Raw genomic sequence first — 260,711 nt, 5'->3', positions numbered from 1 at the left:
AAATTAAATATGTTTCTTGATCAAATAACATGGAAAACAACCACTTTTTGTGCAGTACTAATTTACCATACTTACAAACCACTTAATGTAAATGTACATTACTGTATTGTACATAGGCTGGTCATCTATGTTTGTACCTGTAGACTTACCATCACCATCAAGAAAAACGATGCACAATACAGTAATTGAGTACATTGAGACATCATGTGGTTTATGATGATGTGATAAGATGATGATGCTCATTTAGTAGAGCATGGTGCTTACAATGCTAGGGTTGTGGGTTCAATTCCCAAGGGGGGCCAGAAAGAAAATGTATACACTAACTGCTGTAAGTTCCTCTGGATAAGAGCATTTAGTAAAAGGAATGAATACACCATTTAAGTTTTCACATAGAAATATGTTGCATTTGCAAAGTATTTCAAGAAACTGGAAAATGTATATCAAGCAAGTATTATTAGATTAACTGTTTTGTACAGATAATTATGAGACTCAAGTTACAAATGCTGGTAAACACTCAAATACATTTAGACAAAAAAAATGCACAGTGCACTGGACCTTTACTAGTCCTGTGTTAGCTGACGTCTGTAGCGCAATTCTTTTTTGCAGCATGCCCACCCACAGACTACTTACCGCAGCTATGCCCTAGCCTAACCCTTAATCCTAATCTTAACCCCTAACCTTAACCATAACCCTTACCTAACCCTAACCTTAACCCTTACCATAACCATTGTACATTTCAACTTCAATGGGGTAGGGTCGTCCCAAGAATCCTGTATAACACGAATCTATACTTTATTGGCCATTTACATGGAAAGGCATTTCGTGATGTCAGCATGCAAATACACAAACACAACACAATATATTACATGCAGCACGGAAAACTGGAAAGTTAGTAGCAAGTCACACATTTAGGCTACATTTTCACATATTCAAAGTCTCTGCGGCTTACTGTCTGACCTTGTATTGGGCCTGCATCATCCTATGTCCCACTGTTCAGCAGCCTGGTGGCTGATGGAATGAAACTTGCCTCCTTCCTGTTCTTGCTGAACAGTGGGACCCTCTTGGAGGGCAGCAGCTCAAAACATTGGGATTGTGTGTGGGGTCCTCTATGATGTGTGCTTGGCCTTGTCCCTTGTCGGTTTATCATAGAGGCCCTGACACCCCCTGCACTGCAGCCTGCAGAGCTTGGACCCCAGGTTATCTTTGTCACATTGTGAACATCCTCTATCAGAAATAATAGGGGAGCTGGGGAATGGTGCTAATGTATGGGCTCTCTGAATGGTCACGCATACAAAATGATGTGAACATGGACTAGAGGGATTCAATGGAAGATGTATGGATAAGAATGTACAGTAGGATATTGAGAATGTGACACTGACTGGGAAGGTAACAGTATAACCCCATCACTGAGAGATAATGGGACCTGTAGCAGCCTTCAGCTAATACACATACATACAGACACACATACACACACACGCAATAGAGCCCACTGAATCAAGCCAAGCCAGACTCGTGTTGATACTTAAAGAGAGGGAAAATATTTCCTGTCAATTAGACTTGAAATAATGGACAATTTTAACCGTGGGAATATCGAGCAGCAAATTATTTAGAGCACTAACCCAGTCTACAGAGAGGAAGGTCAACAAGTTGACCAAGTCAAGACGAGGGTTCTTTTTCAATTTGTCACTCGCAATTCCTCGGATCGTACTCCTCGCCGCTTTCTCGACCATATTGGAGGACAAGGTCCAAGGTCTCTCAAACCTTTCCCAATTCGTTTTGAGGAGGCAAGGCGAGGCAAGGCGAGAAGATGTGAGCAGACTGCTGCTTGCTTAGCCGTACCTCTTTTAAATTTCAGGCTAAGGAGCAAGCGTCACAAATCCCCATCTGCTACACACTCACCCCCCAAACTGACTCCATAGCGACCCCAACTATCGTGCTAACTAATCACCATTATAATAGACATCATTATAATGGATGCATTTAAGCCGGATGGTTGTGGTTATTTGAGGTGTTCATTCTGACTGTGCGTGCTGTTCGGTTCGGGCTGCTGAGTCACACAGTCTTTATCTGCACAGTCGTGACTGAGAGTAGAGAGCTGAGAGGAGGAGGAAGAGGAGGGGATTAAAAGGGGAGCCTAACTTTGGCTTTGTGATATCACTGTACCCAAAACTGTGAAATTGAATCATAGCTACCAAGCTACCCAACACTGATTTAGCTTCTTCCTAGCTTTTAGTTAGCTGTCTTCATGGGCGATTGGGTTACTCTGTATGAACATGGTTCCCATAGTTTAACTGTAGTCTGGCTGTGTCACAGGCTATGTGGACAATTCTACGTCCAGGTCTCTTTCTCAATTAATCTTTCCTTGATTCCTCGTCTCCTTCTTCGAAATCCATTGGAGGAGGGATCATGGATGTTCTCCGTCAATACAGTTGAGAAGGAAGCTAGGAGATAGGATTCAAATGATCACATTGGAAAGACACATTTAGATATAGCCCATTGAGAACCTTTAGCTGTAGGGTTGAACAAAGAATAAGGTTCTGACATCTGCTGGTAAGATATTGCCATTACATCATTGTCCTCATTTATGAATGCCCTCTCCTTAATCCTACACGTGTATGGCGAGTTGTTGAAAGAGAAAGACCATTCACATTCACATGGCCAGTGGCGACCTGCCATTCAGGGCAGATGGGGCAGAGCATGTTATTTTGGCATTAAAACGTGTCACATATCAGTTTGCAAACAATATTTGTAAAAATGTATTGAGTTGATAAAGCTGCATACAAACATGGTCTCTTTTTTGCTTTCTTGAGTAAGGCAGCTCCAAAATGCAGTTGTTTCAGCCTAGCTCAGTGCTTTCTGTGCTGAATTGGCTAATTTATCCCCCTCCTCTCCCCTGTAACTATTCTCCAGGTCGTTGCTGTAAATGAGAATGTGCTCTCAGTCAATTTACCTGGTAAAATAAGGGTTAAATAAATAAATACAATTAAATAGAGGGGTATCCAGCGGATAATACAGAGCATAGGGGTTGGTAAGGTTCTCTAGTTGCACCGTGATTGGCTCAGTGTTCTGTCACTCATGGGGGCCCTACGTCACCGCAAAATCTACAGTGAGAGCTAGAAAGCTCAAGCCCCCTTGGGTGCTGCCATAGATTTACATTAGAAGTGCCCATCCAAGAAGGCTCAAGGTCATTGGCCACTGATAAAATGACGTCAAATCACGTTATATCTCCCGGAGCTTTGATTGGACTGTTCATGTCAACATCATACATTCAAAACCTTAGCTAGCAAGCTAGACAAGCATTCATCACCATGAATCATGTCAACAATCTACTGGCAAATCCTTCTCAGTCCTTGTCATATGAAGATAAAATGTATCTGTGGTCATTGGCCATAAACATTACACAACAAGGTGGAAATCACAAATTGAACAATGAGTGATTTGGAAGGAATCTGGCTAACGGCTAGCGTTGCAAAGCAATCACTATTTTGCTTCCCCTGCTATTCGTTTGAGAGGATATGTGGTCCAAGTCTTGGTTTAAGGATTTAAAACATCTGTCTGAAAGGGTTTGTTTTCCAAGCTAAAAAGGATAAACATTCATTTTGTAACACCATGGACCAGAAAAGGTTGAATACATTGGCCATGCTGTCAATCCAGCAAGACTTCTGCCTCGTTCAAAACAACTAGAAACTCGGAACTGGGAAATCAGACTTCAGTGAGTTCAAGACAACTGGGAACTCAGAAGAAAACGAGCTCCAACTGGGAAAATACGTTTTCAGCATCCAACTCGAAGTTCCAAGTCGGGAACTCGGGCCTCTTTCTAGAGCTCCGATCTGAAGATCACTGAAGTCATGATTCAAACAGTTGTCTTGAAAGCACCATAAATCCAGAGAATGCCAGATGACAAAGTTTGATGACAAAATTTGCCCACAAGAAGGACCGCTGCGCCACCCTCCTGTTCAAGTGAGCACAGCACAACAGTGAGTCCAAAAATGTATTGTATGCTGCTGCATAAATTATGTAATATGTCAGGGAGATACAGTGCATTCAGAAAATATTGAGACCCCTCGACTTTTTCCACATTTTGTTACGTTACAGCCTTATTCTAAAGTGGATTATATCGTTTTTTTCCCTCATCAATCTACACACAATACCCCATAGTGACAAAGCAAAAGCAGGTTTTTAGAAATGTTTGTAAAATGTTTTGTTTTTAAAGTATTCAGACCCTTTACTCAGTACTTTGTTGAAGCACCTTTGGCATCGAGTACAGCCTTGAGTCTTCTTGGGTACACCTGTATTTAGGGAGTTTCTCCCATTCTTCTCTGCAGATCCTCTCGAGCTCTGTCAGGTCGGATGGGGAGCGTCGCTGCACAGCTATTTTCAGGTCTCTCCAGAGATGTTCGATCGGGTTCAAGTTTGGGCTCTGGCTGGGCCACTCAAGGACATTCAGAGACTTGTCCTGAAGCCACTGCTGCTTGTCCTGAAGCCTTGGAAGGTGAACCTTCACCCCAGTCTGAGGTCCTGAGCACCCTGGAGCAGGTTTTCATCAAGGATCTCTCTACACATTGCTCTGTTCATCTTTCCCTGGATCCTGACTAGTCTCCCAGTACCTGTCTCTGAACAATATCCCCACAGCATGATGCTGCCAGCACCATGCTTCACCGTGGGGATGGTGCCAGGTTTCCTCCAGACGTGATGCTTGGCAATCAGTCCAAAATAGTTTTGTTTCTCATGGTCTGAGAGTACTTTAAGTGCCTTTTGGTAAACTCCAAGTGGGCTGTCATGTGCCTTTTACTGGGGAGTCGCTGCAGATATTGTTGTCCTTCTGGAAGGTTCTCCCATCTCCACAGAGGAACTTTGGAGTTCTGTCAGAGTGACCATCGGGTTCTTGGTCTTCTCCCTAAAATTTCTAAAAACCTGTTTTCACTTTGTCATCATGGGGTATTGTGTGTAGATTGATGAGAATATTTAAATCCATTTTAGAATAAGGCTGTAATGTAACAACATTTGGAAAAAGTCAAGGGGTCTAAATGCTTTCTGAATGTACTGTGTGCTTACTGCAGCTAAGAAAGTAATACTAAGTGTATGTTGTGTAGTAAGCTGTTAGTAGCCCATGTGCATCACCATAATAATTTGGTCCCTTTCCCCCTCATATCTTAGCCCACTGTTCTGACTTGGGGGTGCACATGTAGCCTATAGCCTGTTTTATGTAAATGTCATCATCAAATATTGTAAGAGCTTCCATTGTCTGCTTAAATGCCCCCTTATATCCATCCTATGGTTCTGACTTGGTGTACAGGGAGAATCCTGTAAGAACGGCCCATGTTCTGAATTCTGTCGCTGTACAATTCAAAAGTGCTGAACAAATAATTATTTTGACTAGACGCGTCTTAGCTCGCTCATTAATGTCTTAATCGAAATTACGGATTGCCTCTTATCTGCTCCTCGTTCCCTTATACCATAGTTTGTACATCTCAATTGTCAGTAAAAAACACATTCGTTTAAGCAAGTCAGCCATATTAGCTATGTTTTTTTTAAAGATAGTAAATTAATGAACTGTTTCGCTGCCAGACAAGGCTCCGCTGATAGCCAGGTGTAGCAGTGGTAAGGCTTCAGTCTATGGTGCTGAAAAGAAGGCTCTGCTGTTAGGACTGCTTTATGTAGGCCCTAACCGTTTGTGGGCACCGTTTGTCACCGTTATAGTGCAATTAATGTATTGTTTAATGTGTTGTGTTGTGTAGTGGCTTTGCTGGCATGTTTTTTTGTTGCCCCACCAAGATTTATATGCTAAAATCGCCACTGCACATGGCCATACACCCGCACACTTATAGACACCGAAACACCACCCAAGGAAACAAGACACAGGAAGCAGAGAAAAAGGGTCAAACACTAAAGGGTTCTCCAGTAACCTCACCAGCTAATGACCTGTGATGTAATGGATCTCATTGTCCCTCCACTCCTTGGTGACACAGTACTGCTATTGGTGGCGTTAGATCACGAGAGGCTCTGCTCACTACACAATTACTAGCGTATAGTATTTTATTTTAGTCATACACTTAGACTCCGATAAGTACGCATCAAAGATCTTGACTGTTGACAATAGAGAATCCTTCCTCATATACAGTGTGCGCCAAAGATCAGTCACGTACTGTGCAATTCAAATGAGGGAGCATTCCACAGATGCATGGCCTCCTTACATCCATCTCTGTTAGCCTGTACACCTGAGTGACCACATCATATGGAACAGCCAGTAAGCAGGCTTATGACCTTTCACCTTACAACCCCAGACCCCCCACCGCCCTCCCTAATTCCCCCAACACCTGTAGCAGCATAGTGACCTGAGTGTCTTCCCTGAAAACTTCACTGTAAAATGATGCTATCAGGTTCTCCATTGGTGGTGGTCGGTCAATTGGTCAGTCACTCAGCTAGGCAGTAGCATTATATCCTCGATGTTTGTCAGTGCAGTCCTTACTCTCCCATCGCTCCACTGTGGTCATCTTACTACCATGGGGCCAAGATGATTAGCTGGGGAGGAGATATGGCCATGCCTAATAGTGACAAGACTGCTGCTGATGGATCAGCCGAAGACTGGAAGGTGTGTAGCCAGACTGACCTCCCGAGGTCTGCGTGTTTTAACATCAACGCTGTTTCTTTCTCTTTCTCATTTTCCCTTTTTCTCTCTCCCACCATCCATCTTCTCTCTCACGCGCCCTCCCCCCATTTCTCTCTGTCTCTCGTACACACTCCATACAGGTGTCTGGGGCAGAGGGAACGGACCCGGTCCGTATTGTGGTTGAGTCAATCCTGGAGATCCCCACCACCTTCAAAGTCAGCTCCCTCAGCAGCCAGACCAGCGTCTCCTTCTCTCAGGACCTCCAGGACCCCCATGTACCCACCGCTCCGCCCCAGGAGCCGCCTGCCCCCATCCCAAAGAGCCAGGGCCTGCTCACCCTACCCAGCTACCTCCCTTCCATGCGCTTCCTCAGGGTCTGGCACGGTATGGACGCCCCAGAGGACACAAAACAACCAAAAATATGTCACTTTCCCAATTCTGCCTGTCTGTCAGTCCTACTGACTGATAGTTATGTAGGGCTTTATTCAATATTCAATCTGTATCGCTGAGGCATTACAGATTGAGCGATAGAAATGCAAAGGACATTTCTGATTGAGCTGGCATACAGTATGCAAGGTTTACTGTGAATGTAGTCCCCACCAATGGAGGAACATTGCCTTTAAATTTCAACTGGACTTTAGTGCTGAACTTCCGTGATACGTATTGAACAGAGCCCTTTGAGTAACTGCTCTTCACCTCAAATCTGAAGGAGCACAGCAGGTTCATTGGCTAAGTCCTTTCCTCCAGGTCTGGTTGAGCCTATCTGCCTGCCGAACTATGCGGAGAGATTTGAGGAGGGGAAGATGTGCTGGATCTCTGGGTGGGGCGCCACAGTGGACGGAGGTGAATGGGCTCAAATTCAACACCTGAATAGATGCGCAAGCATGCACGTGTGTGTGTCTGTCTGTCTTTTCAGGGGAGACCAGTGTGTCCATGCATTCTGCCCAGGTCCCTGTGCTCTCCAGCAGGGACTGCAGTGGACCGAAAGTGTACCAGGGTGCCATCTCCCCTTGGATGGTCTGTGCAGGCTACCTAGAGGGGGGCAAAGACTCTTGCCAGGTATCTTTCAGAAGTGGACCTCAGAGTTCCATGCACCATTTGTCTAAAGGACAAAGTGCAGATAAAAAGCACACAGTGAAGACAAACGGTTAAAAGAAGGGGGTGGGCACTGTGTGTTGGCGATCACGAAACGGTGGTGATTCAGCAAGTAGAATCGTCAGAAAATTAACAGAAAATGAAGACCGATTTCCTGTTCAAAGGCGCTAGGACGGTCACCCGCTGCTTTTAACCGTTCGTTAGCACAGTGTATTTTGTGTTTGTGGAGTAAAATGCACTGCCGCTAATCCTGGTGTGTTTGGCGCCCAGGGGGATAGTGGAGGCCCTCTGGCCTGTGACGACTCATCAGTGTGGAAGCTGGCGGGGGCCACTAGCTGGGGCTATAGCTGTGCTGAGAGGAACAATTCTGCCGTGTACACTCTCATTCCCCACGCTCTGACCTGGATCCACCAGCAGATGAATTCTACTGTTGATATGGTGCACTCGTGAACTCTACTGGTGGCAGACAGTACTGCAAAAGTATTGCGGCTGCTATGAAAGGAGAGAGATACATGGTTTAAATGGACAGTTCACCCCGAAATCATAGTTTGTCAGATGTTTTCAGACATCCAAATTAATTTAGGCCTGGATTTACTAAGAGTTTTCACCAGTTGCAGAATGAACTGTTCCTTTAAGAGTGAAGAAGTCTTAAAGTTTGAGACAGCCAGTGGAAATCAATCGCTGGAAAACCTTTTTTTGTTTATTAGTCAGCGATGAATGATTGATATATACAAATCTGTTAGTCTATTTAACATCCAAATGAATATACTCCCATTCTATGATATCTTCCCACAGAAAGAAGAGGCACTGAGCCCTTGATCCCCAAAGGATACAGTAGCTGACATGGAGTACTTTACTCAGAGACACTATTTATTTGTTCTTAAGCACCACAGTGAACGGACAATCTGAGGCTGAGCAATAGCTCTATTTTAAAGTCAGAAAAACAAGATGGAGGGAAATGGTGAACGACAAATTAGGGAGATGAACTAGGGCCAGGATTCAATTCGGACTGCGGAGGATCGGCATTGTAGCAAGGTTGGCATGAAAAGGTCATTTCCGATTGAGCAGACATCTGCAGCGTTTACTTTGAATGCGATCTCCATGACTGCGGTAACGTCGCCTGTAAGTGGGGCATAGCCAAAAAGGGTGATCAGATTGAATCTGGGCCTAAGCTTGGTCTCATTAGTATGTCGACATCTTTCATCTCTACACACAAACGGTGCATGTAGACAAATGGAATAGCTGTAACGTACTTTGTATAGTATACTTTGATATGTCATTACATAGCAGATGTGTTTGCAGAGAAATATGGAAAATACCCAAAAAAAAGTATTTTTAGGAAAAAGCTTTTTCAAATGATTCCTTTTTGATGTTGCATTCATAAGCATGTGTGAATTTCTTGTTTCAGACATCTTTGCACAACTATCAATACATCCTCCAACAAATCCTCGGTTCGATATCCTCCCCTGAAATACCGCGTCTACATTCTGAAACAAAAAAAACAAAGATGAGGGATATCCTTCTTGAACATTTTATTATTAGAGAAATCCAACAGACCTTGAAAAGCAGGTCAGCCATATTGGACATTCAATGTTCATACATAAATATTCTTTAAAAAAAGATCTAAAAATAAAAACACTAAGCAAAAAAGCTAAATGAAAATAAACAGCCTTCATTCCAAACATTTTACATATAAAAATAGCATATTTTTTTCTCTGTTTCTAGTAGGACCTTAAAGGCCTAGTGTGGATAGTCTTGGACACTGATGAGTGTTGAGTAATATTGTCAAACACAGGCATGCACGAGGGTGTGACATCACATCCCGCTGTAGTGGTATGTCACTCCAATCCGGCCATGTCAGCCCCCTCCTCCTCTTCTTCCTCCTCACTCTCGCCCTCCTCCTCCTCGCTGTGTCCTCCCATCATCACCTGCTGCATGGCCAGTGTTGCACCGTCTGATGTCAGCGTCTGCAGCTCGTCTACACTCATGCCCATCGTCACCATGGTAACTGAGGGCACAGGGGAAAAAGATCAAGCTTCCGCCACATCCACTAACCAGTACGTAATTGGACGGTGTATAGTCAATCCGAGTTGACCGGTGTTATTGTGGTAATGGAGACGGCTGGTATGTTAAGGACAAGATCAAGTCATATCAAGGTGTGAAAGCCACAGCATGACATTCCCCTCAGCCTGTAATAAGGACTGGGGATTTTTTTTTTTAAGTCATGTCTGCAACTCTGACATGTTCCTACTGGGATTTCTTACTTTAACAGGAGCATATCAGACTTGCAGACTTTTCATAATATTCGTTTTTCTGGGCATTTACCGTCATCGTCCATGGCCACCTCTTGCCCTACACCGGCCGAGGCAATGTTGTTGGCCATGGGCCAGAAACGCTGGGTGGGCCGGCTCTGGGGAGTCCTCTTCCTGCTCTTGGGCGTGTCCGACGCACTGCTGTCCATCATGGGCTGGAGGATCCGCCTCCTAGCATTAATGAACCTGGAGAGGGAGAGACGAACAGGGGCTAAGCCAATCATCCAAGGCCACAATTATGCGCTTGGGTTTAGGGTGTGTGTGTGAAAGATTGACTCACCAGTTGTTGACCTGCAGCAGGGTCAGGTTGGTCTGTATAGCGAGCTGTTTCTTCTCGTCCTCTGTGGGATAGGGATGCTGAGAGAGAGAGAGATGCAAAGAGACAAGGGTAAAGAATACAAACAATCATTTACAGCAAATTATTGTTTGTGTTTAGCTCCCTATTAAGCCCAGTAGGTACTGGGAGAGACTGTGGATGGATGATGTAAGACTAAAGGTCAATGTATGGGAACAGCACAGGATGATGATTAAATAAAGTCACTTCTATGTGAATTAGAGTTCGGAGCAGCCTGGCCACTAGTTGGATACCTTTTTACCCAATTCCTCTGTTACTTGACCTGCTATCATGCAACGTTTGTGGGCACCACGGGGACCATTAATCACAGCGGTATAAAATGCTAGTAGGCCATGTGGGGAGAAAATTTGAGGTATCAGGAGGTTGGGCTTTCGTCCCAAACCCAGATGCATTTAGATTCAACATTAGGATGCACAGAGGCTTGAGTGCCAGTATTGGCAACTCAGGAGCAAGTAGAGAGGAACAAGCTGTAGTGAAGACGCTTCATCCTACAAAGGGCTAGGATTATCTAACATCTGGCTGTTAGTTAACCGTCTCTTACACACGCGCACAAACACACCCGCGCAGGCACACACTGACACCCACACACGCACAAACACACAGGGAACAAAGGGTCTCTGTGAGCTACCAGTCTTGTTAGCTTCCGCCAGTGGGCCTGTGAGCTGTCCACTGATTAACCTCTGATTAGCATTTAGCCAGCCGACCATGGGCCAGTCATATGAGGGCCTAACACATCAGTCTCTGTCAACGCAGCCGCTCCGAGCCATCATGGGACGAGCCATCGTGACGAGGGCCATCATTCTCTCTCAAATGTATGCACGTGCACACTCACATGCACGCAAGCATGCACAGACACCCTTGGAATAACCTAGCAAAGATTTACTCTGAGTTACAATACATTTAGTTATAGTTATTCTAATCTTCGGAATGGTTGGTACGAGGTGCAAGGTATTCTAGTGTTCAATTTACACCTTGAGGTGTTTTTACTCACCCCTATGTGCTGGAAGAGCCAGGTGCGCATGATGTTGGTGGCTGATTTGGGCAGGACGCCCCTCTTGTTGCTCTTGGGTGAGCTGTCCTCCTGGGTGAAGAAACTGCTCAGGTCCTGATTGAGCTGCAACTGGAGCTGTACACACACAGTCAATTCAGAGAACAGCCTGTAGTTCGTGTGGCTGTGAGCGTACGTCTGTCTGTGTGTGGCGTATTCCTCACCTGTGTGTTGTTGATGCGTATTGTCTGGGGTGAGATAGCTTGTCCAACCACTTGTCCCTGAGGAGTGACTACTGTGATGGGCTGGTACACTGTACCACCTGCTCAAAACACACACACAAATAAAACAAGTTATGACACGTTTTTGGTAACACCTTGATCCAAGGACCCTCAGCACCTCACTATAATTTTTGTAAATGTTTTTATTTCACCTTTATTTAACCATGTAGGCCAGTTGAGAACAAGTTCTCATTTACAACTGCGACCTGGCCAAGATAAAGCAAAGCAGTGAAACAAAAACAACAACACAGAGTTACACATGGGATAAACAAACGTACAGTCAATAACACAATAGAAAATCTGTATATAGTGTGCAAATGAGGTAAGGAGGTAAGGCAATAAATAGGTCATAGTGGCGAAGTAATTACAATTTAGTAATTAACACGAGTGATAGATGTGCAAGTATAAATACTGGTGTGCAAAAGAGCAGAAAAACAAATAAAAAACAAATATGGGGATGAGGTAGTTGGTAGGGCTATTTACAGATGGGCTGTGTACAGCTGCAGTGATCGGTAAGCTGCTCTGACAGATGATGCTTGAAGTTAGTGAGGGAGATATAAGTCTCCAACTTCAGTGATTTATGCAATTCGTTCCAGTCATTGGCAGCAGAGAACTATAAGGAAAGGCGGCCAAAGGAGGTGTTGGCTTTGGGGATGACCAGTGAAATATACCTGCTGGAGCGTGTGCTACGGGTGGGTGTTGCTATGGTGACCAGTGAGCTGAGATAAGGGGGGAGCTTTACCTAGCAAAGACCTATAGATGACCTGGAGCCAGTGGGATTGGCGACGAATATGTAGCAAGGACCAGCCAACGAGAGCATACAGGTCGCAGTGGTGGGTAGGATATGGGGCTTTAGTGACAAAACAGATAGACTGCATCCAATTTGCTGAGTAGAGTGTTGGAGACTATTTTGTAAATGACATTGCCGAAGGATTGGTAGGATATCCAGTTTTACGAGGGTATGTTTGGCAGCATTAATGAAGGAGGCTTTGTTACGAAATAGGAAGCCAAATCTAGATTTAACTTTGGATTGGAGATGCTTAATGTGAAACTGGAAGGAGAGTTTACAATCTAACCAGACACCTAGGTATTTATAGTTGTCCACATACAGTGGGGCAAAAAAAGTATTTAGTCAGCCACCAATTGTGCAAGTTCTCCCACTTAAAAAGATGAGATGCCTGTAATTTTCATCATAGGTACACTTCAACTATGACAGACAAAACGAGAGAAAAAAAATCCAGAATATCACACTGTAGGATTTTTAATACATTTATTTGCAAATGATGGTGGAAAATAAGTATTTGGTCAATAACAAAAGTTTATATCAATACTTTGTTATATACTCTTTGTTGGCAATGACAGAGGTCAAACATTTTCTGTAAGTCTTCACAAGGTTTTCACACACTGTTGCTGGTATTTTGGCCCATTCCTCCATGCAGATCTCCTCTAGAGCAGTGATGTTTTGGGGCTGTTGCTGGGAAACACGGACTTTCAACTCCCTCCAAAGATTTTCTATGGGGTTGAGATCTGGAGACTGGCTAGGCCACTCCAGGACCTTGAAATGCTTCTTACGAAGCCACTCCTTCGTTGCCCGGGCGGTGTTTTTGGGATCATTGTCATGCTGAAAGACCCAGCCACGTTTCATCTTCAATGCCCTTGCTGATGGAAGAAGGTTTTCACTCATAAATCTCACGATACATGGCCCCATTCATTCTTTCCTTTACACGGATCAGTCATCCTGGTCCCTTTGCAGAAAAACAGCCCCAAAGCATGATGTTTCCACCCCCATGCTTCACAGTAGGTATGGTGTTATTTGGGAGCAACTCAGCATTGTCCTCCAAACACGACGAGTTGAGTTTTTACCAAAAAGTTATATTTTGGTTTCATCTGACCATATGACATTCTCCCAATCTTCTTCTGGATCATCCAAATGCTCTCTAGCAAACTTCAGACGGGCCTGTACTGGTTTAAGCAGGGGGACACGTCTGGCACTGCAGGATTTGAGTCCCTGGCGGCGTAGTGTGTTACTGATGGTAGGCTTTGTTACTTTGGTCCCAGCTCTCTGCAGGTCATTCACTAGGTCCCCCTGTGTGGTTCTGGGATTTTTGCTCACCGTTCTTGTGATCATTTTGACCCCACGGGGTGAGATCTTGCATGGAGCCCTAGATCAAGGGACATTATCAGTGGTCTTGTATGTCTTCCATTTCCTAATAATTGCTCCCACAGTTGATTTCTTCAAACCAAGCTGCTTACCTATTGCAGATTCAGTCTTCCCAGCCTGGTGCAGGTCTACAATTTTGTTTATGGTGTCCTTTGACAGCTCTTTGGTCTTGGCCATAGTGGAGTTTGGAGTGTGACTGTTTGAGGTTGTGGACAGGTGTCTTTTATACTGATAATAAGTTCAAACAGGTGCCATTAATACAGGTAACAAGTGGAGGATAGAGGAGCCTCTTAAAGAAGAAGTTACAGGTCTGTGAGAGCCAGAAATCTTGCTTGTTTGTAGGTGACCAAATACTTATTTTCCACCATAATTTGCAAATAAATTCATAAAAAATCTTACAATGTGATTTTCTGGATTGTTTTTTCTAATTTTGTCTGTCATTGTTGAATTGTACCTATGATGAAAATTACAGGCTTCTCTCATATTTTTAAGTGGGAGAACTTGCACAATTGGTGGCTGACTAAATACTATTTTGCCCCACAGTATTCTAAATCAGAACCGTCCAGAGTAGTGATGCTAGGTGTGCAGGCATGTGCGGGCAACGAGCGGTTGAAGAGCATGAATTTAGTTTTACTAGCGTTTAACAGAAGTGGGAGGCCACGGAAGGAGTGTTGTATGGCATTGAAGCACATTTGGAGGTTTGTTAACACAGTGTCCAAAGAAGGGCCAGATGTATACAGAATGGTGTCGTATGCATAGAAGTGGATCAAATATTCACCCGCAGCTAGAGTGACATCATTGATCTATACAGAGAAAAGAGTCAGCCCGAGAATTGAACCCTGTGGCACCCCCATAGAGACTGCCAGAGGTCCGGACAACAGGTCCTCCAATTTGACACACTGAACTCTATCAGAGAAGTAGTTGGTGAACCAGGCGATGCAGTCATTAGAGAAACCAAGGCTGTTGAGTCTGCCGATAAGAATACGGTGATTGACAGAGTCGAAAGCCTTGGCCAGGTCGATGAAGACGGCTGCACAGTACTGTTTTTTTTATCGATGGTAGTTATGAAATCGTTTAGGACCTTGAGCGTGGCTGAGGTGCACCCGTGAGCAGCTCGGAAACCGGATTGCATAGCGGAGAAGGTACGGTGGGATTCGAGATGGTCGATGATCGGTTTGTTCAATTGGCTTTCGAAGACTTTAGATTGGCAGGGCAGAATGGATATAGGTCTGTAATAGTTTGGGTCTAGAGTGTCTCCCCCTTCGAAGAGGGGGATGACCGCGGACGCCTTCCAATCTTTAGGAATCTCAGACGATATGAAAGAGAGGTTGAACAGACTAGTAATAGGGGTTGCGACAATGGCGGCGGATAATTTTAGGAAGAGAGGGTCCAGAAAGTCTAGCCCAGCTGATTTGTAGGGATCCACATTTTGCAGCCCTTTCAGGACATCAGCTGTCTTGATTTGGGTGAAGGAGAAGCGGGGGGGGGGGGGGGGGGCTTGGGCCAGCAGCTGCGGGGGGTGCAGAGCTGTTGGCCGGGGTTCGGGTAGCCAGGGGGAAAGCGTGGCCAGCCGTAGAGAAATGCTTATTGAAATTGTCGATAATCGTGGATTTATTGGTGGTGACAATGTTTCCTAACCTAAGTGCAGTGGGCAGCTGAGAGGAGGTGCTCTTATTCTCCATGGACTTTAGTGTCCCAAAACTTTTGGGAGTTAGTGCTGCAGGATGCAAATTTCTGTTTGAAAAAGCTAGACTTTGCTTTTCTAACTGACTGTGCATATTGGTTCCTGACTTCCCTGAAAAGTTACATATCGCGGGGACTATTCCGAGGTAGTGCAGTGCGCCACAGGATGTTTTTGTGCTGGTCAAGGGCAGTCAAGTCTGGAGTGAACCAAGGGCTATATCTGTTCTTAGTTCTACATTTTTTTGAATGGGGCATGGTAATTTAAGATGGAGAGGAAGGCACTTTTGAAGAACAACCAGGCATCTTCTACTGACGGGATTAGGTCAATATCATTCCAGAATACTCGGGCCAGGTTGATTAGAAAGGCCTGCTCGCTGAAGTGTTTTAGGGAGCGTTTGACAGTGATAAGGGGTGGTCATTTGACCGCGGACCCATAACGAACGCAGGCAATGAGGCAGTGATGGCTGAGATCCTGGTTGAAAACAGCAGAGGTGTATTTAGAGGGAAAGTTGGTCAGGATGATATTTATGAGGGTGCCCATGTTTACAGATTTGGGGTTGTACCTGGTAGGTTCCATGATAATTTGTGTGCGATTGAGGGCATCTAGCTTAGATTGTAGGACGGCCGGGGTGTTAAGAATATCCCAGTTTAGGTCACCTAACAGTACGAACTCTGAAGATAAATGGGGGGTAATCAATTCACATATGGTTTCCAGGGCACAGCTGGGAGCTGAGGGGGGTCCATAACAAGCGGCAACAGTGAGAGACATATTTCTGGAGAGATGGATTTTTAAAAGTAGTAGCTCGAATTGTTTGGGCATAGACCTGGATAATAGGACAGAACTCTGCAGGCTAACTCCGCCCCCTTTAGCAGTTCTAATTTGATGGAAAATGTTGTAATTGGGGATGGAAATTTCTGAATTTTTGTTGGCCATCCTAAGCCAGGGTTGGCGGAGTGTGCTAAAGCAGTGAATAAAGCAAACTTAGGGAGGAGGCTTCTGATGTTAGCATGCATGAACCCAGGGCTTTTCCAGTTACAGAAGTCAACAAATGAGAGCGCTTGGGGACACACAGGGCCTGGGTTAACCTCTACATCACCAGAGGAACAGAGGAGTAGGATAAGGGTAAGGCTAAAAACTATAAGAACTGGTCGTCTAGTGCGTTCCGAACAGAGAGTAAAAGGAGCAGACTTCTGGGCGTGGTAGGATAGATTCAGGGCATAATGCACAGACAAGGGCGTGGTAGGGTGCGAGTACAGTGGAGGTAAACCTAGGCATTGAGTGAGGATGAGAGAGGCTGCATCTCTGGAAGCGCCAGTTAAACTAGGTGCGGTCTCCGCATGTGTGGGGGGGGTGGGGCAAGGGAGCTAACCGAAGCATGTAGAGCGGGACTAGGGGCTCCGCAGTAAAACAAAAAAATTAGAGCTACCCTAAACAACAGTATACAAGGCATATTGACATTAGAGGGAGGCATAAAGCAATCACAGGTGTTGATTGCGAGGGCTAAGACAACAACGGGTAAACAGCTAAGACAACAACAACAACTGGTAAATGGCGATGAATGAGGACAGAGAGGGTCACTTAGCTACACACAATTCGAGGCTGAAGCCGACAGATAAACAAAATGAAGTACCGTGTTATAATCAACTTTCAAATTAACTCTGAAAAGAGGCAACATTCACAGATTCAAGGAAACTGACTAAAACAGGGAGGAACTACCTGAACCTGATAACTAAGAAAATAATGTTTTGCTACTGTGTGCCATAATTAATATGACCCAGTATTGCTAGTAGCTGTCTTAACAAGGACACAGTAAGGCCGGAGAGGAGAGGGTACCTGTAGAGGTGGTATGCCACGGAGACATACCTGCTAACACTTGGCCAGCAGAATTGACTGTTGTCAGGGTAACGTTGCCCTGCTGCAGGGACGAGGCTGACATAACAATGCCTTGAGGGCTGAGGGTTCCTGTCAGTGGGCTGGAGGTCTGGGGGTGAAACACACACAAAATTAGCCTAACTGCATTCACATTAATTTGTGTTCATCTTGTATAATTTATACCTATAATGTGTGAATTGTACTATTATGTGCTTATCATTTAATCCCAATTCAATAGCCAAAGTTCCCTCTGGGAAAGATACAAATAATCTATGAAGGGAAAATGTGTGTGTATAACCGGCGTGTGAGTACCTGAATCTGGACAGGGGAACAGGGGCTGTCAGTTTCTCCCCCACTAAGCAGGGTCTCACTGTTCATCTTGGTGCGCAGGCAGGCGATGTAGCGGCTACAGAAGTCCTTACACAAGTCGCTCACTTTCTCCAGCTCCAGGAGGTGGATACGCAACACCTGGATGGCCTTCACCATCTGGGGTCAGAGGTCAAAGGTCAAGTCATTAGCAGGCCATTAGTAGGCATGCTGCCAACCCATAACTGTAACCCTGACCCTAGCCAAGGGTTAAAATTAAAATTACCAATTACTTCATTCAACATCAGTTTGCTGGTCAGTCATGTCTCTTCAGTTCTTCCCAATAAAGACATTTTTTTTTTTTTTTATAAAACATTTACTATCACACATACAATATTTCAATTGCTTGATGTTAAGAGATGCAATTCAAGAGTGGTTTGTTAAAGGGCACAACAGCCGTGGAACTTCGTTATATTATCTTTTAACATCGAAAACAGACGTGTAAGAGCTGGGTCATGTTCATTAGGTACCAAAAGGAAGAAAACTGACTAAAATAGGAAAGGACCAACTGGACATATCCAATAAGAAACAAGTATTTTTGTTTTTCGTTGCAGAACATTTTCAAACTTTTTCAGTTGCATGCCCAAATGAACAGGACCCTGGTAGTGCAGAGTTCCTCACCAGGTTGTCCACGTCTGGGTCGTCACAGAAGAAGCCCTTGCCCTCTTTCTTCTGGCTACGGACAAAGTTCTCAATGTCCACATTGAAGCTGGCAGAGCTGACGCAGTCCGAGCTCTGAGTCGACTGCTCACACTTCTCAAAGAGTAGGGCCAGCAGAGGGAACAGGGGGTGCCTACGATGCACAGGCGAGTGCAAAGGATTAACGCTACAGTAGGCGCAGTTAGTGAAAGCACACAAACACACAGTCATGCACCGATGCTCGCACATCCACACAAGTTTACAGTCAGTCATAAAGAGGACATGGGAAGGAAAATGGATTGAAAAAAAAAAGTGGAGAACAGAGAGAAAGAGCTCTAATGAGGAGGACGGAGTGGAGGAGTACCAAGACTCGCCTACCTGTAGATGGCCTGCTTGTCTGTGTCCATGGGTGTCTGGGGCTGCATGGCAGAGGGGCTGCCTGCTCCCCCCTCGCTCAGACTCTGCTCTGGATCCCCCTCCACATCCGCTCCCACGCGCATCTGCACCAAGACCTTTACCAAGGAAAGAGACAGACGGTAAAAAGAAGATTGGGATACAATGCAGAGAAAATAGGAGAGTGGAGGGGAAGGGAGGGGATAGGAGAGTGAAATGCAGTAAAGTTAGGTCAGTGGTTGGTGAATGACTTCCCTCAGGGTGGTAGTGGGGTGAGGAGTACACACACACCAGCCCCAGGGAGAGGAGAGAGAAAGAGACTAGTCTGTCTCTTTCCACTCATAACACTGTCTCAATTCAGCAGCTTACAGAGACTGCATTAGCTATTTATCATTCACATTGAACCCCGATGAATACACTGTCTTAACTTCTACACTCAGTTAGAAGTTGCTCATGATCCATTCTAGTCCTTCCCTGTTTCAACAGTTTCTTCCATTTGGTTTCCAGTGAACCCCGACCCCTTCCTACAGTGCCTCAGGTCAGACTCATTCCAACTATGACTAATTTTTCACTAGAACTGACATACATTGTTTTTTAAAGTGGTCCTCTGTAGCGCAGTTGTTAGAGCATAGTGCTTACAACAGCTGGATAATGGGGTTGATTAATAGGACCACCCATATGTACATTTTTTTTTAAACGTAATCAAGTAATTTTATACTGAACAAAAATATAAAATGCGACAATTTCAAAGATTTCACTGAGTTACAATTTATATAAGGAAATCAGTCAATTGAAATAAATTCCTGATGCCCTAATCTATGATTTTCACATGGCTGGGAATAGAGATATGCATCTGTTGGTCACAGATACCTTTAAAAAACGGTAGGGGAGTGGATCAGAAAACCAGTCTGTATCTGGTGTGACCATCTCCTTTCATCAGCTGTCCAGTTGTCTGGTCTCAGATGATCCCGCAGGTGAATATGCCGGATGTGGAGGTCCTGGGCTGGCGTGGTTTCATGTGGTCTGCGGTTGTGAGGCCAGTTAGGCGTACTGCCAAAATGACGTTGGAAGCGGCTTATGGTAGAGAAATTATCATTAAATTCTCTGGCAACAGCTCTGGTGGACATTCCTGTAGTCAGCATGCCAATTGTACACTCCCCCAAAACTTGAGACATCCGTGGCATTGTGTTGTGTAACAAAACGGGACATTTAGAGTGGCTTTTTATTGTCCCCAGCACAAGGTGCACCTGTGTAATGATCATGCTGTTGAATGAAATCATACCTTGAAGGCAGAACTCAGTGTGTCAGAGTGAGCAATGAGCTGTCGCCCACTCGTAGCTATGATGTGGGCATGCCCCAAGGGTCAATACTTTTGCCCCTCCTGTTCAGCCTGTACATTAATGATCTGCCTTCTGTCTGTACTGGGTCTGAAGTTCAAATGTATGCAGATGATACAGTGATATATGTGCATGCAAAGAGCAAACAACAAGCTGCACAAGAACTCACTACTGTAATGGTCCAGGTTACAAAGTGGCTCAGTGACTCGTGTTTGCATCTCAATGTGAAAAAAACTGTTTGCATGTTCTTCACAAAGAGGGCAACAGATGCTACTGAGCCAGATGTCTATGTGTCAGGGGAGAAGCTCCAGGTGGTATCCGATTTTAAGTACCTTGGCATCATACTTGATTCCAACCTCTCTTTTAAAAAGCATGTGAAAAAGGTAATTCAAATAACCAAATTCAACCTAGCTAATTTCCGATTTATACGAAATTGTTTGACTAGAGGTAGCAAAACTGTACTTCAAATCTATGATACTCCCCCACTTAACATACTGCTTGACTAGTTGGGCCCAAGCTTGCTGTACAACATTAAAACCTATTCAGTCTGTCTACAAACAGGCTCTCAAAGTGCTTGATAGGAAGCCCAATAGCCATCATCATTGTCACATCCTTAGAAAGCATGAGCTCTTGAGTTGGGAAAATCTTGTGCAATACACCGACGCATGTCTTGTATTCAAGATTCTTAATGGCCTGGCTCCCCCTCCACTCAATATTTTTGTTAAACAGAAAACCCAGACATATGGCAGCAGATCCACAAGGTCTGCCATGAGAGGTGACTGTATAGTTCCCCTAAGGAAAAGCACCTTTAGTAAATCTGCATTCTCTGTGAGAGCTTCCCATGTCTGGAATACACTGCCATCAGACACACATAACTGCACCACATATCACACTTTCACAAAATGCTTGAAGACATGGCTAAAGGTCAATCAGATTTGTGAACATGGTCCCTAGCTGTGTGTTGCCGCTTTCCATGTTGTCTGTTGTCTGTAGCTTGTGAGGTGTGGAAACACTTTGTTACTTTTATGAATTTTGTCTTGCTGCTTTTTGTTTTATGTTGCTCTGTCTGTATGCTACGTCTTGCTTGTCCTATGTTGCTCTGTCTGTATGCTACGTCTTGCTTGTCCTATGTTGCTATGTCTTGCTTGTTCTATGCTGCTATTGTCTATATTGTAATTGTTTTTAATAACCTGCCCAGGGACTGCGGTTGAAAATTAGCCGGCTGGCTAAAACCGGCACTTTTACTGAAACGTTGATTAATGTGCACTGTCCCTGTAAAAATAAAAAATGAACTCAAACTCAAACTCAATCAGCTTCTTGATATGCCACAACTGTCAGGTGGATGGATTATCTTAGCAAAAGAGAAATGCTCACCAACAGGGCTGTAAACAAATGAGTGCACACAATGAGAGAAATAAGCTTTTTGTGCATATGGAAAATGTCTGGGATCTTTTATTTCAGCTCATGACACTTTATATTTTTGTTCAGTATAGATAAAAGTGTATGCTAAATAGCATATATTATATTAAAATGACATGCATGATGACAAATTTTGCCTCTCTCCTACTTGCACACTGTAGATGTGTGGCTGTTACAGAAAGGCAATGTGTTAAAAAACACTTGGGTGTATTTTAGAGGATTAATAGACCTTTAAAGTGTGTAATATTCATTTTCACAGCAGCTCATTGTATTGGGAATTCAGGACAGTAACACCCTTCTTCAGGCAGTTATTCATTTACTAGTGGAATTGTGGTCACAAGTTGGGGTATATACAGTTGAAGTCGGAAGTTTACATACACCATAGCCAAATACATTTAAACTCAGTTTTTCACAATTGCTGACATTTAATCCTAGTAAAAATGCCCTGTCTTAGGTCAGTTAGGGTCACCACTTTATTTAAGAATGTGAAATGTCAGAATAATAGTAGAGAGAATGATTTATTTCAGCTTTTATTTATTTCATCACATTCCCAGTGGGTCAAAAGTTTACATACACTCAATTAGTATTTGGTAGCATTGCCTTTAAATTGTTTAACTTGGGTCAAACGTGTCGGGTAGCCTTCCACAAGCTTCCCACAATAAGTTGGATGAATTTTGGCCCATTCCTCCTGACAGAGCTGGTGTAACTGAGTCAGGTTTGTAGGCCTCCTTGCTCGCACACGCTTTTTCCATTCTGACCACAAATGATCTATAGGATTGAGGTCAGGGCTTTGTAATGGCCACTCCAATACCTTGACTTTGTTGTTATGCTTGGGGTCATTATCCATTTGGAAGACTCATTTACGACCAAGCTTTAACTTCCTGACTGATGTTTTGAGATGTTGCACCCCCGTGCTTCACAGTTGGGATGGTGTTCTTCGGCTTGCAAGCCTCCCCGTTTTTCCGCCAAACATAACGATGGTCATGATGGCCAAACAGTTCTATTTTTGTTTCATCAGACCAGAGGACATTCCTCCAAAAAGTACAATCTTTGTCCCCATGTGCAGTTGCAAACCGTAGTCTGGCTTTTTGGAGCAGCGGCTTCTTTCTTGCCGAGTGGCCTTTCAGGTTGTCGATATAGGACTCATTTTACTGTGAATATAGATACTTTTGTACCCGTTTCCTCCAGCATCTTCACAAGGTCCTTTGCTGTTGTTCGGGGATTGATTTGCACTTTTCACACCAAAGTTCGTTCATCTCTAGAAGACAGAACACGTCTCCTGAGCGGTATGACAGCTGTGTGGTCCCATGGTGTTTGTACAGATGAACGTGATACCTTCAGGCATTTGGAAATTGCTCCCAAGGATGAACCAGACTTGTGGAGGTCTCCAATTTTTTTTCTGAGGTCTTGGCTGATTTCTATTGATTTTCCCATGATGTCAAGCAAAGAGGCACTGAGTTTGAAGATAGGCCTTGAAATACATCCACAGTTGCACCTCCAATTGACTCAAATTATGTCAATTAACCTAACAGAAGCTTCTTATGCCATGACATCATTTTATGGAATTTTCCAATCAACTTAGTGTATGTAAACTTCTGACCCACTGGAATTGTGATACAGTGAATTACAAGTTAAATAATCTGTCTGTAAACAATTGTTGAAAAAATTACTTGTGTCATGCACAAAGTAGATGTCCTAACCGACTTGTCAAAACTATAGTTTGAAATTTGTGGAGTGGTTGAAAACCGAGTTTTAATGACTCCAACCTAAAGTGTATGTAAACTTCTGACTTCAACTGTATATCACACAGCTCATTCATTGGAATATGGCCACCCACTTTGTCATATGTTCAAACTTCACTCCTCCTCATCTTCAATCTCTTACCTCATCCACCTCCGGGTACTCATCTAGAGATGCCGAATGGGCTTCCATCATGGTCGCTGCCAATGATGCCAATACTCGGGCATTCCAGTCCAAGACCTGTGCCTACCAGTCCTACAGAGACACATGCATCAGACATGGGGTTTAGATTAGGTTTTTGTTGTTGTCATAGATTAGATATAACCATTGCATGATACATACATAGCCAATGAAGAACGTAGGGTCAGGGCACTATGTCAACACAGGGCCTTGCATTCTGGGGTATGAGGATTCATGTTTTTTGGGGTGTAAATGCTTGGTCACTGTATGCGTGTATCAGAATGGAATGCAGAGAGTGCAGTTATCAATTCCCGCGGGCGCAGCGTGGGAGGTATGTTGTACAGTCAGTAGCCCTAACTTCCGGGCACATATTTTGATTAAATAATTCAACGCAGAAATTGTGCATCTACAGTTCGTAATGTTCACCAAGCATCATCCTAAACTGTGACACTAGGCCCATGAATCTCTCCTTAGCAAGCCGTATTCATGTGGAAAAATAAATATGGAATAAATCAAATGTGTTTCTAATAACAAACAAACGTGCATACAATTTCGTGTCAATTTGATTACCGATTTATCCTACCCTCGCTGTCTAAATATCGTATAGCGGCTCAGGCTACATGTATCATATAATATGGGTGCTTTCAAATGTTGAACAAATAAAAAAAACTGTCAACAGCACACATCCCATCGACGTTGCGGTCATCGATAGGTATCTCTCCTAATAACATTCGAATGTCCAGTAGTCTGTAGATTAGTCAATACACGCCTGGCCTTCTCATTCACCCTTTCCAATGCGCCTTTTCCAAATAAGCGGACATCTTTTTTTCTCTCGTCACAACAGCTTGCCTTCATGTGTGATCAGTCTTTTGGCTCACTGTTCATTCTGCAAAGTGCACATTGGCTCATTCCATTGCGAGCCATTGCATTCGAGCATGTAGCGTCGATTGTTAGATTGATGGGCGACGAAAAAAAGAGGAATTTGAGTGACAGCTTACCTTAGTGCCAATCTTCGTCACAGTGACAAGGGGCTGCTGCAATCCGGGCCCGCAGTTTTCGTGTGTCGTCACTACGTATAGGCTCGCAGACTATTTTCTCTCATTAATATTCAACATGTGGGAGGAGAAGCAATTCTGAACATGCCTTGTCCCGCCCCTGGAGGCCGATACCCTGCCCCTTATGCTTAAATTATGATGACAAATTATTTATATTACATCAAATGTATACACATTTAAAATGGTATGTAATGGACTAGGCCTACAAACTAGAAAAACATTCAGAATTGAAAAGTTATCCCTAATAATTGACATCATGCGTTTTATATTTCTGATGCAATGACTACTTTATAAACAAAGAAGTGAATGAGACTACCCATACTAAAACATATAATTTATAAAAAATTGTTATTTGTCGGATTTAACAGACAAAAGAGAGTGACAGAGTGAAGATAATTTTGAGGACCAATCATCTAACTTGGAAGAGAAAAAAAGTGACACAGTACAATGTGAAATCTATGCTCCTAAATTAAGATGTACATTCTGGATCTAAAGTGCATCACAGAGGATCAAAGGATAGTAGAACATGTGCCTAGACTGACCTGACTTTTTAAATGTAATTTAAACTTACAACCAAATCTTAACAAACGAAACAAAGGACTGATACTTATGAACACACAATTGACTCATCAGGGATCTTGAAAATCGGGGAAGTCAGTGAGGTCACCGCCACCATACAACCGCTGTAGTTTGGCCATCTCCTCAGACAGTGCTTTCTCATACATAGGGCCTGCATCAATCAAGCCCCCAGAGGCTCTGATATGAGGAATATCAGGGGTTGGAAGATGGAAAGCCTAAAACATGGTGAGACATGAGGAATCAAAGAGACGGTGTAGAAAATCTACACCCCCTTTCAAAATTGTAAACTTTTTTTGCCTTATAGCCTGAAATGAAAATGGCTTGAAATAGTTTATTATTCCATTGATCGATACATCCTACCCCACAGCTTCCAAGTGAAATAAATATTCAGATTTTTATTAATTTATTTTTATCAATAAATGGCTTGGTTGGATAAGTGTCAAACCCCTTGTAATATCAAGCCTAAATTAGCTCAGGTGTAACCAATCACCTTCAAAATCAAACACCAAGTTAATTGGCCTCCATCTGTGTTCAATTGTAGTGATTAACATGATTTCAGGACACATTCAGCAGTTCCTGTAGGTTCCCTCTGCTGAGTAGTGAATTGCAAAGCAAACACTCAACCATGAGCACGAAGGAGCTTTCAAAAGAACTCTGGGACAAAGTAGTGGAAAGGCACAGATCAGGGGATGGGTATAACAATATTTCAAAAGACCCTGCTTAGATTAGGCTGTCCCCAGTGGTGTAAAGTACTTAAGTAAGAATACTTTAAAGTACTACTTAAGTCGTTATTTGGTGTATCTGTACTTTACTATTTATATTTGACAACTTTAATTTTACTTCACTACATTCCTAAAGAAAATAATGTACTTTTTACTCCATACATTTTCCCTGGCACCTGAAAGTACTCGTTAAAAATGGTGCAATTCATGCACTTATTAAAAGAACAGCCCTGGTCATCCCTACTGCCTCTGATCTGGCTGACTCACTAAACACAAATGCTTCATTTGTAAGTGTTGGAGTGCGCCCCTGGCTATCTGTATATTAAAAAAAACAAGAAGATGGTGCTGTCTGCTTTTCTTAATATAGGGCATTTGAAATCCTTTTACTTTTGATACTTTAGTATATTGTACCAACTATTTACTTTTGATACTGAAGTATACTTAAAACCAAATACTTTTACTCAAGTAGAATTTTACTTGGTGACTTTCACTTTTACTTGTCATTTTTTATTAAGGTATCTTCACTTTTACTCAATAATGACAATTGGGTACTTTTCCATCTATAGCCGTCCCGCCAGACTGGATGACAAAGCAAGTAGGACACTGATCAGACAGCTACCAAAAGTCCATTAGCAACTTTGAAAGAGCTACACGCTTTTACAGCCAAGACTGGTCAAAGTGTGCATGTGACAACTACAGTGCACTTGGAAAGTATTCAACCCCTTGACTTTTTAGACATTTTGTTATGTTACAGCCTTATTCTAAGATGGATTAAATATATGTTTTTCCTCATCAATCTACTCACAATACCCCATCATGACAAAGTTAAACAGGTTTATAGAAATGTTTGCAAATGTATTAAAGATAAAAAAACAAATACCTTACCTTATTTACATACGTATTCAGACCCTTTGCAAGAATTGAGCTCAGGTGCATCCTGTTTCTATTGATTATCATTGAGATATTTCTACATATGATTGGAGTCCACCTGTGGTAAATTCAATTGATTGGACATGATTTGGAAAGGCTCACACCTGTGGTCCCACAGTTGACAGTGCATGTCAGAGCAAAAATCAAGCCATGAGGTTGAAGGAATTGTCCGTAGAGCTCCGAGACAGGATTGTGTTGAGGCACAGATCTGGGGAAAGGTATCAAAAATGTCTACAGCATTGAAGGTCCCCAAGAACACGACAGGTAGCCTAGTCGTTAGAGTGTTGGGCCAGTAACCAAAATATTTCTAGATTGAATCCCCGAGCTGACAAGGTAAAAATCAGTCATTCTGCCCCAAAACAAGGCAGTTAACTGTTCCTAGGCCGTCATTGTAAATAAGAATTTGTTCTTAACTGACTTGCCTAGTTAAATAAAATACAAATATATATTTTTTTTAAAATGTGCACATTTATCTAAAAATCCTGTTTTTGCTTTGTCATTATGGGGTATTGTGTGTAGGTTGATGAGGGGGGAAAACGATTTAATCCATTTTAGAATAAGGCTGTAACGTAACAAAATGTGGAAAAAGAGAAGTGGTCTGAATACTTTCCGAATGCCCTGTATGTCCCAAGATCTCCACAAATCTGGCATGTATGGTAGGGTGGCAAGAAGGAAGCCCACCTTGAATCCCATTTGAAGTATGGGGGAATAAACACTTGGGAGACTGTAGCCATGTGGCAAAACGTTTTAGGGTCTGACAAAAAAAAAAAAAAACTTTTCGGCCTAATGTAAAGTGTTACATTTGGCACAAACCCAACATGGCACATCCTCCAAAGAACACCATCCTTAATTAGAAGCTTGGTGGCAGCATCATATTATGGGGATTTTTCTCATTGTCAGGGACTTATCAGGATAGAAGGGAACATTTATGGAGCAATGTACAGAAAAGTCCTTGAGGAAAACCTGCTACACTCTATAAGAAAGATGAAACTGAGATGGGATTTCACCTTTCAGCATGACAATGACTCGAAGCACACATCCAAAGTTACTTAACTTCATTGACAACAGCTCTGCACTGCCCTGCAAGAAATATGAATGCCCTGACTTCTGCTGAGGCCATATCGCCGTAAATGCTGAATGGCCAATGCAGACATCGGATTGACCATGGGTCCAGATGCACAATCCACTTCTCTCTCCAGAATCTGCGAAAGCCAGCAGGGGCGGGAGGAGAATAGTTGGGTCAGGTTAAGGTTTTTGTCTTCTGGTTATCTAGATCTGGCGCCCTCTTGAGGCATTTGTCTTATTTCATCAAACTGTAAACTTAAAGCATCAGACAAGCTCAATGCATATAGTTGATTTTATTAAAACACATAAGGTTTGTCTATATATGGAAAAATACACATTTAAAAATGTCTACCAATTGATTGGTAGAAAGAACAGATTACTTTTGGTCGACCAAGATTTTTTGAGGTCGGGGACAGGCCTACAACAGACTCACAGCTGTAATTTATGCCAAAGGTGCTTCTCCTGGGTATTAACTCAGTGTGCTGGAGACTTATCCAATTATGATATTTTAGTTTTAAGGGGATTTTTTTGTGTGTGTGGAAAAAATATATACAGTACCAGTCAAAAGTTTGGACACATCTACTCATGCCAGATTTTTTCTCTATTTTTTACTATTTTCTACATTGTATAATAATAGTGAAGACGTCAACTATAAAATAACACATATGGAATCATGTAGTAAACAAAAAAGTTTTAAACAAATCTAAATATATTTTATATTTGAGATTCTTCATGGTAGCCACCATTTGTCTTGAAGACAGCTTTGCACACTCTTGGCATTCTCTCAACCAGCTTCATGAAGTAGTCACCTGGAATGCATTTCAATTAACAGGTGTGCCTTGTTAAAAGTTCATTTGTGGAATTTCTTTCCTTCTTAATTCGTTTGAGCCAATCAGTTGTGTTGTGACATATACAATTAGTTCAAAATGATTTACTATGTAAATTAAAGTTTAAAAAAAAATCAAGGTACATGTTGCTTTTCTATTTTTTGTTCAGTGTAGATAGCCAATATCAACAGCAATGTTGCTGCTGCACGATTTTGAATTAAGTGATAATGCCCAAGAAGATGGTATTTGGAGGATATATTGGCATGGGCATTGGAGACAGTAACCTTGATCATTTGAAAAGACTGGTGTTTCAGCAGGGTGCAATTTTGTTATGCAAAAAATGTTTGGGGCAGCAGTACTTCGCTGGATTTGGTGGAGTTTGACGTTTAAATGGCAATGTGTATTGTTTTTGTGTAGAATGAGCATATATTTCACATTGAAACTGAGAATGTCTTGATGTGTGACATTTTGGTCATTTCTTCTGAGTGAATAGGGTAGAACTAAATTTGTTTTCTAATTTGTTTCCGTTAAGATGGCATTCTGTGCGCATCACAATGGAGGCCGTCCTTCCTACGAATTGGACGTGATTGCTTATTCAAGGTAGTAATGTAAACAAATATAACTGTTTGCAATGTTCTCCGTTTATTACCAAGTACTTCACCATATTTCAGTGTAAATCCGTTTGGCTTGATGTCTAGGTTGCTACAGTTGTTAGCCTAGTAGTTTCTTTGGATGGGTCTAATTCTGGAAGCTGATTGGTTAACGTTCCAGAAGTTACCACCGGCTAAAGCTATGACGTTGAAGTTCCTATTTACCATGTTCCAGCTCACTGTCTCATCAGCCTCGCCAGACAATTTATAAACTTGAAATCCACCTAGACACTATCTCCCATTTATTTTAGACTAGCATTTGGGTTTTCAATAGCGGATACTTTTTTTATTAACCGTACTCTCGGTCTCTGACATTTGCAACATTGTTTCAATATTGAAACGTCGTCGTCTCCGGTTTAACATGAATGATACTTTCAATGTATAAACGTTTCAGGCACTGACGGAAGTGAACACTATCCACGAGAGAAGCATATCATGTAAAAGTAATATGGTGGTAAATTCCAAATGCATTAAAATACATTTTATTAAGTATTTACAATGTTTGTAAATTAAGGCTACAAACCAAACATATAAACTCATTGGTCCAATCAAATTTTATTTTCAACATTTAACACTTCTCATACATTGATAACAATACATTGTCATCAACATTCTTCTACGGTAGTTGTAATATATTACTTATACTCCTTTCAAATATTTCAACATATTCACATACTGCACTTTATCAGTTAAGACTTTGCTCATTAAAAAGAATAGAGAGCATCACTGGTTTGAGAGTGAACATTAAAAGAGCACTACTGTGGGGTAACCGGGAAGGGGTAGAGAGGTTGCACGCTATAAGGAAATGACTAGTCATAATCTAAGTCCTCCAACTTGAAGAGAGACCCAGCACAAACCAAAGCACTCGAGAATAGTAAGTTAATTTTACACACTCACTCCTAGACATTACACATAAGGAACAGGCTCTGCAAAAGCTGTTTTCCTTGACCACTCGCACTAACACGGCAGTGGAATTTCACTAGTATTTGTACATTATCTACATGGATACATAGCTGGTAACAACATACATTAAACTAATATTACACGAGTGAAGATCTTACCCCTCCACTGTGTTATGCTAACATTGTCAGACTTAACAGACTAAAGTCAGTCGTCTCTCCTGCCTTCGGATGTCCTTGTACATCTCATTTCGAATGCAGAACCCAAGATAATGGGAGGGTCATCATAAAGAATGAAATAACAGATAAAAGACCATATGAAAGATTGAAATGGTCTCATATCACCTGGAGGCTGATATTTCCCTTTCATCTGAATTGTCTTTCTGAGCTTCTATAAATATGTAACACAGTGCCACACAACACTCAAAATAATAATTCCCGTTCTCTTACAAAGGAAATTAATTAATTTGAGACCCAAATTGAATGAACCTGAAATACCTCTTCACAAACAGTTACAGCATTGGCCAAATATGTCCGTCACAACAAAGCCTGACCTCAGTCTCCAAAACAAAACACCTACAAATGGCTTTTCAACACAAATATAGCACTCTATATTAAACAGTGCTTTTTTGGCATACGAAAAAATACAATTAAAAACAACTAAAATATACATACAAAACGTGAAGATATGAATGCGTTGAAAATAACAGACTTGTTCGGAACAAGTACAAAAACATTCCTGACATCACCGTATGATTCTTCTAACCATCGAAAAACAAATGATTTGTAGTACATTGGTACTCATTATCTTGGCCTACGCTGCAAATGTAACTAGAAATCGTCACTCATTTATAAATCATTTAGAAAACAGGAAATCTGCTCTTCAATTTCCCTCAAACCGTTCAACAATATATTTTGGGCTAAGCCAATTTGATAGACAATATATTAGTGTGTACATTCGTACAGTACTTCTGTAATGTTTCAAACACACCCAAACATTTCTTTGGGTCTTTCATTTGAATTTCCAATCTGAAACACAACACTCAATATGTGGAACGTATAAAGGTACAGTGTAAAGATGACTGATTAGCTTCATTTTCATTCTCAGCATACTAACATTAACAACAGTTCTTTCCTTCACCAACACATTTTTCCAGTGTCTCACCAAACCTTTGAGGGTATATGTCAAAGTATCTCTCTTCATATTCACGTACGCACTGTACCTGCTTTTGTACCTTTGTCTCAAACCGACGAATAAATAACTTGAAACGCTTGAATTAAAGAAATACAAGCAATGACATAATAGCCGTATAGCGGTTTGTTAATAAACATGAACACAGTGTCAAAGGTTATATGGGAGTTGTTGTCAGAGGGATGGCACAACAACAGTGTGGTCATCTGGGTGGTGTTCATTAGGCCACACAACGGAAGGTGTTTTGCAACGGAAAATGAAAATTAACATTTCTTATTGGACAAGGTAGTATTGCCCGGTTCAGTCTTCTTGCTTCCACTTGTTAACTAATGAACACGGACCAGGTGTTAATGCCACAGGGTGGGCTCTTTAAGACATACAGTGCATAAGCAATGATCATATGTGTTGTTCCAAAATTTCTCTACATACAGTATATCATGTCTCAAAGGTTCATTGCGTTATAAGACGGCCTTTGAGATTTTAGATTAGCTGAGGAATGTTTCATAATTTTGTTCAACCAAATAATAGTGGAATCACGATATCATACATACACCATAATGATATAATACATACACCATAATGATATAAAACATAAAGAGGAAAAAAATACATCACTTAAGACCCTTTTGCAGAAAATTAATTCACACAGTCACACACACAAGTGTGGGGCTGGGCTGTTGGGGAATGTCACTAGAGCTTGGTGAGACTTCGAGCAGGGGTAACGGGGGAGTGTACAGTATGGGTGTTAGGCTGGGTTAGGCTGAGCAGGGCTGGGTTGAACTGGGATGGACTAGGGCTCCTCGAAGAGCTGCAGGTCCAGTCGTACGACAATCTCTCCTGTGGGCACCTCGTGGAGCAGCAGCCTCTTGGTGATAGGCCCTTTGGAGCCCTGGTCCTTCTTAATGTCTGCCAGACGGATCTCTGTCCTGCCTAGGAAATCTACACACAAACAGACAGACAGAGGGATGATGAGTATACAGGTAAAGAGGGTTCAATATAAGATTGTGTCACACCCTATACTGGGATAGAATATATCGCATGACGGCACACTGAATCAAAAAGGCATCTAGTCAGTAAAAGGCTGTTTGTGTGTGTGTATGAGCTTGCGTGTTCGCATAGTCTCACCGTAGCCTTTTTAAACAGAGTGTTATTCTGGTGTGTGTGTGTGGGTGTGTGTGCGTCCGTAGTCTTACCGTCAGGAGAGAATTGGTCCCTCTCAAACACGGTGACACACAGCACGTCCTGCTCCAGGTCCTTGATGAAGAACTGACAGTTGGAGTTCCACTTGGGGTTGAGAGTGTCCTGCAGGGTCTTGGTGATGTGGCACTGGGAACCCATCGTCACCTCGCAGTACGGGTTGCTCTTACCTGAGAAGAGATCACAACTTAGGGTTGGGAAATTCCGTTCACTTTCCCCAAATACCCTGGTTTGAAAGAAATCCCGGTTGAAGAATTCCAAGTTGGAGGATTCCCTCTATGCTTATTCCCTCCTGATTCCTAAATTCTCAAACGGGGATTTCTGGAACAAACTTTGTCAAGTTACCAGAATTTTACAACCGAATAACAGATTGGCAGTTGTATAGACGTTTAGAATACCAATATGAGTATTCCCCCACAAAAGAGTATTTTAAATCTTCCACATACTTGTGCTCGATTAAGCTGGCCTGGTGAAATAGAACCAATGGAATAATCCCAAAAGGGCAAACCCCACCCATCTGGCACTGCAGGCAGGCTCAAAATACTATTTGAACCCCTGCATGTACTCTTAACACTATCATTCTTCTCCTGTGTACTGTTGGGATCAGCTAGACTTTGATCATTGAGGTAGTAAATTAATGATAGTACATGAAAGAGACTATGCTAGAAGTTAATGGTTCTCTGAAGAAAGACAAAAGGCTTTGGAATGTGTTTGAAGGAGAGGAGAGCGATGTGTTGATATAGGGAAGACAAATGGATTCTGTAGATCAATAGGTGAGGGGTGAGGTCAGTTCCCCTTAAGGGAGTAATCAGGGTTAGTATCTGGTTACCTTCTTTCCTGTGGAGCCATAAACTGTGAGGAGGAGGAGTGTCTTAAGTAGGATGAATATAAACTGATGTCTGAAATGTTTTGCTGTCTGATTTCAGCTGTACAGAACCTTTGGGAATGATTCAACTTGGTTAAAGCTTCTAGTGTCCGTGAGTTATTTACTCTGACAAATAAGAAACTAACAGTACTAAACAGCAATCGACACATGTATTAAAGGGTGGTGTGTGTCACTCTCTCGTGTCAGAGACACAGAGATCAGTGTTGAGATCAACTTAAGTTCTGGGTGTGGCAGGGGATCATCTCTAGGGACTTACCGTGGGAGCGGCAGGGTTTGAGCTCGATGCCCTCCACAATGTTTACCATCAGCCGGCCGATGCCCGTGGCCCTCTGTGAGCGAACTGCATCGAGACAGACACAAACGTAATGGTCAGAGGCAGACCTAAACGTAATGGTCAGAGGCAGACCTAAACGTAATGGTCAGAGGCAGACCTAAACGTAATGGTCAGAGGCAGACCTAAACGTAAATAGTCAGAGGCAGACCTAAACGTAATGGTCAGAGGCAGACCTAAACGTAAATAGTCAGAGGCAGACCTAAACGTAATGGTCAGAGGCAAACCTAAACGTAAATAGTCAGAGGCAGACCAAACGTAATGGTCAGAGGCAAACCTAAACGTAATGGTCAGAGGCAAACCTAAACGTAATGGTCAGAGGCAGACCTAAACGTAATGGTCAGAGGCAGACCTAAACGTAATGGTCAGAGGCAGACCTAAACGTAAATAGTCAGAGGCAGACCTAAACGTAATGGTCAGAGGCAGACCTAAACGTAATGGTCAGAGGCAGACCTAAACGTAATGGTCAGAGGCAGACCTAAACGTAATGGTCAGAGGCAGACCTAAACGTAATGGTCAGAGGCAGACCTAAACGTAAATAGTCAGAGGCAGACCTAAACGTAAATAGTCAGAGGCAGACCTAAACGTAAATAGTCAGAGGCAGACCTAAACGTAATGGTCAGAGGCAGACCTAAACGTAAATAGTCAGAGGCAGACCTAAACGTAATGGTCAGAGGCAAACCTAAACGTAAATAGTCAGAGGCAGACCAAACGTAATGGTCAGAGGCAAACCTAAACGTAATGGTCAGAGGCAAACCTAAACGTAATGGTCAGAGGCAGACCTAAACGTAATGGTCAGAGGCAGACCTAAACGTAATGGTCAGAGGCAGACCTAAACGTAAATAGTCAGAGGCAGACCTAAACGTAATGGTCAGAGGCAGACCTAAACGTAATGGTCAGAGGCAGACCTAAACGTAATGGTCAGAGGCAGACCTAAACGTAATGGTCAGAGGCAGACCTAAACGTAAATAGTCAGAGGCAGACCTAAACGTAAATAGTCAGAGGCAGACCTAAACGTAAATAGTCAGAGGCAGACCTAAACGTAATGGTCAGAGGCAGACCTAAACGTAATGGTCAGAGGCAGACCTAAACGTAATGGTCAGAGGCAGACCTAAACGTAAATAGTCAGAGGCAGACCTAAACGTAATGGTCAGAGGCAGACCTAAACGTAATGGTCAGAGGCAGACCTAAACGTAATGGTCAGAGGCAGACCTAAACGTAATGGTCAGAGGCAGACCTAAACGTAATGGTCAGAGGCAGACCTAAACGTAATGGTCAGAGGCAAACACACAGAAAAGTCAGAGGAGACTAAGCTAGCATGAAAACACTCAGTTGTCATGAGAGATAGTTTGGTAACACTTTACATGAAGTTGGTCTTATACCTGTGTACTAACACTGTACAGACATTAGAAACCAAATCATTGTTAGCCAGTTCCTTGCTTCTTAGTGAAATTAAGCCATTTTTGTTAAAAGTGGAATAGTCACTATTCCTCATGTATAACACAGAAATCACTCAACTCCACAATTCCTACACTACTATGTATTTTAATCAAAATGTTACTTGCATAAATACAAGGTTACAACGATAATAATAGTAATAAGTAGTTAGTAGATAGTAGTAGTAGATAGTAGATAGTAATAATACCAAGGTACTTAAAGAAGACACTCATATAAAGTGTTACCAACAGTGCTTTTGAGAACCTGGTCCGGGAGGGTAGGTGACAAAGCTGTCCCTCCCAGACACAGTGGACCTATAGAGGAGCAGAGAGAGACTATTATACCCAGGTAGGCCTTCTCCCTCTTCTTCTTCTCTGTCTCGATGAAGAGCTCCGAAGCTGCCTTGATCTTCTGCACCCAAGCAGTCCTGCATGAGTCATCACAAGGTCAAAAGAAAGCCTTGGCTGTGTGTGTGTGTGTGTGTGTGTGTGTGTGTGTGTGTGTGTGTGTGTGTGTGTGTGTGTGAGAGAGAGAGAGAGAGTGTGTGTGTGACTGCATGCATACGTCTGTGTGTGTACCTCTCGTTGATGCTCTCTGCCCGTATGGTGTAGACCCTGTCGATGTGGGAGATGTGGAAGATGGGCTCGTCTCCCGAGGGATCTGTTGGCAGCTTCACCAACACCTCATTCAGGAAGATGGGCTGTATAGTGGGGGTCAAAGGTCCAAGGTCACAACAAGGTCAGAACTCCTGGGGTGCATCGCAATAATATCTCATCTCGTTCCTGAATTGTGCACTCGTTTACTATATCCCACAAATCTAAAAGCATGAGATTGGTGCAGGTTTGGGGTAGAGGGAATATCCACAATATTTCTTATACAGGTCATTTCCTTTCAAATCAGTGAAGAGAAGTGAACAAATGTACAGGAAGGAGAGATAATTCGGGATGTAGCCCTGGTCTTGAACATGCCACACTACTGTACGTGGGGATTTGTCCAAGACCAAGGCTACATCCCAATTATCTCTCCTTCCTCCCAAAGTGGTCCTATGGGCCCTGGTCAAAAGTACTGTATTCTCTATAGCAGTGGTTCTCAAGTGATTTTGCCTTGGAACCCAAATTGAACCAGGTTCTCTCAGTCGCGACCCAATAATCCATCGCCAAAATGAGTTGCCAAAATACAATGTGGAAAATATTTCTTTAAAATGATTTTATTACATTTTTTGTCATTTTAGCCCCAATTTCATGATATCCAATTGCAATCTTGTCTCATCGCTGCAACTCCCCAACAGGCTCGGGAGAGGCGACGTTCGAGTCATGCGCTTTATTGATAGTAAATATAGCAATTACATGGCAACGGAACAACCTAACGAAGATCCGTTTCAGATGGAAACGTAGTCAATAAAGCGGTGAATTGGGAGCTTTAACGGTGTGCAGGCCTTCTTGTTCTATACTAGAATTCTTTATTAGCCCAGCGCCTATGTTTTTAAGGCTGTGCGTACGACCACAAACTTTTCTATAAAGGGAACAACATTAATACAATCTTGCCCATATTCTTGATGAAGAATGTTAATAAACTCACTGGCTTGAGACCACAAAATCATCCAAAATAGTGTTGCTAATAATTCTATATTGAAAATACTGTGATTGAAGAAACATTTTTATATTTAATCTCTGAACAATTTAAATTAATTACAATTTCTACACACTTCCTACCTACCTGGTGTGAGTTGTTTAATTTCAGACTTGACTACATATACACTGCTCAAAAAAATAAAGGGAACACTTAAACAACACAATGTAACTCCAAGTCAATCACACTTCTGTGAAATCAAACTGTCCACTTAGGAAGCAACACTGATTGACAATAAATTTCACATGCAGTTGTGCAAATGGAATAGACAACAGGTGGAAATTATAGGCAATTAGCAAGACACCCCCAATAAAGGAGTGGTTCTGCAGGTGATAACCACAGACCACTTCTCAGTTCCTATGCTTCCTGGCTGATGTTTTGGTCACTTTTGAATGCTGGCGGTGCTTTCACTCTAGTGGTAGTATGCGACGGAGTCTACAACCCACACAAGTGGCTCAGGTAGTGCAGCTCATCCAGGATGGCACATCAATGCGAGCTGTGGCAAGAAGGTTTGCTGTGTCTGTCAGCGTAGTGTCCAGAGCATGGAGGCGCTACCAGGAGACAGGCCAGTACATCAGGAGACGTGGAGGAGGCCGTAGGAGGGCAACAACCCAGCAGCAGGACCGATACCTCCGCCTTTGTGCAAGGAGGAGCACTGCCAGAGCCCTGCAAAATGACCTCCAGCAGGCCACAAATGTGCATGTGTCTGCTCAAACGGTCAGAAACAGACTCCATGAAGGTGGTAGGTATGAGGGCCCGACGTCCACAGGTGGGGGTTGTGCTTACAGCCCAACACCGTGCAGAGAACACCAAGATTGGCAAATTCGCCACTGGTGCCCTGTGCTCTTCACAGATGAAAGCAGGTTCACACTGAGCACATGTGACAGACGTGACAGTCTGGAGACGCCGTGGAGAACGTTCTGCTGCCTGAAACATCCTCCAGCATGACCGGTTCAGCGGTGGGTCAGTCATGGTGTGGGGTGGCACTTCTTTGGGGGGCCGCAGAGCCCTCCATGTGCTCGCCAGAGGTAGCCTGACTGCCATTAGGTACCGAGATGAGATCCTCAGACCCCTTGTGAGACCATATGCTGGTGCGGTTGGCACTGGGTTCCTCCTAATGCAAGACAATGCTAGACCTCATGTGGCTGGAGTGTGTCAGCAGTTCCTGCAAGAGGAAGGCATTGATGCTATGGACTGGCCCGCCCGTTCCCCAGACCTGAATCCAATCGAGCACATCTGGGACATCATGTCTCGCTCCATCCACCAACACCACGTTGCGCCACAGACTGTCCAGGAGTTGGCGGATGCTTTAGTCCAGGTCTGGGAGGAGATCCCTCAGGAGACCATCCGCCACCTCATCAGGAGCATGCCCAGGCGTTGTAGGGAGGTCATACAGGCACGTGGAGGCCACACACACTACTGAGCCTCATTTTGACTTGTTTTAAGGACATTACATCAAAGTTGGATCAGCCTGTAGTGTGGTTTTCCACTTTAATTTTGAGTGTGACTCCAAATCCAGACCTCCATGGGTTGATAAATTTGATTTCCATTGATAATTGTTGTGTGATTTTGTTGTCAGCACATTCAACTATGTAAAGAAATGATAAGAATATTTCATTTATTCAGATCTAGGATGTGTTATTTTAGTGTTCCCTTTATTTTTTTAAGCAGTGTATATATATATTTTTTTATACGTTCATTTTTTTTACTCAGACACCCATGACCCACTCAAAACCTCACACGATCCAAATTTGGGTCACGACCCACAAGTTGAGAATTGCTTCCCTATAGGGTGCAATTTGGGATGCGGACAATGTGTACGTTGGCGAGAGGAGAGTACTTACGGTCTTGTACATGCGGTACTGCAGGTGGGACTTGGCACTGAACACCTTGTCGCAGCCCGAGAAGCCCAGGGGCTTGATGATCTGAGTCAGCAGGAGGAAGTCGTTGAATAGGAAGCCATACAGCTCCTTGTTGCTCTTGGCCTTGTAGAGTTTGCCGCTGTGCAGGAACTTGCGCGGGCCCAGGCAGTTGGTCACCGAGTTGAACACCAGTTGCTTAAAGAAAGTCGTTAATGAAAAAGGGCCGAGTGAGTGAGTTGGGAGTGAGCCTGTTCACGGTGTGGAATTGTGCCAATTGTGTGTAATTTTGTGGAATCAAGTACATGTTCCTGTGCTTTTCATTGTGTTTTATTTCACCTTTATTTTACCAGGCAAGTCAGTTAAAAAAATAATATTATTTTACAATGATTTGTGTTCTGTGTGTTTATGTGTGTCCGTGTCTGTGTGTATTACCTCAGACAGCCCCTCACACTGGACGTGGGCCTGGATCCACTCTAGCCGGTCAGAGTTCTCCTTCTCCCTGACGCCCTCGTTGACCTGGGAACACAGCTCCTCAGCCTTCTCCAGAGCCTGCTTCAGATGGCTATGGTCCGGGTGAGCCTCCGGAGTATTCTCTAGGATCTGCGCCGCATCACACATAGTTACAGACAGCCAATTCCAGTGTGTGTGTATGTATCAGTTAAATCTTTTATTTATTTTCTTTAACCCTTATTTTTACCAGGTAGGTTTACTGAGGATACATTCTCATTTACAGCAACAACCTGGGGAATAGTTACAAGGGAGAGGGGGGATGAATGAGCCAATTGGAAGCTGGGTATGATTAGGTGGCCATAACAGTATGAGGGCCAGATTGGGAATTTAGCCAGGACACCGGGATTAACATGAGATTACGATAAATGCCATGGGATCTTTAGTGACCACAGAGAGTCAGGACAGGCGTTTAACATCCAAAAAGACAGCACCCTACACAGGGCAATGTCCCCAATCACCGCCCTGGGGCATTGGAATATATATTTATTTAGACCAGAGGAAAGAGTGCCTCCTACTGGCCCTCCATCACCATTTCCAGCAGCATCTGGTCTAACATCCAGGGCCCGACCAGGACCAACCCTGTTTAGCTTCAGGGGCTGTGGTCAGGCTTCTCGATCACATACAGTTTATTTGGATGATGAGAAGAGTGTGTGTGAGAGAATGTGTGTGTACATACATTTTTGATGATGAGGGGGTAGCGCGTCACCCTTTGCATGGGTTTGAGGAGGAAGCTGGAGAGGGGCATTCCCTTACAACCTGGATCCATGGCCAGTCTCTGTAGGGGAGAGGAAATATTATCACTATCAGATATCAGCATAGAACCTAATAACACTCATATACAGTGGGGCAAAAAAGTATTTAGTCAGCCACCAATTGTGCAAGTTCTCCCACTTAAAAATATGAGAGAGGCCTGTAATTTTCATCATAGGTACACTTCAAATATGACAAAATGACAAAAAAAATCCAGAAAATCACATTGTAGGATTTTTAATGAATTTATTTGCAAATTATGGTGGACAATAAGTATTTGGTCACCTACAAACAAGCAAGATTTCTGGCTCTCACAGACCTGTAACTTCTTCTTTAAGAGGCTCCTCTATCCTCCACTCGTTACCTGTATTAATGGCACCTGTTTGAACTTGTTATCAGTATAAAAGACACCTGTCCACAAGCTCAAACAGTCACACTCCAAACTCCTCTATGGCCAAGACCAAAGAGCTGTCAAAGGACACCAGAAACAAAATTGTAGACCTACACCAGGCTGGGAAGACTGAATCTGCAATAGGTAAGCAGCTTGGTTTGAAGAAATCAACTGTGGGAGCAATTATTAGGAAATGGAAGACATACAAGACCACTGATAATCTCCCCCGTGGGGTCAAAATGATCACAAGAACGGTGAGCAAAAATCCCAGAACCACACGGGGGGACTTAGTGAATGAGTAGTAACAAAGCCTACCATCAGTAACACACTACGCCGCCAGGGACTCAAATCCTGCAGTGCCAGACGTGTCCCCCTGCTTAAGCCAGTACATGTCCAGGCCCGTCTGAAGTATGCTAGAGAGCATTTGGATGATCCAGAAGAAGATTAGGGGAATGTCATATGGTCAGATGAAACCAAAATATAACTTTTTGGTAAAAACTCAACTCGTCGTGTTTGGAGGACAAAGAATGCTGAGTTTCATCCAAAGACCACCATACCTACTGTGAAGCATGGGGGTGGAAACATCATGCTTTGGGGCTGTTTTTCTGCAAAGGGACCAGGACAACTGATCCGTGTAAAGGAAAGAATGAATGGGGCCATGTATCGTGAGATTTTGAGTGAAAACCTCCTTCCATCAGCAAGGGCATTGAAGATGAAACGTGGCTGGGTCTTTCAGCATGACAATGATCCCAAAAACACCGCCCGGGCAACGAAGGAGTGGCTTCGTAAGAAGCATTTCAAGGTCCTGGAGTGGCCTAGCCAGTCTCCAGATCTCAACCCCATAGAAAATCTTTGGAGGGAGTTGAAAGTCCGTGTTTCCCAGCAACAGCCCCAAAACATCACTGCTCTAGAGGAGATCTGCATGGAGGAATGGGCCAAAATACCAGCAACAGTGTGTGAAAACCTTGTGAAGACTTACATAAAACATTTGACTTCTGTCATTGCCAACAAAGGGTATATAACAAAGTATTGAGATAAACTTTTGTTATTGACCAAATATTTATTTTCCAACATAATTTGCAAATAAATTAATTAAAAATCCTACAATGTGATTTTCTGGATTTGTTTGTTTGTTAGTTTGTTTGTTTGTTTGTATGTATGTATGTATTCTTATTAAATACTTTTTTCTTTACATAGTTGAATGTGCTGACAACAAAATCACACAAAAATTATCAATGGAAATCCAATTTATCAACCCATGGAGGTCTGGATTTGGAGTCACACTCAAAATTAAAGTGGAAAACCACACTACAGGCTGTTCCAACGTTGATGTAATGTCCTTAAAACAAGTCAAAATGAGGCTCAGTAGTGTGTGTGGCTTCCACGTGCCTGTATGACCTCCCTACAACGCCTGGGCATGCTCCTGATGAGGTGGCGGATGGTCTCCTGAGGGATCTCCTCCCAGACCTGGACTAAAGCATCCGCCAACTCCTGGACAGTCTGTGGCGCAACGTGGTGTTGGTGGATGGAGCGAGACATGATGTCCCAGATGTGCTCGATTGGATTCAGGTCTGGGGAACGGGCGGGCCAGTCCATAGCATCAATGCCTTCCTCTTGCAGGAACTGCTGACACACTCCAGCCACATGAGGTCTAGCATTGTCTTGCATTAGGAGGAACCCAGTGCCAACCGCACCAGCATATGGTCTCACAAGGGGTCTGAGGATCTCATCTCGGTACCTAATGGCAGTCAGGCTACCTCTGGCGAGCACATGGAGGGCTCTGCGGCCCCCCAAAGAAATGCCACCCCACACCATGACTGACCCACCGCCAAACCGGTCATGCTGGAGGATGTTGCAGGCAGCAGAACGTTCTCCATGGCGTCTCCAGACTGTCACATCTGTCACATGTGTTCAGTGTGAACCTGCTTTCATCTGTGAAGAGAACAGGGCGCCAGTGGCAAATTTGCCAATCTTGGTGTTCTCTGGCAAATGCCAAACGCCCTGCACGGTGTTGGGCTGTAAGCACAACCCCCACCTGTGGATGTCGGGCCCTCATACCACCCTCATGGAGTCTGTTTCTGACCGTTTGAGCAGACACATGCACATTTGTGGCCTGCTGGAGGTCATTTTGCAGGGCTCTGGCAGTGCTCCTCCTGCTCCTCCTTGCACAAAGGCGGAGGTATCGGTCCTGCTGCTGGGTTGTTGCCCTCCTACGGCCTCCTCCACGTCTCCTGATGTACTGGCCTGTCTCCTGGTAGCGCCTCCATGCTCTGGACACTACGCTGACAGACACAGCAAACCTTCTTGCCACAGCTCGCATTGATGTTCCATCCTGGATGAGCTGCACTACCTGAGCCACTTGTGTGGGTTGTAGACTCCGTCTCATGCTACCACTAGAGTGAAAGCACCGCCAGCTTTCAAAAGTGACCAAAACATCAGCCAGGAAGCAAAGGAACTGAGAAGTGGTCTGTGGTTATCACCTGCAGAACCACTCCTTTATTGGGGGTGTCTTGCTAATTGCCTATAATCTCCACCTGTTGTCTATTCCATTTGCACAACAGCATGTGAAATGTATTGTCAATCTGTGTTGCTTCCTAAGTGGACAGTTTGATTTCACAGAAGTGTGATTGACTTGGAGTTACATTGTGTTGTTTAAGTGTTGCCTTTATTTTTTTGAGCAGTATATATATATATATATATTCTACATACATATATATATGAATCACATTGGATCAGTCCCAGCCTAGTGCTGTGGCTCGGCTACCCTCAAATAAGAAAGTATACTGACGCTAGTATCTCAGTCTAGTCTTGCTGTGTCAGACATCACACGAAGAAACCAAGTACGGCTGAGATCAAGGCTATTCACAGCCAACCAAACAAGGTGCATGAACAAACTGAATGAGCACGAGACATTCAGACACTCGAGGCCAATAAGAGTTCAATACAAAATAGTCAAACATAGGGCTCTGGTCAAAAGTCGTGCACTATATAGGGAATATGATGCCATTTGGGATAGTGACGCATGCAACACGTTCTTTGCGGCCTTTCTCCATTACCTTGACAAAGTCCTTGAACTCGGGCACCTCGTCGGTCTTCTGCTGGATGAGCGTGGCCCCGTTGAGCTGGCAGCTGCAGAAGCGGATGTAGGGCTGCATGTGGGGCAGCTGGGCTGTCAGAATGTCTCCAATCATCTTCACCGGCATCCGCTCGCCCGACATCTTCTTCCTAACCCTCAGAGCTCTGGTGATGGGGGACCGGAGGAAGGGGGCAGAAGAGAATGGGACGATTGAGTCTGGTTATCGTTTTAACCATGTTCTGAAGCTGTACCGTGTTTGTTTACAAGAATAAATGGCAATGTCATTACTTTAAAATGTGTACAATATACCAATCCCAGATTGCCCCTTTAAGCCATGAGTCATGAAGACCCACAATGTTTTTTTAAATTTTTTTAAATCAGCTGCTATCCACCATACAGCCAGTTAAACTATAGTTATGACAACAGGACCAGAGGTGGCTAGGGGGCGTACTTGAGCAGCTTGATGTTACACATGATGAGCTCCTTCCAGTTGACAAAGATCATGGCCACCTCTTTCTCTGTCAGCAGCTCCGACTCCAGCAGAGGCTTCTGAAAGACCTGGCGAGGAAGTGTTGACGTAATGTTAACACAAACGTTCCGGAAACATTTGCATGTAATGCAGATATGGCAGAGAGTGTATGCTTGGACTGCATGTGTGATCATGTTACCATGGAGTGAATGTATGTATGTAGTGTGGCTACCTCGGTGACGAGCTGCAGGTCATTGACATAGTTCTCCTCGGTGACGATGAGCTCGTGCGTGTAGCCCTGTCTCTTCCTCTCAACGGGTGTCAGCATGTCCAGCAGGTGCAGGTCAGCGCACCCTGTGGAACAGGACAACAGCTTCGATCAGCTCCCCTCTGTCACTCAAATACTAAACAGCCAATCAGAACACAATCTCAATGTCCCATCTCTCAAACAAACTTCCACAGAAAGCCAATGGCTGGCACTTGGGACTTTCCGTCTTGAAAGTTCAAGGCACGTAGACACTTGACACCTGAACAAGTCATTGAAATAAACAAAATGAATAAAGAAATATATTTAGAAGGTGTAGGGTAAAATGGTCTTCTCCTAAAAAGCCAGCCTAACATCATACATAAAAAAAAGGAATGCATAATTCTTTAGACCCTTTGTAATTTTTCCAGAGTGGTCTACAAAAGGAATAAATAAAAAGTCTTAAAGCAAACATGCTTTGGACAAAAATGGTGGTAGGTCTCAAGTAAACAAACCCTTTGGTTTTTATATCAGTAAATAAAAACACAAGTCCACTGTTGCCATTGAGCTTTTTAATCATTACACACGTCATTTTCTATATTAAAGACGGCATGACACTTTTTATTAAAGCTGACTTGTTTGTATACATTTTTCAATTTATACATTCATTTCTGAGAAAATGCTTCAGGAATCCAAGTGCAACGATTACATTTTGGATTTGTTGTTGATTCCATAACAGACCAGAAGCAATTCAGTTTATAGTCATAGAGTATTGAATATACTGTATGAGTAGTATTTTTGTTGTGCTTCTCAAACCCGAGTCAGTAACGGAGTACAAACCTCCTTGAAACTGATGGGTCTCAAAAGACACATTGGAAAGTCCAACAAACCAATCATAAAGCAGCAAACACCAATACTGTCACATAGTGGAACCAATAGGAACCAAACGGTTATATAAAAAAAGGCGGCATACAGGAATTCCATCTTTGTGTTTTAGAAGAACAATAAAATTACAATACTGTTGTGTGACAAATGCAAACAAGATTGATATGGTACCAGTACAATACTACTGTGTGTGTGTGTGTATATTGCTTTGAATGGATGATGCCATGCTTTTTCTTTTGTTTGAGAATAATAGGTTAAGGCCATAGCTATATAGCCCTAGAACTTGGTATCCCACTAACATTGACTACAAAAAAAATACCATAGTCTTAGTTTTTCTTAGTTTTCATATGTAAACATTGTTAAAAAGGTATTATCAGGAGGGTATTATTTTCATATGTAGTATGTTCATATTCAGCTGAATCACAGTTCTTTTCAATGGGATTTTCTTGACAAAATAACAGAGTAAAAGGTCAAACTAAATGGACATGTTGCTTCAGATTTTTTACAAATGGCAACTGCATAAACTGGTAAAAAAAAAAAAACTTCAGGAGGGAAGGGGAAAACATGACAATACTACATAACCATATATATTTAAAACACTATGCATTATAATTGCATTAATTTATAAAAAATAGACTGTCGTGGTATAGTGACTGGGGACATAGACTTCAATTGACATACATCTAGGAGAAAACATGTAAACAAACTGAGGAAACTCATGAATACAAAACAACCCATCTACTCTGTGACTAATACATAGTTCTGAGGAGACAAGAATTTACTTACTTTGTGTGTCCATTCAAATCACACAATTCCAAGTCTGTGCATACTGTGTGTGTGTGTGTACCTTCCCCTCTCCATTTGTGGCGGCTGTGCAATATTTGGTTTGCATCGATCATAACCTCGTTTCACAAAATGCTACAGCACAAAGTAAACACCCCAGCACCTCCAAACAACACGATTCATCCAAAGAATGTTTGGTATGAATATAAAAAACACAGCTAGATGTGAGTGGATAAATGGAGAGGTTCAGTCCCACCCATAGGTTTGACAGACAGCTTCTCTGTCCACTGTATGAGCTGGCTTTGGGGCAGGGGTGGTCTGGATGTACACTATAGTAAATGTAATAATCTCTCCCTCCATCCTATAACGTGACCTTTGAACCCCTAGACTAGTCCATTAGACAGGTTGCTCATGATGAACCAATCCCAGGCCCAGTCGGACAACCAACCATCCACCCAATCCCCTAACCCTCCGGTTTGTTCAGATCTGTAAGATGTAAGCAATATGGTTACACCTATCCCGTTTCCTTCAGATCTGCAAACTGAAGGGGTACGGGGAAGGGGCTTGGGGTAGTCTTTCGGGCCAGGCCCTGGTTGTTTTGGCAGCCCGTCTGATGCGGTGTGTCATGAATAGTGGGTCTTTCTGTGGAGCTGTGGGTCGGATGGGGGAGGGGTTAGTAAGGGAGGGGAGGGAGAAGCTTAACGTCAAATGGAAGCCATTTGACTCATTAGTAAAAAATAAAATAAAAAAAACTGTCCGAACAAATCCGTAGTGCTGTGATGGAAAAAAAGCAGAATGACTAAATCTACAAAAAAATCTAAGTTCACAGAAAGCCACAAAAGGACCCACTATCCAGTCTCCCATTCATATGATCACTTCAAGTAGTTATTTTTTTCAATTTCCTAAAAAAAAACATTGAAATGTTTTAATTAATAATAAATGTTTAATTTGTTTAAGTAAATTGTAAAAAAAATAAGAAAAAAAGCGGTGTAGGATAAGGAAGCTGCTTGGCAATTTTGGCGAGTGCATCTAACAGTTCGAATATAAGGAGGTAACGGCCTGCTCTCTGCAGCTTGACTCTTCTAGCCCACAAGGGCAGGTGGTAATCATGTGGCAGTCACATGATCGGGGTGGCTGCATCTCCCATCATCCCGCGGGGGCAGTGTTTAGGGGATAGTGGGTCTCTTTGAGGACTTTCAAGGCTGAGTGGGAATGGGCAACATATGAGTCCTAGAAAGAGGAGGAGAACACAGCACATAAGCAAAAAACGCAAACCAAAAAAGGAAACAAACCAACAAGACAACAACAAAAGAAAGAAAAATATGCAAATACACGAGCGTGCAGAACTAAATGGACGTCGGTGGCGGACGAGTTCACGAGACGACACACAGCGTGCAGCATAACAGATGAGGTGAAGTCTAACCATGGTATGCATGAGGAATGTGGAGGAGAGGGGGCGACTACAGGACATTGAGGGAGATGTTAGTGAGGAGGGACTGTACAAACACACACACACACACACCTCTATTCAACCGAGGATGATACATGATCTGAAAGGTCTTCAAAGAGGGGGCCCATAGGTATCAGTATGATCAGTTGCCTACAGTTTGTACCCTTGTTAAACACTGTCTCATTTGATTAGATTCCAGAGGTTTCCGAGGGTTTTTGTTGAAATGAATTGGGTATCGAAAAGAGTGAGAGGATACAAGAAGGTCATGTCTATACAAAGCAGGAGTCCACATCAGTGTGTGTGTAAGAGAGAGGAAGGAATGTAATCACAGTACTCGTTATGACCCATGTTGGTGTGTGAGTATGTGACTGTGTGTGAGTGTGTGTGAGCGAGAGAGAGAGAAGGGTGCAGTATGTACTCAAACTGCTGGGTGTGACTGTGAGAGGAAGACTTTAGTAGTAGTGTGTGCACTCACATTGTTGGCTGGGGTCTGTGTCGGTGGTCAGTTTGACATAGTTGGAGGGGAAGAGGCCCACGGAACCGTTCAGCTCGCCTTTCCACCAATCAGGGTCCTCCCTGCTCAGCACGTTGATGATCTGGCCCTTCCCAAAGGGCAGCTCGTCATCATTCTGCGCCATGTAGTCGTACATGCCAATCACCTGACACACTGCTGGAGAAACACACACATACAAGTGAAGGGTCAGTCAGACGGCCATACAATAAATAGACTTAGGCCCAGTCCACAAAAAAAAAAAGGGACTAAAGGCAGTGTTTGATCAAATATGTGATGCATTGTGGGTAAATTGTTACCGACTGATTGATCTAATAAATATTCAATATCAATGATGCAAACACGGCGATTTGTAGATCAAACCAGTCGACAATGTCGAACAAAGCCCAAAACTCTTGTTTAGGATCTGAGAGGATTGGACGGGTATTATATAGGCTACTATGGAGAAAAGTCTACATATAGCTTATCAGAGGGCAAGGTCGCGTTACTACCAAATGAATTATACCTATCCAATCCCCTCAGATCTACACAGGAGACTAGGGGTGTACTAGGACTTACTCCTGGACAGGACCTTAAAAAAAGGTACTAACAGGCCTTCTTCACAACACAGTCCTTTGTTACTAATAATGACTATGTTATTGTAAAGAAAGTTACTATAACAGAAAATAATGTAATTACAAGGATGTTATTATTTCAACAGAAAATAATGTTATTATAAAGAATGTTATTGTAAAGAATGTTCCTATAACATGAAAGAATATTATGACAGGAAATAATGGTATTATCAAGGATGCTAATATAACATGAAAGTACAGAGAATGTCTGTACAAACACAGTGTTAGTACCAGTCATATGTTGAGTCAAGGAGGGGCCCCAAGGCCCCGGCGGGCCCCCGTCAGGTCCCTGCTCCTGGCCCCTACCTGCACTGGGCATTGGCAGCTTGGGGGGTGTGGGTTCTGTGGGCGTGGTCTTACTGGTGCTGGGGCTCAGGAGCTTCACGTAGTTGGCCGGGAACCAGCCAATCTGCCGCTTCTTTCCCCGGGCCTGGACCAATGAGAGGACTTGTGAGTATGGAGAGGCCACAGGGGCACAGCAAGATCATTTTAACAGTAAGAAACATAGTCCCTTTCACTAGTGTTTAAAGCAAATGAATGGATAACAATGAATCTACATTACTGTATTGTAATTTCTACATCACTGTCTATGTATAAATTACCATATCACCTTGTATATTACTATTATATTATATATTAAGCAAATTTTTGTCACATCTATGTCTACATATGAACACAACTTAGCATTTAAAACATCTGCTATGACATTTCAAGTAAGTGTTGTGTGGGGTTTGTTTGTGGTGAGTAGTGTTGAGAGATGGTCCTCCAACCTGCAGCTCCCCTTCCCACCAGCCCCCCGGGTTCTTCTTCCTGATGAGGATGAGCTGGCCGGGCGCCAGGGTGAGCTGCTCGGCCCCCGTGGCCGTGTATGGGGCGATGACCTGGGCTATCTCGGGCTTCTTCCCCAGGCTTCCCGTCTTCCCTGCGGGTCCCAGTCCCTAGAGGGAAGACCGAGAGCTCTGGTTTTACTGGAAGCACAGAGGTGTGTTATACAAGGCATGCAGTTCGTGAAACGTTAGCTAATGTTGGCCAACTTGCATACTCTATTTGTTTTATGTTCAACGTGAATATTCGCTAATGTTAGGAGAGCAATGGAACGCGTAAAGTATATTTTTCTATGTGTATGTATTAACATGCGGCAAAATCATTTATTGTCCTACTGTTGTTTATGTCTGAAACCTAAAAAGGAAAACTCTAATATTTGTATTTATTTTTAAAAGAGAGAGCTTTTTTTTTACTGGGAGAGCTGATCAAACAGGACTGCATCGCAGAGTTTATGATTCGCCACACAACGACTTGAGTGTTTCCTAGAAGTTACCTCAGAGTCCTTGGGTTTGACGTAGTTGGAAGGGAATACCCCCGTCTTGCCCGAGACCACGCCCGTCCACCAGTCGCCCTCCTTCTTGGTGACCACGATGACGTCGCCCTGCTGGAAGGTCAGGTCGCCCTGCTCGTTGCTCTCGTAGGTGTACATGGCTATGTATTCTGGGAAACACAACATGTCTGAGCTACAGGGTCTGTTCATACACTTTTTTTTACACAGGATTTAATCTAAATGGGTAGAGTAACTGGAACATGCTGTGTTCCATGATAAACTCTGGTGTAAGTGTTCCGTTTTGTATGTATGGTGTGGAACATAGTCTGAGAGAAAGAGTATTTTAAAGCCGAGATCCGCGATAGGTGAAACGGTGCCACTGGTTGCCCCAGGCGCATTTGTTATTGTTTTTGTTTTGCTTATCAAAAAGGACATGAGCATCCAGCGTCATGTTAAAAACAACAATCGTAGTACATACTCTGCTGTTCTATCGCATGTGCAATGATGTCAGAGAAAAAAACAACAGTGCTCATTGTTTGAAGTAATTTATTTGTTTTTGTAATATTGCAAATGGACGTGGCAGTTTCACCGCAAGGGATTCCAACTCTATACTGGCCTCTGTGTGTGTCTAGGTCCATCACCCACCTTCTCCTGGGTCCATGGTCTTGGTAGGGGACGGGGTGGGTCTCTTCATGGTGGGCGGGCTGTCGGACGAGCCAGACTCAATGCTGCACCAGAGAGAGGGCAAACATTCACTCAGAGAGCCAAGCCGGTGGCTAATATAACAATACACTCTAGATGGAGAGGGACTAAAGCCATGCACAACAGAGAACTTGGCCATTGAAGTTTCAATAAAAAAAAGCATAATGATGTCACATCATTCCATGGCAGCCATGTTGCTCCCTCCTAGACATAATCAAGTTGGGATTTACTTGGAAGTTGGCTGAAGTCTGTAGTCCAGGGCTGCCCAACCCTCTTCCTGGAGATCTACCGTCTTGTAGTCCAACCCTAATTTAACATACCTGATTCTACTTACTAGTTGCACAACAAGACCTTAACTAGCAGAATCTGGTATGCTAGTTTAGAGGTGGACTGAAAACCTACAGGACGCTAGATGTCGAGGAAGATTGTTGAGCAGCCCTGCTGTAGTTATCCTGCTCAACAGGTCACCCTCCTAAAAGCATCTTTCCTAGTTGATAAGGGTCCAATTAAAACACATGACTAGAAATAATTGTTTGGGTTAATAATAATACTCCAATAACAGTTATGTAAACATATATTATTGATAAATGTGACTATGGGGGAGGGACAGTTTCATCCTCATTCTCCTCACCTCATGGACTTGCGTACGGGGCCCGAGATGAGCTTGACGTAGGACTTGGGGAACCAGCCCCGCTGGCCCTGCACCTCGCCGAACCACCACATGTCCTGCTGCTCCAGCACTGTGATCACGTCGCTCTTGTTGAAGTTGAGGTGGTTGTCCTTCTTGGCCCGCCACGGGTACAGAGCCTGAGCCTGCAAACCCTCCACCTTCTCCCCCTGAGAGGGAAAGAAAGGAGAGAAAGAAATGGGGAGTGGGAGAGGAAGAGAAATAGGAAGAGAAGAAATGTATTATAGAATCTCTATGTGCTGTTTATAAGTCCTGCTCTTCATTCACCTGACAGTGCCACCGCACTGCTTCAGGTAGAGTCAATATCATCCTCCTGCTAGGACCTAGATGACATGTTCCTGTGCTCCTCGGTGTGGTCTAAACTGAGTGTTACAATCAAATGTATTATTATTACTATTATAAGACTGATATGTGTACTTTATATTTAATGTGGATTTTTGTATGTTGCAGGGCTCATTTGTAAAAGAGACCTGGGTCTCATTGTGACTCCCTGTTTAAATAGAAATAAATAAAATAAATAAATATATATTCTAAAAACGACTGTACCTGTCCCAGGACGGGAGATGGAGAGGAGCCAGTGAGAGTGGCGGGGGTGAAGGCAGAGCGCTGGCGCAGCTGGCCCCCGGGCCCGGCACTGGGCACAGAGAGAGACGGCTGGGTGGGCCAAGCGTCCCAGCCCTCCCCAGTCTCAGTCTTCTCCACAGAGCTGGTGGACGGCCATCTGAGCAGAGAGGAACACACAGTTTACCAACTCAAACTCGGATTTCCCTTCAATTAATAACTTGGCGTATGTAAGACTATGACTGAAAAACACTTGGATTGTATTATATTGCATTATATTGTATTGAGTGCTGTGTGAGAGGAAGGGTTGGAGCTGACACTCACGTGGTGCTGAAATCTGCCCAGTTACTTGATGCCGAGGAGGAGGAAGAGGCGGGACCAGGGCCAGGGCAGGGGCCGGGGGCAGGGGGAGCGGTCACCGGGGGAGGGGTTGCCATTGGCTGGCTGGGTGGCGTGGGTGTGTTTGAGGCGGCGGTGGGTGTGAGCCGTGAGGCCAGTTTGGGCGCGGCGCCCGTGGTGGCGGCACTGGCCCGCAGGCTCATGGGAACCTCGGATTCTGGGATCTTCTCAGCGTAGTTGGCAGGGAACCAGCCTGTCTTCCCCTTCAGCTCGCCGCCCAGCCAGCCTGGCTCACCTGTCTGGGACTCATCCACCTGGGGGTTGAAGTTCAAAGATCAGTTCACAATCATAGCACTACAGAGCCATCGAAGACTATAGAAATATTCTCATTCAAGTCATGCTGTGATGAGTGGACCGGGTGGGCAATAGAGTTTATCTTCTAGTAACTATATTTCTATGCCAAGAACAACCCACAACCCCAGTCCTCAGGGATCACACTATCCGTTGGACCTTTTCCTTTAACCAGCTACAGGCTCATAGCTGACAGCAGGGTTAGGATCAATTCTATTTCAAATTAGGAACATGTACTGAAAAGCTTTGCTGAAAAGCAATGAGGAAATTCCTGAATTGAGTGAGTTGAAATGGACCCAAACTCTGAGGCGAGTAGTCTGGACCAAGATACTGTCGAGCCAATACAGGATTAGATTGATAAATCGTGGGAAAAATAAATGAAGAGCGGTTACAATAAATCCTGTGGACTGTGGTTGCCCAGCCATGTGTGGTTACTCCTTATTTAAAACATACGACAGAGTGGTTGGACCACTTTTGGAATGGATGTTTGCGATTCACAAGACAAGTCGAATATCACCTCTTCCTTTCCAAGCATGCGGATAGTCATGAAGATAAGCTGAGAGGATAAAAATGACAGTGGATGGCTTTGGGACTGCTTTGTTGAAGGAGTACTCGGTGAAATAGGATCAAATGTGTCTGTATAAACGTCTCACTCTCTGCAGCTTACAAGATGCTTTATCCAGTAACCAACGTAGAGGCACGCTTGTATGATCAGATGCCCTTTGAGAACAAGTGTGTATCCTCCGAGTATACTGACCATATAATGGATATACAACCACAAACATGCAACCAACAGTTCAATTCTTTAAGTGCTTATGAAGAGATGACAGCAGATGAGATGGACAAATGAGAGCAGGTGTTGGGATCACAGGTGAGCAGCTGATTGGACAGTGGACCTGTGGCACTTACCCACTCCCCTTTCACCTTCAGGTAGAGTGAGCAAAGTTGGGAGAGAGTCAGGAGGCAAAAGTTAATACTTGCACGCACGCGCACACACACACACACACACACACACACACCTTCCTTCATATAGACTAATCACTTCACATAAAACATCCATAACACACACACACACACAAATGGTGCTTGGCAGGAGTGATTGACAGCTTGCCTCTCACCATGACAATGTCTCCAGGGGTGATGGTGATCTCATCGTGACTGCGGGCATCAAAGGGGTACAGCGCCCGGTAGAAGACCACCTTGACCTTGTCCTGGTTGAACCCAGTCACCGGGATCTTGTCTGCAGGGAGGAGACGAGGAAGGGGGAGAGGAACACAGGTCACATCTTTCTCTCACACACGGAACCAGGTACATCCAAACGTTCTTAGAACGTCTACAGTAGGACCTCTGAGATTTGAAGATGTTTGGAATGGATGTCATTCGGAAACACTGAAATACTCGTGACTACTTAAAAACTGCATCAAACTTGACACAAAATCTTAAAGTGTGTGAATTGAATCTACATGCATGTTCTAATCATTTATTCAGATTATTTATTCAGATTATTCACCTTACGGTGCCGGTACACATATTTGTGGTATGATTTAATTGTCCCAGTTCGATATTGCTGATCAGTCCAGAAATCTGTGTTTTGTGTAAATGTTCTACTGTATGCATGCTCTTTCAAGGCTTCTTTGTAATACATTTTATTTTTGAGACGTACCGCCCGTGGGCCATTGGCTCTGATTCATGAGTTTCCCTGGTTCAGGCTGCTGCATGAAGAGCTGGTTGAGTTTGTCCTGCATGTCCTTCTTAGTGTGCCCCTCCTCACTCACGCGCTTCATCCAGGGCTGGGGGGGCGGGGTGGGGGCCTCCACCGTGCCCTCATCTTGCCACGCCAAGCCCTCGTCAGTGGCAGACAACCTGGAGAGAGGAAATGGGTGTGCCAGAGGTAAACTCTGTAAACAGACTGGATCACAGTGATGGGGCTGCATCCGCGTAACCCATGCAGATTGAGAGGACATAGGAGCAGCTCGCTCACACATATGGTGTCCACACACAATCACACACACCTTCCGTCTGTGAGCTCGGCGGACTTGGCCCTCTCCTGGGCGATGGCGTGGATGTTGATTTCTCCCTCCAGGTGATCCTTCTGCTTCTGCCTCTGCTGCTTGCTGTGGATCTCTCGGAGCTCCTGCAAGGCAGCGTGGGATAGAGGAGGACCGGTGAGGGGAAGTGTGGGAGGGATCGCCGGGACTCAACACAACACTCACGTCACAATGAGGCGTCGGCCATTTTGTGCCCTGTAAGCGCCATTATGATTCCAGCCGGGCTCAGTTACCTGATGGAAAGTCTGTGTTTAGTCTACTGCTTCCCTCCATTCAATCTCATCTCTGTGTTTCTCCAATTAATTATGGGCTACTACTGAAATGTAGGTTTGGTTGGATTTTTGGGGTGGACACACTTGCACAAAACATGGCCACCGCCACAGTGCATTCATTGGACAGCTTTTGTAGTCTGGCGAGCGCTGCACATGAACCACTGAGGGAGGGTTAAACGAGCCCTGGGTACTATGGAAACACAGACACCACTGGAACTGGAAGACCGTAGTGTTTCAGCGCTCCGGGTTGAAGTTTCCCTTAGGTACAGATCTAGGATCAGCTTAATCTCCCCCAATCCAAATCTTAACCTAGTAGGGTTAAAACTGACCTAAAATCACCGTCTAGTGGTAACTTCGCTCTGCTCCGGTTTGAGCACCAAATGGAAACACTACTGGTTAAAGCCAAGTGGTACCAACCAATCACAGAGATCATTCATGGTTTTGGGAGAAATCTGAGCCAAACTATGATTCTCAAAAGCACACAGACTGATATGGAGTTCGGTCAAAAGAGTTGAATGGGAAATTCACAAGGATCATAGCTAGACGTAATTCAAACCCATCCTCTCTAAAGGGTTAAGAAAGTCTTAATATACAGTCTGAGCAGGGAATTAAGTTATGAGGACTTGATTTTCCTGAAGGAATAACTATCAATATCAATTCATCTTAGATTAGATGAAAATCCTATTTAAATTTTATCTTCATTGAGCAGAGGAATAATCTAATGTCCATATCTGATACGAGGAATAGATATTCGACATATATTCAGATCACACATTAAGGCCAAACGAGCTTGAGAACTTTTGGTCCTGACTGCTACTATGGCCCATTTGGACAAAGTGACTGCTGGGTAATGTAGTCCGGTGTTAAGAGAGCACACTGCACACACACCACAGCCCTCAGTTAACCAGACTCATAGGTTAAGATTGTGATGACCCATGCATTGTGAAACACCATGCAACCAAGGGCTTCACCCTCATATGTTAAGTTGGCGTGTCATCAACACATGGGGCTGGAGAGAGTGAGGTACGTTCAAGAAAGCTAGATTTGTTTCGTCCTCTGTTAAAATGGTGAGACGCACGGCTGACTGAGAACCGGTGAAGATTTCTTTAAATAGTCTCACACTAACAACTTGAGGATCATTTTCATATTGCCTCAATCTATTGATAAATGACATTTCTCTGTTCATTACCTTGTTCTATATTTCTTTACTGTACCAAGTCTTCAATTAGCCTAGGTCTATATGGATTTGATCTCCCAAAATAGTAGACCCTACACCTCAATTCACTATTTAATAAATACATCCCTAACGCTAGTGGCCACTCACTCAGTAGAAGGACTGTACAGCCGCAAAGCGTCGGTCGAGTGTGCTGTTTTTAATCTTGTCCTCCTGCCATGTAATTCATCAAAGGCACTTCATTTCTTTCCAATAAGACAGGAGTCTTTTGGGAAGTGTTTTTGTGCATTCTACAGATGTTTTCCAACGTAACAAAAGTCGGTCTTAAAGTTTTTGGGGATACCAAAGAGGTAAAATGTTGTCCTCTCACCGTAACCAAAACTACAAAGCCTGACAACTCAAAGCTCAAGGAGCTGAAAAATATACAATTGTAATTGATTCGATTTAATAAAATGAAATAGCCAAACAGCCAGGTTCATGCACATGGTGGCTAACAACATTGACCGGAGCGGTTTCCCAGTATACACTTGCATACTACCGAGTGTGACCCAGTTGACTTTGGTCTTGGCAATGCATACTAAATAGTATGCTAGTATTTTATTGAGCCCTAGTCTAGAGGGTTTAGGAGGCAATGAGAGATATACACCGGCACCTCCCAGAGGACAGATGAAGGAGGGAAGCGGCTGCTTTTATTAACTCCCTGCAGGGCTACCGAGGCTCAAGCTAAAGACGCTCAAGAGGAAGGGCAGCATGGCTTGCTTTGACCAGCCCTTCAAAGGAAGCGGAGGAGTGATAAAGGGGTTGGGGTGGTGGAGCGCGGGGAGAAGGGCATGGTGGAAGAGGTGGAGGCAGTAGGGACACCTGCAGGTAGACGTCTATACGCTGCAAACAGGCCAGGGCGGTCGACAGACAGTCCAGCAGCGTCTGGTTAACCAAGCCCCCCTCGGACTGAAAAGAGACACATAGGGACCTCAAGGTCAAGGGTCAGATAGAACAGCAGCAGTGCCACCGAGGTCAACAACAAGGTCGTGTTCATTAGGCACCAAACAGAAAGAAACAGACTGAAAAAGGGAGGGACTACCTGCCCAATAAGAAAAGCACATTTGTGTTTCCCATTGCGTTGTGCTTAATGAACACGACCCAGGTACACATCCAGATCAGACTCAACCCCTAACCCTGACCTGGCGCCTTGAGTTAGGTGCCCCAACAGCCCCATGTGGCTGTGTCCGACGTCAAACCATAGCATCCCACATACAGTTTAACCATACAGTGCCTTGCGAAAGTATTCGGCCCCCTTGAACTTTGCGACCTTTTGCCACATTTCAGGCTTCAAACATAAAGATATAAAACTGTATTTTTTTGTGAAGAATCAACAACAAGTGGGACACAATCATGAAGTGGAACGACATTTATTGGATATTTCAAACTTTTTTAACAAATCAAAAACTGAAAAATTGGGTGTGCAAAATTATTCAGCCCCCTTAAGTTAATACTTTGTAGCGCCACCTTTTGCTGCGATTACAGCTGTAAGTCGCTTGGGGTATGTCTCTATCAGTTTTGCACATTGAGAGACTGACATTTTTTCCCATTCCTCCTTGCAAAACAGCTCGAGCTCAGTGAGGTTGGATGGAGAGCATTTGTGAACAGCAGTTTTCAGTTCTTTCCACAGATTCTCGATTGGATTCAGGTCTGGACTTTGACTTGGCCATTCTAACACCTGGATATGTTTATTTTTGAACCATTCCATTGTAGATGTTGCTTTATGTTTTGGATCATTGTCTTGTTGGAAGACAAATCTCCGTCCCAGTCTCAGGTCTTTTGCAGACTCCATCAGGTTTTCTTCCAGAATGGTCCTGTATTTGGCTCCACCCATCTTCCCATCAATTTTAACCATCTTCCCTGTCCCTGCTGAAGAAAAGCAGGCCCAAACCATGATGCTGCCACCACCATGTTTGACAGTGGGGATGGTGTGTTCAGCTGTGTTGCTTTTACGCCAAACATAACGTTTTGCATTGTTGCCAAAAAGGTTCAATTTTGGTTTCATCTGAACAGAGCACCGTCTTCCACATGTTTGGTGTGTCTCCCAGGTGGCTTGTGGCAAACTTTAAACAACACTTTATGGATATCTTTAAGAAATGGCTTTCTTCTTGCCACTCTTCCATAAAGGCCAGATTTGTGCAATATACGACTGATTGTTGTCCTATGGACAGAGTCTCCCACCTCAGCTGTAGATCTCTGCAGTTCATCCAGAGTGATCATGGGCCTCTTGGCTGCATCTCTGATCAGTCTTCTCCTTGTATGAGCTGAAAGTTTAGAGGGACGGCCAGGTCTTGGTAGATTTGCAGTGGTCTGATACTCCTTCCATTTCAATATTATCGCTTGCACAGTGCTCCTTGGGATGTTTAAAGCTTGGGAAATCTTTTTGTATCCAAATCCGGCTTTAAACTTCTTCACAACAGTATCTCGGACCTGCCTGGTGTGTTCCTTGTTCTTCATGATGCTCTCTGCGCTTTTAACGGACCTCTGAGACAGTGCAGGTGCATTTATACGGAGACTTGATTACACACAGGTGGATTGTATTTATCATCATTAGTCATTTAGGTCAACATTGGATCATTCAGAGATCCTCACTGAACTTCTGGAGAGAGTTTGCTGCACTGAAAGTAAAGGGGCTGAATAATTTTGCACGCCCAATTTTTCAGTTTTTGATTTGTTAAAAAAGTTTGAAATATCCAATAAATGTCGTTCCACTTCATGATTGTGTCCCACTTGTTGTTGATTCTTCACAAAAAAATACAGTTTTATATCTTTATGTTTGAAGCCTGAAATGTGGCAAAAGGTCGCAAAGTTCAAGGGGGCCGAATACTTTCGCAAGGCACTGTATATTGATTCCCCAGGTTGAGCCCCTGGGATGTTGTGGGGAAGAGGGCCACACTGTCCAGAAGCAGCACAGCCTACCACAGGCACGGGGTGAGTCTAATATACCCATCACACTACTGAGCCCAGTGGAGCCGACCCGTGCAGAACCGTACTGCACTAGGCCTGGTTACGCATCCATCATAGTTGCTGGAACCGTGCTTTGACAGGACAATGTAAAATTGAGCCAGTCTAGTACAGTTCCGGTTGGCCCTGTAGTGTGACATGGGTCTAACTTTCTTCCTTCTTTAGCATTGGGTTTCAAATCTAATTAGTAACAGCAGCAGCAGCACACGGAGTTATTCTGATTGGTTATTATTCTCCAGAGGGATGCACTACCATAGAGTGTCCTGCGGGGGGCAGCAGTGCTGGTGAATGGACAACCTGTCGCCCCCTCTGCTCCTCCAGCAGCAGCTCCAGACGGAGGCCCTCTATCCGGGCAGTGTGGCCCTGATAGAATGCAGCCAGAGACTGGACGGAGAGATGAGGGCAGAGGTCAGAGGGCACGGGAAAAAAGGTCAGCCAAACAGACCAGACGGGGGTGGCATGGTGGATGGCGGGCGGGGCGACAGAGTGAGCAACAGTCAGAAACAGTGAGAGAACAACAGTGTAAACCCTCAAGTTTTCCCCTAGATAACAGACCTAGGATCAACTCCCCTTCCCCCAATCCAAAACTGACACAAGATCAGTGTCTTCAGGCAATTTCCCCCTACTCCAATACAGTGCACTCCGCATGTAGTGATCACCTTCACACATGGCAATTGGATCACTTTAACATTTCTAGGACCTCATTCACTATAAGCGGAATGCACTGTAGTGTATATCTGAAATTCTGGGCCCCTGATGTGGTATGTGGAGCAATTAAAACGGTTTTGGTTGAAAAGAAAGGACTAAAGTATTGAGATCACATTGAAATGAAAAAGGGGATCATCAGACACACAAATCATCAAGCCCTCTGATCGTCTTGGCGCCCCAACACACAAAGACAACACGAAGAGATGCAAAGGCATCGTTAGGCAGAAAGAAAGTACTGGAAGTCAGTGTTTTAAATGGTACACTGTCAACTGTTAAACTGAGCATATGGGGCAAATCCTAACTTCCATTTATTAAGTCAGATTTTCATTTAGTCTCTTATTGAAATCAATGCATGGTGAAAATTTGACTTGTGGTAGTTAGGATTCACCCCTATGAGAAGAACTGTAAATCCGTTGTTGGTCACTTGTCTGTGCTCTGTGGGATATGTCTATCCACTGGGAACAGGAGATAGGGACAGGGCACTCCAACCCTGTTCCTGGAGAGCTACCGTCCCGTAGGTTTTAACTCCAACCCTAATCTAGAGCACCAGATTATAATAATTAGCTGGTTGATAAGCTGAATCAGGCTAGTCACAACTGGGGTTAGAGTGAAAACCTACAGGAGGATAGTTCTCCAGGAACAGGGTTGGAGAGCCCAGGGCCGGGGTTCCCGATAGCGATGGAACTTAAGCTTCCAAGTGTTTTAACGAGGCATTGTTCCTATAACGGCCTAAGATGTCACATGCATTTCCCAAAACACCACGTAGAGAATGTTCATAAGTGTGTCGTTGGTACTGATATCACCACCTATATGGCTGCAAATATTGAGGCGGTTTATTCTAATGCCAACCCAATAATAATGCATTAATCACAGATTTGGTACATCAATGCGCACATGTTGTTACACGGTATGAAATATATTGAGACACAAATTAGACAGTAGCATTGCAAAACAGAACTTGTTGATTGAACATTAAATTGATTTCAACAGCTTATGAATGAACTACAGGCTATCTTCTTTTAATGCAGTCATCTCGGTGTTCATTCAAAGCATTTTTTTCCCTTCACTTGTTTGTAACAATTGCAAAAACGTCAACTTCCCTCTGAAGTTAGCTGCGGCCACAGAGACAGATCAACATCTTGATTCCATGTGTACTGGAGATATTGTGTGTATAAAGTGACGCAGAAGGGTCAAAATGACACACTGTGCTGTTCTACGAGTGGTCTGGGGCAGTCGGTAAATAACGAGCGTTTTCAAGTGAAACTTTACTAACAGCGGTTTTGAGAAACAGCTCAGAGATTGAACGATGCTCCTACGGAGGTTCTAACGATGAACTTAGCCTTAAAGAAACGGGCCCTCGTCTTGAACCTAGTAAGATGAGTCCGTTAGGGAGTAGTAGTACCGTGAGCTGGGTGTTGAAGGCGTCTATCTCCAGCAGCTTGGAGCGGGTCTCTCTCTCCACGGTGTCTAGCTGTTCTCTCAGCTGCTGCCGACTAGACTCCTTGATCTCCACCGCCTTCTGCAGCGACGACAGGGAGTCTCCTGGACAAGGACGAGGTTGTATTTATTAGTGCCCAGCGTAGCAATATTTTTTTGCAGCAGAAAACTAAAACAAGCATTTCCTATTGGAGCTAAGTGAATATGACCCAGAGAGCAAGCGCCAGTTATTATAAAACAAGTGGTTCGAGCCCTGAATGCTGACTGGCTGGAAGCCGTGGTATAACAGACCGTTCTAATTATGTTGGTAACTAGTTTATAATAGCAATAAGGCACCTAAGGGGTTTGTGGTATGTGGCCTATATACCACGGCGAATGGCTGTATCCAGGCACTCCACGCTGCGTTGTGCTTACGGACTTAGCTGTGGTATATTGGTCATATACCACACCTCCTCCGAACTTCTAGCTTAAGTATAGTGTGGCAGTCAGTCTTTCCCTTAGTTTTGTTTGCAGGTGGGGTACAAAGGCCCCCAGGCAACAGATTGTCAATTAAAACTAATAGGACAGATTATTTTATAAGGCGCTAGGTGGGGGGAACTTCCACACCTGTATTACAGCAGGGGAAACACTGTAGTACAAGTTATAAGTCAGTCCAATGTGGCCTAGCTAGGACTAACTAGCAATCAAGCTAAAGCTAACTACTCATTTATGGCAAGTACATGGGGGAAATATTGCATGGACTTAGCAGAGAATTCACAAGCCATCTATTATAGCAAAGCATATAGTACACAGTCTGAGTCCCAAATGGCACCCTATTCCCTAAAGATGTGCGGAGTTGAGGTAATGAAGCCGTACTTACTGTGCAGGCTGTTCTGTTGAACCTGTTTGAGTTGTTCGTTTAGACACTGTTTGTCAGGGATCAGCCTGCCGAGCCACTGCTGAGAGTCCTGGGGACGACACACACAGCAACAGCAAGTCTTAAACTGCATCTGTGAATGTTTAAACGTTAAAAGGAATTTGGGATCCTTAACGTTAAGAAAAATCCCTAACTGAAAAACAAAATGTTTTTTAAATTAAAATCTCAGTGCAGTTATCACAAAACGTACTATTTTGTGTGTTATAGCCAATAGGCTATAAAGGCCTGGGAAAGTTGTGTAATTCAAATAAAGCCAGAGAGGAAGAGGCAAACTTTAGGCTACTTTGGTGAATTTGCAAGGAAAGACATTACGAGATTCAGATGACCAAAACATATGAGCAGGTTTCTGCCTGCACCACCTCTCCCTCGTGCTGGGCTGCCTGCTCTGTCTTTGCAAATGATGCAAGTGTGTGTTCAGTCTTCGGTCTGTTGCATTTCGAATATCCTAGCCTATTCATGGCACTGAATTCGCCGGGATACAGATGGCCTCATAATATGAAATTACAGTAGGCTACCGGTAGCCTTTATCGATTATCCTTTTCAGACATAATGGAATGTGGCCCCTTGAAACCGCCTCGGCTACGGCATGTCTGTCTGTCTGTCTGTCTGTGTAGGCTACACTATGGATTTTTAAACGCTAAACCTTCTCTGGAGATATTAACAGGTATTTTAGTTGTGTGTAAATGAAGGCTTCTGAAGCAGGACTAACGTCCATCACAAGGCAACCAGAACTGTTGATCTGCAGCTCAAGATGATTTGATCCTAAAGAAGTGACCTACCAAGACATTTAGTAGAAATTAAACATCTGGCTACCATACCATAAACAAAACAACACAGCAGCACATCAATCAATCAGCAAAAAAATGCTGAACATTTTATGCCGGAGCAGAATTTGGTATTTTTTAAAATGTATTGTCCGCTATCAACATGTTACTGTAGCTGTGTTCTGTCTGTAAAGGGTTGTGGTAGATATAATTTCATTGCCCAGCCCTAGCGGTCATACATGAGTAACAGGACCATTATTCTGCATTGTAAACTGACGTGGAATCTTATGATTTTTTTTGTTATTGTTTTTTAACCGAAAACCGATAAAAGAATGATTGTTTAAACGTCAAGTAAAATTGTCAATTTGTCACACCCCAAATATGTATAGGGTTTGGGTGGAAGATGCACCTGAGGCATCACTGTGTGTGTGTGTGTGTGTGTCAGGGTTTCCATTAGGAAAATGTGGGGCCGGACATTTGACTGGCAGCATTTTAATTTAACGGACATTTGGGAAATTTACCAGAACCATATGCATTGGGTGTGTAACATTATTAGGGCAACTGCCTACGGTGCTCAATATGACAGAAATCACATTTAGATTATGGTAATTCTTATTAACAGAACATGCAACGGCGTGCATCATTTTTACAGACAAAGTCCAACGCGAACTTAGAATAACTGCCACATTTACTTTTCCTGAGCCAACAAGACAAGAAACAAACAGCAAATCACTAGCCTTGTCAAATCCAATATCCCCCATAGTAGAAAAGTTTACCTCTTCTATTGGTCAGCTTGTCATTCTGTGTGAGAAAGAAAAAGCCTATTCCAAAACAGACTCTGGGACAGTTGTGGGGATGATAGATCCCAAATTCATACCATCAGTAGGCCTAGCTACATATACAGTGCTTTCAGAAAGTATTCAAACCCCTTGACCTTTCAACATGTTACGTTACAGCCGTATTCTAAAATTGATTTTAAAAGTTTCCATTTTTGCCACTTTATTACATATAAAAAAATACAAATACCACATTTACATAAGTATTCAGACCCTTCACTCAGTACTTTGTTGAAGCATCTTTGGCAGCGATTACAGCATTGAGTCATCTTGGGTATGACGCTACAAGCTTGGCACACCTGTATTTGGGGAGTTTCTCCCATTCTTCTCTGCAGATCCTCTCAAGCTCTGTCAGGTTGGATGGGGAGCGTCGCTGCTATTTTCAGGTCTCTCCAGAGATGTTCGACAGGGTTCAATTCCTGGCTCTGGTTGGGCAACTCAAGGACATTCAAAGACTTGTCCCCGAAGCCACTCCTGCATGGTCTTGGCTGTGTGCTTAGGGTCGTTCAGAAGGTGAACCTTAGCTCCAGTCTGACATCCTGAGCGCTCTGGAGCAGGTTTTCATCAAGGATCTCTTTGTACTTTGCTCCGTTCATCATTCCCTCGATCCTGACTAGTCTCCCAGTCCCTGCCGCTGAAAAACATCCCCACAGCATGGCGCTGCCAACACCATGCTTCACCCTATGAATGGTGCCAGGTTTCATCCAGATGTGATGCTTGGCATTCAGGCCAAAGAGTTCAATTTTGGTTTCATAAGGCCAGAGAATCTTGTTTCTCGTAAAGGCCTGATTGGTGGAGTGCTGCAGAGATAGTTGTCCTTCTGGAAGCTTCTCCGATCTCCACTGAGTGACCATTGGGTTCTTGGTCACCTCCCTGACCAAGGCCCTTCTCCCCTGATTGCTCAGTTTGGCTGGGTGGCCAGCTCTAAGAAGAGGTGGTTCCAAACTTATTACATTTAAGAATGGAGGTCACTGCGTTCTTGGGAATCTTTTTTGCAACCCTTCCCCAGATTTGTACCTCGACACAATCCTGTCTCGGAGATCTAAGGACAATTCCTTCGACCTTATGGCTTGGTTTTTGCTCTGGCATTCATTGTCAACTGTTTGACCTTATAGAGGAGATAAGTGCATGTCTTTCCAAATCATGTCCAAATCAAATGAAATTACCACAGGTTGTAGAAAATTCAAGGATGATTAATTGAAACAGGATGCACCTGAGCTCAATTTCGAGTCTCATGGGCAAGGGTCTGAATACTTACGTAAATAATAACTTTTCTAAAAACCTATTTTCGCCTTGCATTATGGGTTATTGTGTGGAGATTGCTGAGGATTTAAAAAAATGTTTTATCCATTTTAGAATAAGGCTGTAATGTAACAAAATCTGGAAAAAGTCGAGGGGCCTGAATACTTTCCGAAGGCACTGTATATACAGGACCATTCAAAAGTTTGGACACACCCACTGAAGGGTTTTTCTGTTTAAAAAAAAACAACTATTTTCTACATTGTAGAATAATAGTGAAGACATCAAAACTATGAAATAACACACATGGATTCATGTAGTAACCAACAAAAAAAAGTTTAACAAATCAAAATATATTTTAGATTCTTCAAAGCCTTTGCCTTTATGACAGCTTTGCACACTTATTGGGACATTGAAGCATTTGTTTTCTATTGGCTCTATAATAATATACGGTGTCCAGCCAATAATCTGAAACACAACCAAAACAAACAGAGTCACAAGCTTGATGTAGTCATTGTGTGCTATGAATAAGGGACCAAATACTTACATTTTGACTACTTTAATATGCAGTTGAAGTCGGAAGTTTACATACAGTCGTGGCCAAAAGTTGAGAGAATTACACAAATATTAATTTCCACAAAGTTTGCTGCTCCAGTGTCTTCAGATATTTTTTGTCAGATGTTACTATTGAATACTGAAGTATAATTACAAGCATTTCATAAGTGTCAAAGGCTTTTATTGACAATTACATGAAGTTGATGCAAAGAGTCAATATTTGCAGTGTTGACTCTTCTTTTTCAAGACCTCTGCAATCTGCCCTGGCATGCTGTCAATTAAATTCTGGGCCACATCCTGACTGATGGCAGCCCATTCTTGCACAATCAATGTTTGGAGTTTGTCAGAATTTGTTGGTTTTTGTTTGTCCACCCGCCTATTGAGGATTGACCTGGCCATGGAGTTTCCTGGCCATGGACCCAAAATATTAATGTTTTGTTCCCTGAGCCACTTAGTTATCACTTTTGCCTTATATGCTCCATCATGCTGGAAAAGGCATTGTTCGTCACCAAACTGTTCCTGGATGGTTGGGAGAAGTTGCTCTCAGAGGATGTGTTGGTATCATTCTTTATTCATGGCTGTGTTCTTAGGCAAAATTGTGAGTGAGCCCACTCCCTTGGCTGAGATGCAACCCCACACATGAATGGTCTCAGGATGCTTTACTGTTGGCATGACACAGGACTGATGGTAGCACTCACCTTGTCTTCTCCGGACAAGCTTTTTTCCGGATGCCCCAAACAATCGGAAAGGGGATTCATCAGAGAAAATGACTTTACCCAAATCCTCAGCAGTCCAATCCCTGTACCTTTTGCAGAGTAGGGCTGAAATGCAGTGGAAATGTTTTTGGGGGATTCAGTTCATTTGCATGGCAAAGAGGGACTTTGCAAATAATCTGATCACTCTTCATAACATTCTGGAGTATATGCAAATTGCCATCATGCAAACTGAGGCAGCAGACTTTGTGAAAATTAATTTTTGTGTCATTTTCAAAACGTTTGGCCACGACTGTACACCTTAGCCACAACTTTGGAAGTACGCTTGGGGTCATTGTCCATTTGGAAAGACCCATTTGTGACCAAGCTTTAACTTCCTGACTGATGTCTTGAGATGTTGCTTCAATATATCCACATCATTTTCCTTTCTCATGTAGCTATCTATTTTGTGAAGTGCACCAGTCCCTCCTGCAGCAAAGCACCCCCACAACATGATGCTGCCACCCACGTGCTTCACGGTTGGGATGGTGTTCTTCGGATTGCAAGCCTCCCCCTTTTTCCTCAAAACATAACGATGGTCATTATGGCCAAACAGTTCTATTTTTGTTCCATCAGACTAGAGGACATTTCTCCAAAAGGTACTTCTTCCTTGCCGAGTGGCCTTTCAGGTTATGTCGATATAGGACTCGTTTTAACTGTGGATATAGATACTTTCGTACCCGTTTCCTCCAGCATCTTCACAAGGTCCTTTGCTTTTGTTCTGGGATTGATTTGCACTTTTCGCACCAAAGTACGTTCATCTCTAGGAGACAGAACGTGTCTCCTTCCTGAGCGGTATGACGGCTGCGTGGTCCCATGGTGGTTATACTTGCGTACTATTGTGTTTACAGATGAACGTGGTACCTTCAGGCGTTTGGAAATTGCTCCCAAGGATGAACCAGACTTGTGGAGGTCTACAATTTGTTTTCTGAGGTCTTGGCTGATTTCCCCATGATGTCAAGCAAAGAGGCACTGCGTTTGAAGGTAGGCCTTGAAATACATCCACAGGTACACCTCCAATTTACTAAAATTATGTCAATTAGCCTATCAGAAGCTTCTGAAGCCATGACATTTTCTGGAATGTTCCAAGCTGTTTAAAGGCACAGTCAATTTAGTGTATGTAAACTTCTGACCCACTGGAATTGTGATACAGTGAATTATAAGTGAAATAATCTGTCTGTAAACAATTGTTGGAAAAATGACTTGTGTCATGCACAAAGTAGATGTCCTAACTGACTTGCCAAAACTTTTGTTTGTTAACAAGAAATTTGTGGAGTGGTTGAAAAACGAGTTTTAATGACTCCAACCTAAGTGTACGCAAACTTCCAACTTCAACTGTACATACAAGTGACCTTGTCCCCAAAATGGGGGGACTACGTACAAAAGGTGCTGTAATTTAGAAACGGTTCGCCTGATAAGGATGAAAATTAAAGCTGACAGTCTGCACTTCAACCTCATAGTCATTGTTTGATTTCAAATCCAAGAAACAATGCTTTGCTGTCCCAATAATTATGGAGGGGACTATGTGTTACACATGGTGTGTACGTACCTGCAGCTGCTGTTGGAGGTGGGTGATCTCAGCGATGCGGATCTCGCGGGTCTTGTTGGTGCTCTCGATCTCATGCCGCTGGGCAGACAGGCGGAAGCGGATGTCCTGCAGCTTGCCCTCCAGCTGGCTCTTCTTGTCGTTCTGGGGAGGGAGGGAGAAACTAATTATCATAACTTATTGTCCTTTCTTCAAAATAACAAAGTAAAGATATCCTGGGACTAAAGTTATAATGTTGTGTGTCTGTCTTTACCAGTGCCTCCAGCTCAAACTCCAGGGTCTTCTTGCGGGCTTTGAGCAGGACAATGTTCTCCTGCTCTCGGTTCCTCTGGGTCAGCAGCTCCTGCCGGCGGTTCCTCTCCCACTCCAACTGACGCTGGCGCTCCAGCTCCCGCTTCGCCGCCTAGCCAGAGGGAATGTTATACTGTGTACACAGAAATAGTGCAGAGCCAGCCGTGGTCGAGTGGAAACACTTCCAGATCTATGCACATATTCAAGTTCCTGCCGGTGACCTGGGTTCAATGCCCGTTTCCACCCTTTTCTCTACACTTGTCTCCCCCTCTGTCAATAAAGCAATACAATAAGAAAAGAGAGTGAATTTATATTAAAAATACAACATAGTAGTAGAATAGTTAATATACACACACACTGCATTGGTTCCTGTGTTCTTCACTTTCCCCTTACATCTCCTCCTCCCTCTCAACCTCTTTACTCTGCCTCTCCCTCTCTTTATACATCCTCACTGTCCTCCTTAAACCTCTTTTCCTTCTCCATCCTCCTTACCACTCCTTTCCACCTCGCCTCACCTCTCTCCTCTCGATCTCCTTGCGTCTCTCCTCCTCGCGCTGCCTCTCCACCTCCCTCTGCTTCTCCAGCTGCTTCTCTAGCTCCTGCTGCCGCCGCCTCTCCTGCTCGAGCCGCTCGCGCTCCTTCCTCTCCTGCTCCTCGCGCTCCAGCGCTGCCAGACGCTCTTGCTCCTTGCGCTGCAGCTCAAGCAGGGCCTGTCGACGCTTCTCCAGCTCCAGGTTGCCCCGCTCAAAGTTCTCCCGCTTCCTGTCCTCGAAAGTCACTTTGGGGAGGGAGACAGAGATAGAGGGGTCAGAGAGAGAAATGGGGGACATATTTTGCCCTGTTGCCTACTTTTCTTGAGAAACTGGGGCCATTTTCATATAGCTGTTTATATTTATAAAGGAGATTTTTGCTGGGTGTTTAAAGGGATTGGTACATACATTTTTGGACTTTAGAATTGATGATACATAGCCATAGATTCTAGAAGAATATAACAAATGCTTGTGATCTTAGTTCAACTGCACCCAAAACCAAAATAGGAGCTTGTTTTGCTCCACTGTTCGTTAACAACGTAACTGTAAACAAACACCATATAGCTTCAGATCTATCATTTCGATCCCACGGATGGTTAGTCATTGCATCCATAGCTCTGTCTATGAATTTAAGAGTGGTTACGTTTCTCCAGCTTCTGTTTCTCGCTCTCCTGCTCCTCTTCGGCCTCCTCTTGGACCCGCTGGTCAGTGGAGAGCAGGCTGGTGACAGACACCCCACTACCACTACGCACCCTCCTGGAGACGGACAACATCAGACCAGTCAGTCAGAGCAGCTCACTGAATTACAGCACCTCATATGGAGCATGGATGGGCAGGGCCAGGAGTTTTTCCTGACCGTGTGACTTGACCAGGAAAAACTCCTAATGGGATCAATATAGACTGATGGACTGATAGTTAAAACTATGACCCAGATATAAAAATAGGACTCAAGAGTTTTTCCTTGTCAGGTCACGGGGTCATGGAAAAACCCCTGGCCGAGGTGTTGGGCAATAACATCAATAAAGACAAGACTGCCTAAGGTAAGTGCCGGTATCAATGCATACTCTGCAGACAGAGGTAGAGCTAAGGGGCATTGCCAGGCACAGAGGGAGCAGTGGATTGTACCTAAAGGTGGGGGGGGTGAAGTCTGGGGGCAGGATAGGGGGCAGGGGCAGGCCGGACATGGCCATGTCAATCAGGTGCATGGCCAGGATGAACTCTTCGGCTGTCAGCTTGCCGTCCTGGTCGATGTCCGACAGGTTCCTATAGAGAAACAGGGAGAGGGGGAGAGAGAAAGACGTGGCGTGTTACCGCCAGCCATGCACTTCCTGTCCTGTGACTAGCAGTGTGGAGGAATGTGAAACAAGTGTCGTTTAGGAGCACCCTGACAACTGATCCAAAACCAGTTTTGCGTTTCATCCTCCTAAACACCAACTGATACGATTAGTTTTGCCATCTGATGGTTAAGCTGATCCTAGATCTGTGCCTAAAGGTAACTTCTACCCAGAGTCAGCGGAGAGAAGCAATAGTCAGAGAACAGAGAGGAATTAGTGGCCAAGTATCCTAAGTATTGGCTCCGCTCCCATCTCTTACCATATGGACGCCAGCGAGGTCTGGGGCAAGCTGGACTGCATCAGGATGGTTCTTGCTTGGGGTCCTGAAAGACAAGGATAAAAACATGAGCTCTGAGAAACCGCTGAAGTGGATTGGATAAACCGCAATGAGTATTGTTGACAGACAAGGTCTTACCGGTGAGGTGGCCGCTCATCATCTTGTCATGGCTGTTGAAGAGCTGCCGGTACTTTAGCCGGGACGAGCTGGGAACAGCCCAGTCAATAGGGGGCTGGGGGGGCACAGGGGAGCTAAAATGGAGAGCGGGGAGTCTTCTCTTATTAAAAGCGTCTTTTGTATGTTTCTTTGTATCTATTCTTTGTTTTTTTATAGTACCGTTGTGTTACATGTTGTGTGTTTTGGCTGTGCTGTCTATGCATGAGCCAGTTAGAAAATGTACACTTTACACTCGTACCCGTATACGGGTTGAAAATGGCAGATTTGGACACTGATAAGCGCCTAAATTGGAACGCAGTGGCTGTACAGTAACATGCTATAAATAACATCAGAGCTCAGGCTCTACGCTTCACTGCGCTGTATGGGTTTTGACTGACAGACGTTCTGAACTTGAGCCCCACTAATTGGGCAACTTTTGCAAATGTTTTGTTGTCAAGAGTCAGGGAAATGCTGTAAATGAAGAAGACTTGATGGATTTAGAAAGATGAGAGGTCGAGGGTAAGAAATACAGCTTTGATGTCATACAAGCAAGCCAAACACCCGTGAGTCCAAATGTGCACTTTACATTTCATCATAAAACTGATGTCATATACAGTGTCAACGTTTATGATCACTATGTTTGATGCACAGTTACAAGACGACATGGCATCATACCCTGGGTTGTTCTGAACAGTATGTCTATTGTGGAGAAAAAAAATTGCAGCGGAACACACACCTGAATACCCCCATGACTCCTATGTGCACCAAAATTACACAATCTGTTAGGCTTTCACATCTTAGTTAGTCATGTTGGCAAGAGAACAAGCTTTCTCCCTCCTGACCCAGATTGCAATTTATAAATGGTTTGTTTTTGGATTGCTTAAAACAACTAATTGTTTGAGTGTAAGGACGCGGGGCTGTTCCAAACAAGTGTGCTTGCTCTAGTTCCTCAACGGCACAGCTAGGAGAGATAAAAAAAAAAGCACCTTATAGCTGAAGACTCTTCTTTAAGTCATAAAAGTGCGTTGAAATAACTTATTAACTGTGCACACTTTAGAGAGGTGTGTGTGTGTGGCCACTGGGAGACACCAGTTAGTCTTCTCACTCAAACCCTTCAAAATGTTGTCTTATGTTGCACCTACCCCCACAATTAACAAGAATATTCTCATCATGTTACTGAATGTATCCAGAGTACTTCCACAAGTGTAAAGGGTTAACTTCTGAAAAATGTGCAATAAACTTTGAAACTTGAACATGAAGTTATTTTTAAGTCATGTTAGAAAGCAAAGCAGTCTGGACAGAATAATTGCTCTTCTCCAACTGACGACACGGGACGTGGCCTGTGCATCTCTCTAATGAGCTAGCCTGTCGTGTGTTAAAAAAATAAAATTAGATGCAGCAGCAGTCTAAGCACAAACACAGCCACATTTGTCCCTTTGAGTTTGAGCCCAGTGAGCAGGGGCCATTCTTCCAAGTGGGTGACATGTGACTCACCTAGAAGTCTCAAAAGACTGGCCTTGCAGCTTGGCACCCGGGCGGTTGAAAGAAGAGCTTTTGTTGAGTGTCGTGGCTGAGAGACAGAGATGGAGAGAAAGAGACAGAGTGAGATATATATATATAAATATAAAAAAAGGGGCATCACAAAAAAAAAGAGAGGAATTTGTTAGTGAGGTAAGGATTAAATCAACAAAGTGAGATGCTCCGAAACGTTGCCAGAGGGCTTCACTGTCATTCACTAGAACTCCACTTTGAATATTCAGTGGCGTGTCTAACGACAATTCTGATTGGGCCCTACCTTGGTGGGAGAAGCCCGTCATTGGCGCGCCGTTGGCCATGGGGGGTACAGACGGAGGCACCGACGACACCAGAGGGGGGGACATACCCACCCCTGGCATAGGGGGCATGGGTAATGGAGGGACTGCTGGGAGGCCTGGCATTACCCCTAAACCATGCATTCCTGCAGGGTAGAATGAAGTAAGGTATGTCAGACAAACATAAGACAACAGACCATCATTCATTTTTTATTGACAAGCCTATTATTTTTAACACAGTGTTTATTATTATTATTTTCCCCACTAATTCAAAGCCAAAGAGACTACTACTACTGATTCACTTGAAAATGAACAACAGTCTGGTCATAAACAGGCAGCGAACAGCAATATGCCCAGGTTGTCAGGGGGAGCAACAGCATATTGACACAGAGCGTTGCTTGTTCAAATACCAGAAACGGCACATTATGGTTGTGCTTTGAGATAACAGGTAGTCAGGTAGTTAAAGGTTTTAAGTTGCCCCAGTGAAACATTTAGTTATGTACATAGATGGGGCAGATGATATGGCAGAGTTGGCTTCGAGCACTCTAAAGTCCATTTAGTTAATGATGGCCATGGGGATTGTAACATGGGTGTATCTCATAGCCTAGTGGCACAATCTCCTAGTCTCTTGTACATCACCTGCACTGATCTGAAAGAACAAGTGGACAGGTTTAAGCAAATATGTACTTTTCTTGTGGCATCCACCACACTGCTTTTACCTATCCTGCTGTACAGATCAGTGCAGATGGAGGAAAAGAAGCCCCTTTAGACTATTGAGACACACCCTGCCCCTGTCTAGTCCCTTACCGAAGGGTGCGGTGGGTGGCGGGGGCAGGGTGAGGGGCGGCTGTTTCATGGAGGGGGGCAGAGAGGGGGGCAGGGCGTGACCCTGCAGCTTGAGCTTGATCAGCTTCATGGCGATGGAGAACTCGTGCATGTCCATCTTCCCATCATTGTTCATATCGGCCTGGGCCCTGAGAGAGGGAGAGAGAGCAAGAAAGTAAAGATACAATTACATTATGCTGATTATTCTCATTGTTGTTGTGAATCTCTGCTTTACCAATATGTCCGTGTAGATGGCATGCCAATAGAGCAATTGAAGAGCGAGAGAGAGAGAGGGATGAGAGAACAAGGGGGAGAGAGAGATAAAGGAGATGGAGAGAGAAAGAAAGAGTGAGTGAAAGTGGAGTGGAAGACAGAGGGAGGAGATTAACAAAAACAAGAGAAAGGCAAAGAGAGAGAGACAACAGTGGTTGACATTAACAGTGGATTGAGTTGAGAATGGGAGAGATGGAGTAAGAGGAGACACTCACCATATCTGTGCCAGGATGGGAGGGGGCAGGCCTGACTGCAGGAAGAAATTCCTGGCCTGGTCACCTACGAACGATGAGAAGGGAAAACAATATCATAATAGTGTTGAGTCCGTTGTACACCATTATAGATACATCTATTCAAACACACAGAGAAAGAGGCCAGTTGGTTCCTCTTTCAAGAGGAATCAAATGCAAATGATTTCAATTTGAACACAATCATACATTTTGAGAAGTATGAAATGACCGCGGCTTGCGAAATACTTTTTGCTGAAGTAGCCGAGCGAAACAAGCACTTGCACTTCTCTAAAAGGGTGTGTCGAGGTTGTGCAAGGTTATGTTGAAATTCGAAACACCAAGGCAATGATATCAGATGATCATATGAGTGAGTGTGAGTGGCTGAAATGTCCTTTCTGATAGTGAGATGAGTGGAGAATGAAGTTGCTTGCTACTGTGTGGGCTGTAGGGAATGACACTTCAAGGCCCGCCCTAGCCTCAGTCCACCAAGCTTCATTACCCCTTCACCTTTGACCTGGTACTGTGTGTGTGTGTGTGTGTGTGTGTGTATATAATATAAGAGAAAGTCTTGTTGAAAAGTGATCTTCTGCTATCTTCAAGTAACTTCTGCCTGACATGATGCTGTACTGTAAAGACTGTACTCCACCACTCTTTCCCTTCGTTTGTCCATCCCCTCCCCTGCTGTGAGTGAAGCTGACCTGTGATGTAGCCAGCTGGTGAGGGGGCCAGGCTGACAAACTGCTGGTCATGTTTGGCTCGCTCGTCCAGAGAGATCACCCAGGCGTCCAGGCCCCCTGAGAGAGAAAGATCAGTTGAAGCTCTCACCTGGCCTGTGTGAGTGTGTATGGGGGAGGGGGGGGGGGCTCAGTTACGTCTCCGTAGAGTCATGGAACACAGCATTAAGGTGAGTCAGGGGAGGGGGAGAGAGAGAAAATTAAGTGGTGGTTGGTGATCTGAGGTTTACACCATACACCATGGCTGCATCCCAAATGCTACCCCATTTTCTATATAGTGCACAATGTAGGGCAGGGGTATACGACTCTTACCCTACGAGGTACGGAGCCTGCTGGTTTTCTGTTCTATCTGATCATTAATTGAATCCACCTGGTGTCTCAGTCTTAATCAGTCCCTGATTAAAGGGGACCCGTGTTAAAATGCAGTGGAAGTGGCTTTGCAGTTCAGAGTTGATTTTGAGGAATGTGGCATTAGGGATGCACCCCACGCAGTCCAGCAGGCAGGCTTCCACCTCCTGGGAGTAATAACTTGATAGTGACCCTTCCTTTGTGCCGAAGTTACAGTACAACTCTCATTAATCCATGTGTAGAGGGAGATCAGGACTCACACACACACCTGCACGTGCATACATTTCTCTCACACATACACGCTTGTGACACAAACAAACACACAGATGCGCGCACACACACACAGTGTGCCAGGCAGACGGCTGTCAATCTGGTTGGGTGACACTCACCTCCGAAGGGGGTGGGAAACTGAGCCATTGTTCAGTCGGTCAGTCAACTGCAGCCGCAAGCTGCAAACACCTGAAAGCCAAGACAGGAAGGGCCACAACAGTCAGTCTACAGTGTCTATATCCTCACCTTTCTCCTCCAACTCCCAAAAGACAGAAGCGCCCCTCAAAAGGAAATCAAAGCCGTTTCATGTTCTATGCCTTTTTCTATTCCTTTCATCAGGGGGAGGGCAGGCCAGGCAGCAAGTTGTTAACAGACAGGTAAACATTTTGCAATAGAGACTTGTAATAACATGTTTGGTAATAGGTAGACAGGCCTAAATGCATCACTTGACTGTAAAGTACAGTGAGTCGGTCAGTGGTGTTGCACTGGCTGACAAATTATTGTCATGTGTGCATCCCAAAAGGCACCCTATTCCCTTTATAGTGCAATGATACTGGTCAAAGGTAGTGCACTATGAAAGTGAATATGGTGCCATTTGAGATGCAGCCATTATGTACAGGTGGATTGTCATCTGGTTAACAACACTGAATCGAGGCTAGCAACACTGAACCATGCACCCGCTGTTCCGGACGACTGTGTGATCATGGTCTCCATAGCCGATGTGAGTAAGATGTTTAAACAGGTCAACATTCACAACCTCTACCTGACCCATTCTGTAATGTTTCATGCAGAACGCTAAGGTAACCAATCTAAATGGACTATTGCCCCTTAGCACTCACATCTGTAGCCATGAAATGATTTGAAAGGCTGGTCATGGCTCCACATCAACGCCATCAACCCAGACACCATGGACCAAGTCTAATTTGCATACCACCCCAACACATCCACAGATAACGCAATTGCTATTGCATTCCAGACTGCCATTTCCCATCTGGACAAAAGGAACACCTTTGTGAGAACGCTGTTCATTGACTACAGCTCTAGAAGCCCTCCAAGCCCTCCAAGCTCATCACGAAGCTAAGGACCCTGGGATTAAACACCTCCCTCATCAACTGGACCCTGGACACACACACACGACTCAAACAGCATCATTAAGTTTTCCGACACAGTGGTAGGACAGATCACTGACGACAATTATACAGGGCTGCAGATAGCCTAGCAGTTAAGAGCGTTGTGCCAGTAACCGAAAGGTTGTATATAATTGTATATAATATATATATATAATATATCAAATATAGCATATGGGGAGGTGGTAAGAGACATGGAAGTGCGGTGCCAGGGCAACAACCTGTAAGGAAAACAAAAGGAACTGATCGCGGACAACAGAAAACGGAGTGCCCGAGCACGCCCTCATTTACATCTCCGGGGCTATAGTGGAGCAGGTTGAGAGCATCAAGTTCTTCAGTGTCCAGGATGCATCACTGCTTGGTATGGAACTGCTTGGCATCTACAAAAGGGTAGTGCATATGGCCCAGTACATCACTGGGGCCGAGCTCCCTGCCATCCGAGACCTCTAAACCAGGCGGTGTCTCTGCTACCGCACAGCAAGTGGTACTGATGTACCAAATTAACTTTTATTCGTCACATTTATTTTATTTATTTAACCAGGCAAGTCAGTTAAGAACAAATTCTTATTTTCAATGACGGCCTAGGAACAGTGGGTTAACGACAGGGTCCTCAGCTCGGGGGTTAGAACTCGCAACCTTCTGGTTACTAATCCAACGCTCTAACCACTAGGCTACCCTGCCGCCCCAAATACAACCTTACCGTGAAATGCTTACTTAGAAGCCCTTAACCAACAATACTGCTCAAGATAGAGTTAAGAAAATATTTACAAAATAAAATAAAAATATATAACAATAACGAGGCTATATACAGGGGGTCCCAGTACCAAGTCAATGTGCAGGGGTACAGGTTAGTTGAGGTAATTTGTAAAGTGACTATGCATTGATAATAGACAGCGAGTAGCAGCAGTGTAAAAACAAAAGGTTGGGGGGGGGTCAATGTAAATATGCTGGTAGGCCATTTGATTAATTGTTCAGCCGTCTTATGGCTTGGGGTAGAAGCTGTTAAGGAGCCTTTTGCTTCAAGTCTGGAACCAATAGGACCATGAACAGCTTCTACCCCCGAGCCATAAGAAGGCTAAATAGCTACCCTGAATATCTGCATTGACCCTTTTTGCACTGACTCTTTTGACTCATCACATGTTACTGTTTATTATCTATCCTGTTACCTAGTCACTTTATCCCTATATCTACATATATACCTCAATTACCTCGTACCCCTGCACATTGGATACCAGTACCGAGTCAGTCTATATAGCCAAGTTATCATTACTCGTGTTTTTATTTATTTTTATGTTTCTATTAAGGGGGATGGAGGGGCCCTCGTCATGTTTCTATAAAGTGGATGAATGACATTCAAAGAGGGGAGAAGATTGGAATGGGACGGAGGAGAGGCCAATGTTATCTCCCAGCTGTGCAAACGTCATGGTGAGAGAGGACGGCCATAGCCGGAGTATCAGTAAAACAAAGAAATGGGGGAAGGGAGCAGCACCCAAGACATTTTAATCAGAGCCAGACCACCCCTCCCGTACAGCCCTCACAGTGGGAGCCCCAAGCAGGCTGAAACATTTCAACAACAGAGACACAACACTGTATATTTCTCTCTGTTCACAAAAAAATAAGTAATTTCCTACGACATTCCCATACTACGCAGTTTCTGTTTGGTAAAGAAAAAAAAAAGAGAAAAAAAAGAAGCTTGTTCGTGTGCGTTAATTACAGGAGGAGTGACTTTCCGGAGCTGTGAAGGGTTCTGTTTCGTAAGAGCAAAGCCAGGCAAGCAGTGCACTGACGCTGCTGCCAGCTTCTCTCGGTCCTCCAGGCAGAAAGGCTTGAGTCAACACAAAGAGCAGACAGAGCAGATTACCATGCTGCTCCACAGCGATTCACCATTCTACACTTCATTCACATCTCCCTGGAGAGGCGCACAAGAGCCTCATCACACACTGAGCTAGCCTTACACTTACTGGCTCACAGACACGCACGCCTCACACATACCAAGCAAATGAGGGAGGGGGTGGGCAAGGCTGTTTTGTCCCTCTGACCTAGTTTCTCCCTCTAAACTTTTCTAACTCTGATTGTCATTGGTGGCGATGAGTGTTTCCCTGGACAGTTCAGAGAGAGAGAGAGGCATAGGAAAGGCGGAATCCCAAATGGCACTCTATTCCCTTTATAGTGCACAACTTTTGACCAGGGCCCATAAGGCTATGGTCAAGGTAGTGCACTACATTAGGAATATGGCGCTATTTGGGATGCATCCACACAGATAGAATCCTTCTCTAACCTTCCCTCCCTATGGAATTATCAGTTTGCGCATTGTTGTTCCAGCCAGACAGGACCGGGGCTCTGATGCCACTGGTCTGAGACTGGAAGGTGGATTTATCTGCATAATCTGATCACTTAGCAAGCTCCTGTTGTGGTGGAACGCCCCTTATAAGACAGACAGGCTAGACGCCTAGGGCTGGGGCTAGTTGACAAGTGCACCGCCGCCGCACATGATGTCATCGCAGAGGTATAAAGTCTGCGGGAGGGCATGGCCCAATGCAGTGTTAAAAGTTGAACTCCTGTGACAGACAGCAAGCAGACACAAAGATGGCAACACAGATGATTGGGAGAATTGTTCTTGGAAACATGCGGCAGTAATCAACTGGCTACGTAGCCTATTCCGCAGAAGACAAGATAGGCCTACATAATGCATTTTTGAAGGACATCGCATGGAGTTGGATATTCGCAAAGGCCTACCTGTGATTTGGCTGGAGGAATGGGAGGAAGGAATATACATGCATAATGATCTACATTGTCATTGTGCCAGTAAAGGGAAAACACTGCATGAAACCTTCTTCACTCTTTAGTTAACACAGACACACTCTCCCTCCCTTCCTTCCACACTCTCTCTAGGGCTCCCTCTCATAAGCACACACAGCATTATCTCTCTCCCACAAACACACATACTGCTCCCAACTTTTAAAACGTTAGGCACCAAACAGAATTTAAGGAGCACCAGAAAGAAAGAGTTTTTATATAGTTTAGGCTTACATTAGGCCTATATGAATCCTACATTTGAAGCACATCTCAAGAGTAGCAGACCCCTTCTTGCTGTGCCAATCAAGTTAGCTTAAACCTACTTTCAAGTTACCAGGTTGTTAGCTAGCTAAGTAACATGACGGAGCAACGTGTGTTATCAAACCAATAATTAGTGACCAGGCATTAGTTTAAAATGGCGCGACACGATTTGTGAAATTATATAAAAAGCGTGCGACTCACAGCAGAAAGAAAAAAAGGCATCGGTAAAACGGGTCTCTTTATTTATTTATTACCGTTTAGGCTACAGACGAGCCGTTATTTGTTGTAAAGCTGCAAGCATGCCTGTCACGAAGCAGGTGCTCCATTTCCCCTATCTGGCACTCAGAGGCTGTATGACAGAACTTGCAAAGTCTCCTCAGACTGGTCTGTGTTCTTGGTTATAACAGGCAATTAAATTATACAATGTGTCAACATTGCTCGCTTTGCATACTGCTCCAATTTAACAAAATGTACAAATCTAACAACAGAAGATTCATCCGGGTCTGCATCTCTGCTCGACATCACGGCTAAATTAAATAAATAAAACAACTGACAGCGGAATATACGCGCATGAAGAGCAGACAGACAAAAGCCGGTGAGTGAGGGTTGGTAGGATATGAGCAGGAAAGTGAAGTGGATATTACTGGGCCTGCGCAAACAAGAGACTAGTGCCTGTTGCTTAAACTTAACTGAATGTATAAACCTTTTAGAAAGGCGCCAGTAGGTTATTTAGATTGATACTACCAACTTTTTCAGCTCTACCAAACGAAACAGTGCTAAGGTATTCTAAAATGTTGGTAACATACGTATCCTGATGTTTTGGTATCAGTATACCGTGCAACACTACTGCAGTGTCACTCACAGCTCAGGGGACAGGTCAACCGTGCAGAACAACATTCTGCCTGCTCATTGGACAACATGGACTGTCCCAGTTTCACTTCCTCTGCACATTTTCACAGCTCAAACTAGTAGAGGCCAAAGGGAAACGGTTAGAGAACAGTGAGTGTGAAAAAAATGGTCCTCCATCCATCTTTTTTGTAAATTGTCAATGCTCCCCGACTTGTCTTGCTTTCATTTCATTTATTTTTTGGGAGCTGGACACTAACTGTATGAATGTAGATCTCTTTATCATTTCAACACAGTTACGATTGGCTTTAGTCATTTTGCAGTTATTCCAGCTGCACGGTTTGACGCGACTGTTAGCCATAGTTGGCTAGCTAGCAAACACGGGATAAGAGTGTTGCCAGCCAGACTGGAAACGGCACATTTAGAACCAACGACTGGGTTGTGTCCATAAATATAGAACAAAAATACTTAACGATTGTGTCTGGCAACATAACTGATAGAATGAACGGCCAGCTGGCTTGGCTAGAAACGTGTTGGGACTAGGCCCATTTTAAGTAGCATATGAATACATTGATCAAAATAAACGTTTTTATTTCATTGGTAACCCATTGTAGAAAAGCAATTGTACACTCGAGGTTGTGCAAAACAACCTTTTTTTAGCACGGCTGTGCTGCAGTAATAAGTACGAGGTGGGGACGAGTACTGAACATCAGCACGCTGTGCTAAAAAAGTAGTTTTGCACAACCTCGAGTGTACAATAGCTATTTTTTATTTATTTTTTACAATGGATCACCTAAGAAATAAAAACGTTATTTATTTTGATAATGTATTTTCTTATTTTTACCAATCTACAAACAGGTGCCCTTCTTTGAGGTACTGGAAAACCTCCCTGGTCTCTGTACCGGCATCCCCTGTATATGTTATTTCTTACTGCTGCTCTTGTATTACTTTTCTCTTATTCTTATCATTTAAAACAATTTCACTGTTGGTTAGGGGCTCGTAAGTAAGCATTTCACTGTAAGGTCTACCTACACCTACACTGTCCGGACCTCTGGCAGTCTCTATGGGGGTGCCACAGGGTTAAATTCTTGGGCCGACTCTCTTCTCTGTATACATCAATGATGTCGCTCTCGCTGCTGGTGAGTCTCTGATCCACCTCTACGCAGACGACACCATTCTGTATACTTCTGGCCCTTCTTTGGACACTTAACAACCCTCCAGGCAAGCTTCAATGCCATACAACTCTCCTTCCGTGGCCTCCAATTGCTCTTAAATACAAGAAAAACTAAATGCATGCTCTTTTTTATTTATTTTATTTATTTCACCTTTATTTAACCAGGTAGGCAAGTTGAGAACAAGTTCTCATTTACAATTGCGACCTGGCCAAGATAAAGCAAAGCAGTTCGACACATACAACGACACAGAGTTACACATGGAGTAAAACAAACATACAGTCAATAATACAGTATAAACAAGTCTATATACGATGTGAGCAAATGAGGTGAGATAAGGAAGGTAAAGGCAAAAAAAGGCCATGGTGGCAAAGTAAATACAAGTAAGTATAGCAAGTAAAACACTGGAATGGTAGATTTGCCGTGGAAGAATGTGCAAAGTAGAAATAAAAATAATGGGGTGCAAAATAAATAAAATAAATACAGTAGGGAAAGAGGTAGTTGTTTGGGCTAAATGATAGATGGGCTATGTACAGGTGCAGTAATCTGTGAGCTGCTCTGACAGTTGGTGCTTAAAGCTAGTGAGGGAGATAAGTGTTTCCAGTTTCAGAGATTTTTGTAGTTCGTTCCAGTCATTGGCAGCAGAGAACTGGAAGGAGAGGCGGCCAAAGAATTGGTTTTGGGGGTGACCAGAGAGATATACTTGCTGGAGCGCGTGCTACAGGTGGGTGATGCTATGGTGACCAGCGAGCTGAGATAAGGGGGGACTTTACCTAGCAGGGTCTTGTAGATGTCATGGAGCCAGTGGGTTTGGCGACGAGTATGAAGCGAGGGCCAGCCAACAAGAGCGTACAGGTCGCAATGGTGGGTATATATGGGGCTTTGGTGACAAAACGGATTGCACTGTGATGGACTGCATCCAATTTGTTGAGTAGGGTATTGGAGTCTATTTTGTAAATGACATCGCCGAAGTCGAGGATTGGTAGGATGGTCAGTTTTACAAGGGTATGTTTGGCAGCATGAGTGAAGGATGCTTTGTTGTGAAATAGGAAGCCAATTCTAGATTTAACTTTGGATTGGAGATGTTTGATATGGGTCTGGAAGGAGAGTTTACAGTCTAACCAGACACCTAAGTATTTGTAGTTGTCCACGTATTCTAAGTCAGAGCCGTCCAGAGTAGTGATGTTGGACAGGCGGGCAGGTGCAGGTCGCGATCGGTTGAAGAGCATGCATTTAGTTTTACTTGTATTTAAGAGCAATTGGAGGCCACGGAAGGAGAGTTGTATGGCATTGAAGCTTGCCTGGAGGGTTGTTAACACAGTGACCAAAGAAGGGCCAGAAGTATACAGAATGGTATTGCATAGAGTGAGTCCATGCAACTTATTATGAAACTGGTTGAGCAACTTTTTACTCATGAACCTATTTAGGATTACTATACCAAAGGGGTTGAATAGTTATTGACAAGACATTTCAGCTTTTCATTTAAATTTTTTTCGATAAACATAATTCCACTGACATTGCCAGTGACCCAAAAATCTGACAGCTGGTAACACAACAAAACTTGGAAAAAGTCAAGGGGTGTTAATACCTTCTGAAGGCACTGTATGTATGCATAATGGATTAGTAACTAACACGAGTGCTTTAGGGTGACATGGGTCAAGGCCCTCTCATTGGGCCTGCCAGAGCAGATGCGAGTCCACTAAGCCCTGAGTACACTAAGTTAGTCAGGCTTAGGGCTGTTTTCTCTGAGTATGAGCTGACCATGTTATCTCGGGGGGGGGGGGGGGGGGGGGGGAGTTAAATACAGCCCTGATACACACCAACCAACCAGACAAAGCAATAAATCCTGGGCATTACTCTTTGGGCTAATTCTTCCCTCTTCATTAAGTAGATGAGGGTATTAAGATGGTGAACAAAACATGTGTGTTACTAGGGTTATACATTTTGGGGAATATTCAGGAGGTGGGAACTTTCAGTGGGAATTAATGGGAAAATGTGAGAATTAATTTTAATACCATTTAAATGTTTTTTGCATTTGATATATTTACCATATCATATGGAAACAAACAATTTATCATAAGTAGACATAATTGCAAATTATAATCCTTCCAATAGAAATAAAAAACAACAATTTTGTTACGAATTGAACTTTAATCAAATGAGTTGACTCTTCACATGGGATGATTTCACTGAACAACAAAATAAAGAATATTGAATGATCATCGCAGCTCCCAAAAACATTTAACATCTGTAAAATGATAACCAAAGCTTTAGTTTCTAGACGGTCTTCCTCTCAGGCTTCCGTGTCTTCTCCCTGGACCTTCTCAATGTCCACCTCTTGAACATCAGACTGAGGCTTCATCTTCACTGTCACTTTCCAACCTTGTTGAAGATGGCTCGTTGTCAGGCTCAAAAAGCCTCAAATTTGCCCTGATGGCCACCAATTTTTCAACCCTTGTATTGGTCAGCCTGTTGCGTGCTTTGGTGTGCGTGTTCCCAAACAAGGACCAGTTGCACTCTGAGGCAGCTGATGTTGGTGGGATTTGGAGGATGATGGAGGCAACAGGGGAAAGAGCCTCAGATCCACAAAGTCCCTTCCACCAGTTGGCTGATGTGATATGTTGGCACACTGCCATATTGCATTTCCATCCCAAAGCCCTTGCTTGGAAGTGTACTTCGCCAGACTGCCAATAACCTTGCCCTCATCCAGGCCAATGTGGCGAGACACAGTAGTAATGACACCATAGGCCTTGTTGATCTCTGCACCAGACAGGATGCTCTTGCCAGCATACTTGGGGTCCAACATGTACACTGCGGCGTGTATGGGCTACATACTTTTTGATGTATGTCAGAACTGCAGTTTCCTCTGCTTGGAGCAACAGTGAAGTGGGCAGGGCACTACAGATTTATTCTCTTACATCTGCAAGCAGAGTCTGAACATCAGACAGGATGGCATTGTTTCCCTCAATCCGTGCAATGGCTACTGCTATAGCTTTCAGGAATTTCAGGCTGCTTACCACACTCTCCCAAAATACATTATCCAGGAGGATCCTCTTGATGGGGCTGTCCATATCAGCAGACTGTAATATGGACATTTCTTGGAGAGACTCCTTCCCCTCCAGGAGACTGTCATATATGATGACAACACCCGCCCAACGGGTGTCGCTGGGCAGCTTCAATGTGGTGCTCTTATTCTTCTCACTTTGCTTGGTGAGGTAGATTGCTGCTATAACTCGATGACCCTTCACATACCAAACCATTTCCTTGGCTCTCTTGTAGAGTGTATCCCATTGTTTTCAGTGCCATGATGTCCTTGAGGAGCAGATTCAAAGAATGAGCAACACAGCCAATGGGTGTGACATGAGGGTAGGACTCCTCCACTTTAGACCAAGCAGCCTTCATGTTCGCAGCATTGTCTGTCACCAGTGCAAATACCTTCTGTGGTCCAAGGTTATTGATGACTGCCTTCAGCTAATCTGTAATGTAGAGACCAGTGTGTCTGTGCTCTTTTAGAATACTGGTTGAGTAGGTGGAGATGATGTAGTTCATTATTCCTTGCCCATGAACATTCGACCACCCATCAGAGATGATTGCAATACAGTCTGCTTTCTCTATGATTTGCTTGACCTTCACTTGAACTCTGTTGAACAGCAAATTAGTAGATAAAGCATGTCTGGTTGGAGGGGTGTATGCTGGACTAAGAACATTCAGAAATCTCTTAAAATACACATTGCCTGTGAGCATCAAGAGGTGAACCAGTTGCATACACAGCTTGAGCAAGACATTTATCAGCATTTCTCTGACTATGTTCCTCCATTGAGTCAAAAAAACATCTGATTCCAGGAGGAACATGAGCTGTTGCTATCGATAATGATTCATCATTTTCACCTTGAATAAAAGTACAGGGTCTTTTGTCAGAGGTTGCGTGTTGAGAGCGCTGAGGGAACTTTATGCACTTGGCCAGATGATTCTGCATCTTTGTTGCATTCTTCACATATGATTTGGCACAGTATTTGCAAATGTACACAGTTTTTCCTTCTACATCAGCTGCAGTGAAATGTCTCCACACATCAGATAGTGCCCGTGGCATTTTCCTGTGAAGATTAGAAAAAAATAGTAAAAGGAAATAATACAATTCCATGTACAGATAAAGAGTAAACAACTTACGTGTAGGATACATGTTTTATAATGAAACATGAATGGAAACAGGTGAATTACCACTCAAGCAAGCTAAAACCCACATGGTAGCAAAAACAAACTTGCAGAAATTGTTCACAAGTTTGAAATGATTTAAAGCACACTTTGCTGTAGGCTACTATTTATTAGTTAACTCATGTCATGAAATATATTCACCCCACCCAGTATTGTAATCAAAACTTACCAGAAAGTATGTAGTCCTTGGCTCAGACAGTGTAGTAGTATGGGCTCAATAGCATCTCATTTGTATGCAAGATCTTGAGAATCAGCTGTACATGTGATGGAAGAGTGCACTGACTGCACATGTGATGGAAGAATACACTGTGCATGCAGAGGGTTGCATTTCCATTTAATTTAGGATAGTTTAACCAAAATATTCCACAAGAACTAGAATTTCCTTATCCCACAAAAAAGGTTCACTGTTTTTAGATCATTTAAGCAAAATTTACCGTAAAGTTTCCGACCCTTTGCATGACATTCAACCTTCGTCTCTCCCGAGCCCGTACGGGAGTTGTAGCAATGAGACAAGATAGTAGCTACAATTGGATACCACGAAATTGGGGAGAAAAAGGGGTAAAACTATTTTTTTTTAAAACAAAAACTGTTTTTTTTTTTTTTTTTTAAACAACCCCTTTTTCTCCCCAATTTCGTAGTATCCAATTGTAGCTACTATCTTGTCTCATTGCTACAACTCCTGTACGGGCTCGGGAGAGACGAAGGTTGAATGTCATGCGTCCTCCGGCGCGCATCCAACCCGGAAGCCAGCCGCACCAATGTGTTGGAGGCTACACCGTGCACCTGGCAACCTTGGCTAGCGCGCACTGCGCCCGGCCCGCCACAGGAGTCGCTGGTGCGCGATGAGACAAGGAGATCCCTACCGACCAATCCCTCCCTAACCCGGACGACGCTAGGCCAATTGTGCGTCGCCCCACGGACCTCCCGGTCGCGGCCGGTTACGACAGAGCCTGGGCGCGAACCCAGGGACTCTGATGGCACAGCTGGCGCTGCAGTACAGCGCCCTTAACCACTGCGCCACCCGGGAGGCAGTGGAACTGGAAGTTGATGTGTTTTTGTTCTCCGTCTTAAGTGGGGCATGGGGTGACAGGACAGTGTGAGGGGTAATAATAGACCCCACTTCACGTCCCTCTCACCCTCACCTAGACACACTCTGGTGTGAAAGTCCTGTGCCGCTACTGTTATCACATTCTTGCCTGTAATGTTGACGTCAACAGCAGTGCCACACTGGAGGACAACAGTGGCTAAGTAGAGGGACTGTGAACCTATTAGGGCTAGGCCCTAAAAATTGTTAAAGAATCAAGCCACCCAAGTCATAGACTGTCCTATCAGCTCCTGCACGGTAAGAGGTACCGGAACGGCATGCCTGGGACCAGAAAAAATATTGCAGGTCACAACCCTACTAGTTAAAGTGAACAGCACCAAGTGGGGCTGACTAATGGCACAGGAGTGTTTTTTCAGGATCAAAAATAGGCTTAGGTGGTGGGCGTGGCAGGGGACGTGGAAATGCCAAATTGTAGTGATGAGTTTAAAACATATTTTATTGAACTGCTACAGAACTAAATAAATATGGTACCTGATGAGAATAATTGATTTTGATGTATGTATAAATTGCAAGACTGTCTTTCACTGTGTTTTTGATACTCAAATGGTTGACAATACTAAAGATCTATGGTGGACTGCATTGTGAACAATAATATTTGGAAGACAAAATGTATTGACTATAAAACAACTTGTCACCTCAAACAATTTTTAAACAAATCAAAACGGAATTTAAAATAATTCAAAACGCTGGACTCCAAAAAACAAGTTGACCTACAAAAACTTCCATGGACTCTTAAATTATGTAAATCATGTTAAGTAGCATAATAATGAAGCCATTTATTGATGTGAAAACAGATTTGTAATGATATGAATTAAATGTATTATGTTGGTCAAATTAGATTAAAAAAAAAAAAAAAAGATTATTTTACACACAAAAAACTATTATTGGCACTGTCGGCACGGATTCATTTGAGAAAACGATAGAAGCCCCCCCCCATCTTTTTTTAAATGTATTTAGCAATTTTAGCATTCAAGCTAATTTCTTGCAGTTCTAGGAATTTCTCCATGAAACAGAGAAAATGTTGCAGTTTTAAAGCAAATTTCCAAGGATTCTACATATTCTGCCATGGAGCTGAGAAAACTTTGCAGTTTTAAAGATAATGCATATAATTGCAGGAAAATATGCCATGGCTAATGCTGTGTTCTTGTGCTCAAACTTAATAACAAAATCAATACTTCATAGTTTGGAAATGTTCCGTTTGGACTTAGAAACCCTTGGGCGTGCTGCCTATGTCAGAAAAATCCCTGCACAGGTGGGGATGCTGTTTAAGTCATCAAGTGACTTTTATAGTGTCCTTGAGCTGCTCAGAAGAATACTAATAGCGGCAAAAAAAGCATTGTGAAAAATCCAAACAAAAAAAGTGTAGGAGAAAAAGCTAGCAAAACACAGACATACGAAGTGATCCAAGTCGCATAGACACGGGCCCATTTGGATCGGCTGAAGAAAGGAATAAAAAGGAGGTGTCACTCTTCCTAGAGCTGGCCGCCCGGCCAAACTGAGCAATCGGGGGAGAAGGGCCTTGGTCCGGGAGGTGACCAAGAACCCGATGGTCACTGCCAGAGCTCTAGAGTTCCTCTGTGGAGATGGGAGAGCCTATGAGAAGGACAACCATCTCTGCAGCACTCCACCAATCAGGCCTTTATGCTAGAGCGACCAGATGGAAGCCACTCCTCAGTAAAAGGTACGACAGCCCGCTTTGAGTTTGCCAAAAGGAACCTAAAGTACAGAGAGATCCTTGATGAAAACCTACTCCAGAGCACTCAGACTGGGGTGAAGGTACACCTTCCAACAGGACAACAACCCTAAGCACACAGCCAACACAACGCAGGAGTGGCTTCGGGACAAGTATCTGAATGTCCTTGAGTGACCCAGCCAGAGCACGGACTTGAACCCCACCAAACATCTCTGGAGAGCCTTAAATAGCTGTGCAGCAACGCTCCCCATCCAACACTGACAGATCTTGAAAGCATCTGAAGAGAAGAATGGGAATAACTCCCCAAATACAGGTGTCCCAAGCTTGTAGCATCACACCCAAGAAGACTCTAGGCTGTAATTGCTGATAAAAGGTTCTTCAATAAAGTACTGAGTAAAGGGTCTGAATACTTATTTAAAAAGGTGATTTTTTCAGTTTAAAAAAATATATACACACATTTATATAATGTAATTATGGGGTATTGTGTGTAGATTGGGGGGGGGGGGGGGGGGTCGATTTAATACATTTTAGAATAAGGCTGTAACGTAACAAAATGTGGCAAAAGTCAAAGGGTCTGAATACTTTCTGAATGCACTGTAGAGGTGAGAACTGTGCAACACACACACAGTTATTTCCACCATCTCCAAGAGAGATCCAAACCTCATGCAGACATGAGGGAATCCTACTCCCAACTGCAGCACCAACATCAGAATTATCGCTCATCAAACTAACATGACCTTGGATAAAGGGGAGTTGGTGTTTAAGAAACCATCATACAACTATCTAACTATCAGATGGCTTGTCTATCTCGGGCCCACAGATCCTGCAGTGAATGCTGTGCAACCAATTGGAAGTCTGGTCCCCAAAGGGCAGCTCTGGTTCACTGGTCAAGGGTCAAAAGGTTGAGGTGGGGAACGGGGCACTCGGTTAGCAACAGCGTCTATGGTGTACGCCAGGACAAGGGCATTGCCTGCTTCTTTGAAACATATCTAGCTGTAACCTATATCATGTTGCTTTGGCAGTATAATTAAATATGCTGGGGGGAAAAATGCACTGCAGTTGACTGTGTGGATTGCTGGTGGGAATTTAATGTGACACTTTCCTGTCGAGGACCTGAAACGCCATGCTCCAGCCAATGTCAAGTCAAGGTTGCCCTGTAGCTGAGCAACCCAGGAGCGATAGATAGGAGCGCTGCAGTATCTGCAACTGTGCAGCCAAAGCTCTCTCCTCACGTGCATGCGCACACACACACACACAACACAAGCCCACTGCCTATCAGTCAGCCCATAAGCCCCGATGCAGATCAGCTCAGTCAAAGGTTAATGTAAAAACGCAGAAACGATTAGGTTTGGTGGGCCGTTTTCCCTGCGCTATGAAAAGTCTGGAATTCCCTCTGCAATAACCACACCATGTTCAGTCCTGAGGGGAAAATTCCCAGTTCAAAAGCCAAGTCAGTACTATGTGTATAGTGAATCTACCTACCGTCAACAAGACTGCATTTCTTAACACAGAACATTGCGCTGGCTGTTTTCTTGCCATGACTCCATAGTAGTGCTCGGCGATATGGCCAAATTATCATATCAGTTTTTTCTCTCTCAGTATGACAGTATTTTATGTTTAGAAATTTGCTTTATGAGTAGTACGTGCCCCTCGGGTGGCAGCATACATACTAAGTGATTTCAATGGGTCACTTCATTCTGAATGTTTTATACTATTCAATTCAACCAAAAAATGTACTGCACTTTAATCATTTTCTGCATTTCCTCACATGGCTGCACAATATGGGCCCCAAAAAATTGAGAACTTATTTGGTCACCAAATGTTGCAATTGTGATTTGACTTGCGATTTAGATCAACACACTTGGGTGAACATTTGGAATCATGGAAATAGAATGTTTATTCTAATTCTATATTTAGAATATAACAGTGGAGGCTGCTGAGGGGAGGACAAGTCATAATAATGGCTGCAAACATGTTTGATACCATTCACACCATTCCAGCCATTATACTCCATCCCAGACATTATTATGAGCCATCCTCCCGTGGAATATAAATATTAGTGGGCACTTTAAATACAGTGTTGTTTGATATGACAACAAATGAAAATGTCAGGGAGGAGTTATTGTGACAGGGTAGGAACCAAAGTATTTTTAATAGCTAGCTAGCCAGCTAGCTAACCAGCTAACTAGTTATTAGCATTAGCAGCTAACATGATTTAGCTAAAATATGGTAAGGAAAAACAAACTAGCTGTTTGCAGATGTAAGAAAAATAAACTAAGTGTCATTTTATAACGCTTGTGGATTTCTTAATAGAAGGAAAGTGAGGGGATAGGTCTGTGTAGAAAAAGGAATGGAGAGAGTGGAGAGGGATGACTCAAGTTATTTTTATTTAACCTTTATTTAACTAGGCAAGTCAGTTAAGAACAAATTCTTATTTACAATGACGGCCTACCGTCGTAGTGGTTTAAACTATAAAAGGTTACACAAGGCAAATCACATTTAACAAATCAAATATTCAAATACCGTTATAGAAGGTAAAGTAAAAACCCCAAATGGTCCATGCATCAATACCGGTATATAGTAAAATACAGTATACCGCCCAGCCATAATCTATAGTATTGAATAAAGCTGATAAACAGAAAAATCCAAAGCCCCATTTGAGAGGGAGATGCAAGTCCAGCAAAGCAGTTCCCCCAGCCTTTGCTGTTAAGACGCCAAAGCAGAAAACCAAATAACTGAATTAGCATGCTAACACTAAAAATTTGCGCCAGAGCAGCACAGTGGGTCTCCTACAAGTCAGCCAAAACTCAGCAGGCAATAGCGCTGGAAAGTGAAACTGTGGTGGCAAAAAGCACTCTATGCTATGGCCTTGTGACCAAAATCAAAGCATGTCACTTCCTTCATGCCCATCAAATCAAGATAAGTTGGGATAGGGTGTCATTGACAGCAACAAAGTTCAATGCACATTAATAATTTATATGATCTTTCTTGACAGCCAAGCATGGCTTCTAGATTCAGACAGTGGAGCTTGGTTTAGGTGGGGCTACTGAGTGTGTGTGAGGCAATGCCAAACATGGCTGTTAAAAAACACTCACTCTCTCTTTCTCTGCAGGTCTCTCTCTGACAAACACACACAAATGCATGCTAGTGGCATGGTGAGATGTCAGACAGAAATATCCTAGAGTAGACACGTTTTTGAGGGATATTAATTTCATTAGCTAAACAAAAGAAACAAAATAATCCAACCTGTGCAAGACTAATGATGTCAGGGCAAGGGCACAACCCAGCTTTTGGCAATAGCTAACTAGCAAATTAGATATGGCTAGGTCCAAAGCCTTCTTTTCTATTGCAAATAGAAAGCTATGGCCATGACATTCCTATTGAAGCGAAGCAAAATATAAAAATTAAAGCATACATAGGTAGCAAGCTAACTGACCAGCTAACTGTCAATGGACCGTCGTTAGCTAGCCAGTCAGTCTGCTAGGCGTTGGCTTACATGATTGGCTGCTAGCTAGTCTGATTAGTCAGGCTGTAAATCATAATTCATTGGTATATACAGTCTGACACATTCGTGTGAAAACTCTTGTAAAATGTTCCTTAAAAGCCAGAATGTTGCAAAAGAAAATAGCGTTGAAACTTACTCTACCGGTTGTCTGTGCAGTTTGTCCTTGTCCAGATGCTCGAAATTTGACACACAATATCCACAGGAAAGTATTGTTTATCCAACTTTTTAGCAGTAGGTAGGTAATATGGTTCAGTTAGGCACCTATGTCAAATTAGTTTTACATTAGATATTCAGTTCTCTCTCATCAATAGCTATTGAGCCATGCATGCTTTATTACCTCGGTGCCGAACCCAACAATATAATAACATATGTAACTACCTACCTGCTCTCTAGTCGGGTAAACAATAATTTCTTGTGGATATTTTGTCTCAAATTAAGAGCAGCTGAAGGGAAAGACGAACCACAGAGACAACCGGTAGAGTAAATTGAAATATTCAACATTCTGTCTTGTAAGGAACACTTACCCGATTTTGCACACAAACGTTTCAGCCTGTACATAATTTAACGTTAGCAATTCATTGTGCATTACAGTCTGATTAATCCGTCTAACGTTAGTTGCTAACTAACGTTAATGTAAATAATTGCTAACTAACGTTAGATAGCTTGCTTAACTTCACATTCAACGCAAATTAACTTGTTTGGCTAAAGTAAGGAACCTTGGAAATATCATCCACTAAAATGCATACAATGGCATATGACTGGTTAGCTAGCTAATAACACGAAATGGGCTGATAAGTGCAGTGCAGCGATTTCCTACCGACCGTCTTGACTGCCACTGTTACCAGCTAGCTAGGCTAGCCAGCAATTCTTCCACATTTTTACTGATTGATTAACATATTTTTCTTACCTCATCGTTCGTTTTCCATTCTTAAATAATTGATAAGCTAAGGAACTGTGTGTTACTTATAAGATAAAAATGAACGAATTCCCCTGCAACGGTCGATTTAGCGAGATATTTCCCCTGTAACTGCAAATTCCCTTCCACCAAGGGCCCGCCGTAAGGCTACGCAAATTGGAAAATGGGGTACTACCGCGAGATGTTGAATTTTCTGAGTATCTGCAATATCGAGCCAATCAGCGAACGATATAATATGATCGACGTAAAATTGTACTAATCACAAATAGGAAATATTTGATGGAAGTGCCCCATTGGACCATAATCATTGATTGACAATGAATTCTGTGAATGCGATAAAACAAAAATCGAATGGGCAGCTTAAACCAATCTCGCGGTGTCAACATTTTTGGGCGTACGTAGGATTTATAGGAAACCATACAAATATTTGTTGATGCACGTAGTTAGCGGACGGTAACTATTTTTCTGCCCATTTTCTTTTAACCGAAGACCGTTAGCTAATATCATATGTCCAATATTACATGTATTTGTTTTGTAAGATATATGCATACTCATTGACATGATTGAACAGTTTCTACTTGAAATGTACAGTTAAACAAAGAATTGCCAACTGGCGTCAGTTGCTCTAATTGCACGTGAATTGCACCTGCCTATTGACAGTTTTTCCACCATGAAAGGGCTTTACTGTAAAGTGGGTGAAACTGCTGCAGAGGCGAAATTTGTCATCCAGGAAACGGTGAGTGCCCAGCATAATAATGTAGCTATCGCTTTTGTCTAGCATGCCAACACTTTAGCAGGAAGGCTCATAGTTGGCTGTTTGACAAACTCACTGATTGTCTTTTCAACATGTCACAGAATGTACCCAGTGACCTCGGTAGCAACCAGGTTAAAGTGCAAGTGAAGGCATGTGCCCTTAGTCCACTGGATTTAAAAGTAAGTGTAACTGTGTGTTATACTCATTGTATTGTCAACCTAGCAATATACCTACTGTCTCAGTCATAATGGACAAGACTTACTGTTGTCACTTTCAATATGCTGCTTAAAATGAAAAAACAAAAATTGGGGACCAAAGTATATGTTGCTTTTGGTCAGGGTTGCTGTAGGACAGGCCTACCTTACCAGACCACACATCATGTATGGCTGTATGGGCTACTTGTCACATTTCCTTACCCTCTGTCCTCTGGTTAGCTACATGAGGATCTAAAGTTGCAAAGGGACCTGGTGCCAGTAGGGAGGGAGATTGTTGGGATCGTCCTCCAAGGTAAACAGGATATCCACTTCATGGATTGTAATTGACCTTGTTTATGACTTTGATGTTTAGCACATTTAATTTCACAACGTACTATATTTTTGGAACAAACCTTTAATCGTTTGCAATATTTTTGTTCTGTCTTCAGTTGGGCCTAAGGTGACCTTTTTCCAACCTGATGATGAAGTTGTAGGTAAATGTTACAGGTGGGATCTGAACCCGCTACATAAGGATAAATCATAGAGCTTCAAAACATCCCCTTATTTTGATGATTCTGACATTGTCATCGGCAATGTTCCCGATAACCTATTGAAAGACCCTTCCCATTTATCATTTTTGGATATGACCATGGTGTATTTATCTAGGCTTTGCTTTTCCCTTCTTTCGCATGACAGGAATTCTGCCCTTGGATACAGCGATGTCTGGTTTGTGCGAAGCCGTCGTCATCAACGAGAATCATCTTGGTATGTTGCACAAGTTCAAAATCCAAGTGTTAAACAAGTACATCTATTGCATCTATTAGCATTTTTTGGTACAAATTAACAAAGGGATTTGTTGGTACAAATTAAGTCATTGTTTCTTCTTGCAATAAATGAGTGACTTTTGTGTTCGTTCACCAGTGCAGAAGCCAGAGAAGTTGAGATGGGTGGAGGTGGCAGGGGCTATTCGGGATGGACTCCGGGCCTATACAGCCCTCCATACCCTAGCCCGTATGGCATCCGGGCACACACTGCTGGTGCTGGATGGAGCCAGTGTAGGTATTTCCCCATAGTGGCCCCTCATCTGAGCATTCAATGGGACTGTAGAAATCCATAATTGGACATCACAAGAAGATGGCAGCAAAGAATCTTAATAGTAGCACACAATTGTCTTTAAGAGAACAAGACTACAAACTGCTATTTTGGCTGTGTTTATGCCTTTCAGCCCTTTGGAGTTCTGTCCATCCAGCTGGCCCACTACCATGGGGTTAAAGTACTGGCGTCAGCTCTGTCCTCCGAAGACCAGAAGTTCCTGGAGCAGCTTCGGCCCAGCGTCGGTGAGAACAGGGAGGGGGCCAACGTGTGTGTGTGTGTGTGTGTGTGTGTGTGTGTGTGTGAATAGACAAGTGGTGTCACAGTAGAGAATGTGTTGAAGTTGAGGATTGTAAATTGATGCAGCCGGGTAATAATGGATGTGAAGAGACAGTGTTACTATCAGTTACCTAAACTACTCTCATCATGAAAAATAAGGTAGTAAAGTTCTGACAGCAACACACAGGGCCGGTTTCTCAGACACAGGTTAAGCAGTCCCGGACTGAAAAGCATGCTAGATGGAAATTCACAGGGAAACTGTCCCGTAGTATTTAATCCTAGTCTATGCTCTCTGTTTCCTCTCTCATTCTCCGCTGTTACCACTCTTACCTCTGTCACTCCTTTGACTCAAATCACACATTCTAGGAGTGCGAGAGTCTCTTGTAGGTAAGTCTTGTGTGTGTGTGTCCCCTTGCAGGTCAATGGAAATGGAGTACCAAAAATGCTTATTTATTGTTTGCACACTGTTTGGCATGTAGCCTTCATAAGGGATTTCCCTGTCCTGTGTCTAGCCAGAGTGATAGGTGTGTGGGATACCAAGGTGGACCTGGTGGATTCCTGTTTGGAAGAGACAGGCGGTCTAGGGGTGGACATTGTCATTGACTCTGGAGGTAAGAAGCCAATGTAGGGCCATAGATTGTTGTTATCCATTATGCTAGCTAGCTTTGTCTAACATGAATCGTAGTGCTGTGAGTGTATGCTTCTGTGATTTGTATTTTAACACAACGGTAAAGCTTTGTAACAGGAATAGAAGGAAAATGGAGTCATTGTTGTGCCCTGTTGTTTTTATACCCCTGACACAAGCTTAAGAGGTGTGTTTCGAAGTGATTGTGGTGATGTGTGTGTTCCTCCAGTGAGATTGCATGAGGAGGAGCCAGAGGCCAGGTGTCTTCTGCCCTACAAGCATGACATCATCACCCTGCTCGGGGTCGGAGGTCACTGGGTTACAACTGAGCAAAACCTGCAGGTAGACTGCAGTCAAGTATTCCATCCATTCGTGTCGGATTAGAGCAGCCATTTGGCAGTTCAGTTCCACTAGTCATCATATGACAAGATTTATTCATCACTACTTGTCACACTCATACATACAATGGGTGATTGAAATGTTGCTTGTTTGTTACAGCTTGTTAATGTGTGCTTTCTGAGAAGTTAAACATACTGCAAAAAAACATTGGCAGTGTGCAAGGTCTGTTATGTTGGGAGGAGTGAAGAGATCTGGGTTAATGGTGTTTCCTGTAATAATGTGTACAGTTGAAGTCGGAAGTTTACATAAACCTTAGCCCAATACATTTAAACTCAGTTTTTCACAATTCCTGACATTAAATCCTAGTAAAAATTAATTGTCTTAGGACAGTTAGGATCACCACTTCATTTTAAGATTGTGAAATGTCAGAATAATAGTAGAGATCTATTTATTTCAGCTTTTATTTTTTTCATCACATTCCCAGTGGGTCAGAAGTTTACATATACTCAATTAGTATTTGGGAGCACTGCCTTTAAATGGTTTAACTTGAGTCAAATGTTTCGGGTAGCCTTCCACAAGCTTTCCACAATAAGCTGGGTGAATTTTGGCCCATTCCTCCTGACAGAGCTGGTGTAACTGAGTCAGGTTTGTAGGCCTCCTTGCTCGCACATATTTTTTCAGTTCTGCCCACACATTTTCTATAGGATTAATGTCAGGGCTTTGTGATGGCCACTCCAATACCTTGACATTCTTGTTCTTAAGCCATTTTGCCACAACTTTGGAAGTATGCTTGGGGTCATTGTCCATTTGGACCCGTTTGCGACCAAGCTTTATCTTCCTGACTGATGTCTTGATGTTGCTTCAATATCCACATAATTTTCCATCCTCATAATGCCATCTATTTTGTGAAGTGCACCAGTCCCTCCTGCAGCAAAGATCCCCCACAACATGATGCTGCCACCCCATGCTTCACGGTTGGGATGGTGTTTTTTGGCTTGCAAGCTTCACCCTTTTTCTTCCGAACATAACGATGGTCATTATGGCCAAACAGTTCTATTTTTGTTTAATCAAAAAGGTACGATCTTTGTCCCCATGTGCAGTTGCAAACTATAGTCTGGCTTTTTTATGGCAGTTTTGGAGCAGTGGCTTCTTCCTTGCTGAGTGGCCTTTCAGGTTATGTCGATATAGAACTCGTTTTACTGTGGATATAGATACTTTGGTACCTGTTTCCTCCAGCATCTTCACAAGGTCCTTTGCTGTTGTTCTGGGATTGATTTGCACTTTTCGCACCAAAGTACGCTAATACCTAGGAGACACCACGCGTCTCCTTCCTGAGCGGTATGACGGCTGCATGGTCCCATGGTGTTTATACAGATGAACGTGGTACCTTTAGGCGTTTGGAAATTGCTCCCAAGGATGAACCAGACTTGCGGAGGTCTACAAAAAAAAAATCCTGAGGTCTTGGCTGATTTCTTTTGATTTTCCCATGATGTCAAGCAAAGAGGCACTGAGTTTGAAGGTAGGCCTTGAAATACATCCACAGGTACACCTCCAATTGACTCAAATGATGTCAATTATCCTATTAGAAGCTTCTAAAGCCATGACATCATTTTCTGGAATTTTCCAAGCTGTTTAAATGCACAGTCAACTTAGTGCATGTAAACTTCTGACCCACTGGAATTGTGATACAGTGAATTATAAGTGGAATAATCTGTCTGTAAACAATTGTTGGAAAAATGACTTGTCATTTTCAAAGTAGATGTCCTTAACCGACTTGCCAAAATTTGTGGAGTGGTTGAAAAATGAGTTTTAATTACTCCGACCTAAGTGTATGTGAACTTCAACTGTATTTATCGCAGTCTTCCCGTTGACCTTCAAGTGGATTTGCTCAAGTAAGTACACAACGTCTTTTGTTTGGGATTTAATCTGCGCTCGTCTCTTCTGTTTCATAGCTGGACCCTCCAGATAGCCGCAGCCTCTTCCTGAAGGCCGCCTCCCTGTCCTTCCTCAACGAGGAGGTGTGGGGGGCATCCAGTGCCCGCCAGGGGAGGTACCTCCGTATCCTTTAGCCTACCCAGCCCCTCTGGGTCAGCCTCTGGAGGAGGCAGGAATTTAAAATCTAACTCTAATTCATTGAGATGAAACAAACATATTAAAATGAAAATCTGATATAAGGGATTGAGCATTGATGATAATATAATTGCTTTTGTGTTACATGTTAACCTTACATGCTCCTTTTCAGACATCATGAAGGATATAGTGGAGAAGCTTTCCACTGGGACCTTAAGGTACAGCAGAACTGCAATAATGAGTGTATGTGCAGTGCGAGTGTGAATAAGCAAGGGCCTCCCGAGTGGCACAGCGGTCTAAGGTACTGCATTGCAGTCCTTGAGGCGCCACTACAGACTGGGTTCGACCGCGACCGGGAGACCCATGAGGTGGCGCACAATTGGCCCAGCGTCGTTGGGGGAGGGTTTGGCCGGCCGGGATGTCCTTGACCCATCGCACTCTATCGACTCCTTTTGGCGGGCTGGGTGCATGCACGCTGACTTCGGTTGCCAGCTGTACAGTGTTTTCTCCGACACATTGATGCAGCTGGCTTCCAGGTTAAGCGAGCAGTGTGTCAAGAAGCAGTGCGGCTTGGCGGGGTCGTGTTTCGGAGGACACATGGCTCTCGACCTTCGCCTCTCCCGAGTCTGTATGGGAGTTGCAGCAATGGGACAAGACTGTTACTATCAATTTGGATATCACGAAAGAGGGGTGAAAAATGTTTGAGTAAGCATGGTTATACTGTATGTTTGATATTGGTATGTTTGAGTTTGTTTATCCTGGTGGACAGCGCTCACATTGCCCTCTGTCTTATGCAGGCCCCAGCTAGAGGACCCAGTGCCTTTGTATGATGCCACAGTTTCCATGGAGATGGTGCAAAAGAAACAAGTCCGTAAGAGGTTGGTTATTCAACTCTGAGGCGGACAGACACTTGTCCAGCATTCCCCTTGTCAAAGACAGGCCCCCAAATTCTGCCTCTCATATTTCCTATGTATTTTTGGCCAGCAGTGGTGGAAAAAGTACCCAATTGTCATACTTGAGTAGTAGTAAAGATACCTTAATAGAAAGTTACTCAAATAAGTCACCCAGTAAAATTCTACTTGAGTAAGTCTAAAACTATTTGGGTTGTAAATGTAATTGCTCAAATATACTTAAGTATCAAAAGTAAAAGTATAAATTCAAATTCCTAAGGATAGCCAGGGGCACACTCTAACATTCAGACATTTATTTACAAAAGATGCATGTGTTTAGTGAGACCGCCAGAGCATAGGCAGTAGGGATGACCACTTGTTCTCTTGATAAGTGTGTGAATTTCACTTTTTTTTTTCTGTCCTGCTCAGCGTTCAAAATGTAACGAGTTTTTGGTTGGAAGGGAAAATGTATGGAATAAAAAGTACAATACTTTCTATAGGAATGTAGTGAAGTAATAGTACAGATACCCCAAGAAAATAATACTTTAAAGTACAACTTAATCGGTGGTGTAAAGTACTTGCCAGTCATTCCAATACAATGTAAATATGTGCAAAGTTTGAGTTTATCAAAACATATCAAATGGGATGGATGTCTAAATGTTTGCTCTGCTTAGTGTAATTACATACAGCACATTTGAGGTTTGTCCTTTTATTAAAAACCTTTGTTAATCCTCAAGCATTGACATTTTTTACAGCCTCCAACACAGCAACACATTAGTGGCATGCTTAGTAGGACACACTGTAGAAAATCATTTCGCAACATATCTGTAGAACCTTCTGTTTGAAAAAGGTTTTCAGTTTGGTGACTTACTGAACATGACCCAACTTGAATTCTACATTAACTGCAACTGTGCTTTTCATGTGTCATTTGTGACCAGAGAAATTCTCACTAAATGATTAATCTAAGGTGGGGAAACAGCAATGTCCTGTTAGTGGAGGCTTTCCGGGATTGGAGAGATACTATTGTCCACCTGTACCACTCTCTGAGGGCATATCAGAAGTGTTGAGATGGGTCACTTCCAAATAGTTTGTCCTCTTGTCAACACACTGTCCTCAGGTAACCCTCACTGTGATTGGCCAGAGTTAACAGGGCTACGTTCAGTACATAACGGAACGGAACAGAAACTGTGCTGTACTGAAACTATCAGTTGAAAAAACATGGAGGGGTGTGGGTTCAAAATGCACCGCTGTCTTTTAAATGTGTCACTCATTGCTTTAACCCACACCATGGCAAACCCACTTCAAAGTGTTCAATAACATATGAAAAACTTTAGGAAAATGTGTCATTCAGTACAAACTGTTCCGCAAACGTTCAAGCGAACGTAGCGCACCCCTGATTTCTTTGAATTGAATCGCTGGACAAGTTAATGGAAACAACTCGTGACAGTGTCCTTTTGGTGGGCCACTTCCACTGCACTGATAATGAAACAGACATGGTAGTCTCCTCATAGAAGCATAGCCTGTGATAAAGTGACCGGTTCTGGAACATCATACTAAGTTGTGCATGCTGTTCTGTCTGCTTGGCAACAATTGTTTCTGAAGACTCTGTAGCATTTCCTGGTTAAGACCCAGAATTCCTTGCTCCTTTCGTCGTAGACATTCCACCACAGCTAGCTGCTCCTTGAGAGACTTGTCTGCTCTCTCGGTTAGTTGAGATATCTGGAAAAACGAGGATAAAGCCTCACAATTTCAAAACAAGCTCATTGTCAGATCCTAGAATCAGCTCATCAGCAAAAACCTAAATAAGCTTGATCTATTCTACGTCTGTAGGTGCAAGCATCTGCTCAAGTGGCCAATGGAGAATAACTGAACCCAATTATAGCCATGGGTGTCAAGTGCAACTCAACTACGGTACCTTGTCTTCATGACTTTCTTAGCTTTTCTGCTTCGTTCTTTGTGCTTTGTCTCTTTCCTGCTCTCGATTTGTCTGTGTTCATTCATTTCTTTGTCCTTCTCTGCTCCTGAATTCTGTTTTCTGCTTGTCTCTGACTTTCCTACATCGCACCTCTGTCTTCATGAGTTTTTGTCCTTCTCTAGTCTTGTATTCTTTCAGGTGATCGGCACTATACATACTACCTTTTTGTTAAGGCTGACAGTTTCCAACTATTATATCTTTGTAATCCTGTCACCCTGAGACTGTTTTTTTTCTGCCATTAGAGACTGACATCTCTTGGTTTAAGTCACACCCCCATACTTTTTCATTACATGTTTTGAGCATCTATGGGTTTGTTTTTGGCTTTTTCTATTTTGGATTTAAAGTGCAGGTCTCTTTCCTATGGTACCTTGTCCAGAGTTCTAGTGTTGTCAATCATCAAGTAGTGACAAAGCCTAAGGGCTGCATCAACACTCCACTCCTCTCTGTCCTGGCTCACCACCGCCCCCAAGAGGACACTTCCAGAAAAGGCTGAAAGACATTCACACACTTCAAAATCATTCCAATTTTAAGCAATCTTGATCTGCGATTGGTACACACATTTTGGTACTTTTACATTTATATACACTACATGTCCAAATTAGTGGATTTGGCCATTTCAGCCACACCTGTTGCTGACAAGTGTATAAAATTTAGCACATAGCCATGCAATCACCATAGACAAACATTGTCATTAGAATGGCCCATACTGAAGAGCTCAGTGACTTCCAATGTGGCATAGTCATAGGATGCCACCTTTCCAACAAGTTAGTTGGTCAAATTTTTGCCCTGTTAGAGCTGCCCCCAGTCAAGTGTAAGTGCTGGTATTGTGAAGCTCGCTGCCATTGGATTCTGGACAGTGGAAACACGGTCTGGAGTGACACCATCTGGCAGTGCCACGGACAAATCTGGATTTGGCAGATGCTAGGAGGACGCTACCTGCCCGAATGCATAGTGCCAATTGGGGCTGTTTTTCATGGTTTGGGCTAGGCCCCATAGTTCCAGTAAAGGAAACTATTAACAATGACCTTCTAAACGATTCTGTGATTCCAACTTTGTCTCCAGTTTTTGGGGAAGGCCCTTTTCTGTTTCAGCATGACAATGCCCCCATGCACAAAGCGAGGTCCATACAGAAATGGTTTGTCGAGATCGGTGTGGAAGAACCTGACTGGCTTGCACAGAGCCCTGAACTCAACCCCATCGAACACCTTTGGGATGATTAAGAATGCTAACTGCGAGCCAGGCCTAATCGCCCAACATCAGTGCCCGACCTCACTAATGCTCGTGGCTGAACGGAAGCCAGTCCCCACAGCAATGTTCCAACATCTAGTGGAAAGCCTTCCCAGAAAAGTGGAGGCTGTTATAGCAGCAAAGGGGGGGGACCAACTCCATATTAATGCCTGTGATTTTGGAATGAGATGTTCGACGAGCAGGTGTCCACATGCTGTGTATACCCATTGATTCTAAAATAATATAATTTATAAATGCCTCCTGAGCTTAATTCAATGGTCGTACCCTATCAAAACTAAATATGAGCTTGTTTTCTTACTCCACTGTTTATAAACAATTACACTATAGCCTCGAAAAACATGATTTTAATATCATGGATGGTCAGTTCTTGGATCATATTTGAGAATGGATAGATTTCTCCAGCCACACCCCTCAGCTGTTTACCTATACAGTGGTGGGGGGGTGACCACTTTGTTATTATTTGAACTGTGGATTGCCTCTTTAAGAATGTTTTGCAGCTACTGTTGATGGTGTTATAAAACTGAAAGATAATATTTCTTACTGTTGTTCTGTCTTAAGTGACAGCAGTCTGAGGGCAGTCATCAGTCTCCAGGAGGGCCCATCCAAACTAAGGGTCAAGTTTCTGTTTTAGAGAGAGAGAGAGAGCGCAAGTGAACTCATGGTAGTGTAAATACTGGCGTCTGTCCGAAACAGCAGTAAGTTATGATGCTGCTAACACTTACGCTAAAAAGTCATTTTTCTTCAGGAAGAGTAGCTTTTGTGCCAGCTGATTTATGTCTGTTATACAGATGCACTGTTGAAGGATACCTGAAACACATGAACAACCCAAAAACTAAGTCAACTAAATATTACAGCAAATATAAGGCCAAACTAAATTGAGGTGCAAGCTCTAACTTTTACATATATCATGCTTTGATGTCAATGAAGTGCAGAACTCAAATTAGGATTGAGACCATAAACATGTAATTTTTGCTGAAAAGAACTGGGGATGGTGTACCATTTTACCACTAAGCTAGCCCTCCTTACCTTCGACATACACCACACTGAGTGTTTCCAGGATCAACAAACCCTTACTCTAACAGGAGACGTTGGTTGTCAAGGGGACTGTAGCAGATAAAAGCCTGATGGAATCTCTTGCAGCCTTGGACGCTACGGATCTCATAGCACCTGCTCACATGGCTGAAGTTCGCCTTTACCTGAGGACATTTTGATACTTCACGCTGATACTTCAATTGGAACTGTCACCAGACAGATAGTTCTGACCTGTGAAGGTAGCGTCCGGTAACTATAGTGAACGAAAATATAAACAATTAAAACATTTTTGCCGAGTTACAGTTCATAAACTCAGCAAAAAAAGAAACGTCCCCTTTTCAGGACCCTGTCTTTCAAAGATGATTCGTAAAAATCCAAATAACTTCTCAGATCTTCATCGTAAAGGGTTTAAACACTGTTTTCCATTCTTATTCAATGAACCATGAACAATTAATGAACATGCACCTGTGGAACGGTCGTTAAGACACTAACAGCTTACAGATGGTAGGCAATTAAGGTCACAGTTATGAAAGCTTAGGACACTAAAGAGGCCTTTCTACTGACTCTTAAAAACACCAAAAGAAAGATGCCCAGGGTCCCTGCTCATCTGCGTGAACGTGCCTTAGGCATACTGCAAGGAGGCACGAGGACTGCAGATGTGGCCAGGGCAATAAATTGCAACGTTCGTACTGAGAGAGGCCTAAGACAGTGCTACAGGGAGACAGGACAGACAGCTGATCATCTTCGGAGTGGCAGACCACGTGTAACAACACCTGCAAAGGATCGGTACATCCAAACATCACACCTGCGGGACAGGCGCAGGATGGCAACAACAACTGCCAGAGTTACATCAGGAACGCACAATCCCTCCATCAGTGCTCAGACTGTCCGCAATAGGCTGAGAGAGGCTGGACAGGGCTTGTAGGCCTGTTGTAAGGCAGGTCCACACCAGACGTCACCGGCAACAACGTCACCTATGGGCACAAACCCACCGTCGCTGGACCAGGCAGGACTGGCAAAACGTGCTCTTCACTGACGAGTCGCGACTTTGTCTCACCAGGGGTGATGGTCGGATTCGCGTTTATCGTCGAAGGAATGAGCGTTACACCGAGGACTGTACTCTGAAGCGGGATCGATTTGGAGGTGAAGAGTCCATCATGGTCTGGGGCTGTGTGTCACTCATCATCGGACTAAGCTTGTTGTCGCTGTAGGCAATCTCAATGCTGTGCGTTACAGGGAAGACATCCTCCTCCCTCATGTGGTACCCTTCCCGCAGGCTCATCCTGCCTGACATGACCCTCCAGCATGACAATGCCACTAGCCATACTGCTCATTCTGTGTGATTTCCTGAAAGACATGAATGTCAGTGTTCTGCCATGGCCAGCGAAGTGCTTGGATCTCAATCCCATTGAGCACGTCTGGGATCTGTTGGATCGGAGGGTGACGGCTAGGGCCATTCCCCCCAGAAATGTCTGGGAACTTGAAGGTGCTTTGGTGGAAGAGTGGGGTAACATCTCACAGCAAGAACTGTCAAATCTGGTGCAGTCGATGAGGAGGAGATGCACTGCAGTACTTAATGCAGCTGGTGGCCACACCAGATACTGACTATGACTTTAGATTTTGACCCCCCCTTTGTTCAGGGACACATTATTCAATTTATGTTAGTCACATGTCTGTGGTACTTGTTCAGTTTATGTCTCAGTTGTTGAATCTTATGTTCATACAAATATTTACACGTTAAGTTTTCTGAAAATAAAACTCAGTTGACAGTGAGAAGATGTTTATTTTTTTGCTGAGTTTATAAGGACATCAATCAATTGAAATAAATAAATTAGGCCCTAATCTATGGATTTCACATGACTGGGAATCTGTTGGTCACATACCTTTAAAAAAAGAAATAGGTAGGGCCGTGGATCAGAAAACCAATCAGTGTCTGGCGTGACCACTATTTGCCTCATGCAGCGCGACATCTCCTTCGCATAGAGTTGATCAGGCTGTTGATTGTGGCCTGTGGAATTGTGACCCACTCCTCTTCAATGGCTGTGCGAAGTTGCTGGATATTGGCGGGAACTGGAACACGCTGTCGTATACGTCGACCCAGAGCATCCCAAACAAGCTGAATGGGGTGACATGTCTGAATATGCAGGCCATGGAAGAACAGACCTTTTCAGCTTCCAGCAATTGTGTACAGATCCTTGCGACATGGGGCTGTGCATTATCATGCTGAAACATGAGGTGATGGCAGAGGATGAATGGCGTGACAATGGGCCTCAGGATCTTGTCACAGTATCTCTGTGAATTCAAATTGCCATCGAGAAAATGCAATAGTGTTCGATGTCCCTAGCTTATGCTTGCCCATACCATAACCTAACTGCCACCACGGGGCACTCTGTTCACAACGTTGACATCAGCAAACCGCTTGCCCACAAGACGCCATACACTTGGTCTGCGGTTGTGAGGCCGGTTGGACATACTCCCAAATTCTCTAAAACGACAGAGGCTGCTTATGGTAGAGAATTCAATTAAATTCTCTAACAGCTCCAGCGGACATTCCTGCAGTCAGCATGCCAATTGCATGCTCCCTCAACTTGAGACATCTGTAGCATTATGTTATGTGACAAAACTGCACATTTTAGAGTGGCCTTTTATTGTCCCCAGCACAAGAAACACCTGTGTAATGATCATGCTGTTTAATCAGCTTCTTGATATGCCACACCTGTCAGTTCGATGGATTATCTTGGCAAATGAAAAATGCTCACTAACCTGGATGTAAACATATTTGTGCACAAGATTTGAGAGAACTAGCCTTTTTGTGCATCTGGAAAATGTTGGGATTTTATTGTTCAGTGTAGTAGTTTTGAGCCTTGAATAAAAGGAGAAAATTACAGAAATGCCAAAAGATGATGGCAATGGTAGGTCTATATTCATTCATATGGTGCCCTGGTCAACTCATCTAGTAATCTCACACATACGGACTCGACCAGTGGAGGCTTCTGAGGGGAGGAAGGCTCAAAGTAATGGATGGACCTGAATAAATGGAATGGTATGGTGGCTTCCGTGTGTTTGATAACATTCCATGCACTCCATTCCAGACATTATAATGAGCCGTCCTCCCCACAGCAGCCTCCACTGGACTCCACTGATAATTGTTGTTATGGAAATGTCGATGAATACCTTGGAAGTAGGCAAACAAGCACTGGGTTATTGTCTACGGTTTAAAATTGTATAAGATGATTTGGGTATGACATTTAATAGGCTACAGTGCATATCATAAGTATTCACCCCCCTTGGATTTCTTCACATTTGATTGTGTTACACAGTGAGATTGAAATGTATTTGATTTGCCATTTTTTGTCAATCTACACAAAATACTAATGTCAAAGTGGAAGAATAAAACATATAAACAATGACATTAATTAATTAACCGCTAACAACACATCTACATTAGATAAATATTCACCCACCTAAGTCAATCGGTACATGTTAGAAACACCTTTGGCAGCATTTACAGCTGTGAGTCATTTTGGGTAAGGCCCAGGTTCCGACCCGGGTTATGCACTTTTCGTATTCTGACATTTGATTTTAAGCGTTTTGGGATGGAGTTCAAATGAATGAAGGTGTAGCGGAGGTGTGTCTACAGATAGACTGTGACCGATGATCCCTGGAGACGAATGTTAAACCAGCCATGTGGAAGAAAACTGAAAATCATATCAACATGACATGTATTGCGGCCCCTTTTACACAGTGAAAATGGATATATATAGCTGTGTCATTATTCCGATTTCTAATTGTGTGCCCTCGTAATTTGCTTGGATAAAATTTGGAGACCCAAGCTATAGGCTTGTAGGGCTGAACCTGACAAATTGACGTATGTGCTTTAGAATGTTTTGATTATATGCCCGGGCTTTTCTCCGTTTTAGTTTAAAATGTGTATCGTGTTAATAAATATTATCCACTATCGGGAGCCACCGTCAGTAACACCCAGATGCATTTATTTTCGCATCATTCCATTCCGTTTACCTTTCTTTCCTCTGTCACGTCCTTGTGAATGTTCCTGGGTGTCGCTAGAATTAGTGGATTATATAAAACCAACGTTGGGCAATAATGCAGGGCATGTAGCCTATTTGAATCATTATGGAACTCACGTAGCAGGTTAAACCGGGAGCCTGATTCACGGTTCAAGACGACTGGACTATTGTCGTACAGCTAGTTCCATTATCAGTGAGAATTAAGGTAGATTTGTAGGATTATTGTTCAACCCCTATTGTACAGTGTTTTCCACCTTCCAATATTTCATGGATTTAATTTGAATATAATAATTTTCCGGATTAATTAAACAACTTTTTTTGATTTATTATCGTAACGACCCTGGGTTTATAAACGCGGATGTCGACTATGCTTTTGCGGCACAGTCATAGCGCGCTGAACTTCGGGCTAGAAAGTCGAGGATTCGAGACCTGCTCCCTGCGGTTTCATTACATTGGTGTCCGATGTGATCGGGCCTTGCATCCACGACAGTGCGTGTGCTTGGCCGGTGAGCGCGTTCCTATAAAACGTTGAGTCGCAAACTAGCGCGAGGACGCGCTCTTTGAAATGAGGGAGCAGTGTAACGATCCTGAGCATGGTTTTGCGGCACTGTCGATAGCGCGCTGAACTTCGGGCTAGAAGGTCGAGTGTTCGAGACCTGCTCCCTGCCTGGTTCATTACATTATTAATGATTCATACATACTTTCCAAAACCTAAAATGTGCCTAAACATTTTTCAAGATCAGAGTATTTTTAAATCTACCAGTTGGTGCTGAAACAGATGAAAATGCATAGATTGGTTTCTTTCATAGAGTACCACAGTATGAGTCATAATACCCATAAAACCTAGAGGTCAAACAGGGTAATGGTTCCATTCGAGGTGACTTTTATCAATATATTCACCTGTATTTACCCCCCAAAATGAAATGCTAATTAGCTGCTAATGTGGGTATCATAAAGAACTACAAATGCCATGATCTGGACAAGATGGCTGAATCGAGGCAAAGATAAGAATCTCTGGATTAACTATCTAACGTTAATGTTAGCTAAATGTATGAATTAATAAATTGGTTACATTTCTTTAAATGGACAATTCTGTGAACTGTCTTGTGTACGTTTTAAATTGACACAATACCTGTTAGCAAAGGTGTCAGCTAGAGATGACATGCAGGGATTTGTAGTTTTGCATGATGTCTACTTTGACGCTAATTAGCATTTTTGAATCTGAGAGTAAATAGAGCTGAATATATTGATAAAAATCACCTTGTCCGAGAGAGATTTACATGGTTATCAAAACGTCCCCAGTGGGAAAAATGAATGGTGGAATAATTATTGGAGCCATTTCCCTGTTTGACCGCTAGGTTTTATTGGTATTATGACACCGCCACTGTGGGGCTCTATTGATTCCCATATTCTGAACCGGTTCTTGCAATGTATTCTATTGAGTTTGTCGACAAATTATCATTAATAGCACACCATATTTAATGGGATGGCTTCAGATAAATGTACTGAAAACCCCGATGAATGAAAACTACAGGAAAGTCTGTTTTCCAGAAAGTCGGAGGGTTTTCAGTGGTTGAATGAAATGTATTCAGAGTGGTAGCCACACCTGCAGAGCGCATTACATGACGGAATAAGGAAAGTCTGAATACCAAATACAGGGGCTTGTGTAGGAAGGGTAGCCTACTGGTTAGAGTGTTGGACTAGTAACCGGAAGGTTGCAAGTTCAAACCCCTGAGCTGACAAGGTACAAATCTGTAGTTCTGCCCCTGAACAGGCAGTTAAACCCACCCTAGGCTGTCATTGAAAATAAGTATTTTTTCTTAACTGACTTGCCTAGTTAAATAAAAAGGCATAAATTCCTAAATTGGGATTGGCTCCTAAGCGCTTTGCACACTTGGAATGTGCAATATTAACCTTTTCAAAATTTTTCAACCTCTGACAGTTTGGTTGTTGACCATTGCTAGACTGCCATTTTCAAGTCCCGCCATAGATTTTCAAGCAGAGTTAAGTTAAAACTGAAACTAGGCCACTCAGGGCCATTCACTGTCTTCTTAGTAAGCAACAGCAGTGTAGATTCTGTCTTGTGTTAAGGTCATTGTCTTGCTGAAATGTGAATTACTTTTCCAGTCTCTGGACTGACTGAACCAAGTCTTTCCTCTTGGATTTTGCCTGTGCTGAGCTCCATTCTGTTTATTTTATCCTGAAAAACTCATTGTGGTCCTTGTGGTATGGACATTTCTCCAGACAATGCCATGAATTGTCATTGATCACAAGCTGTGCTCTGGCACCAGGAGGTCACTGACATTGTCTTCATCACACTCTTTATCACAGGTCATTCTCTCACCCTCTCTCCCCCTACAATAAGTAGTAGGCCGAACAACGTTCCTTTTTCAAATCTGTCCATATATTGGTCTTTACTGCCACCTATAGGTTAAAATTGTGGATGGCTACATCAAATTGTTTCTCAAGTTCAGTTAATAGCGAATGTCAGGGTTTCCTAAACTCGGTCCTGCTCCAACCCCCCACCCACCTGGGTGCACATTTGTTTTTTGCCCTAGCACTACACAGCAGATTCAAATAACCAACTCATCATCAAGCTTTGAATATTTGAAATCAGCTGTCTAGTGCTAGGGCAAAAAAACGAAATGTGCACCCAGAGGGGGGCCCCAGGACCGAGTTTCACAAACCCTGGCCTATGTCACCCTGGTTGTTGAAGCTACAGTATCTGTTGTATGATGAACTTGGCCTTCATCAAGGTTAGTTTGTGCTTTGATAATAGCCAGTGCCTATCCAGCCACTGACCTCACCACGTGTCACTGCAGGCCATGCCTACCATGAGATACTCAAACCTAACCACTAAACGGAGTCCTACACTAGACAGAAGTATCAAAGACTCACACAAACACAGCTCACTAAACAGATTAAGCTACTGACAAACCAGTGTGTGTGTGCGCGTGTGTGTGTGCGTGCATGTGAGTTTCTGTGTACAAACACTACCGTTCAAAAGTCACTTATAAATGTCCTGTTTTCAATGAAAACATACATGAAATGATTTGCAAAATGAAGAGGAAATTTAGTCAAGACATTGACAAGGTTATAAATAATGATTTTTAATTGAAATGATAATTGTGTCCTTCAAACTTTGGTTTTGTCAAAAAATCTTCCATTTGCAGCAATTACAGCCTTGCAGACCTTTACCATTCTAGTTGTCAATTTGTTGAAGTAATCTGAAGAGATTTTACCCCATGCTTCCTGAAGCACCTCAAACAAGATGGATTGGCTTGATGGGCACTTCTTATGTAACCTTTATTTAACTACGCAAATCAGTTAAGAACATATTATTTACAATGACAGCCTACCGGGGAACAGTGGCTTAACTGCCTTATTCAGGGGCAGAATGGCAGATTTTTTACCTTGTTAGCTCAGGGATTCAATCCATCAACCTTTTGATTATTGGCCCAACGCTCTAACCACTAGGCTACCTGCCACTCTTCTCATGTACCATACGGTCAGGTGCTCCCACAACAGCTCAATAGGGTTAAGATCCGGTGACTGTGCTGGCCACTCCATTATAGGCAGAATACCAGCTGACTGCTTCTTCTCTAAATAGTTCTTGCATAGTTTGGAGCTGTGCTTTGGGTCATTGTCCTGTTGTAAGAGGAAATTGGCTCCAATTAAGCGCCGTCCACAGGGTATGGCATGGCATTACAAAATGGAGTGATAGCCTTCCTTTTTCGAGATCCCTTTTACAATGTACATTTCTCCCACTTTACCACCACCAAAGCACCCCCAGACCACCACATTGCCTCCACCCTGCTTGACAGATGGCGTCAAGCACTCCTCCAGCATCTTTTCATTTTTTCTGTATCTCACGAATGTTCTTCTTTGTGATGTGAACACCTCAAACTTAGATTTGTCTGTTCATAACACTTTTTTTCCAATCTTCCTCTGTCCAGTGTCTGTGTTCTTTTGCCCATCTTAATCTTTTCTTTTTATTGGCCAATCTGAGGTATGACTTTTTCTTTGTAACTCTGCCTAGAAGGCCAGCATCCCGGAGTCGCCTCTTCACTGTTGACGTTGAGACTGGTGTTAAGTGGGTACTATTTAATGAAGCTGCAGGTGAGGACTTGTGAGGCATCTGTTTCTTAAACTAAACACTCTAATATACTTGTCCTCTTACTCAGTTGTGCACCGGGGCCTCCCACTCCTATTTCTATTCTGGTTAGGGCCAGTTCGCGCTGTTCTGTGAAGGGAGTAGTTCAAAGCGTTGTACGAGATTTTCAGTTTCTTGGCAATTTCTTGCATGGAATAGCCTTAATTTCTCAGAACAAGAATAGATTGACGAGTTTCAGAAGAAAGTTGTTTGTTTTTGAGCCTGTAATCGAACCCACAAATGCTGATGCCCCAGATACTCAACTAGTCTAAAGAAGGCCAGTTTTATTGCTTCTGTATTCAGAACAACAGTTTTCAGCGGTGCTAACATAATTGCAAAGGGGTTTTCTAATGATCAATTAGCATTTTTAAAATGATAAACTTTCAAAAACAAGGACATTTCTAAGTGACCCCAAAATTTGAACGGTAGTGTATATCCTTTGATTTTACTTATAGTGGCCCAGAGATAACACCCTTGATAAGGCGCCCTGCTTCAAAGATCCACACACAACACATTCCAATCCGACATCTTGTTGGGGCGCAGAGCACGCTCCTTCTGTTCCATAGAAACACAAAGAAACTAAATAAGCCCACTTCTCATTATTCTCATTGACCTCATCCAATCTATCCACCATTTTAATAGATATTTCAAATGAATCTCCCAGGTAACAACATAGTTCCAAAACCCTTATTCCAACCAGAAAAGAATCAGAACTAGGTTTGGATTTACTAGATTCCTCTACCACTTTACTTATTTTATTTCCTTCTGCATTCTCCACTGAAATCCAATTCTTCTCGCTCTCGTCTCCACTCGGCACGTCATGCGATTCAAACAGAACATCCGCTTCCACCATTTTCCAAAAACACCCCAGCCGCATCAATGTCTGTCGGTCCTGTTCATTTAAATATTTTAATGGAATGCCAAAGAAAGAAGATGGGGGGGTGGGGGGGGGGGCGGGGGGGGCAACTAGGCCTACAGCAGTAGTTGTCAACTTGGGGAATTGTGTCATGCTGATGCTTAGGTGTTTGTTGATAAATCATCAGTACATGAAATATCCACATGATGGCTTCCTCGCCTAAAGCAATTGATACATTTGTACCTTGCTGTCAAAGGAATTGAACTTCAGCGGCAGAATGACAGCATACTACATACTACATACTGTAGATGTATTCTATCTATGGAGAAGAGGGAAGCAGAGGTTTTGTAAAATCAATGTAAATAGGTCTTTATGACATTGCCTCTCGCAAGTAAATGTCAGTGTGAGGAAACAGTCCATCCCTCTTCTTAGTTGACACTTTCCAAACAGATATTTTCTTTCTTCCTTTGCGAAGTGTAACTTCAACAAGGAGCGGAGGTTTGTCTTCTGACTGAGTATAAACACGAACATATTTTGTTAGAGGCAGAATGATGGTTTAATAGTAAAATGCTGACCTAACCAAGCTGTTTCAGACAAGAAAATCTGTGATCCATATTCTCTCTAGATCTGAAAATACTAGGCTGGGGTAATAAGGACAGCTGTATGTTGAAATTGGCACCAGTCCCTTGATCTTCTACTCATGTTCTATGATTTATGACAGTTGCCTGCCCTGCCATTGTAAATGTATGTGAATAATAATACATATAAATGTTTGTGTTTGGCTGTTCTAACCATTTCCCCATTGTTTCCAGGCTAAGTCAAATCGGACTTTGTCAATCCCATAGCTGCCCATCCACTTTAACTGTGCTCAATCAGTCCCATGGTCTCTTAACAAATAAAATAATTTTCCTTGGTTATTCTCATGTACTCAACGGCAATCAGAAATCCCCTATCTGTCCATCTCAGCCATGTCGGGGGCCATGTTGGGCAGAAGCCAGCTGGGTGGCTGATCAGCTAGCCAGTGGCTGGACAGTGGCTGTGCCTGCTCTGTAATGGGTAGACAACAGGCTGCTGCTCTGCCTCCCTGCCAGTTTCTGCTCTATTCCTGTCTCTTCTGCTTATGTTAGAGAGTCCCCGAGAGCAGGCGTTGCATAACATCCACTGTCAGTTCGAAACCTTGAAATGTTAGACCCCTGCATAGCAAACAACTGCACTGATTGGGGAGAGAACCTGAAAAAAATAGACTGAAATATATATTCTATGAGAGGACCTGCTGTTGGTGGTGATGGAATTTGTTCTTTAGAGCTGAGAGTGACTATTAGGCACTAACTGGTCACATCAGAGGTGATGCTTTTCTGAAATAGTATATGCAGGCATGTTCACAGATTCGGTATAGCATAGATACCGTGCTACCAAGAAAATGTCACATTCTGACATCCCTATGTAGTGGGGTACAGGTATCCAGGAAAAAAGAGAAACTGAGGTGAGGGTAGAAGAATATGTATATATGCATTTATATAATCCTAACCAGTCCATAGAGAAAATAATAGAGATACAATGGTGGATTGAAGCTCATTCGCAATCATTTCTTATGTCCCCTGTTCAGTCTTGCAAGTACATCACTGACCTTGCCCGCGCACGCTCCATCCCCTGCCTCCAGACAGCACATTATCAAATCGCTCTGGAGACAGTTGAATGACATAACCAGCATTTGCTGCCAATCTGACCTGATTTTTATTCACTCAGGGTCACCGCCCGCCTCTGAACATAGCACCAATGCGTGCGTAGGGTTTCAATTGACGCCCTGGCTGTCTCTGCTGCAGCCGGCTGACAGATATGTAACTCCCGCACACATGATATTATACTTGTGCTGACACAACAAACAATGTGCATAGATAATATTGTGTGCGCGGGAGTTATCTTTATCTTTACAATGAAATCAAATTTGGCGCTGTATGGTGGTGTTTTTTTTATTTATCTATTCTTTTCATTTAACATTTATTTATTCAGGAAGTCCAATTGAAGTCAGAATACCTCTTTTACAAGGGAAACATGGACAAGAGAGCGGCTCAATAAAAAACAAATAGATGTATGCATTATGCATTGGTGTGTATGTTCAGATTTTATCTTTAAGGACAGATCCACAAATGTTTATTGTGGTGCAGGTCTGCGCTCATGAGAGTGTAATAGTATGAGACTACCAGTACAGGTAGAAGACCATATTCAACACTTGCTTTTTTAAAAATAGATGCTTATGAGACCAATTGAGAGCCATACTGATATCAAACTGGAAACATCAAGGGAGGATTTCTTTACTCCCGTACGGACTCGGGAGAGGCGAAGGTCGAGAGCCGTGTGTCCTCCGAAACACAACCCAGCCAAGCTGCACTGCTTCTTGTCACAATGCCCGCTTAAACCGGAAGCCAGCTGCACCAATGTGTCGGAGAAAACACCATACACCTGTCGATAGTGCATTGCATCTGACCCACCACAGGAGTCGCTAGAGCTCAATGGGACAAGAACATCCCTGTCGGCCAAACCCTCCCCTAACCCGGACGACACTGGGCCAATTGTGCACCGCCCCATGGGTCTCCCTGTCGTGGCCGGCTGCGACAGAGCCTGGACTCGAACCAGGATCTCTAGTGGCAGAGCTAGCACTGGGGTGCCTTAGACCACTGTGCCACTCAGGAGGCTATTTTGTTTAGTTAACCTTTCTTTTTTGTCAGGGAATTACATAAATTACTGAAAATACACTTATCAATATAAATACAAAATGCAAGTAGAAAAAAAACATGGTCATAAAAAACAGACATATTCATCAGTAATAAGGTCCTCAATCAGCCTTTTGAATTGCCCTAAAGGCACCAGAGCAGCTAATTTAAAAAAATTCCCACAAAGAAGAACTAAAAGCTGGTTTACCTAACTCCGTAGTTAACCTGAGACCGGGTGTGGTAACTTGTATGTCTAAAGCTTAGTAAAGATGTTAGGTACAGTGGGACTTTTTGTAAAATAGCTTTATAAATGAAAACAAATCAATGTATCAACCAACATGACATCAAAGAGTGCCAACCAACTTTCTGGTAGCGAAAACAGTCATGAGTACTATAATTGTCGCCTGTAATAAAGCGCAGTGCGCTATGATAAACTTCATCTAACGGCTTTAATGAAGTAGCAGCTGCATTCATATAGATGATGTCGCCATAGTCTAGGACAGATAGGAACGTCGACTGAAGTATCTGCTTTCTACTATTTAGCGAGAGGCATGCCCTATTTCAAAAGAAGCCCATTTTTATTCTCAGCTTCTTTACTAACTCATCAATATGTTTTATAAAAGACAGCTTTTCATCTATCCAGATATTTGTAAGCAGGGACACGATCATTATGGACATCCAAACTACATACAGTGCATTCGGAAAGTATTCAGACCCCTTAACTTTTTTTGTTAAATTATTTTAATCAATTTAAGAATGTTTTTGCTTAGCAATTTACACACAATACACCGTAATGACAAAGAAAAAAGGGGTTTTCAGATTTTAAAAAATCAATAATGGAAATATTCCATTTACATAACTTTACTCAGTACTTTGGCAGCGATTACAGCCTCAAGTCTTCTTGGGTATGACTCTACAAGCTTGGCACACCTGTGGGGGAGTTTCTCTCATTCCTCTCAAGCTCTGTCAGGTTGGATGGGTAGCGTCGCTGCACAGCTATTTTCAGGTCTCTCCAGAGATCGATCGGGTTCAAGTAAGGGATCTGGCTGGGCCACTCGAGAACATTCAGAGACTTTTCCCGAAGCCACTCCTGCGTTGTCTTGTCTGTGTGCTTAGGGTCATTGTCCTGTTGGAAGGTAAACCTTCTCCCCAGTCTGAGCTCCTGAGCGCTCTGGAGCAGGTTTTCATCACGGATCTCTCTGTACTTTGCTCCATTCATCTTTTCCTCGATCCTGACTAGTCTTACAGTCCCTGCCGCTGAAAAACATCCCCACAGCATGATGCTGCTACAACCATGCTTCACCGTAAGGATGATGCCAGGTTTCCTCCAGATGTGATGCTTGGCATTCAGCCCTTAGAGTTCAATCTTGGTTTCATCAGACCAGAGAATCTTGTTTCTCATGATCTGAGAGTCTTTAGGTTCCTTTTGGCAAACTCCAAGCGGGCTGTCATGTGCCTTTCACTGAGGAGCATATAAGTCATTTAGCTCATCTGGTAGGCTCGTGTCACTGGGCTGCTTGTGTCGGTGCTTCCCTTTGCAGTCCGTAATAGTTTGCAAGCCCTGCCACATCCGACGAGCATCAGAGCCGGTGTAGTATGATTCAATCTTAGTCCTGTATTGATGCTTTGCCTGTTTGATGGTTCATCTGAGGGCTTAGTGGGATTTCTTTTAAGCTTCCGGATTAGAGTCCCGCTGCTTGAAAGCGGCAGTTCTGCCCTTTAGCTCAGTGCGGATGTTGCCTGTAATCCATTGCTTCTGGTTGGGGTATGTACGGACGGCCACTGTGGTGATGACGATGCACTTATTGATGAAGCCGGTGACTGATATGATATACTTCTCAATGCCATTGGAAGAATCCCGGGACATATTCCAGTCTGTGCTAGCAAAACAGTCCTGTAGCTTAGCATCTGCGTCATCTGACCACTTCCGTATTGAGAAGGGTCCCTGGTAGTTCCTGCTTTAGTTTTTGCTTGTAAGCAAGAATCAGTTAATGTGGTCTATAGTTTTTTCCCCCCTCTGTTTGCACATGTAAAATGCTGTGTAGAAATTAGGTAAAAAAGGATTTAAGTTTCCCTGCATTAAAGTCCCCGGCCACTAGGAGCGCCGCCTCTGGATGAGCATTGTCTTGTTTGCTTATGGCCTTATCCAGCTCGTTGAGTGTGGTCTTAGTGCCAGCATCGGTTTGTGGTAGTAAATAGACAGCTACAGCAAATATAGATCAAAACTCTCTTGGTAAATAGTGTGGTCTACAGCTTATCATGAGATACTCTACTTCAGGCGAGCAAAACCTTGAGACTTCCTTAATATTCGATTTTGTGCACCAGCTGTTATTTGCAAATAGACACAGACTGCCACCCCTTGTCTTACCGGAGGCAACTGTTCTGTCTTGCCGATGCACCGAAAACCCAGCCAGCTGTATGTTATCCATGTCGTCATTCAGCCACGACTCTGTGAAACATAAGATATTACTGTTTTTAATGTCCCCATGGTAGCATAGTCTTGATCGGAACTCATCCATTTTATTATCCAATGATTGCACGTTGGCTAATAGGACTGACGGTAGAGGCGCTCGCCGTCGGATCCTTACAAGGCACCCTACCTACGTCACCGATATCTTTGTCCCTTCTTCATGCGAATGACGGGGATTTGGGCTTTGTAGGGTGTCTGAAGTAAGTCCTTCGCATCCGACTCGTTAAAGAAAATAATTTGTCCAGTATGAGGTGAGTAATCACTGTGCTGATATCCGGAAGCTCTTTTCGGTCATAAGAGACGGTGGCAGAAATATTATGTACAAAATAAGTTACAAATAATGCGAAAAAACACACACAATAGCACAATTGGTTAGGAGCCCGTACAATGGCAGCCATCTCTGCCATCTCCTCTGCACGTTTTCCTCTCTGCGCCATGGAACAATGTGTACAATTCTGGGAAATTAGCTTTAAAACAGCAACATTTTCTCTCAGGCTCATGGCAAAATGTGTGGAATAGCATGAGATTACCTATAAAACTGCACATGATTTTCTTTGCCCCATGGCAAAATGTGTAGAATTGCAGGAAGTTAGTTGTCTCCCGCCCCTCAAAAAAAATCTGCAGGCCACCCACCAACGAAATTCTGACTACGCTACTGCGTCATACCAGTTTAATCTCAGACCACATGCCTTATAATTTTGATCATTGGTAGAACAAAAATAGAACAATATTTTGTTTAGTTTTTTATACATAATTCATTCAAATATATTGAATTTAGTCTCGTGTCCTCAAAAAAATATGCACGATGCCATTGACTGTGATTATTAAGGGATATGTTTGACTGGTCATGGACGGAGCAATCTCATGTTACATCAGTTTTCAGTCCTCACCAAAGGGAAAAAACATACAATGAGACAAATCACAGTCCTACTAGTAGCAGGTATGATTAACACAGGAGTAGTAGTGAAACCAATGGGTATTCCTACTTCTCTGTACAGATCATTAATGTGTAATCCTAGGTGAAAAACTCCTCCCACCTCAAACTAATGTGCAATGAATACACATTATATTTTCTTACGTGCATACAATTACCAGGTCACTACTGTGCAATGTTCTAGTTAACAGTTGCACACCATTACATATTTTTATCTACACAAAACATTGAGTCACATACAGTACATGTTTATTGAAAATAACAAACATTCAATGTGACAGTGATCTTCTACCATTTTCTTTATTGAGCCTCCCCCTCCCCCCTCCTTCATAGAGGGACACAATATTTCCCCAGCATTCACACAGGTGTTATAAAAAGAGTTAGTGATTTGTTAAAACCATACCTCAACATACACATTATAATTGTAGGTTTTTGTGCAGTTCTCAGTTACAGGAATGAGGAGAGGAAGAAGCAGCACAGAGGCTTGAGGGAGGAGCACCCCCACGATACAGCTCACATTGGTTCAACCCAATCTCAGGCATTGCAATACCACCAATTCTCAATGGAATACTGTCCCTTTGCCCCGCCCCCACCTCCCTCCCCATTTTGGGTCAGTTGCTGGTATATTTAACCCTTTCCTACTCATTCAGATTCTGTATTGGAGATATCTAGTACCAAATACATCACTCAGACATTGTCAATACCATTTACTGTTATTTGTTCATAGATGTAGGTATGTTAGTGACAGCATACAGTTTCCCATTCCTCTTCTGATGTTGAGGTTTTAAGTCAAAACCCTCCTTCAGAAAAGAGTGATGAAATAGTGACATGAGGAATTAATACACAGTGAATAACGAATAGCAATGAAGAGTACCGAGTCGATGTGCAGGGGTACGAGGTAATTGAGATAGCTATGTACATACAGGTAGGGGTAAAGTGACTAGGCAAAAAAACGTGATAATAGACAGTAGCAGCAGCGTAAGTGGTGAGTGTGAAAGTGTGTGTGTGAGTGTCTGTGTGTGAATGTATGTGTGGCGTCATTATGCATGTGTGCACATGTTACTGTATGTGTGTGTGTGTGTGTGTGTTGTGGTGTCAGTGTAAGTATGTGTGAGTGTATGGGAAGGGTCCAGTGTGTGTGCATAGAGTCAGTGCAAGAGTGTTAGTGCAAAAACAAATCAATACAGGTTGTCCAGGTAGCCATTTGATCTTCTATTTAACAGTCTTGTTTAGCAGTCATGGCTTGGGGGTAGAAGCTGTTTAGGGTCCCGTTGGTTCCAGACTTGGTGCACTGATGCTGCTTGTTAGTCGAGGTAATTGAGGTAATATGTACATGTAGGTAGAGGAAAAGGGACTGTGCATGGATAATAAACAGAGAGTAGCAGCAGCGTAAGCATGGGGGTGGAGGGGACAATGCAAATAGTCCCAGTAGCCATTTGATTAGCTGTTCAGGAGACAATTTTTTGGGCCTTCCTTCGACACCGCCTGGTGTAGAGGTCCTGGATGGCAGAGAGCTCGGCCCCAGTGGTGTACTGGGCGGTCCTTACCACCCTCTGTAGCGCCTTGTGGGTGCCTTGCCCTTGCCGTACCAAGCGGTGATGCAGCTAGTCAAGCCAATCCTAACCCCCCATGTTGATGGTCAGCGTGGTGGATTTGTTGTTACCTAACCTTACCACCTGGGGACGGCCCGTCAGGAAGTCCAGGATCCAGTTGCAGAGGGAGGTGTTTAGTCCCAGGGTTCTGAGCTTGGTGATGAGCTTGGAGGGGACTATGGTGTTGAATTCTGAGCTGTAGTAAATGAACAGCATTCTTACATAGATATTCCTTTTGTCCATGTGGATCAGGGCAGTGTGGAGTGCAATAGAGATTGCGTCTGTTGGTGCGGTCCAGGGTGTCTGGGATGATGGTGTTGACGTGAGCCATGACCAGCCTTTCAAAGCATTTCATGGCTATAGATTAGCCATACCCTTACCCTATTCCTCCTCTGTTCCTCTGGTGATGTAGAGGTTAACACAGGCCCTGCAGCACCCTGCACCACTCTCATTTCCCAGGCGCTCTCATTTGTTGACTTCTGTAACCGTAAAAGCCTTGGTCTCATGCATGTTAACATTAGAAGCCTCCTCCCTAAGTTTGTTTTATTCACTGCTTTAGCACACTCCGCCAACCCGGATGACCTAGCCGTGTCTGAATCCTGGCTTAGGAAGGCCTGAAATTTCCATCCCTAACTATAACATTTTCCGACAAGATAGAACTGCCAAAAGGGGCGGAGTTGCAATCTACTGCAGAGATAGCCTGCAGAGTTCTGTCAGCAGTTAATCCACTGTTCCTTGGCCGTCATTGTCAACCAGAATTTGTTCTTAACTGACTTTCCAACTTAAGTAAAGGTAAAAAAATAAAATAAAAATCATTCCCAGGTCTGTGCCCAAACAATTTGAGCTTCTACTTTTAAAAATCCACCTTTCCAGAAACAAGTCTCTCACCGTTGCCGCTTGTTATAGAGCCCCTTCAGCCCCCAGCTGTTCCTTGGACACCATATGTGAATTGATTGCCCCCCATCTATCTTCGGAGTTCGTACTGTTAGGTGACTTAAACTGGGACATGCTTTAATCCTACAATCTAAACTAGATGCCCTCAATCTCACACAAATTATCAAGGAACCTACCAGGTACAACCCTAAATCCATAACCATGGGCACCCTATTTGATACACCTCTGCTTTCTTCAACCAGGATCTCAGCGATATCTGCTTCATTGCCTACGTGCATAATGGGTCCACGGTCAAACAACCAACAACACTTCAGTGTGCAGGCCTTTCTAATCGACCTGGCTCGGGTATCCTGGAAGGATATTGACCTCAACCTGTCAGTAGTGTCATGTACTGTCATGTTGTGTCTTGTCTCTGTCCTTTCCCTTCACCCTGTCTCCCTCTGCTGGTCGTTGTTAGGTTACCTTTTCTCCCCCGCTTTCCCCCAGCTGTTCCTTGTCTCCTCTAACTACCCATTCACCCCGTTTCCCACCTGTTCCCTTTTTCCCTCTGATTAGGTCCCTATATCTCTCTCTGTTTCTGTTCCTGTCCTTGTCGGATTCTTGTTTGTTGTGTTTCATGCCTGAGCCAGACTATCGTCATGTTTGCTGTAACCTTGTCCTGTCCTGTCGGAATCTGCCGGTCTATCTGAGCCTACCTATGTTTGGTTATTAAAGAAGCTCTGTTTAAGTTAGTTCGCTTTTGGGTCCTCATTCACTCACCTTAACAGAAGAATCCGACCAAGAATGGACCCAGCGACTTCGGATCCTCTCCACTCAGCCGTCGGGATCCAGGGAGCGATGCTAGGCAGACACGAGCAGGAAGTGTCTGCTGCTCGACATGCCGTTGAGACCCTGGCCACCCAAGTCTCCAACCTCACAGAACAGGTTCACCATCTCCGCCTCGATCCACCGGCCACTTCCAGGGCTTTCGAATCTCCGGAGCCCAGAATCAATAACCCGCCGTGTTACTCTGGGGAGCCCACTGAATGCCGCTCGTTCCTCACCCAGTGTGATATTGTGTTTTCTCTCCAGCCCAACACTTACTCCAGGAGCACTGCTCGTGTCGCCTACGTCATATCTCTCCTTATTGGACGGGCTCGTGAGTGGGGCACGGCAATCTGGGAGGCAAGGGCTGAGTGTACTAACCAGTATCAAGACTTTAAGGAGGAGATGATACGGGTTTTTGATCGATCTGTTTTTGGGGAGGAGGCTTCCAGGGCCCTGTCTTCCCTATGTCAAGGCAATCGATCCATAACAGACTACTCTATTGAGTTTCGCACTCTTGCTGTCTCCAGTGGCTGGAACGAGCCGACCTTGCTCGCTCGTCTTCTGGAGGGTTTCCGCGCAGTGGTAAAGGATGAGATTCTCTCCCGGGAGGTTCCTTCCAGCGTGGATTCCTTGATTGAACTCGCTATTCGCATTGAGCGACGGGTTGATCTTCGTCACCGAGCTCGTGGAAAGGAGCTCGCGCTCTCCGTCGCCTCCCTCTCCGCATCACTACCATCTTCCTCTGCCGGCTCGGGTGCTGAGCCCATGCAGCTGGGAGGTATCCGCATCTCGACTAAGGAGAGGGAACGGAGAATCACCAACCGCCTCTGTCTCTATTGCGGTTCCGCTGGTCATTTTGTCACTTCATGTCCAGTAAAAGGCCAGAGCTCGTCAGTAAGCGGAGGGCTACTGGTGAGCGCTACTACTCCTGTCTCTCCTTCAAGATCCTGCACTACCTTGTCGGTCCATCTACGCTGGACCGGTTCGTCAGCTTCCTGCAGTGCCTTAATAGACTCTGGGGCGGAGGGCTGTTTTATGGACGAGACCTGGGCTCGGGAACATGACATTCCTCTCAGACAGTTAAAGGAGCCCACGGCCTTGTTCGCCCTGGATGGTAGTCCTCTCCCCAGGATTCAGCGTGAGACGCTACCTTTAACCCTCACTGTTTCTGGTAATCATAGTGAAACCATTTCTTTTTTAATTTTTCGTTCACCTTTTACACCTGTTGTTTTGGGCCATCCCTGGCTAGTTTGTCATAATCCTTCCATTAATTGGTCTAGTAATTCTATCCTCTCCTGGAACGTCTCTTGTCATGTGAAATGTTTAATGTCTGCTATCCCTCCTGTTTCCTCTGTCTCTTCTTCACAGGAGGAGCCTGGTGATTTGACAGGGGTGCCGGAGGAATATCACGATCTGCGCACGGTGTTCAGTCGGTCCAGGGCCACCTCTCTTCCTCCACACCGGTCGTATGATTGTAGTATTGATCTCCTTCCGGGAACCACCCCCCCCCCCGGGGTAGACTATACTCTCTGTCGGCTCCCGAACGTAAGGCTCTCGAAGATTATTTGTCTGTAGCTCTTGACGCCGGTACCATAGTCCCCTCCTCCTCTCCCGCCGGAGCGGGGTTTTTTTTTGTCAAGAAGAAGGACGGGTCTCTGCGCCCCTGCATAGATTATCGAGGGCTGAATGACATAACAGTGAAGAATCGTTATCCGCTTCCTCTTATGTCTTCAGCCTTCGAGATCCTGCAGGGAGCCAGGTTTTTTACTAAGTTGGACCTTCGTAACGCTTACCATCTCGTGCGCATCAGGGAGGGGGACGAGTGGAAGACGGCGTTTAACACTCCGTTAGGGCACTTTGAATACCGGGTTCTTCCTTTCGGCCTCGCTAACGCTCCAGCTGTCTTTCAGGCATTAGTCAATGATGTCCTGAGAGACATGCTGAACATCTTTGTTTTCGTTTACCTTGACGATATCCTGATTTTTTCACCGTCACTCCAGATTCATGTTCAGCACGTTCGACGTGTCCTCCAGCGCCTTTTAGAGAATTGTCTTTTTGTGAAGGCTGAGAAGTGCACTTTTCATGCCTCCTCCGTCACATTTCTCGGTTCTGTTATTTCCGCTGAAGGCATTAAGATGGATCCCGCTAAGGTCCAAGCTGTCATTGATTGGCCCGTCCCTAAGTCACGCGTCGAGCTGCAGCGCTTTCTCGGCTTCGCGAACTTCTATCGTCGTTTCATCCGTAATTTCGGTCAGGTGGCAGCTCCTCTCACAGCCCTTACTTCTGTCAAGACGTGCTTTAAGTGGTCCGTTTCCGCCCAGGGAGCTTTTGATCTCCTCAAGAATCGTTTTACATCCGCTCCTATCCTTGTTACACCTGACGTCTCTAGACAGTTCGTTGTCGAGGTTGACGCGTCAGAGGTGGGCGTGGGAGCCATTCTTTCTCAGCGCTCCCTCTCTGACGACAAGGTCCACCCATGCGCGTATTTTTCTCATCGCCTGTCGCCGTCGGAACGTAACTATGATGTGGGTAACCGCGAACTGCTCGCCATCCGGTTAGCCCTAGGCGAATGGCGACAGTGGTTGGAGGGGGCGACCGTTCCTTTTGTCGTTTGGACTGACCATAGGAACCTTGAGTACATCCGTTCTGCCAAACGACTTAATGCGCGTCAGGCGCGTTGGGCGCTGTTTTTCGCTCGTTTCGAGTTCGTGATTTCTTATCGTCCGGGCTCTAAGAACACCAAGCCTGATGCTTTGTCTCGTCTCTTCAGTTCTTCAGTAGCCTCCACTGACCCCGAGGGGATTCTCCCTGAGGGGCGTGTTGTCGGGTTGACTGTCTGGGGAATTGAGAGGCAGGTAAAACAAGCGCTCACTCACACTCCGTCGCCGCGCGCTTGTCCTAGGAACCTTCTTTTCGTTCCCGTTCCTACTCGTCTGGCCGTTCTTCAGTGGGCTCACTCTGCCAAGTTAGCCGGCCACCCTGGCGTTCGGGGTACGCTTGCTTCCATTCGCCAGCGTTTTTGGTGGCCCACCCGGGAGCATGACACGCGTCGTTTCGTGGCTGCTTGTTCGGTCTGCGCGCAGACTAAGTCCGGTAACTCTCCTCCTGCCGGCCGTCTCAGGCCGCTTCCTATTCCCTCTCGACCGTGGTCTCACATCGCCTTAGATTTTGTCACCGGACTGCCTTCGTCAGCGGGGAAGACTGTTATTCTTACGGTTGTCGATAGGTTCTCTAAGGCGGCTCATTTCATTCCCCTTGCTAAGCTTCCTTCTGCTAAAGAGACGGCACAAATCATCATCGAGAATGTTTTCAGAATTCATGGCCTTCCGTCAGACGTCGTTTCGGACAGAGGTCCGCAATTCACGTCTCAATTTTGGAGGGAGTTTTGTCGTTTGATTGGGGCTTCCGTCAGTCTCTCTTCCGGCTTTCACCCCCAGTCTAACGGTCAAGCAGAACGGGCCAATCAGACTATTGGTCGCATCTTACGCAGTCTTTCTTTTCGTAACCCTGCGTCTTGGTCAGAACAGCTCCCCTGGGCAGAATACGCCCACAACTCGCTTCCTTCGTCTGCGACCGGGCTATCTCCTTTTCAGAGTAGCCTCGGGTACCAGCCTCCGCTGTTCTCATCTCAGTTCGCCGAGTCCAGCGTCCCCTCCGCTCAGGCTTTTGTCCAACGTTGCGAGCGCACCTGGAAGAGGGTCAGGTCTGCACTTTGCCGTTATAGGACGCAGACTGTGAGGGCTGCTAATAAGCGTAGAACTAAGAGTCCTAGATATTGTCGCGGTCAGAGAGTTTGGCTCTCCACTCAGAACCTTCCCCTTAAGACGGCTTCTCGCAAGTTGACCCCGCGGTTCATTGGTCCGTTCCGTATTTCTCGGGTCATTAATCCTGTCGCAGTTCGACTTCTTCTTCCGCGATACCTTCGTCGCGTCCACCCGGTCTTCCATGTCTCCTGCATCAAGCCCGTCCTTCGCGCCCCCGCTCGTCTTCCCCCCCCCCCCCCCATCCTTGTCGAGGGCGCACCCATCTACAGGGTCCGTAGAATTTTGGACATGCGTCCTCGGGGCCGTGGTCACCAGTACCTCGTAGATTGGGAGGGGTACGGTCCTGAGGAGAGGAGTTGGGTTCCCTCTCGGGACGTGCTGGACCGTGCGCTGATCGAGGATTTCCTCCGTTGCCGCCAGGTTTCCTCCTCGAGTGCGCCAGGAGGCGCTCGGTGAGTGGGGGGGTACTGTCATGTACTGTCATGTTGTGTCTTGTCTCTGTCCTTTCCCTTCACCCTGTCTCCCTCTGCTGGTCGTTGTTAGGTTACCTTTTCTCCCCCGCTTTCCCCCAGCTGTTCCTTGTCTCCTCTAACTACCCATTCACCCCGTTTCCCACCTGTTCCCTTTTTCCCTCTGATTAGGTCCCTATATCTCTCTCTGTTTCTGTTCCTGTCCTTGTCGGATTCTTGTTTGTTGTGTTTCATGCCTGAGCCAGACTATCGTCATGTTTGCTGTAACCTTGTCCTGTCCTGTCGGAATCTGCCGGTCTATCTGAGCCTACCTATGTTTGGTTATTAAAGAAGCTCTGTTTAAGTTAGTTCGCTTTTGGGTCCTCATTCACTCACCATAACAAGTAGAGGATGCCTCGTTGCTCTTTAAAAGTGCTTTCCTCACCATCTTAAATAAGCATGCCCCGTTCAAAAAAAAATTGAACTAAGAAAAGATATAGCCCTTGGTTCACCCCAGACTTGACTGACCAGCACAAAAACATCCTGTGGCATTCTGCATTAGCATTGAATAGCCCCCGCGATATGCAACTTTTCAGGGAAGTCAGGAACCAATATACTCAGTCTGTTAGGAAAGCTAAGGCCAGCTTTTTCAAACAGAAATGTGCATCGTGTTTGGGACGCTGTAAAGTCCATGGAGAATAAGAGCACCTCCTCCCAGCTGCCCACTGCACTGAGGCTAGGAAACACTGTCAACACCGATAAATCCACAATACTCAATCATTTCAATAAGCATCTTTCTACGGCTGGCCATACATTCCACCTGGCTACTCCTACCCCGGCCAACAGCTCAGCACCCCCTGCAGCAACTTGCCCAAGCCCCCCTGCTTCTCCTTCTCCCAAATCCAGACTGCTGATGTTCTGAAAGAGCTGCAATATCTGGATCCCTACAAATCAGCTGGGCTAGACAATCTGGACCCTCTCTTTCTAAAATTATCCACCTCAATTGTTGCAACCCCTATTACTAGCCTGTTCAACCGCTCTTTCATATCGTCTGAGATCCCCAAAGATTGGAAAGCTGCCGTGGTCATCCCCCTCTTCAAAGGGGAGACACTCTAGACCCAAACTGTTATAGACCTTTATCCATCCTGCCCTGCCTTTCTAAAATCTTCGAAAGCCAAGTGAACAAACAGATCACCGAATATTTCCAATCCCACTTTACCTTCTCCACTATGCAATCTGGTTTCCGAGCTGGTCATGGGTACACCTCAGCCACACTCAAGGTCCTAAATGATATCATAACCGCCATCATTAAAAGACAGTACTTTGCAGCCGCCTTCATCGACTTGGCCAAGGCTTTCGACACTGTCAATCACAGCATTCTTATTGGCAGACTCAATAGCCTTGGCTTCTCAATTGACTGCCTTGCCTGGTTCACCAACGATTTCTCAGATAGAGTTCAGTGTGTCAAATCGAAGGGCCTGTTGTCCGGCCCTCTGGCAGTCTCAATGGGGGTGCCACAAGGTTCAATTCTCGGGCCGACTCTTTTGTCTGTATATATCAATGATGTCGCTCTTGCTGCTGGTGATTCTATGATCCACCTCTGCGCAGACGACACCATTCTGTATACATCTGGCCCTTCTTTGGACACTGTGCTAACAAACCTCCAAACGAGCTTCAACGCCATACAACACTCCTTCCGTGGCCTCCAACTGCTTTAAAATGCTAGTAAAACCGAGTGCATGGTCTTCAACCGATCGCTGCCCGCAACTACAAATACCTAAGTGTCTGGTTAGACTGTAAACTCTCCTTCCAGACTGACATTAAGCATCTGCAATCCAAAATGAAATCTAGAATTAGCTTCTTATTTCGCAACAATGCCTCCTTCACTCATGCTGCCAAACATACCTTCGTAAAACTGACCATCCTACCGATCCATGACTTCTGCGATGTCATTTACAAATTAGCCTCCAACACTCTACTCAGCAAACTGGTTGCAGTCTATCACAGTGCCACCTGTTTTGTCACCAAAGCCCCATATACTACCCACCATTGCGACCTTTATGCTCTCGTTTGCTGGCCCTCACTACATATTAGTTTTAAACCCACTGGCTCCAGGTCATCTATAAGTCTTTGCTAGGTAAAGCCCCGCTTTATCTCAGCTCACTGGTCACCATAGCAACACCCACCTGTAACACGTGCTCCAGCAGGTATATTTCACTGGTCATCCCCAAAGCCAACACTTCCTTTGGCCGCCTTTCCTTCTAGTTCTCTGCTGCCAATGACTGGAATGAATGCAAAAATCACTGAGCAGGAGTCTTATATCTCCCTCTCTAACTTTAAGCATCAGCTGTCAGAGCAGCTTACCGATCACTGTACCTGTGCACATCCAATCTGTAAATAGCACACCCAACTACCTCATTCCCACATGGGGTGTCAGGTACCCTTGTGGTTAGAGCATTGGACTAGCAACCGTAAGGTTGGAAGATCAAATCCCCGAGCTGACAAAGTACAAATCTGTTGTTCTGCCAGATACTATGCTGGCTGCATGTGCTATGACTATGAGGATGCATGTGCAACATAGTCAAGGCTGGTGAGGTGATTTGAAAGCTGTGGGTTAACAGACTACATACCTGTATGATAAAGATACCATTGTGCAGGTTGTCAAAATCACTAAACATATAACCACAAAATAATGGGGTTTTAGTGATAAACACAAAGTGCCTCAGGATTGATTTGTTAACCTGTCTGACTGCCATCTATGTCTGTCAAGCATCAAAATCAAAACACCAAAATCCCACAGACCCACACACTCACTTTATGGGTCAATTCATATGGGTTGAAGCTGACTTTTACTTTTACCTCCTACATTTGGTGCTCATGGTTCATTGTTCCAAAACCAACACCTTTCTCCTGCTCTCGTCTCCACTATGGCCCCCTGCCCCCCTCTTTCACGCTGTGATCTCCAACCTCTGAGGCCAGGCATGAGGACAGATCCTGTCCTACCCAACCCCCCACCTTTCTCTATTTCCCTCACGCTCCCTTGCCCTCTTTCTATGTAGGTGCCTCTCCTATTCTCCCTCAGTCTGAATCTTCAATGTTTTATCCTACCCGCCCCTCTCGATGTGATTTTTCACCTGTGAAAGCGGGAGCAGTATGGTGCCTGTGCAGTCCTCTGCTGTGTGTGTGTGTGTGAGCAGGTCAGAGACTGGAAGGCTTACACGCCGAACGAGAGAGAGGGAGAGGAGGGGCGACCTGAATAGTGGGGGATAAAGAGCGAGTGGCAGAGAGGACGGAGACAGAGGGAGAAAGGGGTGTTTGTAAGGGTAGATGTCTGTGAGCGTGTGTGTGTGTGGGGGGGGGGCTGTCTTGTTTGCAGCTTGTCAGCAATTGCTTGAGACAAGCTTCCCCTCCACCATGTGTGAAAGCTACTTGGCGTGAATACCCGGACTGTACCAAGTGGCGGCGAGTCATGAGGGGGGAGCTGCAAGAAAAACAGACCCACGCAGAGACAATAGGCCCCTGAAGTGTTCCCCCCGAGTTGCTTTGATGTTGTCCTAGTGTCTAGATGCTAGAGGGGACCAGGGCTTGTGAGGAAGAAGAAGTCTTTGTGTGCACTTTTTTTCACCGGCCAGGACAAAAGAGTGGGGAGTAAGAAGCCCAAAGAGAAGAAAAAAACACAAAAACAAATGAAAACCAAAGCGCTCCTCTAGATGTTTTGTGTCCGCGGTAGTGGGGAAGCCGAGGGAAGGAGAGAGCGAGTGAGGAGGAGAAGAGAGCTGCAGTAGCACAGGTTGATTGGGTGAGTAGTCTCTGTGTGTGTTTCTTCAGCTTTGGTTGTTTTCTATTTCTATGGGGTTAGTTGTATTTTGGGGTTAGTGGGGGTGGAGGCTGGAGTTGGAAAGCCACTGGGTGAATTGCATGGTGTTGGTGTACCTCCCATTAAAAGTGTAAATCTGGATTTTTATTTACACCAGTGTTAATGTGGAGATTGTTTATATGAGGATAAATGCAATGCATTGAGCTGTGTGGTAAAGCCTGCTTAAAAGGCAGTGTGTGTGTGAGATTGTCAGTGTGGTTTGGAATGTGGGATTGATTAGTCTGTAAATGGGATAACCCCCCTATGATAGTCTGACCCTCTGTGTGAGACAGAGAGAGTAACGGCGGTGAGGGAGGGTGTTAGGTGGGAGGGAGAACCGTCTGAGATCTCCCCAGTCCCATGTGTGAGACAGAGGTGAGACAATGAGACCGCCCTCTCCGTGTCAGCTTTGTCACTTGTGGTTGTGGCTGAACACAGTGTTGGGGGAGTGTGTGGGGGGCAGGGTGGACCTATCTGCCCCTGAGGGGTTTTGGGGGTGGGGGGGCTATGTCTGTCGAACCAAGTGAGCATGTGGGTAGCGGGCAGATTTCACACAACCAGCGGTTAGAGAAGAAAAAAAAGCCTGCTGTGATTTGTGGTTCTCCATTCTCTCCTTTCTGTCTCTCTTCCCTTTCCATGTTATGATTGCTTGTCCACAGCTGCAGTGTATCTTGAGAATTAGAACTCTCCATCTTATATACAGAGTCTTTGTTAGGGCCTGGCAGTGAATGGCAGTTTGGGGAGTTAATCATTCTGAGATTGTCTGTCATATTCACTTGGTTAACACTCAACACACGATGCAAAGAGTGAACTGTGCACAACGCGTGGGATTCAGCTGGTATTAAAATGGATACAAAAGCATTAGAATTGTATACACAATTTCTTTGTAGAGTAAATATTGTTTGTTTGTTGCTATATTCCTTGACTATTCAACTCTAATTAATTTCAAAGAATAGTTCACTGTGACTTAAGTTCACCCTAACCTTAGTTCACCCTAACTTTAGTTCACCAATTTATTTCTTCATTTCCATGCTCTCCCAATTCAGCGGTATATTTAATCTGAGAGATATTTGCTGTCGGTCTTTGATATGATCGTTTTGTCTTCAGTCTGGTCCTGAGTTAAAGGAAGTCCTCTCTGTCACGTGGATATGATAGAATGAAGTGTGTTTGTTCCTTTATTTGGATCCCCCCTGTTAGCTTTTGCAGAAGCAGCATCTACTTCCTGGGGTCCACAATAAACACAAAACACGACAAGTAACAAAACTGATACACTGCTAGACAAAGAAATTCACACACATTTAAAATTCAACAATAATACAAACAATACAACAACAAAACATTTGACAAACAATACAACAACAAAATAATGTGTGCGTTAGAGTACGTCTGTATGTCTGTGTGTTTGTATCCCCTCGCAGTCCCGCCATTCCATGAGGTGTTTTTAATCTGTGTTTTTATGGTAATTTTGCTGTTTGCTTGAGTTATTGGAGATGGAAGGGAGTTCCATGTGATCATGGCTCTGTATAAAACTGTGCGTTGTTGCTAATTTGTTTTGGAATTGGGGACTGTGAAGAGACCCCTGGGGATTTGAATGGATGTCTTAGCTGAATGTTATTTAATTATGCAGACAATCTGTCATTTTCTTCACAGTAATATTTCTCATACAAACTAGGAGAAACAGTTCATCTCTGGTCAACCCTACACATCGATGCGGCTGCAGTGGAGTGGGTAGAGAACTTCAAGTTCCTCGGTGTCCATATCACTAAGGACTTAAAATGGTCCACACACGCGTGCACAGTCGTGAAGAAGGCACGACAGCACCTCTTCCCCCTCAGGAGGTTGAAAAAGTTTGACATGGGCCTTCAAGTGCTTGAAAAGCTGCACCATTGAGAACATCTGGACTGGCTGCATCACTGCTTAGTATGGCAACAGCACCACCCTGGATCGCATGCCGCAACAGAGGATGGTGAGGACAGTCCAGTAAATCACTGGGACCGAGCTCCCTGCCATCCAGGACCTCTATATCAGGTGGTCTGAAAGGTAGGCCCTGAAAATCATTAAAGACTCCAGTCACCCAAGCCATAGACTGTTCTCTCCGTTTCCGCATGGCAGCGGTACCGGCGCAACAACTCTGACACCAACAGGCACCTGAACAGCTTCTATCTCCAAGCCATAAGACTGCAAATTTGCTAACAAAATGGCCATACAGACTATCTGAGTTGAGTCTCTGAGCTGAGTCTCTATGCACACTCACAGGATTCTACACACTCATACACACTGACACTCCAACACACACACACACACACACACACACACACACACACACACACACACACACACACACACACACACACACACACACACACACACACTTGATTTTCTCACAAGCACAACATGCACACACATTCATACTGACTCTACACACATGCACACACACTCACATACAATCATCATGTACGCTGCTGCTACTCTGTTTATCATATATCCTGATGCCTAGTCACCTTACCCTATAAATATCTACCTCTATCACTCCAGTATACCTGCACATTGTAAATATAGTATTGGAACTGACCCTGTATATTGCTTACTTACTTCTCGTGTTCTTCTTGTTTTATTTTTTATTTTTTCTTATGTTATTTTTAGTTTATTGATTATTACATTAGTGGGTTTAGAGCTAGCAAGAAAGGCATTTCACTGTATTTGTGAACATTAAAACATAAAACTCGAGAGGGGAGGAGAGGAGACATTCACTCTGTTCTACATTAGTCCCGTCTTGTTCCTCAGACATCAGCTTCAAAGATGTGGTAGTTCAGGGATTTACATTCACACTGTGGAGTCAGTGTTACAAGAGGCAGAGTTCACTTCCAGTTGATTCAAGCAATGCATCAAAAAAACGAGAAGAAATTATCTTCCTGAGTTAACTGCCCTTTATACTGCACCTAACGCACCTAAATATAAGTAAATGAGCACTGAATGAATGAGCGTGGGCAATCATGAGTGTTTTATTTGTGTAAGCTTTACCTAATAATGCATCAACGGGTACTTGGATTTGCTGATAGAGTATATTTGTACTTCTGTGACACAGACACATTTTGTCTGTTCAAAACAAAATGCTTTTATGAGCGTATTTCTCCGGACGTTTTTCAGACTCGGAAAAGTGAATAGGTTGTGAGCATTTTTGTCGTGCGAAAAAGGCGGACTTGGCAACTTGTGAATTTGCATATGACCACGAGAATGCAACGGAAGTCTGTTATGCAACAGGAAATAGCATTAAACTTAATTCTACTGCTGTATAATCGGTAAAACATCACATTGAGTAATTAGGTAAAAGAAGAAAAGGCATGATGATTAAATGAGTTCTAGGGTTTAAAACGAGTCAATTCTATCATTGAAAGGGATAGTTCACTGGGGAGCGTGCAACAGAATAAATGGGTTTATTCTTCACAGTTGTCAAATATCTAATGCATAAATTATGCCTACATTACAGCAACAGTTAATAATCCACTGCAAACATAAAAAAGCATTTAGTTAGATGACAGTTTAGTTAATGCCAGGATGTGAGAAGGGACGCTCGTAATAGTTTCATTATGTCCTCGGGTTCTGTAGCAAATTTTTGGTCAGCAGAAATAACTTTAGAAAGAGAATGTGGACTGGGGACTTGCCTTGTGAGACACGGTGATTCTAGGAGGTTCATTTGGAGGTGTCCATCAGGCTGTGTATTCAGGGGGGGTGACAGCACTCCAAAGATAGTTGAATTTGGAGACCAGAGTGAATCACATCAAAGTTATAATTGAGCATACTACACACCCTCTTTGGCATAATCACCCCACCTTTTTGTGTCCTGATTCCGGTTCATGTATTAAGCTAGGGCTGGCTATTGGAGAAGACGGTAGTAAGAAAGAGTCTGTGTAAGTCCTGCAGCACAGCCTGACCTCAGGGACCCATCCCCCATCAGCAGGCCCTGTAATCAACATGGATTTCTGCCCAAAGTGGTGACAAATTTACCGGTGCTATAGCTAAGCAATTTCAAGGAAAAACGAGCAGAGGATCCAATAATTGAAGGATCAATGGTCGTGGTTCAGGAGAGAGAGGAGCTCTGCTGGCTGGGCAGACAGCAACCAGACATTTGGCCTCAGCTCCCTACTCTGACAGGACTGGACTGTGGAGTGAGTGAGTGAGTGAGTGAGTGAGTGAGTGAGTGAGTGAGTGAGTGAGTGAGTGAGTGAGTGAGTGAGAGAGAGAGGGAGGCGCAGGGTTAGAAGTATTTGATCCCCTGCTGATTTTGTACATTTGCCCACTGACAAAGAAATGATCAGTCTATAATTTTAATGGTGGGTTTATTTGAACAGTGAGAGACAGAATAACAACAAAAAAATCCAGAAAAACGCATGTCAAAAATGTTATAAATTGATTTGCATTTTATTGAGGGGAATAAGTATTTGACCCCCTCTCAATCAGAAAGATTGCTGGCTCCCAGGTGTCTTTTATACAGGTAACGAGCTTAGATTAGGAGCACACTCTTAAAGGGAGTGCTCCTAATCTCGGTTTGTTACCTGTATAAAAGACACTTGTCCACAGAAGCCATCAATCAATCAGATTCCAAACTCTCCACCATGGCCAAGCCCAAAGAGCTCTCCAAGGATGTCATGGACAAGATTGTAGACCTACACAAGGCTGGAATGGGCTACAAGACCATCGCCAAGCAGCTTGGTGAGAAGGTGACAACAGTTGGTGCGATTATTCGCAAATGAAAGAAACACAAAATAACTGTCAATCTCCCTCGGCCTGGGGCTCCATGCAAGATCTCACCTCGTGGAGTTGCAATGATCATGATAAAGGTGAGGAATCAGTCCAGAACTACATGGGAGGATCTTGTCAATGAGCTCAAGGCAGCTGGGACCATAGTCGCCAAGAAAACAATTGGTAACATACTACGCCGTGAAGGTTTGAAATCCTTCAGCGCCCGCAAGGTCCCCCTGCTCATGAAAGCACACATACATGCCCGTCTGAAGTTTGCCAATGAACATCTGAATGATTCAGAGGACAACTGGGTGAAAGTGTTGTGGTCAGATAAGATGGAAATGGAGCTCTTTGGCATCAAATCAACTCCCGTGTTTGGAGGAGGAGGAATGCTGCCTATGACCCCAAGATCACCATCCCCACCGTCAAACATGGAGGTGGAAACATTATTCTTTGGGGTTTTTTTCTGCTAAGGTGACAGGGCAACTTCACTGCATCAAAGGGACGATGGACGGGGCCATGTACCGTCAAATCTTGGGTGAGAACCTCCTTCCCTCAGCCAGGGCATTGAAAATGGGTTGTGGATGGGTATTCCAGCATGACAATGACCCAAAACACATGCCCAAAGCAACAAAAGAGTGGCTCAAGAAGAAGCACATTAAGGTCCTGGAGTGGCCTAGCCAGTCTCCAGACCTTAATCCCATAGATAATCTGTGGAGAGAGCTGAAGGTTCGAGTTGCCAAACATCAGCCTCGAAACCTTAATGACTTGGGGAAGAACTGCAAAGAGGAGTGGGACAAAATCCCTCCTGAGATGTGTGAAAACCTGGTGGCCAACTACAAGAAAAGTCTGACCTCTGTGATTGCCAACAATGGTTTTGCCACCAAGTACTAAGTCATGTTTTGCAGAGGGTTTAAATACTTATTTCGCTCATTAAAATGCAAATCAATTTATAACATTTTTGACGTGTTTTTCTGTTTTTTTTTTGTTATTCTGTCTCTCACTGTTCTTATAAACCTACCATTAAAATTATAGACTGATCATTTCTTTGTCAGTGTGCAAACGGGGGCTCAAATACTTTTCCCCCCTCACTGTATAGGTGGTAGATGAGTGTCTGGATCATTTTGCTTAGTTCACGCTGATGGTCAGATTGTTTCCCAGTCTCTCTCTGCTTGATGACTTCCCCATGTGTTCCAGCCAGTCAGTCTGAGATGGCCGCTGAGCTCGTTTAAAAAAAAAATGTAAACCTTTTTTTAACTAGGCAAGTCAGTTAAGAACAAATTCTTATTTTCAATGATAGTCTAGGAACAGTGGGTTAACTGCCTGTTCAGGGGCAGAACGACAGATTTGCACCTTGTCAGCTCAGGGGTTTGAACTTGCAACCTTCCAGTTACTACTCCAATTGTCTAACCACTAGGCTACCCTGCCACCCCAAGCTCCACAGACTGCAGAGTACAGGGGCTGTCCAGACAGCCCAAGTCCTCTCTACAAAGACCAGAAGTCCCTGAAATTTACCTCAGCCCCTGTCACGGGGGAAAAACTTCCCTCAAGTACTGATACTGAGAAATGTCTAAGGAGGCTTGAGCCAGAATTAAACCAATTGTAAATGAAGGCTAAACCACGCTGCATGTTGACTGAGAATGTTTATGCTGGATTTTAAGGACAGCTGAGGCTTTGTATCAATATCCAATGGCGATATCCACGAAATAATCAGCTTGCGCTGCTGTGTCGTTTGAAAACATTTAGCACCTCCGATACAGTGTTTAACATTCGGAGTGAATCTTCAGGGCGTTTTTCTTTCTAAGCTATCTGGGTCTGTGTTGAGGACTGTGTCTACTCTATAGAGTCGCTACCTTCCTCAAGTGTCAAACCAACATTAAGTTGAGTAGGCCTATTTTCAGAGCTCTTCAGCGCGATATCACCGATGCTAGCTAAACAATAGCACACAACACTTGATTGAACTCCCCAGCTTCACTTCGTCTCTATCAAGCACGTTACAGCATACAAAGCATGTGCATGTTCAAGAGGCCCTTCACACCTGGGTGGGCTCTACAAAAGTACTCAGAGCAGATGGGAGAATATGCAGAGGAACACACGTTACCGATTGTATTAGCATTAGCGCATAGCATTAGCAGTACTGTTGTCTCAGTTAGGGATGTGGCGGTCACAAAATTTCGTCAGTCAGTAATTGTCAAGCAAATAACTGTTGCTCTCACGGTAGTTGACCGTTAATTAACAGAAACACATTTAGCATCTCCTGGCTTCTACACCTACAAGCCACTGATGCAGACCTTTGGAACATCTACATTTTCAAAAGTCTAATAAATCCATGTAATATAGCCTACACCTTCACAATAAATCCGTTATTTATTTTAGACAGGTCTAAAGAAACATGATATGAAGAAAATGTAGACTATTTCAGAAGTTCAGAAGAGCATACTCTGAGTTGTCCTTATGTTAGGCCCTGATCTGTCTATGCCATGTGGTTGTGGGCTACAGTAGTTCATTAAGCAGACAAGATTTGCTTAAAATTGTGCACATGCGGCTATTCTGCGTTGAGAAGTTAACAATGAAATAGGTATTCCTGTATGCTTAATTTAGAGTTATTAATGTAACTTTAGCTGTCCTAAAGTAAGACTGCATGATGTGACTCCAATGATGATTTGAGAAAAATCTCTTGAAAGGCATGAGCTCTGCTTTGTTTTTAGCACAGGCTGTACACACCACATCAGTCACTCATTCACAATTTGAGAAGCAGTTGATAATGCCTGGAATTTCACTGTGGCATCCCCTTTGTGTCGTCGTTTTGCACCTAAAAAAATCCATGTATTTTGCGGGCAGTGGCTTTCGGGTCTTTCTCACAGTCTACAAGTGAAGACAGACACATCCAGACGCAACTGTGAGCGTCCTCATCCTATTCAGAGGAGCATATTGAAGATATTGGAAGAACTGTCCACATTTACTTTTCGTCAGCCAACAATATGAGTAGGCCTAACGAACTTCAAAAGCACTAGGCTATGTCAATCTACTATCCGCCATAGTACAAAGGTCGACCTATTCTATTCTGTGCGAGAAATAAATATTCCAAACATAGTCTGGGACAGTTGTGGGATGCGATAAATCCCAAATGAATACAACCACTAGCATTAAAAACACTTTTTTACGGAATGTGGCTGACGCAACAGATCAGAACGTTTTGCTAAATGTTAAATTAAATCGTTAAAATGTTGAAAAACTATTAGGCTACTTCTTCACATTATATGCACAGCAATGCGCACATGGCAGTAGGCTATAAGCGTGAATATTACATTAGTGGGAAAACACCATTATCAAAAGTGACCGCAAATGCAATTATGCATGTAATGCTTTTATTAGAAAGGTTCATTTTTATGAGGAAAATGATCTTCCCCAAACTTGAAACTCAGGCACTGCGTATGTATGCCAGTCAGTTGTGGAAAAAGTACCCAAATGTCATACTTGAGTAAAATGAAAGATAGAAAAGGACTCGAATAAAAGTGAAAAGTGAAAGTCACCCAGTAAAATACTACTTGAGTAAGTCTAAAAGTATTTGGTTTTGAGTATACTTAAGTATCAAAAGTAAATGTAAATGCTAAAATATACTTAAGTATCAAAAGTAAAAGTACAAGTATAAATCATTTCAAAATCCTTATATTAAGCAAGTCAGGCGGACACATTTTCTAGTTTTTTATTTCTCCAACACTCAGACATCCGTTACAAACGAAGCATGTGTTTAGTGAGTCCGCCATATCAGATGCAGTAGGGATGACCAGGGATGCTCTCTTGAGATATTGCACAAAATGAGCTCATGGGCTCTCATGAAGTGTTTGATTCGATTTTCGAATACATTTGCATTGATGCCAGAATGGTTAGAGGGACAACAGAATGCTGAGTACCAGGCAGTTAGCAAGTTTGGTAGGCTACTAACGACCATCAGCAGCATCAGAGCTTGGAGAAGCCTAAATACTGGCAACGGTCACATGGAATTTGACTGCCTTCATGACTCGTGGCGGGAATATGGTTATTACCTAGTCTCTGTTCTTGTTAGAGAGTCATTGATCTTGTGTTGCTTCTCCCTGTAGCTTGTTTGTTATTGTCAATAGTCTCTCATGGTTCTGCTCAATGCCAAGATGCCAGCAGATGAGGGAAATCTAATTTGGGAGAGAGTTCTCTCCATGATGGAACACAGCTGTAGAAATCCTTGCTGAAGTCTCCTGCTTCGTACACATCAGGGTCGTGTTCAATGGGCACCAAACAGAAGAAACTAAAACAAAGAGGGACTACCTGGACTTGGTCCAGTAAGAAACAATCATTTGCATTTTCTGTTACGTGGCCTAATGAACTCACCCCAGATGGGCGATGATCAAGGAGAGAGACATTGACCACCTCTGTGAGTATGTGCAGCACATTAGATCACAACTCTGGCCATGGATTGACCTTGGCTTTCCCATGTAACACTACAATAGGATAGCATACTAGATCTCTGTAGCTAACTGCTAGCTGCTAACTGCTATTCATTCCTTTACACTTGTGTGTGTATAAGGTAGTTGTTGTGAAATTGTTAGGTTAGATTACTTGTTAGATATTACTGCATGGTTGGAACTAGAAGCACAAGCATTTCGCTACACTCTGCTAACCATGTGTATGTGACAAATAACATTTTATATGATTTGAATTTGAGCCGTGACAAGGCAGGACAGTAACAGGGTCGTCGTCTCTTAGACACCTTTGTGCACTTCTAGGAATGGTGCTGTTGTTCAGTGGCTGGAATGTTTCATGGCTTTTCCAAGGCTGACCTGATAGAGCTGGAACAAATGATGGCGCTACTCTGGCGGTTGGCCTGTAATGCTGATATATTTGCGTTGGCTGTTAGCACTCCATGATATCAGCACAGACCTGCACTTTAGCTTCAATTAATGGACTCAGCATGGGTGAGGAATCAGCATCCCCAGCGTATTAGAAAAACGTGCGTGCGTGCGCACACACACACACACACACACACACACACACACACACACACACACACACACTCTCTCTCTCTCTCTCTCTCTCTCTCTCTCTCTCTCTCTCTCTCTCTCTCTCTCTCTATCATGGGCACACACATGCCTATACAAAGACTTATACAGTGAAAGGTGGTGCTGTTTCTTCCATTTCAGTGCCACTTCATTCCTAGAACCCCTCTGGTTCGCCACAGTCACATGGAAATAATACCTGCCCCTTTGCTTTGGGATCATTACTACTCTATTTTCATAATTTACTGTGTCTGTATGTTGGATCTGGTTCCCATTTCCCCAGGATTTATGCTGCTCTATTACATTCCTCTCTCTTTAATGCACTTGCACAGAGCCACAGGAGAATTTGATACGCTTCGCATTTGGGAAATCTGAGACAGAGAGAGTGAGACAGAGAGCGACAGAGAATGAGAGATATTGAAAGAGAGAGGGGGGAGATAGGAAAAAAGAGGGTCTGAAAAGAAATGTTTTAATTTTTAATTTTTATAATTTATTTCACCTTTATTTAACCAGGTAGGCCAGTTGAGAACAAGTTCTCATTTACAAAAATAATGACAAAGGATAAAAATATTGAATTCCTGTGTGTAGGTCAGGTTCCTGGTTTAGTGCTTTTGTGGTGCCCTAGCCTCTTGATTGGGCAGAGGTTAAACCAGATCATTGGTTGCTGGTCTTCGGTCCATGGTGGTGGCAGTAGTGGTGCTGTGGGATAGCAGGCATCAGGGAGGAGGGTGAGTCATCAGGGAGCCCAGCGCTCACAATATACAAGCACCAAAAAGGACTGGAGAAAGGGAGGGAGGGAAGGAGAGGGAGAGAAGGGGGGGCTGTGATGAATTCAAAGCAGTCTTGCTTGACTTGTGGTGTTTATTGGTCCATGGAAGCTTCTGGAAGTATGCTAATGACTCTTATCCTGTGTGTGTGAGAGAGAGAGAGAGAGAGAGAGAGAGAGAGAGAGAGAGAGAGGGAGAGAGAGAGAGAGAGAGAGAGGGGCAATGAGCGACTTTCCCCAACATCTCACACTGTCTGTCTGTCACACACACACAAACACACACACACACACACACACACACACACACACACACACACACACACACACACACACACACACACACACACACACACACACACACACACACACACACACACACACACACACACACACACACACAGAGAGAGAGAGAGAGACACAGAGAGGGACGTGGAAAAGGGGCAGGAAGGTAATCTGAATATGGAAAAAACAACATACTTACTGTGACATGTAGAAAGAAGGAGAGATGCGACGGGGGTCCTGGACAGCATGTGCTTCTGTAGGTGCAACGCAACTTCAAAATAAATGGAGACATTTGCCATAACGGAGAGAGGATCGGGATAACGGAGAGAGGATCGGGATAATCAAACTGCTGAGATCCTTTCCAACCTGATATGATAACCAATGTTAGAGCCAATTCAGCTGATTAATGGTCCCGTTCATGTACAGAGCCCACTTCATTGATTATTTTGGCAAGTGTGAACGTCTGGGTTCGAAACCCGGGTCTCCTACGTGCCTCAAAACTGTGAGCCTGCTGAGCTAAACGCTATCAGAACCCTATAGCTGGGCCCTTTAAAACCCCTGACAATTGTCCATCTCTTCTCACAGATCTGCTAGGACACAGCTTAGTCACGGATAATAATGTAATAATCTTTCGATTCACTTCCTCAAGGACAAGGGCTTTTCATTCAGACATAGAGAAGTTATATACACTCCTAAACCAGACATCATCTCCCATGGCAACAGGTGCATTTCTCAGTGTCACGGGTAGTATGTGTGTCAACATCACAGGTAGAGTTATTTTGTGCTGCTCAGGCACAGCAAAGGTCACCTCGTAGTCTCTGTGAGGAGCCACTGGGGCCACACATTCTGCCTGTTACTTTGTACCTGTCGGATCAGTTAGCATTATTTTTTACACCTCTCTCACACATTGTAGCCCCTTCACCCTGCTCTCAGCACTTATCTCAACCTCAAATACCAATGCAATATAACCTTATACTGTACAGAGTGCACTACTATCAAGGCAGGACAATTAAAATCATACAGATCTTGAATGACCTACCTTTTTTTCCACACAGCCATTTTTCTCTGCTGCTGTGAATGATAAGCAATGTGGTATGTTTCATCCTATTCCTATCTCAAGGCTCCTATACACTCATGCAAACCATACAGGCATGCACAACTCTCCAATATGGATTTACTGTATAAGGGGGTGTATTGTGTGTCGTGACTATAGCTGTGCGGTTCCGTGGAGCAGGTTGGCATTTATTGTCTTGAATCTTGACCTGGAGGCAGAACATGTTTAGTTTTCATGAATCTTTACGATATAGCCAAGTTTGACTCTGCAGCTGGCCTATCTAGCGGAAATCGCTCAGTTTTGCCTCCAGGGCAAGAATCATGACAACAAATATCAACCTGCTTGGGTGGATGACAAGCTGATCTTGTGTCAGCGAGTGTTCCCATGTGCATGAGCATTGTGTGCACAATCATTTCTTGTATTTACAGTGGGAACGTCTTGTTGAAATGTGGTGTTTGTATTTGTATATTGTGCATGTGCCGGGTGTCTGTCTGTTTGTGTATGCGTGCTGTGGTGCAGAGCAGTAATGCTTCTGCTCAGCGTAGCAGATCACACTAGCATCTGCGCAGCTGTGCCGGTGACGGCTCCTCCGAGAGCATGGGGAACGGGCGCAGCTGTGCATCTCTTTCTCTCGTTCTCTCTCCTGCTGTCTTTCTCTTTCTAACTCTCTCTTTCTCTTCCAATCTCTCTATTTCTTTTTTTATCGTCTTCTCTCTCTCTCCATCCTTCTATCTCTTTGCTATCATCCTTCCTCCCCTTTTCTCTTCTGTCTATCCTCTGTGTCTCTATTTTTCTCCCTCCGCTCTCTCACTCTCTCTCGCTGTCTGCTATCTTTTCTTCTGTCTCTCTCTCTCTCTCCCTTCCTCTGCCCCTCCTCCCTTCCTCCACCTCTCTTCTTTCTGGTAAATACAGCATGTCTTTCGGTAACTCAATCGTGGTTCCACCAAGGGCTTGTTGGACTGTATCCCCATGGTAGCCCTCATCAAAAAGCAGAGAGTGATATGTCAGATGTTCACCCATCAAACCCATATACTACTGGGCCCATAGGCCAGCACAGGCCAGCTCTCACCACACCTCCATACAAGGGATTTTGGCTCTCGATTCAACTTCCTGTGTTTTACTTGGCCCATGGCCTCGTGGAACCCTGGCCTTTGGAGCTGCTCCTTAGTTAATATGTGAAATAAACTTGAACTATTCACTCGTTGGAAAGCTCCGTATTCCACCACTTTGTTGTACTTTGAGGAGGAGGTAGACTATGAAATGAGAAAGTTCAGATTCAGAACAAAGCAAATGGAGAATAACTACACTGATAATTCAATCTAGTCTAAAGAACAGGGCCAGTTTCCCCTACACAGATGATGTAAAACTAGTTCTTGACTAAAAAGCTATTTCAATGGAGATTCTACATGGAACATCATTTTTAAACCAGGACTAGTCTTAATCTAGGTCCAGAGTTAGGAGGCCATTTTACCTGATTTATTTACTCTATAAGAAGGTGATTGGCCCAAAGAAAAGATTGTGTCAGTAGTTCAGACCCAGACTCTTCATGGTGGTGAGATGTTTTTTATTTATTTATTACATTTTTTATTTCACCTTTATTTAACCGGATAGGCCAGTTGAGAACAAGTTCTCATTTACAACTGTGACCTGGCCAAGATAAAGCAAAGCAGTGTGACAAAAACAACAGAGTTACACAAACAAACGTACAGTCAATAACACAATAGAAAAAAAATAGAAAAATCTATGTACAGTGTGTGCAAATGTAGAAGATTAGGGAGGAAGGCAATAAATAGGCCATGGAGGTGAAGTAATTACAATTTAGCATTAATACTGGAGTGATAAATGTGCAGATGATGATTTGCAAGTAGAGATACTGGGGTGCAAAGGAGCAAGAGGATAAGTAATAATATGGGGATGAGGTAGTTGGGTGTGCTATTTACAGATTGGCTGTGTACAGGTACTCTGATAACTGATGCTTAAAGTTAGTGAGGGAGATATAAGACTATAAGACTCAATTCGTTCCAGTCATTTGCAGCAGAGAACTGGAAGGAAAGGCGGCCAAAGGGAGTGTTGGCTTTGGGGATGAGCAGTGAAATATACTTGCTGGAGCACGTGCTACAGGTGGGTGTTGCTATGGTGACCAGTGAGCTGAGATAAGGCGGGGCTGTACCTAGCAAAGACTTATAGATGACCTGAAGCCAGTGGGTTTGGCGACGCATATGTAGTGAGGGCCAGCGAGAGCATACAGGTCGCAGTGGTGGGTAGTATATGGGTCTTTGGTGACAAAACAGATGGCACTGTGATAGACTGCATCCAGTTTGCTGAGTAGAGTGTTGGGGGCTATTTTGTAAATGACATCGCTGAAGTCAAGGATCTGTAGGATAGTCAGTTTTATGAGGGTATGTTTGGCAGCATGAGTGAAGGAGGCTTCGTTGCAAAATATGAAGCCGATTCTAGATTTAATATTGGATTGGCGATGCTTAATGTGAGCCTGGAAGGAGAGTTTACAGTCTAACCAGACACCTAGGTATTTGTAGTTGTCCACATATTCTAAGTCAGAACCGTCCAGAGTAGTGATGCTAGTCGGGCGGGAGTGTGCGGGCAGCAATCGGTTGAAGAGCATATACTTAGTTTTACTAGCATTTAAAAGCAGTTGGAGGCCACGGGAGGAGTGTTGTATGACATTGAAGCTCGTTTGGAGGTTTGTTAGTACAGTGTCCAAAGAAGGGCCAGATGTATACAGAATGGTGTCGTCTGCGTAGAGGTGGATCAGAGAATCACCAGCAGCAAGAGCGACATCATTGATATATACAGAAAAAAGAGGGACCAATAATTGAGCCCTGTGGCACCCCCATTGAGACTGCCAGAGGGCCGGACAACAGGCCCTCCGATTTGACACACTGAACTTTATCTGAGAAGTAGTTGGTGAACCAGGCGAGGCAGTCATTTGAGAGGCCAAGGCTATTGAGTCTGCCGATAAGAATGCGGTGATTGACGGAGTCAAAAGCCTTGGCCAGGTTGATGAAGACGGCTGCGATGACGGTTATGATATCGTTTAGGACCTTGAGCGTGGCTGAGGTGCACCCGTGACCAGCTCGGAAACCGGATTGCATAGTGGAGAAGGTACGGTGGGGATTCGAAATGGTCAGTGATCTGTTTATTAACTTGGCTTTCAAAGATTTTAAAAAGTCAGGACAGGATGGATAAAGGTCTATAACAGTTTGGGTCTAGAGTGTCTCCCCCTTTGAAGAGGGGGATGACTGTGGTAGCTTTCCAATCTTTGGGGATCTCAGACAATACGAAAGAGAGGTTGAATAGGCTAGTAATAGGGGTTGCAACAATTTCAGCTGGGGTAAAACTTCTGTCTTTACAGTGAAACTATCAAGCCACAAGGCGAGACCCAGATGCAGACACAGGAGGCAGATGGTTGGAGTCTTACAATGTTTAATAATCAAAAGGGGTGGGCAAGAGAACAGGCAAAAAGCTTAAAACCAGATCAGAGTCCAGGAGGTACAGAGTGGCAGACAGGCTCGTGGTCAAGGCAGGCAGAATGGCAGAAGGTCAAAACCGGGAAGACTAGAAAAAGGAGAATAGCAAAAGGAGTATGGGGAAAAAAACACTCTGGTTGACTTGACTAAACATACAGACGAACTGGCACAGCAAGACAGGAAATACAGAGATAAATACACTGGGGGAAATAAGTGACACCTGGAGGGGGTGGAGACAATCAGAGGAACAGGTGAAACAGATCAGGCCATGACAGAAACAGAATGCAGGCCAAGGTGTGTTGAGAGTATTAGTAGTTCTGAGGATCAGTCATTTAGAGTTGTGTTTATGCTAAATAAGCTAAACCAAATCTATAATTGGTTTAAATTCTACCGAAACCTAACGCTGAAAATTCGAGATGATGACACAACTGAAATTCCATTGAAAACCCAGCGAGCTCATTTCGCTAGAAGCCAATATTGTGTTCAACCTGGTGTGATTACCCCTCCAAAAAAACCTCCCTGTAGCCCTTGCCATTGTCCGTAATATTTGCATAATTTCTATCAAGGTTTCATTCCTCTCCCAGCAGGACACATACTCACAAACACACACACGCCACAAGCTAGCTAGCTAAATAACGTAAGACAAAACGTTTTTTGAAACCTTTTCAGCACCGGATGGCAGTACGATCAATAGTGTTTCCACTCTAGGTAAAAGACGCTCAGAGCTGCAGCAGTATTGGACTGTCAGCACAGGGCAATCACAGAGGGCTGCTGGGTATGTGCCTCTCCTTTCCTCTCTCCCTCTGTCTTCCCCTCTTCTTCTCTCTCTCTCTCTCTCTCTCTCTCTCTCTCTCTCTCTCTCTCTCCCTATGTCTCTCTCTGCCCCCCTCTCCTTGTCTCCCTCTGCCCCCTCTCCTTGTCTCCCTCTGCCCCCCTCTCCTTGTCTCCCTCTGCCCCCCTCCCAGCAGCTCTGTTGGTTTTTTTCCTTGCTCAAACAGTAAGCAGCTACACCAGCCAGGGTAAATTATTTCGTTCTGTGTAGACAACCTTGACAATATCTCAAAGTATTCAACAACAAAAAATGGTTCCTTGCACTGTAAAGTGTGGTTCCATGCAAATGTATGTGCTCTTGATTAAATGTATTGATGGTGATGGTGATCAGCGTTAATTTACATTTTCTGTTGAGAAACATACAACAACAAAAAAATCTGTTGTGTGCCCTAATGAACACAACCCTGGTGTGAATGGACACAAGCTCCCCTCAACATTGTTCTATTTGTGCCCCAATAAGTCGATGACGTTTGTGAAATAGATCATTAGTGGAGACAGTACTTGTCTGTAGGCTCTGACTGACACAGGAGTGCATGTATGCGCTAATCACGCTAACCGTGGTGTGTTCCCTACAAGCCAAAGCTCCAATGTTGTTTTTCAAATGCAGCCCCATTCTTGCCTGAGGCTTTCCATGGGCTTAAACCTTGGTGGTTTACTGGAACATTGAGTAAAGAGGACACTTGGCCCCTTTGTTAGCGGGTTAGCTGTTAGCTACGTTAGCTTTGTGTTTTTTTTCTGCATCTAATTCATATCCAGACTCTTTGTCCTTTCTTAACAGCTATGTAAAATGTGTCAAAACTTGCATCAAAAACACCCAGGAAATAACACTTGCACAGTAACAGATCTACTGCTAGGGTGTTAGCTATATGATGATGAGGCATTTGCAATGCGTCAAGCCTCAATCAATGCTTTCATCTTCGTAGAGATAAATGGCAGTGTGGACAAGGACGCGGACAGAGACAGGGTCTGGTGTCTATCGCCCAGACGGAGACCCTATGTGTCGGAGGGTCGCCATGGTGACGGCCAGGGCCCATCCCAGATGGGGTCCATGTTACAGACACAAAAACCCCTCCTCCTCGTCCCCCTACTCGTCCCCATGCAGCGAGCAGACGTGCCACTGCTGCTCCACGGCTCTGGGCCCGTTTGTGTGGCCGCTGTGTGGTGGCAGCAGGCAGGCAGAGGGGACTCAACCCAGGACCTGAGTCAGCCTGCCACCCCCTCAGGATATAGGTCAGCTCTGGTGAAGTGGCCCACAGGGAGGGGAGGAGAGGTGAGAGAGTGTGACGTGACTGACTGGGAGTCTGCATGGGACTCTCTCTCTCTCAATTCAATTTAAGGAGCTTTATTGGAATGGGAAACAAATGTTTACATTGCCAAAGCAAGTGAAATAGATAATAAACAAAAGTGAAATAAACAATAAAAAATGAACAGTAAACATTACACTCATAAAAGTTCCAAAAGAATAAAGACATTTCAAATGTCATCTGTCATATGTCAAATGTCATATGTCATATGTCATGTATTATGTGTTCTAATGATGTGAAAATAGTTAAAGTACAAAAGGGAAAGTAAATCACTATAGGTTGTATTTACAATGGTGTTTGTTCTTCACTGGTTGCCCTTTTCTTGTACCAACAGGTCACAAATCTTGCTGCTGTGATCGCGCACAGGTATTTCACCCAATAGGGTTTATTAAAATTGGATTTGTTTTCAAATTCTTTGTGGGTCTGTGTAATCTGAGGGAAATGTGTGTCTCTAACATGTTCATACATTTGGCAGGAGGTTAGGAATTGCAGCTCAGTTTTCACCTTGTTTTGTGGGCTGTGTGCACATAGCCTGTCTTCTCTTGAGAGCCAGGTCTGCTTTCGGTGGCCTTTCTCAATAGCAAGGGTCATTCACAGTGGTCAGGAATTCTGTCACTGTGGACTCTCTGTTTAGGGCCAAATAGCATTCTAGTTTGCTCTGTTTTTTGTTAATTCTTTCTAACGTGTCAAGTAATTATCTATTTGTTTTCTCATGATTTGGTTGGGTCTAATTGTGCTGCTGTCCTGGGACTCTGTGGGGTTTGTTTGTGTTTGTGAACAGAGCCCCAGGACCAGCTTGCTTAGGGGACTCTTCTCCAGGTTCATTTCTCTGTAGGTGATGGCTTTGTTATGGAAGGTTTGGGAATCACTTCCTTTTAGGTGGTTGTAGAACTTAATGGCTCTTTTATGGATTACGATAATTTGCATGCAGTCTTAATTTGGTGTTTGTCCCATTTTGTGAAATTCTTGGTTGTGACCCCAGACCTCGTAACCATAAAGGGCAATGGGTTCTATAACTGTATTTTTAGCCAGATCCTAATTGGTATGTTGAATTTTATGTTCCTTTTGATAGCATAGAAGGCCCTTCTTGACTTGTCTCTCAGATCGTTCACAGATTTGTGGAAGTTACCTATGGCGCTGATGTTTAGGCTGAGGTATGTACAGTTTTTTGTGTGCTCTAGGTCACGGTGTCAAGATGGAATTTGTATTCGTGGTCCTGGCAACTGGACCTTTTTTGCAACACCATTATTTTTGTATATTGCACTGGTCATCCCCAAAGCCAAAACTTCCTTTGGCCACCTTTCCTTTCAGTTCTCTGCTGCAAATCACTGGAACGAATTGCTGTCTGAGCAGCTTACCCATCACTGTACCTGTACACAGCCAATCTCTAAATAGCACACCCAACTACCTCATCCCCATATCCCCTCTTGCTCTTTTGCACCCCAGTATCTCTACTTGCACATCAACATCTGCACATCTATCACTCCAGTATTAATGCTAAATTGTAATTATTTTCGCCTCTATGGCCTATTTATTGCCTATCTCCCTAGTCTTCTACATTTGCACACACTGTACATTTTTCTTTTCTTTTGTGTTATTGACTGTACGTTTGTTTATGTGTAACTCTGTGTTGTTGTTTTTGTCGCACTGCTTTGCTTTATCTTGGCCAGGTCGCAGTTGTAAATGAGAACTTGTTCTCAACTGGCCTACCTGGTTAAATAAAGGTGAAATTCTAGAGGGTGAGGCCAGGTGCTTGCTCTCTCTCTCTCTCTCTCTCTCTCTCTCTCTCTCTCTCTCTCTCTCTCTCTCTCTCTCTCTCTCTCTCTCTCTCTCTCTCTCTCTCTCTCTCTCTCTCTCTCTCTCTCTCTCTCTCTCTCTCTCTCTCTCTCTCTCTCTCTCTCTCTCTCTCTCTCTCTCTCTCTCTCTCTCTCTCTCTCTCAGGCCAAAATGTTCAGCAGCAGTGTGGTGTTTCTGGGTTGGTGGTGTGTGTTAATTTCTGAGTGTGTTTTTTTGTTGTGTGTGCGCTTATGTAAAGGTATGTCCATCAAGAAAAATATCTGCCTGCCAATGCCTGGGTTTAGCTTATTATAGCAAACCTGGAGGTATGGATGACTGGAATATGCTTCAGCTTCCTGTCCATTCTCACCCCCACCCACCCACCCATCTCTCACCCATCTCTCTCTCTCTCTCTCTCTCTCTCTCTCTCTCTTCTTATAAGCCCTGAGAGCCTGGTTAGTATTCTATCAACAGCGAGAGAGCAATGCCACTGTCTACATAGCCACTCTCCTCTTTACCTACTGAAAATGAGCACACAACAAAAAAAACTTTGTCTGTCTCGAGATGGTTATCCCTGCAAATGGTTCTGAAATTGCAGGAGAAACAATAGGAGACAGAGAGATGAAGAGAGAGAGCAATAGCGCTAGACACTGTATGGATGGTGGAGTGTCATCGAAGAAATGCACAGAGACGGAGAGAGATCATCACATCAAATTAGTGGAGAGGGTAATTAAACATAATTATCTGAAGGCGAGAGCAATAAGAACCCAGGAAGTAGTGTACCCACCTGCCTATATTTAGAGTTGGCTACAGCGACAGAGAGGGAGGGGGAGACAGTCATTACTTAATCATGTAGCTGTGATTAGGTCGGGGCTGGATATGTCTGTCCCTCTAGTTGTGTCTGTGCACCAGGAACACGATCGTAACACTAGGAAGAGCCCATGGCTATTTCTGACCATAATCAATGTGTGTGTGTGCGCGTGTATGCGCGCGTGTGTGTTAGATGTGTGTATATCTGTGAAGATAATTGTAAAAAAATGATAGGAACGCCTGTGTGTGAGAGTGTGTATTGTGTGTGTCTCTGTGTTGTATACGGGGCTGCTGCTGTGCATGAATATAAATCCACACCAGAGCCAGGAGGAATCTGAAGGAAGATGACACGTGAACCTGTCTCTTGCCGTTCCCGTGGCAACGCAGGGAGTGGAGGGGGTGGGGGTTTACTCAAAGGCTCTGGAATACGGATGACTCCAGAGAGAGCGAGAGAGAGAGAGAGAGAGAGAGAGAGGTGGGGCGAGAGAGAGGGAGAGGAGATAGAAAGATGGGGGAGAGAGAGAGAGGATTTGATTGACCAGAGCTTTCTTTAATCCGACCCATAGTCTATCCCAGCCATGGTATGTAGGCATATTATAATACAAAAGTACCTTATGTACATGACATTATTTGTAGCTCATTTGTCATTTAAAAGCAGTATCTTGGGTAACAGTGCTTGGCTTTACCTACTACTCGGGTAACATGCTGTGTGTGATTCGAACAAGAACCTGGTGACTGTAAATAGAAAACTTTTCTTTTAGGTTTTTATGAGAACCCTGACAAAAGTGGTAAGGACCACTCACAGAGAGAGAGAGAGAAGCTTAGGTAGCCTCAATGCTTCCAGGGACATTATATAATCAAATGTGCTGAATAACAGGGAGGGGTTTCCCAGGTCCAGAGGTGGGGTCCAGTCTCACACTGTCCGTGTGAGGAGGGCGGGACGGAGACACATGATTGGTGGTCTGGTAGTGGTGGTGTCCTCGAAGGGTGATGGTAGATTAACCACTCGACGCTCGACAAGCTCCTTTGTCTCTCTCCCCAGCTGTGGAAGATTTGGGATGTGTTCACTAGGCATCAAATGGAAGAAAACCGACTGAAACAGGGTGGGAGTTCTGTTCACAATTGAAAAATGTTTAAAACGTTTTGAGTTGCATGCCCTTATGAACACAGCCCTGCTGTGCAGAATATGCCTCAGTCGTTCCAAGAAACAGACAGGAAAATAGATTTAATTAGTTTACTTCAATCTCTCTCTGTCTGTCTGTCTGTCTGTCTGTCTGTCTGTGTGTCTGTGTGTCTGTCAGTTGACAGCGATCTCACACCTAGAATGACAGGGGTACACCCTGCGGGAGGACTGTGTGTGACAGAGATGTTCACAGCTACTGAACACAGAGGGGGATGCCCTGTCAGTCGGGGGGGCACAGAGGTGGAACATGTTACAATTCAGATGTTAAAGCACACAACTGGACACTTTATACTGTAGGCCTACACAGTTGCAGACACGTTTGTGTTCTAACAAATCAAATTGTATTTGTCACATGCGCAGAATACAACGAGAAATGCTTACTTACAAGCCCTAAACCAACAATGCAGTTTGTATATTTTTTTTTACCCATTTATCTCCCCAATTTCGTGATATCCAATAGGTAGTTACAGTCTTGTCCCATCACTGCATCTCCCGTACGGACTCGGGAGAGGCGAAGGTCCAGAGCCATGCGTCTTCCAAAAACGACCCTGCCAAGCCGCACTGTTTCTTGACACACCTCATGCTTAACACGGAAGCAAGCCGCACCAATGTGTCAGAGGAAACACCATACAACTAGTGACCGAAGTCAGCCTGCAAGCGCCTGGCCCACCAAAGGAGTCGGTGGAGCGCGATGGGACAAGGAAATCCCGGCTGGCCAAACCCTCCCATAACCCGGACGATGCTGGACCAATTGTTGGCCACCTTATGGGTCTCCCAGACACGGGAGGGGATCTAGTTTGTTGGTGATGTGGACATCAAGGAGCTTGAAGCTCTCGACCTGTTCCACTACAGCCTCGTTGATGTGAATGGGGTCGTGCTCGGCCCTCCTTTTTCTGTAGTCCACGATCATCTCCTTTGTCTTGCTCACATTGAGGGAGAGGTTGTTATCCTGGCACCACACTGCCAGGTATCTGACCTCCTCCCTATAGGCTGTCTCATCGTTGTCGGTGATCAGACCTACCACTGTTGCGTTGTCGGAAAACTCAATGATGGTGTTGGAGTCATTCTTGGCCACGCAGTCGTGGTTGAACAGGGAGTACAGACGGGGACTAAGCACGCACCACCGAGGGGCCCCCGTGTTGAGGATCAGTTTGGCAGATCAGTTGTTGCCTACTCTTACCACCTGGGGGCAGCCCGCTAGGAAGTCCAGGATCCAGTTGCAGAGGGAGGTGTTAAGTCTCAGGGTTCTTAGCTTAGTGATGAGCTTAAAGGGTACTATGGTGTTGAACGCTGAGCTGTAGTCAATGAACAGCATTCTCATGTAGGTGTTCATTTTGTCCAGTTGGGAAAGGGCAGTGTGGAGTGCAATAAGGATTGCGTCATCTGTGGATCTGTTGGGGCAGTATGGGAATTGGAGTGAGTGTAGGGTTTCTGGGATGATGGTGTTGATGTGAGCCATGACCAGCCTTTCAAAGCCCTTCATGTCAACAGACGTGAGTGACACGGGTTGGTAGTCATTTAGGCAGGTTACCTTGGTGTTCTTGGGTGGTCTGCTTGAAACATGTAGGTATTACAGACTCGGTCAGGGACAGGTTGAATAATGTCAGTGAAGACACTTGCCAGTTGGTCAGTGCATGCTCTGAGTACACGTCCTGGTAATCCATCTGGCCCTGTGGCCTTGTGAATGTTGACCTGTCTTACTCACATCTGCTAAGGAGAGCGTGATCACACAGCTGGTGCTCTCATGCATGCTTCAGGGTTGCTTGCCTCGAAGTGCACATAGAAGTCATTTTGCTTGTCTGGTAGGCTCGTGTCACTGGGCAGCTCGCGTGTGGGCTTCCTTTTGTAGTCCGTAATAGTTTGAAAGCCCTGCCACATCCGATGAGCAGCAGAGCTGGTGTAGTATGTTTCAATCTTATTCCTATATGGATGCTTTGCCTGTTAGATGGTTCGTCAGAGGGCATAGCAGGATTTATTTTCAGCGTCTGGGTTAGAGTCCAGCTCCTTGAAAGTGGCAGGTCTACCCTTTAGCTCAGTGTGGATGTTCCCTGTAATCCATGGATTCTGGTTGGAGTATGTACGTATGGGGACGACGTCATCAATACATTTATTGATGAAGCCGGTGACTGATGTGGTGTACTCCTCAATGCCATCGGAAGAATCCCGGAACATATTCCAGTCTGTGCTAGCAAAACAGTCCTGTAGCTTACCATCTGCGTCATCTGACCACTTCCGTAATGAGCGAGTCACTGGTGCTTCCTGCTTTAGTTTTTGCTTGTAAGCAGGAATCAGGAGGATAGAATTATGGTCAGATTTGCCAAATAGAGGGCAAGGGAGAGTTTTGTATGTGTCTCTGTGTGTGGAGTAAAGGCGGTCTAGAGTTTCACTCTGGTTGCACATGTGACATGCTGGTAGAAATGAGGTAAAACAAATTTAAGTTTTCCAGCATTAAAGTCCCCGACCACTAGGAGCAGGCCCCTCTGGATGAGCTTTTTCTTGTTTTTGTTAGTTTTTTGGCATTATCCATCTTGTTGAGTGCGGTCTTAGTGCCATCGGTTTGTAGTGGTAAATAGACTCCCTTGCCCTCCATTTGGCTATGAAAAATATAGATGAAAACTGTTGGTAAATAATGTGTAATATCTTTGATATTAGATTTTGCGCTCCAGATGTTATTGACAAATAGACACAGACCAACACCCCTCGTCTTACGGGAGGTAGCTGTTCTGTCTTGCCGATGCACCAAAAACCCAGCCAACTCTATATTATCCATATAATCGTTCAGCCACGACTTGGTGAAACATAAGATATAGAAACAGGTTGTGGTTGTGGGTATGCATGTGTGTCTGGGAGGAGAGGACAGGCCATATATTTAGGTCCAGGATACATCCCTTGCTCTCTTACCCTCTCTCATGACACACACACACTCTCGCTAACACACTAACATGCATCTAAAACACACACACACACACGAAAGGTGAGCTGTCAAGGCTGTTTAATTTGAGAGTGGCCAGCACCCATAAACACACAGGGCTAAATCATTCAGACCAGTCAGTCCATGGGCAGGAAACTGGGCCTGGGGCACACACACACCCAAACATGCAGCGTTGAATATTGCCTAATTTAAAAAAAGGTTTAACACATTTTGATTGGTTTTCTGAGCTACACCAGGTGTGCAGAGTGCATCAACATGACAACATGTCTGTCTCTATGTCTGAGAGTCTCTTTTTGTCTGTTTCTGCATTGAATTTGTTATGTGGCTGGGTGTGTCATTGTTCACACTTTTTCCTGCATGCCTCCTAGTGTCTGACTCAGTAAATCTTATAGTGCATGTCCACTGGCCCTCTGTGTAGTCCCGGCAACACGAGGGGCCACCGGTTACTTGATCCCATGTGGCGGTAGTGTCCCCAGATCCTCCCCAGAGCAGGAGCTCTGTCTGTCTGGGAGGCAGGGGGGGGGGGGTGAGAGAGGTGGAGAGAGTGGGAGAGAGAGTCTCCAGGGCCAGGAGCTGAGGGGTGTAGTTGGGGGAAAGAGGCCCCCGGGCAGCAGCTGCAAAGAGAGGCCCAGGGTCATGGGCAGGCTGGGGGGCTAGCTTTCTTGGCCCAGCACTGGTGGAGAAATGTGGGATGTGCATACAGTGGGGAGAACAAGTATTTGATACACTGCCGATTTTACAGGTTTTCCCACTTACAAAGCATGTAGAGGTCTGTAATTTTTATCATAGGTACACTTAAACTGTGAGAGACGGAATCTAAAACAAAAATCCAGAAAATCACATTGCATGATTTTTAAGTAATTAACTAGCATTTTATTGCATGACATAAGTATTTGATACATCAGAAAAGCAGAACTTAATATTTGGTACAGAAACCAAAGTTTGCAATTACAGAGATCATACATTTCCTGTAGTTCTTGACCATGTTTGCACACACTGCGGCAGGGATTTTGGCCCACTCCTCCATACAGACCTTCTCCAGATCCTTCAGGTTTCGGGGCTGTCGCTGGGCAATACGGACTTTCAGCTCCCTCCAAAAATGTTCTATTGGGTTCAGGTCTGGAGTCTGGCTAGGCCACTCCAGGACCTTTAGATGCTTCTTACGGAGCCACTCCTTATTTGCCCTGGCTGTGTGTTTCGGGTCGATGTCATGCTGGAAAACCCAGCCACGACCTATCTTCAATGCTCTTACTGAGGGAAGGAAGTTGTTGGCCAAGATCTCGCGATACATGGCCCCATACATCCTCCCCTCAATACGGTGCAGTCATCCTGTCCCCTTTGCAGAAAAGCATCCCCAAAGAATGATGTTTCCACCTCCATGCTTCATGGTTGGGATGCTGTTCTTGGAGTTGTACTCATCCTACTTCTTCCTCCAAACACGGCGAGTGGAGTTTAAAAAAAGCTCTATTTTTGTCTCATCAGACCACATGACCTTCTCCCATTCCTCCTCTGGATCATCCAGATGGTCATTGGCAAACTTCAGACGGGCCTGGACATGCGTTGGCTTGAGCAGGGGGACTTTCCGTGCGCTGCAGGATTTTAATCCATGACAGCGTAGTGTGTTACTAATGTTTTTTTTTACACTTTGGTCCCAGCTCTCTTCAGGTCATTGACCAGGTCCTGCCGTGTAGTTCTGGGCTGATCCTTCACCTTCCTCATGATCATTGATCCTTCACCTTCCTCATGATCATTGATGCCCCACGAGGTGAGATCTTGCATGGAGCCCCAGACCGAGGGTGATTGACCATCATCTTGAACTTCTTCCATTTTCTAATAATTGCGCCAACAGTTGTTGCCTTCTCTCCAAGCTGCTTGCCTATTGTCCTGTAGCCCATCCCAGCCTTGTGCAGGTCTACAATTTTATCCCTGATGTCCTTACACAGCTCTCTGATCTTGGCCATTGTGGAGAGGTTGGAGTCTGTTTGATTGAGTGTGTATACAGGTAACGAGTTCAAACAGGTGCAGTTAATACAGCTAATGAGTGGAGAACAGGAGGGCTTCTTAAAGAAAAACTAACAGGTCTGTGAAAGCCGGAATTCTTACTGGTTGGTAGGTGATCAAATACTTATGTCATGCAATAAAATGCAAATGAATTACTTAAAAATCATACAATGTGATTTTCTGAATTTTTGTTTTAGATTCCGTCTCTCACAGTTGAAGTGTACCTATCTGCCACGACAACCTCTACATGCTTTGTAAGTAGGAAAACCTGCAAAATTGGCAATGTATCAAATACTTGTTCTCCCCACTGTATCACCTACACACTCCTCCAACAGAGGCCAGAGTGAAGCCCTAATTGAAGACTATAAACAAGCCGGAAAACATACATCTGGAGACTGTCTATCTTGTCGCTGCCGATTTGAATTCCATGTTATTACGACACATAATGCCCAACTTCCATCAACACGTCTCCTTTGCCACTTGGGGCGTTAAAGTCCAAGACCACTGTTACTCTACCCACAAGCAAACATATAAGGCCCTCCCTTGTCTGCCATTCGGCAAATCAGATCATGACTCCGTACTCCTGCTTCCTTTACAAGCAGAAGGTCAAAAAGGAAGTACCCGTGACTCGCTCTGTTGAGAAATGGTCATCAGAATCAGAGATTATGCTACAGGACTGCTTTGCTAGCACTGACTGGAATATGTTCAGAGACTCCGCCGATAACAATGACGAGCTAAACACCTCCGTCACTGGCTTCAAAAGGAAATGCATCGGGGACGTTGTCCCCACGGTGAAGGTTTGCTGCTTCCCCAATCAAAAACCCTTGATTAACACAGAGCTTGGTGCTAAACTAAAGGACAGGGCTACCAGACAGTCCTGAGGCTATGGCTGAGGACAGGAACAAGTACAAGAAGTCCCGCTATAACTTCCGCAGAGTCATCAAACCAGCAAAAGGACAATATAGGAATAAGGTGGAACCATACTACACAGGCTCGGCGTCCCCAACATATGGCAGGGGCTACAGTCCATTATGGATTAAAAAGGAATACCCAGCCATGATCTGCTCAACAATGTCTGTTTTCTAGACAACTCAATGCATTTTATGCATGCTTTGACAATAACGACACCGTACCGTGCATGAGGGTCCCCACTGACCAAGAAGACTGGGTGATCTCGCTCTCCGAGGCCGACGTGAGTAAAGTTTTTAATTAGGTCAACACTTTCAAGGCCCCGGGGCCGGATGGTATTCCGGGGAATTTTCTCAGAGCATGCGCAGATCAGCTGGCAGGTATATTCACTGTAATTTTCAACCTCTCGTTGTCCCAGTCTGTAATCCCCACGTCTTAAAATGACTACCATCATTCCTGTTCCCAAAAAGGCTTCATGCCACAATTACTGTAGCACCCACATCTGTAATCATTGAAACGCTTTGAAAGGCTGGTTATGGCACACATCAACGCCATCAACGCCATAATCCCAGACACCCTAGACCCACTCCAGTTTGCATACCGCCCCAACAGATCGATAGACGATGCAATCTTAATTGCACTCCACACTGCCCTCACCAACTAAGATAAAAGGAATAACTATGTGAAAATACGGTTAATTGACTACAACTCAGCGTTATACACCATTGTCCCCTCCAAGCTCGTCACCAAGCTTAGGACCTTGGGACTGAACATTTCCCTCTGCAAGCAATTGGATCTGGAATTCCTGACAGACTGACCCCAGGTGGTGAGGATACAGTGCCTTGCGAAAGTATTCGGTCCCCTTGAACTTTGCGACCTTTTGCCACATTTCAGGCTTCAAACATAAAGATATAAAACTGTATTTTTTGTGAAGAATCAACAACAAGTGGGACACAATCATGAAGTGGAACGACATTTATTGGATATTTCAAACTTTTTTAACAAATCAAAAACTGAAAAATTGGGTGTGCAAAATTATTCAGCCCCTTTACTTTCAGTGCAGCAAACTCTCTCCAGAAGTTCAGTGAGGATCTCTGAATGATCCAATGTTGACCTAAATGACTAACGATGATAAATACAATCCACCTGTGTGTAATCAAGTCTCCGTATAAATGCACCTGCACTGTGATAGTCTCAGAGGTCCGTTAAAAGCGCAGAGAGCATCATGAAGAACAAGGAACACACCAGGCAGGTCCGAGATACTGTTGTGAAGAAGGTTAAAGTCGGATTTGGATACAAAAATATTTCCCAAGCTTTAAACATCCCAAGGAGCACTGTGCAAGCGATAATATTGAAATGGAAGGAGTATCAGACCACTGCAAATCTACCAAGACCTGGCCGTCCCTCTAAACTTTCAGCTCATACAAGGAGAAGACTGATCAGAGATGCAGCCAAGAGGCCCATGATCACTCTGGATGAACTGCAGAGATCTACAGCTGAGGTGGGAGACTCTGTCCATAGGACAACAATCAGTCGTATATTGCACAAATCTGGCCTTTATGGAAGAGTGGCAAGAAGAAAGCCATTTCTTAAAGATATCCATAAAAAGTGTCGTTTAAAGTTTGCCACAAGCCACCTGGGAGACACACCAAACATGTGGAAGAAGGTGCTCTGGTCAGATGAAACCAAAATTGAACTTTTTGGCAACAATGCAAAACGTTTTGTTTGGCGTAAAAGCAACACAGCTGAACACACCATCCCCACTGTCAAACATGGTGGCAGCATCATGGTTTGGGCCTGCTTTTCTTCAGCAGTGACAGGGAAGATGGTTAAAATTGATGGGAAGATGGATGGAGCCAAATACAGGACCATTCTGGAAGAAACCCTGATGGAGTCTGCAAAAGACCTGAGACTGGGACGGAGATTTGTCTTCCAACAAGACAATGATCCAAAGCATAAAGCAAAATCTACAATGGAATGGTTAAAAAATAAACATATCCAGGTGTTAGAATGGCCAAGTCAAAGTCCAGACCTGAATCCAATCGAGAATCTGTGGAAAGAACTGAAAAGTGCTGTTCACAAATGCTCTCCATCCAACCTCACTGAGCTCGAGCTGTTTTGCAAGGAGGAATGGGAAAAAATTTCAGTCTCTCGATGTGCAAAACTGATAGAGACATACCCCAAGCAACTTACAGCTGTAATCGCAGCAAAAGGTGGCGCTACAAAGTTTTAACTTAAGGGGGCTGAATAATTTTGCACGCCCAGTTTTTCAGTTTTTGATTTGTTAAAAAAGTTTGAAATATCCAATAAATGTCGTTCCACTTCATGATTGTGTCCCACTTGTTGTTGATTCTTCACAAAAAAATACAGTTTTATATCTTTATGTTTGAAGCCTGAAATGTGGCAAAAGTTCGCAAAGTTCAAGGGGGCCGAATACTTTCGCAAGGCACTGTACATGGTATACAAAATATACATCCACATATTATTATTACTATCAAACCATAGTTCTAAATACATGTTTTAACAGGGTATTACACACATTTAGGATCTCCTGGCGTCCATGCATAACCTACCAACCTCACTGATACATTTTACAAAGTCTATTAAATCCATGTAATATAGCCTCATCACAGTAAATCCATAACAGAATAGCATACTCTGAGTTGTCCTTATGTAAGGTTCTGATCTGACTATGCCATATGGCTGTGGGCTACACTAGTTAATTTAGTAGAATGAATTCTGTGACATTATTTTAATTGTAGTTTGAAGAATACAATAATACAATAATACAATAAAATAGAAAGGATATTTTTTCCTAACGATTTGAGGGAGTGTGTACATGCGACTATTCTGTGTTGATTGGTTAACAAAGAAACAGGTACTACTATATGCTTAATTTACTTGTAACTTTAGTTGTGATACAAACGTTGGGCTATATGTTTTTATTTTGAATACAGTCTGTATGCATGTGACTGTTGCATGAATGGCATGAATGTTGCGCAGGCTGTACACACTTGATCAGTCTCTCATTCACAATTTGACAAGCACTTGATAATACCTTGAATTTCCTGGCGGTATGCCCTTTGTGTGGCTGTAATGCCTCCTAAAGAAATCCATGCCTTTTGTGGCATGTAGCAGTGACGGAATATAATAATTATATATAATAATTATAATTCCCTTCTCCCAGCTCCATGCGCCGAAGGACCTCTCACTCACATGGCTCTCTGTCAGGTGATCGGGTCTTCCTTACAGGCCACAAGTGAAGACAGGCACATCGGGGACGCAACTTTCTCACATCCTTATCTAATCCAAGGTGCATAGTGAAGATAATGGAAGAACTGTCCACATTTACTTTTTGTCAGCCAGATGAGTAGGCCTAACAAACAGCAAAAGCTCTAGCCTTTGTCAATCTACTATCCCCCATAGTACAAAGGTCAACCTATTCTATTCTGTGCGAGAAATAAATATTCCAAACATAGTCTGGGACAATTGTGGGATGTGATAAATCCCAAATTAATTCAACTACTAGCATAAAAAAATACACATTTAAGCAATGAGGCCTCATGCAACAGATCAGAACGTGAGGCGATTTCTTCAAATTATAAGCGCAGCAATGCACACTTGGCAGTAGGCTATAAGCGTGAATGTTACATTAGCAGGAAAACACCCTTATCAAAGTTGACCGCAAATGTGATCATGCATGTAATGCTTTTATTAGAAAGGTGTATTTTTATAGTGAAAATGATCTTCCCCAAACTTGAAACTCACGCACTGCGCATATATGCCAGTTAGGCTCTATTTATGTGGTAAAGCGGATTAATGTGCTTCATTTTAAGAAGTTCTTTGGCCACTGAATACATATAGGCCTTTCGGCTAGGCTGCATGAGGTGTGCGACTATGGTTTGAAAAAGTCGCAAAAAAAGACATGCGCTGTTTCTTGCCTTATGCTGGGCATCATTCACAAGTGATAATAAATCATTCGCAAGTGATAGTCAAATGTTGTATGTACATGTACTTGTATGTACATACACTAAATAATATATGTGTGAAATTTGTTTTGATTTAGAATGAACCATTATCATGCACCTGTCTTGAAAATTGTGATTGGAGAATGCTTTTCCCATGGTTAATTTTAATGCCAGCTAGGTAGGCTATATATACAGTGCCTTGCAAAAGTATTCATCCCCCTTGGCGTTTTTCCTATTTTGTTGCATTACAACCTGTAATTTAAATGAATTTTTATTGGGATTTCATGTAATGGACATACACAAAATAGTCCAAATTGGTGAAGTGAATTGAAGAAAAAAAAACTTGGTTCAAAAAATTCAAAAAAATAATAAATGGAAAAGTGGTGCTTACATATGTATTCACCCCCTTTACTATGAAGCCCCTAAGTAAGATCTGGTGCAACCATTTACCTTCATAAGTCACATAATTAGTTAAATAAAGTCCACCTGTGTGCAATCTAAGTGTCCCCAATGTCTGAAACACCACTAAGCAAGCGGCACCGTGAAGACCAAGGAGCTCGCCAAACAGGTCAGGAACAAAGTTGTGAAGAAGTACAGAAAAAAAATATCAGAAACTTTGGACATCCCACAGAGCACCATTAAATCCATAACTAAAAAATGGAAAGAATATGGCACCACAACAAACCTGCCAAGAGAGGGCCGCCCACCAAAACTCACGGACCAGGCAAGGAGGGCATTAATCAGAGAGGCAACAAAGAGACCAAAGATTACCCTAAAGGAGCTGCAAAAAATAAGCGAACATGTTTGGTGTTCGCCAAAAGGCATATGGGAGACTCCCCAAACATATGGAAGAAGGTACTCTGGTCAGCTTTTTGTCCATCAAGGAAAACGCTATGTCTGGCGCAACACATCTCATCACCCCAAGAACACCATCCCCACAGTGAAGCATGGTGGTGGTAGCATCATGCTGTGGGGATGTTTTTCATCAGCAGGGACTGGGAAATTTGTCAGCATTTAAGGAATGATGGAAGATGCTAAATACAGAGAAATTCTTGAGGGAAACCTGTTTCAGTTTTCCAGAGATTTGAGACTGGGATGGAGGTTCACCTTCCAGCAGAACAATGACCCTAAGCATACTGCTAAAGCAACACTTGAGTGGTTTAATGGGAAAAATGTACATGTCTTGGAATGGCCTTGTCAAAGCCCAGACCTCAATCCAATTGAGAATCTGTGGTATGACTTAAAGATGGCTGTACACCAGCGGAACACATCCAACTTGAAGGAGCTGGAGCAGTTTTGCCTTGAAGAATGGGCATAAATCCCAGTGGCTAGATGTGCCAAGCTTATAGAGACATACCCCAAGAGACTTGCAGCTGTAATTGCTGCAAAAGGTGGCTCTATAAAGTATTGACTTTGGAGGGGGGCTGAGTAGTTATGCACGCTCAAGTTCAGTTTTTTTGTCTTATTTCTTGTTTGTTTCCCAATACAAAATATTTTGCATCTTCAAAGTGGTAGGCATGTTGTGTAAATGAAATGATACAAACCCCACAAAAATCTATTTTAATTCCAGGATGTAAGGCAACAAAATAGGAAAAATGCCAAGGGGGGTGAATACTTTCGACAGCCACTGTACGTACTCCTGTTGGAAAGAGAAGCAATGTGATTAATATTAGGAAAGTTGCTAAATAAATATAGTAGGCCAAGAAAGCTGATGGGATCCTCTTTTTAATAGAAGTCATCACTCTGTTTTCTCACGCAATTGCATACCCTATCGAAATGTTGCACAACATGAGCTCATGGGCACTCATGAAGTGTTTGATTCGATTTTTGATTAGAGTTATTAGAGGGACAATATAGTGCTGAGTACCAGGCAGTTAGCAAGTTTGGTAGGCTATTTCTATTTATGAAAAAAGAAAAAAGAAAATGTAACCCATATTTAACTTGGCAAGTCAGTTAAGAATAAATTCTTATTTACAATGACAGCCTAACCCGGCCAAACCCGGACGACGCTGGGCCAATTGTGCGCCGCCCTATGGGACTCCCAATCACAGCCGAAGTTGATACATCTGCTACTAATAACCATCAGCATAAAAAAGGTTTGGCATGGGCCCTTAAATCTACAAAAAGTTATATATCTACATCATTGAGAGCATCTTGACTGACTGCTTCACTGCTTAGCAACAGCACCGCCCTCGATCGCATGGCGCTGCAGTGGGTGGTGTGGACAGCCCAGTACATCACTGGGGCTGAGCTCCCTGCCACCCAGGGCCTCTACATCACGCGGTGTGAAAGGAAGTCACAGAAAATCGTTAAAGACTCCAGCAACCCAAGCCATAGACTCTACACACATGCACACACTGACTCAACTCCAGCCACTTTAATAATGGGAATTGATGGGAAATGATGTAAATATATCACTAGCCACTTTAAACAATGCTACCTTATATAATGTTACTTACCCTACATTATTCATCTCATATGCATACGTATATACTGTACTCTATACCATCGACTGTATCCTTATGTAATACATGTATCACTAGCCACTTTAACTATGCCACTTTGTTTACATACTCATCTCATATGTATATACTGTACTCGATACCATCTACTGTATCTTGCCTATGCTGCTCTGTACCATCACTCATTCATATATCCTTATGTACATATTCTTTATCCCCTTACACTGTGTACAAGACAGTAGTTTTGGAATTGTTAGTTAGATTACTTGTTGGTTATTACTGCATTGTCGAAACTAGAAGCACAAGCATTTCGCTACACTCGCATTAACATCTGCTAACCATGTGTATGTGACAAATAACATTTGATTTGATTTGATTTGATTTTGATTTATCATACACTACAACGTATATACAAAGGTATGTGGACACTACTTCAAATTAGTTGATTCAGCTATTTCAGCCACACCCGTTGCTGACAGGTGCATGAAATCGAGCACATAGCCATGCAATCTCCATAGATAAACAGTGAAAGAAGAATGGCCCGTACTGGAGAGCTCAGTGACTTTCAACGTGGCACCGTCATAGGATGCCACCTTTCCAACAAGTTTGTTCGTCAAATTTCTTCCCTGCTAGACCTGCCCCGGTCAACTGTAAGTGTTGTCATTGTGAAGTGGAAACATCTAGGAGCAACAACGGCTCGGCCGTGAAGTTGTAGGCCGCACAAGCTCACAGAACGGGGCCGGCGAGTGTTGAAGCGTGTAGCGCGTAAAAATCGTCTGTTCTCGGTTCCAACACTCACTACCAGTTCCAGACTGCCTCTGGAAGCAACGTCAGCACACAAACTGTTTGTCGGGATACGGTTTCCATGGTCGAGCAGCCGCACACAAGCCTAAGATCATCATGCGCAATGCCAAGTGTCGGTTGGAGTGGTGTACAGCTCACCGCCATTGGACTCTGTTCTCTGGAGTGATGAATCACGGTTCACCATCAGGCAGTCCAATGGACAAATCTGGGTTTGGCAGATGCCAGGAGAACGCTACCTGCCCCAATGCATAGTGCCAACTGTAAAGTTTGGTGGGGAAGAAATGGTCTGGGGCTGTTTTTCCTGGTTTGGGCTAAGCCCCTTAGTTCCAGTAAAGGAATATCCTAAAACTACAGCATACGATGACATTCTAGATGATTTTGTGCTTCCATCTTTGTGGCAACAGTTTGGGGAAGGCCCTTTCCTGTTTCAGCATGACAACGCCCCAGTGCACAAAGCGAGGTCCATACAGAAATGGTTGTCGAGATTGGTGTGGAAGAACTTAACTGGACTGCGCAGAGCCCTGATCTCTACCCCATCGAATATCTTTGGAATGAAGTTGAAGACCGACTGCGAGCCAGGCCTAATCGCCCAAAATCAGTGCCTGACCTGACTAACGCTCTTGTGGATGAATGGAAGAAAGTCCCCTCAGCAATGTTCCAACATAGTATTGGAAAGCCTTTCAAGAAAAGTGCAGGCTGTTATAACAGCAAAGGTGGAATGAGATGATTTTGGAATGAGATGTTCGACGAGCAGGTGTCCAAATACTTTTCGCCATTATTTGTGTATATCCTGATGCCTAGTCACCTTACCCCTATATATATATATCTACCTCTATCCCTCCAGTATCTTTGCACATTGTACATTTGGTATTGGAACTGACCCTGTGTATATCTTCTTACCATTCCTGTGTTCTTCTTATTTCTTTTTTTGTAATTTGATGTTGCGTTTTTGTTCTACCTTATGCTATTTGTGCTACATTGATACTGAGTACTGTATTGGTTGGTTTTGGAGCTTGCAAGAAAGGCATTTCACTGTACTTGTGCACGTGACATTAAAACTTGACACCATGCCAAACAGTAATGGCTGTGTATACTGTACACCATACTCACCCTCTGTGTGATATAGATAGACCTACTCACCCCAATGTCCTGGAGCTCATAACAGAATGTCCATTGTGGCCATATGCCATTCTTTAAAAGTGCAATCTAGGATTTAAACAACAAAGCCTTAACCCACCACTTTTTTTGGCCAACAGCTGAGGGATGGGGCTGGAGAAATGCAACCATTCTCAAATTCCTAGACGGGGCTATGGATGCAAGGACTGGCCATCCAGCCCCATCCCTCAGCTGTTTACCAAAAAAGGTGGTGTTGCCGCTTTGTTGTTCTTTGAATCCCAGATGAACCCTTTAAGGAACAGGGAAGGGCAGTTTTTTTGTGTCCTCCTGCCTTGTTGTTGGTCTTTTCAGCGTTCACAGTCCCACAAATGGGATGCACCCAGGCCAGACAGCGAGGAATCCCAGGAATTTTATCTGGAGCCGAAAGCGTTTTAAAGGAACACTCAATAGATTTTGCTTTATGCTTTTGCAATTTGCTTTCAATTGAGACTCATGACTGCAGTTTCTTTGCTTACTGTCCCAAATGACGGCGTTTTGAGATTTGTTGTTGTGGTTTGCTGGCTTGATGTTTTGTTGACAGTATGTATCCTAGTAGTCATGGATGACATCCTCATGTCAATTGTCATTTCATTGGCAAAGTATTGACTGTTGTATAAAGATTTGATTCACTGTGAATTCATATTTTACATGCTGCTTTGATGAACAGGGTCTTGGAGTCTCATAAGTTGTGCGAGTGGTTAAAGTGGTTTTCATTTGGTTGCTTTTGAGTATGGTACTGTGTAATGAATGAAGAGCTCTGTGTGTGTGTGTGTGTGTGTGTGTGTGTGTGTGTGTGTGTGTGTGTGTGTGTGTGTGTGTGTGTGTGTGTGTGTGTGTGTGTGTGTGTGTGTGTGTGTGTGTGTGTGTGTGTGTGTGGTTCTAAATCAGGTGGCTGTACAGGGCAGACATTCTTTATAAAAAACAAACAAATGGTCCACTGTATGTCTGCTCCAGGAAGAGCTTAATTTGTTTTCGACCAATGACTGTTTTTGATCCGCCACTTGGGCTGAGATTCAATGCGAGGCGTTGCAGTGCAGCACACTATTCAACCGACAATGCACCTTTTAAAGGCCTTTTCCCTAATGTTCGCAGAGATCACATTCATGGTAAACACTGCGCAGGTCGGCTGAAGCGTAAATGATCTATAATGCTCCTTGAATTGAATCCTGGCTTTAGTTTGTCCAAAGGCAGTACCTGTGGAATCAGTTATTAAATGGATGAAATAGCCACATGGTCTCAAAAACATAACATAACCGTCTGATTATTAATGCTCTTTCTAAAGAGGATTGTTTCTAAAACAGGAACAACTCAATGAGGCACGTCTTTGTGTTACTGTGGGAGTGTGTTGAGCTCTTATTGGTGTAAAATAAGGGTCTGGGAGCAGCTTGCCTGGAGCATAAAATCACAGCAGGCTGCTAGGCTTTCGATTACAGCTGGGAAACTGAGTAGGATGACAGAAATAGTGCACTGTCTGGAGAGACATCTCAGTCAGAGTACAGAATCAGAACACACACCCACTCAGACACAGCTATCTCCCTTCCCATCCATCTCTCCCCTGTCTCTTTCTGTATTTCTGTCTCTGTATTATTATTATTATTATATATCTTAATATCAAATCTTTATATCTATTTTTTTAGGGGGTAGATCAGCTTTAATATTGCAGATAGATTGTGGCTTCCATCAATGTAATTGTCTGTATCATTTCCAGTCCCCCATATTTTCTGGGTAAATATATCAATTATATAAAATACAGTGGGGCAAAAAAGTATTTAGTCAGCCACCAATTGTGCAAGTTCTCAATCAATCAATCAAATTTATTTTATATAGCCCTTCGTACATCAGCTGATATCTCAAAGTGCTGTACAGAAACCCAGCCTAAAACCCCAAACAGCAAGCAATGCAGGTGAAGAAGCACGGTGGCTAGGAAAAACTCCCTAGAAAGGCCAAAACCTAGGAAGAAACCTAGAGAGGAACCAGGCTATGTGGGGTGGCCAGTCCTCTTCTGGCTGTGCCGGGTGGAGATTATAACAAAACATGGTCAAGATGTTCAAATGTTCATAAATGACCAGCATGGTCCAATAATAATAAGGCAGAATAGTTGAAACTGGAGCAGCAGCACAGTCAGGTGGACTGGGGACAGCAAGGAGTCATCATGTCAGGTATTCCTGGGGCATGGTCCTAGGGCTCAGGTCCTCCGAGAGAGAGAAAGAAAGAGAGAATTAGAGAGAGCATATGTGGGATGGCCAGTCCTCTTCTGGCTGTGCCGGGTGGAGATTATAACAGAACATGGCCAAGATGTTCAAATGTTCATAAATGATCAGCATGGTCGAATAATAATAAGGCAGAACAGTTGAAACTGGAGCAGCAGCACAGCCAGGTGGACTGGGGACAGCAAGGAGTCATCATGTCAGGTAGTCCTGGGGCATGGTCCTAGGGCTCAGGTCCTCCGAGAGAGAGAAAGAGAGAAGGAGAGAATTAGAGAACGCACACTTAGATTCACACAGGACACCGAATAGGACAGGAGAAGTACTCCAGATATAACAAACTGACCCTAGCCCCCCGACACATAAACTACTGCAGCATAAATACTGGAGGCTGAGACAGGAGGGGTCAGGAGACACTGTGGCCCACTCCGAGGACACCCCCGGACAGGGCCAAACAGGAAGGATATAACCCCACCCACTTTGCCAAAGCACAGCCCCCACACCACTAGAGGGATATCTTCAACCACCAACTTACCATCCTGAGACAAGGCTGAGTATAGCCCACAAAGACCTCCGCCACGGCACAACTTAAGGGGGGGGGGGGGGGGGGGGGCGCCAACCCAGGCAGGATGACCACATCAGTGACTCAACCCACTCAGGTGACGCACCTCCTCCAGGGACGGCATGAGAGAGCCCCAGTAAAGCCAGTGACTCAGCCCCTGTAATAGGGTTAGAGGCAGAGAATCCCAGTGGAAAGAGGGGAACCGGCCAGGCAGAGACAGCAAGGGTGGTTCGTTGCTCCAGAGCCTTTTCTCCCACTTAAAAAGATGAGAGAGGCCTGTAATTTATCATAGGTACACTTCAACTGTGACAGACAAAATGAGAAAAAAAATCCAGAAAATCATATTGTAGAATTTTTAATGAATTTATTTGCAAATTATGGTGGAAAATAAGTATTTGGTCACCTACAAACAAGCAAGATTTCTGGCTCCCACAGACCTGTAACTTCTTCTTTAAGAGGCTCCTCTGTCCTCCACTCGTTACCTGTATTAATGGCACCTGTTTGAACTTGTTATCAGTATAAAAGACACCTGTCCACAACCTCAAACAGTCACACTCTAAACCCCACTCTGGTCAAGACCAAAGAGCTGTCAAAGGACACCAGAAACAAACTTGTAGACCTGCACCAGGCTGGGAAGACTGAATCTGCAATAGGTAAGCAGCTTGGTTTGAAGAAATCAACTGTGGGAGCAATTATTAGGAAATGGAAGACATACAAGACCACTGATAATCTCCCTCGCTCTGGGGCTCCACGCAAGATCTCACCCCGTGGGGTCAAACTGATCACAAGAACGGTGAGCAAAAATCCCAGAACCACACAGGGGGACCTAGGGAATGACCTGCAGAGAGCTGGGACCAAAGTAACAAAGCCTACCATCAGTAACACACTACGCCGCCAGGGACTCAAATCCTGCAGTGCCAGACGTGTCGCCCTGCTTAAGCCAGTACATGTCCAGGCCCGTCTGAAGTTTGCTAGAGAGCATTTGGATGATCCAGAAGAAGATTGGGAGAATGTCATATGGTCAGATGAAACCAAAATATAACTTTTTTGGTAAAGACTCAACTCGTCGTGTTTGGAGGACAAAAAATGCTGAGTTGCATCCAACACCATACCTACTGTGAAGCATGGGGGTGGAAACATCATGCTTTGGGGCTGTTTTTCTGCAAAGGGACCAGGATGACTGATCCGTGTAAAGGAAAGAATGAATGGGGCCATGTATCGTGAAATTTTGAGTGAAAACCTCCTTCCATCAGCAAGGGCATTGAAGATGAATCGTGGCTGGGTCTTTCAGCATGACAATGATGCCAAACACACCGCCCAGGCAACGAAGGAGTGGCTTCGTAAGAAGCATTTCAAGGTCCTGGAGTGGCCTAGCCAGTCTCCAGATCTCAACCCCATAGAAAATCTTTGGAGGGAGTTGAAAGTCCGTGTTTCCCAGCAACAGCCCCAAAACACCACGGCTCTAGAGGAGATCTGCATGGACGAATGGGCCAAAATACCAGCAACAGTGTGTGAAAACCTTGTGAAGGCTTACAGAAAACGTTTGACCTCTGTCATTGCCAACAAATGGTATATAACAAAGTATTGAGATAAACTTTTGTTATTGACCAAATACTTATTTTCCACCATAATTTGCAAATAAATTCATTAAAAATCCTACAATATAATTTTCTGGATTTTTTTTCTCATTTTGTCTGTCATAGTTGAAGTGTACATATGATGAAAATTACAGGCCTCTCTCATCTTTTTAAGTGGGAGAACTTGCACAATTGGTGGCTGACTAAATTCTTTTTTGCCCCACTGTATATAATTTTTAAATATATTTTCCTTTATTATTTTCCCCTAACCCTACCATCCCTCCCCTAATTGGAGTAAACTAATGGACAACAACACTTAGGCTTCTACATCCAGCTTATACATGCTGTATGTAAACACTACCGGTCAAAAGTTTTAGAACACCTACTCAATCAAGGGGTTTTATTTATTTTTGCTATTTTCAACATCAAAACTATGAAATAACACATATGGGACCATGTAGTAAACAATGTAGTAAACAAACAGGTCTTAAAGTAATGATGGACTTTTTGATTATTTGAGCTCTACTTGCCATAATATGGACTAATATGGACCAAATAGGGCTATCTTCTGTATACCCCCTACCTTGTCACAACACAACTGATTGGCTCAAATGCATCAAGAAGGAAAGAAATTCCACAAATGAACTTTTAAGAAGGTACACCTGTTAATTGAAATGCATTTCAGGCGACTACCTCATGAAGCTGGTTGAGAGAATGCCAAGAGTGTGCAAAGCTGTCATCAAGGCAAATGGTGGCTATTTGAAGAATCTCAAATATAAAATACAGACGTGGGACCAAGTCATTGTTTTACAAGTCACATGTAAGTCTCAATTCTTAGCACTCAAGTCCCAAGTCAAGCCTCAAGTCAAGACCGACAAGTCCCAAGTCAAGTCTCAAGTCCTAAACTTTGAGTTTCGAGTCCTAAACAAGTCATAATGTGATCTTCACCAAATGTAATTCAATTTAATATTTTTAACAAGAGGAAGAGTTAGTATATTAAATTCAAGCAAATCATGAATGGTTTTAAAAATATATATATTTATTTCTTTCCAAATAAACTTTATATCTCCATGGAAATACATGGGTAGCCACGAGAAAGACACATCAATATGACAGCAAAAACAAAATATTGTAGTGCTCTCTGTCGCTCTCTCCATATATACTCTAGACACCTGACACAATCCTGACATAAAGTTACAATCATTTATTAAAAGGTGCTTCAAAACAACTGTTACTGAACCTCAAGTAGGCCTGCAATTTGAACACTGGCCTGAATGTCTGAGAAAAAAATACAGATGGGAGATAAAACCTGAACATGGAGACTACGTGTGTGTGTGTGTGTGTGTGTGTGTGTGTGTGTGTGTGTGTGTGTGTGTGTGTGTGTGTGTGTGTGTGTGTGTGTGTGTGTGTGTGTGTGTGTGTGTGTGTGTGTGTGTGTGTGTGTGTAATGCCTAAACAGTTTCATTTTTTCCCTCTTATCTCAGGGCCCTATGATGCATTGCATTTGCAAAATACCAAATTCAAAGTCTGTCAGTCATTTGTGCACGATGAGGACGCAGTATGGATGAAGACACGCTCCACCGGAGCACTGGAGGCAGGCACTGCCAAGACCCTGATGGCCACTCGGGACAGTGAAGGAAGAGCCTTCCTGTTCATTGCCCAGAACAAGAGGGAATTCTGTCCTTCACAAATGTCATGGTAGTCACTTAGCTGTAGTGCTGGAGTGGTCCCAACAGCTTTCTTCTGCCTCCTTACAGTATGCTGCAAACAGCCCTTCTTCTTGTCCAAGACTATGGTCCTCTCGCTCTTCCTCATTAACAAGAGGCACAGCTTGCTCAGTCCCTGCAGCATCTTGCAGAATCAGTTCTGGCAAAACATGTAAAAGCATGGCAGAAAGGCCGGTATTAAAGTATTGGTGATGCAGTGGGTTACACTGAAAAAGTATTATTGTTGCAGTCAATTGGATTCAATTATGAGAAAAAGTTACATTAAACTCAATAATATTGACCTTTCAGTCTTTGTGCCACCTCCTACTTGACCTCCTCCTTGACCAGCACATGGTGCTCCACCCACATCAGAGAAAAAGCCGGATCCAAGGCAGCTGCTTTGAGGTAGACTGGATCTGAAAAGGGGGTAGCGATTCCATCTTGTGTCCTGGCCATTTTCACATAGATGAAGATTACAATAAATATTTTGTTCGGGGATGCCTGGAGACTTCTGACCAGGCCGCTCAGGAAATGGACTTGAGGCTTCCGCTGCTCCAGGTGGTGATTCAGGGACAGGACCGAGGGAACAACAGAACTGATTGTGACTATCTTCTCCCCCTGAGTCATATCTGTTGCTTCTCCAAATGGCTTCCGGATGTCCACCAACTCCTTCAACTTATTCAACTCCCGTACTGTGAACAACAACTCCTTGTGCCCAGCCTTTTCAAGAACATGACTTAGCTTTAGATGGTCACATTGGATAACTGCCTTCATTTGTCTCAGTGTTGAGTTCCATCTTGTGTTGACAGCGGCAGGGATGCCTCTTTCCCCAAAATCAGCCTCAAACACCTCTTTGTATGTTGTGCTTGTATGCAGCAGTGAGCTGATTTTCGATAACTTTGAAAGAGAAGGAGTTATCACTTTTGTTTCTTTCAAGCCATCTCCCACCACCAGCTGGAGAGTGTGGGCAAAACATTGCAAGCGCTGTTTTTTTTGCAATAGCAGCATCCACTGTTTGCTGGTCTTCCAGGGTTAGGTCATTCCAGAGCCCTGGGCCATCAAGGTGATCTTCGTCATGTACTTCATCTTCTTGTTCAATGGGGAAGCACACCGTGAATGCTTTTCTCATGTTGGCAGCATTGTCACTAATGATATAGTCCAATTTATCTTCAATGCTGTACTCATCACATATGGGCTCAAATTGCGCACTGATTCTTTCGGCCGTGTGTGGGCTTTTGAAGCGGACACAGGCCAAGAGATTGGACTAGAGCTGTATCCTCTCTCCATCTTTCTCCGTACAGTGCACAGTGACACCAAGGAACCCCCTCATCTTTCGGTCGGACCAAATGTCCACTGTGACTGAAACATGGTCGGTGTTGCTCAACTGAGTTTTCAGTTTTGAACGTCTCTCTGTAGCGAGGTTCTCTACTTTTGATGTCAATGGTGTGCGACACACTGGGCTGTACTTACTGGCAACCACTGACAGAAAGTGATGGAAACGCTTGTTTCCCACAATAGACAGAGGCCAGTTGCAATCGATAACCAGGTTGGACAGTATTTCTTTGTTGAGAGCTTTCTGCCGTGGATGATTAATGCTGTACTGCTCTACACGGGTCTCCATGAACTGTGAGATTGGAGACTATTGTGGTGCACTTCTGACACTTTTTGAACAAATCCAGATGAACAATCTGTAAGAGATAAGCATTTTTTTAAATAATTGAGCAGCGGCAGTAGCCCCGATAGCGATCGACTATCGAGGATCGCAATCGGGCGAAGTAGGCTTGTACACAATCGCCCAACCTTACCACACACACACACACACACACACACACACACACACACACACACACACACACACACACACACACACACACACACACCCTCTCCGTGTGTGGTTAAGGAAGGCTAACATATCAACATGTTTTAGGAACAGCAGTAAAATCAGGCAGGATTTTGGCTACCCACTGCCTAGCCAGTTGTAGCTCAATCTTGGGTGCAACGATCACGTTCCCGCACTGACTGACTGTGTGGAGGCTTATTGATTTAACGTTACGTTAGCCTACATGCTACACTAGCAAAGTTATATATATAGCTAGCTGTTGGCTATATTGGCCACGACTTACCGTTCTTTGTGCAGCTTCAAATGTCAAACAAAGTTGGAAGTTGTTGCGTCTCCGTCTATAATTTTCTTCCCACATGTTTTGCAAGTTGCAATTTTTTGTTGACTAAAGCATAGTCTTTATATCGGAAAATAATAATTTGGGGTATCTTTCCAAGGGCTCCAACTGAATGCACCCGCTGACGTTCCTCTGCCCTGCCACACACAACTTTTTCTCCAATGGCACAATTTGATTGGCTTCTGTCCGATTCAAACTGTAATCCGTTAAATGAAGAGTTGATGCGCTGCACACTTTTTTTTAACAGCATAATTTTTCATATTTGGGCTTGGGGAGGGTATCAAGTCAGTTCGAGTCAAATGGCCAAGTTAAGTCACGAGTCATTGGTGTTAAAATCAAAGTCGAGTTGCAAGTCATATTTGTGACTCGAGTCTGACTCGAGTCCAAGTCATGTGACTCGAGTCCACACCTCTGATAAAATATATGTAGATTTGTTTAACACTTTTTTTGGTTATTACATGATTCCATATGTGTTATTTAACAGTGTTGATGTCTTCACTATTATTCTACAATGTAGAAAATAGTAAAAAAATAAAGAAAAACCCTTGAATGTATAGGTGTTCTAAAACTTTTGACCAGTAGTGTACATTTTACAGTATATTTTACAATGGTTGTCTTTTGTTTGTTTTTAGTCCCATCCTTCAGCTCCACTGTGTCTCTGTATTTGTGACGTGGTGAGGTTGGACCCAGGTGCAGAGAATGAACCACACAAGGAATCAATGATTTGGGATAAATGTAAATACTTTACTTGAAAAATGAAAACATAACGATAACAGTAATACTGGAAAAACAACCAACACTAGGGCTAGACCACTCACTCTGGGGAAGAACACACAGGGAACCGAAATCCAGCTACTGCAAAGGGAAACAGAAAACACACCTCTCTTAAAGGGAAATCATAATTAGTAATAGGACACACCTGAGTGTCATTAATGTATCTAGGAAGGTCTCTGCCGCCCTCTGGTGACAGGTGGAACCATGACAGTATTAACAATCTAAAAAAAGACAGAGAGGGGAAGGCATAGAATCATAAATAAAATGGATTTTAAACATTTATGTACATATAAGTGTCATATAGGCTGAAAGCTTAAATTCTTGTTAATCTAACTGCACTGTCTGATTTAGAGTAGCTATTACAGTGAAAACATGCCATGCGATTGTTTAAGGACGGCGCCCTACATCAAAACATATCCACCGGCACAGGTTTCATACATTCACATATAACGATTAAATATTCACTTACTTTTTGAAAATCTTCCTCTGATTTGTCATCCAAAGGGTCCCAGCTATAACATGTAGTGTCGGTTTGTTAGATAAAATCCTTCTTTATATCCCAAAAAGTCTGTTTAGTTGGTGCCATTGATTTGGGTAATCCACTCGTTCAACTTGCAGAGAAAGGAAAATCTACCCCTAAACATTGTTTCAACAAGTCAAAAATGTTTCTATTTACTCCCCAGATACCCTAAATTGTAATCAAAGTATAATATTTATTTCGGAAAGAAGTATGTTCAATAGCAATAGGTGCGTAGGTAGGTGCGTAATGTCTTCATGGTGCGCAAACACGAATTTCCAAGACTGTGTCCTCTACTACAACCCGATATTTCTTATTCGTTTTTGAAGTTACAAGCCTGAAACCTTGAACATAGACTGCTGACACCCCGTGGAAGCCATAGGAATTGCATCCAGGGAGCCCATTTTCAATATGACTTTTCTCTTACATTTCTAAGAGGATGGTCTCTCAAAAAGAATAATTCTGGTTGGTTTTTCTTAGAATTTTCTCCTACCATATCTATTGTGTTATATTCTCCTACATTATTTTAACATTTCTTATATGCATATCCTGGCTTCAGGGCCTGAGCTACAGGCAGTTTACTTTGGGCACGTTATTCAGACAGGAAGTGGAGAAAAAAGTGACCTAACCTTAAGAAGTTAACAGTCTCAAAAAAGACAGAGAGGGGAAGGCATAGAAATGGTGGGAGAGAAGGAGGAAGCGTGATGAAGACATAAAAAAATAAAGAGGGATTGGAGGGAGGGACAAAAAGAAGAGAAAGATACTGTACACGTGGAGGGAAAGACAGGGAGAGAGAGACAGAGTGACACGTGATGGAAGAGTCAGAAAGAGAGAGGGAGAGTCTGTGTGTGTTTCAAATCAAATTGTATTAGTCACAAGCGCCAAATACAACTGGTGTAGACCTTACAGTGAAATGCTTACTTACGAGCCCCTAACCAACAATGCAGTTAAAAAAAATACAAATAAGATAGTATGTACATGTAGGTAGAGTTATTAAAGTGACTATGCATAGATGACAACAGAGAGTAGCAGTGACTATATGTTAAGGAGTTTGTTTAGAAGCCTCTTGGACCTAGACTTGGCGCTCCGGTACAGCATGCCGTGTGGTAGCAGAAAGAACAGTCTATGACTATGGTGGCTGGAGTCTTTGACACTATTTAGGGCCTTCCTCTGACACCGCCTGCTATAAAGGTCCTGGATGGCAGGAAGCTTGGCCCCAGTGATGTACTGGGCCATTTGCACTACCCTCTGTAGTGCCTTGATGCAACCAGTCAGATATGTGCTCTAGATTGTGCAGCTGTAGGATCTGCGGACCCATGCCAAATCAGTCTCCTGGTTTTGTCATGCCCTCTTCACGACTGTCTTGGTGTTCTTGGACCATGTTAGTTTGTTGGTGATGTGGATACCAAGGAACTTGAAACTCTCAACCTGCTCCACTGCAGCCCCGTCGTTGAGAATGGGGGCATGTTTGGTCCTTTTCTTCCTGTAGTCCACAATCATCTCCTTTGTCTTGATCACGTTGAGGGAGAAGTTGTTATCCTGGCAACACACGGCCAGGTCTCTGACCTCCTCCCTATAGGCTGTCTCATCAATGTCAAATTGAATGATGATTTTGGAGTCGTGCCTGGCCGTGCAGTCATGAGTGAACAGGGAGTACAGGAGGGGACTGAGCACACACCCCTGAGGGGCCCCTGTGTTGAGGATCAGCGTGGGGGATGTGTTGTTACCTACCTTTACCCGTCAGGAAGTCCAGGATCCAGTTCCAGAGGGAGGTGTTTAGTCCCAGGGTCCTTAGCTTATTGATGAGCTTTGAGGGCTGAGCTGTTATCAATGAATAGCATTCTCACATAGGTCTACCTTTGTCCAGGTGGGAAAGAGAGAGATTGAGATTGCATCATCTGTGGATCTGTTGGGGTCGGTATGCAAATTGGAGTGGGTCTAGGGTTTCTGGGATGATGGTGTTGATGTGAGCTATGACCAGCCTTTAAAAGCACTTCATGGCTACAGACGTGAGTGCCACGGGTTGGTAGTCATTTAGGCAGGCTACCTTGGTGTTCTTGGGCACAGGCACTATGGTAGTCTGCTTAAAACATGTTGGCATTAAAGACTCGGACAGGGAGAGGTTGAAAATGTCAGTGAAGACACTTGCCAGTTGGTCAGCACATGCTCGCAGTACACGTTCTGATAATCTATCTGGCCCTGTGGCCTTGTGAATGTTGACTTGTTTAAAGGTCTTACTCACATCGGCTACGGAGAGCATGATCACAGTCTTCCAGAACAGCTGATGCTCTTATGCATGTTTCAGTGTTATTTGCCTCGAAGCGAGCATAGAAGTAGTTTAGCTAGTCTGGTAGGCTCGTGTCACTGGGCAGCTCTCGGCTGTGCTTCCCTTTGTAGTCTGTAATTGTTTGCAAGCCCTGCTACACGCAACGAGCATCAGAGCTGGTGTAGTACGATTCGATCTTCGTCATGTATTGAAGCTTTGCCTGTTTCATGGTTCGTCGGAGGGCATGATGGGATTTCTGATAAGCTTCCGGGTTAGAGTCCCTCTCCTTGTAAGCGGCGGCTCTAGCTGCTAGCTCAATGTTGCCTGTAATCCATGGCTTCTGGTTGGGGTATGTACGTACGGTCACTGTGGGGACGACATCATTGATGCACTTGTTGATGAAGTGAATGACTGATGTGGTGTACCCCTCAATGCCATTGAAGGAATCCCTGTGCTAGCAAAACAGTCCTGTAGCTAGGCATCTGCTTCATCTGACCACTTTTTTATTGATCTAGTCACTGGTGCTTCCTGCTTTAATTTTTGCTTGTAAGCAGGAATCAGGAGGATAGAATTATGGTCAGATTTGCCAAATGGAGGGCAAGGGAGAGCTTTGTATACGTCTCTGTGTGTGGAGTATAGGTAGCCCAGAGTTAATCTTCCTCTGGTTGCACATTTAACATGCTGATAGAAATCTGGTGAAACGGATTTAGGTTTCCCTGCATTAAAGTCCCCGACTACTAGGAGCGCCGCCTCTGGGTGAGTGTTTTCTTGTTTGCTTAGGGCGGAATACAGCTCATTCAATGCTGTCTTAGTGCCAGCCTCTGACTGTGGTGGTATGTAAAACAGCTACAAAGAATACAGATGAAAACTCTCTCGGTAGTAGTGTGGTCTACAGCTTATCATGAGATTCTCTACCTCTAGCGAGCAATAGCTTGAGACATCCTTAGATATCGTTCAACAGCTGTTATGTACAAAAATACATAGTCAGCCGCCCCTTGTCTTACCAGACGCCGCTGTTCTATCCTGCCGGTACAGCGTATAACCAGCCAGCTGTATGTTGATAGTGTCGTCATTTAGCCACGACTCCGTGAAGCATAAGATGTTTCACTTTTTAATGTCCCGTTGGTAGCTTAATCTTCCACGTAACTCGTTGATTTTATTCTCCAAAGATTGCACGTTTGCTAGCAGAATGGAGGGAAGTGAGGGTTTATTCTCAGAAGGCAGCCCGCTCTTCGGCCCCTCTTTCTCCACCTGCTCTTCACGCAGATCACAGGGATCTGTTCCCGAGGAAGCAGTATATCCTTCGCGTCGGGCTCGTTGGAGTAGTGAAAGGAAAAAAATATATTATGCTAGTACGTTTATGTTTGTTTGTGTGTGTGTGTGTGTGTGTGTGTGTGTGTGTGTGTGTGTGTGTGTGTGTGTGTGTGCTTGTGTGTGTGCTTGTGTGTGTGCAGGGTCGGCCACTGATTCGCTGAATACTGGGACCTGAGGTGGTTGGAGTTGTCAACAAAGCAGCATGACAGAAATATGATGCCAAGTTTTTGAACTACCGGTAGTTTCTTTGAGAAAATATATAAAGCTATCTGTGCATTTGAACAACAGCATAAATACACCTATTTCACTTTTGCATGTCAGAAACCGAATGACCACTGTTGCACATGCTGACACTGTTTTGAACAGATCAGACTATTTAGAACGAGCAGCCAGCTCAGGAACAAACAAGTACACCAGGGAGAACGCAACAAGCATAAAGATGCAATAAGTGAAAACACATTATATAACTGGGGATAGCTAGCTAACATAATGTCAGAAAGCATGATGAGCTAGCCAGTTAATCTTTGAATCTTCTAGCTTACAGCTAGTTAGCTGTTTATCAAAGGTATTTCACTGGTTAATATGACCCAAAAAATCTACCAAAATATTTACTAATGTTTCTCATAATTACCGTAGCTGGTTAATTAATTTGATCATGCTTTGTGATACAACCGTATTTATGCTGTTTTAGTCCACAAAACATGTTTCCCTGTCACCTAAAGTAGAGTGTGATGAACGACAGGGGGGGGAAACAAGCCACAGTCATGCTTTTTCCCCCCTACCAGATCTGCCATGAGAAGGTTCTAGCTAGTGTATCCCTCTGTCCTCCGACTCTTGCTGGATGTAGATGTCCAGTTTATCAGGTCCCAGGCTCCCATGACTGTTACAACTATTTATTTACAATTATAATTTGCTATTGGCTTCTTCCTTTAGCGCCATCTGTACCTGATAGAGAAGATCTAGTTTCACGTGCGGAAGGAAGCCGCCTGGCGCGAGAGACATATTGGCAGGGAGTCTAGAGCAGACCCAGAAGTTCTGACTGAACACACATTTGAGCACCCCAGCACAGTCCATTTATTTTGTGCTGTTATAATTTATGCTAGCAGTTCCCCCTCATAGCAAATACCTGGTAAAAGGGATGTGAAGCTGCTGCGACTGCTGGCAGTCACTGAGGGGCAGAGGAGTAAGTAACTGAACAGCTTGTTTTGAACAACATCTTTTTGAAAATGTACACATTTACTACACTTTTATGAGCATTTAAAACATAATCCATGAATTATCTAATATATATTATTGTTTAAATACAACTATTGTTTTGAAAATCACAAGTGTTTTTTTTTACAAATTTACAAGTGGGGTGCCGCCCCTAACGCCCAAATGAGCGGACCGCTGCTGTGTGTGTGTGTGTGTGTGTGTGTGTGTGTGTGTGTGTGTGTGTGTGTGTGTGTGTGTGTGTGCATGTGAGCAAGCATGCATCCCACTGTGCAAAAACTGGTTGAATCAACTTTGTTTCCATGTATTTTTAACCCAAAAATGTAATGTGATGACGTTGAATAATTTTTTTTTCACTCTTTTTGGTTTCACCCTTTTTGGTTGATTTCACGTTGAATTCATGTTAATTGACAACTCAACCAAATGTATATCAAAACTAGACGTTGTACTGTCGTCTGTGCCCAGTGGGATGTGTGTGTTTTTGCGTGTGCATGTGTGTGTGTGTGAGAGAGAGAGAGAGAGAGAGAGAGAGAGAGAGAGAGAGAGAGAGAGAGAGAGAGAGAGAGAGAGAGAGAGAGAGAGAGAGAGAGAGAGAGAGAGAGAGAGAGAGAGAGAGAGAGAGAGAGAGAGAGAGAGAGAGAGAGAGAGAGAGAGAGAGAGAGAGAGGTCACTGTGATCTGGCAGGTAATTAAGGGTAGACCAGGAACAACGATGCATAGGGACCTTCGGTCACTGCCATTTATTCATCTGATTACCACTCTCCCTCTTCAACCTCTCTCCTCTCACTCCTCTCCTCCTCATATCCTCCACCCACACAATAACACTCCTGTCCTATTGCCATTTCCATACCAACATTGATTTAACTGAACTGGATCTTGATACCAACATAGTCGTTAGATGCAGAGAGACAATAGCATACATGTGGACTATCAGCCTTGTTATTTTGTCATCACGCTGAATAATGTATCAATCTCAATGATTAGACAGGTGATAGTGCTGGTGGGAGTGTACATGCATGCATCATATGGTGATGTTTTTGTGTTGGGAGAAAATGGGGTACAATACATGGTATAGTGATGATGTAAAGGACAGGCAGATTTGAAGTGTAGTATTTAGGCGACCTGTCTCTTGTTGTGGATGAGCTGACTGAATAGACGCACACACATTAATGGGGTGACTGATGAGATGTGGCCACTCATATCAAGCAAGTGTCAATCTGAGTAACAGAATCACAACACAGCAGAACACAGCAAAACACAGCACAGTACAACACAGAACGGCACAGCACAGCGTTGCACAACACAACACAGGGGACAGCAGTGCAATGTATAAGTACATTTAGAAGGAGAGGCACTATTTACAGTTCTCTTGAGAATGGCATTTCACTTCAATTAGCCACTGTTGGAATTTATTGGCTAGACTGATGGTATGTAAAAGAGGAGGCTCTTGGCAAGGCAGACGTATTTGGTGTGCTTCTTCTGGCCTGTTTACCATTTCACTTGGCTGGTAATTTCCAGGGGACTGTCTGGCTCAGTGTTCTCTCTCGGCACGGAGGGGAAAATCACATTTAGACTCAAAATCGGAGGGCCACAGATGCTACTACGCCATATAATAGCTTCCCCACCCATTGTTTTCTTCTCTGTTTTCTCTCTTATTTTCTCTCTCTCTCTTCCTCTCTCACTACCTCTCTCTCCTCTGTGTATCTGTGTTCCTCTCTCTCTCTCTCTCTCTTTCTCTGTCTCAATTCACAGGGGTTATTGTCTCCCCTTATTGGCATGGGAATCATACGTTTACATTGCCAAAGCAATTAAAATAGATAATAAACAGGAAATGAAATAAATAATAAAAAATGAACCGTAAATATTACACTCCAAAAGAATAAAGACATTTCAAATGTCATATTATGTCTAAATACTCTACAGTGTTGTAACTATGTGCAAATAGTTAAAGTACAAAAAGGAAAATAAATCAACATAAATATGGGTTATATTTACAATGGTGTTTGTTCTTCACTGGATGCCCTTTTCTTGGGGCAACAGGTCACAAATCTTGCTGCTGTGACTGCACACTGTGGGATTTCACCCAATAGATATGAGAGTTTATCAAAATTTGATTTGTTTTCGAATTCTTTGTCGGTCTGTGTAATCTGAGGGAAATATTTGCCTTTAATATGGTCATACGTTTGGCAGGAGGTTAGGAAGTGCAGCTCAGTTTCCACCTCATTTTGTGGGCTGTGTGCACATAGCCTGTCTTCTCTTGAGAGCCAGGTCTGCCTACGGTGGTCTTTCTCAATAGCAAGGCTATGCTCACTGAGTCTGTACATAGTCAATGCTTTCCTTAATTTTGGGTCAGTCACAGTGGTCAGGTATTCTGCCACTGTGTACTCTATGTTTAGGGAGAAATAGCATTTTAGTTTGCCCAGTTTTTTCATACATTTTTTCCAATATGTAAAGTCATTCTCTTTTTGTTTTCTTATGATTTGGTTGGGTCTAATTATGTTGCTGTCCTGGGACTCTGTGGGGTTTGTTTGTGAACAGAGCCCCAGGACCAGCTTGCTTAGCTTGCTTGCTCTTCTCCAGGTTCATCTCTCTGTAGGTGATGGCTTTGTTATGGAAGGTTTGGGAATCGCTTCCTTTTTGGTGGTTGAAGAATTGAACGGCTCTTTTCTGGATTTTGAAAATTAGCAGGAATCGGCCTAATTCTGCTCCGCATGCATTATTTGGAGGCTCTTGGCCTCCATTGTACACTGAAGATATTTTTGCAGAATTCTGCGTGCAGAGTCTCAATTTGGTGTTTGTCCCATTTTGTGAATTCTTGGTTGGTGAGCAGACTCCAGACCTCACAACCATAAAGGGCAATGGGTTCTAAAACTGATTCAAGTATTTTTAGCCAGATCCTAATTGGTATGCCGAATTTTATGATCCTTTTGATGGCATAGAAGGCCCTTCTTTCACAGCTTTGTTACCTATGGCGCTGATGTTTAGGCCGAGGTATGTATCATTCTTTGTGTGCTCTAGGACAACGGTGTATAGATGGAATTTGTATTTGTGGTCCTGGCAACTGTACCTTTTTTGGAAGACCATTATTTTTGTCTTACTGATATTTACTGTCAGGTTCCCAGAATCTGTGAAGAAGATCTAGGTGCTGCTGTAGGCCCTCCTTGGTTTGGGACAGAAGCACAAGATCATCAGCAAACAGTAGACATTTGATTTCAGATTGTAGTAGGGTGAGGCCTGGTGCTGCAGACTGTTCTAGTGCCTTCGCCAATTCATCTTTCTCTGTCTCTCTCGATCTCTCTCTTACTCCCACCACTGGGTTTGTAATAAATTGGGCTCCTGGATTTAGATAGAGGAGACGCTGCCTGCAGACTGCCTCTAGCTCCCATGTGGTCCGGCTTCCCCTTCTTTTCTCTGGTAGGAGGGAGAAAGAGGAGGGAGGATGGGGGGTTAGGTATAAAGCCTTGTGGCAGGACAATGACCTGGTCTGGGGCTCCTTTAAACTGGACTAAAGGGCAGCGCTGAAAGAGGGGCGCCGACCGGCGACTGATGTAAATATATGATACTCTCTCGCTCCTCTCATCCCCCCTGGCCACTCAGCTCAGCTCTCCTCAGCTCTCATTACTCCCAAATTACCGCTACTGAGAGAGATGGAGAGTGGAAGGGAGGGAGATGGGGAGGGGACTAGGAGAAAAAGAGAAATGGATGAGGAGTGTGTGTGTGTGTGAGAGAGAGACTTGGTGAGTGAGGGAGAAATGTAAAAAAAAGTCTAGAGAAAGAGAGAATGGGGTGACCAAGAAAGGACTGCCATAAACAGTGAAAGAGAATGGGAAGGAAAAGGAGTGTTGAATGAGAGAGTGAGAGATAGAGAGTGAAAAAAGACAGAAAGGGAGTGCAGGAAACAGAGAGAAAGAGAGAGATGGAGGAAAGAGAGACCGGTTAGTCCCCCTCCTCACCACGCAAAGAATGCAGGGAGGCTGGTGGAGGAATGTGAAATGGGTCTCAGGGGAGGGGGGGGCAGGGTCTGGATGTAAACAGTGCTGCACCCTGGATGTGTGTGTTTTCCCTCTGTGTATGTTTATCTGTGTGTGTGTGTGTGTGTGTGTGTGTGTGTGTGTGTGTGTGTGTGTGTGTGTGTGTGTGTGTGTGTGTGTGTGTGTGTGTGTGTGTGTGTGTGTGTGTGTGTGTGTGTGCGTACATGTGAGTGTGCAAGCATGGGTGTGTCTCTGCATTCATGCATGCATGCGTATGCTAGAGTGTGTGAGTGTGTGTGTTTGTGTGTGGAGGTGGGGCGTTGTCAGCCACAGCGATCCCTCTCTAATGATAGCTTTAACTAGCTAATGGTCTATGCTCTCTACTACAGCTCTCTCCTGCATGCTTAGATTCAGATAGGTGTTTCAGTACACTGTAATGTCGGTCCTGTAAGGATGCCTCATGAATTTCAAGCCCCTCCCCAAGTTGACTCTTGTGTGTCATCAACACCATCTCATCCATTCATTATAGAGAAAGCATTTTGATTGAGGATTTGCCTCAGAATTAGATGTGAATGAAAGCATTTGATGGGAATAATGAATTTAGTAGTATTTTTAAAGGATAATATATTTGGGGGGCAAAATGGGAATACTTGTCCATGAAAGTGCCATTTGATCCTTCAGCTCAGTCCAAGTTTGTACTTAAACAATCTTAAGAAATAAAGCAGACCTCGTATAATTATTTCAGCTCAGAGAGTGCCAAACCAAATATGACCAGCCTCATACCAGAATCAGTGTGAACAGGTAAAGATACTAATGCTGCCTTTCTGAAACAGCTCTCTTTTGAAAAATACATTGCACATCTCAATGAATACACACACACACACACACACACACACACACACACACACACACACACACACACACACACACACACACACACACACACACACACACACACCCACACACACACACAGACACACACACACACACACACACACACACACACACACACACACACACACACACACACACAGCCTAGATAACCCAATAGCCTTGACTGTGAGCCTGGAGTCAATGGCGATATGTGTACTTTGAGGCGAGGGAGAGAGAGCAGCCATACCTTTGGTTTCTCTCTCTGCCTCCTTGGCCTTCCTACCGGTGGCAGTGGTTTATTTTTAGCCTGCTCTCACAGGGCTGCCATGTTATTTTGGGGGAAAGAGCAAAACAGTTAATGCAACAGTGTTGGCTCTCCTCCACATGGAGAAGTGCTGCTTTCCTAAAAAGATCTGGAAACAGATCGAGGGAAGGCTGTGGCTGTGGAACCGGAGGGGGCAATGGCCCAACACCAAGATAGAGGGTGACCTGGAAACAGTCAATCAGTTTGGGTCAATGAGGTTGGCTGGATTGGCTGACTTCCCTTTTAGAACACAGACACACACGTGCATGCAATTGGCCACTCTTGAAAGGGGAGGATGGGCCTATACCATTCCTGGTAGCTATTTTGTTCATTGAGGACCTGGAGTCATATTAAGGTATCTAGAGACTTAATGTCTGTCTGTGTCTGATGGGGTGTGATGGAAGCCTGTGCATCATCAGTTTGTGGCCACAGGAAGCTTGCAAGACTTGACTGCTGACGCCATCACCACACACACACACACACACACACACACACACACACACACACACACACACACACACACACACACACACACACACACACACACACATGCACTCACATATGCACACACATGCACTCACATATGCACACACGCCTATGTTAGCCAGTTACACTGCACTGATAAAGCTCTCCCCGCAAAGGAAGGACAAATTAAACAACTGCGCCTGCTCACACCACCCTGCCGGCTGGTTGGCCCCATAAACAGGGTCAACACAGGACACTCTCACACCAATATACATTTACAAAGGTCAAATTACCTTTGACCTGCAGGAGCCTGGGTCCATTTCCTGTCTCCCCCGCCTTGACTCTGTTTTTAGAACATTCGCAGAGAAAGAAATATCCAACCGCCTTCCCTCACTGTCACAACAGACACGGTGGGCACAAGATGAGGTGCCACCCTGCCAGCATGGCTGTAGTTGAAAACGGCGCTGTTTGTTGTTGACATAATCGGGATGTTATAGGAGGACTCAGCTATTGGTGCGAGGGTAGATCAATACCATTACAATTCAAGGAAGTAAATTGAAATTTAAGCAATTAATTTAAATATGATCTTTTAAAAGGGTATCTTGCTGAATTGCTTCAATTAAAACATGGAGTTGTTGCTTCCCCCGATTGCAGTGTCTACTCTCTGCCTGTCTCTGTGGTCAAGTGTGTGGTTGCTGCTGTTTGTTTTCGTGGTTTGAATGAGGAAGATGAAAGGGTCAAATCCTCCCGAGTCAATAGCTTGCCACATGGCCAAGGTTTTGGAGAAAGATAGTGATTTTTCAATCATGTTTCAAGAAAACAAAGGGGTCCACCCGGTGAAATCTCATTGATATTCACAGCCTCCTCATGGGGAGAGTTCTGGGCTGGATGTGGTTCAGAAAAAATGGTGTGAGTGATTCTCTGAGCCCCTGGTTCTCTGTTATAGGATACCCTTTTCATACTATTGAGCTGAGCTTAGCTTTAAGGTAGATTTACATTGGAGGGATGCAGGATGACTTTTGAGCAGTCTGACCACGCATCAGAGGGCCATTATTTCCAATTCCCCAGGAGAACCTTGTAGCCCTACCTGCTATCACCTCAACCTTCGTGTATGCCGCAAATATAAGGCCATTAATCACACTGTTATAGATTGATTGATTTAATTTATTGGATAAGTAGAGGGACCTAGGCTGGTCCTAGGCTGGTTCTCCAGCTGGAGACAATAATATATACATAAAAAATTATGAAGGATAAAACACAATAATGCCTGAAGGCTTTTTTCCATTGTGGTCCTCTCAGATTTGACAAGTGGGAAAGACTGACAGAATACACTCGATGCTAATAAAAACAGAATCACCAGTTAAAAATCAACAACGACGTGTGTAAATCACCTGTCGGTCACGTTACGCCTCCACCATAGTTTCCCGTGGACAAAAGAGAATCTCAGAGCCAGCACTGTACGGTTCAGGGCGGCTCCCGTCCAAATCGCAGCAGGCTGATCTATACTGAGCCATACTCACTGCATAGCCATACCTCTGGCTATAGAACTGGGCTACAAACTAACACAGAGGATCATGTTGGACCCCTTTAGATATTTGAGTCCTTTATTTGTATGTGTGTAGTCTTGCAAATAACAGAATGCCGTTTAAAAAACCTAACATTCAGGCTCATCCGATGTGAAAGACCTCATTCCTTAACGATACATGGTAAAGCTCCCCGATCGTATTGACGTATTATTAAAGATAAACAGTGTTACAGATCCATGGAGCAGAGCATTGGTCTGCTGGGCAGTTGGTCTGCTGGGCAGTTGGTCTGCTGGGCAGTTGGTCTGCTGGGCAGTTGATCTGCTGGGTAGTTGGTCTGCTGGGCAGTTGGTCTGCTGGGCAGTTGGTCTGCTGGGCAGTTGGTCTGCTGGGCAGTTGGTCTGCTGGGTAGTTGGTCTGCTGGGCAGTTGGTCTGCTGGGCAGTTGATGCCACCAGTCACTCTGATTTCCACTCGGCTGTGGATGTATAATACTAGTCAGACCCTAAGCTCTGGGTAGGGTTGGCTCAACTCAGTATGCATGCAATTAAATAAGAAAATGATACTATAGAACACATTAGTATTATGAACAGTATAGAATAGTATATAGTATTGTATAGTATATTATGGCATAGCATAGATTTTCGAATGCAGGTCACAGATTGACATGTGTCCGCAATCTTTTAATACCTGTGTCTGAATGAGACCTGTGAATTTGTCATCTGTAACCCTTTTCATTCCTTCATTATCCTATTTATATACCCTTGTAACTTATAACTTAAAACAGTGTTATAAGAGAGCCTAAGAATAAACCTGGTAATCTTTTGAACCTTTTACAACAGTACATGACAGCTAAATTGAATTTTGACAGATTTCTATATCTGGCAAGTGGTTCAATCTTGTGATAATGAAGAGTAATTCACTCAAACGTCCACAGTGCTTGCTAGCCAACTGATTTACTTGATTTCCATTCAAACGAGTCTTAACCATGCGCATGACTACCAGTATTGATAGAGAGGCTTGCTCAATGTCAACGATGTAAGTAATGAATAAGTGGTCTACATGGGCATCCAGTTTATAAAGGAATTCATAAGGAATTTACAGTTGAAACCTTTGGTTACAAAATGGTACCTACGCAGAGACACAGGTGCAGGCACAGAGAGACAGACACACGCAAACGTTTTGTTCTTCTATGAGCGTGGGGACCTAAAATTCATTTCCATTCAAAATCTTTTTTTTCCCCTAACCCTTACCCTAACCAAATCCCTGAACCTAACTCCTAACCCTAAACCTAATTGTAAGCCTAACCCTAAACCAAACCCCTAAGCTTAAAATAGCCTTTGTCCTCATGGGGATGTGGGAAATGTCCCCAATAGGGATAATTTTCCCTGTTTTACTATCATTGTGGGGATTTTAGGACCCCACAAGGATAGAAGAACCCCCCCTTCCACACACACATACAAAGAGGAGATACTTGTCTGAATTTATGACACCCTGATGCCCCCTATCTGTGTACATAGAGGTGGTCCTCTCACAGCCACACAGCAACCCTCAGTACCTAGAAGCTGCATGGAACTGCAATGATAGCATCTCTGTTGCATATTTAAGTGATTATGCTCAAGAAGTCGGTGTTTGGAGGGTATATTGGCACAGGTGTTGTTAACTGTGCCAATATATCCTCCAAACACCGGCTTCGAGGGCATTATCACTTTTATACTACGGGTTACCAACATATTCAAATAATGATTTACATATTTTCATTAAAAACGCTATTTTGATTAATTTATTCATAATAGTTCATCCTTCCACAATATATAGTCCTGACACAAATCTAGGGTTGCTACCCAAGCGGGCTGATCGTTCGTTCTATTGGTTCGGTTGCCATCGACCCGACCCAGTCGTTCAGTCTTTTTGTTCTGTATCTATGGACGCGAGCGATCCAGTCGTTTGTTCTAAATGTCCCATTGCCATACTGGCTGACAACATTCTTATCCCTTGCTTGCTAGTTAGCCAACTACGGCTAACTTACAGTTACGTCTAACAGTGCAGCCATAATAACAGCAAAGTAGCTGCATTTGCATTTATTTAAGCTGTTTTCTAGTGACATTTATTTGGATACACCCATAACAAAGAGCTAATGAGGCACGATTTTGCCTGGCATAGAAAATGTGCTCTCTCGTCAGGACACTTGTTCATAGGAGATAGTCAACAACACAGCTAACACAATCACTTCCAACTGAAGCTGGAAAGACTGCAAACATGCTGCACTTTGTTTCGTTTAACCTTTTTTCAATTGACATTTCTTTGTATATATCCATAAAAATTATGCCAGCTTATTCATGATTTCGACTGGCTGAGAAACACTGCCTGCCTGTCTCTCTGTCTCATCCCGACTCCCAACACCTTCATTACTATGGGACAGCTGGAGAATGAACTTGAATATTGAAACAATGTTGCAAATGTCAGAGACAGACAGCAAGGTTTATACAAATATCTGCTGTTGAAAACTAAATGTTAGTATAAAATAAATGTGTGATAATGTCGAGATGCTTTTTATAGTGGAGATCAAGTTTATAAAGTGCCTGGCTGGGCTGATGAGACAGTGGATTGCGCAGTCAGATGGAACAGAGTAAATAGGCATTTTTAAGTCATAGATTTAGCAGGTGGTAACTTCTGGAATAGACACTGGTTGGAATGTGGTTTTAACCAATCATTCCATCAATAGAAGGGGGCAGCAGGTAGCCTAACAGTTAAGAGTGTTGGGCCAGTAACCGAATCCCCGAGACGACTAGGTGAAAAATCTGTCGATGAGCCCTTGAGCAAGGCACTTAACCCTAATTGCTCCTGTAAGTCTCTCTGCATAAGAGTGTCTGCTAAATGACTAAAATGTGAATGTAATAGAAAATCCTGAAACTGTTGGTTTCACTAATGGTCTACAGCAGTGAAGGCCTTGGAAGTTTCCCAAATGGCACCCTAATCCTTATGTTGTGCACTACTTTTGACCACAGCCCTATGGGTCCTGGTCAAAAGTACTGCACTTACATAGGGACTAGAGTGTCATCTGGGACGCACACCTTGACTCACCAGTGTTCCTGCTTACTTTGTATTGTGGTGACAGCAAAGCAGCCAGAGCTAGAGACATTGTAAAACATGCCCATTGGAAAAAAGTGGTGAAAATGAATTAAGGCAAGAGTGCAGGCTCGGCAAAAGTACTTTGTTTTGTTATAAGGTTTGTTCAGAGTCAAAGGATTTATATTCCTTCGCAGGGCCAGATATAAGCATGGACAAAAAACCTCACAGACAAACAAGCTGAGAGATAAAAATCGTCTTTAAAGGTTACTTATTGGGTAGGGAAAAAACTGTGCGTTACTCACAAATGAACAGGATTCACTTCAATAGGATATCAATATTTAATTAGTTAATTTGCCAGGTTGTTGTTCAATGTATGCACTCTAAACTGAGTGTATGATTTAATTTCTGTATGACAACAATTACATCCAATTTTTATTGCTGTTTTCAGCTCCCTGATTAGCGGTTATTGAATAAATTATGGGGCACTCAATAGAATGGTTTGCTATCAAATTCCTTGTTGATGACTAGCTCATTGATGTAATTTCACTCGAGAGGCGCATTCGTTTAATTGGAGCTTGTTTAGATATCTACCTCCATTGCAGAGAGGAATGAAGAGGAGATGAGAGGGAAGGGGAGCGGGGAGGAGAGAGAACTGGAAAGTGGTGATGAGTTGCAAAAGCAATCAAATCTGTACCTGGAAGACTGCTGTTGGATAAGCCTCCATTAATTTGAAAGGCCTTTGTTGTCAAGAAATACAAATTATTGTTCACTCTCAAAATGTTGTAAATGGTTGTTTATGACCCACTCAGTGACCACTCACTGACTTTAAAAATCTACCGTTGTGCACCACAAGGCCACCTACTTGACTTATAGTATAGTAGAACAACAAGTTAACGGTGTCGACTATAGGGTCAGTGGTCACCAAATGCAAACATAATATTGGCGCCATAGTGATGGTCAAGTCATCCCTCACCACTATTGTTTTCTGGTAGGGTTACCATAAGAAACACACCACTTGAATCTTCCTGGTGATGTCCTGGATGGATACACAAGTGGGAGATCTGACATACATGTGCACACTAACAAAGGGTGTGACTGGGACTTTATCCCCTCCTACAGTAAACAGTCAAAAGTTTGGACACACTTACTCATTCCAGGTTTTTATTTTGACTATTTTCTACATTGTATAATAATAGTGAAGACATTAAAACTCTGAAATAACACATATGGAGTAACCAAAAAAGTGTTAAACAAATCAAAATATATTTAAGTTTGAGATTCTTCAAAGTAGCCACCCTTTGCCTTGATGACAGCTCTGCATGCTCTTGGCATTCTGTGAACCAGCATCATGAGGTGGAATTCATTTCAATTAAAAGGTGAGCCTTGTTAAAAGTTCATTTGTGGAATTTCTTTCCTTCTTAATGCGTTTGAGCCAATCAGTTGTGTTGTAACAAGGTAGGGGTGGTATACAGAAGATAGCCCAATTTGGTAAAAATACCAAGTCCATACTATGGCAAGAACAGCTCAAATAAGCAAAGAGAAAGTCGATGTGGAAAATTTCAAGAACTTTTCAAGTTTCTTCAAGTTCAGTCACAAAAACCATCAAGTGCTTCCTTTCCTGTGGTAGTCCTCATGAGAGCCAGTTTCATACTGGCTCTCATGAGGACCACCACAGGAAAGGGAGACCCAGAGTTACCTCTGCTGCAGAGGACAAGTACAATAGAGTTACCAGCCTCAGAAATTGCAGCCCAAATAAATGCTTTACACAGTTCAAGTAACAGACACATCTCAACATCAACTGCTCAGAGGAGACTGTGTGAATCAGGCCTTCATGGTCGAATTGCTGAAAATAAACCACTACTAAAGTACACCAATAAGAATAAGAGACTTGCAATGGACATTAGATCAGTGGAAATCTGTCCTTGGTCTGATGAGTCCAAATTTGAGATTTTTGAGACACAAAGTAGATGAACGGATTAACTTCGCATGTGTGGTTCCCACCGTGAAACATGGAGGAGGTGTGATGGTGCTTTGCTGGTGACACTGTCAGTGATTTATTTAGGATTCAATGCACACTTAACCAGCATGGCTACCACAGCATTCTGCAGCGATACGCCATCCCGTCTGGTTTGGGCATAGTGGGACTATCATTTGTTTTTCAACAGGACAATGACCCAACACACCTCCAGGCTGTGTAAGGGCTATTTGACCAAGAAGGAGAGTGATGGAGTGCTGGATCAGATGACCTGGCCTCCACAATCACCTGTCCTCAACCCAATTGAGATGGTTTGGGATGAGTCGGACCGCAGAGTGAAGGAAAAGCAGCCAACAAGTGCTCAGCATATATGGGAACTCCTTCAAGACTGTTGGAAAAGCATTCCAGGTGAATCTGGTTGAGAGAATGCCAAGAATGTGCAAAGCTGTTATTAAGGCAAAGGGTGGCAACTTCGAAGAATCTAAAATATAAAACACTACATGATTCCATATGTGTTATTTAATAGTTTAGATGTATTCACCATTCACTATTATAGTATTCACTATGTATTCACTATTATAGATTTCTTCACTATTATACAATGTAGAAAATAGTACAAATAAAGAAAAACCCTTGAATGAGTAGGTGTGTCCAAATACTTTTGTCTGGTACTGTATATACAGTAGTTGAGCAGCTCTCATAAAAACATACCTCTTTATGGGCACCACTAAATCCCTTTGTTTCACTATATTGCACTGTTCTAAGCAGCCACATATGTTGGTCTCTTTATTAACCTATGGCAATGACATACATTCACTTAGAGAGTCAACTTAAACCTGGAACAAAAGACAGCAGGATGGAAATAAAGCCCATGCCTCATTGTGAACAGGGATTTGTTTTTGCTTTTCCGTGCTACCAGATGTCACCACTTTCTGAGGTGTTAAACATGAAAAACGCGCGTAACTGTTGTTTTTACTCACTTTGTTCCGTATACATTTAACTCTGTGGAGAAAACAGGGCCATGTTCATTAGGCATTAATTGGAAGAAAACCGACGGAAACAGGGAGGGACTATCTGGACTTGTTCTAATAAGAAAGAATTGTTTTGTTTTCCGTTGCAAAAAATTTGCCACGGTGTACCCTGTTGAACATGACCCTGTAACACTGGGGATGTCAGGCACCATATTATATATAAAAGTATGCAAACATTGACAACTGTCTCTGTTTTTGCCCATATAGTAAATGGTATATGTCTGAAACATGTCTGTCATGTACTCTCTGGGGGTAGAGGAACAGATATTTTATCAGCAGGGGACGATCTTTCATATCACTTCCAAAGAGTAAAAAGGATTGCCTTTTTTTTCTCCCCCTTGTTATCTAAGAGCTCCAGCACAAGAATCAACTGAGTAAAACGGTAAAAGCAATTGCCATGGAACTTCTAAGGGAATTGTTTTCCCCCAGAACGGAGTATCCACTTAGATTGTTGTTGTTTTATCTCTCTCTCTTTTTCTCTATCTCTATCTCTCTCCGCTCTTTCTGGGATCCGGGAGTCTGTTGGGTGCGTAGTGGTGGTGCTGTGGGTTCATGCAAAGGATTAGATGGTAAACAAACGCTTTTAATCCCTCGAGTCTGCCAGCCCTCCCTCCGCTGCACGCTTAGTATGCAGCAGAACGAACAACAGACAAAAATCTAGTGCCTCCTCTCCTCCTTCTAACATTCACCGTCTTTGTCTCCATATTGAATCAAGAAACAGATATATGCCGATAGGTCTCTCTGATCATTCGCTGCTATTTCTAACCAATATAAAGAATTATATATTTATGTGTTAATAGAACAGAACAACAACTGCCTAGTGTCTATTCTATTGTGTTGATACAAAGAATCCCTATTGCATTGTATCACTCTTGCTCAGCTATTTGAAGGAAGAGTGTTTTAAGAGAGGCAAGTGATTGTGAAAAATTGCAAATGGTATCTCTGAGATGGCATTCTCTTTCTTTGTTTTGTGAGTGTGTTGTATCCTACATCTGAGGGGATCCGACTAGTACGGTTAGAGGATACTATAGAGTACAGCCAATAGCATGTCCTCAATAAGGGACACAGGGAAACGTAAACGTGACAAAAGATGTAAACTGCTATCCTGAAGCATGTACTAGGCTGTTAGTACAGCCTGGTCTCATAGACTAGACGTAACATAGTAAATGTAAAACCGGCACAATTAATTTAGTAAGGTATGTTTTGTTTGGTATGGTTACAAAGTAGAGGTCGACCAATTATGATTTTTCAACGCCGATACCGATTATTGGGGGACCAAAAAAGCCGATACCGATTAATCGACCTTGCCAAGGCTTTCGACTCTGTCAATCACCATATTCTTATCGGCAGACTCAGTAGCCTCGGTTTTTCTGATGACTGCCTTGCCTGGTTCACCAACTACTTTGCAGACAGAGTTCAGTGTGTCAAATCGGAGGGCATGCTGTCCGGTCCTCTGGCAGTCTCTATGGGGGTGCCACAGGGTTCAATTCTCGGGCCGACTCTTTTCTCTGTATATATCAATGATGTTGCTCTTGCTGCGGGCGATTCCCTGATCCACCTCTACGCAGACGACACCATTCTATATACTTCCGGCCCGTCCTTGGACACTGTGCTATCTAACCTCCAAACGAGCTTCAATGCCATACAACACTCCTTCCGTGGCCTCCAACTGCTCTTAAACGCTAGTAAAACCAAAGGCATGCTTTTCAACCGTTCGCTGCCTGCACCCGCACGCCTGACTAGCATCACCACCCTGGATGGTTCCGACCTTGAATATGTGGACATCTATAAGTACCTAAGTGTCTGGCTAGACTGTAAACTCTCCTTCCAGACTCATATCAAACATCTCCAATCGAAAATCAAATCTAGAGTCGGCTTTCTATTCCGCAACAAAGCCTCCTTCACTCACGCCGCCAAACTTACCCTAGTAAAACTGACTATCCTACCGATCCTCGACTTCGGCGATGTCATCTACAAAATTGCTTCCAATACTCTACTCAGCAAACTGGATGCAGTTTATCACAGTGCCATCCGTTTTGTCACTAAAGCACCTTATACCACCCACCACTGCGACCTGTATGCTCTAGTCGGCTGGCCCTCGCTACATATTCGTCGCCAGACCCACTGGCTCCAGGTCATCTACAAGTCCATGCTAGGTAAAGCTCCGCCTTATCTCAGTTCACTGGTCACGATGTCAACACCCACCTGTAACACGCGCTCCAGCAGGTGTATCTCACTGATCATCCCTAAAGCCAACACCTCATTTGTCCGCCTTTCGTTCCAGTTCTCTGCTGCCTGTGACTGGAACGAATTGCAAAAATCGCTGAAGTTGGAGACTTTTATCTCCCTCACCAACTTCAAACATCTGCTATCTGAGCAGCTAACCGATCGCTGCAGCTGTACATAGTCTATCGGTAAATAGCCCCACAATTTTTACCTACCTCATCCCCATACTGTTTTTATTTATTTTCTTTTCTGCTCTTTTGCACACCAATATAGTACATATAGTACATGACCATCTGATTATTTATCACTCCAGTGTTAATCTGCAAAATTGTAATTATTCGCCTACCTCCTCATGCCTTTTGCACACAATGTATATAGACTCTCCTTTTTTCTACTGTATTATTGACTTGTTAATTGTTTACTCCATGTGTAACTCTGTGTTGTCTGTTCACACTGCTATGCTTTATCTTGGCCAGGTCGCAGTTGCAAATGAGATGTTCTCAACTAGCCTACCTGGTTAAATAAAGGTGAAATAAAAAATAAATAAAAAATAATCTGCCAATTTTTTATTTTTTTATTTGTAATAATGACAATTACAACAACACTGAATGAACACTTATTTTAACTTAATATAATAGATCAATGAAAATCCATTTAGCCTCAAATAAATAATGAAACATGTTCAATTTGGTTTAAATAATGCAAAAACAAAGTGTTGGAGAAGTAAAAGTGCAATATGTGCCATGTAAAAATGCTAACGTTTAAGTTCCTTGCTCAGAACATGAGAACATATGAAAGTTGGTGGTGCCTTTTAACATGAGACTTCAATATTCCAAGGTAAGAGGTTTTAGGTTGTAGTTAATATAGTATTTATAGGACTATTTCTCTCTATACCATTTGTATTTCATATACCTTTGACAATTGGATGTTCTTATAGGCACTATAGTATTGCCAGTGTAACAGTATAGCTTCCGTCCCTCTCCTCGTCCCTACCTGGGCTAGAACCAGGAACACATCGACAACAGCCACACTCGAAGCAGCGTTAACCCATCAAAAGCCGCGGCCTTGCAGAGCAAGGGGAATAACTACTTCAAGTCTCAGAGCGAGTGACGTTTGAAACGCTATTAGCGCACACCCAGCTAACTAGCTAGCCATTTCACATCGGTTATACCAGCCATTAGGCTGATAGGCTTGAAGTCATAAACAGCGCTGTGCTTGCGAAGGGCTGCTGGCAAAACGCACGAAAGTGCTGTTTGAATGAATGCTTATGAGCCTGCTGGTGCCTACCATCACTCAGTCAGACTGCTCTATCAAATCATAGATATAATTGTAACATAATAACACACAGAAATACGAGCCTTTGGTCATTAATATGTGGTCTAAACAATTATTATTTCAGTGAAATACGGAACCGTTCTGTATTTTATCTAACGGGTGGCATCCCTAAGTCTAAATATTCTTGTTACATTGCACAACCTTCAATGTTATGTCATAATTACATAAAATTCTGGCAAATTAGTTCGCAATGAGCCAGGCTGCCCAAACTGTTGCATATACCCTGACTCTGCGTGCAATGAACGCAAGAGAAATGACACAATTTCACCTGGCTAATATTGCCTGATAAACTGGATTTCTTTTAGCTAAGTATGCAGGTAAAATATGTACTTCTGTATATTGATTTTAAGAAAGGCATTGGTGTTTATGGTTAGGTACAGTCGTCCAACAATTGTGCTTTTTTCGCAAATGCGCTTTTGTTAAATCATCCCCCAGTGTTGCATCGATTATATGCAACGCAGGACACGCTAGATAAACTAGTAAGATCATCAACCATGTGTAGTTATAACTAGTGATTATGATTGATTGATTGTTTTTTATAAGATAAGTTTAATGCTAGCTAGCAACTTACCTTGGCTTCCACTGCATTCGCGTAACAGGCAGGCTCCTCGTGGAGTGCAATGAAAGGCAGGTGGTTAGAGCATTGGACTAGTTAACTGTAAGGTTGCAAGATTAGATCCCCCGAGCTGACAAGGTGAAAATCTGTCGTTCTGCCCCTGAACAAGGCAGTTAACCCACCGTTCCTAGGCCGTCATTGAAAATAAGAATGTGTTCTTAACTGACTTGCCTAGTTAAATAAAGGTATAAAAAAAAATAATAATAATAATAAATGAAAAAATCGGCAAAATCGGCACCCAAAAATACCGATTTCCGATTGTTCTGAAAACTTTAAATCGGCCATTCAGATTAATCGGCCATCGACCTCTATTACATAGGACAGAATCTTAGGACAAAAGTGTGTGTGGGGGGGGGGGGGGTGGGGGGGTGGGGTGGGGGGGGGGTTGGTCAGGGTAGCTGGGTGTGCGTATAACGTGAACGTCTAGCAACCCAAAAGTTGCACGTTCAAATCTCATCACGGATAACTTAAACTTAACTTAAACTTAACTTTGCAACTAAACCCTGTCTTTCAAAGATAATTCATAAAAATCGAAATAACTTCACAGATCTTCATTGTAAAGGGTTTAAACACTGTTTCCCATGCTTGTTCAATGAACCATAAACAATTAATGAACATGCACCTGTGGAACGGTTGTTAAGACACTAACAGCTTACAGACGGTGGGCAATTAAGGTCACAGTTATGAAAACTTATGACACTAAAGCGGCCTTTCTACTGATTCTGAGGAACACCAAATGAAATATGCCTACGGTCCCTGCACATCTGCGTGATTGTACCTTAGGCATCCTGCAAGGAGGCATGAGGACTGCAGATGTGGCCAGGGCAATAAATTGCACTGTGAGACGCCTAAGACAGCACTACAGGGAAACAGGATGGACAGCTGATCGTCCTCGCAGTGGCAGACCACGTGTAACAACACCTGCAGAGGATCGGTACATCCGAACATCACACCTTCGGGACAGGTACAGGATGGCAACAACTGCCAGAGTTACCCCAGGAACGCACTATCCCTCCATCAGTGCTCAGACTGTCCGCAATAGGCTGAGAGAGGCTGGACTGAGGGCTTGTAGGCCTGTTGTAAGGCAGGTCCACACCAAACATCATCGGCAACAACGTCGCCTATGGGCACAAACTCACCGTCGCTGGACCAGACAGGACTGGCAAAAAGTGCTCTTCACAGATGAGTCGCAGTTTAGTCTCACCAGGGGTGATGGTCGGATTTGAGTTTATCGTTGAAGGAATGAACGTTACACTGAGGCCTGTACTCAGCAGGATCGATTTGAAGGTGGAGGGTCCGTCATGGGGGTGTGTCACAGCATCATCAAACTGAGCTTGTTGTCATTGCAGGCAATCTCAACGCTGTGCATTACAGGGAAGACATCCTCCTCCCTCATGTGGTACCCTTCCTGCAGGCTCATCATGACATGACCCTCCAGCATGACAATGCCACCAGCCATACTGCTCTTTCTTTGTGTGATTTCCTGCAAGACAGGAATGTCAGTGTTCTGCCATGGCCAACAAAGAGCCCGGATCTCAATCCCATTGAGCACATCTGGGACCTGTTGGATCAGAAGGTGAGGGCTAGGGCCATTCCCCCCAGAAATGTCCGGGAACTTGCAGGTGCCTTGGTGGAATAGTGGGGTAACATTTCACAGCAAGAACTGGAAAATCTGGTGCAGTCCATGAGGAGGAGATGCACTGCAGTACTTAATGCAGCTGGTGACCAGATACTGACTGTTACTTTTAATTTTGACCCCCCCTTTGTTCAGGGACACATTATTCCATTTCTGTTAGTCACATGTCTATGGAACTTGTTCAGCTTATGTCTCAGTTGTTGAATCTTGTTATGTTCAGACAAATATTTACACATGCTAAGTTTGCTGAAAATAAACACAGTTGACAGTGAGAGGACATTTATTTTTTTGCTGAGTTTACTTACTACTTTTTAGCTACGTAACAGCTACTTAGCATGTCAGCTAACCTGTCCCCTAACCCTTTAACCTAACTCATAATCTTAACCTCTAACCCCTAGCTACTTCAAATTGGAATTTGTAACATATCATATGTTTTTGCAAATTCATAACATATTGTAAGAATTGCAGTTCGGAACATATTGTACAAATTTAAATTCGTAACATGTAATACAAATTGTAATTGTAACATAAAATACGAAATGCAAGATGGACATCCACATATTAATACATACCATACGAAACTTAACATATTATACTAATTGGAGTGGCCAAGATTTACATTTACTATGTTACGTCTACCCTGAGTCCAGGTTGGCTACTTCTAGCATCTTGAGATGCCAGGGGTTTATGTGATCCATCATATGAATCGGTTTAGGTCGATTGTTCATGCAGTCTACTACATTTGATAAAGACAGACACAGACAGTTAGACAGACAGATGACGGACATACTTTCACATTCACTTCTTGTCATTTAACAGACTATTACCTAAACCTATGGGGGAGGGGCAAAGCAGTTGCCAGGTAGGCCCATATAAAATAAAACTGTTCAAAGAAGAACAAGTGGATAAGTGCAAGGGTGGGGGGAATCAAGGGTTGGGGTGGTGTAGTAACCAGGTGCAGTTTGAAGAGAACACACCTACACCTTTGATGTTCAAACCTTTGAGCACATCTAAAAAGACGTCAGGCTATAGGAAAGTGTCTGCTTTTTCATTTACTATAGTCTCCTGTGCAGGCATGCGGTGCACAGCTCTTTCAACTACAATTGATCTGACAGTTCACATACAGTATGGCACATAGACTTTACCTAGAATCTGATTAAGAATTTGGGTTAAACTATTTTTCAAAGTGAGGGTAGCAGAGGAAACAAGACATGAAGACAAGACAAAATATACTGTATTAATTAGTCCACAGGAGGTGGAAATGTGTAATCTGCTTTTATCCAACCCCCCTGATATACACACACATACATAAACAGAACATACATAAACATACACACATTAGATTGGAGAGGCTGGAGCAGAGGGCTGCCGCTGTGCAACGCCCAATGAGCAATTTGGGGGTTAAGTTACTTGCTCAAGGGAATATCGGCAGTAGGTGGTACCTAAGATATTGATGCCAGCAACCCTCGTTAGGAGGAGCAATGCAGAAATCATAAGTAGGGGAAGATTTATAGGCTACTGCTCTTCTGCTTTTAAATGCAATTTTTTATTGAAATTAGCAAATAAGCTATGCCCTTGTCACCCTGATGGCATCGACATGTCACCTATTTGGACAATTATGATAGCTTATGAAGCTTATAGCTTATGCATATGGCTACACCTCCACCCTTGTATTAGGCTACTTTGCACTCAAACAAAGGTATGATTATATGGATAGAGGCAATTGCCTGCCCTACTGAACTATAGACTAATGAAAACATAGCTTGTGAAAATATGGAAAGATAGGCCAACTTACCAGTGGTGGAAAAAGTACCCAACTGTCATACTTGAGTAAAAGTAAAGAAACCTTAATAGAAAATGACTCAAGTAAAATTGAAAATCACCCAGAAAATTACTACTTAGGTAAAAGTTGGTTTTAAATATACTTAAGTATTAAAAGTGAATGTAATTGCTAAAATATACTTAAGTATCAAAAGTAATAGTGTAAATCATTTCAAATTCCATATAATAAAAAACGTATTTGGGATCAGTGTCCCGTCTACGGGACGGTTGAGCTTACATAGGCTAATGCGATTAGCATGAGTTTGTAAGTAACAAGAACCTTTCCCAGGACAAAGACATATCTGATATTGGCAGAAAGCTTACATTCTTGTTTAAACTAACTGCACTGTCCAATTTACAGTAGCTATTACAGTGAAAGAATACCGTGCTATTGTTTGAGGGGAGTGCACAATTTTGAACATAAAGTTATTAATATACAAATGAGGCTCATTTGGGCAGACTTGATGCAACATTTTGAATAGAAATGCAATGGTTCATTGGATCAGTCTAAAACTTTGCACATACACTGCTGCCATCTAGTTGCCAAATCTAAATTGCACTAGGGCTGGAATAATACATTATGGCCTTTCTCTTGCATTTCAAAGATGATGGTACAAAAAAATGCAAAAGAACAGTTGTTTTTTTCTTTGTATTATCTTTTACCAGATCTATTGTGTTATATTCTCATTCACATTTCCACAAACATCAAAGTGTTTCCTTTCAAATGGTACCAAGAACATGCATATCCTTGCTTCAGGGCCTGCGTATATATAGATTTGGGTATGTCATTTTAGGATGAAAATTTTAAAAAGGGGGTGGATCCTTAAGCAAACCAGCCGGCACCATTATTTTTTTTGAGGGGGGGCACACTCCAACTCTCAGACATAATTTACAAATGAAGCATGTGTGTTTAGTGAGTCAGCCAGATCAGAGGCATACCAGGGATGTTCTCTTGATAAGTGTGTGTATAGAGTACCACAGTATGAGTCATACTACCTTTAAAACCTAGCGGTCAAACAAGGAAATGTTCTAATCATTCTAGTTTTTCCACCATTCATTTTTCCCATAGGGGATTTTAGAAACACTATTTTATACCTTTATTTTTTGTAAGCAAGTCAGTTAAGAACAAATTCTTATTTTCAATGACAGCCTAGGAACAGTGGGTTTAACTGCCTTGTTCAGGAGCAGAATGACAGATTTTTTTTACTTTACCTTGTCAGCGGGGGGGATTTGATCTTGCAACCTTTCTGTGGTACTCTATACATACACTTATCAAGAGAACATCCCTGGTATGCCTCTGATCTGGCAAACTGGCCCAACGCTCTAACCACTAGGCTACCTGCCGCCCCAGTAAGAGCTGTGCTTCGTGTGGGCGTGACATTTTGATAAACGTGTAAATCTCTCTAGGACAAGGTGACTTTTATCAATATATTTGCCTGTATTTACCCACCAAAAATGAAATGCTAATTAGCTGCTAATGTGGCTATCATAAAGAACTACAAATGCCATGATGATCTGAATGAGACTGTTGAATCGAGGTAAAGGTAAGAATCTCTGGGTTAACTATCTAATGTTAAGTAACTGTAGTAATGAATACATTGGCAACATTTCTTTAAATTGACAATTATGTGAACTGTCTTGTGCAAGTTTTAAATTGATACAAAACCTGTTAGCAAAGGTGTCAGCTAGATGTGATGTGCAGGGATTTGTAGTTTTGCATGATGTTTACTTTGATGATAATTACCATTTTTTAAATCTGAGAGTAAATAGAGCCGAGCATATTGATAAAAGTCACCTTGTCCGAGAGAAATTGACATGTTTGTCAAAACGTTATGCGAGGGCAAACCTACACGAAACACCCCTTATTTAAAGTTTTTCGAAAATCCCCTATGGGAAAAATTAATGGTGGAAAAACGATTGGAACCATTTCCCAGTTTGACCGCTAGCTAGGTTTTATGAGTATTATGACACCTCCACTGTGGGGCTCTATTGAACCATTTTCCTGTCCTTGCTAAGCATTCAAAATGTTAGAAGTACTTTTGGGTGTCAGGAAAAATGTATGGAGTAAAATGTACATCTTTAGGAATGAAGTGAAGTAAAAGTTGTCAAAAATATGAATAGATACACCAAAAACGACGTAATAAGTGGTGTAAAAATATTGTATAGTATTTCTACACCACTGCTATTTACTGTCCAGCCTAATAGGCCAAAATTAAAAAATTCTCAAATGCATAGGATATTTTATGGTTATCCTAGTCTTGCAATTGGTTATTCGGTTATTATCTTTACCCTGTCGTTCTTAGTAGGCTATAACGGATCGACTTCGCTCTCACTTCTCTGTGAGTTTTGTCTGTGTTCTAAACTGGCTGGGGTTTTTAGCTTGCTTGACAAGCACCCCTCCCCCAAACTTTGGCGAACAGGAACAACTCCTTTGAGAGAAAAAAAAAGCTTGCACAAGTTTGGAACGTCTTGGAGAGGCCCTTGTTATGCTTGGAGTATAATAGTCAGCAGTTGAGATTTATTTGTGCAAAATCTGGAAGGATTCTACTGTTCTTGTTTGTCGTGGAAAATAACATTTTAACCTCGTCTTTCGCGTAGGCCTAAACTCTTTTGAAAATTGTTTACTTTCCTCGAGGATAATTATTGGTGAAAGTCTATTTGTGTATGGAATAATTTGTCCTCACCGAAGAAAGATGGGACTCGTGGAGCTCTGTATACATATGTGATATCGGGTTCAATAATGAAGGAGATTGTGTCAGACACAATGGGTAAGAGAGGGTTTCCCTTTGCACGTTACCTAACCTAGCTAGATAGCATTTTTATCCCATGCCTGTTTTTCAGCTGTAAACATACTTGGCTTTACTCCGTTGGGAAGTCAGACCCGTATTCTCTGAAGTTAACGTTACACCTTTAAACGTTAGACTTCAATTTGCTATTTCAATATATCGCTTCAAAGTTGTCCCTAGTGCTAATTTTACCCTATGAATTTGTGTAGATGGGTATTTGTCCATTGCAACACACATGCTGCTGCTTTCTATTTTTGTCATGTATTTTTTTGGGTTACTTACTTTACCGATTACGTGTTTATCGTTTTCCCACTAATACAACACATCCTGACTTTCGTAACACTTAAATCAGTGCACTTATTCAGGTCTACACGCGGTGAAATCATTGCAAAGCAGTACGCAACAAAAGTATCCTGCAATGTTGATCGTGATTCGCCGACTTGGCCTGAAGCTTTTTGTCCCATTCTGTTATCCACCCCGAAGTTTTCTAGTGGAAGGCTCGGGCAGCCATGGTCGAATAAGCTAAATCTATATTTACATTTCGTGCTACAGAAGTGTTACAATGTTGCAGTGACTTGCCTAGTTAAATAAAATTTAAAAAAAATGTGTTTGAGCCGCTTGTTAACAGTGGTGGTTCTAGACCATTTCAACTGGGGGGGGCAAGCTTGGGCCAGTTGTACTGTTAGAGGGGCCAGTTACATTAGACGTTATTGTTGTCATATCGTTTTCTATACTGCATTGCAGGCATTAGCAGGCAAAATAACATGTTCATAATCATTCAACATTTTTTTTTTCTTTCTTTTCTTTTTTTTCTTTTCTGTCTAATAACGGATGTAAAAAAAAGAAAGATAGCAATAATTAGTTATGTAAAAATGATTTCATACTCCACATTCAGGGGGGCCACAAGGGGGTCCAAAATTGTTGTCACAGGGGCACTGTCCCCCCCCCCCCCCCACCCCCCCAGAAAAGCTGAAATGAGATGTTTTGTAACTTTCTGACCAACACAAAATGCTAGGAGAGGGTACAGTTATTTTTCCATTCATGGCATCCGACTCAATATGGAATGGGATGTTGCAACGTATCTTGAAATGAATGTAGCCCGAACCTCTTTGCATATGTAAACATTGAATTGGAGGTACTGTAAAAAGTTGAATTATACATTTTTATAGTATTCCTAATAGGTGTTGTATCAATTAGTTGGAAACTTGCATCACCACCCTGTTGTAGTTTTATACATGGTATTTATGCTGTGTAACTTGCCCATTTGTTTCGTGCGCAAGGACTGTCTACTTGTTCTGCCCATAGAGAATACTGTGTCATGTCCTGTGTCCACCTGGTTGTGGTTCCTGCTTGTATGGTAGGTTGGTTAGTTAACCAAAATGTTGGCCTTTTCACTCTGCTCACGACTGTCTGGGCATAATCAATATTTGCCTAAAGGTTATTTTGGTGTTGTAGACTATTCATATAGAAGATGTGAATGATGCCATGGCAAATGATACTGGTCAGGGTAGCTGATGAAGCCGTATAACGCTAATTTGGAATGGAAAATTAATAAATCTGCTGCAGTACAATAGGTTAAAGCTAGAATCCTTAGTTGCTACATGCATGTTTGGACTTATAAATGAATGATATACCCATTGATTCTTGAAGAATATAACTTATAAATGCCGCATGAGCTTAGTTCAAGTGTCTTACCCCATCAGAACTCAAAATAAAATTATATTTTTTTTACTCCAATGTTTGTAAACAAACACTGTGGTTAAAACTATAATTTTGATATCATGGTCAGGGTTTCATTCATAGCTCTGTCTATGAATTTGAGAGTGGTTACTTTTCTCCAGGCCAATCTTAGCTTTTTACCAAAATAGAGGTGGGGTGGCTGCTTTGCTATTGTTTCAACTATGGATCTGAGCATGGAGATGATAATTAAGGCCTAAAAGGTGATGCATACCAGGCTAGGGTAATGTTATTTCCTAGATGTCCTCTTGGATCAAATGTTATTTCATCCTAGCTGTCCTGTAGTGTTTCTGCTGTAGAGGGGCTTAAACCTGGGCATCTAACCTAATGTCGAAGCTGATGTGCGTCACAAATGCTGTGGATCTGTAGGTTGTCTGCTATCTATTCCCTTTGCACTGTGTGTAGAATCTGCCATGTGACTCCATTGGTTTTGTATATGTGATGGTTGTATGCATTGGCTTGGTTTAGGTGGGACGTATCATGTACACCTGATACAAGCGACACTTTTTCTATGTATCTTTTCCCTTGTGCATCTTATTTATTAAATGTATAATTGCTAAATTGCATTGTCCCCTGTTGCAGCCAGAGAAAGAAGAAACACAATCGATCTAAAATCAAACAAATAAAAATCAAACAAGTTCGATTTGGGCCAGACTGTGCCTACCCTGTTCCTCTTACTATTTTAATTCTTCTTCTCGAAGACATTGCCCTCAAGCCTCCAAAAAGCCAGACACGGCTTTACAACCAGGCGTTGAATGTAGCGATTGTGCCTTTTTTTTAAAAAGCGGCTTGATAGGAATGAGATGAAAACATCTGTGGTCTGTTTAATAATCATTTTCCTCAACCAAAAGTTAAGTGTGTTTAGGTCTTCTTTGGAGATTGAGGCCTGTTTAGGAGGATGTAATGTTACGGAGCGTTCGTAGAGAGAATGTATTGCTCAGAACCAAAATGATTGTCTCTCAGATGGAATAGGGGATCGTGTCAACTGGATTTCTTCTATTTCTATCTGCGATATTCCGAGCGTTTTTAAAGACCGTGAATTTACCCCTGATGCTTGTCTTTTTCTCTCTGCAGGTTTGTGAATGGGCACTGTGATCTTCTGCTGAGAGGGAGTGCTGGGATTTGAGGCTCTGCGACAGTTGTGACTCCAGGCCGACGCTAAGCCAGTCAGCTTGCTTTGTCTGCCGGACCAAGGTCAAAGGGAACCCTGGGATAGGCGCTCCTCGTGAGGAGTAGCCGGGGTCTCTGAGACCTGGGGGTCATTTAAGGTAAGGAACATCGCACGCACACAAATGCATGTGTATGTAGCCTCCATGTTACTTTGTCACTGTTGTGGTTTGGACTTTACAGGCAGGTGATATGACGTGTAAATGTTTTTGTCCTTGTTGGTGTATGTGTCAATTCTGTTCAAGCATAAGGAAGGTTACGCACAACACGTATCACGGACTACAATACGGTAAATCAAACAGTTTATTATTTTGTCTGTGACAACGTATTCACAGATGTCGACTCTTCCCATGACACCTGACGGCTTATGTTGCGCAATTGTCTATTTGTGCATGGGATCTAAGAGTCTAAACTTAAAGAACTCAAAGAGCAGTAACAGGGAACTTGAAGTGATAGTTTACTCCACAAATTTCAGACATGTGTTTGTGTGGGGGGGCGGGGACAAGTTCTTGTATCCATGTATCTTGTATCCATGGGTTCAGGCCCTGGGTAGAGGACAGTGCATCCTGTTTCTGGAACGGTATGCTGTGCAGCAGGGGTTATCGCCAGCCTGGGTAGATCTAAGGGCGGGCACATTCACATGGCATGAAACAGCCCAGCACACCATCCTGTAATCACAGCCCGTGACCTACACACCCACTAATGGCCTCCGATGTAGGAACACACAGGCTGACCGCCAGGAAATGGTGTGTGTGCGCGCGTATGTACAGGAGAATGTGTGGTGTAGGCATGCGTTGTTTCCATGGCTGGGTAGGAGTCTAGTTATGTCCTTTAATTGGGACCCATAGTATTTTTTTTCTTCGTCCAGTCACATGGTCAGGACATACTGCTGGCTCTACATATAGGCTAATGCTTCATTTTAGATTGTTGGTGTTTGTAAATTAGAGCGACACTGACATGCTCATCAAAACCGTACTGGGTAAAATGTATCTGTTCATTCACACTGTCCTTCCTAGCACAGTTCCAGCAACTTTGGCTTGGCTCAGGTGTGTGGATAGGGTATTGGAGGTTGTTTTGTTCTGGTTTATTGTGATTGGTGGCATGCTGTTGATGGCGTTAGACTGTTGTGAGAGTCTGATGTGAGCAGTCTATGTTTTCGTAAGAGTAGGCCATGTTGGGTCATGTTCATTGGGCACCCAACTGGAAATGTTTTCAAGCAATTATCAATTGGACAAACCCAGTTGGTCCAACCCAGTATCGGTCCGTTTTCTACTATTTAATGCCTAATGAACATGACCCTGGTGATGTGCAGTCTCTCCCTCTCACTCATGTGCAGTGTGTGGGTGTTGCTGCCCTTTCCACCAGTGCCCAACTGACCTGATTGTGACCCAGCTACTCTCCCATAGTGCACTGGGCCATCTGTCACTGCCACAGCTGCCACAGGCTATGGCTCTAATAAATGGGCCTCTTTTTAATCTGGCACGGTTAGTTACTGTTCCTCAAAACCCCATTGGAGAAATGGAACGTTCTCTTTTTACTTCTCCCTCCACTGCAAAATGTGCATTCTTATCACCCATCTCTCTCTGTCGTCTCTCTCGCTCTCTCTCCTCTGTGTAATCTGAAATTGCAGGGTTTCACAGTGGCTCAGTTTGCCGGTACTGTCAACTCTAAATGAACTGTCGCAACCAGCAGGATCCTCCATCATCGTTTAAATCTCTATTTTGGGAGTATTTTGGTTTCCCAGTAGATTATAACGGAGATGGACATAGATTTAGTTTACATATTGATTTCACACGCATAGATTCTGTTTGCATATTGGTTTCACACGCATATTGCACTTTATTTTAGTGTTGTTTTTGTTATTTACACCCCTACTTTCTGTGATTGGCTAGTGGTACCCCCAGTGAGGGAATGGCTTTCTCTGATTGGCTAGTGGCTACTGACTATAGCTCAGTTCTATAGCTCAGCTCATTCCACTTGTAGTGGAATCTTTTCAATTCAGCTCATGATGTGAATATGAAGGTTGCCAGGTCTACGGATACCTTATCCCTCCCTGAGTTGAAAAATGTAGGGTGTGCTGATTTGAAACGCTTTACTGGCGTGTGGGGGAGGGGTGCATTTGGCACCCTCCACTGAAACAGGAGAACTCTGGGATTTCTCTCCTCCATTCCCCCCTTTCTATCCCAAATAATCCCTTCTGCTAACAAGGCACATTTTTCCTTTTCCCTTTCACTCTGTAATATGGCTGGTTAAGCACTGGCAAGACATTGTAACCTTATGCTATATGAGTGCACTGGTGAGGCTTTGCCAAGCGCAATGAGTTCTGGAGTGGCATTGTATTGCCAATGGTTTCTTCCCGATGCCAAGGCCAGGTTGTGTCACAGTGCCAGCGTGCCAAGAAGAGCTGAGGCCTGCCAGGACATTAAATGGGCTGCAAAGGATTCTGCTCCTGTTCCTGCGTCTAGCTAAACACAGTTTGATATGGGGCGGGGGCACAGGTTTTCACCACCCATAGATGAAATAGTCCTGGTGTTATGATAGGAACTTAAGCATTGCTCAGCGCGGTATTGTAAGCACAACCTCTCGTCACCACTGTGAGTTCTCCTGCTCTTGTGTGTCTGGTGTGTCCATTCCAATGCGCGTCACTCATGTTACCAGCTGATGGTCTGACACCGTGTCGCCCATGCGTCAACCGTTTGGCTGCGTGTGTCTGTGCCACGAACCCATTCCAAAAGTGGTGGCAGGGTGAACCAGACTGGCAGTGGAGAAAGCCAGGGCCAATGGAACAGCCTTTGTGGTAAATGAACAGGACTTTTTTTTTTTAGACGAAGCTTGGCTTCTCTATGCGGTCTAGAGATGCTCTTTGACCTGTTTTTATATTTCCTGCCCTGAAATGACAGAGCTGAACTTCCTGCACTCTGAATACTGAAATGACAGAACTGAAATTTCCGAAATGACAACTGAAATTCCTGTTCTATTAGCTAATATTTACCAGTCAAGGCCTATCCAATCATTGCAGGCTTCAATGATTTCGTTAAATCATTGTTAGAACATTGAGAAAGAGCCTGTGTTGTGGCGATTTGGTGTGTCGCAAACTCTGTTCGGCTGCTCCAAGTGGTAAATGTCGTACTTGCATTGAACCGCTTAGCCTAGAATTTACCTGTTCAAATAGTTTATTCAATTTCCCCTATGACTGTGTGAATTCATGGCTGCATATGCCTATTGAGTGAACAGTGTGATATGAGATCCGTGCAGAACCATTGACCAATTTAATTAAGTACCAATCGGGTGTTATTTGCTAAACAACTGGTTGGTTGTTTAGCAACAAAACCGACGTTGGCACAACTTTGGGGCTAAACAGACTGGGTTGGCATAGATGGTTGACAACATGTAAACTATATTCCGTTGCCAATGTTTATTGAAAACGAATGCATTTGCACATGGAGCGCTTGTCTCACACACGTTGTTACAGTTGTTGGTTAGCTAGCTAGGGAATTTTAGCCATATTAGCATTGACATGAAAATCAGTCCACATCTCAAAACAAGACACGTGATCTAACCCATCTACAACTTCTCTATCACACAGACAGTGTTTTTGCGCGAAATGGTACGAGGCATCATCCTCTTCGCATACATTTTGAGGCATATGTTCAGTAAATCCAGTGTACGCGCCACACAGAACGTACTACAACTGCCTCTGCGTCGCAATGCTGCAAGGCAAACGCAGCGTTCCATTGGAAATGAATCTATTTCTGGTGTACCAAAATTGCAGAGAGTCTGTAGGTGTGATCGAGACGTGTCTGACGAAAAGTGCACAGACGCAGTATGTCACCCGTTGAGCTATAAAAGAGAGGCGCATACAGATCTTATCCCTGCGTGATCACTAAATAATGGTGTATGTTCTCATATCGAAATTAATGACTGAGCACAGATGGCACCCCGACGCGTCCTACAAATAGAATATCAGAGTTCAGAGCGTGATATCAGACGCTTCATCCAATATCAGGTGTGACAGCTGTGAGCAACCAGCCACATCCCCCTAACCAGCCATTAGCCAACACAGCCACTTCTCTCCGTCCGTTCCTGCTGTGTATCTCCCGTCAGTTTGAAAATGTTATTTAGCCGTGTTGCCAAGCTGGGGTGTGCAGACAGTGATGGGGTTTCTGTTGCATTTTGTTTTAATTATTGGAGCGGCTCAGAGCGCGAGCGAAGTGGACACGTTTAATTTCGCCTGTAAGAACAAACAGACCAGCCTGACGAGGATTCACTGTCACGCAGACTCTGAATGCCGCTGCCATAGACAGGGATGCAAACTCGTCGCTTTAAGGCGATATTTACCGTTTTGATCTCAAAATTGGTCATCCACGCGAATCACGTGGAATTGTAAAACAATCATGGGGAGGGGGGCGCAGAGTGTATCGCCCATTGCGCTATTAGAGAGGAGCGAACAGATCTTGTCCCTGTGTGGTCACTACCTCTCTCTCTAAATGAATGACCGCACAGAATGCATCCCTACATGTCCTACAAATAGAATATCGGAGCTCAGAGCCTGATGTCAGAAATGTCATATCAGAACGCTTCATCCAATATCAGCTGTGACAGCTGTGAGCAGTCAGCCGCATCTCCTAACCAGCCATTAGCCGACTCAGCCGCTTGTCTCCGGCTGTTCTTTCTGCCCATCTCCATCAGTTTAAAATGTTTATTTAGCCGTGCTGGGGTGTGCAGACAGGGGTTGGGTTTCTGTTGTTACAATTGTTTAAATATTGGAACGGCTCACAGTGCGAGTGAAGTGGATCTGTGTCTTACCATGTAGCGAGCCCCTTTAAACTACTCACGGGCTGCAAGTAAGTGAGAAGGGGTGTGTTGGAGGGAGAGTGTGTAGGCTGTGTGTAAAGTTGTCTGAGGAGTAGGTTAAAGATGGTTTCATATAGGCCAAGTGTGTGCCCCTTACTGCCGATATGAAAATGCAGATCATTGTGCATTTATATTCCTTACTACATTCCTCCTGCCCAATCGCAGATATGCCTTTCAATATGAGAAAATCAGCTTTTTTCTGCAGTAGCAGGTTTTTGTGCAAAATGTATAGAAAACGGGAACAGCCGTCCTAGGGGGAGGGTCCTCTGTATCGTTGCCGGGTAGTATGAAAACATACATCTATTATAAAGACTATTTACTACCGGGGCGGCAGGTAGCCTAGTGGTTAGAGCATTGGGCCTGTAACCGAAAGGTTGCTAGATTAAATCCCTGAGCTGACAAGGTAAAAATCTGCCGTTCTGCCCCTGAACAAGGCAGTTATCCCACTGTTCCCCGGTAGGCCTTCATTGAAAATAAGAATTTGTTCTTAACTGACTTGCCTTGTTAAAGGTCAAATATAATACTGTAAGTCGTTCTGGATAAGAGCATCTGCTAAATGACTAAAATGTAACGCATCTTTAGTAAAATGTTGTTATTGTGACAACCCCACTCTTAAAATAGGAACATTTTCTTGCTGTATACTCAGATTTTCTGTGCAAAGATTTTGGTCCCCTTTTTTTGACCCTCATTAGTTTGCGTCCCTGAAGGACAAGGGAGTAGGCAACAGCACAAACAGATCTGGGACCAGGGTAGTTCAGGCCTAAGTCAAGGTCAAAACCATTTGGCGTGTAATACAGAGTAAAGCCAGGACTTCTCGTTAGTATTGTGGCAAGGAAACACTACTCATGGTTTTAACTTCTTGAGGAAAACAGCCCTAATGTTGTCATCCAAGCTACAGCACTCAATATTGTATATGCTGCAGGTTTTTAAAGGACCAAAGAGTTTCGTCTGCTTCGTATAAAAAAAATAATAATAAAAAAATAATATTTAAAAAAATTGGTGATGGAAAAAAATACCACAATACCGGTATTGTCACAGCCCCCAGAGGGTGTTGCACAGGGTTAGGGTTACCACTGGATTTGTTGGTAAAATGTTTGTTGTGGGTCTGCTTGTCTGTTGAGGGGTATTTGTAGGGTTTTAGTTGGTAATAGGTTTAGTGGGCTTTGGTTTGTCAGTAGCTTAATCTGTTTAGTGAGCTGTGTTACTGTGTGTGAGTCTTTTGTCTTGTGTAGGACTTGGACAGCAATCAGTTTACTGAGTTAGGTTTGAGTATCTCAGTTATGATACGTCTGTGTGTGTTGGGTCTGAGAGGGAGGCACATCTGCTGATCATGCTCCTCTCATTATGTATGAGCGATGCAGTGACAACCCCTCCTCTCTGCCCCTCTGCTCTGCCGCAGTCAAGCCATAATGCAGCCCCTGTGACTGGGATGTCTGATAGCCCTCGGTACACTAGAAACACACGCTCATAAGCACACATGCTCATACACTCAACGTATGTACCTACACACACATTGATGGGGCTGTGAGTGGTGATGGATATGGTGGCGTCTTGTCACTGACACACATTAGCTCTCTGTGTTAATGTTTTCTCTTTCCCCATCTGCACATCAATGATATTATTCTATCGATACGGTCTCGCTCCTGAGATCAAATCCCAAAGCAGATTCACTCTTTCCACATACACCCCCCCCCCCCCCCCCCCTTGCGTAGGTCGTAGGATCTTTCAGAGATGAACAGGTAATAACGCCCGATATTCTGTGGACGGCCACCAGTCGCCCACTGCCGACATTCCGGTTGGTCCGCCTTCCCTCTTGGAATGCTGCCTTTCTCCCTCCGTTCCTCCCTGTAGGTTTCATAGCTTTCACCAATCCACTCGTGTCAGATCAGTGATGACTTCAAGGAAGGATGCATTTTCAAAGTATAAGAAACACAGCCGCCTTCTCAATCATTTCTGACTCTTCATTTTGATTTACATCAAATTATATTTCTTAACTGCACACTAGGAGACGATTGGCTATGGTTTGGGTATAGCTTTCTGTGATCGTCTGGCTGCTTTGTGGACCCTGTTGTTCATTCGGCGCTGTTGGTAGATTGTCTTAGAACCGCGATTGGCTGCAGATATGGTGACCTATTAACTGTGTGATGAGCTGACCCCGACAGTGTTGGGGCCAATCAGAATGTCTAACCCAGAACCAGGGCCAGCAGACCTGGGTCAAATGCTTTTCATGCTTGAGCTGAGCTTAAGTATGCCTGCCTGGTACACTGTTGTTTCATGTTGGTTTCAAGTTAGTTTGTGTCCGGCTGCTACTCCTTGGCATCAGGCTGATGGCGGTGCAGGATTGCTTGTTAGGACACAGACGAGGCACATGCATGACTCAGACCCTCACACACACGTTGTAGAGACGTACACAAACACTCTCGCACTTCTTCACAGATGTACTAAATGCAAGCGCGAAGATGTAGCTTACACACACACACACACACAGTGGGCAGATTAGAGGAATTAAGTGAGTGTGCTGGCGCTAGGGCTGACCTGCTCCGGATGATCGTCTTTGGCAGTGCTGATGAGATTTTGGCCCTGGCCCCACAGCCACTGTAAGCAGATTAGATCACCCACTGAAAGGTGAACGCCGAACTGCCACACAACTTTTATCCACACACACACACTTGTCCACACCAGCGTGTGTGTGGGAGAGAGTGGGGATTACATCATCTGACATGGGCATCTCTCCATCATGTTCAGAATAGGGCTACGTCACATGACAACTTCGGTTCCACTTTGCTCTCTTCACTCTCCTCATGGCACAGTTTGATATGCGTTTTACAGTTGATTTCAATACATCTCTTTTTAAATTGCTGCTGTGAGCGGGTAGACCTAATAGGAAATGTAATTAACAAACCAATTAGAACGTCCGGTGGAGGTGTTCTGTTTGCACGTTATGTGGTAAAGATATGATGATGCCGTGTAATGGTTTAAATGACATTTTTAATGGTCTTCCCTTTTTGGTTTTCCTTCATGCTATTCCTAATCTTGTATATTTGTACATGTGAATAGGCCTCACTCCTCCTATACTGAACTACTAGCTGTCTAAGTGCCGCTGTTGTGTACTGCTAAACCGAAGTTGCATTGTATCCCGTAAAGGGGAGCCGCTCAGTTGCCTACCTCTATCTGCTAAGCCTGTGTGTGCGTGCCAGCCATGTTGGACAGTGTGGTGTTGTGATTTGGTGAGTGATGTCTCTCTCTTTGTCTCCAGCAGCGTTGGGGATTTGACGAGCGCGGCCCATTGCAATGCAGACATGGCCACGGCTATATCGTGACAGAGGGACATGGTGAGTGCTACACACACACAGACAAGCCGTTGGACTGCAGGGGGTTGAGAGGGAGGAGGGGGTGAGCATTAGCCTGGTGAAGCAAGAGCTGGGGGATGGAGGGAATGGAGAGGAGGGTGAGCAGCACAGGGTTGGAAGAGAGGTAGAGAGTAAGTGGTTGGTAGAGGGAGCACATCCAGTTTTCCTCCATCTTTGTCCCTGAGGCACAGACCCTAGAGGCAGTACAATGTACCTTACTCCCTGTAGTTAGTTCGGTCGGTCAGTGGCTCAGATGAACATCTGCCTAGGCCTCTCTCTGTGACATTGGCTCAAAGGCGCCTGCGGATTTCTGGGTATCTAGATTAGAACGCAAAATGGAGATCTCAGAGTTCAGCCTCGTTCTTTCCAAGGCATGTGCTTGGACTTGGGGCATCCTCTATGAAAGCAATACAAGGACTTAGTTTTGAGGATGGTGATTTCAAAACAAGATTTAGTTGGCTGTCCACAGAACAGCGGTTCCCTGGAATGAGTCCCTGACGTTAACAATAATCAATTTCCTTGAAGAAAATTGGCAACAAAGAACTGTATGTTCAGAAGTAAAAGCCTACTTATTCTCCTTCATCCTTGAACCAAGGCTGAGTGTATATATATTTTTTTTGTACCCAGAGTATGTAATACTCGCCTGGAATTAAGGGATAGTTGGCTTTAAAATACGTTTTTAGCTTATTTTCGTCTTACATATTTTTAGCTTATTTTCGTCTTACATAGGTTGTCATTTCATCCAAACCATTGGTTATTTAGCAATGGCCAGAATCTCCTGGCTAGCATTTTTTGGCGCGTGGAAGCGGACTATCAGTTAGTGGTGCATTCATTAGAGCATTGGCTGCTTTTAAAGTCCCAAATCACCATTATTATCATTTTGGGCTTGGCGAAAATTTGTAAAATATGCTAATTTCGATCAAAAAAAAAGAGGATGTTTTAGACTCTAGCTTTCATGTCTGACTCATTCTGAATGAAGTGTTTTCAGTCTCATCTTAGACCCAGCGGTTAATGACTGCGAGCAACCTTTTACTTACATACATACATACATACATACATACATACATACGCATACACACACACTGAGCCTGGCCAGACGAGAGTAGGAGTGTGTCATCCTCCCGAGGGCGTGTCAAGCTCCTTGCGCTCAAACTGTGGTTTTAAAGTTCACCGGGACTGGAGGTGACACCGATGACATTTGTCAAGACTGACAGCAACCGTTAGCCAGTGAAACGGTTTGGTGTGATGTTAGTTTGGAAGAGGATCATAATGTATATCACCCTACTTTTATTTTTTAATTTTTTTTTGCAGCCAACCAGTTAATGTCCCTGGCCTCTATTGAAATGGTGAGCATTACAGATGTAAAATCAGCTGAAATCCAAGGTTTCTGCCTTGAGTAGACAGATCGGGAAGGAGGTTGGATGGGCCGACCGGCAGGCAGGCAGGCAGAAAACACACTGACCGAGGCTTTGCAGAATGACTTTGCCCTGTCTGTGTGAAGAAGAAGAACCCACCCAGGATTGTCTTGAATCTGAATCTGGCCCATTTTGTTCCATGTGTCGCACTCTTCTACTCTTCGGTCATACATTGTTATTGTGTGTGTACATTTGTACGCGCGTGTGTGTACTCATACCCATGTGATAAATGCACTCAGGTTTGTGTCTGGTGGGACCGTCAGTCTTTAATCCTGAGATTTTGGCTAGGCTTCGTTTGCATGTGTGTGTGTGTGTGTGAGCCTTTGTCCCTGCAGGCAGCCAAGCACAGACCCAACACAGAGAGAGAGAGATGGAGAGGGGGAGGGGGAGAGAGAGGGAGGCTATATCCTCACTACAGGAGGGATGGAGGGAGGGGGAGAGTCTCACTGATCAGTAGTGGCTTTGCTTCAAAATGGAATTTACATAATATGGCTGGTAGATGCTGGTGGGCACAGAGAGGGTAGGGTGTGTGTGTGTGTGTAGCCTACGTGCATGTGTGCGTGTCTACTGTGTGGTCCGGAGAAATGGGTCCTTCAGAAAATGGAGATCTGTGTTTGTGAAACATCGGAGTGTAATTCTGGATCCATATTTTCCATTCATGCGTGCCTATTGCGTAACCACCACCAGGTTACATGCACTCTCTGAGATTTGTTGGTTAGACTAATTCTATCCAGCACCCCCCTTATTCAGGATATTTCCGTAGTACGCAGTACGTCCAGGGGGAGACTTCACACAGTTGCATGATGTTTATCTGGTTTTCAGTAGGATAAAAAGACCTGCTTTGGTGTCTTCGCGGCGGGTTTATGTGGAGCCCTAGTCAAGGTCAATTTGAGAGCGCTCGTCTCCTTGCTGGGAATATGGAAATGAGTGCTCTTTGAGAGAGGGGATGTTGCAACGCTTTGCACAGCCCTCCAGCAATGCAAAAAATAAATGTGAGTGGATGGTTTCGCTCTCTCGTTGACTCTCTCCCTCTCTCCCCGCTCGCTCTTCTTCATTGACTCTGTTTCTCCCCCTCTCTCGCTCACACAAACAGTTACACAGAGAACGCTGTTAGAGTAAACAACAAGCGGTTGCAGTTCATACAGGGCATTTAAGAAGACACATTAGCTATTAGCATGGAGCCCCTGTGGCACCACAGCAAAGCAGACTGCTGGAAGAGGGTCTGTTCCGTCTTGTCTGTGTGAATGGCTCTCTGTTGTTGAGCTGGGCTGATAGTTTGTTTAAATTCTTCCAATTAGTTGCTGTGACCGCTAGACTGAGACGAACCGGCTAGTTATCGGTGGGAGATGATGCCGGTGGGTGAGAGCCTGTCCCTTTCCTCCTCGTCTCCCTTGCTTGCTCCTCCTCTCTCTCCTCGTTCTCCCGCTTTTCGTCTTTGTCTCTTTCTAACCTTCTTTCAGTTCCACTCCTTTTTCTTCCTCCATATGACCCTCTCTCCTTTCCCTCTCCTTCTCATACTCTCTCTCACCATTATCAAATAAAGTGCCTGCGATTTTGGCTTGTTTTCTGGTCCACTGCAGAGAGGGGCATTAGCCAAGGTACCTTGACCTGACCCGGCCTAGTAAAGGCTCCTGCTGCACCGATCTGTAGTCAGGTGTTGTTATGTCCTGCCCTGGCGCTAGACCAGCAGGCCTGATAAACTGTATCGTCCGGTTATTTAGTCCATCTCAGATCTCACAGGCCAAGGGAGGGAGCAGAAAACGCTGGTGCATTCTTGCATTCTCTCTCTGTGTGTGTGTGGGGTAGGTCGATGTTTGTTTGAATGAGGCTGGTTGGGGGGGGGGGGGGGGGGGTTGTGGTCCCTCTGCCTCTTTCCCAGTGTGTCTGTGTGTGGGGGTGGGTGCTTGTCTGTGGAGCGGCACGGTTCGTTCAAACACTCCCGAGTTGTGTTGGGAGTCGTTCAGATTCAGACACCAGTGGCGTTGCCATGGTGACCGTGTGGGTGCATGCTCGTTAGTGAAGTGTAATGTCTCGGTCTTTCTCTCCCCGGCGCAGAAGCTCAACTGACTCCAATGCCTCTGCCGGTGCTTACCGCACTCGAGTGGTGGAATGGAAACTGTTTTTTCTCTCTTAGACTCTTCATGGCCTTATACAGACATGGGTCTCTGCCTTTTTGAATATCATGAACATACTGTGTTAGGAGAGGGCAGAAGCCTTGCCTAGGCATACTGGCCTGGGTTGTGTTCATTAGGCAGAAAATTGATAAACGCTCCAGTGAAACGGAGCGGTACCATCTGAACCTGTCCAATAAGATATCTTATGTTTTCCGTTGCACTTCTTTTTCAAACGGCGTTCCCTAATGAACACAACTCTGTGATATAGCTCTTGTCATTTTGTAGCCGATGGACACACCAAGCCCACGTGTCTGCCGGTTAGAAATGTTTTGTGATGATGTGCTCTAATGAACAGAACCCTGTTTTTTGTTTTTCTCAGTCATCGATGGGAGAGGTAGAGCCGGTCAAGGCTTGCTGCTGGTGAGCTCACCCTTCTCTTTCACAACCTCCCAACCCGACTCTCTTTCTGGGTTTTGATTACCACATTCCCCCCCCCCCCCATGAGTAATGTGTCCCGCTGCATACCCAGGAGGGCACGGATGTGTCAGATATAGCAGGACCCCCCCCCCCCCCACAAAACCTGACTCGCACACTCCGATACTGAGCCTGTTACGTCTGCGGAGATGTGCTCCCATTGCTGGGTCGTATTCATTAGTGCACACCATAGCTAAATGTAACAATACACGGAAAGTGTTTTTGCAATGAAAATAAGAGTTTCTTATTGGTTATCTTTATAACTACAGGCTCCCCGTTTTCAGTCCGTTTGCTTCCGTTTGATGTCTCGCGAAAAGCACCCTGGTTTCTTGAGTCCAATCCCATCCTCGTCACTAGATTTCACGTATGGTTTGCACGTCAAGCTAGGAGGGCTGTTGATCTAGTTTATTGAGTAGTGTACATCACATTTGAACCTTTTTGTCCTCTCAGAAGCCAGAACCAAATATATTATGCCCTGGCAGGCAACTAGCTTTTTTCTGGGGGGGGGGGGGGGGGGTTGAGTCTTTGAACGAATTTGGGTTCTGATTGTGAGTCTAGTGTTGAATTGTGTTTTGGTGGTTGTGGCCAAGCTGAAGTTTCAGCCGTAGTTTCATTTGGATGATTCTCTCACGGGTTTCAGTCTCCTACCCTTTAGCCAGAGGGGGCTTATGGAACCACTTGCATCATCGTGAGCTATCCTGAATATTTTATGCTATCTTGACAGTGCAGCTTTATGGAGGAGTTTTCTCAGAGGATAGGGAACTGTCTCGTGATAGTGATTCTTAGAAAAATGGCCCTGGGGAGGAGGAGGAGGAGGATGACACGCCAAACAAGGTTACACAGGAGGAATAGGCCTCTCTATGTCCGTCCATACTAGCATACCACTTGGACTAAAGCCATGCATTAGGATTGAATACTTAGTCGAATGTTAGTGTGGCTATTCAACCAGAGCCTCTGTCTGTGTTTCTCAACCCCTGGTCTATGATACTGTTGTCCTGTCAGTTGGTGGACCGGTCAGCAGTATCCAATGCTATGGAGCGGTGCAAAGTCGAACCAAGTGTCACCCGCTTGTTTAGAGTGACGCGAACCATCTAAGGAGATGTTATAATGCCAGGGTTGCCTGATACAACGGGTGGCCTTCCAAAACATGCACACATTGTGAAGTTTCTTAACATTTTTTCCTGTTTTTCTTTTTTCCTTCCTTCCACCCCTGTCTTTACCAGTGTGCCCAAGGACTGTGAGAGCTCCTTGAGGAGACTCCAGGCACACAGCACCTCACACGTACTGACATCCAGATGATGCTGGAGGTGCAAGAAGAAAGAGCAGCAGGAAACTTTAGCCGGAAAGAGCGCGTCAAGAAGGAGCGGGACGAGGCAGGCCCAGACAGTGGCCGAGCCAATAGCCACATTAACCCCTCCTCTAATAACCACAGCCCCGCCGCTAACTCCGCCCTTGCCGGCACAGGCCACAGGAACACCCGGGCCAAGGCCACACCCTCGGCCAGCCCGCACCAGCACTTGACTCCATCCTCTGTCTCCCTGGGATCGCCGTCAATGCATTCCAGCAATCCCAAAGTGAGGAACTCCCCATCGGCTAACACGCAGAGGTGAGCTGGGTCCTTGTCTGCTATTATGTCTCTCTCTTGGCTCTTTAAAACAGGGGAGCAAATAAACTTTTAAGGACAAATGATCCTCCGCTCCAGGGCCGCTCCGCGGGCCGCAGGTTGTCCGTCCCTGCTTGACAACCTGTCAATTCCACTGCATAATGAAATGAGTTTGAATGCCTTCCACATTGTCTCAAAAGCAATCGGGCTACGTATCTCAGAAGATTGCTGGACACCATCTCAACGTGGTTCTTGAGATGTTTAACACTTCCCCAGGCGTCATGAGATCGGACAGTCTCTGCAATAGAGACGACCTAGAACGAACCCTTTGTCCTTCTCTGATTAAGACCACCATGTTGCCTGCCATGCCGTCTGACTCTCCGTTCTGTGTTGTAGTTTATAGCGTGGTATTTATTGAATCAGGTCTAGCGGTTGGATCTAAGTCCTCCGCTCCTAAACCTGCTAAGAGATCAGGCGAGCTCAGATCTATCAGATCTGGCATCCTGTATGAGGTTACATGACGACCAGACTTGGTGAACTACTCTGGCCTATTAAAGCTTAACCTAGTGAAGCAGGTCCTGGCTATGCGTGAGCCCTGGAACAGTGACCTGAGTGTCTCCACCCCGCAGCTGCCTCTCTGCCAGCCCATCCCGGCCCGGCCTGTGCTGACTCCGGCCCTCTGGGGCTAGTATAAAAGCTGCAGCTGCACTGCCAAAGCCCTGCTGGGGCCCATCTCACAGTAGGCACGCCGGCCATATTGGCCTAACGTTTGGCTTCGGATCCATATTGGCTCCGGTTTTGGCTGCGAGGCCATTTTGGCTGCGTTTTTAGAAGAGTGCTAGGGCTTATGTTTCACTGCTAGCTGGGAAGGGAGAGCTGTAGAGGAGAGCTCCGTTTAAATGGAGGATTGACTGGGGCCTGTTTGGAGCTTGTTGTTACTCCCATTGAGTGCTGTGACGCTGCAAGTGAACTATTTTTGATCTGTCCGTGGACTTTTAGCCCAGTGCAGTGGTCATGCTAAACGTCGTACCACCAGAAATGGATTCCTGCAGTGTTCTCGAGCTACGTTAGTGTGTGGTCAGACCAGAGATGGAAGAGGAAGCGATGGTTCAATGAAAGTCCATGAACTAAGTAGACCAGACCCAGCTGTTATTGCGTTGGTGTCTATAGAAGAGACTTCCAGTTAAGTAGACCGAAACTGACAAAACATTTTTCAATGCCTGAGTGAACTATCTTCATTTATCCACCATCTTTGGTCTGACTACCCCTTCCGTATCAGTTGTACTTTCCTGTGTTAGGTTCAACTACCCCTTTTCTCCTCCGACTTCATCGTGTCGGCTACAGAGCAGCCCCCTTTCCTCTGCTTTATCCATGTGTAACTGGTCTCCATGGCAACGAGGCGAGTTGTGTTCCTGTCTCTAGGTTTCGGCCCAGCACAGGGAGAAATAAGGCTGTGTACTTAAAAGTGCCTACTTTAACAAGGCACCGATTATATATTAACACCCCCCCTCCACCTCCCCTGCTGTTCCCAACTCTGTCAACAAAGAAAGGGTGAGGACTGGAGGTGGCCGTGTTTACCCTTTATTAGTCACTCACCTGTGTGCGTCATGCCTCCCCGGCCAGGAACTGGGCTGTGTTCATTAGGGCACGCAACAGAAAATGAAAATAAACGTTTCTTATTGGACAAGTCTATGGAGTCCTGCCCTGTTTTAGTCCATTTTCTAACGTATTGGTGCCTAATGAACATGACCCAGCTGCTGTTTTAAGAGTGCTGCTTTCTCAGGGCGGGGAGCTGCCATGTGCCTCCCTCAGCCTCTGGGAACTAGTCTCAGCCATAGTACTTGCCCGTCTGTTCTCGCTGCAACGTTTATGTAAGAGAATATTAACGACTCTTCTGTGATTTCTCATGTGATGTTGATAATGACAGCGGTTGGTGGTTTGATGTAAAGAATGGGTGTATTAGTTTCTACTGTTAAGCGCATGTGATAAGACTTGCTTTTGGCATATTTTTTTTTGGGGGGGGGAGCAGCAATGACATTGTTTGATGTTCCCCCACTAACCCTGGTTGTCTCCTCTCCATCAGCAGTCCCAAACAGAAGCAGGAGGCCATGGTGCGCTCTCCACCCGTCATGTCTCCCTCCAGCGCCGCCCAGATGGACTCAAAACTACCCAATCAGGGAAAGCCGGGGGGCGCGGGCAGCCAATCGCAGCCCTCGCCCTGTGACCCCAAAACTCTAGGCCCTAAGGGGCCCATAGGGAGCCTAGGACTAAAAAACGGACAAGGCCTGATTGCAGGCAACGGGGCCAAGGGCAAAATGAAGAGGGAAAGAAGCACTTCGGTGGAGTCGTTTGAGCAGCGTGACACGGGGACGTCCAACAGCGAGGGGGATCAGAAAGGTAAGGCCGAGCCCTCCCCTACAACTAGTGATGGTGCCATCGACAGGTTTAGTCTGTCAAGCCAGGGTAATGATCGACATCCTCTGGCACCTACAGTATCACTACATCATAATAGTCTCATGGGGCCCGATTCAGAGTTCCCGATATGCACATGCTGCTCTTACTGTCACGTAGGTCATTTTCTCCAGAATCTCAAGGCATTTTTTTGTTTTTCACCTTCGACATCACCTTGCTGTTGCACCTTCTTCTCAACGGTCCGCCGTGACATCAACTAGTCAGAGGGGTGAACTCAGTGTCAAAATACAAGGACTAGGTCTTGGATGTTGAAGTGCGATTTATTAACTAATGATATGGCGTTGTCTGAGTGGGCTTGTGGGAGTGTATTTATGGTCTGTCTGTGTGGGGTTTACTCTCTGTGATTTGTGACGGATGTAGAGTTGTGTCCTTATAAGATGGCTCCCAGGCTTATCTGGCATGTCACGATGGCCCCCAGGACCCTAGAGGGAATGGCATTAGTCACACTATTCTTGGTAGCTGTCGCCCTAGTAAGAGGGAGCATGTGTGTGTATATAATATATATGTGTGTGTGTGTGTTCCTCCTCGGGCTGGCTGTAGTGCTGCATTAAGACATCCACAACCCTGTTTATCTCCTGGTGGAAAAAACTCTGTGTGGGCTGGAGCCTTGGAAGAAACCATTTCACTGTGTTAAAGGGGGTGTCCAGTCATTTTCCCCTTAGTATTTCCATTTCACTGAGACCTCTGGTGGTTACAACTGAGATTGTTGTTACTGAGCAGGATCTGGTTCTACTTCTTTCATGATATGAAATCATATAAATGTGAACAGTATTTTTCTTCAGTATTGAGCCTACCACAACTAGATATTTTATAGATGAATTAAAATGACAACCCTTAGTAAAAAAAACAACAACATAATTTTAGTGTGGTAAATGGTAAAAGCATGTGAGAACAAATGTGTATGGGTGTAGTGTATATTAATAAAATACACTGTCCCAGAATACCCCTGCAGACACGGCAGTTTGATTCCTTAGTGTTAATGTAGATTGTTAGGTAATTGTTGATTTTTTTATTGACATGCTTTAGGTATGTGCCAGTGGCCATTTTGTTTGTGGCATGTGTGTCTGATGGAGCATGTGGATCATTCTGCACAGGGAGCTTCCACTCCATGTCTATCTTCAGCTAACACACACACACACACAAACCTCCCCACCTCATAAAGATTTCAGGCTCTATGCCTCGGGGCCTGCAGTGCACTGCTCACAGCTGCTTGCCTGGAGGGGCCCACAGGTTTGGGTCTGGCGGTGGGGACAGAAGGTTCTGCAGTTCTGAAAGCGAGTCGTCTGGTGTGTCGACACTGCACACTCCTAGGGATGTGCGAGACTGACTTTAAAGTATACATACAACGGAGGACCGGGAGCTTTTGTAGGGATGCAGATTAAGCCAATTCCTGGACTAAAAGTACATGAAATAGAGACTTATTTGGAGAGCCTCCGTTAAGCATGCTGCTTTAACCCGGTAGGCCAGTTCAGGACAAGTTCTCATTTACAACTGTGACCTGGCCAAGATGAAGCAAAGCAGTGCGACAAAAACAACAACACAGAATTACACATGGGATAAACAAACGTACAGTCAATAACACAATAGAAAAATCTGTATACAGTGTGTGCAAATGAGGTAAGGAAGTAAGGCAATAAACAGACCATAGTGGTGAAGTAATTACAATTTAGTAATTAACACTGGAGTGATAGATGTGCTGATGAGGGTGTGCAAAAGAGCAGAAAAACAAATATGGGGATGAGGTAAGTAGTTGGTTGGATGGGCTATTTACAGATGGGCTATGTACAGCTGCAGCGCTCGATAAGCTGCTCTTACAGCTGATGCTTAAAGTTAGCGAGGGAGATACAAGTCTCCAACTTCAGGGATTTTTGCAATTCGTTCCTGTCATTGGCAGCAGAGAACTGGAAGGAGAGGCGGCCAAAGGAGATGTTGGCTTTGGGGATGACCAGTGAAATGTACCTGCTGGAGCGCGTGCTACGTGTGGGTGTTGCGATGGTGACCAGTGAGCTGAGATAAGGCGGCGCTTTACCTAGCAAAGATTTATAGATGACCTGGAGCCAGTGCGTTTGGCGACAAGTATGAAGCGAGGGCCAGCCAATGAGAGCCTACAGGTCAGTGGTGGGTAGTCTATGGGGCTTTGGTGACAAAACGGATGGCACTGTGATTAGACTGCATCCAATTTGCTGAGTAGAGTGTTGGAGGCTATTTTGTAAATTAATCCAGGGGTAGGCTTAATCTGGGTCAGGGAAACCAGCCTTTTAAAGTTTAAGATGCTATTATTAAATGAGGGACTGTGTGTGACACGTTTTGTGCGTGTTTGGTTGTCTACATGTGAAACTTTGGGGTAAGAGGTACAGGGTCATATTCGGTAGGCACGAATCGGAAGAAAACACTCAAAAGTGAAATGAGTTGTATGATCTGAATGTTCGTTTTTGTTTTTCGTTGCACAACGTTTTGCCTCATGAACACGACCCAGGCCCACCCCTCAGTGTCCCGCTGGGCTCCCTGTGGTTGTTGTCTGTTTTTAAAAGACACCGGGCTAAATCATTTACATTCACCCCCCTATTTCGCTCTCGATGAGATCAATCTGGACCGCCCACTTTACCCCGCATGCCTCACTGGCAGCTCGTCTCCCTCCACTCATTGGCCCACTGAGAGCATTGATCTGAACTAGTGAATAGGCAGCACGTTATTTGGTCGTAAAGTGTTATTGCTGTCGCCTAGCCTGGCCCCAGGTCTGTTTGTGCTGTATAGCCAACTCATATCGTCATTGTCCAATGGATTTAGCAAGACCGCACAAACGGTTCTGGAACCAAGCTACGAATGCTGCATCACATTATTGTAAACCCCGGAACACCAGCTTGGCCTAAATGTGTTGTTCAATTCACTTGTGCATGACAAAATCAGTAAGTTGTAATGAGTACAGCTTTATAAGTGTGCTTGATTGACACTAGCCAGACTTAGCTCCTTCATCTCTCTCTCTGGTGTAGAGCTGGGCAGCCGAGCCAAGAGGCTGTGTGTAGCTGAGCGGCGGCAGCCCTACAGTGGAGCGGACTGGTGCTCTGGGGGCGAGAGTGACGAGGAAGACCCAGGGTTCTTTAGTAAGTACTGTAGCTACCTGGTCAACTGGTCCCAGATCTGTTTGTACAGTCTAACCAACTCCTATGGTCACTACCACAAACGGTACTCTGGCAGCGTTTACACAGGCATCCCAATTCAGACCTCTTTTTAACGAATTGATAATTTGACCAATCGGATCAGCTCTGATAAAAATATGTGAGAAGATCTGATGTGATTGGTCAAAAGACCAATTAGTGGAAAAAATATCAGAATTGGGCTGCCTGTGTAAACTCAGCCAAACAAATCTGGGACTAGACCAGTGAACTGGGGTTGGGAAGGAACAGAAGCGTGATTTGCTGTGAGTGCTCCCCATGGTCCTCCTAAATAACGCTGAGAAGATTACACAGGCCTAATGGTCTGGGGCCATATGTGTCAAGCGTCTTGGAATGCTGATCTAGGAGCAGTTTTGCTATTTAGATCACAGTGAATAAGATTACATGGATAGGGCTGAACTGATCCTAGATCAGCAATCCTATTCTGAGATGCTTGATACTGTACATCTCATCTGAATAGTTCCAGGTTGTATTTATTGCAGTGAACTGATTATATCTGATCTCACAACGCCCCCGGAGAAGTGTTTTAGCGTCTCAGGAACCACATATAGCGAGCGATATTTTGAGATGCACAATGGAGACATCCTGAAACAACACCATTGGTTATGAACATCATGGTCTGGTCCATAGTGTTCTCTCATTCTCACCTCTACTCTCTGTTTCTCTCTCCAGACTGCAATTCGATAGAGATGAAGCCTCTGGACTCCAACAATGCGCTCAGCTCGGCCACGTCGACCCACAATGCCGTTGGAGGGCAGAGCATGGAGCTGGGCGGCAGCGGTCCCAAGCCCGGGTCAAAGGTTGTGTACGTCTTCACAACAGAGATGGCCAACAAGTAAGCTAGCTCTGGCTGTGTGTTTGTATGGTTGATTGGTCATTGTTTATGATCTGTACATTAAAGTGTACCACACCCCGAACTCTCTGGTTTTAACAATGGTCGGAAACTCCCCCAGGCCAATGCTTCTTTGACCAATCTGATGCTTTTAAGTCTGACAAAGGAGGGTGTAAGTTCACACTTCTGGAGAATGGTCGAGACGAGTGAATACATTCAAAATTAAGTGAAGTCACTGGATGGAAACCTTAGTGTGGGGTGTGTTGCCCCCTTCCCTCCCCACGCTTCAGAGAAATCTAGCCAGTTCCCTGTATCTGACCCGTACACTACCATCTCCTCCTCACACCCCCTTTACCCCCCACACACCCTTGTCTGCCCTGAGTAGCCTAGCCAGCCACCTTTTCAGTGTGTTCTGCCAGTCACTGACAGACTGACTGTGAGTAATGACAGAGGGTCACCCAAACTCTGGCCTGTCCCCTAGTGGGGTGTTCTCATTTGATTGACAGGGGATGACAACAAGGTGTCTCTCTCTCTCTTCCCCCAACCCTTGTCTGCCCTGAGTAGCCCAGCCAACCCCCTGATTGGGGTATCGACCTCTGTATGCTCGGCTATGAAAAGCCCACTGACATTTACTCCTGAGGTGCTGTTATACCCTCTATAACCACTGTGATTATTATTTGACCCGGCTGGTCATCTATGAACGTTTGAACGTATCGAAGAACGATCTGGCCTTAATGTCCATGTACTCTTGTGTTCTCCACTTGGCATAACCAGATGAGGATTGGCCACCCCTCCGAGCCTGGTTCCTCTAGGTTTCTTCCTAAATTCCTGCCTTTCTAGGGAGTTTTTCCTAGCCACTGTGCTTCTACATCTGCATTGCTTGCTCTTTGGGTTTTTAGGCTGGGTTTCTGTATAAGCACTTTGTGCCATCTGCTGATGTAAAAAAGGGCTTTATAAATACATTTGATAGATGGGTGATAGATAACAAGAGGCAATTCCAGCCCTGCCACTCGTGCCCCTAACCATGGAGCTTTCAACTGTTTAGTTCACCTGTGTACTTCATCTGGCTATTACTGGTTTATAGTTGCTTGAACTCCCTCCCAGAACACATTGGCTGTATTTACACAGGCATCCCAATTCAGATGTCTTGCCCAATTATTGGCAAAAGTACTGATCTGATTAGTCAGAAGTACAGTCGTGGCCAAAAGTTTTGAGAATGACACAAATATTAATTTTCACAGTCTGCTGCTTCAGTTTGTATGATGGCAATTTGCATATACTCCAGAATGTTATGAAGAGTGATCAGATGAATTGCAATTAATTGCAAAGTCCCTCTTTGCCATGTAAATGAACTGAATCCCCAAAAAACATTTCCACTGCATTTCAGCCCTGCCACAAAAGGACCAGTTGACATCATGTCAGTGATTCTCTCGTCAACACAGGTGTGAGTTTTGATGAGGACAAGGCTGGAGATCATTCTGTCATGCTGATTGAGTTTGAATAACAGACTGGAAGCTTCAAAAGGAGGGTGGTGCTTGGAATCATTGTTTTTCCTCTGTCAAACATGGTTACCTGCAAGGAAACACGTGCCATCATCATTGCTTTTCACAAAAAGGGCTTCACAAGCAAGGATATTGCTGCCAGTAAGATTGTAACTAAATCAACCATTTAACAGATCATCAAGAACTTCAAGGAGAGCGGTTCAATTGTTGTGAAGAAGGCTTCAGGGCGCATAAGTAAGTCCAGCAAGTGTCGGGACCGTCTCCTAAAGTTGATTCAGCTGCGGGATCGGGGCACCACCAGTACAGAGCTTGCACAGGAATGGCAGCAGGCAGGTGTGAGTGCATCTGCACGCACAGTGAGGTAAAGACTTTTGGAGGATGGCCTGGTGTCAAGAAGGGCAGCAAAGAAGCCACTTCTCTCCAGGAAAAACATCAGGGACAGACTGATATTCTGCAAAAGGTACAGGGATTGGACTGCTGAGGACTGGGGTAAAGTAATTTTCTCTGAATTCCCTTTCCGATTGTTTGGGGCATCCGGAAAAAAACTTGTCCGGAGAAGACAAGGTGAGCGCTACCATCAGTCCTGTGTCATGCCAACAGTAAATCATCCTGAGACCATTCATGTGTGGGGTTGCTTTTCAGCCAAGGGAGTGGGCTCACTAACAATTTTGCCTAAGAACACAGCCATGAATAAAGAATGGTACCAACACATCCTCCGAGAGCAACTTCTCCCAACCATCCAGAACAGTTTGGTGACAAACAATGCCTTTTCCAGCATGATGGAGCACCATGCCATGAGGCAAAAGTGATAACTAAGTGGCTCGGGGAACAAAACATTTATATTTTGGGTCCATGGCAGGGAAACTCCCCAGACGGGTGGACAAACAACAAAACACAAATTCGGACGAACTCCAAGCATTGATTATGCAAGAATGGGCTGCCACCAGTCATGTGTGGCCCAGAAGTTAATTGACAGCATGCCAGGGCGGATTGCAGAGGTCTTGAAAAAGAAGGCTCAACACTGCAAATATTGACTCTTTGCATCAACTTCATGTAATTGTCAATAAAAGCCTTTGACACTTATGAAATGCTTGCAATTATACTTCAGTATTCCATAGTAACATCTGACAAAAATATCTAAAGACACTGGAGCAGCAACCGTTGTGAAAATGTATATTTGTGTCATTCTCAAAACTTTTGGTCACGACTGTAGGGTTGCACATTTTGGGGAATATTCCGATGTGGAAACTTTCTGTGGGAATATATGGGAATTAACAGGAATATATGGGAAATGTATGCAAATGAATATTAATACCATTTAAAATGTAGATGTTTTTTCGCATTGGATATATTTACCATATCATATGGAGACTGAAACAAACCTTTTACCTTATCATAAGTAGGCATAATTGCAAATTATTAAATCCTTCCAATAGAAATAAACAACCACATTTAGTTATGAGTTGACTCTTCACATGGGATGATTTCACTGAACAACAAAATTAAGGGAGTATTGAATGATCCTCAATGAGCCATCGCATCTCCCAAAAACGTTTTCAACATGCATCTGTAAAATGATAGTCTAGAAACTAAAGCTTTGGTTGTCTTTCTCTCAGGCTTGTCTTCTCCCTGGACCTCCTCAATGTCCACCTCTTGAACATTAGACTCTGAGGCCTCATCTTCACTGTCACTTTCCAATCTTGTTGAAGATGGCTCGTTGTCAGGCTCACAAAGACTCAAATTTCACCGGATGGCCACACATTTTTCAACCCTTGTATTGGTCAGCCTGTTGCATACTTTGGTGTGTGTGTGTGTGTTCCTAAACAAGGACCAGTTGCGCTCTGAGGCAGCTGATGTTGGTGGGATTTGGAGGATGATGGAGGCAACAGGGGAAAGATCCTCAGATCCACAAAGTCCCTTCCACCAGGTGGCTGATAAGATATGTTGGTACGACTGTCATATTGCATCTCCATCCCAAAGTCCTTGCTTGGAAGTGTACTTTGCCAGACTGCCATGAACCTTGCCCTCATCCAGGCCAAGGCGTTGAGACACAGTAGTGATGACACCATAGGCCTTGTTGATCTCTGCACCTGACAGGATGCTCTTGCCAGCACACTTGGGGTCCAACATACGCTGCGGCGTGTATGGGCTTCAGGCAGAAGTCTTCACGCTTTTTAATGGATTTCAGAACTGCCGTTTCCTCTGCTTGGAGCAACAGTGAAGTGGGCAGAGCAGTATGGATTTCTTCTCTTACATCTGCAAGCAGAGTCTGAACATCAGACAGGATGACATTGCCTCCCTCAATCAGTGCAAGGGGTACTGCTATAGGTTTCAGGCTGCTTACCACTCTCTCCCAAATGACTTCATCCAGGGGGATCCTCTTGATGGGGCTGTCCATATCGGCAGACTGTGATATGGCCATTTCTTGGAGAGACTCCTTCCTCTCCAGGAGACTGATAAACATGATGACAACACCAGCCCAACGGGTGTTGCTGGGCAGCTTCAATGTGGTGCTCTTATTCTTCTCACTTTGCTTGGTGAGGTAGATTGCTGCTATAACTTGATGACCCTTCACATACCTAACCATTTCCTTGGCTCTCTTGTAGAGTGTATCCCATTGTTTTCAGTGCCACAATGTCATTGAGGAGCAGATTCAATGCATGAGCAGCATAGCCAATGGGTGTGATGTGAGGGTAGGACTCCTCCACTTTAGACCAAGCAGCCTTCATGTTCGCAGCATTGTCTGTCACCAGTGCAAATACCTTCAGTGGTCCAAGGTCATTGATGACTGCCTTAAGCTCATCTGCAATGTAGAGACCGGTGTGTCTGTTGTCCCTTGTATCTGTGCTCTTGTAGAACACTGGTTGAGGGGTGGAGATGTAGCTAATTATTTCTTGCCCGCGAACATTCGACCACCCATCAGAGATGATTGCAATACTGTCTGCTTTCTATATGATTTGTTTGACCTTCACTTGAATTCTGTTGAACTCTGCATTCTGCAAATGAGTAGATAAAACATGTCTGGTTAGATGGGGGTATGCTAGGTGAGGAACATTCAGACATCTCTTCCAGTACACATTGCCTGTGTGCATCAGAGGTGAACCAGTTGCATACACAGCTCGAGCAAGACATTCATCAGCATTTCTCTGACTACGTTCCTCCATTGAGTCAAAAAAAACATCTGATCTGAATCCAGGAAGACCATGAGCTGTTGCTATCGATAAGGTGTCCGATTCATCATTTTCAGTAGTGGGACTTTTGTCAGGTTCTCAAGATCTTGCACACTAGTGAGATGCTATTGAGGCCAGACTACTAAGCAGTTGTATTTAAAGGCCCGTGATGTCACCATGCAGTAAATGAGTTAATAGAACAATAGGAGTTACAGAGTTACAGCCCCCCCCCCCCCCACCCCCCCCCAACTCAGACCACAATATCTAAATTCTTGCTTGAGAAATGTTCCTTTGCTAAGAAGTTATATTTGTTTGTTTTTGACCATTTTAATTGAAGACGCTCACAGTAAGGTACCTAATTGTTACCCAGAAATGTAAAAACACCCCGGTCTACATTGGACCTTTTTTAATGTCTTCTGTGGCAATTGTTCACAATTGTGCTAAAAAAAATGGCTTCGGTGATCGGCTTCAATTATTACATTTTGAACCTGATTTTGAAATGGGACTTTTCTACCTGTTGCCCGTTTGAAACGCATGCGGGCGCACGCACACACCTACTCATGAGTGTGCTCCTTACTGTCTGCAGGGCGGCTGATGCGGTCTTCACAGGCCACTCGGACAACATCATTGCCTTCCACATGAACAACATCTCCAAGGGCAACAAGCCCCACCTACCTGTGGTAAGACAAACCCACTTCAATATAAACCACTTTTAACTATCCTATTATTTATCACACGATTTGGGGTATCATCAAAACCTGTCATTTTGCCGTTAGCAGACCATTTGCATTGTGCCCCTTGTTGGTCTGGTAATATAATGTTATATAACAATGTTATGATATTTGTCCAACTCAGCATAATTGTGTATTTTCTTCTTTTCTTTTTAAAGCTATGTTAATGATGCACCCTGGGATGCTTTTGATAAGTGTCTCTTAATGTGTCAGTGAGTGGGATCTTTTGGTAACCCAACCAACCCCTCTCTCACCCTGTCTTGTAGAATAATCAGATGGGACCCCCTCGGGGTGACTCCAAGCAGCTGGGTGGAGCCCCCCAGCAGCAGTCATCTCACCCTTCTGACCAGAACCACCAGCAGGCCTCCAAAGCACCTCCACCAGGCCAACAGCAGCCAGCAGAATCCCAGCCTCAGGGGGCCAAGCCTGGGAGCTTCCCCCAGGATGGGGCCGCCTCTGGGGGCATGGACTCTAAGAGCGGAAGCCCCCAGGACGGCACCCCACACGACTCTAACAGCAACCCTGGAGGGCCGCCCGGCCACCAGAACCCCTCTGGGGCATCCCAACAGAGCTTCCCCTCTCTGGACTTTCCCAATGGTGCCGACGCCAAACTCACGGCCCAGCAGCAGCAGCTGGCACACGAGCTGATGTCCAGCATGGGGGACAACTCTGAGGGCCTGTCCCAGGAGCAGCTGGAGCACCGCGAACGCTCCCTCCAGACACTACGGGACATCCAGCGCATGCTCTTCCCCGATGACAAGGAGTTATCCCTCAAAGACATGGTAGCCATGGGGCAGGGCAACCCGGGCGGGCCCCCCGGCCCCAACCCCGGCATGATGGAGGGTGGGCCCAAGAAGCCAGGGGAGCAGGGCCCCCTCCAGGCCATGATGGCCCAGTCCCAGAACCTGGGGAAGCCTGGTGGCCCTGGGGGGCCCCGGCCTGATGGTCCTCCATTTGGGCCCGGAGGCCTCAGAGACATGCCCTTCTCCCCAGACGAGCTGGGGCCCCTGCCGCCTGGGCCGCCTATGAACTCTCACGGAGGGCCCGGCGGTGAGCACGGGGATCACACAGGGATGAACCCGGAGCAAATGGCATGGCTGAAACTGCAGCAGGAGTTCTACGAGGAGAAGAAAAGGAAGCAGGAGCAGATGCAGCACCGGGGGCCCATGGGTGACATGATGATGCACCAACAAGGCCCCCGTGGCCCCATGATGCGCGGGCCCCCGCCTCCCTACCAGATCAATTCGGCTGGGGAGATGTGGGGCCCCGAGCACTTCCCAGAGCAGATGAGCATGGGCCCCCGGGGCCCCATGCACCCCCACATGCAGAGGATGCCCGGCGGCTTCCCTCCTGGCATGATGAACCCTGGTATGGAGGGCGGCCCCAACCCCAGGGGGCCCCGGCCTGGAATGAATTGGCCCGACGACATGGGACCCAACATGGGCGACGGCAGGGGCTTCCCGCCCGGACAGGGGCAGTTTGTAGGGCCAGGGGGTCGGGTGGAGAGGTTCCCCAACCCACAGGCGGTGCAGGAGGCCATGTTCCAGCAGGGCATGGGGGGTGACAAGCAGGGCATGGGGTTGCCCCCGGGCATGATCATGGAGATGAACAGGATGATGGGGGGCAATGGCCCCCGGGGGCCAATGGATGGCCCCGGCAACGGCCCTAACGGAGGAGGCATGATGTTTCCCAGAATGCCTGGCGACGTTGGCCCCATGAGTCCATCAACCAGGATGGAGTTTGTCAAGGGCCTGGGCAGGGACATGGGCCCTGAGTTCAGCATGGGCCCGGGGAACATGAACATGGGGCCCAATCCCCAGATGATGCAGGCTAAAATGAGGGGGGAGCCTCCCATGAACTTGAGCCCTGAGGAGATGATGAAGATGAGAGGAGGCTCCATGCCAGAGAACATGGGCCCTCAGAAGATGATGCAGGGGCCTCCCTTCCCTGACCAGGGGCACCACCCAGGGGACTTCAACATGGGCTCCAACCGCCACTTCCCAGGCATGGGGTCTCACGGGCCTGGGAACCCTAGGTGCCCCAGAGGTGAACCCCCCTTTGGCCCTGACCAGCGAGGACCCAACCACGGCAACAACGGTCGCCTCAGCCATATGCCCCCCAACTCGGGCCCGCCTCCCAACCAGAGGAACATGGGGGGCCGCAAGGGTCCCCAGGACATCCAGGGCGGCCAGGCTAACTCACCCAACATCAACCCCCTCAAGTCCCCTACGCTGAGGCAGGTCCAGTCCCCCATGCTGGGCTCGCCCTCTGGGAACCTCAAGTCCCCCCAGACGCCCTCCCAGCTGGCCGGCATGCTCCAGGGTCCTACGGCGGTGGCAGTGGCTGCAGCCGCGGCGGCTGCCTCCATCAAATCTCCCCCCATGATGGGTTCGGCTGGAGCCTCTCCCGTCCACATGAAGTCGCCCTCGCTCCCGGCACCCTCCCCAGGGTGGACATCGTCCCCCAAGCCCCCCATGCAAAGCCCAGGCATCCCTCAGAACAACAAGCAGCCTCCGCTCAGCATGACCTCACCCAACATGATGGGCAATGTGGAGCAAGGTGAGTCCCAGAAGTTTCTCTTTGTTAACCTTCCACCAATTCAGTTCAGTAGATTGTGCTTTATGGACTGAATCTTGATTTGAGATCTGTGCGCTTAACTCCGACTCAGGCAATGTGTGAAAGTTTGAGTTTAATTAGGATTCAGCCCTATGTGTTCTCTGCATAAGAAGATACAGTGGATATTTATGTAACTAATCTCTCCTCTCTTTCTCTCTCTCCTCTCCCTCTTCTCTCTCCCCTTCTCGTCCTCCTCTCCCCCTCCCCTTCAGGTGGGAATGGTCCCCCCACAGCACCCCCTTCCAGTAGTGCTTCCAGTCTTCCGTCTGGCAGCCCCTACGCCCTGCCCCCTGAGCCCACGATATCTCAGAACCCCCTGTCCATTATGATGTCACGCATGTCCAAGTTCGCCATGCCCACTTCCACGCCCCTCTACCACGACGCCATCAAAACGGTGGCGAGCTCGGACGACGACTCGCCACCGGCCCGCTCGCCGAACCTGCCGCCCATGAACATGTCTGGTAAGAGCTTCAACATGCTGTTATATTTTGCACACACACACACAGCTCTACCAGAGCGGTAGCTGTTTTAGACCAGGCCATTTTCCGTTAACGCATCACAAATACTTATACATATCTGTATCCAAATTTGCAACTTTGCAATTGCATTTTACACACACCCCTGGAGCCTAGAACTTTCACTATACTGAGGCGTAAGCGTATGACAACCATTTTATGTTTTTGCTCTTTGTTTTATGGTTTGAATGGAGTGATCTCACCCTGCCTGCCTCTCTGCTGCCTCCTATAGGTATGGGAATGAACCACCACCCGGGCCACAACCGCATGATGGCTCCCACGTCACAAGGCCCCATGCCCGCTCTCAGCCCCATGGGCATGAACACCATGGGCTCCCAGCCCCTCTCCCACGGCATGCCTAACCAGATGCCCTCGCCCAACCCAATGGGGGGGCCCCACCAGGGGCCCATGGGGCCGGGTATGATGGGGCCCCACGGCATGATGATGCCCGGCGGGCAGGACCCAGGGATGGGCAACCCTCAGATGATACCTCAGGGCCGTATGGGCTTCCCCCACCGAGGCCAGGGATTCCCCCCTGGTCACTCTCCTCCTCAGCAGGTCCCTTTCCCCCACAACGGCCCCGGGCCCCAGGGTGGTTTCCCCCACGGCATGGGCTTCCAGGTGGAAGGGGGCCCAATGGGCCGAATGGGGAACATGGGCCCTGGTGGGGATCCGGGCGGCATGTGTAAACCCAACACTCCCGGAGGAGGCCAGGACTTCAACATGTTCAACAATGACAACGACCTCCACGAGGTCATGCGAACGGGAGCTACCGGAATGCCGGAGTTTGACCTCTCCCGGATTATCCCATCAGAAAAGCCCAGCCAGACTCTGTCCTACTTCCCCCGCGGTGGCGACGGCCCAGGGGGGAAACCTCACCCCTCCGGCCCCCAGGGATTCCCTCCCCAGATGCAGGGGATGATGGTGGAGGGGAACCCCAGGATGGGGATGCCCATGCAGGGGATGGGAGGTCCGCCGGGCCCAGGCCACATGGGGGGGCCCCAAGACATGCCAATGGGTAACCCTGGCCACAATCCCATGCGGCAGCTACACCCTGGCCACCCCGGCTTCATGCCCCAGGGCATGATGGGACCCCAGCATCGGATGCTGTCGCCGGGACAGCAGCCGGGCATGATGGGAGGACCTGGGCATGGGATGATGCAGGTTAAAGAGAGGGGGGGGCTCATGTACAATCACCCGGGCCCCGTGGGCTCGCCCAACATGATGATGTCACTCCACGGCATGGGTGGCCCCCAGCAGACTATGATGATGCCGCCTCAGATGAGGCCTCGCGGGATGGCAGGGGACATGGGCATGGGCTTCAACCCTGGTCCTGGAAACCCCGGGAACCTCATGTTCTGAGCTGCTACAGCTAAGTAGAAACTAAAGACCTGACTCGGAACCCGCAGGAGTCTAGAACCTGGAGTCTAGAACCTGCGCCAAAAAAGGAATACACATGAGACTTGTGCTCTCTTTGGCGGTTGTTGTGTGGACTGGGGACACATACATTCACTCTGGCACATACACACACACACACAACACACACATCCCGAGACACTTTTGGGCTGGTTTAGCAGTCTGTCGGGTGTGGTGGTGCAACTGCAGCGTGTTCCATGGAGGGGAGGGCGGATGTACACCATTTCACAGGGGACTGATCTTTCTCTGTTTTGGAAAACGTAGAATGTACGGGACGAGTCTAGGCTCCAGTGTTCTACAGACGGATAGGAAGCCTCTTCATAAAAACTCCAGGGATGACCCGGGACCAGAGGTCCGTAGTTGTACTGTTATAAGAACAGCTAAACGACGAAATGTAAAGAACAATAAAGGATTAAAAACACAAGGAACTGAATGAAAAGACGAAAAGGTCACAGTTTTTTTTTGTTGTCTCGAGTTGCACCATTTTTGGCTGTATGTTTACATCTCATCTCATCACTACCCTCCAGAGATTCAATGCTATTTGTATTTGTGTACTGTATTTGTGTTGTTAAAGGGATTTTAATAGTGACTTCTAGTTTGTTTTCCCATCTTCTTTTGTAAAGGAGGGTGGGGGTATGGAGAGGGGGGGGGGTAGCCAAATGTCGCTGCAACTCCCACTCTGAAATGCTGTTTACCATGTAGGGGGGTCAAAGTATTTTAAAAACTGCATTTTCCTTTGTTACTCTGTATAATATGCCAAACGATGACCTCATACAGATAATAGTATTATTAAAAAAAGCACAAACATGATTTAACTGTAAAGAATGTTTTTTCTTTTTTTTCTCCTGTTTTTATTGTCAAAAAACACTCGGTAGGAGGGGTGATTCTGGGGCATACGCTAATGAGGCCTGGTTTAGAATTGGATATGGGTTTGGGGGGGGGGGGGGGGGGGGGGGGTGATGTCTGTCACACCTCAAACCCCTCTTAGCCCTAAACGGACAAACAGACACAGCAGAAAGCAAAGCCTCTGCTCTCACCTTTCCAGGCTAGGAGTACAGAGAGGAGAGTAAAAGAAGAAGAAGCAGCCTTAACCATGTCTGGATTACTTGGAGGGGGGGTGACCATGGAATTTTGCCGAATTAAAACCAAACAAAAATGATGACAAAAAAAAGCGAAACAGAAAATGAGCTAGTAGGTTGTATCTGTGCCCCTGCCTCTCCTGTGTTAACACGTCATGTGACTCCATTGAATTTGGTACAGGGCTGTGGTGTTGGAAGACTAATAAAAATATATTGTTTGGTAATACAGGTGGCCTGTGCTGTGTTGTATACTATTTTCCCCCTAGCGCACCAGAATTCCCATGACACTAGTCAATTGCACCTTTTGGAGGAGTAATCTACGTACCATGACTGTTATTTTCCATCAAAACAATATGGAAGAATCCTTTGTGTCGGTTGCAATGGATCTCACACACTGTGTAGAGCAATGTGGCCACCTAGTGGAGAAACACTGATCAGCGGTGCTTACATCCCATTCTTAGATTTCCAGGGCCCGATGCCAAGAAATATCCTTTTGTGGTACTCTACTCCAGTGGTTCGCTAACTTTTTGGGTTACTGTGCCACCAAGTTAATTTTGTTCCCTGAAGTACCCCCTCATTTGCATTTCACTAGTAACCTATGGTCTTTCAAGTATTCCCTGTGGATAGGTAAAGTATCCCCCAGGGATACCTGGTTGAACTACCGCTCTACTTAACAGAGCCTAGTGCATTAAACCTTTTTTTGTTATTGAAGTTCGGAACTGGCAGCAATATCCGACAGACTGGTGTTGGCAAATTGTTTTACTCCTGTGTAATGTTGAAATAATTCTTGAAGTGTATCAGGTCAAAATGATAACCATACAATTGGGGCCCTTATTAGCATCTCAAAGTACTAAGCTAGGATCAGGTCCCCCCTCTTATTCATTATAACATAAAAGGCTAAACTGATCCTAGATCGGCTCTGCTACTCAGATGCGATGTGAATTCAAGCAAAGGTAGTGACTATTTCCGATGAATGCCCATACATACTCATTGTATGTTTTTTATTATTACCCTTATTTAACTAGGCAAGTCAGTTAAGAACACATTCTTATTTTCAATGCCTGTTCAGGGGCAGAACGATAGATTTGTACCTTGTCAGCTTGGGGATTTGAACTTGAAACCTTTCGGTTACTAGTCCAACACTCTAACCACTAGGCTAACCAACCCCCCCATGGAATTTTCATTGGCTCCCGTCCAGGCCGTGCCCTGGGAAACGTTTGGGAATAATTCCCTAGCCTGCCTATTATCAAAACTTTAACGCTGGGAATCATTTCTCAAGGTTCTCTGGCTCCGAATGTCCACCAAGACACTATAATTACCCAGCATTCCAGAGAGCAGCCTGGTCAAGAGGACTTTGTCCTCGGCTAATTTTAGCGATGGTAAATTTGTCCTGCAGCTGTGAAAGTCTGGCGTTCATGCCTCTTGTTTTATACACACAGATTAAATATGGCTATAAAGAGGGGTTATAGAAGATAAGGACAAATGGAAATTGATACTGAAACTCAACAAATGATTGACCCTGTTGCTCGATAAGAAGCCAGTAAAATAAAATCCCAATCAAACCAAATACATCTGAAGTGTGTTCATAGGTTAGAATATATCAGTCAAATACAGTGCATGATACATATGGGGTGTATATATTGAGTTTGTGCTTGTTTTACATTTTGTCACAATTAGTACGAAGAGGATCAGTGGTCTTTACCGTACACAGTCAATATACAATATAGTGCAGGTAGAACAGTGAACGTTGTCATCCGTGTGTAAAATAGAATCGCTCTACTTAAAATATTAGTAGATAAGACATAGCTTGCAAATTCCTATCATGTGTCACGGGTAAATGTGTTTTTAATGGCAGACAATATCTACTTTTACATATAAAATAAACATGAAAACATTTGGAACACTAACGATACATATTTTCATTGTTTTTTGCTAAAGTGCGAAGTTTACAAAAATGTGATTGCAATGACACCACCCCAATACAATCATTCACGTTAAACAAAGATGCATTGAAAATGAGCTAGACAACGTTTTTTTTTTTTGTGAATTAGCAGTTAGATTTAGTTAAACATTTCAAAACATAAATCTGAGATGTTGTAAAACACTACACACACAGATTCGGTAAACCAGTGCAAAACGTTTTCAGTTTTCGACCACATACTTTGCCAGGTAAAAAAGATAGGTCCTATTACTTTCACAGTCTCCTAATTCACGAGCTGACAGTGATAAATTAAAGCGGTCTTTCCTTGACAATAGACATACACTTGTTTGGCAAGATCACGTTCAAGGTCTCCGCCCGGTTTTCCGATAACGATGTATGTATCATGCTTCTGTCAAAACACCACGCAGAGAGAACGGTCGCAAAGTACATCGTTGGAGCATTGTGTAGCTCCTGATAGGCTCGAAAGAAAGGGAGCGCTGCTCTCGGATCAGCTTTCTCCGTTCAAATATTTCCTTAACATTATAATTATTTCACAATACTGAAAACGGATCAGCTCCTGGAGAGATATTCCCACCTACTGCTGCAAATATTAAGGCAGCTTATTATGAATAATGCTTACCCAATGAAAATGCACTAAATCACCGATTTGACACATCATTGCGTATGTGTGAATATGTTGAGACAAATACTGACAGTAGCCTACAAGTAGCAAAATCAGGGGTGCAACTTTCACTGGCGATGGGGGGACATTCTGGAATTGCATTTTTTGTCCCCCCCCCCATGACATTGGAATATGATTCAAAATGATGCAGGGGTGTGCTTTAGGACCATGCGGACACCTCCGAGCTGCTGGGTAGGCTGTTTGGAGTGTTTATCCGATAGGATAATTTATTTTAATTTTTTTATTATGCCCCCCCCCCCCCCCCCCCCCCCCCCCCCCCCCCGTTTCTAAAACCAAAGTTGCGCCCAGGAGCAAAATGTAACTAAATTATTTGAACATTTTATAACATATTATTGATATAGGCCTTATAGCCTACTCTTTATATTTTAATGCAGTCATCTTGACTGCATTTTTCATTTGAAGCATAGTTTTCTACATCCCTTGTTTGTATCAATTGCAAACACATTGGCATCTTTGTATTTGTAGTCAACTTTGTTCTGAAGTTATCGATGTCACAGAGACACTATCACACTGTGATTCAAAGTTTAGCAGATATCTCTGTGTATAAGGGCGAAAAAGCATCTGACACACTTAGCTGTTCTAGAAGTTGTTTGATTACCAGCGTTTTCAATTGCAAAGTTAGTAACAATGGTTTTGGGAAGTGGTTTTGGGAGGTGATTACAACATCAGGATTCCCATGGTGTGTCTGCACGTTTGTATTGTATGCCAATGAAAGTGTCTGCGTGCCTCTGTAAATGTATTGTATGTGTATGTGTGCGTGCGTGAGAGAGCGCAAGCCTACACGTGTAGAGCATTTGTCTAAGCGTGCGTTTGTGGGTCACTGACAGGCAGCCGTCCTTCACATATCTCTCTCTCTCTGAGCAACAGACTGGCTGTCATCTGTCGCACTTAGCTGTCCCCAGCAGCCAGTCAGTGTCACAGAGCTGATAGTGTGGCAGTGACACACTCATTCTCAGGTTTGGCACAAGGCCCCACTGTCTCTCAGGGAGAGACTCAGAGACAGCAGTCAATGTCTCTGTCACAAATGGCACCTTATTCTCCTATATAGTGCACTACTTTTGACCAAAGCTATATGTGCCCTGGTTAAAAGTAAAGGGGACACCTAGTCAGCTGAATGCATTCAACTGAAATGTGTCTTCCACCTTTAACCCATCCCCTCTGAATCAGAGAGGTGTGAGGGGCTGCCATAATCAATATCCACGTCTTCAGGGAACAGTACCTTGCTCAGGGGCAGAATGACAGATTTTTACCTTGTCAACTCGGGGATTCCATCTTTTGGTTACTGGCCCAACACTCTAACCACTAGGCTACCTGCCGCTATATAGGCAATAGGGTGCCATTTAGGACGCATCCAGACAGATGTCTCAGACAGTCACATTAGGGATTAGTCCTGAGGGCTAAATATGAAGGCACTAACCCCTCTACAGCTGTGTCGTGCCCGTGGATCCATGTCTCAAAACCATGACTGAGACCCATACTAATGATATCTAAGTGCCAATGTGTATGTCAATTGTTCCTCAAGCATCCATATTTCAGAACTTCTGATTAGCTCGAGAATTCTGTTTCATGACTTGTGATACTTTGTAACTTTGTTGACTTGTGCCATGCAGTGCTCAAATTAGTCCCCGACAACAGACGAGCCATAGTCATCCCAGTCTTCTGTGTGTGTGTGTGTGTGTGTGTGTGTGTGTGTGTGTGTGTGTGTGTGTGTGTGTTTGAAACATTCCAGGAACAGTGTGTGTGTTGGGAATTGGGGCTACACAGCCAAGTCATCGGGTCGCACACGGCTACTGGAGCCGCTGGTCTTGCTCAGACGCCTCTTGTCTTTCAGGTAGCCATTTTGGAAGCCGTTTTGGAGCAGCGAAGGGGGCGGGGTGCAGGCGTTGGGCGTGTCGGCGTGCCCCTCATAGGTCATGTGCAGGAAGTCTTCCTTCCCCAGGTCATCGTGGACAACACGGTGGCGCTCAGTGGCCATGTTGGCTGAGTTCTGCTGGTGGGCCAGCCGGTTGTTGAAGGGAGGGCAGCTAGGATGGGGGTGGGATTGGGTGTGCATGGGGTGTGTGTGAGGGGAAGAGCTCACACACTGGCTGAAGTCTGGGGGCGGGGTGCAAGGCATGGACGGACGGGGTGGGCTGTCCGGTTCAGCGGCTATGACCGTAGCACTTGAGGGCGTGCGTCCTTGTAGCAGTTGATGTTGCTGTTGTTGTTGCTGTTGTCGTTTACTCCTCAGAAACCTCTGACACTGCTTAAAGGCCAGGTGGTAGAGCTCCACGGCGCTGAGAAACAGCGACACGCCCGACACGGCCAGCATGAACACGATGAACACATTCTTCTCCGTGGGCCGCGAGACGTAACAGTTAACCGGGTGGGGACAGGGCCGACTGTGGCACACGTACAGGGCGTTGAGGAAGACGCCGTAGAGGATGTACTGCACCACGATGAAGACCACCTCCATTAGCGTCCGGATCAGGATGCTCAACACGTAAGTCTGCAGCAGCGCCCCGCGCAGACGCACCCTCCCTATGCCGCTGCCCTCCTTCCCGCACTCTCCCCCCTTGTCTTCCCCGTGCTCCAGATAATGCTTCTCCTCTCCTCCTTCCCCTCCTTCCTCCCCGTCACCTCCCCCCTGGTCCTCCTGCTCCTTGCGCCGGCGTTTCTCCTCCATGCGCACCGTGTGCATGGCGTGGCCCATGTAGATGAGCGACGGCGTGGACACGAAGACAATCTGCAGCACCCAGTAGCGGATGTGGGCGATGGGGAAGGCCGTGTCGTAACAAACGTTCTCGCAGCCGGGCTGCTCCGTGTCGCAGGTGAAGTCCTCCTGCTCGTCGCCCCACGACGACTCGGCGGCCGTGCCCAAGACCAGAATACGGAAGATGAAGAGGATGGTGAGCCACACCTTGCCCACAGACGTGGAGTGTTCCTGCACCTCTTCCAAGAAGTTTCCCAGTAGACTCCAGTCGGCCATCACCCGTCACACACCACACACACCTCTGGAACGGCCTGGGAGAGAGTAGAGCAGTCAGGGAACAGTCAGTCATCATCTATAACTACCATCTAGCCTGGTCCCAGATCTGTTTGCGTTGTCTTTCCAACTCCGGTGGTCACTGGTATGCCATTGACGATAGGAGTTGGAAAGACATTACAAACAGATCTGGGACCACGCTAACTACGATCTACTGCACTGATCTACTGCACACAGATCAATGAATTACATTTCTGCATTGAATGAAGGTGCTGTTGTTGTTCTGTGGGATATTTGATTTGTGTTTCTTTTTTCAGGACGTTTGATTATTCTGTTTCATGGCTTGTCACACTTTGTGACTTAATTCACTTGTGCTACGCAGTGTTGACTTGTGTTTTTATTTGACTGGTTTCCAAGTATCTCTTCATTACACCAAAGTATTCTGTGCTATGCTGAGCTGCTCTGTGCCGCTCAGTACCTTACTGTACTGTACTGAGCAATGCTGTGCAAGACTATACTGAGCAATGTTGTGCTGAATAGTATTGAGTGATGCTGTGCTTTTACAATTCTATCCTGTTTTGTACCAGGCGATGTGTTTGGGGCTGTGGAGTGGGTATATTAATAGACTTTTCTCCCTGTGTGACCACAGTGGGCTCAGTAGACTGGCCTGATTTGGGCCAAGTATGTTCCCACAGCCCTGCCTGCCTGGCCCAGCAATCTGGGAAATCGGATATCAGTTTTAAGGAAGTCTAAAGTCAACAAAAACACAGAAATAAACATGTCACAGGGCTTCTCTTTGCATTACTTAGCCTGGGAAAGTGAGACATACTGATTTACATTTCCTTTGGTCAGAGATAGGTGGTGCATATTTCTTGACACATTGAAAACAAACAAAATCAATAAGGAAGTGATGACTGGTAAGATGTAAAAAAACAAAAAAAAGAATAAAGAGCTGAGTACTAATAAATCAATGCACTTTGTTTCTGTTGATGGAAATTCATCCGTTTCAGAACTGAGTCAAGAAATTTCCAAAGGACCCAATCCCTCAAAAGGATTTTCCAATAACAGACGTCATATGGTCATATGACAATATACAGTAAATAACGATATTATTTCTAGTATAGGAAATTCTTCTTCTTCTTCTTGATAGATGTCTTGGTAGATCATTTATGAACACCTGAGCTTTGCCATTTCATCACCCCCATGAACTCTACTGTCAGCTCTTCTCTCTGTGCATTTACTGTATATCTGCACTCGAACTAGCAGCGTTACCTGTCACGATACAAAAGCCTTGGCCCTTGCAGAACAAAGGAAACAGCTACTTCTATGTTGAACACTACTAGCACACACAGCTCACTAGCTGGCGATTCCACATCGGCTCCATGAGCACAGACAGTGCTGTACAGTAGTGTGTACTCCAGACTCCCCCCACTCACACGCAAACAAAGGATAAACTAACTAGTGTCTATTGAACAACGTTTCATAATACTTCATTTCATACAGTAGGCACACAGTGAAAACCTTTATTAAACTAAATAGCATATGTAAAAAGACAGCAATACAAACTTGATGTTTGACAAACTATCCAGTCCGATAATTACCGTTGTACAGGCTAATTGGTCGTGTTCACTGCTAAGAGGTCGTGTTCAGTCTTACCAGCAGAGACAATAAACCCTCCTTGGACTAAAATCCATCTGGCACTGAAGGTTGTATTATTTTTCAGACTATCAGTCTTTCTATCTAGACGAGACGGTGTATTACTGTAACTTTCTAGCATTTCCTGAAGGGCATGACCAATGGAAAGTATGGAGCTGCAGGATCCTTGCTCTTTAAGCTCAAGTGAGGGTGTTGATTAGACTGTGTGCGTGTTCGCATGTGTGTGTATGGGGGGCAGGTAGCCTAGTGGTTAGAGCATTGGGCCAGTAGATCAAATCCCCGAGCTCACACAGGTTAAAATCTGTCGTTCTGCCTCTGAACAAGGCAGTTACCCCACTGTTCTTAGGCTGTCATTGAAAGTAACAATTTGTTGCCTAGTTAAATAAAGGTTTTAAAAATTAAGTGTGTGTGTGCCTGAGGGAAAGTGTACCAGTAGTTTGTGTGGCAGTTCTAGTGGCCACATGACAGTGACCTCAGGCAAGTTATGGGAACTATGGCTGAGTGGAAAGTAGTTTATTTAAGACATAATATAAATAATACTGGCCCGTATTGGTGTATAGAAACAGTTATTCAAATATGGCAAAATAACCTGGAATTTATTTCTAGGGGGAAGAATAGGTTTTACTGCTGATGCAGTAAATCAGTTGGAGAACAGTCATTGAGACTGACTCACTTCCCATAGAAAGTCACCTCCCTTTACATTTCTGTCTGAGGGGTCTTGGTCGCCATCCTGTCTCCCCGTAGGCAGTTGAGGAAGCAATGTCAAACAATATGATTTCCTACTGCCAAGGCACTTAAAAGGAAATCGCCCATACTCAAGAAAACAAGTTTCAAAAAAGCTCATCTCTGCGCTATGAGAAAAAACACCAACCCTTCAATCGTTTTTTCTCACACCAAGCAGTCCGGCTGTGTGTTTACATTTTTTTTTTAAAACAATTATCCCAGACCAGCTTATTATGGTTTTCGTGCTTGTTGGCACTTTGCAGGCTCCGTCTTACTTAGATCAGCACCAGGACAATGTACCTGACTGGGGTCTTGGCAGCTGGGGGTACTTTAGGGAGGAAGAAGGTGTTCCCTCTGTCCTTCCGCCCTCCTCCTTCTGTTGTTTACCTCGGAAAGGAGAACAATGATGCTCACTTTACGGTGCTTGGTGCTTGTCTGGAGTCTATAGAAGTAGGAAAACTAGAATGGACAAAGCCCCTCAGACCACGGCAATTTCACGCTCATGGCTGGGAATGTCCCTTATGGTAATTGTATTTCTGTGCTGGTGACACTGAGGGCAGCTGTTGAATGGAGAGGGAAGGGGGAAATACCCTGAAAACACCCTGGGACACCTGATAGGAGAGGACAGGGTGGTTCTTTCTGTTCTGTGATATAAGGAAAGCACAGCACACAATCCTTTATTCTGCTTTTTGTCTTATGTCTGTGTTAACCAAGTAATGGTGTCATGGCATACATACAGTAGGGTCCCTCTAGGTCAGTCACAGCAACATGATGATTTTGACTCACGCTTTCCTAGCAGACTTGACTCTTAGCCCCTTGACTAATTTGAAATAGGGGAGACAGTCCACTGGGGCCTTCGCCTTTCCACCCTGCTCATAAATAAGTTATTATTAACATAATCAATCCTCATACAGACCAGTTAGTCACAAATGAACAATTTTCCCATCAGGGATAGTTCACATTTGAAAGTAGAAAATAAGATAAAGCTTCAAAAAAAGGTGAACCATCTCTCCAGCAGGGTTTACTCAAGTCTGGTACCTGAACGATAGCTTTCTGTAGAGGCACTGTAGTGGTAGAGTAAACCAGCCATGACTTCATTATGTTATGTCTTGGTAGACACACACACACCATTTACTCCCAGTTATTGAGACCTGGGAGCTACAGACTAAAGGGTTTGGACATTTGGATCATCTTTAGCCTATCCTTATAGTCTATCAGCAATTCCACACTTTACTTTTAGAAGTCTGACCAATGAGGGTATTGGACTCCTCCCGAATCGCTCAGTCCCTTTTACTTACTTACTTTTAAGAGACTATTTAAGACCATTTCTTTTCCAATTTCAAAGAGCATAGTCCTATATCTTTAAACAATTTGTAGAATTAGCTTTGACTGAATTAATTACCATTCATCATTCAAAGCTTCGTTATTATCCAGCGACTTGTTTAAGTGTCTAAGGTCAACTGCTTCTACAAAAGGTTAACGAGAAAGGTATATATAGTGTGTGTAAAGGTGTCAGCACCATCTAACTGTGGATGTCTCAGAGTTTGTCTGACATCATGTCATTTCCTTTCAGCTCCAACACCATCCTTTCATGTCACTCAAAGCCCATTGAATACTTTTGGCCACATTTTGCCCCAAGGTCACAGGACAATGTAATATTAAGAGATTACATCAGGATAAGGGTCCACCCATTACTAATAGCAATAGTCCAAGCTCTGAGAAAGTATGACTTCCTTATTTTGACTTTCTCCTGCTCTCTATATTGTTTGGCTTGCTGCTCTTTTCCTTCCTATGTCATGTTTGTTTTATTTTCGGCATGATCACCAGCAGCACAAACAAAAAAGTCTGAAAGACAAGGAGGGTTTTGTCTTTGGGGACAATGCCAGAGTAGTTGACGAAAAACTGCTTTTATATGTGTTGGCTGCAATCCCTTGGTCTAAAAGAGTCAACTTTAGATCTCAAATTCATCTGACAGGTCGGACAATATTTCAGTACTAACATAACAATGCTTACTCCTTCAACATCACAGCAGATGCTACAGATCTACATCCACGCACGCACCAGTGGTGTAAATTACTTAAGTAAAAAATACTTGAAAGTACTACTTAAGTAGTTTTTTTTGGTATCTGTACTTTACTACTTATATTTTTGACAACCTTTACTTTTACTTCGCTACATTCCTAAAAAAAATAAAAGCACTCATTATTTTGAATGCTTAACATCCCTGGTCATCCCTTCTTCTTCTGATCTAGTGAACTCACTAAACACAAATGCCTCAATTGTAAATGTGTCTGGTTTGCTTAATATAAGGAATTACAAATATTTTGTACTTTTACTTTTGATACTTAAGTATATTTTAGCAAGTACATTTACTTTTGATACTAAGTATATTTAACACCCGAATACCTTTACTCTAGTAGTATTTTACTGGGTGACTTTCACTTTTACTTGAGTAATTTTCTATTAAAAGGTATCTTTACTTTTACTCAATAATGAAAATTGGATACTTTTTCCACCACTGGGACACACACAGAGACAGACAGACAAGACAGACAGACAGACAGACAGACAGACAGAGTTACTCTACCTGAGATGCAGCTGCTTAGACCCGGCTGGTGCCTTTTCTGTTAAAAATGATAATGCAGAAAGGTTTTCTCAGTGTTCAGGTGACAGGGAAGAAAAGTGAAGGACTCGCAATATTAGGGGTAAGGAATATTGTAGTAGAACAGTCGTAATCTCCGTTTCTGTATTAAGGCAAAAAACTGTCCCTGAGAGGGTGAAATCCAGAGGTCTTGGTCTCTCTTTCTAGGCTGTGTGTCTCTGTTTAGACAGAAAACTGCTCGTCTTGTCTTGTCTTGACACAGAAGGTTGTGTCTCTCAAGGTAAAGCAGCAAACTTAGTCTCTTTCAGTGTCCTGGCTAAAGATGACTGGGTTTGTCCCCCAATGTCGAGTCTCTCGTCTAGAGTCCAGACAGAAAGCTGTTTATCTCTCTCCACTGGGGCAGAAAATTGAGTCTCTCACCAGTTGGCTTGATGTGTTGAGGGATCAAATCCACTATCTGTCAATTGATCAGAATAAAACAAACTCTTTCAACTTGAAAGAAAACTTAAACGTTTTCATCAACTATAATGACTATTTCCCTATCTTTCCCCTTTTTTCATTCCTTGGCAGAGATCAGGGTAGAGGGACTGGTGATGCAGACTTTGAGGACGGACGGAGTAGATGAGGGCACAGACCTCAGGCTGATGAGCAGGAGCAGCTGTTTGTAATGTTGGAGACTACCAGATGGACCACGGACAGAAATGCAGCCTTAAGCATGGGGGCAGTGGAAGAAATACCAGGCATCACTTGTGGCCTGTCCTCCTACCCTACCCAGTACCCTGCAGCCCTCCCACAGCCTCCTCCCTTCCTCCTCCTCCTCCTCTGCCTTCCTCTCAGCCCACAATGCCCTCGTTTTGCCTGCCTGGTTCTCATTTCTAGAGAGAGGAATATCTCAGGTCAGGAGGGGAAGTCAGATTGTATTAGAGCACAATGGCAATTCTACATTGGCCACTAACCACCATACATGTAGACCCACACACACGCATACAGGAGTGCACGACTCACACACACGCACGCACTCAAGAACACACGCACACACGCACACACACACATGCACACACATGCACACACACACGCACACACACACACACACACGGACACACACACACACACACACACACACACACACACACACACACACACACACACACACACACACACACACACACACACACACACACACACACACACACACACACACACACACACACACACATAAGCAAACGCACAGACTGGGAGAAAGAGAGGGGCTCATGCAATCTATTTTCAAGTAACCAAATTACAACTTGATTTTCCATGACTTCCTGATTTTACTTCCTGATTTGGTTCCAGGTACAACCCTTTTGGGTTCCATGTAAAAACCCTTTCCACAGAGGGTTCAACATGGAATAACCCTTTGGAAACCTCCCCCCCCCCCCCCTCTACCCTAAAAGGGTTCTTCAAAGGGTTATCCTATGGGCACAGCCGAAGAACCCTTTTAGGTTCTAGATAGCACCTTTTTTTCTAAGAGTGTACAGTGGTAACTTTAGAAATGGCCCGTAAGCTGTTGAATGTTAACATCAAGACAACATTAAAAACACATTATCATATAAGCCTTGTAATACTGTACTTACACCAGTTAAACCATTGACGCCCGTGGTCTCCCCTCCCCTAAAAGGGATAATTGCCTGTCCCACAGGAGAATCCTTTGGAGATCCCTTTTTGGTTACAGGAAGAAGCCTTTTGGGTTCCAGGGAGAACCCTGTTCACAGAGGGTTTTACCTGGAACCCGAAAGGGTTCTACCTGGAACCAAAAAGGGTTCTCCTATAGGGACAGCCGAAGAACCCTTTTGGAACACATTTTTAAATAATCAGACTGTAGGCTGCATTCGGGCGTTGACATGGACAGCTGCAGTATTCCAACAGTTCAAATTCAACTGATCGCCTACAGCTCTGGCATGATTCGACAACAATTATTCCTTCTACAAAAACAAATGTGCCTTTCACAAAGGACCACAGAGAATTTTCAGGCAAGCACATGGTTGGACTCAAAATTGTCATGTCAGTCATTGTAGACCAAACAGCATGGCCAGAGGAGCTCAATCGTAACCAACACAGAGAGTGTTTGTCTCCTGTTGTTGCTAGGTCTTTTATTTACCCCTTCTTCTCCAACCACAAATCAGAAAGAACAGCTTTGTAATGTTCAGACTTGTGACAAAACATCTGTCCGAGAGGGCACACATTTAGCCAGTTTTCTTGGTATCATGAGTATTCCTGTTCGGTGATTGTCTAGTCTGGAGTGTCATGACGTTGCCCTACACTATTCCCTCTCCCTCTGCACCATCCCCTTCTCTCTGCCTCTCCTACGCCCAGGCTGGTGCGACCTCAGGTCGTAAATTCCTGGAGGAGAATCCTGCCTCATAGCCAGACAGTATAGAGAGAGTGAGTTTTCATAGAGAGAACAAAGGAATGTCTTCCACCTCACAGAACTTGAGGTCCGAACAATATTCATGTTCTGAAGAATGTGTAAAAGATTGGTGAAGTAACGAGCTACGAACTGGTCCGTTTGGTACAATTTTGTGAAACTCATGAGAGACAATACCGCCACATTAACATAATCCTGTTTATACAACAGTCTCAGTTATGAGGCTGACATCTAATTGTTGTACAAAATGAATGAGTAAAGATGAAACTATTTGTGAAATGATGTGATGCTATGTAATGATGTTAATGTGAGAGAATTGTATTTCTCTTTAAAGTTTCACTTATTCATTGGCATGTGCCCCAGGGGCACAGACAGGACCCGGCGTCATGAGACAGCTCTTTTCTATGTTTCCGAATAAAACCCGCACCTGGGTTTTCTATCACCAGACCAAGCTTACCTCAATTATGAGGGGGGCCTAAGGGTTGAGACGAGACCAGTACCTCTATCACAGAGGGAAATAAGGCTTGAGTAGATTGTTGAATCTTTTAACCATCCATTAACCATGAATCTTTTAACCATGGTTCAACTCAGACTATTGATACCGACAGAATAAGAATAAGTCTTTGATATTAATTACTAGTCTGCAGCTAGGAATTCGGTATCATTGAACGCGAAGACCGACAACCTCCGAAACATTTATTCTATAATGACATGAATGAATGTCACTCTGAAATATCCATTCTAACCACGACAAAGAGAGAGATAGGGCAGACAAACTCTCCAACAGAAACAAACTTTTCAACAGAGATCGCAACGAAACACTGAGCGTAAATATATATATTGATTGCAGTTATTCCCAAATGAGTGAGCGTTCACGTGCAAAGGATTAGCATTTAAATTGTTATAATTATCAACTTTGTAGTGTCTCTTACCTTTCGCGCCCTTATCAGTCCCTCTGTCTAACAAGCCGCCATGCCGGTTTAGCCCACTAGGGCACATTCCACCTATAATTTCTTTGTAACCATATCTACTTTGATTATTTTTGTGTTATGCATGTCTGTGAGTACTTAGTTAGTAAATAAATGATTTTAAAGTGAAGACTGGGTTCGTGCAGATAACCAACAATTTACGACTTTTGGAAAGAGACTGTTGTGAGGTAAAGAATAATTCATTAATCAGAAGACTAAGTGATCAGATATTAAAATATCTGAAGGTATATTAGGAAAATTATAACTTTGTAATCTGAATATTTTCCGTGGTGCCTCGACTTCCTAGTTAATTACATTTACATGATTAAGGCAGTTTAATCACGCAATAATAATTACAGAGAATGTCGTGGCAGAATCAGAATTATTTAGGTTACATTTATAAATAAAATGTTTTATTTATTTTATTTCATGCTTATGTGAGATATGTCATTAGAATGTCTATTTTTGGATAATACTGTTGGCCGGTTGCAGTTATCTGTTCTCTGTCAGGGTTCAGTTACTTGGGCTGCAGAGAGGGGTGAGCTTGTCTTCATATGTAAACATATCTTTTAAACCATGTTAAAGGATGATTGAGGGGGAACCAATTATCTCTTGACTCCACAATGTCTGTGTGCCAGTCACTGTGTCTCTGTGAGCTTGTCCAGAATGGGAGTGTCTAAAATGACAATTGATATATATCCTAATGTCTTGGTACTATGTTGTACCAAGAACGAGAAGTAGAACCTCGTTTTAGGAGAGCAAACTGAACGATAATTTATAGCTAATGCTGTCTGGCTATGGAATACTCCTCTCTCAAGTAAAGTCTTCCTTTGTAATGTTCCTAAGATCTGTTATTCGTCATGTGAGTTGAGATGGGTGTGTCTTGGCTATAAATGATACTAAGAACTGTTTTGTAAGCACTCTCAGAGAATTCATTTATAGACACTGAATTGATCTGAGAGTCACAGGGTTGTGATGGAGCTCATATAATTAAAGATGGACTTTATGATAACTCTGACTTGTGTGTGGTTTGCTCTCATGATTTGGTAAATACAGGAAATTTCCACTACAAGAGTTATTTAATAAATCTTCAGTTTTAATGATGCCAAAGACACAACAGGAGCTAGGTCCTGGCACCAGTGTCTACACAAATCTGGGAGAAGTTACGTTACTTTAGACTTCCAATAACAAAATGGTTGTTTTCGTGCTTAAATGTTGACAATTATGTTAAAGGGGAAGTACATTCCAAAATCAAAGTTGGTCAGATGTTTTCAGACATTTTAAAAGTGGTCTTATGTTGAGACAAGCATCTGTCTGTAATGAATACGATGGGAGACAGAGAGCTGGTTTCAAGCGCAGGGCGCAGCAGGTATTTATTCGAAAATGACCACAGGAGGAGGCAGGTAGCTGGGTCCAGGGACAGGCAGAAGATCATACACAGGAGGAGGCAGGTAGCTGGGTCCAGGGACAGGCAGAAGATCATACACAGGAGGAGGCAGGTAGCTGGGTCCAGGGACAGGCAGAAGATCATACACAGGAGGAGGCAGCTAGCTGGGTCCAGGGACAGGCAGAAGATCATACACAGGAGGAGGCAGGTAGCTGGGTCCAGGGACAGGCAGAAGATCATACACAGGAGGAGGCAGCTAGCTGGGTCCAGGGACAGGCAGAAGATCATACACAGGAGGAGGCAGCTAGCTGGGTCCAGGGACAGGCAGAAGATCATACACAGGAGGAGGCAGCTAGCTGGGTCCAGGGACAGGAAGAAGATCATACACAGGAGGAGGCAGGTAGCTGGGTCCAGGGACAGGCAGAAGATCATACACAGGGACTCCAAAAGGGCAGGGAAAAGGCTAACGACGTAATCCAGGAGATCAGGCAAGAGGTTGACGACAGGAAATGTGTTAGGCAAAAGCACAGGAAGGTAATAGGCAAAAAGGCTAAATCGTTAGTGAGGATGGCCAAAAACTGTGATACATAGGAGGACGAATACAGAACTAAACAGACCTCCGACTAGACCGTATAACAATTCAAACAATACCTCTACAATACCTATACCTCTAATATCTTTACTCTTTACGGTTTCTCAATCTTTTCATGTCCTAGTTCGGTTGGCCACTCAACCGGCTTTGGGTTGGACCAATCACAGCTCTGTTAAGGAGCATGAGACAATGGAATGACCCAGTTGAAACAAATGGGAAACATCTAGGTTCCTCCTTCTGATGAAGTCGGTTGGTGGCCAAAACTTTATGTGATACGCATTAGGTGAGAATCATTAGGTTTAGGTGATGATCCTTCGCTCTCTCTCTTCCACTGTCTCTCTCTCTCGCTCTCTTCCACTGTCTCTCTCTCTCTCTCCTCCACTGTTTCTCTCCCTCTTCCACTGTCTCTCTCTCTCCTCCACTGTTTCTCTCCCTCTTCCACAGTTTCTCCCTCTTCCACTGTTTCTCTCTCTTCCACTGTTTCTCTCTCTTCCACTGTTTCTCTCTTCCATTGTCTCTCCCTCTTCCACTCTCTCTTTCTCTCCCTCTTCCACTGTTTCTCTCTCTTCCATTGTCTCTCCCTCTTCCACTGTTTCTCTCTCTCGCTGTCTTCTACTGTTTCTCTCTCTTCCACTGTCTCTCTCTCTCTCTTCCACTGTCTCTCCCTCTTCCACTCTCTCTTTCTCTCCCTCTTCCACTGTTTCTCTCTCTTCCACTGTTTCTCCCTCTTCCACTGTCTCTCTCTCTTCCATTGTTTCTCTCTCTTCCACTGTTTCTCCCTCTTCCACTATCTCTCTCTTCCACTATCTCTCTCTCTTCCACTATCTCTCTCTTCCACTATCTCTCTCTTCCACTGTCTCTCTCTCTTCCACTGTCTCTCTCTTTTCCACTGTCTGTCTCTTCCACTGTTTCTCCCTCTTCCACTGTCGCTCGCTCTCTCTTCCACTGTTTCTCCCTCTTCCACTGTCTCTCGCTCTCTCTTCCACTGTTTCTCCCTCTTCCACTGTCGCTCGCTCTCTCTTCCACTGTTTCTCCCTCTTCCACTGTCGCTCGCTCTCTCTTCCACTGTTTCTCTCTCTTCCACTGTCGCTCGCTCTCTCTTCCACTGTTTCTCCCTCTTCCACTGTCTGTCTCTTCCACTGTTTCTCCCTCTTCCACTGTCTCTCTCTCTTCCGTTATTTCTCTCTCTTCCAATGTCTCTCTCTCTTCCATTGTTTCTCTCTCTTCCACTGTTTCTCCCTCTTCCACTATCTCTCTCTTCCACTGTCTCTCTCTCTTCCACTGTCTCTCTCTCTTCCACTGTCTGTCTCTTCCACTGTTTCTCTCTCTTCCACTGTCGCTCGCTCTCTCTTCCACTGTCTCGCTCTCTCTTCCACTGTCGCTCGCTCTCTCTTCCACTGTCTCTCTCTCTCTTCCACTGTTTCTCTCTCTTCCACTGTCTCTCTCTCTTCCACTGTCTGTCTCTTCCACTGTTTCTGTCTCTTCCACTGTTTCTCTCTCTTCCACTGTTGCTCGCTCTCTCTTCCACTGTCTCTCTCTTCCACTGTCTCTCTCTCTTCCACTGTCTCTCTCTCTTCCACTGTCTGTCTCTTCCACTGTTTCTCTCTCTTCCACTGTCGCTCGCTCTCTCTTCCACTGTCTCGCTCTCTCTTCCACTGTCGCTCGCTCTCTCTTCCACTGTCTCTCTCTCTCTTCCACTGTTTCTCTCTCTTCCACTGTTTCTCTCTCTTCCACTGTTTCTCCCTCTTCCACTGTTGCTCGCTCTCTCTTCCACTGTCTCTCTCTCTCTTCCACTGTTTCTCTCTCTTCCACTGTCTCTCTCTCTCTTCCACTGTCTCTCTCTCTTCCACTGTCTGTCTCTTCCACTGTTTCTCTCTCTTCCACTGTTGCTCGCTCTCTCTTCCACTGTCTCGCTCTCTCTTCCACTGTCTCGCTCTCTCTTCCACTGTCTCTCTCTCTCTTCCACTGTTTCGCTCTCTCTTCCACTGTCTCGCTCTCTCTTCCACTGTTTCGCTCTCTCTTCCACTGTCTCGCTCTCTCTTCCACTGTCTCTCTCTCTCTTCCACTGTTGCTCGCTCTCTCTTCCACTGTCTCTCTCTCTCTTCCACTGTTTCGCTCTCTCTTCCACTGTCTCGCTCTCTCTTCCACTGTCTCGCTCTCTCTTCCACTGTCTCTCTCTCTCTTCCACTGTTGCTCGCTCTCTCTTCCACTGTTTCTCTCTCTTCCACTGTCTCTCTCTCTCTTCCACTATCTCTCTCTTCCACTGTTGCTCGCTCTCTCTTCCACTGTCTCTCTCTCTCTTCCACTGTTTCTCTCTCTTCCACTGTCTCTCTCTCTCTTCCACTGTCTCTCTCTCTTCCACTGTCTGTCTCTTCCACTGTTTCTCTCTCTTCCACTGTTGCTCGCTCTCTTCCACTGTCTCTCTCTCTTCCACTGTCTGTCTCTTCCACTGTCTCTCTCTCTCTTCCACTGTTTCGCTCTCTCTTCCACTGTCTCGCTCTCTCTTCCACTGTCTCGCTCTCTCTTCCACTGTCTCTCTCTCTCTTCCACTGTTGCTCGCTCTCTCTTCCACTGTTTCTCTCTCTTCCACTGTCTCTCTCTCTCTTCCACTATCTCTCTCTTCCACTGTTGCTCGCTCTCTCTTCCACTGTCTCTCTCTCTCTTCCACTGTTTCTCTCTCTTCCACTGTCTCTCTCTCTCTTCCACTGTCTCTCTCTCTTCCACTGTCTGTCTCTTCCACTGTTTCTCTCTCTTCCACTGTTCCTCGCTCTCTCTTCCACTGTCTCTCTCTTCCACTGTCTCTCTCTCTTCCACTGTCTCTCTCTCTCTTCCACTGTTTCTCTCTCTTCCACTGTTTCTCCCTCTTCCACTATCTCTCTCTTCCACTGTCTCTCTCTCTCTTCCATTGTTTCTCTCTCTTCCACTGTCTCTCTCTCTTCCATTGTTTCTCTCTCTTCCACTGTTTCTCCCTCTTCCACTGTCTCTCTCTTCCACTGTCTCTCTCTCTTCCACTGTCTCTCTCTCTTCCACTGTCTGTCTCTTCCACTGTTTCTCTCTCTTCCACTGTCGCTCGCTCTCCCTTCCACTGTTGCTCGCTCTCCCTTCCACTGTTGCTCGCTCTCTCTTCCACTGTCTCTCTCTCTCTTCCACTGTTTCTCTCTCTTCCACTGTCTCTCTCTCTCTTCCACTATTTCTCTCTTCCACTGTTTCTCTCTCTTCCACTGTTTCTCTCTCTTCCACTGTTTCTCTCTCTTCCACTATTTCTCTCTCTCTCTTCCACTGTTTCCCCCTCTCTTTCTCTCCCACTGTTTCTCTCTCTTCCACTGTTTCTCTCTCTTCCACTCTCTCTCTCTCTCTCTCTCTCTCTCTCTCTCTCTCTTCCACTGTTTCTCTCTCTTCCACTGTTTCCCTCCCTCCCTCCCTCCCTCCCTCCCTCCCTCCCTCCAGGGTGATGGGGTTTGTAACTTTAAGCGGAAAGTGTGACCAGGCCTCTAGCGCTTGTCATCAGCACCTCTCTGACTCCTGACACCTCTCATATTGCCTCTCTATATTGCTGGTCATGAGAACACAGATAAAATGCCTTCCCTTTATTTAGCCCTCTCTCACTCCACCCAGCATAGGCGAGAGCAATGCCAGGGCAACCGCCTGCCTTAAATGAGCCTGTCAGGGAGAGCCTTGCTTATGTCTTGATAAAAGGGGAAAGGGGAGAGAGAGGACACCCTAATATGGTGAGGATGGGTACACTGACTAGATTCAGCAACCTAATGTAATACTCAAGTACATATTTCATCTAGGGGTGGGTCCAGACCTGGGTTCAAATAGTATTTGTTTTCCACCCCAGTACATTAGCTGCACTTGACTGAGCCTGCCTAGTGCAATGGAACCAATAAAGTGTGCCAAAAGTGCAAACCCCGCACACCTGGCACCTCCAAGCTCAATCAAACAATCAAAGTACCTGAAATGGGACAGATCTGGATGGGATTATTTATATGATGAAAATTAGTTAATATGCAGGTATACACAATAGATGAAGCCAAAATATTATTATTATTTATTTATTTTCACCTTTATTTAACCAGGTAGGCTAGTTGAGAACAAGTTCTCCTTTACCAAGATAAAGCAAAGCAGTGCGACAGAAACAACACAGCGTTACACATGGGATAAACAAGCATACAGTCAATAACACAAAATAAAAAAAGAAAGTATATATACAGTGTGTGCAAATGGCATGAGGAGGTAAGGCAATAAATAGGCCATAGTAGCAAAGTGATTACAATTTAGCAGATTAACACTGGAGTGATAGATGAGCAGATGATGATGAGCAGATGATGGTGTGTAAGTAGTGATACTGGTGTGCAAAAGAGCATCAAAGTAAATAAAAACAATATGGGGATGAGGTAGGTAGATTGGGTGGGCTATTTACAGATGGACTATGTACAGCTGCAGCGATCGGTTAGCTGCTAAGATAGCTGATGTTTAAAGTTAATGAGGGAAATGTAAGTCTCCAGCTTCAGCGATTTTTGCAATTCATTCCAGTCACTGGCAGCAGAGAACTGTAAGGAAAAGCGGCCAAAGAGGTGTTGGCTTTGGGGATGGCCAGTGAGATATACCTGCTGCAGCGCATGCTACGGGTGGGTGTTGTTATCGTGACCAGTGAGCTGAGATAAGACAGATCTTTACCTAACATAGACTTATAGATGAGCTGGAGCCAGTGGGTCTGGCGACGAATATGTAGCGAGGGCCAGCCGATTAGAGCATACAGGTCGCAGTGGTGGGCGGTATAAGGCACTTTGGTAACAAAACGGATGGCACTGTGATAGACTACATCCAATTTACTAAGTAGAGTATTGGAAGCTATTTTGTAGATGACATCGCCGAAGTCGAGGATCGGTAGGATAGTCAGTTTTACTAGGGTAAGTTTGGCGGCGTGAGTGAAGGAGGCTTTGTTGCGGAATAGAAAGCCGATTCTAGATTTGATTTTGGATTGGAGATGTTTGATATGAGTCTGGAAGGAGAGTTTACAGTCTAGCCAGACACCTAGGTATTTGTAGTTGTCCACGTATTCAAGGTCAGAACCGTCCAGAGTAGTGATGCTAGTCAGGTGGGCGGGTGCAGGCAGTCTCTTAAAGGATAGTTCAACCAAATTACAAAATTACATTTGTTTACTGTGGAACGAATCCAATGCCAGTCTCTATCCCCGATATAAGCATGTTTCATGTTTCATGTCAAAATCATACCAAAGTGTCTAAAATTGATTGTGTAGCTCAATTAAGAGCTGGATTCTATCCGTATCGGGGAAGACCTCTATTAATAAGCTATCCTGTTGCGACTCTAGGGGCAGTATTTTCATTTTTGGAAAATATTTTGTCAGGAAAAGATGCTAGAATATGCATATAATTGCTTCGGATAGAAAACACTCTAACGTTTCCAAAACTGTAAAGATATTGTCTGTGAGTATAACAGAACTGATGTTGCAGGCGAAAGCCTGAGAAAAATCCAATCCGGAAGTGCCCCAGGTTTTGAAAGCGCTGCGTTCCAATGAGTCCCTATTGAGCTGTGAATGTGTTATCAACCAGCTTACGCTTTCTACGTATTCCCCAAGGTGTCTACAGCATTGTGATGTAGTTTTACGCATTTATGTTGAAGAATAGCCGTAGGCGGCTACATTGCGTAAGTGGTCACCCGATGGCTCCCAGGGTGACTCTAGCGTAAAATACAGAGGTAGCCATTACTCCAATCGGTCCTACTGAAAAACGAATTGTCCCGAAGGATATGTTATCGAATAGATATTTGAAAAACACCTTGAGGATGGATTATAAACAACGTTTGCCATGTTTCTGTCGATATTATGGAGCTAATTTGGAATATTTTTTGCAGTTTTTGTGACTGCAATTTCCGGGCGATTTCTCAGCCAAACGTGAAGAACAAACGGAGCTATTTCACCTACAAAAATAGGTCTCCTGCTATACTTCTGCGATACGGTTGAATCTAGCCCTAAGTTTATGACTTAGACATGAAATGCGAAAAAAATGAGCTAGTCAAATACCCAGTGGTGGAAGAAGTACCCAATTTCATACTTGAGTAAAAGTAAAGATACCTTAACAGAAAATGACTCAAGTAAAAGTGAAAGTCATCCTGTAAAATACTACTTGAGTAAAAGTATTTGCTTTTAAATATACTTAAGTATCAAAGTAAATATAATTGATAAAATATCCTTAAGTGTCAAAAGTAAAAGTAAAAGTATAAATAATTTCAAATTCCTTAAATTAAGCAAACCAGATGGCATCATTTAAAAAAAAAACGGATAGCCAGGTGCACACTCCAACACTCAGACACCATTTACAAATGAAGCATGTGTTTAGAGTCAGCCAGATCAGAGGAAGTAGGGATGACCAGGTATGTTCTCTTGATAAGTGCATGAATTAGACCATTTTCCTGTCCTTGTTACGGTGAGTGAATGAGGACCCAAAAGCGAACTAACTTAAACAGAGCTTCTTTAATAACCAAACATAGGTAGGCTCAGATAGACCGGCAGATTCCGACAGGACAGGACAAGGTTACAGCAAACATGACGATAGTCTGGCTCAGGCATGAAACACAACAAACAAGAATCCGACAAGGACAGGAACAAAAACAGAGAGAGATATAGGGGACTAATCAGAGGGAAAAGGGGAACAGGTGGGAGAAGGGGTGACGAGGTAGTCAAGAGGAGACAAGGAACAGCTGGGGGAAAGCGGGGGAGAAAAGGTAACCTAATACGACCAGCAGAGGGAGACAGGGTGAAAGGAAAGGACAGAAAGACACAACATGACAATACATGACAGTACCCCCCCACTCACAGAGCGCCTCCTGGCGCACTCGAGGAGGAAACCTGGCGGCAACGGAGGAAATCCTCGATCAGCGCACGGTCCAGCACGTCCCGAGAGGGAACCCAACTCCTCTCCTCAGGACCGTACCCCTCCCAATCAACGAGGTACTGGTGACCACGGCCCCGAGGACGCATGTCCAAAATCCTGCGGACCCTGTAGATGGGTGCGCCCTCGACAAGGATGGGGGGGGGGGGGGGGGAGACGAGCGGGGGCGCGAAGAACGGGCTTGATACAGGAGACATGGAAGACCGGGTGGACGCGACGAAGGTATCGCGGAAGAAGAAGTCGAACTGCGACAGGATTAATGACCCGAGAAATACGGAACGGACCAATGAACCGCGGGGTCAACTTGCGAGAAGCCGTCTTAAGGGGAAGGTTCTGAGTGGAGAGCCAAACTCTCTGACCGCGACAATATCTAGGACTCTTAGTTCTACGCTTATTAGCAGCCCTCACAGTCTGCGTCCTATAACGGCAAAGTGCAGACCTGACCCTCTTCCAGGTGCGCTCGCAACGTTGGACAAAAGCCTGAGCGGAGGGGACGCTGGACTCGGCGAACTGAGATGAGAACAGCGGAGGCTGGTACCCGAGGCTACTCTGAAAAGGAGATAGCCCGGTCGCAGACGAAGGAAGCGAGTTGTGGGCGTATTCTGCCCAGGGGAGCTGTTCTGACCAAGACGCAGGGTTGCGAAAAGAAAGACTGCGTAAGATGCGACCAATAGTCTGATTGGCCCGTTCTGCTTGACCGTTAGACTGGGGGTGAAAGCCGGAAGAGAGACTGACTCTTTAGCAGAAGGAAGCTTAGCAAGGGGAATGAAATGAGCCGCCTTAGAGAACCTATCGACAACCGTAAGAATAACAGTCTTCCCCGCTGACGAAGGCAGTCCGGTGACAAAATCTAAGGCGATGTGAGACCACGGTCGAGAGGGAATGGGAAGCGGCCTGAGACGGCCGGCAGGAGG

The 260,711-nt window shown here is 44.3% G+C and overlaps 5 protein-coding genes and 1 pseudogene across 33 annotated transcripts; 2 read left to right on the top strand and 4 right to left on the bottom strand.

The window, feature by feature from the left end:
• Positions 1–9,222: 9,222 nt before the first annotated feature.
• On the bottom strand, positions 9,223–24,532 carry LOC110495942 (homeobox protein PKNOX1). 3 transcript variants are annotated; one of them, XM_021571481.3, is made up of 11 exons: positions 24,431–24,532; positions 23,397–23,507; positions 18,742–18,875; positions 18,346–18,517; positions 17,671–17,844; positions 17,320–17,467; positions 11,585–11,682; positions 11,364–11,498; positions 10,298–10,374; positions 10,031–10,203; positions 9,223–9,713 (listed from the first exon to the last, which is right to left on the bottom strand). In XM_021571481.3, the coding sequence occupies exons 2-11, from the start codon at positions 23,445–23,447 to the stop codon at positions 9,544–9,546; spliced, it is 1,332 nt and encodes a 443-aa protein (XP_021427156.2). In that variant the 5' UTR covers positions 23,448–23,507; positions 24,431–24,532; the 3' UTR covers positions 9,223–9,543. The 3 variants fall into 3 exon arrangements, with proteins under 3 accessions (XP_021427156.2, XP_021427159.2, XP_021427157.2); XM_021571484.3 differs by having other exon boundaries at positions 17,350–17,467; positions 24,431–24,519; XM_021571482.3 differs by lacking the exon at positions 24,431–24,532 and adding an exon at positions 24,003–24,295.
• A 5,267-nt stretch (positions 24,533–29,799) lies between these two features.
• Positions 29,800–92,470, bottom strand: LOC110495939 (intersectin-1). 5 transcript variants are annotated; one of them, XM_090208275.1, is made up of 40 exons: positions 92,286–92,470; positions 74,781–74,850; positions 74,008–74,103; positions 73,295–73,358; positions 72,789–72,955; positions 71,966–72,127; positions 71,665–71,740; positions 70,153–70,265; positions 69,997–70,060; positions 69,529–69,666; positions 69,047–69,159; positions 68,389–68,651; positions 67,836–67,985; positions 67,586–67,726; positions 61,834–61,921; positions 60,940–61,079; positions 59,127–59,213; positions 56,688–56,774; positions 54,345–54,466; positions 53,996–54,195; positions 53,451–53,572; positions 51,967–52,295; positions 51,628–51,802; positions 51,025–51,230; positions 50,337–50,419; positions 49,695–49,861; positions 49,147–49,314; positions 48,608–48,806; positions 47,727–47,921; positions 44,122–44,243; positions 43,872–43,978; positions 43,401–43,584; positions 39,880–39,978; positions 39,126–39,293; positions 38,676–38,888; positions 35,781–35,902; positions 35,547–35,629; positions 33,691–33,774; positions 32,545–32,718; positions 29,800–32,290 (listed from the first exon to the last, which is right to left on the bottom strand). In XM_090208275.1, exons 2-40 carry the CDS (start codon positions 74,806–74,808, stop codon positions 32,142–32,144), a joined length of 5,448 nt encoding a protein of 1,815 aa, XP_090064401.1. In that variant the 5' UTR covers positions 74,809–74,850; positions 92,286–92,470; the 3' UTR covers positions 29,800–32,141. The 5 variants fall into 5 exon arrangements, with proteins under 5 accessions (XP_090064401.1, XP_021427152.3, XP_090064398.1 ...); XM_021571477.3 differs by lacking the exons at positions 56,688–56,774; positions 59,127–59,213; XM_090208272.1 differs by lacking the exons at positions 56,688–56,774; positions 59,127–59,213 and having other exon boundaries at positions 48,683–48,806.
• Positions 92,471–92,622: 152 nt separating this feature from the next.
• On the top strand, positions 92,623–99,273 carry LOC110495941 (ferry endosomal RAB5 effector complex subunit 4). 4 transcript variants are annotated; one of them, XM_090208276.1, is made up of 14 exons: positions 92,623–92,747; positions 92,972–93,030; positions 93,150–93,227; positions 93,483–93,555; positions 93,692–93,736; positions 93,939–94,007; positions 94,164–94,297; positions 94,468–94,579; positions 94,980–95,000; positions 95,126–95,224; positions 95,468–95,580; positions 97,530–97,635; positions 97,820–97,865; positions 98,445–99,273. In XM_090208276.1, exons 6-14 carry the CDS (start codon positions 93,962–93,964, stop codon positions 98,542–98,544), a joined length of 777 nt encoding a protein of 258 aa, XP_090064402.1. In that variant the 5' UTR covers positions 92,623–92,747; positions 92,972–93,030; positions 93,150–93,227; positions 93,483–93,555; positions 93,692–93,736; positions 93,939–93,961; the 3' UTR covers positions 98,545–99,273. The 4 variants fall into 4 exon arrangements, with proteins under 4 accessions (XP_090064402.1, XP_021427153.1, XP_021427154.1 ...); XM_021571478.3 differs by having other exon boundaries at positions 92,955–93,030; XM_021571479.3 differs by lacking the exon at positions 94,980–95,000 and having other exon boundaries at positions 92,637–92,747; positions 92,955–93,030.
• A 29,459-nt stretch (positions 99,274–128,732) lies between these two features.
• LOC110495938 (B-cell CLL/lymphoma 9 protein) lies at positions 128,733–237,190 on the top strand. 19 transcript variants are annotated; one of them, XM_036952441.2, is made up of 12 exons: positions 129,010–129,249; positions 147,136–147,167; positions 205,554–205,747; positions 213,757–213,832; positions 219,077–219,459; positions 221,540–221,853; positions 224,919–225,029; positions 225,774–225,936; positions 231,192–231,285; positions 231,603–233,895; positions 234,165–234,413; positions 234,700–237,190. In XM_036952441.2, exons 5-12 carry the CDS (start codon positions 219,149–219,151, stop codon positions 235,827–235,829), a joined length of 4,665 nt encoding a protein of 1,554 aa, XP_036808336.2. In that variant the 5' UTR covers positions 129,010–129,249; positions 147,136–147,167; positions 205,554–205,747; positions 213,757–213,832; positions 219,077–219,148; the 3' UTR covers positions 235,830–237,190. The 19 variants fall into 19 exon arrangements, with proteins under 19 accessions (XP_090064386.1, XP_090064391.1, XP_036808335.2 ...); XM_090208261.1 differs by having other exon boundaries at positions 129,021–129,249; positions 213,760–213,832; XM_090208260.1 differs by lacking the exon at positions 147,136–147,167 and having other exon boundaries at positions 128,733–129,249; positions 213,760–213,832.
• Positions 170,599–171,979, bottom strand: LOC149975485 (uncharacterized; annotated as a pseudogene).
• A 1,592-nt stretch (positions 237,191–238,782) lies between the features above and the next one.
• LOC110495937 (gap junction alpha-5 protein) lies at positions 238,783–248,381 on the bottom strand. 2 transcript variants are annotated; one of them, XM_021571471.3, is made up of 3 exons: positions 247,518–248,381; positions 245,231–245,372; positions 238,783–242,589 (listed from the first exon to the last, which is right to left on the bottom strand). In XM_021571471.3, exon 3 carries the CDS (start codon positions 242,552–242,554, stop codon positions 241,343–241,345), a length of 1,212 nt encoding a protein of 403 aa, XP_021427146.3. In that variant the 5' UTR covers positions 242,555–242,589; positions 245,231–245,372; positions 247,518–248,381; the 3' UTR covers positions 238,783–241,342. The 2 variants fall into 2 exon arrangements, with proteins under 2 accessions (XP_021427146.3, XP_021427145.3); XM_021571470.3 differs by lacking the exon at positions 245,231–245,372.
• Positions 248,382–260,711: the final 12,330 nt, after the last annotated feature.

The sequence above is a fragment of the Oncorhynchus mykiss genome, chromosome 18 (assembly GCF_057628025.1).
Source record: "Oncorhynchus mykiss isolate SJ-2025 chromosome 18, ASM5762802v1, whole genome shotgun sequence".
In the NCBI taxonomy this organism is placed as follows: Eukaryota; Metazoa; Chordata; class Actinopteri; order Salmoniformes; family Salmonidae; genus Oncorhynchus; species Oncorhynchus mykiss.
Note: the sequence above shows the minus strand (reverse complement) of the source record. Positions and strands in the feature narration are given on the sequence as shown.

Coding starts and splice junctions, on each gene's coding strand:
- LOC110495942 (XM_021571481.3), bottom strand. CDS start 23,447: ATGATGGAAGCCCATTCGGCATCTCTAGATGAGTACCCGGAGGTGGAT. Junction 11,683..17,319: donor GTGGCATACCACCTCTACAG/GTACCCTCTCCT, acceptor TGTTTTGAGCAG/GTGGTACAGTGTACCAGCCC. Junction 10,204..10,297: donor CTGCTGCAGGTCAACAACTG/GTGAGTCAATCT, acceptor CTCCCTCTCCAG/GTTCATTAATGCTAGGAGGC.
- LOC110495939 (XM_090208275.1), bottom strand. CDS start 74,808: ATGGCTCAGTTTCCCACCCCCTTCGGAG. Junction 69,667..69,996: donor ACCTCGCTGGCGTCCATATG/GTAAGAGATGGG, acceptor GTTTCTCTATAG/GAACCTGTCGGACATCGACC. Junction 39,294..39,879: donor ACCCCCTCATCATCAAAAAT/GTATGTACACAC, acceptor GATGCGGCGCAG/ATCCTAGAGAATACTCCGGA.
- LOC110495941 (XM_021571478.3), top strand. CDS start 92,728: ATGCACGTAGTTAGCGGACG. Junction 93,031..93,149: donor AATTTGTCATCCAGGAAACG/GTGAGTGCCCAG, acceptor AACATGTCACAG/AATGTACCCAGTGACCTCGG. Junction 95,225..95,467: donor CATTGTCATTGACTCTGGAG/GTAAGAAGCCAA, acceptor GTGTTCCTCCAG/TGAGATTGCATGAGGAGGAG.
- LOC110495938 (XM_090208260.1), top strand. CDS start 219,149: ATGATGCTGGAGGTGCAAGAAGAAAGAGCAGCAGGAAACTTTAGCCGG. Junction 221,854..224,918: donor CAGCGAGGGGGATCAGAAAG/GTAAGGCCGAGC, acceptor TCTCTGGTGTAG/AGCTGGGCAGCCGAGCCAAG. Junction 225,937..231,191: donor ACAACAGAGATGGCCAACAA/GTAAGCTAGCTC, acceptor TACTGTCTGCAG/GGCGGCTGATGCGGTCTTCA.
- LOC110495937 (XM_021571471.3), bottom strand. CDS start 242,554: ATGGCCGACTGGAGTCTACTGGGAAACTTCTTGGAAGAGGTGCAGGAA.